We start from the raw sequence: 243,793 nt of genomic DNA on the forward strand, positions 1-243,793 counted from the left end.
CCCGCGAAGCGGGCTGAAAACGAGCTGTTCGAGGCTCCAGTTTCGAAAAATATAACCTAACCAGGTTAGGTTAGGTTAGTTTAGGTTAGGTTAAAGCAGAGAATACTTTGTATTTAACTGTTTATGCTTTTGGTTAAAGTGAAGAATACTTTGTACTTATATTAAAAGAAACTATTTTATATATTAACGATTCACTGCTTTAAATGACTTTCCTTCCTTCGTTCATATACATATTCGTCTTTTATATCTTTCAATATTCAAAATAACTACTATATTTGCAAAATTTCTTTTGTTAATAACTTATTCATAAACAACGATCGACGACTAAACCCTTCTGCGGATTACTCAGGAGGATGATCTTTGTAATATATGTCAATATTATGTTCTTGGTTCGCGTAGACAGCTGAAAATTTGTGCAAAATCATTAAACTTCTTTTGTTAATAACTTTGTAATAAACAACGAGCGACGGTTAAAATCTTTTTTACATTACTCAGGAGGGTAACCTTGACAACATATGTCATGGTCAAGGTCATTGGAGCAGCCTCCCCTAAACAGGAGTTTTACCGTATTTTTTATTAAGTTATTAATTTATTTAAAAGAGCAAGTATCGTACTGCGCTCGAGTACATCATTATCTAGAATGTAGAAAAATCATTTACAACGATAATTTTGCGATTGCTGCATCGCGCGCGAGAAACAGTTCTAACGCCCAACAGACGAATTGGTGCCGTCGTTGAACGTTGCGCTCGTACGGTACAGAATGAAGAAGCAATCTTGCAAGCCGTAAACGATACACCAACTACCAGTGTGCGCGAATTGAGTCAAGAATTGGTAATATCAAAAAGCACGGTTCAACGAATATTACATGAAAATCGTTTCCACGCGTATCATTTTACTAAAGTTCAGAATTTGTTGCCCCGAGATTATGAATCAAGAATTAGATTTTGTACGTGGCTATTAAATAAAGAAGAGGATCAACCCGGATTTGTAAATAACGTCTTATTTACCGATGAATCTTGTTTTACGCGCGATGGTACTTTTAACTGGTAGTTGGTGTATCGTTTACGGCTTGCAAGATTGCTTCTTCATTCTGTACCGTACGAGCGCGACGTTCAACGACGGCACCGATTCGTCTGTTGAGCGTTAGAAATCCTGTTTCTCGCGCGCGATGCAACAATCGCAAAATTATGTTGTAATTAATCTTTCTACATTCTGTACGAATCGTTCTGTATAATAATGTACTCGAGCGCAGTATGAGACCTGTTCTTCTAAATAAATTAATAAATTAATAAAAAATACTGTTAATATTTTCTTATCAATTTTCTTTAGCGACATTTCATGCAAAAAACTTCATATCTATTGTATTGATTTTCTCTCATCACAGAAGAAACGTCATTCGTTGCACGCTTCGCACGAATGCTTTGAAAGTTCGACGCGCATCGCGTTTCCGTATGATAATTTATAAACTATTATCATCCTGATATTCGTCGGTTTTGTGGACAATGTACAAAGAAAGTGAATAATAATTTCGAGTTAACACTCGGACACATTAACATGTTTCTATCGAGTTGAGTGAAGTGATGTGGAAGGGCCCTTTTGATATGCGATGTCCCTGAGCGCGCGAAATTTTGACAAGCTTATTGGTAAACCTTTCCCGTTTAAAAACTATAGCACCCTTGACATTTTGGCATTAGAATTTTCGTCTCCAAATGAACTCAGGAACCTACCATTCACGGCTTATACGGTAGGTCTGGGACACCCTGTATAACTTGTCGTAACTTCTGAGACGACATACACATCTCGTGATCATTTTGAAACCATTCGCGAATGATTAGAATGATCAGAGATGCACGTGTTTTACAGAGACAACTCCGCTTTCACCCTTAAATGGAGATGCGTGGAAGTGTTACGTGACAGTTAATAACTGTGAGAAAAAGAAATAAATTTTAAAAAAGAGAGAAAACAAGCAATACAGGATTAATCCTAGCATTAAAGTTCGTGGCAAGAAATCGTAACTAGCTATTAATTTATCATATTTCATAATGTTACGTACCATATCCAACAAAAACATGACTAATCCGCATGCGACTGTCCCACCGATATTGATAAAGATAACGCAAATTTTTCTATCGACGCAAGATGCGCGATAGAATGATCGCCAATCACAGCTGAAACAATTAAAGTCGCACTCCATGTATATTCGCGATCGCATCAACCGATGCAATCATAAATATCGCATTGTGGAAATAAAATTATAATCTCCAGATAAGCATCGATTAATCTGACCATGCGCACAGCTGCAGTATACGTAGTTTAGGATCGGTACGACCCATAAGGAAACCTATCATCATCGATCTTTGACCTGAGCAAGCATGAACTTTTCTTCCTTGGGATTGCAACCCTGACGGCGAATCGCGTTAATACGCAGCAATTATCGTTGCATCGCAATTGATATTTCTATTTTTAATGTTTAACATAATTTTTAATGTTTAACACTTTGACTGCTACATCCATGGACTACCCATGAGTGACAGCTGCAAAACCTCAAGCGGGAATAATTTTAATATCAACTATTTCTAGACATTAGATTAAATAAAAACCAAATCAAATAAAATGTTTGTATGTAATAATTTATTTGCATATAATAATTTTAGAAACAACATTGACATTATCATGGACGCATACTCGAAATTAGCTGGGCAGTTTAAAACAAGTACGCTTCTTTCGATTATTATTTGAAAAACGTCCAGAAATCACCGCAGCGGAGGAATCCTCGAATTACAGAATGAAAATCGGTGTTTAAGAACAGTCTAATCTGATTATGCAAGAACCGTGTACCTATAATGTAATATCTTCGATCAATTTATAACATTTTACATTGCGGTGCTGTTAAACTTATTACTTCAAATACTACATCGAACCATGTAAACATCAATCTCGCAATTATATGCGCATTACTATAATCTTTTTAGTGTTGTTTAATAAAATTTCAAATGAGGGAATTAACCGCTAAACTGAACTTTGCGATACGACTCTGAATCATAGACAAGATGATATCAAAAGCTAAAGCGTACATTTTTGTAACAATTGTGTATATTTTTTGTACTTTTGAATTTGTTTTATTCGAGAGTACATGCGATGACAATATTATACTATATATACTATACTATACTATAGTATATTATATACGTACTGTCCGTAATTTCAAAAAGAAGAAATCAGATCGATTATCTATAATGACTTGATCGATTAGCTTTGTTATCTTCCACTTGTTTCGACATTTACTGACAACAATTATCCACATCTCTTCCGATCTCTTCTTTTCCAGTGATGTTCATTGAAATAGACAGCAGCATACGTAACAATCACATTCAATTGCTATCCAATCACTGTCCTTATTAAATGCATGCAGCTACGTATACGTTGCATTTTTGCAATCAAGATTTCCAAAAACCACGTGTATACTTGCGCGATAGTATATAAATCACAGTATGTACTAATGATTTGTTGCATTACTTTGACTACTTCAGCACTCTGTATCAATATTTTGCATACACGTAAAATATAACACGTGTGATAAAGTTAGTTAACAATTCAGAGAATAAAACTTGAGAACTTGTATACAATAGAGAAAAATAATTTTTTTCTTATTTATATTTTTTTATTTTGATTCAACATTTTAACATTTAATCGATAACAGAGAATTTTTCTCAGAGAAATCGAAAAGCTTTCAGAATTTCTTTCATCATATTTCTTTTTAAACAGGAATTAAATTTTAATTTTCCTACATTCATTATTTATTGCAAAATATATTATACGCTTTGGTATTAACATAATCATGTTAAGATTTCTTGATTTACTCAAGTAATTTAATTTGTAAATGTAGATTACAAAATTTGCATGAGCTACTCAAAATTTCCAAATATGTAATGTATTGTATAACTTTTAAATATGTAATATTATTAATTTTGGACAACATTTTAATCTTAAACTATTAAATATTTCAGCAGTTGCAAGTCAAATTGAAAGTTTACAATAATAAAGAAATTAAAAACATTATATAAATTTTAACCAATTAACTAAGCATCTTTATTTCCACAGACACGCTAAAAACAAATTTGTCAAGAGATCCGAAATTGAAAGAAAGAAAACGTGAATTCCTATACAATCTATCCAACATAATTGCGCATACTTATATGCTCACACGATCCATACCTTACGCATCGTAGCACGCGACGACGCGAATGATTTTATTCCTATTGTTTTCTTTGTTTTATTGTCTTTATTTACGTCAACTAATCTACAGAAAGGATCCCGCACTGTTGCGTTAGTTTTGATATTCGTATCATCTACATATAAAGAACTCTTTATGCAAGATATTCTATTAAGAAATAATTTACAGATATAATGTTGGCTTTGCTGACAGAAAAACAATATTCTGAGATAACTCTGAGATTATATTATATATTCGCATATCACAATAAATCTAGCCCGCAAATAAAGGTGCAAAGAACGAAATAATCAAAGGGCTGTTTGTTGAGTGAGAGAGGGGGGGGGGGAGAGAGAGAGAGAATTAGCGACCATTACGCGCTTCTGCTCACGTTTCGCAAACAACAGTGAGATACAATAAATGCGGTAATTTGTTCTGCACGGTAGGATACATTGGCTTAGCTGCCAAGTCGGATTGAGAGTACTTTCGCGTGCGGATTCCTACCGTATTGTAGCAAGCTATCACCCCGTTTAGCCACGGCCGATTGCTGCAAGTATGCATCCCCGCTGCCACGCGCACATCACGCACCACGCGTGCATCATGCACTTTTAGTACTCAGCGCGCGGTGTCTCATGCCATCGTGAATAAATGTTCCTAAACTTTCCACTTGAGCTGGCATTCAGTTAATTGGCATACGCATCCATTTAAGAGGCGTAGCTTAAGAAAAATAAAACTGGTTACGTAAGTGTTGCGGTTAGATTTAGCTAATATCTGGAATTTGTCTTCAAGCGTAAAAAACGTATTTTTTGTAGGGTCCTAAATTGCACATGACCATTAATTGAATTGTTATTTAATGTGTGTGTATGTGTGTGTGTGTGTGTGTATCTATATAAATTAATACTTTCATTGACTTATTTCTAATTTATTTTTAATTTACTTTAATGCAAAACATTGTTACATTGAATTGTTCCTTATAGTTTTGTACAATTCATTCACTTTCTGCGACATCAGAATTTTTCTCGACAGTCTGTATTATATCTAAAGATATAATTAAGTATTTAAAAAATTTATATCTGAATTTATATTTTTTATATTGTTTATTCCCGTTAATTCTTGCCGCAACAAAGTGAGTTGATTGTTAATACGTGAAGCACTTTTTGTTGATCAATCAAATAAATAAGTTTGTATCGCCAGGATGAATCAATGAAGGTATTCCCTTTTTTTATCTCGACCAAACTGACTATTAATCTATATTACACATGTGAAGACCAACTTTTTGTTGATCTTTCCGTTTACACCGCGCGATAAACTGAACGCGTCGAAAACTGAAGAGATGCGCATGGTTGTCGGTCACCGGTGTCCGACACGGCGCTTAACGTGTTAAACAATTGTACGTTCCACGGTGTGCTTTATTAATAGGCGATAATATAATGCGTGGAAAGAGGAAACAATGTCAATCGCATGAGAGAGATTAGCATGTGATACCACGATCAATTAAGACTGCGCAATCGTTCAGTCTATAGAAAAACGTACGTAATATGTAATTATTTTGAAGAATAGTTTCAATATGTGAGTTTACGTACGTCTTAAAATATTAGCATAATAATCCAATAATTCATATTATAAATATACAAATCGTAACAAACATCACTATAAACATTGTATTTTTAAAATGTAAACTGCCGATTAACTAAATTAATCCCTAATGTTTCGTGTAACTTTAAAAGAAAATCTCATTTTTAATAATAGTACACATATGTATAACATATTATGTTTTATAAAATTCATTTAATTTCAGTATTTAATTCCAGAAAGTTTCTGATTAAACTATGATAAACCCTTGTTGAAAGTTTTTTTAGGCTTTAAGTGAAAATTATCCACTACGGAACAAAGTTTAAGCACCTGCAAACATTTCTGTAGAAATTCCCAATCTATATAAGGATTATATTTTAACAATGCATTATGCACTTTATGCGCGAACATAGATGTATATATTTCGTTTCGTTGCTCATTAAGTGGTTAAGAATATTTCGCACGGCATAAAAATCATGTCCATAAAAGTCGAGTCCAATTCAATTAGCTCTCGCGGGATTTTATTGACGAAATAGACGCCAACGACCAGACGTCTCTTATACGCTTTCATAGTAATGATGGAAAATTATGACGCTCGATACGCGACGATGATTACAAGTCGATCGAATACAAAAACTCGCACAATGCAAAACTGGTAGCGCGCACGCAACAAAACATTTCTGCATGCGCATGCCAATAAACGTTATAAGATTACATCAAGTTGTAGGAAACATAACAGTCAATCAACAAAAATGTTCTTTCCATCCCGAGAGAAAGAAAGAAAAGGAGAGAGGGAAACACTGCAGTCAATTTAGCGAATATTGCGCATTAAATTTTACACACGAAAGAAAATAAAATAAAATATCCAATATAATTGCCGAAATATTTTGCTTGCTAAAAATTTTACATGATTTATTTAATAAATAACTTGATATTAATAAACAATGTAAAAATTACCATTTTCCTCAGTTTTTCTCTTTCCTGTATTTCTTTTTAACCGCTTATCTAAAATGTTACTATCTGTTAAGAAATTTTATTCAAGAAACTTTACTCATACATCAAAGACAATAATAATAAACAATAATTTTCGTTTTAATAAAACTTTAATATTACAATTAAAATAAGAAATTACTTTGAAAAAATCGAAGTCGATCAATAATTGAATGGAAGCATGTTCCCCTCTTATTCACTTCAAGTTTTAAAACCTTCAAATGTATCAAATTCTTGCCCTATAAATATATAAATGTAATAGTTTAATGAGATAACGACTAAACTAACTCAGTTTATGACAGCATAAAGATCTCTCTTTGCATGTTACATTGGCATTCGGAGTAAACATTTCGGAACGCCGCAATGTTCGCACGTGTCGACTTCCGTTAGTTTTTAACGACCGCTCTTTCCGGCTGTATTTCTACATGTCTTACATGTTGCATCGCGCAACGCATTATTTGAATGATTTTTATCGCGCACGCGTTTTTAGAGTCATCTACAACAAAAGTGGGTAAATCGACCATCGCTTTTCGATTTTTACCGTACTCTTTTGCGTTTTGTTATTGTTTAAAAAGTTACATCTCGCTCGTTAATGCAAACGCCTATTTTCGCACACTTGTGCAACGATTATAGGACCTCGGGAGATCGTGCTTTATTACATGGATATTGTGCAACTATTAACTGAAATATCGCGCGTGTATATACCTGTTTGTAGCACATGATGTAACTTGTGCCAAACAAATTTATCCACTTCTCAATCTACTGGAATCTAAATGATGCAAGATGCATGAAAAGGGCATAAATCATAAATGATATAAAATCTAAGCCAAAAGACACGCATTTTAGAAGAAAGCTAAAACAAGACTTGATTATTCATTAACTTAATTCACCAAATTATTCCTCCTATATATCGATTCATCAATTGCAATATATTGCGAGTATAATACCAATTATACTATCAATTATTTTATATTATTATAAAACGTTTCAACATTATTTAATAAAAGAAAAATAAAATTGGATAAAAATATCATATCAATTCAACTTTAAAACTGTGCCTCGGCGTTTTGTATATTATATCACCGTAAAGTTGTTATTAAATATTGGACAACGAAAATATTAGAAATTTTGTAGAATAAATTTCAGTTTAAAATAATTCATACATATAATTTTCGTAAATGTAGGAAGATTCAACGTAAAAGTAATAATATTATTATATAGATAATTTTAAATCGCCAGTGAGTTTTTGAAATTGCTAATGTTTGATGTTATTTATTGTTATTATGTTTTAAGTCTAACAAACCCCATTAGCGCATAGCTTCATAATCATAAAAATTTGAAAATGTCCGAACATCGACATTGTGCCAGGATTGGTCGAATAAATAACATCAAACATTAGTAATAATATTATATTTTTATGCTATTACTAGAAAATATAGTAATAGATCGAAAAGACAGAGATGATCACACCGCCGACTATTAAATTGTCCTTTATTATTTTCTATACCGCAATCAGTTCTAATTGGGAAGCTGCGTATGAGCAACAGAAGACGCAGCTTTTGGATCGCACAGATCGATCTCAAGAAGCATCGAAATCGGCGGATTCGACGCCGCAATTTATCGCCGATAATTACGTGGTTACAGAAAGAGGGAATTCAATTGTCCGAGCGCGTAAAGCCGCAATGACAATGGCGAAATTCTCATTAACGCAACTGCCATTAACGACGATAACGAGCGGCAGTTGTCCGATTTCGACACTGCTGCAGCCGGATGCGTTATTATGGCATGGATCGGCGACGATTTCCTCACATCCGACAAATTGACAACTGCTCATATCGCGTCCGCGAGTCGCGTGCGATCGAATCGGTGTCCAACCTGATTAAGAAAATTACACAAAAAGTAAGGGATTAGATGGACAAAAGTTTTGCAAAAAACTGAAGATTATCTGAATATATAAAATCATAACTTTTAAGAATTAATAAAAGCTATATAAGAAAAAATATCCCATACAGCACAAAAGTTTGCAGAACATTGCTGCAAGCTTCTGTGCTGTATGGGATATATACATTGTTTTTTTCTTTATATATATATAAAACGTGTTTTATAAGATTAATTCTGATGCTTTTATACTTTACAAATCAATTTTATTTTGATTTGATGACTCGTAATTTTGAGAAAATAAATGATACTGACAATTTAGATATTTAAAACGGAATTTAAATATCTAAATAGGAAATTGATAGATGAAACGGATAGATTATTTCGTCACTAGGTAGCTAAGAGATATTTTCGCTACTAGGTGGCTATTATCTTGCACTTTATTGTAGTTATGTCCATTAATGTTACACTTTGTTAAGAAAATTGTGTATTTCGAGCACAATTAATACCTAAACTACCTATATGAAGAACTGCATAAATCCTGCACTCTTATTTATTGAAAATTATTCGACATGTCAAGAATACATTATAGAGTTAAATGCAATAATTTAACAAGAGCTTGACATGAAATGAATACATGACATGCTTCAATATTTCTCGATAACGGTCATGTACAATTTCAATACAATTTCTATACAAGGATGAAGTATTTATTCGTGTCTTCAGGATAGTCTGATACTTCTCAAGAAGTCATTTAAATGCCATCTACTCTATCTCGCCCCATAATAATAGGCAACAATGTGCATATAATATAAAATATATCATACCTTACCAAAAATAGAATTAGTTATTTTGAATGCTGTTCGCTTTGGACGTTCACGCATGTTTCTATCTTTCATTTACATTTAATGAGTAATAAAAATAGACTGACGTTGAAAGCGCGTAAGCTTAGTGAGACCAAATTCCATTCCATGGTAATAGTATCGACGGGCCACCATTTTCCCTACAACATTAGTTTGCAGTAATATCCTTGTTACTATACCTGTGAACGCGCACATGAGAACAGGTATAGACAGAGATAGACAAATGAACATACATTGCATGTACATGGATTGCCACACACGCACGCGCACACACACACACAAATGAAATTTTACTATATAGAGTTATATAATATACATGTTCTTTGTTAAGGGCACAGCAATGTGTCTAGCAACATCCTCCACGATGACTATCACAAACCTATCGGAAAGATACCATTATTTATATTCGACTGAATAATGTCTTGAGACATTACGATCACTAGACGTATAGCGTGGAAAATGCGCGATTTATAACATCTATAATAATGACTTTTGTGTAAAAAAAAGCAGCCTTAAGTAAGACTGCAAGCTGTTTACTCAATTGTGTAGTTTGCTCAATTTTCTCAGTAATGTATCCTGAAATCCAGTTTTGCCTTTATGCTACAATATATGTATTGTATAGCATTGAAATGTTAAATGTTGCATCTTATTTGCGTCGGTGCACTGTATATAAAAAAAAGAAAACAGTTGGAAACACATTGAATTAGGCAGGGCAACGCCATGCAATTGCCGCGCCACCATGTACCTTAACGGAAATGTCGTGTGTCGTAAGAGGCTGCGCTAAAAAGCAAGTAGTTCCAAGGTGTTGCTTTGCGCGAATTCGCAATTTTCTTTTTACAACTTGTTATGATTTTTCTGCGCGATCAATAGTTATATAATTTTATTTTTAGTTAATAGTTTATATAATTTTATTTTTATTATTTGCTGCTAGAAATTATATAAAAATTATTATGAAATGAAACACAACATAAATATTGCGTCACAGAAAACTGGCGATTCTTTCGAAAAAGTCCGACATCTCGTTAACGTTAAATCTAATTCAATCCTCAGATTCGCAGGACAATGCGAACACTATAGAGTTCCCGCCTCATGATTCATAAATCTCGCGAGCCGTTAATAAAACTATCCGGGCATGAAGCACTGATTTTCCGGGTGAGGAATGATTCCGCATCGGTCTGCTCACATCGGACCGCCGAACTGCGAAAAGATCGTCAGCCTTTACGATCTACGACGAGGTCCGACGTGCTCGGTGGCGCTTATTATGATGCTAAGACTCAAAACCACGCAATACACGACAACGTAAGAGTCGTTAAACGCATTAATAGCCATTGCATAACGACTTCACAACTATATGATCTTACATAATACATAGTTGGTTATATCGCCACGATGTTGCGAATTGGACGAATTTTATGTGTGTAAAGGAAACCAAACTTGCCCCCATTTATATATATATATATATTATATTGTACATCTTTCAAATATCAAGATGCATTTTTCACGTTCCTTTTATAAAAGTATTGATAATTTGTGTCATAATGGATGCGAGATATCCAAGTTTACTCTTCATTCTTTCTGCGAAAATTTCGTTGTAAAAGGATTGATTATGTGTTACGCGAAGAGTATCTTATACAACGTCCAATGTTAGTCCGGAACTGCACTTGAAGCTTTGTAAAGAATAAGCCGCGTAAATCCAGGATATGGTAGGACTAGTAATAACCCTGAAGATTGCTCTTGAGCGTTACTTGAGCAATATTATTTCTACAAACTACTGAATTACGCACAACGTAGGAACGCATAACTCGCCAGGTATGACTGATGGACGATTAGAGCATTTCCGGTAAACAATACCGTCCAAATCCTTCTGTTATTTCTCCTTCTCTCCCTCTCTCTTGCTCTTTTTCTTGTCCTCGACGGAACTCGGTTATGTCGCTCTTACTCCCCGTAGGCATTAACGTAAAGCTCACCTCTCGTAACGTCTAATTCGAGGCGTTACTCAACGCGCCAAAGTTACGTGACCGGTCGTTCTGTAACAAGGCGTTACAGCGTTCCTCGTTACGAATTCGTCGCATCAAGCGTGAAACGCACCGACGTGCCACGAATATCTGCGGACGTTGTGCATCCTCGCGTTTTCTCCGCTCGCGCGCGAAACATTATTACATAATACACATGCACATATGTATAGCTTTCCGCATCCGCTTCTGATCAGAAGTTGTCACATGATCTGTTCGAAGAGCTTTCTTCGAGCAGTTCAATAGCGTAATTACAAATATCGGTGATCTAAATTACAATAGTTGCCTATACCGAGTTTTTTGTTTGGTATCTAACTCGTTGACAGCACTTGATATGTGCGAGTAATATCTGGGCCAGAAAATAGAAACGCACGCGTACAGAAAGAGGATAATTAAAGGTATGAAATAGTTCTGTATAATATACGGAATGGAAAGCTACACATATTTATAATGTTGCTGATAAAACATTTTTGTACTAACTTTAATTACAAATTGTACTATTACAATATATTTTACGAATATTTTTTAGAACCTGTAAATGTCCTTTCTGATCTTGACTGATAAATATAAAAATAATTTCCTGCGGGCATAAATCGCAACTGGCACCAGTTTGCGCGCTTATGCCAAAGGTATATTTCGCAATTTCATTGAGAAATGCGGCTCGCAACGATCACTCTTGCGAGATTAATGGGCCTTACTTTGTAGCCTTTCTGCATCGCGAGCTCGATTATGGTAATAACGGGCCAAATAGTAATAACGGAGAAACGCATGTCTCTTTCTCGCTTTCACAGAAACGCAGCCTACGCTTGTTAAATGTACGTATACTCACTAATAGTAGAACAGTTGGAGCAATCTCCTGACCATATCTCGAAAAAGCCCGCAAGAAGCCGCCGGTCGATTCTTGCATAACCGTTATAGATAACATTATTATCGTGTTACATCGTACACTCCGCGTGTGTGCGCCAATAACTGCTTTTCCCAGACACGATTCCCGATCATGAAAATGTCTTCGGAAAATTCAGTTCGACTCTATAGCCATCATCCTCTAAGAACGTCCCAAAATAACATACATCAGGAAATATCCCATCTCTCTTTGTCTTGTTAGTTTTTAACGATAAATTTGTCTATGGATTTATCTATCTGAATTCCATTTTTGTGTAAAACGACACCTTGAGACATACTCTGATTTGTCGCAACATCTCTTACACTTGTCGTTTTAATTTTTGTACATGTTACATTCTATTACATGTGTTTTACAAGTTTAAATCTCTATTATCAGTGTCGTAGGATTTGCTCTAAGAAACTGAATTTTTAATTGCTTTCTGTTCATTGAGAATCTAGTGCATTCTCTTACGCGTTAGCCCATCAAATATAGCGTTCTGTGCATCAGAGACCGTTATTATATGCTGCTCCACGCCCTTGCGTGTCCCGAAGGCAGCTCGTGCCCGGTCGCAAATTGCAACGGCGGAATGTTGCTCGAGATGCATCACTCCGTTTGCTCGGCGGAGACAAATGGCAGGCACGTTTAGTCGGCAGGAGAGTTTGCCGAAAGATATATTGAGAATCCGACAAACGTGACGAGTATGAAAAAGAGGCATACCGTCGCGCTATGATGCACTGTGTGCAGTCTACTAGTATCCCCTGTTGCGATTACAGTTGTCACAATAGACTTTTATATTTTTCGAAGAGAAATATTCCAAACGAATTTCAAAAATATGAATATTTAGAAAATCTTAAGTACAATACGTAAAAAGAAACATAAAAATATAATCTACGTTAAGTATCCGTGGAGGAAATATGTAATGAAATATGTATAAGTGTTACACAATTCAATTCAATTCAATTAACTCGAATACATTTTTAAATATTGTACATACGAAGAATTCTATTGCACTCAAGAGAGAAAGAGAACTAGAGTACATTGGAACCCGGTACGAAGGTAGCTTTAGGATTAATTACTCTCGACTGAGGTATCTCTCGCGCGCAAGAGCGCTTGAAGAAGCGCACAGATATTAATCGCGCTGGGCCGCACGCGCATAATGCATAAGTATAAATCACGCATAACTGTAAATGCGTTACGTTACGTGGGAAACGTGTGTAATGTGAAGCCTCTCGAAGGTGTGATAAAGGTCGCGACGAGCGGGTGGGGGTCAAATGGTCGATAGATCACTTGTAACTAATTAAATCCTTTCGCCGTTCGATGCAGTCGTCAAGGATAAAGCAGTCGGGGCAATGTCCCGCGAGATTTGTTTGCGTAACGAACGACGATGTAACCTTTTCATCGTACCATCTAAGGCCAGCAGCTGCAAAAGGTCGACTCCGGCGGTATAAAATTGTAACGAAACGAAAAACGAAGGACTTGGGAACCTAGATAAGAATTGCATGAGAACAACGATAACAAAGAAACGTGCAAAAAAATTAGTACTCGGATGAAATCATTAAGATGATAAAAATCAATCGATCGGTAAGGAGATCGTGAGAAAATATCACTTTTAATTGATCTTTTTAGTTTCTTTGTAATCAATATCTTTTAATGTCATGACGAGAGTGCATCATCTCTCTCATAAGAATAAAATAATTACGGATATAGTCAGATCATTCACTTTTATTAACTGCTGTTGAAAATTCACAATCTTTCGGAGTACTCTTGAAGTTTGAGTACGCTAATATGGGTCGAGGATCCAGCCTATGCAAATCCTACTTTAGTTTATACGTCAGGACATCAAGGACTGTCCGAGGCAACGTCCTGCGCCAGTTACGTAAGGTAGCGGCAACGCAACGCGACCGTGAATTTATCGATTCTACGCTTATCGTCGAGTGACCGCTTTGATATCTCGCTTACCAATTCGTCTCGTTCATCAGTTATAAAAATATCTCGACGACAAAAAAACGTTTTATCTTTTTTAATATTTTTAACTGTTTTTAAATCTTTTTAACGTTTTTATCTTTTCATGGAAATGGTGTTACGTGCGGTGATGATGCTCTAGCGACCCTCGGATTTCAGGATTATAATACCCAAAGCATTTGTATTTGTGCAATATATTTAATGTTGGTAATTTTTTTATTCAACTAATTTTTTAATTAAACTCATTTAACTTAACGTTTAATTAAAGTTAATTTCATAGCACTTCCTTTTATTTTTGCGTTCCGTCTTTATATCAAAGAAAATATGTTTTTGTACTTGCGCATAAGGAAAACTTTGACGCGTTAAGTAGTTTATGACATGATAAAAAATTATTATTATTTTTCTAAATTATTATTAATAACGATAGAACACATGATAAAACACTTATTATTTTAATAATTCATTTGTGCAGGAAATTTAATAAAATTAATTTCGAGAAAATATAATTACTAACGATATAAAAATACGCCAATTTCTATAATTTCTCCTTTAAATTGTTGTTGTGTTGAAACGAATTACCTAATTTTTTCATATATTAAGAGTCAAGGGTCTTTTATAAACATCATTAAAAGTGAGGAGTCTTTTACCATACACAGAAGATATCCGCTGCGAGATTAATCGCTGCTAAATATAGAGCATGTAATAATAATACGCGCGTGCTTACGGTTCATCGGCACGCACGTTAATGTCATACGCCACACGATGCTGGAAATACCAAGAGAGAGATAAATGGCTAAAAACTTCATACTCACTGGATATTATATTTTCTTCGTGGATTTATTCATTGTTATTAATCACTCGTTATTTGAGAGACGTAATAAAAATCTAATCAATCTTATCAATTATAAAATAACACGGAAATGTTTGAAAAAGTTCATTACAGTGCTAACGTTATGATTCGAAAAATAATAGAAAATAAAACACTCAAAATTTGATACGTTCTGATATAAAGTATAAAAAGATTATTCGTTTGAAACTTTCACCAAGCAGTTTCTTTAACCGTATGTGAGGTATCGCGCAGGTTTTGTTCCGTACTTCTCGATTACAAGAATTACCGAAGCTGATGTACAATTCCGCGATTAGCGGATTAGCCAATCATCCGACATTCTCTCAACAAGGCGTTATAAAACCCACCTCGAGAACAGAGAACGAAATAGGAGGGCAGAGCGAGGAACAAGACAGGCAGGGGAGGAACAGGAGGAATCTCGTAATATGGTAATACCAGACGTTCAGTGTGAGGCATTGACGTTACGTAATACGCGAGAGTACGAGAGACGTCGCGATACACAAACTGGCTGGCTATCAGAAACCTCGGCAGTTATTATGCAACGCGGACGCAGGTAACAAAGAGCGCCATCCCGCACCGTGCATCGGCCTGATCCGGAATGCGAGAAGACGCGTGTTTTACCCTCGCAATCGACTCAAAGAGGCTGACCGAAGACGAACACGAAAGAGAATCGACGATACGGATCAAAGGCGCGGCAGCTCTCAGAAACGGGTGAACCGCTCGCGAATGAGAATTCGCCTTTGCCGTTTGACTCATAAACTCGTTAGTCAAATGAGGTCATCCGTTGATCGAGATGGGAGGGAAGGGGCGGAAAGTGATTCACTGATATTTAACGTTAACGGTGATGTAACCGAGATGGCAATTCTACTTGACTTGATGCGACACCTAATTCTCTCTAGGCGAACTTTATCGTTTAACAGTAACTTTGTTCAACTGATCGAGGAAAGTATTGTACAATGAAGTAGAAAGGAAGATACGTGCCACTCTGTTACGACAATCGGTTCACAACGGTGCTCCGTTCGCCAATTCTCCATGTGATACGTGTTAATTATCGCAAACACCTCGGTTAATCCGCTTGCGTTGCAATGATTATGAGAACCTGCGTACGTGTATGAGAATATATTTTATACGACAGCCTGATGTTACATGGATGCATTTACGCAATGCTGCTCGCGCGTCTCAAATAAATCGGAACACATTATGCAAGATGTTTCTTCTGCACAAGAACTTGATACAAGCCGTTTCGTTGGATACTTATCGTTGGATAAGGAAGAAAGAAAAGTGTCACGCGCACGAACATTGTCCAAACCACTAACACCAAGAGTGTCGTTCAATTTGCTATTGACGTGTAGATGCGGAATTATATTTATAAAATATTTATAAAAATATTTTGAATTTCCAGGAAACGTCGTGACTAACGGCGGTGGCACTTGCTCTCACGGGATAGTGCATCCCGATGCATTTCACAACATCGCCGATCGCGAGCTGCCTCGGCTTGGGGTCGGGTCGATTCGCGGCTAAAGCACACGTAAGCAGGCATAATGCACGACGGCGATTTCATCACCGGTGTCGAGCGTCGACGCTCGACAATAGGAACCCGCGCACGAAAGGTTACGTACCTTCGGTACCCCGTGCCGAGACGATTATGAAATACGGGGCAACATCCTACTCGCCGCGATTTTTTCCGAAGGTGCACACACGGGAAGGATAGATCCTGAACAAAGACAAGGGATCAAATACCAATCAAATGAGTAATAGAATGCGCTTTCTCGTTTGGAAAGAGATTTTCTTTGTATAAATTGCTAAGATGCAGGAGCTTGTTACAAAATCAATATTATTATTCTAGTACCTAAATATAATGAGAGAGAGAGCAGAGAAAGTTTCCTAATTTGCTTCATTTTTTTTCCATTGCGATGTATACTATATAATCAATGTTACAAAACTTGCGAATAAATATTCTATTCGCGCAAATGACACATTCCGCGGAGCAACGTATCGATCATGGTCAATTTTGTCTCGTTTAAGAAGAAAATAGTGATAAATTATAAAGATTACAAAATATCGATGAGCTTATGGATTAATGCAACCGATACGGTGCAGGATGCAACGTCATGAGAGTGCTTCCGGGATAAAAGTCAAATTAAGTCTAACAATGGGAAATGCGTGACGTGTCCCGTAATCCTCCTCTTCATTTTGAAACACGAAGAAAATTAGATGCCGCTCTCCCAAAAGAGTCGCATCGTGGGAACGCGATGGAAACGAGAACGGGAGATGCTTCTCTTTATTCGTTTTATTCGGGGCGACACGCATGTACGTACAGGACAAATTTCGGCGCGGACGGATGCGCTTCCAGACCGTTTCTAATTTTATCGTCACGGCCAGGCCGGATTACATAAATTATTTGCTTCTCGTAAATTTCGCACTTTACGACTGCTCGACCTTTCAGAAAAAGGGAGAAAAATGGTTCTTATAGCGCGCCACTTTGGTCTGCTTGCATAAGATTTTACATCAAAGAAGCCGACTTGTGCATACGTACAGAGTGACCGAAATTCACGAGTTTCTACTCGTGTATTATAATAATATTATATTTCAATTCGTTTTTGTACGCGTTATACACTGTCAGTGATGTCAGCAAGCGCAATTTTCTCATCTTCTGACCGGAAATGCAATTGCCAACAGCAGGTAAGCCTATCAGTGTGCGAAAAAATGTACTTCCGCGAGACGCGCTTCGTTTCGCGGAAAGAACATAGAGGATGATAAGCGAAGTTCGAAGTGAACAGAACACTTTGTCGATAAGCAAAGTTATCGTTATTTATCGATAGGCGTCCACGGCGATACTGTTGATTACTTGAACGCAAATGGTTCTTATGTAAGACACATGTGTGGTCGCAAAAATCAAATGCAAATTAAAGCACACGTGCAGGAAGCGCCACGCGAAAAGTTTACGATATGTGCGTAGAGCATTAATGAGTAGTTGGAAAACTGAATGTTTCTGATGAAAAAACGAAATGTCTGATTTACTCTTGTGATACGAATAATATGAAGAAGTGTGACGAGTTGCAAAACTTGATATTTCTTCGTTTATATTTCTGCAGCTCGTCACACCCTTTCGTGTTACAAGAATAAAACTTATATTAGTGTCTGATTTATCGAGCTTAACCTTTAATAATTAATACGGTAACAAATATCACAATGTAAACAATATTTATACTTCAGTTCTTTAAATATTTGCGCCAAATCAAACAAGCGAGTAACACACGCATACATAGCGCCACCTTCTATTTGCTAGTTCGCCAAATTATTACAAATACAAATGTGATTAGTCATATGTGATTCATTTTAAGCAAGGAAATTAACAATTATTTCGCGAAATAAACAATTGAATAAATAAGAAAAATCTCCAAATCGTGCACTTATAATCCAATGCACTTATAAGCAAAAAAGAAATGATATCTTGATCGATATAATATCTCACTCGGTGAGATATTTCCGATACTTCCTGCTACGTCACAATTTTACTAAAATAGAACACTATCGGGCGGCTCTCGAGTCGGATGATGACGAAAAATGCAAGTGATCGAGATCAAGCGCCACGCGATCCAAGCTCCGGTGCGATCGCGCCCGCCCGAGCGGAATCGATTCTCGGGCACGTCGCGTCGCAGGCACGGCGGCGAAAGGCGGGTTCTTTTCGGCTGCCTGGCCGTGACCCGTTTCGCGTTACGTAAGCAAGCGGATCGACGCTGCGGCGGCCTCGAAGTCACGGCGGCGAAGCAGCTCCGAGCGATCCGGACGGGTGGGCTAACCGCCGGGTGAACACCCAGACAAGGTCAGATCCGAGCCAGCAAGATGCAGCGCTATGCAACTCGACCGGCAGATGCGCCGCGTGCGCGCCTCTTCTTTTCTTTTCTCGGCAGCCTCCGGAGAACCAGCGAGGAACGAGTCTTTGTTCGTGAAAGAAGGACGCGCGGAGGTTGCCAAGGGATGATCAGGCAAGTCGGAACGCTGCTAGACGATCACCGAGTACTGTGTAGGAACGATTCGGTTTCATCATTTTATCAATCCGCGCAAAGCGATACGACGGTTGCTCGTAAGGCGCGAACGATGAGAATAATGAATTGGGATGTTGGAGGATATCGCATTCACTTGGGTTTTTGGATGAGCAGATGAGCAGAGCTGAATTGATAGAGGCAAAGTATTGTATGAGAACTTTGTATGAGCGCTTTGAAGTGAGATGAGCGAGATAGATTCGGACATTTGGCGTTACATTGTTGCATCGTGCGTTCGTTAGTTTACAAACGGAGCATGTTCCAACGCGCTTCAAGTCAAAGGAAGATTGCGATATAAAAATATACCTGACGCGGGTGTGTCCTCGATTTCTTAATTTTATATTTTTAGATAGACCCGAATAACCGATTCGAGGAATTGATACCACTCTCAAGGATCGGATGGAAATCGAGTTCTTCTTTCGTATATTCTTTCCATTATTCTTTTTATCCAGTGTTTAACATTCTGTGTACATTCTGTCTACATTCTGTCTACATTTCTGTTTCTTCATCAATCTGATCGATTGGAAATTACGTATAAAGGCGCGCAACATTTTGAATAATTAATTCCGACGCCGGTGAAAGAGTTGGTTACGACATTTTGCATTCGGGAGACCGAAGCGGAATGCAAGATATACGCAATGAACTAGAAAATTGCAAGCCGGTGGCCGAGATTATGATGAGGTAATCTCGAGAAAAGAAAGGGGAATCACGTTTGAAACATTCGGTATAGCAGCACTCGCTTTTTCGGATTACTGTGAAAAAAACTTGATCTTCGAGCGCGAGTATCAAGTATCAAATTAACGTGATTAAGTGCACATTATCATCACTTAAAAAAATGTATACCATAAATTAAAATATTATTTCTGTCTGCATAATATAATATGATATGATATTAATGATATGATATTAAAAATGTTAAATGTATGTAACAACATTACATTACATTTCCTATAAGGAAAAGAATTTAATTCATTTCTCTTTTTAAAACATCAAAACAGGGCTTTGCTACCAAAAATCATTCATATTATTTTATAGCTGCAGTATAATTTTGTACTTTGTGTAGAAAATTGATCGCTCTCGCGGAGATACTATAGTGGTAAAAAGACAAATGTTTAAAAGTTGCATTCGCAACGTGGGAAATGTGGAGCACGCAAACAGATTGCCGTGCTGTTACGACGTATGAAGTAGCTTTAATCGTGGCGAGTGGTAGAGCCGACGCACGGATTTGTCCCGTGGTTCTTTAATCCCGCGAACTTACGTAATGCGATCCAATTTAGCCCGTTCCTTCGTTCTCCATTCTCCGGTGATACATGCTGGAGCAAGCGCGCGCCGTTTTCGCAATTACGAGGCAATCGCCCGAGAAATCTGCTGGCCCGCGAAACGAAATGCCGCATGGTGTATTAATGACGCGCTCTAATAATGTATTATCGCGAGCAAGCCATCGTCCCGATGTTTCCTCGTTGCAGACCAGTACATTGATCATGCATCATCGAGTGCCTACGTATTAACTACGTATTCATTCGGAACGACACGTTTACTCTGAGAGTGAACGGTATTTCTGAATGAAATTATAACTGACAAATACCCGATTAACTTTTCAGACGAAACCTTTACGAAAATGTGAAACATTTATTGATTTTTTTCCTTCATCTTTTAATTTTTATCTAACTGTATTTATACTGAACTTTAGATATTGATTGCAAGCTATTTGGAAAAGCTTGTAAAAATAGAGCTACAGTTAAATATTGATATAATACAATAATGCAAAAATTTTGTTATTATTTAACTGAGAGTTTATTTTATATTGTTACGTAAAGGTTTCTCTCTCGATCATGTTTTAACTTTAACATAATTCAAGATATTGAGGTGTTATTTATTGGTTAATTTAAATACAATTATGAATTGTTCGATATCGTTCAGAACGCATTTTTAATGATGTTGCCAGAAATCGTTTTCGATTACTAGAAATTTGCGAACAATAGTTTGTGCAACGCGTGAAAACGCCCACATATTTGTTAAAATTGAGATCACGTTTCTCTTTCGTCGTTCTCATTTACATTCGCGTATGGCATAAAATATAAATTACGTGATTCCAGTCGGCGCGTTTCGTTTCCGGCGGGGTGATAGGCTTTCCGTCATTTTTGTCGATGTACAAGGCGACACTGAATTACTAGACTAAAATCTGCAGGTGCCGCAAAATACAATAAAATTCTATTGACTTGCACTTGGAAACAAATGAAAAAAAAGCGAAATTATGAGGAATCTTATTCAAATCCATAAACACTTATTAAAATTTCGTTTATGATCCAACAATTACAATATAATCCTTATTACATTTCGATATTTTCGCTACAGAAAGATCGATTCCGAATTGATTTACGAATATACCTGGAAATTTTGGCCCATTAAATTAACGATATCCTACATTCACGCCGAAACCAAATCCTTGTATGGCGTGTGAAACGCTACGAATATAGTGAATTCACGACGTGTTCCAACCAGCTATGCAATTTCAACGTTTCAAAGTACGATCATGTTTCGCTCATTCGCATTTGACAAAACTAAATTTTAGACAAAATGTTAAACCTTTTGCATAATATTTATTTACATGAAAAATACGTGCGCTATCATTTTTATACACTTATCAATACACAAAAACAATACACTGAAAAAACACTTATATTTCTCAAAATATGATCTTATATCGCTATTTCTAGCGCGCCTTTTCGCTTCTGCTCGTTTTTTATTTACAGATAACAATAATGTGAATCTGAATTTGACGTATTTGACGTTAAACTGTTTAATTACATGCGTTCCTGTTATCTGTCAACGTTTTCGCTGATGCTCGTTAACTTTCCAGAATTAATCGGGCGCACTATCGCCGCGATAGACAGTGATATAAATCGGCGATCGCGCAACAGCAGAACTTTGTGCGGGCTTCGCGCTAAATAAACAAATCTGCCGCGATTAATTACCATCTGGATTGCGCGTGGCTCCAGATGCTATCGACGCATATCCGAGCGAATATTCGGGCGCGGATGTAGTGACTTACGCAAGATTTTCGACATTACCTCAAGTTTAGTCAACCTTGATGTTACGCGCGCTCGCTCGTGCGCACGCATTACGTGGACGTTAAACGACCGATTACGTAACGATTAAGTCCGGCGTTAGTCAACGGGTACGTAAATCCCTAATCACCTTGGCTTGTGCAAATCACAAAATCGAGACGTATCTTCAATAATGGTCACGATGTGAAATTAAATTTCTATGCTTGTTCGAATCTGTCATAAAAATACGATTGCAAGAAGCAAAGAGAGAGGCAAATTGCAAGATATGATTAAGTATGAAGTACGAAGATATAAAGACATGTACATACATAAATACTAACATTTATTTCCAATATGTCTAATAGGCTCCAATATATGTATAATAGAATAAAACTACGATTGCCACGACTCGTACAACGTTAATAAGAATACACGGAGCTATATATACGAGTAACAGACAATTCGAACAGGATCTGTAAAATTCAGAGGAACGCCAGGTAAGTGTCCACCAGGACACTCACGCGTAATCGCTTAGCCGCTTACGTAACGCGTGTGGCTAAGCTTGCTGTACGTGAATATCCAACTTGTGTGGTTATTCGCGGCGTGTTTCGCGACCCACCTCGGCGAGAAATCAAGATGACACAATGTGTACCGTTCCAGGCTTTCGTAAAAAAGGACTTCACGAAGCACTGATCGTTCGCGTCCCGATACAAACGTGAATTTCTTTTTGACGATTTCGTTGAAATCGCATGGCAGATCTCTGTTATTCAACTAGCAAAATACTCGACGAGCTTATCGATATATTACTAGCCATATCCGGTAAGAGACACGCGTGGATTTCAACCAATACTAACATCAATAAGCAATGTCGCATTGCCTAATACGCGAAGCGTCAATAGATCGTTAATTTTATCAGTTTGTGTTTCAATCGGATTGATCGATAGAGTTGGTCAAGATGTACTAGCAATTATTTTAATTACCAAATATTTGTTGTAAAAGAAGCTTATTACGAGAACAAAAACAGATATATTCTACGTGTAATTTCAATTGAAAAATAGTTGAAACTCACAAACCGTATACTCTTAATTGTAAAATATTCAACTCGTTAAAATTAAAAACTGCAGTGGTGCAATTTGATAAAAAAGTTAGCTAATCGAAATTCACTTGTCAAAATTTACGTATATGGTTTTATTAGCTTAACTAGTACTAGTACGAAGATACATGTTTGCAAAATTCGAACATTAATTTAAAAGTAATCTGGTATATGAGTATGGTATACGTCAATTTGCGCATGCCTTTAATATCGGACAAAATATACTATCTATCCTCGTTTCATCACAGCATCGGGCTGCAAATGCAGCTTGCGGCTGGCCGATGTTTCGTCGAGCGTACTTTACGAAACTACTCGGGCACAAAAGTATCGTTATCGCGCAGAGGCAGCTTGCAATCGTGCGAGTGATCATGCTCGTGCAATAAATCAGCCGGCCGCTGCGGCGAAACATAATAGCGGATGCTGAGGGAAAGATCGATGCGAATTGATTTTCAACACGGCCCAATATCGTCGATTCGAACCACTTTGCCCACGCAAACTGCCAACGTGGTTGATAAAACGTGCTTTGTAAATCACCCGCGACCCGTCTGCGCGTGCGGACGTGGAGAACGTGTGGGAGCAAATGGAGAGAAAATTGCGCGCAACGCCACAGGATAAACTGTAAAACTGTAAAAATGCAGAGGCGAGAGTGCGCGGTGTAATGACAATGCGCGTGTGTCTCTGTGTACCCTGTGCGAAAACGGCACACACAAGATGAAGGTTCGCAATTAGTGAAATTGCACTGGGCAACGATCAAGCACAATGTACGTACACGTGGGATAGATTGCCATTCTATTAATGAGTCGGGACATCTTGGAGAACCAATCACAGATCGGTGGAAAACTAATTTCCCTGTGAGAGGAACTTTTCTCTCTGGATTTCGACTGACAGATCCTTGCATAAGATCGCTGATATCGCTGGTAAATCGTAGTTCTTACGGAAACGTGAATTATTATATTAATAATTATATGAAAGTACTGCGCATCGTGCATTGCACATGAACGTCTTAAGGACTATTACGTTGTCACGATCACGAATTATTGCTTCTGAAAATTAATCTCACGCAAATTGCAGGAGCTTGTAGCGTTGTGTCATCTTAGTTACGTCTATCAAATCTTGGAAAAAATTATTTTCGAAATTTATCGCGCACCAATCGCTCGACTATAATTCTCAATTTTCTCTCGCACATCGCGGCGCACGATTTCACGATTACGACGTAAGATCGTATTTCCATTTGAGTTGCGTAAATTCGGGTCATAAAGCGAGATCGCTACGAGCTACCTAAAGCTTTACTACAAACGCGTGAAGTGATTATGCAAGAATACGGTATGTTTCTGTACATTTCTGCATGTTAGAAACTTCTGTGTTAAAAAGTATATATATACATATATATGTATATATATTCGTAAATAAATATATAAATCAGTACAAAAATGATACGAAACATAAATTTTTTAATCGGATGAAGCTGCTTCACATTATTAATTACTTAATCTGTTATTACATTTCCATCATTTAAAAAGAAATTGTTCGAATCTTTCTCAGCGTGATAAGTACACGGTTTTGTAATGACGGCCTATTCCAGTATCGCACGAAAAGAGACATCATTATTCACGAACGTAAAGAATTGTCGGCGTTGTGTCGTGTCCGCAAGGCGCCCTGTTGTAAGTCACGCTCGTCTAAGAAGGCGTAATCGCGCCATTTTCGTAATTACATTATTACGGGGATAGGCATAAACATCTACCCGCGTTGTGCAAGCGAACACGACTTTATTCGTTACATCGCCTTGCGACGACAAGCAAATAATCGGTTGCTGCGCGATGCATTTGTGCATCAAACAGGAAAAACAATTTAGCAATCACACGTTGAATGTATGATCGTAACAGCATAATAGCTCTTCCAATCAAATGTTTCGACTAAAAGAAAATCCTATTATTCGTGACACGACAAGTTGCGCCACGCGCAAAATTGTAACAATTGGAATTCCGTCCCGGAGTAATTAAAGATTGTTAATAAAATTTCCACAAAGAAATCTTCTTTTTTCTAAACAGCTTCAACTTTTAGTATCCTTTTATTCCCCCCTGCCTTTCCCGGTCATATTAATTCCAATAAATAAATTCCATCAATATTCCTCATAATAATACACTTTCACCAAGGAGCAACTGGGCACTTTGTTCAACAAATTTGTTATTAAGATACAACAAATACGGGACAATCCAAAATCTTCGTTCGTTGTGTCTCACGATTAATACATAAAATAATTCTCGATCTCACGCTCTTACAATGAAGAGAAAAAAAAAACAAAATTGGTATAAACCAATATAGGGGATATCAGCATGTCGCACTTATATAATCGGCGTAATCAGCGCGCGGAGACGAGGCGGTTACGGCTTCGCAACATTGACGTCTATCATTGCAAATGATCGCATTTGCAACCGGCGTGCGTCCTAGAATATAACGCTCGTTAGATAACTAGGAACTCTGTGCTTGCCGTGTTTGCAACGTTTTATCTTTCCTTAACTCGCGATGATGACGCGATCTGTCAAATTTATCTACGTTCTTCGCCGAAATGACCACTTGCCTTGAAGATGCCGTAAACGTAATAAAATGAAAACATATCGCGAGAATCGAAGACAATTCTCCATCGGCGAAAAATAGATGGAAGGTTGCGTTACGTTGTACGTGAATAAATTCATTATTAATCTATGAAAATCGCCGATATGATCCTCATTATGTATGATATTATACTCACAAATATGCGGCGAAAGAGTCGGAAATGTTTAAACTATTACATTTCTAATTATGAAAACGTTACAGGGAAGAGAGAAATAGAAAAATTCAATGAAGCAGTCACTAAAAAGGATGCAGAAAGAGTAATGCCCTTATGACATTTCACGCACACGTTCACACGTGAAGTGAAACTCGAGTGTGCAACACGTTTGGTAACTAAAAATAGATTGCAGTACGCGTTAGTAGTGTGCGGACGGAACTGCTCTTGCCCGCAAACGTAACAATGTATTTCCGGCAGTGTCGGACGATCACGCGCGGGCAATAGTCTATACGAAAGATTAGAGAAAGATGTAGAGAATTCATATCGTAAGTTAGAAATTCACGTCATGTAAAGTTGTTGCATCTAATTCTTGCATTTGATGCACTAATTTGCATCGGTAGATTGTAAAAAGATTTAACCGCAGTATAAACAGACTATTCCTTTTTTAGTGCTTAATTTAATGACAAATGCTTAATTTTTTAAGAGGGTATCAATGACTTTATCAGTGATCTTATCAACCATCTTATCAATTCAACATCGAATACCACGATCGATAATTCTTAATATCTGTATGAGGAAAAAGTCCCTGCAACGATAAATTAATGGGCATCAGTGCAAGTAATTAACATGCATGATAAGATACACATCGTGTTCTGAAACTAATTTTATTCTCTCGACAAATTATCGAATTTAACACAATTCACGAAACTCACTGCTTGTTACATTTACGAAGAAGCACGCATACATTAAACGTCACACTTAGAATATTCTAATATAAATATACACCGAAATAACTAGTGGGAGAAATGTAAAAAAAGGACAATAGAAGAGAGAGAGAGAAAGAGAGAGAGAGAGGAGTGACAAAGATGGTCAAATTCGAATCAAGAACACAGTAACAATCCTAGTGGTAATCTCATAAAAGTTGAATTGCATTACATTGTTTAACGTAGACAGAATTTCCTTGTACGTTTTTCGATCATCCATATATTGCTATATCTCTTACAGTGCCAATACATATAATAAAAATATTAATCAATATAAAATAAATAAAAATGTTTAAAAAATGTGTGGGCATAATAATAATTGTCACTGTAAATAAATTTTATTAGACGTAACATTATTTTCTTTATGAAAAAGTGTAAAACATATTTAATTATAATAATAAATCTTTTATTGAAAATCAGTGCGATTTACAAACTATCGCATGCATTATTGCTACTCTACAAGCGAAAGAATTCAGCACTCACCAATGCGCGACGAAATCCTATGCAATCCATTCTAGTCCATCGATGAAAGTGACCGCCTGGAACCTCCCCTGCTCCTGGACTTTCTTCCCTTGTGGTACACCTCTCATCTTCAGTCTTTAGTTTGCTTTGCACTAACACTCGCGGCGCGATACTGTCGTCAAAGTTATCGAACGAATATTGTATGTAATATATAATATTGATAATATTGTCTGAAGAAAATTCACTTCACTACACTTCACTGGCGGCGTGATCCCACGATGAAGTACTCTGCATAACAATAGCGAAGCTTATTTCCGCATTAGCGGACATTGCTCCGCAATGTATTTGCGAAGATTGTTTGCGCGATATATTTATTACGAACTTTTATTTTAGAACGACTTTACTTTTATTAAATTTAACAACGTTTTACGTTTCTCTATTCAAACTGAAATTTACAACGCGATCGCGAAGTCTTTTAATATATACACGAGCAGCATATAAACGAACCAACCAAATATAACGGGATAAAAAAATTGGACAATAAACTATAATCACGATTAGATTGCGATATCTTTCAATGAATACGTAAAATAATGGGCTTCTCTTCATCTTAATCTATTCTTTGATCGCGTGTATTTAATCGTACCGTGTCTCTAATAATTTTTATGAAATCTGTGTGGCGCCTATTTGGCACCTATTTGGCGCAACTGTTGCGTCGAAATTCAGTACCGTGTCGTCATTCGACGGTAGTTGGACAATTATGCATGTCCACGACGAAAAATTAAAAAATTAATGATTAAATGTGTATATATATAGTACAAGAAGATATATAGATGTTCAATAAACTGACAGAAAAATATGTTGGATCTAAAAACACATTTGACTATGAAAACTTATAGAAACGAACACGTTAAGATTTCTACCAATCTTCAATCAATAATTCGTATATGCGTGCACAAATCTAAATAGAAAAGCATCTATAATGCTACTATTACAGTAAATCGCATCGAGTGTTACAAAAATATACCATAGAAAATACTGTTGCTTATCACTCACCGACCAATCGTGATTCAGGATCGGTCGCGTTCTGCTACTCGCTTCTGAAACAAACATGATGAAAAGCCAATTAAATTTCAGATACACATTTGATAAATATCTAAAGTAAATAAAAATATAATTACAAAGCTATTAAAAATTCAAGGTTATATTGCAAATTTGTTCTTGAACCCGATGACTACTAAATTCAATTAAACTAATACAGTCGAGGTTATTGATGTCTTTTTATGTGCTGGCAATTTCGGTAATAACTGTGATCCGAATTTAGTATTTGATCCACCTTCTATTCTTTCTCTTTTTCTCTCCAACACCTAAGTGTACAGGTAGTGCAAAAATGTAAAAAATATATGCAATGAGAATAAATCCTTTTATTAAATATTATAATTGTATATAATTCTAGCTGATACGATGCGAAAAATACACTCGATTGCGTATAAAGTACGTACTTAATCGCTCGCGTTTCTTTTACTAGACGATATCCGCGTCAATTCAAATAACCAAATGTAATTTTTCTCGACAGTAATGCGACAGGCATCTAAAAGATTTTTGGACTCGGTCTTCCTGAGTCTTCTCCTCCTCTCACTCTCTCGGTCCTTGATTGATTGCACTCGCAAATATACGGCACTTCCGATGCGATGACTTGCGCAGGTTACAGTTACGCGCGAAACTTTTGTCGTGCGCGTACTGAGGTAGTCAGTTCAGCGTCTGTAAAACATAAAACATGAACAATCAATATTAGTTTCCTTGCTGCTTTGATTGATATTATATATTTTTTTAAGTTGTAATATCAAAACATCATTTTGATAATGGATACGATATAACACAACCATTATATTATTTGTGTGTGTCTATTTTATAATAATTAATTAAAATATTACAAGAATACAAAAAGAATACAAGATAAAATGATATAAAAAAAGTATATATTAGAGTTTTGCAAATAATTTACAATTCAGTTTACAATCATTTTTCACGCAAAGTTTGTTAGGTAACTTATCTCGTATCATACGTCTTGTGTGAAAAATAACTGTAAACAAAATTGCAAATTATTTGCAAAACTGTGATATAATATTTTACATTTTATATATATACGTTACATTTTCCATAAAATCAATCACACAACACAAGCGCACGCACTTGGCATCTTTTTTATACTTTTTTTGAAAAGGTAAGGTTTGTACAGATTAAATAGAACGTGGCGATCGAAACGTCACTTACGACGGATCGTATCGTGAGAAAGACACGGACAGCTTCCTTTGTTTAAATGATATGGCCTAAGTATAGCGTGCGAAAGCGCTAAACACTCATTATTCTCGGAACCGTAAAATGCCGGGGCGTCATCTTGGCAAGCCTCGTGCTCGAGAGGCTCGTTGTTCTCGCACGGGGCAGTGACATAACGCGCTGCTCGCGCACACTCGCGCGCCAAACGTGTGGATTCACGATAACTGATAACTACTCCGTAATGAATGCAGATATCAGACGTTGTATAATGAGACGCGAGTGGATAAAAAATCACATTCCGCGAATCACTCGAGCTCCGTGTTGGTCCATTCTCCGCGAGCAGTTTTCGTGACATTTATCATCAATTAAATTGTCATGAATTAAAATTATATATATATATATATATGTGTGTGTGTGTGTATATCAATTAAAGAAAAAGATATAGAAATAAACGAAAGAACTGATTGGGTTTCTTTGAAATTTCCCTGAAAGCTGTGTGCAACGAAGGAGAAGAAATTATTAAGAAATGATTAAAAGAATAATAAAACGACATCAATCAATGTATTAACAGTGGAATCACTTGGAAATATTCTGTTTGTACGATGTTTGTAAAATATAGGAATGTAGATAGAAAACAATATAGGAAACAGAAAGAAGCAGATGAAAGAGGACAAAGATGGCACGTTTAGTGCGATTTCCGATTACATCAACCGTGCTCCAATTTGAGTTTAGAGGCTTCTACGTCGTGTATCACTGTCCCTACTTTCGCATGCATGCGTACATGCGTGCGACGCACGTCTGCGCGTGCGAGAATAACGTTACGTAAAGCCTCTGCCCTCTGCCTCGACCACGTGCACGTGGTCGATCGCTGCACACACGTGTTTAACCCGTTAGGGCGCAAAATGGTACAGTCGCGTTTCACCATAGTTCTTTAATCCAATTTTTCACCTTAATCCATTGTATTTAATAATCCGTCTTTAATATGTTATGTAATTATGTAACACCTTTGCTTTGCTTACGTAATTACGATTATGGAAGATCCAATTTTTAGTTTTTCTTGTTTATATCTAATCGTGAGTTGTTAACAACTAAAGAATAATTCATAATATGAAGTTGGATCTGGTTAAAGTTTATATTAAATGTAAATTTCTCTTCAAACTGTGCCTACTAACGCAGCTGCAACGTGCACGCGCGCGCATAATAGAAACTTCTTTCACTTATCAGAGATATAATTACCGCACTGTCCGCCACGGTTCTGTCTTACAAAGATACAAAATGGCACAAATATCGTTTTGCGAAAGACAAATCTGCTCTCATCATAAGCGAAAAGTGTAAAATAAACTATTGTTAAAATAAAACAATATTACATAGAATCAAATCATTTACACAATGACACAATGTAACATTATCTCGTGTAATAATGGCATAAAAAATCATAATAGTAATCATTGCGATGAGTGTAAAATGAATCGAGAAAGAAATATGTTGTTATCTTAAATACCAAACTTTCTTTGTGATTACGATACAAGATTTCAGATAGACACGAATAATATTTTCTCAGAATTGACATTTATATGTATTTATCAAGTCATATCGTAAAGTAACGTTAAAACACACGGATGATTTATCTTTTACGGAAATGCGCGTGAATGGCTACACAAGAGCGACTGTCTTGAGTAATTGGGAACATTAACGTCTCGCCAGCGTACCGGGTGTGGAAACGACCATTGCATCCCCATTCATATGATTATAATGCATTTGTAGCGGAGATGAAAGAATGATACTCAAGTTCTGACGAGTAGTCGGTCGATCGAGCGTGTCGGAAAGACGTGAATGTGTCAGCTACGAGTGAGTCAATTTCTCGTAGGCACGTGCAACTGCAGTGAATAATGCATGTAGCAACAGATGGTTCTCAGTTTCGGTAGGATGTATAGCGATCATCGTTTGACTGGTGCTTGTGCTTAACTTGTCGCCTCTCGTAAACAGATTACGAATAATTAACTACGCAGGAAAATCTCAGCATGTCGCGTTCAGTTTCACGCAGCATTCTGGCTGCGTATCGATACATGTATATATTCGAAATATTCCGCTCATTTTAGTTGTAGTTAGCTTAGTGCTCACCACTATATATAGATGCATATATGATACAAAGCGATTTTTCTCTGAGCTGAGTAAGAATAACACGAAAACATTAACATCCACGCTTTTCATATTAAAAAAAAAAACATACGTTTACTTCTTGTTAACATCTTTATTTCCAATATCTATACTTTCATGTATAAAGTGTGTCATGACCATATTTCCTCCCACGAGGATGCCGGAAAAGTAGAATCCAAATTGCGGGTGTGTGATCGTATAACTTGGCAATTCCTACGAAATTGCGACGAAAGTGTGTCTCAAATGTTGCAACATATTTCCGGTAATCGGTACGTAAATAGGAAATTCGTCCATCGTCTAAACGAGACACTCGCGATTCCGACCATTCACACGGGTCGGTCGCAATAGATACGATAGGAACGCTCTTGAGCCGGCGTCGCGTCGCTCCCTGCCGTATCGCGCGACTCACGCTCATTCATTACATAAAGCAGCTCACTGTTTACCGAGAGCCCGCTTTATTTTTAGTCTTGCCGCGCTGCTTTATGCGACGCTCGTCGATTTGCGAGCCGTGCCGTGGCCGCAAGCGCGCTCGCTCGCTAGCATTCGGTAAACTCGCACGGTTAAACCGCACGCGGTTTACGCAATCGCGCGGTTTTGCAGTCGTATCCGTCGGAGGCGCCGAATCGCGCCGCGCGTGCAAACCGCACGTGCATCGCGCGATTGCGCTCCACTCGGCCGGCTCGCTCTTCTGATAACGAGACTCGGAGAATCATCGTTTAGCATAAAGCGTTTATGTAACAATTATGTTACGCAGCACGTAATTTCTCAGTTGGGTTAATGGGGATTTTCCTTCGTAAAAACAGAGTCATAACAGTGATGCGTAACAGTGACGTCGATCTCGTCGAGCGGATTTCGACGTCGAAACAAAAAAAAAGAAAGAAGCTGAACAAGGAGGAAACTGTTAGATCGCGTATATAATGCACGTTGACGATTGCACCATCGCGCTCTGCTAATTCACAAGCACGATGCCGATGTGTTTCACGTCGCGCGCAGCTGTTCCTTGCTCGATCACTCCGTAGATCGCAGTCGATCCCTTTTTGCAAATTAATCGATGGACGAGACCTTACATAACGCTACCAAAACCGCGGTCTCTCTCCCTTCAAGCGGTTCTAGCCGCATTTTTGCGAAATGGCGCAACCTCTCCGGCGAGTATCCGCGGGACGTTTCGGTCCTGTATGTCCGGCCGATCCCGAGGAATCCGAGCCGTGTTCGGGCTTTTCGATCGTGTGTATCGAATTCGTTGAACGTTGCTCAACGCTCTAGTAAACGTGGGGGGGGGGGCCTAATTGCAAAACGCGGTTATATGCCAGCTAAGTTATGTCAGAGCGCGATGTTGGCTTTTCAAGGCAACCGTTGTTTTTGGAAATATATCTCTGTCCTATAAATTGACGAACGACGAGACGCGCGAATCTATATGTGATTCTACTGTCTACTGATAATAAAATTTGCACACTTGAAATACACGGTAAAAATGGGATATCTTTTCATATTGCATGGGATTTCAGAGAAATATAACTACTATATTAGAGAAATAGAAAACCAATTCTTTTACCAACGGTAAAAATTCTATAACACTATAATGAATTAATACTGGATTATGATTGAATAGTAAAAGCGTTAGTAATGAGGCTAAAAAGGTTCACGAAGCTCGAAATCGATCTTTCAAATCGGACGTATCCTCTTACTGTTACGATTCAATTATACAAATATCGATAGCGTAATCACGTATGCCGATTATTTTTACTCGGCACGTTCGATTAAGGCAGTGACGTAACAGACAGCACGCGACAGTAGACTCGCGGGAAGCTATAATTTATGATTTTGATGATGACGATGTCTCGACGAAGATACCGCCGATGACCGACGATGATGATACCAGGCTGCACAATAAAATCCGCGACGCGTTTCGTCCACCGCCAAAAGGAGCAGGTACGACGACGTGCGGTCGCGGCGCGCCTCGTAACGTGTGTAAACCATTTACGTAACGACGAGAGAGAGAGAGAGAGAGAGAGACACGCCGTATTTCGATGATTAACAATTTGTTTTGCGATCGGCAAAGGTGACTCTTTGTACGGCACAAATACCTTACGTAAGCTGCCAGATAAACGCGCGTATGCAGCTGGAGATTAAGCGCGCGCGGCTTTTCGGATTTCAAGGCGAGACGCAATCGTTCCAACCGCATCCTCCGCGGCGATCACCGTGTTTATCAAAATCATACGGAGCTACAATACCAAACGCACATATTTATCGTTAAATTCTTGTTTGCGTTCCGTTTTGCGCACATCGGTGCGTTCAGTCGGTTATCGATTTCAATTTTCCTTGTAGTAGCATGCATCGTTCTAAACTGGTTGATTGCAATAGATTGGTAATGAGGAGTAACAACGTCGAGTGCTAAAAATTCCAGAAGGTATATCAATTCTTACGTATATTCATTTTAACACAGCAACATTCTATTCTTTTAGTCTCACTCTGTCGTGAATCACAAAAATCTATACGAGCACAAAATAGAATATTAAAATGTCTTGAAATGAAAATTCGTTCTTGTGCTAAAATCACTGAAATTTATTTCATCTTGTGTCACTCTAGAGTTACCATTTTTCATAAATAAACATTGAGCATTGCGATTAAAAACATCCTGCTTACATCCTGCATTACAAACGACTGCTTCATTTTCATACCGTAATCGGAAGCGCTTACTAAATGCAGTTTTACATAAACCGCTTCGTAGAATCTCGCGTCGTGATAGCGCTGATATTCCCCATCGCGTCACGTACACCAAGAAATAATATGTATAATACATCTTTTTCGTGCATCATCAATGAATCCCTGGCGTTTGCATCTCATGCGATTAGGGAGCAAATTTATTCGCGGAACGTTGCAATTCAGAATGCATCGATTTGAAAAAACGAAGCTAAGTACTAACCAAGATTTACCGAGATGACGACACGTATCGACAAGTTAAAGCAAAATGACAAGATTAATGATTCACTGTTAATTTGTCGCTGCTCTCGTGTTCTATAAATCGTGAAATTTGCGAGACTCGTTTCGCTCGCACCTAACCATTTTACCGTTGAATAACAAAGTGCGTCAGCACGTCTGCGATGCTTCAACTTGCACACTATGTCGCACATCATGCTACAAACACGTAATCTAAATACCTCGAACGATCACGTAAGAATACGCGACATCGATACGCGCGTTTGCCATTCCGGCTTATCGACAGTCTTCCACCTTACATCCTGGCTCAATAACGCAATTATGCGTATGATTTCGAACACTTGAATGGCAAATAGGCGCAATGAATGATGTAACTGCAACTATCACGTGGACCAGAAGAGATCTCGGAAATTCCTCGATGATTATTACGTTGCTGTTCGTATTCAAATACCGATTACATCTAACACGTGTTTTTGTCAAAAATAAAGAACATTATTGTCAAAATATATTTTCAAAGTAAAAATCTATCAATTGGCATATTTTATACAGACTTATCTTGTCGAGCTATGTGTATTGCAATGCACATCCGTAAATTGTTACAAGTACATGGAATTATTGCACTAATCGATCAATCAGGCCTATCAATTGCTAAATATACAGATTTACATATTTATAAATCTAAAGATACGTACATAAAACGGGTTCTCTCCCACTTCTTATATTACGCACAAGTATAGATCTCATTCGCAGCAAATGAATAGATGAAAATATTGATATTATAATACTTTGAAAACAATGATATTAATCATTGAATAGCACAATCCAGCAAACTACCTTTCACATCGATTCGATAATTCGAAAAGGACATCTCGTAGGTAGAGAACAAGGGCAAAGGGTTAATCACCCCGGGAGCTCGCTATATATTGATCTCTCATTCTTCACCGCCCTTTCCCTTGCCTCTCACGGCACACGGTTCAGTCCTCTCCCTTCATTTCGAAGCGTACTACCGTGGCGTCTGCGTACTCCTTGCGTGTCCACGCACGCGTTTACCCGCACGCGTCGGGCGAGCGGGATACCTCGGGATTGCGCGGAGTCACTGCTCATGCTCGGTGAGAACCCTGGAGTCTCCCTCGTGATATTTCCCTCGTTGGCATTTCCCAGTGAAAAGCGATTTACTCGATCGAAAATGCTCGGTCGCTTTACATTTCGTGTGCCGATTCGCAATCGCGCCAGGAAATATCATACTACGTAACGTCTATCGCACTAGACGTTTGTGGTACGGCCAACATCCCGGGAAGATCCATTCCCGTGGAGGTAACCGGTCGATCGAGCCAAGGTTACAACAACAAGTGTCTCGAATAAAGTGCGTTGTGTGGGATTCGACGGCGATGGGAATCATCTCGAATCGGGATCCGATTTGACAGCATTCCATGATGATTTGTCGATGACAGCAAGTGTGTGTGTGTGTGTGTGTGTGTGTGTGTGTGTGTGTGTGTGTGTGAGTGAGCGAGTGTGAATAAAAGAATCAAAGCGATCTAAATGCATTGCTGGCTGGATTAACCGATAACGGAACCGTTGACTGTCGATATTGGATTCCAAGGTAGCATCGATGCTTATGTAATTGCACGTGATAAGAGAGTGGTAAACTTCGGAGGTTCCGACTCGAAAAAGACGTTTTAATGAGAGGATTATATGCTCTTATCATTCAGTAAATGCATCAGAGACACTATAGAGCGTGACATTGTCTTATGAATTTATATATGACATAGACGTAGATCGATAATCGCCTGTTGCGGCGCGTAATGCCTACGAAGACGATTAATGAAGCAGAGGGAAAACAATCGGAAATGGTTCCAGATAATTAGAGACATTAATACCTAATATAAGGATCTAATATTATAGTGTCTGAATTTGACTTGAAAATTGAGACAGAAACAACTGAATAAAAAGACTCGTTATGCCTTACGATAGGTAGATAAGACCAAAATAATCCACGACGTGACGATCATATTAGAAATTGTAACAATAACCAGGCGCAAAAAGTACTCGTCGTAAGACAGCAAGAAACCCAAAAGTAAAGAATGATTGTTACAAACGCAGTCAATAAATTGCTACGATGGGCGAAGCAATAAGGATCACAGCAATAAGACCAGACCAGACAATCGACAGGGCAGTAAAAGTCTCTTATCAGCCGCAGCACCAGATGAGTGAGAAAGGTCAAGGAAGAACATCGCGGGAAAAACTAGAAGGAAAAGAAGGTAAAATCACCAAACGGCTCCCCCGTTCCCGAAGAGTGGCACACATTGCACCGTTACGCGTTACAACTCGTTCGATCGCAACGACTACCAACGGAGATCAAGGGGCACGGACGACGGACAAAGAGATGATCTCGTCGGGTGGCAGCGCGACAGCAACACCTACGCACGCTGCCGCGGCACGAGTAAAGCGGCAACGCTCCTCTGGAGCTACGTGCAGCCGTAACCCGTAATTCCCTCCACGCCAGTTTCCCATCCCCGGCGTACTACGCCCGAAGCCGCGTGGCGCTGGCTTCGTGCCTCGGAGGCGGCGGCGGCTGCACTCCTCCACCGTCACGACCACCACCGCGCCGGCGAACATCGGGCCACCACCGTACCATCCCCTGCTGACGGCGGACCGATGACAGCCGAGGCGTCAGTCGTCAGTGCGCCAGCGTGCTGCGTGGAGTGGATCGCGCACGCGTTACGTGCGGGGCAGCGAACGCGTGGACGACCAGCTGTCAAACTCCTTGCGCGTCGTTCCGGCGTGCTTTCTGAGCTGAACGCTCGAGCTGCTGAAAACCGGTGGTCGGTTCTCGTCCTTCGTGAGTTGTTGCCCAGTTGTGGCTCATGATTGAGTGATTTCTGACGGGAGCGAGAGGGGAGGGGTCCTCCTCACGGACACCGCGCGATTATAATTCACCGCATGCACGGTCGGGTTTATCGTAAGATGCGCGTCACCCTCGCCGCCTCAAAACCGGCGTCGAACCGTCCGGATGTCCGATGCACGCACGTGAGTGACTCGTGAAAGGCGAAGCGCAACGGAGGAGAGCATACGCCGTTTTTGCTCTTTCTCTTTTCTTTTTTTTTCTTCTTATTTTCCGTTCCCGTTAAAAGCGCGATGACGGAGCTCGCCAAGGAGGCGTTCACCTCGCGCAACTACCACCTGGCGGTCGAGCTGTACGAGCGGTGTCTGAAGCAACAAGGTTCCGGCTACGAGGTGCTGCTCGGCTACGGTGACTCCCTGGCCAAGTGCGGTCGCATCAGGGAGTCCATCGGGATATACTCCAGGTGTCTGGCCGCGACGTCGGTGCCGGTCGAGAGACTGAAGCATCTGGCGACCGCGCTTCTGGAGGACATGGTCGATGCCGCGGCGATCTCCAGACGGAGGATCGACGCGTCCTTCGCGTGTTCACTGTGCGAAGGCACTCTCTGCCAGCCGGTGACCGTCGGTTGTGGTCACACATACTGCAGGAACTGCGCGGACTCGGCGAAGAACTGTCGCGCGTGCGGGACAAAGATTGCCACTGTGAGTGAGACGAATGTGCTCGTGCAGAGACTCGTGGAGAGATGGTGGCCGCGAGAGATGGAGGCGAGCCGGGCCAGGCACGAGGGTGATATCCTCGTGAGGAAGGGCCACCTGGAACAAGCACTCGATAGGTACAACCTGGCGGTCCATCTTGGTGAGTGTCCCTGTTATCTGTCCTTGTGGCGATGCACGTCTGTATGCGCGTCATGATGAACACTGACTGCTTCATCGTGCTTCGAGCCATCCTGATTTGACGTGTCGACTCACGCTTTATCGGTAACGCGACGTGCGATTAGAGTTCTCATTAGTGCGCGGAATAGGGGAGACTAGATCTCGCTGACTATGTGCATACGGATACATGGTTTATGGATTGGTGACGTTTTTCTGTAAATCAATCTTCCTTCAGTTTTGATTTTCCCCCCGATAACGATAATCTCGCGCATTAAATTTGTGATATTTTTAAGTTTATTTCAAAAAAGAGTCGTTGTTAATAACAAGTGCCGTATTTCGAGCATTTACGTGATAAAAATACTCGGAGAACTTGAGGAAAATATTTCAGCAATTATTAAATCTATTAGACGCTTTTTTTGCATTTCTTCTTGACTTGTCCTCTACATTGTTTTATATTACTTAGAAGATAGATATAAAAGCACAAAAAATAAAGAAGTAGGTAAGATTGGAATAGAAAGTATTAAAAACAATTAAATAGAATAGAAAGCTAAAAGGGGTAATTAAGATTTATTATAATTTATTGATAGAAAGTGAGTAAATATTAATATAGTATCTAAAAAGGCGTAATATCTAGATATTGCGTAACGATTGTGAATCATTAAGCAGGTCCAATTATCAAATTCCATTGTTTTCCATTTGGACCGCTAGTTATCACGTTGACACATTGTATCAGTGTCGAAATTTCATTAATCATTTATCATTAAATGTTTTATGCTTCATTTCGACTGAGTGCATTAATTGAATCAGATTGCTCTCAAATGTAACAACATATGGTTGCATAAAGATTATTACGAAACACCTAATCTGAATAACGTTTCAGGCGAGCCGGTAAATTAGAAGTACACTGGTTTATCATTCGCCTTTCATAATCTACCTTGATTTAATTGAAATCAAGAACTTTTGACACCAAATTACGTCTTTCCAAACAGGTATCGCGTATACATTATGTCGAAATTAAAACAGGTGGATTAGTTGCCTCAAATGCGTGACATGTTTGCGAATCTAGTTGAGGTATCGGAAATAGATAGCTTAGATAGAGATAGCAATTGCATCAAACATATAATTCAGAATATATAACAATCCTCGAACTAGTCAATTTTTAAACAAGTAGTTACCTCTTGAAAATAAAAAAAGCATTTTTTCATCGTATATTGAATCCAGAAATGTACAATAGATATTGAAGAAACATGTGGCAAATAAAAATAGAAATTTTTATTGCAAACGGTACTTGAGACAGAGGGGGAACGAGGGAAGGAAAGAGACACAAATTGTTTGAGATATATTTATGACATTTATGACTTATGCGTTAAAAATAATTACAAGTTATGCATACACTTAATTCAAGCGAAGATACTATGAAATGTGAAGTAATTGTAAGTAAGGAAATTATGAAGGAACGTTTAATAACATTGGCACATGTATCAATAATGATAATAAATAATTATTCATTGAAAATGCATGTAATATTAATGATGAATCATTCATTTTTACACTTTTTTGTTTATTATAATTACCTAATCACCCACAAAATTATCGACCAATTAAAGCTATTTTCGCGGAAATGATCTCATTGTCAGAAAACAATATCAATTCCGACGAAATTCTCTCATCTGCTTCTGTGCTGCCAACCATGAAAAAACACGTGATAATGTGATGTCTTCTCTCTCTTCTCAGTTTTTTTTCAAGATTAATCAAGAACATTGTAAAGAAGATCATGGTATCTCGAGAGCATGTTTGCCTTTTCCTTTTCTTCGATAATGAGACTAACTAATTTACTCTCACGCACGTACACGGCTCACTCTCTTCAATAGTTTAGTTTTTATCACTCCAAACCGAATGAACTGCGATTATTGACCTCAGTGCAGTCAGTCCGCAAATACCTTCTCTCTATCCATCTCCTCGGATTCTTGAATCTGAAATCTGAAATCAATATTCTTTAACAAAGATTTTACGACTAATTATCTGTTACAATGTCTTCTTCTTTAATATTTAAATGAATGACTTTTATATAAAGCGAGTTAGAAATATTAGTTTTAATTATATATGTTTTAATGTATAATATATATGTATGTACATATGTAATGTATACGCGTATATATATAAAATTATTTTTGTAACACAGAATGCAAAACTTTTATTGAAACTAGCAATGTTTCTCCATGCCAAGCAAGTTCATCATTCTGAGAATCTGAAATATACTGATATTTCGAATAGAGTGAATAGAGTGTTGTGATTTCTGAGTATCGTTTATGTTTGAACGATGTTTCTCATGAGATTGTATTTATATGAACAGCAACATGGGAATGATTTACTTTTTGAGAACTGTCACTACACACGATCAGTAGAAATTAGCATCGCCGATGATGTTTAATCTTTAGTTACTTTGGTCGAACGAAGATACCGAATAAGTAACTATCTTCATACACATGAAAATACAAAGAATTAAGAACAAAGAAACTTTTCTTGTCACAAGTGAAAATAATAATATTTTCATGAAATACTAAACGAGAATCCGACATGAGATGTATCATTCTTAATATTTGCATCAATCATTAATTTCCGGCTACGAATTACACGGGAACTCCACTTAAGCATGTGTACTGCAGGGTATGATTAGAGCAGTTAAAGGCTAAGAACGTCATCGAGTCATCGAGATGTGTACTAGTGCTTGCAATCGAGATAGGTCGACGCACGATGTATTATTCTTTTTGGAAAAAATACCAAATTGTAATGTTAAATGTTGAAATGTTTGCTCCTTCCACTCTATTCGAGTGCACCAAACGTGTGTAAGGTGCATGGAAAGGGAGACATCCGCGTTTGACTGCGTCGACCACGACGACGACGACGCCGTTAAGTTCACGGCCAGTCCGAGGCGGTTCTTACATAACGCCTCTTGGAGAGATCGGTCTGAATCGGCGATGTCCTCTATCCGGAGACACGCTACGTCTACCACAAGATATATAATATATCGCATAAATGTTTACTCGAATGCTCGAATTAATCGTCACACGCCTTTGAACGCCTTTCGACTTGCAAAGTCGCGGATTTTGGATTGCTAAATTCCTCTTTCGACCTCGAAACACTAATCGCTATGCTAGGTTCATATTTGCTGATTGTAGATAGCTTTAAATGTACGCTTAATTGAACATGACGGTTTTTTTAACAATTTGTTTTTCCAGTGAGTATTATTCTTAATACATACAATCAGAAAAATGTGTTTATATATACGCGCACGCCGTCGATCTTTTCTTTTTAATATTCTCATTTTATCTCATTGAAATATATTATTTTAACTTTGGATATTCTCTAAGCCGACATTAATTTTTGTTACAAGTTATGGCGGGACGTCCACCGTCTTCGATCTCAATCTCGTCACTTGTACCGATTTTCGAAATGGATCGTGGAAATTATCAGCGATTCTCCGAGACCGTGCAAGAAGATTACCAAGAACAATAACGTGTATACGCGATAACAAGTAAGCGCTTCATGACTAATCGGCCTTGCTGAGATCGTCCTTGTTATCTTCGCTCGTAACGGATAAGACTTTGTATAAAACCTTTCGCAAAGCAAAATTCCTAAGGGATGGTTGTGCGCATCATGGTAGCTGATTAGATTCCTGATCGTTTAAGACTACATACTTATTCCTTGTTTCAAGCAACTGTTTATAGCAACATCTTGTAACAAAATCGGAAATTGCTTCTAATTTCGGCAGAAATTTTCTCTTCGATATGCGATTAAGATGGAAAATCTAAATATATAATACGTAAATAAATAATACGTAAATATAAATACATATTATACTTATGTGAAATATATTTCATGTTTCAACATAAGATTGTTAAGTTGGAACAAAGACAGAAGTTTATCAGTCGATAAACGCGTGAGTACGATCGAATGACATAATTGTCTACGCATATGCTGACGGGCAAGTTAATTACGTGCAGCGCATTGAGAATCGGAGTTCTGAATCGGAATACATTAAACAGCATTAAATTGTCGGTTAAAAACGGGAGAATTACGTAAAGTGACGTTATCGAGCAGCTTTACGTGGAAATAAAAGTTTAAAGATCGAAGGAGGATCTCGCGCTATCGAGATGGACCATCTGCGAGTACGGTAGCCGGTAGTCAGCCCTCGGTCGCACCTGCATCCTTCACCTGGCCTTCAGGTTGATTACGGTAATTTTAATAACGCTCTTTCGGTGAGGCCGCAACACTATATTTTACAACGAAACCATTCGGCACAATAGCGAAAGAAAATGTATCTCCTTTCGTTGGAAATTATGTAATAAATGAAGAAATTGTTACTAAACAAGTTCTTTATTTCAGACATAACATGTCGAAAGTCAAAATTCTTTTCAAGATATTAAAATTATAATTGGTAATTATTAGCAGAAATATAGTTTCAGATTTTATTAGATAAATGTAAAATAAAATGCTTAATAATAAAAGTTCAAGATGTATGAACGAAGAACAGGGATGCGAATCTGGTTCAAGTAAAAGAGATATATTCTCAGTTTTCTTCTCCAAGGTAATTTCCATTGTAGTCGTTGATGAAAACATCTTTGTCAACGGACGAGAATGCCAGAGTCTCAATTCAGAGTCTGACTAATTCTCCATTCTAGTCGGTGTAAACTGACGGTCGGTTCTAAACAAAATGAAATTCATATAACGCATTATCTTTTACATTATTAAATAACATTAAATAGGATTAAATAGGATATTAGATAGGATTAAACAACACTTAAAAAATTATCAAAATGAACTGAAAATGCATATCAATTTGTAAATAACGGACACAAATCACACAAGCAAAACTCAGAAATAACACAATGTTGCTTGAAGCAACATTAAAAACATTCAAACATCTCTTCCGCTATGATTTTGACAAACTTTTCACAGGAAAATATTATCCACTGATCAATTAAGAAATTAACTTTTACATTAATAATATGATTTTCTGTTTTTTGCTATAAATCTTGTTCCTCCTATTATTTTCTTGAGATGTTCCTTTGTCCTGCTTTTAACCCTTCGGAACTCGCAATCATCACCGATTCGCTGATTTACAGAATGCCACCCACGAGAGCATTTAACTGAGGCCGAGTCTCGTCTCCCCGCGTATTCGCGAATCGCGAAGTTTCGCTTCTCTAAAGGCGGCTATAATTAAATGCGACGCGCCACTGCGCTTATATAGTACAAATTTAGCGTGTGTCGTGTAGCGTCGCGACGCGTCGCGTCGCGTCGGTGCAACGCGCTCGACGAAATAAAAGCGATTATAGGCTGCGAGAAGGGGCGCTTTTACGCTCCTTAACTGTGTACGAGAGCTCCATATATCGGACATGCTTATATAATGACCGACGCTGCTTTTCTCGTTCGCCTCGTTTCGCTTTTCCCCGTCGCTTATCACCGCCGATAGTGGCGCGAAATTGCGCCGGTGAATGCAATGGACATAGACTGAGAATGCCACATCCGCTATTATTACCATTTATATAATAAAAATACAATAGAGAAATTAAATCGTTTAATTGTTGAATTTATTAATTTTCATTATCATTGTAAACCTTGCATGGGGCTTTGTAAAAATCTCATTTTCTTCATTGGTTCTCTTTTAATTATCAATAAAAATTTTTGGGAATAGACTGAAATAAATCTAATATATAACTTCATTATATTCGATAAAGAATATTTGTGTGAAAATACGTTAGACACGCAAGGAAGTCTTCACAGGGTTCATATTTTTAGGTCTTAATCTAGGTCTTAATTTCTATATAAAGCAGTTAAAGATTTTATGTAACTATAACGTTTTATATAAAACTATATGAAATGCTATAGCTAACTATATGAAAACTGTCTCACTTTTCAATAATATATTTAATGTCTAACTATTTATTGCTCATCGCAAGGTTCGATGTGATGCAATATCGAAAGTCTTTCGATACGAAGCGCTTATGAAACGCGATATTACCACGTGCGATGATTGGCGATAAGGCAAAATGCGCAAGAAGCTATTTTAAATGAAACAATCGCATTCGCAGTTTCAATCATACTTTCTCAAATAGAAATAATAGAAACGCCATACCTTAGAATTGAAGATGATATTCTGCAGTAAAAGTTGATAATAAATCTACAGATGTTACATGATTCCAAACTATATGTATATATATATATGTACACACACACATTTTTTTCTTAATATTATTCATTGATGCGTACTCTTATTAAAAAATATATAATTATATTGATTAACTATAGCGAACCCTATTAAAATCCTAATAATCATGCGTGCAATCAATAAAGGTAATAAACATTTTAATAACTTCAGGTGATGTAAAAAATCCATCATCAACATAATCACATTGATTTTTTTCTCTTGTGATAAATTATTAATAATATATATTTAAGACAATTTTTTAATTGTTTCGAAATGCTTGAAACTTTGAATTTAAAGAAAATTGACATCGTTGTAATCTAATTTGCTGTAAAAGCTTTAACTGCTATTGTTAGTGGACTCACAAATAGTTCGGATCGATATCAATGTACGAATATTTTAGTGCCAAGAAATAACTATCAGGAAAAAAAGGACGAAAAGATTAAATAGATATTATTAGACAATATATGTATACTACCTAGTGATCTTTATTGTATATCTTACCGATTTACGCAATGCAATTATGAGCCAGTTATAGATAACAAGTATATTAGATAAAAATTGCAATTCTTCTCTTCTCCGTGGAATAGCGCACATTTCATTACTGATTAAGCTTTTATAACATTCGAATTCAAAAATCCACATGGCATACAATGCGTACTAATCGAAAGCAATTGCGAAGGCAAGTCACCTTAAACTTGCATTTTTCAACAGCAAAGATTAAATTCTTGGATAAATTCTTATAAATTATAATTTAATCCAAAAAGAAATCGGCATTCTTTATATATTCCTTTATATAAATCTAAATTCGTAAGAGCCTCTTCTATTCCACATAGTATACAATGTCGCCATAATTGACGTCTTCGAAGCTTTTCACTGTTACAAGAGAATCTTATATAGATGATGTCCAAAGATGTCAAGGAACTCTCCCTCCAACGTTCCTCTGAAAACTGTTCCCTGATGGAAACTCTCGAACGAAAACGCTCTGTACAGAGATACAAATCAAATAAAATTCATCAGGAAATCCGCTCGAGTTGGAACGATGTGTTCCCTCCGGGGGAGTGAGATGGGCTACGAGTTCCTCAGAGAAAACACATCGGACTGTGGGCGCGTGTCCCTACTCGACCCCGGCACGTGCATGGATCTCTGCCAAATCGGAGATGTCACCGTCAATTCGAAACGCACTTGCAAGGAGAAGAAACGCGCGAGGACGCGGCTTCCGTATTGTTACGATTCGCAAAAAGAGCAGCGAGAGCGATTTTCGGGTCAGGGCCGTGCCGATCTCTGGTTTCGTGAGAAGAGACCTCGAGAAGAAATTTATTTCCGTACGAGACCGCGTTCTTTCGCGTCTCATTTTGCATTTCCTTACATAGAATTATTATGGGGAACGGGGAATGCTCATCCTCTCACTCCTGATTGGAATCTCTCTTGGTCACTTTGTCGAGAACCAAGTTGAATATATTGTCCTTAAATTATTTTTAAATATTGAGAGAAGTATTTTATAAATCCTGCATTTGTCCTGTGTTTGTTTTTATTTATACATATATGCATATGTATGTATAAAAAGATTTATTTGATTTTTTTAATTTATCGTAAATCTTGCCTTATATGTATGTAACTACGTAGTTGTATAAAACACCAAGGGTGGGCGTATCGCCGATATGTACAGTCAGACAAGCTAATCTTATCAGAGAGTAATACCTTGAAAATACATTTGCACAATGCTCTCTAAGTTGAGTATCTTTTGTAGTAGATAAATGGTTATCCTGGGATATAACAGTTAAATCTTATGTATTACGAAAATCTGTACTGTAAACAGCAAGTACAAAAATAGACAAAGGAGATATTTCAGTCTTATGTGAAATGCTGACGACAGAAATTAAAAGCAAGTGTGCCGCATAAACATGCCATGTAGTAAAAGATTAATGCAGTGCAGAAGCTCGCGTCGTTGCAAGTGCGTAAGCAAGCGAGATATTGATATTCGAAATGTCGATCGTCGCGACGAGACGAGAGAAAGCTATTTTTAAATTTGAGAAGTACCATCGCGGGTGACTAATTACAGAAAAGAAATCGGCGGCTTTTACGACGATTGCACGGATTCCGTCGACGAAAGTGGGTCGCGACCTCGATTCCTCTCCGATCCCGTTCATCCATCAATCGAAATTCGACTCTTTTTATTCGGTGCCATTGTACTTTACGTCAAGCCGGAATCATAAATCACGTGTGAAATGTTTACTGCTAAACAACGTTAATCGACAATGAATTGTTGTTGAAAATCAGCGGAAAGCGCAAAGTAAAGAACGGACTACGAAAAACAAGATATAAGTGTGTGTTTCACTAAACATTTAAGTGAGAAAATTTCATTTGCAACATTTTATTTGATTTCTCTCTTCAAATATTAGTTCTCTGTACTAGAAAATGACCAAATGTAGGTTACTAGGTTTCTCTTGCGTATAACTGATCTATGTAACTTCACATTGAAATCGTTGTATTACTGAGACAAATTGCATTTGCTAATTTTCTATTTATCATTCAAGTCTCCTTTATTTTTTATCCTTTATTTATCCTTTAATTATCGTCAAGTAAAGGCCATGAGATCTCTATCTCTAAAAGCTTGAAATGCTATCTCATTTAATGATCTTTTGCAATCGAAATGGGAAAATAAATAGAACTCAATAACGCTATAACTTTATTAATAACTGCCACAACTTTTTCAAGTCATAAGTTAGCGCAAATGTCTGTTCCAATTTATAAAATTACCCGTCTCCTTAATCGTTGTTAATCAATTCGTCTCCTTGATGGAGTTATAATTTGAAAGTACCGCTAATGAATTTCTTGTACAACTATTATAAATATTTAATGAGTTTGATTAAAATCTGTTAATCAAATGTCTCCAATAGTTACGTTTTTTTATAGCCTTTATTAATATGTCATTAAAGAAAGATAAAATCTAAAAACCATATTTATCCTCATTTAACTCCGTCTTGAAATAACCAGCATGTATCAGCGTTTATTTTTTATCGGCGAATCCTAATAAATATTACTCGTCTTGGCAGACTGGTAACGCAATGAGCGTAATGTTAATGAGCTTCTTTATTGCATTCTTTAACCTCTCGTCTCGTTTGCAATCTCTCCCACGACATTTGGTCTTCATGTATTTGCCGAGACACTTTTTATGCGCAATTATCGATCTTTTTTCGAGTACGCGTACAGCGGATTCGCGTCGACTCTCCCACGGCTTTTGCCCGCGAATCGCATGAGTTACGCGATCGATATATAATAACGGCGTCACGCCCGAGCGAGCTCGCGGCTCTTGCAAATCCGCGAGAGCGTTTCGGTTGTGCAATTACCGCGGAGCGAAATTAATCCGTCGCAGGCACAGTCAATTTGTGTCAAGGCGACGACGGAGCGACCGTCCACACGCGCCACTTTCCTCGCGTTCGAGGGTGGCGCGGACTCGCGCGAAAACGCGAGAACAGTAAGTGTGCTAGTTGTAGCCGAATCGCGTCGCGTATCGTCAGATTCTCATACTGCAATGATAATCTATGTGAATGAAGATCTGCATCGATCTGGAGACCTAAGAATTCCAGTGCCTTAGCATGTTGTTGGAAAATTGTCGCATGTGAGAGGCAAACATATCGAAAATGAGTAAAATTAATTAATTTATATATATTGCTTTTCTAGATTGCTTTTTCTAGATTTTTGTAGATATGTTAGTTTTATCATTAAGTTTCAGAATCCCAATAAAAATTTATATGAATTTCTTAATTATTTCAATTTTAGAAGTTATACACACATGACTTTTCAAGTTTGGGGTAACATTTTGGAACATAAATGCCTAACAAATTTTGTGTGTGTGTGTGTGTGTGTGTGTGTGTGTGTGTGTGTGTGTGTGTGTGTGTGTGTGTGTATACATATTTATGTAATGGGAGAATCTCATTCGAAACGGATCCGATTCAGACACGTAAATAGATATCGTAGTTCCGGTCCTTGCGGACAGCTGAAAGTTCCATGAACGGAATAACCATCGACAACCATACAGGCGATCTCACGAGGTTGCTTCTATCAATGCAGGGTGCTTAAATTGATTTAGCTGCTTGAACTCTTACGTATTTTCTAATTGAGCCTGATTACAGGCCGCTTCGCGGGAGGCGTAATACTGGCTTACGCGATGTATTAACTGAAAGCATCTTTTGCACTGTGGGCCGTATTAGACGAATACGAATTACAGTTAAACTGTAATCATGATAAAACATACACACAAGTTTCAGTTACGTGAATTACATAACGATAAGAAATTGATTAAATACGAATAGAATATAACGAAGATTTGATATAATATTTAATGTAATGTAACATCTTCCGTCATTGAACATTTTCACTTAAAATTTAAGATATCACTAATGCTCCAGCGTTTTGCAGTCGCATTACGATAACGGATGTCTTTAATCGATAATGCTGCTTCAGCCTCGTGATACAAGATCTCGATTTAGAGTTTTATTGCTATGACAATATGTACCGTGTATAACTGCACGAATCATCCCGAAACTCATTTCCATCGATTGATTATCTAAATTATTTGACACGTCGTCAGAGAATTCGCAGAGAATCTAGACCAAATATATATATATGCTAAACAGCTTGTTTTCTCGGCTAAGACGTAATAAAAAAATTATGATTAGCTTCAAATTATGCATGTATGTAACTCGTGGATATGAACGACCTATTTCAGATTTATCGATATCTAGATGCAGAGAGATTATTTGCAACGTATTCAAAGCATCGCAGTTTCATTTTTCATCGAGACTCGACATCCCTCATTTTGGGAACAATCCTCTCAGTTATTCGAAAAACCATGAATCGATCATATTATTATTGCTGGCAGCAATGCGAAATCCATTCTAGATGCGAGTATCATAATCATCTAGATCACGATCCAAGAACAATATGAATACATTAGAGCGTGAATGATCCAACGACTAAATCCGACTCTCGCGATGAATGGTCTGCCGACTGTGAGTCACCCGAGGCAATCCGGCGATTGATGACGTCTGGTACGGAACGACAGAAATTCGGACGATTCCGACGCTAAATAGGAAATCCACGTCGCGAGTGAGCGAACGACTATGCCGATCGATCCGGATCTCAAGCCGGATTCCACGACGCGTATTGCGCCCACACTCCGCGTTGCGACGACCAAATTACGTAAGGCGCTCGCGAGATTCGCTCTTACGCACTCGCCGGGTTGCACGCGCGCGCGTCGATTAGTGATTCATCGTTTAGTCCTTAATCGAGGGTGAGAGAGGACGCGCTCTCAAAAACGTTTAAGAAACGCTGAAAAAATCACTTTCCTTCATTCTGATTGAATCAGACATGTGAATTACATTGACAGTTTGATAAAATGTGATAGATCAAATATATTATGTTTCATTCCAAAAGAAAAAAGAAAGAGGAGCTAGAACGTGTTGCTGAAGATCATGAGCATGGTATCCGTGAGAATTGTTTAAATCGTAGAGTAGTTGCAGGCGTAATGTGCCGAAACCTAGGAAACGCTAATCAAACATACATAAACGCAATGCAGAATGACGTTGTGAAAGAAAAGATCGGGCATGCTCGCAGCATTTCTCGACATTGATAAAGCGTCCGAATCCGCAAAACGCAAATGGAAATTGAGTCGCAGCAATAGACAGCTTATCTTTTCCTCTGGCGACTCGCATCTTTTTCTGCATACGTGCATTCTTCTATATTTAATGTATCTATATTTAATGTGTCGTAACAGATTGTCATGGGAACCGGAATTATTCAAAGTAGTCTCTTTTCTTTTTTCTTTTATTTTTCAGAGACAATAGTTACAACATACTAGTATAATATACTTTAAAACAGAGATTAATTTTTTCTACGTTAGTATTTATTATTATATAACAATGAGAGAAATGTAGCGTTACGTAAAATTTGTAAATCTGAGGAAACTCGATCCAAGTTGTACCCAGCAACTCAATCCATGTTACCGAATCTAACAATAAGTTAGTCCAGTTTATTGTTAGGCGATTTAAAATACGAAATCAGACATGTTGAGTATAAAGCACTGACAAGGACAATTGTAACACAATAAAAATATCGGTCTTATATAGATGCTTATTATATCTGCTAAGGACTTGTGTGCCCGTCGAGATTACGTTAGATTGCGGGAGTGCGCTGGGATCTCTCGTGCTGCGCATATTTCAGCTAATCAACAGCGAATGCTCCAGCGTAATGCACACACCGCGCACCAACAGCCGCCAATGACGATGATGATCATTAAGGATCTTCCACCTAATCGCGTGCGGCAAAGTACCTTGCACTGACGAGCGGGACATTCGCTCTCGTACACGTGATTCCTCCACGTAAGCTCGTTGTGTAATTTATGCGCCGCGCAAAACGGCGTGCTTCACATCGTAACAGCTCTATCCCACACGTGCCAAATTACGAGCGCAGCTCTTATGAACCGCGTACCGCATTTACGTAATATACGTCTCGTTCCCGATATCTATTCTGTCGACCAGAGAATCTGTCCCATACCATACCATACTGTCAGTCTTTCACAATTTTAGCCGCTTTCTAGAAGATGGAAAGACGTCTGTCGAGTCTAGCAGTCTGGCATGTCTAGCAGTATTCAAAAAATAGATGAAAAATATATTGTATATTATAATATCTAAAATTATAAGTTTTGGAATAATGTAAAGAGATTCCTACGATATATGTTTCTAGAACATAACGCATACAGTCTGTGAAATGTCTGGATTATTAGACTTTTTATTATGTTTTTTTATTGAAACATAAATAATATAGGTAAAGTGCTGATTTAACACTTTAATGAAAAGTCTGACAATCCAGTTTATTCATTAAAGTACAAAATCGACTCTGTCTCTGAAATGGTTCATTTGCGGACCTATATTGATTAGAACTATCAGTGGGTAAAATATTATTAAAGGAATACATTTTTTTAACACCTTGTATGTAATATAATACAGGATTCTCAAAGTATTATATATCTACAACGCAACACAGTGTTTAATGATTACACACTCGGTATTAAATCAACAGACTTCTCTGTCGAATATTGCAAGCTTTGCATAAATACGACTTTCTCTCGTATGAGTTGTAAAATGCTCTCCGTGAGCCCAACAAAAATCAGTGCTTGCTCGCAAGATCGCAACCGACATGTTACACAGATACAATTTACACCCTGACACTCGAAGAATCAGGAAATGTGAGTGCTCGTCCGGTACAATTAACTATCTTATCTCGGTCGCCGCAGGATCCGGAAGCTGGAGGCTATCGGCGGCGGAAGCCGCGCGGACCAAGTTGGCGGGAAACGCCCAGAGCCCGGGATGGCCGGTCGATACCGTGCGACCGCCGGTTACGTAAAAGGGAATAATAAGAGCGACATGCACATACAACACCACGATCGGCGTGCCGGCCGGCCGGGCGAGCGTATTTGTCGAGATAAGATAGAGGAGGCCGACGGTCACGTGTCCGGTGTACTGTCAAACTCCTCTGTTATGTAAACTTTCCGTTCTCCTGGCGATCCGCCATGTGCCGACGGCGACGTCGCGTATGCTCGACACGGTGCGTCGCGACGCACAGCGTCGGACCGGTTCCACGCGCCATCGGGGACCCCGATTTATTTTCGGTGGTGCATGCCTCGAAGTCGTTTCCTCTTGCAGTTGGAAAGATGGGAGAGGCATGTCGCAGAGCTCAGCTCGAGAAGGTTTCCCCGTTATTCGAGTTTGAGGTTGCACAGATTCCAAGGGAGGCGGACGGCTGCACGTGTGCGCGTTAAAAATACACGTATGGTGTTGGGATATTCCTGTGTTATTAAAATTCAAATTTCGAGGGAATCCCCATGAAAATTATCCTAACCCTGTTGAGTTTCAAATAACGTGTATATATATATATATATATATCAAAAAACGATATTCTCTCTATAATTATATATGTAGAATTATATACCTAATTATGTGTAATTATGAACTACATGTTATTATATGTAATTATATATAATAATATTCATGATTGTATCTCGTACATGCAATGGAGCATCCATTAACGCGGCATACCGTACGAAGCATGCCGTGTCGCGAGAGCGAAGGCGGCGATCCCACACGTACGATAAAGTAAAGCCAATCTGCTGTAGCACACGTATACATACATGACTACGCAATACCGATATGGTCACAATATACCGCCCACACGCTTTCGAATGTCTCGTTATCCACGGCTTAAATCGGAAAACACAATAAATATCGGCTCTTTTGAACAAAAAACAAACGTAGAGTATCAAGATGAAGTGTGTGCGCGTGCTTCACCTTGCATCAAAAAAAGTAATATGACTTTTTGGTACCGTTTCTTGCCATTAAAGTGTTAATGATATCACGATTTTCACACGCAAATAGGGTTGATAGTTCTCTCTGAAATCAACTCCCAGAATTTGAGAATATTAACTATTGTACACGCTGAAACTCAAATATTAAATCTCCGATCAATATTATGTCTCGACAGCAAATAGCAAAAATGTTGTTTCCATAGAGAAGCGCGATAATACGTAATCGATACGGATATTGCAACATTGTAGAAAGAGAGTGAGAGAGAAAAAGAGACAACGAAATGTCTGAAATACAGAAGCTACAATATCCGAGCGCCGATATCTGTTAGGTACCGATTACTGATCGATGTGAAATATCGTGATGATATTATATTAGGAGTGTGATTTAGTTTTGAGGGTTTTGCAACAGATGGCTGTAGTGTCAGTTTGTTCCAATAGCTCTTTCCGATAACTGTTCTTTCTTACGGTGTTGACATTATCCATGACATTTAGTAGCGTTATCGCCATCACCATCAATTAAGACGCGTGAATACTGGTTTAGACGCTTTAAAAGTGGTCATACTGATGTGAAGGACAAAGAACGCTCGGGACAACGGGAAAATGCAGATTTGCAAGCATTATTGCACGAAAATCCAACACGATCCACTTCAGAACTTGCCAGAGCATTAAATGTTGATCGTACAACAGTTATCAAACATTTACATGAAATGGGAAAAATTCAGAAAGAAGGCAAATGGATTCGACATGAATTATCGGAAAGTGCCATTCGAACATTTGCATTTCGTTGATCGCCAGACAAAAAAAGAAGAGTCTTTTGTCTCGGATTGTTACTGGGGATGAAAAGTGCATCTATTTTGATAATCCGAAAGGCAGAAAATCATGGGTGGATCCAGGCGAACCATCAACATCCACTCCGAGACGCAATATTCACGGTTCAAAAGTAATAGTGTACTATGAGCTGTTAAATCCGCACGAGACTGTCACGGCTGATCGTTATCGACACCAATTGTACAAGTTGAAGCGAGCATTGGACGAAAAACGACCAGCAATTGCGAGTAAACGACGGAAAGTGATTCTTATTCGTGACAACGCTCGACCTGACGTTGCGTTATCAGTGAAAGAAACACTGTTAGAGCTTGAATGGCAAGTCTTCTCCGGACATTGCTCCATGCGATTATTATTTGTTCCGGTGGATGCAACACGCTTTAGAGGATACACACTTTGATAATTTCGAAGAAGTGCGAAAATTCGTCGACGAATGGATCAACTGAAAAGAAGAGTGATTTTATCGTGGTGGAATCGATCTCTTGCCAGAAAGATGGGAAAAAGTGATAGAAAACGAAGGAAAATATTTGGATTAAGGTATTCATTCATTATCATATTTAAATACATGCGTTTTTGAGCAAAAATAACCCTCAAAACTAAATGACACCCCTAATAATAACGGTACCGCGATCGAGCCGCGCCCGCGCATCGTAACGAGCCGGCTCGGCCGAATCTATCTGCCCGCGGAGATTGGCCGACCGATTGCGTAACGATAGATTTATATAAATGGTTACGTTGACACCGCGCGCGCAGAGTCCCGGCCATCGTTACATTATCTAACGAGGAGCGAGTCGCGTAGGTAGATACGTACGGCAAGTACGGGACTCTTCGAGTTCCCGAGAGCTTCGGCAAACATGTTGAAACAATAGCAGCTTGATAGGACAAAAATAGCCTTGCGGATGTAATTTAGCGGCGAAACTTACCTATATATTATATAACATGTATGATATAATTTTTATATAAATATTGTATCTACGACGGTATTATGATTGTTGGCAATTATTATATTCGCTTACTAAGTAGGGCAAGTTCCAGCTAAAAACCAACAAAACGTTCACAAAACGGGAAGAAAGTTACGTATGTCTGTCAATAAAGGTTGAGTTAGAAATGCGAGCGCTTGATCTGTTTCCTTTTGCAAAAGACATGCAATTAAAATCCATCACGATCACGCGTGGTCGCGCTCGAATCCGTCGGAGATTCGTGTATTTCAGAGATTTTTCTCGATACGAGACTTTCGTCGGCGCGCGTGCGCGCAGGGTCGGTGTTTCTGTCAATTACATAATAAAAAGCGTTATGTAAGGACTAGCGCGCTAGGCATAATCGTAGACAGTGCTGCCGGCTTTTGCCCGTCCCAACGAAATTGATTGATCGATCCCGAGTGTCGACCCATCGATATTATTGAGCTACGCGGCTCTAACAATTTTGTGGATACGCACCGATGATTAGGAACGGCTAATCGAGCTTTCCTAATAAGAGTCGGAGTAATTACGGATAGCGTCAACAGCGAGACCACAAAATCATTGAATGCCGTAAAATTATATAAATTTGATTGCACTCGTTAAACGCGCTGCGTTTTATTTCGATTTTATCTCAGCACGATCATGCATTGATACAGTCATCTACATCGCTGTATTGCATTTCCCTGAAACGTTATCGATGTCCAAGAACTTCTCGAGTTTATTATTGGTATGTTATATGTACCACGACTGTCGTCTAACGACTAGCATTGCTCTAATCTCCTGCATCGATTATATCGAAATCTTATCTGCATTGTGATGCGTTGCTGCATTTTCAGCAATTTACAGCAGAATCACCGAGAGAGAGAGAATGTCTGATTATTCTTCAATCTTCTAGCTACATTACCGCCATAATTGTATAATACGATGCAGATATGCTGTCGTAATTTTTGCACCAAGTCATTATCTATCTATTATTGCAAATCAAAGGTCTCGAAACGAGGCTAGGAGAAAATGGAAAAGTATATCGTGAATGTTGAGAGAGAGTAGGTCGCGGAGAAATAGCCGGGAAACTCGATCGAGCGGAAGTATCACCGGTGGTACTTGACCATGAAAAAGCACCTTGACTATGCGCGAAGCCACGGATGAAGGTTGCCATTACTATCGCATGTCGAAGAACGAAAGGCGCTTTCTGCAGTCGAGAGAAAGTCGAGACACTTTCCAGAGATAATTCCCGATAGTAATTGCACGTAGAGCAAATGTAGAACAGAAATTCTCGTGCGATGCAAATGTGTGGTACTACCACGTAAGTGCACAATAATTTTTCAGACATTGCAAAATATTTATCAGAAGAAATAAAATATATACTGTGACAAAATTAATTTTTAAGAACATATTTTGTTTGACTGGATTTTTTAACAGAGAATTATGTATCTTTTCAACAAGCATAATATAGTATTAAAAGTATTATTACTATTATTATATAAAATTATCTTGCATTTTTTATACACATACACACTTACATATACACTTATTGCATTTCTGATCAACTACTGCAGCTCGTTGCAGCGACTGCAAATTGCAATCATCGTTCGTAACGAAAACGGATATCGAATTTATCGAGGAAACAGTAGGCGTCCGACGAGGACGAGTCTACGTCTATTATATACATCGCCGACGTCTATTATAGATATATGTAACTGCCGTTACATAATATTACCGTTTACAATGCGCTCGACACGTCGGTGAAACGTGTCGGCGATAAACAATGATTTCCGTGCTCTCGTTCAAGAAATTACGTGATCAAAATGATCGTAATCTCCCACACGGTATCTTTCCTTTTCTTAGTTATCTGTTTTCTATTTAGACTCCATTTATTCGCCTTTCTAGTACACGTACTATGATGTATACCAACCATATAGACCAACCAATTAGCAAACCTAATAAAATTTCTTTTATGTGACAGCAACCATAAAATACAACAATGCAGCAATAAAGTCACAACGCAATGATTTGAGAAATAACGGGCTCTGACCTTAATAATAATTATACAACAAGCTACGTGATTTACGATTTTTTTCACTTGAGTTGTTTATTGTTTAAGTAACTCCTTTCCAGAATTGTAACAGAGTTTCTTCGAACATTCTATATATTAAATTAAATAAGTTTGGCGACCCGCCGTGATACCGCCAGAAATCATTTCGTTCTTACATAACTCGGCTGGAACTGCTCACTGGATCGAGTATTCGAGTTATTTCGAGCAACCAAATTTCGTAAAATTATTCTTGGTGAACAAGGTATCCCTTCTATGATATGCAACATGGATCCGATGAAATTTTTATTGTAAACTTTCAAAATTACAATCGTTACAAAACTTAGAATAGAAATAGAAATTCTTCATAAATATCATGATATTTATATGTATATTTGTACGTACAAGTTACAAGAGAGATCTCTCTTGCTTACAATAAATGCTGATAATAAAATAGTGTCTTCATTTTCGTAATTCGAGCGAAATAATTAATCAAACATATATAAATTTATTAAACATTTATTAAAACAACGAATTTATTCAATGAGTTTACTTGGTCAAAGAATATGTAATATGTTCGTGTATCGTGACGATATAATGATCCAAACAAGAAATAAATTATGAAAAAGAGATCAATTCGACCCAACGATGAACAAAATTTGTAGAAAAATAAATGACAGAATTTTTATCATCGTATATTTATCGTCGTCATCAATAATCATCAATAATATATATATATATATATACTGACAGGTTTATATAATACATCAATTAATGCAAGTCGATCAATGCGAATGATGCAAGGAGAGGTGTCCAAGAGAAATACCTGCGAATTATTTGGGAGATGATGCCAAGAGGAGTCACGGCGTACATTCGCTCCGTCACGTAGGACACGTGGAGCATTATTGATCGTTGCCAGAATAGAAAGGCGAGATATATGTAAGTCTATGATCCCCCCCCCCCCCCCGCCCCCACACACATAGATAACGAGGTGTCACACACTACTGATACATTGTGCATCTCGCTCGCCGCTGGATCATCATTATGTTCGTTGGATGACTCAAATGGAGCATCTCCACGTCTACGGTTGATCTAATGGCTCACACACAATCAATGTAAAATATATTTCGAGGTTGGGCTCCTCTCGTTTGTACGCCGAGATTCTTGCACGGTTTCACATGTGTGATATATAGCAGTCTCCAAAGATTGTTTTATAAATATCTTGTTATTTTGACCACAGATACCTTGTTGGATCAACTTTATAGATAAAGTTATAGCTTATAGCATTATATATTGCATTTTTGTTATAGAGATATACGAGGTTCATGACGTAATACATGAACTGATACGAAATCTATGGTGACATTGTAATAAAAAGAAAGATTTTGTTCTATGAAGGCAGATTAGAGATATTATTACAATCTTTCCATTAGACAAGAAAATAGTAATTCCAAATAGACTAAAAAGAATTTACTATTATATTTACTGAAACTTTATTTTATTATATCGATACAACCCCCTTTCACTAAATATACATAACTGGTACCATCGTGCGGAGCAACTATAAATGCTCAAATCTCATGATTCGCCATAGTTATCCCGTAACGCTCCATTACGTTCCGAATCACAACGCGAATAAAAATGATAATTTTCCTTCAGGACCTGAAAAAAGCGCAAAACGCAGCATCGCGTTCCCATAAATAAAGATGGTAATTGCGCGTGGCAAGCAGCATCAGCGATGCTAGCAACAATGACGGCCGCGGCGGTGGTGGCAGCGGCGCGATGGCGTAGTACGCGCCGGGTGACCGACCTTTACGTAACGCGTGGCTGTTTGCACCGCGCCGCGTCGGCACGGGTGACGTCTATTCCGCTGCAACAACTACGACGACGGCGACGACGACGAGGACGACGACGAAGCTGATGCGTCGACCGCCGTTGCAGCTGCATCAGCTCAGCCCGCGCGACGCGCGACGCGCTCAGTGGTGCAACACACCGTTCGAGCTTCTTCGCTTCCCGCCTTTCGCTTCGCTCTTTGCGATCAGCCGACGGTCGGGCCGGCCGGATGCAGTTGCAACGTGCTTCGCGCGCAACTCGGTAGGACTGTTGCAATGTTTCCGTTATTGTCGCTTGTAAATTAGGCGACGACGACGAAGGGCAGGCGGCTCCGGACGGACTAACATGTCGAGGATAATGATTAAGCTATCGGCTTACTCTTTTAGACTCTATCTCTTGATAAGATCGGCAATCATTCGATAAGATCAGAAAGAAAGCATTATTTATATTTCCGAGAGGTGAAAGAGATTCAATGGTCCTGTCTTCTATAGAGTAAATAAAGGAGGAATGTGCTCTAACAAATAAAACAATTAAATATGTAATTGTTTCTACTATAGATTTTCGTCGATTAATCGAGTTAGTTAGCAAAATGTGGATTTGAATTAATTTAATTCAATTTGTTTCTCGTGGTGTATAGATCGAATGTGTATAGATTGCGTCCTATCAGTCATTGAACTGATTTTCGCTAATGAGTTTGATACGAATCCTTCCTCGGTGAAAACTTGGCACGTTCAAATGACCATAAGTGTACGTCTTATTTTTACGGTAAATTTGATTTACTTCCATTAATATTCTCAAGCTCTGCTTGACTCTTAACACCACAGATTCGTTTCTCGTGATCCGCCAGTAGATTCTCGCATATTGTGAAATTTGCTGTGAGTGAATAGCGAAGAATTGTTTCGTCATTCACAAAGTATGCGATGGAAGCTCAGCAACTCCGCGATCCTCCAACGCGTCGTCGCGGTTTCAATTCCCGCAAATGCCTTCGCAGGCTCGATCGCATGTGCAGCGATCGAGTGGATGCAGCTGCAGCAATTCTTGCTCCGGTTCTCACGTGAGCGCTCGACAACAGTATACCTCCGTATGACGCTCCGTTAACTCGGTTCTCGAACTCGGTACCGGTCATCCTTCTCTTCTTCTCTGTCTCTCTCTCTCTCTCTCTCTCTCTCTCTCTCTCTCTCTCTCTCTCTTTTTCCCTCACTCATCTTCTCTCCAACGAAGGTCAGCAGCCGTCTGTCGCGCCTGGATGCACACGCGGCATCGAACCTTTCAGCGTATAGCAATGCACCTTTGTGCGATTCGCGACTCTCACGAATACGACGAAAATCCGCTTGATCATTACTATAAAAACCGACAGACCGACCGATTTTAATGTTAATTTTCGGGATTTCTTTCAGTCCCCTTTGTACACTTGCAAATGCAGCTTCTTCTGGAAATAATTTGGATATCTCATAAGCAAAATTCTCCTCTGGCGAGCCAGAAAAATATGTGTACAATAGAATCTTATGCAATAAATTAGAGCATGACAATCTAAAGATAAAGAGGATTGTGCAATTGTTATTGTTATTGTACGTATCTACGCTGACTAGTCGGGCTTACCGTAATTCACTAAACGCGATCCACACTTTTAACCAAAGCTATGCGATTTCATCACGCGTGTCCTCTTTGCGTTATGAGAGAAAGATTTGAAGTGACATGAAAATGATCATTTCTAAAGAGCGATTTGAAATGATATTCAAAAAAACCTCAAATGTGAACCAGGTTTACTCATCATATCTATAAATTGAAAACCGGTTTATCTTTAATTTCACACTGTATCGACTATCCACGCAGCACGCTGTATAACAGAACTTTATTTATACAAGATTCGAAACGCTATTCTCTTTGGAAAGAACATCTTACTCAAGGAAAGTGATATCGAAAATACATTTCCGTACAATCTTATCGTAATCTCATAGCGAATTTACAGCGATTATACAATTTAATCGTTAACCTTCGAAGAACTCGAAGATCAACGAAACTGCAGGATAAATCTCCAAAATTATTGAAATGAAAAAATTTGCTAATTGCAAAAATATTGATTAAACTTTAGAAAACACTATGTATGGAATTATGGATCTCAGGAAAGGCAAGAGAACTTTACATTCAATTCACGTATTCGAGACTTCAGAATTTCAGCAAGCAAGGATACTTATCTTCGCATACTTGAAGAATTCAAGCATTCGAGAAATATGAAGCGTCTTGATTGCGTCTCTGGCAAAAGAAATGCAATTAATTAATCAACGTGAACACTTGTCACGCGATCGATTAGGATTTAAATTGGATCGTCTAAAAGAGGGGGATTGTTAGGAAACACATGTTTTAGCGAGCATGATCGGGTCGATTGCCCGCGGTGAGCAAGCGATCGATCAACGCAAACCTTGGCATTCGATCGCACAGGCAGGGAAGAGCGCTTTTTACGACGTGCTCGAAGAACGATCGCGCTAATGAATGAACTTGTTCGTCGATATCCCGTTGTACGTATTTCTTACAAGTTGGCAATTCACGCGGAACATTGCGTTCCTTTGCAACGTACTTAATCGCACACGCGTGCTTACGTAATCGACGCACGATCGAAAGCACAACGCTCGATTTCTCGATAAACGTCCTATAATAAATTATGTTACTATGCTTGTAAAACTCGCAACTTGTAAAGTATGTGTATAAACGCGGTCAATCTTTAATCTGCGTCTATGAATTCCGTCTACACTCTGTACGCAAAACGATGGAATTCTGCATTCCGACTAGCAGAAATGAAGAGATAAATTTGATATTAAAACTCATTGTCTCGATCACACATTGTAAAATAACATACAATTTCAATTTATTAATGCGAAATATTGTATTATAATATACAGTAGATTTCATGTTAAATAAAGTTATGCTGAAGCATCTTATCTCTTCGGGTTAGAAATCACGTTTAACACGATGATTTCACGATCATATCAAGTGGTGTGACACGTGCGACTAAAGAATTTAAGTGAGTTGTGCACGCAATTGGTCGTTGATTTCACGGGATTCTTAAGATTCGATTTAAGCTACTTTCAACGTATAAGCGACAATGTCTGTGCAGCGACAGCGACTAGGCTTCTTCGCACATCACCCCTTTGAATTAACGCGGAACATCATCGTAACGTTCAAAAACAAGTTACATAAGCCGGCTTATAGGGATCGATCGAACCATGCCTGGCATATACCGTGTTCGACATTCCCTTCAATAATAATCTACAGAATTATTATTGAATTATCTCGAATTATGGCGACATGATGGTGCAACGATGCGCGAATTGTCACCGAAATATTAACATATTCTCAAGATGGATATTGGTCGCTGGACCGCAACGAAACGCGACGAGGCATCACTCCACTAGCATTCGCGGTGTTGATAGACGTACCGGAAATTCGTGTCCGACCAAGTAAGGGAGCCGCGGAGGCAATGACATTGCCCACAATGCCAGGATGCGCCCGCGCGGCCGCTTCCATGAATTGCGCCTCGCCGCCACTCGTAAATGGACTCGACGTTTTGCGACGTCTGCGAGGCGGGGAATTAAACGAGCTCGGATTGTTAATCGCGAAAAAAGGCCGAGATCGCTCGGAATCGATACGCTACTATGCTCACGAGTGCATTCTTACGCAGAATGCGCGTCAATGGCGCAATGCTCTCTTGAATGCCGCAACCTATTCAAATATAACGTACAACGAGCGTGCACGTGTTATTCATTCGTGTTATCGCATGTTATCAGAAAGAAAAAAACGTGCAAATTTGCGGGTAAAAGAAATGATCGGAATGCACGATTGCGTTGTGTCGAATTGTTGCTTCGTAGAAGAGCTGTTTTGCGGTTATTATTTCATGGAATAAATCATTATATACATTATACGTCAAATCCATTCAGTTTTTTTGAATGCATGGAAATGAGATAGAATTAGCTTATCCGCAATTGCGTTTTCACTTTTACAGAGCAAATTTTGAAATGTCCCTCACTGGAACTCCAGTCGCCATTCGATGGACACTTTACGAGCTTGTTTTCTCTCGTGTTTCAGCACCGAATAGTCCGCTCCACCTTAGCAACAGGGCTCACGTCTTGCTCCTGTTGAATAGACCTTTAGCCGCTCTCACGGACGCTGATCATGCAGTTAGATTACGGCCAGACTGGGGCAAGGTGAGAAAACGGAGGACCAACATCTTCATATGAGCGTCAAATAACGAGCCACTTTATTTCTCTTTATAGTTAATACCTTAATTCAAAATGCAAATATTTCGAGTAATTCTTTTAATTTCTCGATTAAAAGAATATTGGACGAAATATTTCAGTCGATGATTTGATTATTATTTTGGTCAATCCATTCGCATAATCGATTCATGATCATTGAAAGAACATCAATTAATTTTATTATTTGCATTTACAAGAAATCAAATTCTTATCGTAAACTTACCGCTTCGCAAAAAAGTCTTATTAAATCGTTACTACGACATTCAAATTTCACTATACATTTTTCACGATAGCCTACTTTTATATCTTCAGGGACATTACAGAAGAGGGATTGCTTTATCGGCGCTTGGAAGGCATGAAGAAGCGCTTTATGCTCTCTGCATCAGCGTGGCCATCGACAAAAATCCTCAAGCTGTACGTTACGAGTTGACCAAGGTACGTTTTCATCATGTTCCCGTTTATCGCAAAAGCTGAGGAAACAATATCCAAAGTGACAACAATAAATTGAGATAAAGATAATTACGAATGATCAAGATTAATTAAAAATCCCAAGATATTCGAAATAAAGCACAAGTTAAATCTTGTCGATATCAGTCAATTTTGCTATCTGTGAGTCCGCTTAACTTTCGAATTGTTAGGCATTCGAAACAAAATCGATTACTTCCGTGAACGAAAGAATTAAATTTTATTTTTCGAGTAGAGGTTCCCCGGCACACGATGATAAAAAATGATGGGGCATTCGCGCGCTGAGAACGATCGAACCCTTCAGTCGCATGCTCGTGCGGCGCGCGGCATCGCAAACATCGCGCTAACAAGAGCGCGTGATCGTGACGATAAGAGGAACCGTTAATCGCCAGACCATAAGTAAGGAATTCACGCGTTTCCCCTCGCGCAACGCGATTGCGATCACGATGAAACGCGCGCCATATCGCTGTGCGCCGCACTGAGGAAAACCAAGGCGACCGTTGCATCTTTTTCCTTCATTCACGGAGCATCCATGCGCCGACACAAAAGAAACGCGCACCGCCGCGTTTCCGGCACGACCACTGCCGGCTACGGCCGTGCAGAGCTTAATGACTCGGTACGATAGTCGTCAGGTGAGTGACCCGTATGCCGGGGGCAACGATAGCCACATTCGCGCGAGCGAGCGAATGTGCGAACCGATGCCACTCTCGCGAGCGGATGCGCCGTTTCCACGTGTTGTTCCGCTCGGCTCGCGACAGCGTCGATGTATCGATCATCCACCGTGTGACGCACGCGACTACAGCACGCCACCCTGCGTTTTCCATCCTCCCGTGCATAATGCACGGAGAAGCTCCTCTACGTCGAATTTTTTAACCGCGGCGGCGGCACATTTCTCATTCATCCTCTCGAGGAAATCTCGCTCGGTCGGTATTGATCGGTTCAATTTTTCATTCCGCATTCATGCTCGCGAGCACTTTGCTGCGCCTTCGGTCCCGCTGCGGGTAACGCAGTGGAGGATTTCCTTTCAATATTTCTTTCGGGAAATATCTGAATGAGCACCGTGAGAGGACAAAAAAATTTATCTTTGATTGAAAGTGACTGAAATTGATCGATTATAGCTCAAGTAATTGCGCGAAAGTTTCTTAAATAACTGTTTCCACTGTTAAACTAATATTAAACTGCGAGATATAAGTACGAAGAAGGATATTATTTATAAGGATATAATTTACCGGGAAACTTTTAGCCGAGCTACGGCATCAAGTATATTATAAATATATAGTTATATATCGCACGTCACATTTTGATCCGCGTTCCAACTGTGTTTCCTCGCCGTTGATTTTCGTAACATTGCGTCACACGTGAGAATCTGCGAAGCGATCTGCAGCGCTTCGGTTGTGTGTGCGTGCGAGAAGCCGTGGCGATGTTAAACAATTTAAAGAAAGGAGTGCGTTGAATTTCGAGCGTACGGCGATTATGTAAGCGCGAGCGACCGATGGCGGAATCATTGACGCAAGTTGCACCGCTACTTATGTAAGATCGGGGAATCATTCTTTCCCGTGCCTCTGAATCCACCGAGGCGGGTTAGCGTTACGGAAGGCGCACTTTTACTTTTCTCGTCCGAAAACGTCCCGCGGATTACGCAATCGCGTTATTTCTCACTCGCTAATCACACCGATTTAACGGCTGGCTGGATCCGTATCGATCCTAGAAGAATCACGTGTATGGAACGCGTCAGAAGAAAGTAATACCACCCGCCAGAGTTCTTGAGAGAACAATGAAGTTGGCGCTCGTCACTGGCGAAAGTTTCATCCAAAAGTCCAGTTTGTCAAGCCCCATTAATTTTCCATGTTATAGCGTTTCGTAACCATGATAATATGAATCTTTGCGTTTGCATTTTTGACGAGACATTAACACTAAAGTCGTTTTAACGCGTTAAAACGCTCGTTTGTACACACGTTTACGTTATACATATTTTAGATAAAATCTCAGTATACGTAATTGGCCAAACTCTACAAACGGTATGATTCAGTTATATAAAATTATCGGAACTTACATAGAATACTTGTTTAAATTTATATTATACTTTGGAATATAAGCAATTTATCTTGGTCTCTGCCGGTCTAATTTGGCAGCCTGTACAAATTTATTCGGTTGGTGTATAGTTACCAAGTTCGTGGACACGTGCTGCAGGTTCTGCATCGAGTGCTGTCGCCCGGAGTACGTCGACAGAATGTCCTGTCGTCACGCACGCCATATAGCCTAACGAAGGCGATGTCGCGCACGAGGAACCATCATCAGCTAATGAATCCCAAGCGTTGTCGACGACTTGCCCTGAACAGGTCCGATTGCGAGGACAACAGCAGCGATGAAGAAGGGTTCACTCAAGTGGGTTTAGTCAAAAATTATCTATGAATCTTTTCTTTATTTCAAGTCCGATTTTTATTTCTACTATATTTATCGACGTATCTTGAATCCGACCTAGTCTTTCCGTGGAATCATTCAACGTTATCCTTCATTGCCGCTTTTTCTTTTCGTAGAGCATAAATAGAAGACTTCGATCATCCATCCTGCCGCAGATCAACACGAAGGTACAGGCAAATCTGGATCGTGTTTACCAACATATAGAGAAATTGAAAAGTAAGGTTTTTAGGTATAGCTTGTTTTATGTTGCTAAAAACATATTTTAACGACGTCATTTGCAGGAGTCGAGCCGAGACCTGCCGAAATCCTGTTGCCACCCCTTTCGGGCGGCACTGCTGGAGAATTGGATTGCATCTTGTGTTGCCGTCTGCTCTGGAAACCTGTCACGACGCCGTGCGGTCACACGTACTGCTGGATGTGCCTGGATCGCTGCCTGGATTATTCCTCGGCCTGTCCTTTATGCGTCACATCTTTGGCCGACGTAAGCGAATTTGTTTAAACAAATTTTTCTCCTCAAAGCTATTCGAGAGGAAAGATTGCATTATCTGCGCGCATTAATTTACTGTTGCGAAATTGTAATCACTAAAATATTTGTGTTATAATAATTATAATAATAATTATAATAATTGTGGAATTCAGTATTTGTCACAAGTTTCACGATATTTATGGGAAATAAGTAATAACTTGGATGGACACAGCAAACTTGGCTACATGACTGTGATGCATTCAACATTTTTGTTCTTCGTGTCTTAAACAAATTGCTCACGAGCTTGATTTCGAAGTACTTGGCAAGGAAATACATAGACGTGATGTTCCGCGCAACAACACCTGTCCGCAAATGAGACATAATGCTTCCTAGCGGTTAACGATGATCCCGCAGATTGAAATGATTATTGTTTGCGGTCTCTTGAGACGATTGTCGTGAGCTTCCGCGTTCGTAGCGTTATTACCGATTGTCTGTACGTGTATTACATTTAATGACGACGAGACCACAGCTTGCGGTGAACCGCTCCTTCTTTCCTCGTACCATCTTTGCAATACTGATAATCGTGCTTGATCGTTTGACTAGATCTTTCCTGCGACGACGCTCTCTTTGTTACAGGGGATGCGATTAGCAACGGTAAAACAAACAAATTACATTACTGTGCCATTTTAATGAAAAACTTTGTTTAATGATGAAATAGAAAGAATGGACATGAATACAGAATAGAGAAACAATTATTATAATACATGAGAAATAACTCACTTTTCCCTCTCTTATGTTTTTAATATTTACATCGACATATAATGTATAATTCACAGATTTGTTCAAAAAGTGTTTACTTGTTCTGCTTCCAGTATTTAGCCAGCAGCCAGAAAACCGTGACGGACTTTGTGGAGAGAGCGCTTAAAACGGTGGCGCCCGCGGAATATACCTCCAGAGCGGTGAGTCATCAGCTCGAACTGGTCCAGGGACTGGGTCTTTTGGGTAATGAACAGATCGCCGTCTTCATCTGCACGACCGCTTTTCCCTGCGTCGCCTGTCCTCTCTTCGTCTACGAGCCTAGGTACAGGCTAATGGTCAGAAGATGCGTGGAAAGCGGAATGCGCCAGTTTGGCATTGCCGCGTGTCTGAACAAGGAGGCAACGGGCACCAAAAGGTTGACTTTCATTATAATATAAATAAAATAATGTAAATAAAGCAGAATATCAAAATATATTTTATTTTATTTATATAATTTTTATATTTCCATAATTTACGTAAAACTTATTTGCAGATAATACAATATCATAGCTATACTTATTGCTAATAATAATGCGACTGTTCTAGATACGCGGAGTATGGCACCGTTCTGGACATTCGGGATCGAGTATTGCTGAAAGATGGCTGCAGTATTCTCAGCACGGTCGGTGGTAGAAGATTTAGGGTACTTTCCGGTGGGGAGAAAGATGGTTACGACACGGCACAGATAGAATTTCTCAGGGACACCGTCGTACAGGAGGATCAATTATTAAATCTTCTAGAGCTTCATGATAAGGTAGCGCAAGAGAATCTATTATATGTGCTGAATTTGTAAAATATTAATTATTTAATGCACCGTAAATTCATTTTTCATTAAAATATGAAGGCATGTTAACTCCTCGATTTTATAAATATATCACTCGTTGCACATCTGTGTAATAACGAAATTATAAATGTTATCTTAATTATCCAAAAAGAAAAACAAGATGAAAAATTCAACTTCTGTATTATAATAGAATGCACTAGTATATTTCTTTCAAATTGTTGTCATCACATTATTGCGATATATTACAGGTACGAGCGAAAGGCCGACGATGGTGGGACACCGTGCCAACTTCACAGAAATTTGAGATCCAGCGAGTATTCGGACGTATGCCGGACACGGAGGAAGATTGGCCGCGTTTGCCAGACGGTCCGTCATGGGCATGGTGGCTGATCGCGATCCTTCCATTGGGACCGCAGCTACAAGTGGGTATCTTGGGCACTACCAGTCTAGAAAAGCGATTGCGAGCCATCGAAAAGACTCTCGATCACGTGGAGCAGAGACAACCGACCGTTGCAGCCGCACCTTCCGAACAGACGGCGACGTCTTCGAGCATCTGCAGCGATAGGCGGGCAATCACCGAGACGGCGATGTCGGTCGTTCAACAATCGTAGAGAGCAACGAAGCATTTTCAACTTCGGAAGCAAGCTCGATTCGTCGTTTCGTGGCCTGAAAGTAGAACCGCCGCGAATCTTCTATGCCACTTTCCGTGAAGAAACTTTAACCCATTAAAGGCCATAATTATATTGTGCAAACGTTTCTTGCGAAAGCCGATTAGTTTTATTTCTTATTTTTATATGAACGACGACGATACAAGATTATTTTTGTTATTATATAGACCTTATTCGGCATGCATTAGATCCTAAAATTGTTTTACACGAATATTATTTATTATACTTATTTAATTTTAGTCATCATAAAAATTGTGTCCCGAAAATACAATGTTAGCCGTTAATGGATTCAATGGCAAAAGTAGTGATCTGAAACAAGAGAAATTATTTAAAAATTCTGAAAATTTATTCTGAATAACTCGGAGAGTTATTCAGAGTTATTGGCAGAGCAAGTTTTGACGTATCATTCTGCAAAATTGATCAAGATGTGCACACAATCGTCAGTTTTATCCATTTTCCTGCCGACTGCAAACTTGGAAAACTGCATTTACTAAGCTCATATTTCTGGTCTTATCGAATTATAGCGCGAGACATGATGTCTCCCAAGTCTCCCACGGGAGGCCATTCTTGTCATTTACGTTCTAAGCTGTTAATTAAGTCGGTTGAATCTTTTTTCTACGTCGATCTCTCGTTCGTCGTCCTCGCGACGTGATTCCTCGATTGATCCTTCGTACTCGACGTACAAAGTGTCTGTAAGTTCTCGAAATGTCCCGTAAGAAAATTGGGTCGATCGATCGAGAAACGCACTTATTTCTTGATTTCATTCGACGGGAAATTTCGAGCGGTTCCTTCTCTCTCTTCTTAGGTCTAAGTTAAGTTTCAATCTGAGCACTTGGCGTCTCGTGCTCGTTAAATTTCCTGCAGGGCGCCTTACCGACAAGGCGATAAAAATTAATAAATATTACAAAATGAATAAACAAAAAGAATAAAAAGTAAAATAATTCGTTTGAAAATATCAGAGAATGTGATATAATTATTATTATTATTTTTGACTAATTTGAAGAATTATTGGCAAATTTATGGTATAAACGATATTCATATGTACCATTATCTCTTATCTATTCATCGTGGTAAATTCTGTTAATATTGTATTACTGTGTTATATAATTTTCTATCAACGTTTCAGAATTAATTGCAATGCGAAACAAAAAACATCAATGCAAAAATTGGTAAAGAATTTTGGTCATTAATGGTCAATTAACATATCTAAAGAGAAAATCTTTGAAAGTATTTCTCGTTGATTTTAATAAGTTTCCAATATGAATATATGAATATAAACATACATACATATATATATATATATGTATCAATTTTATATCGAAGAGAGTTTCAACCAACTTGTTTCAAGAGTGTTTCAACAACTAATGAAACATGTATTACACAAAATTCCTGTATTTTCGTGCAATGTATGTGTATTTTTATTTTAATATGTATCGCAACATATTCCAAATTCAACAGAATTGTAATAATTTCAAATGTTTCTTTATAAGAAAATAGGACATCGTATTTCTTCGGTAAGGCACTCCAAGTCCGTTTGCGCTATCGCAATATACAAATCTGTTCTTCCAAAATAGAAATATATATATATAATATATATATATATATATTATATATATCTACATATATATGTATACACACATATTTATGTATACACCTACGAACACGTGACAATCGGAAGCAAGCGGTCCTGCTTTGGATATTTAATTATGTCATTTTCAAGTGATATTTCAGAATTATGTTTGTTATGTATAAAATGTCTTAACAAAACGCTTTTACATTTCGTGAAAAAAATATCATTAAATCTCTGATAAGGATATATTAATTGTAAATTCGTTAGAAATTAGTAACAGAAGTATTAGCATTCACTATTTCGACAATATGAATGAGATATCACAAGTACATTAAGAGACTCGCTTCCGTTTCACGTAAATGCATGGAAATCTCGTGAATTTCTTGCAAAAATTACTTAGCGAATGCATCAAGTAAAAACTTTTTTAGTAAAATTTACTCTCGAAATAAACGTTTGCATATTAAAAGCTGTACTTTTGTTTGTACAACATAATTAAAATCAACTTGTTCAAAATTATAATATTCATCGCTTTTACATTAAAATAATGGTTATCTTTCATCGGTTTCTTGAAAATGCTAAAGAAGGTGAGAAGTGAAGATGAAATTATATGGAAATATATCTCAAATTTGCATATCATCGAATGGACACCTTTACGATTTCGCGAAAAATAAACATATAATAATATAAATTATCGAAGCACGCTGATGTTGACTGACTTTTCGGCCATTGATTCGTAATGTGATGTACTTATCAAAATGATACTTGCATATTTACTGATGCATTCGCTCCACGAATTTGCCGGTACAATCACGCGCGCAAATGCGATTGTAGAAAGAAATTTAATAACCGAAACGAGTTTATCCAAAAAAGTTCTCGCAAATGATCTCAGACGTAGAGATTTCTTTCGGTTCTTCAACGACAGTGCACAATCGCGAATTCCGATCGGGAATATTTCATCGGGGATCAGATCAAGATCGACCACTGCGCGGAATTCACACAATGACGAACGGTCCGCGTGTTCCGCAGTCCGAAATCCTGAATTCCTTTTGTATCGCTTAGATTTATTCTGTCGCTCGTAAGACTTTTCGAGTACGTTAGCATATAATAATTTATTCTCAACGCAGCTTTTCGTGCCGTCGAGACACTGCGATCGCCTGAGGAGCTAGAAATGTCATATCAATCGCGTAATCGAGTACTTGTGAGAAATAGTACAATTGTCATTATTATTACCGCAAATAAACATAATTTTATTTTTTGGTGTTTTTATGTAATTTTTTATATTTTTTATATATTTAAAAGAAGAATTTCATCGAGAAAAGATATCTGAAGAAAAATGTGTTTCTCAGCGTTTTAATGGTCATTAGTTTACGTTTGTTATTTAATTTGCTATCATAATTGGCTGGTGATTATTATATCTAAATAATTTTGCGTAATAATGACGACAATTGTTACAATTCGATGTATCTTGAGTATATCTTGCGAAAGTATAACAAAGTAAAGATAAGAGGCAGGGGGGGGGGAGTTTTTTTTATTCTAACGTCTTATATCGCGTACATACACTCCGTTCGTCTCTGCGGCAATTCAATGAGAAGCATCCTCTATCTCTAGATTTATATTCTATTCTCTAGACGTTTATGAAATTGTGAATCATGCATTGTGATATTACTATATATAGCCTACCTTATATGTATATTGTTATTGCTACGTTACAACTATTACTATACGTAATAATGCCACACGACTTTCCATTTTTACTTCGACATTTCTATATTTATCTTCATCTCTTCATATGAAAAATATTCTAATAAAATATCACGAAGCCAAATCTGTGTGCAAATCTTTTGTACAACGGAGAAATCGCAAGCAACCAGCTTTGCTTTTTCCATCCACTTTTCTTTCTTCAACAACTTATATTGAACTGAAAAGATTATTGCAATACTTTTTATTACGTTATCTTTTACGTTTAATATATAGAAATATTAATGATGAAAATATTTACATGTTCGTTTCGATTTAATGAATCGGCAATTTCTTTATCGAAATCAGTCAACTGCAATATTCATACCGGACTTCCTCGATGTGGTCACATCGAGCATGAGCAACAAGCTCGAATACTTGGAGAAATATTCAGTGGCACCTCCGCCCAGCAGAGATTATTATGGTCTCAAGGTTCTCCAAAACGAGGTGCCGATATAATCAATCCGCTTCCCTTCGGTACCAAGTTTTTAACTAGTAACCGTTTTGTAGATAATTCTGCACTTGTGGAGGATCTCTCACGGACCTCATAAAGCACCGATTGTACATTGCGCCAAATTCGTCGAGTTTGATCAAGAGACATCTTTGCAGGACGAAAAACGTCGCGGATTTGGTACGACATTTGATGATTCTTGAAATAAATGTTTTGCATTACATGATTTTTTTCAAATCTTTTATAACTGCTAAATTACGTGATACTGTCATTCTCATCTCCTAAACTGCTAAATTCAATTTTTGTAAATAATTTTTACATAATTATTACATAGTTTAGCAGTTTTAAACATTGCAGGTGAACATTTGCTACAACACGTGATAAATATTGCTGAAGGAAATAGAAATACTCTTTTGACTTTGCCAAAATCTTTAATCGAAAGAATATCGAGATACCTGAAGTTTAAAGATATCGTCAAATTAGCTTCGTTATCACGTATTGCTTACGAGGTAAAAAAACATATTAACAAAATTAATAATAGCTTCTCTCTCTCTCTCTCTCTCTCTTGCTCTATCTCTATTTTCTTCAAAACCAAAGTTCCGAAGATTCATCATCATAAAGAATAAATTGTTTTCCGTCAGGTGTTTAACGCTGATTCACTCTGGCAACTACTCTTCAAAAGAGATAAAAGAGTTAAAATTACCATAGAGGAAAGAAAAAAGATTATGGTTGGAAGCAACTGTACAAAGATAGACAAATGCAAACGTTACTCAAAGATCGCAAGGTATTGAATCAACAAAAATACGACACTACCGATCCGCAACGGGAAAATGTACACCATGATACGATCAGTCTAGCAAACGCGACGGTCAATTCTTCCTCAAACTAATTAGAACTAAGAGTGCGGTTAAAGCTTTTGACTTCCGAAAGTTTCCGCACGCTATCCACTTTATTCATCAGCAATCTTTTCCATTAAAGTTTATTTATTTATAACGAGAAGATGAGGGACGCTGGTGCCGCGCAGCGGAATTACAATATCGCAATACAGAATAATACATGAGAACAATCAATGATAAGGAAAATTTCATTTTCTTTAATAAATATAATAATAACTTCTTTCTTAAATATTTTACAGAACTTTCGAATTCAATCATCGGTTAACTGTGCAAGCGATGCAAAAGTTAACAAACCATTATCGAGATCAACCAGCGGCGTATCAATGCCGAGCTCGAAGACAATCTCAACCATTAACATTGCCGTAAAAGAACGCTGTGAATTCTCCAATACGGATCTCGTAACTACATCGCTTCCTAAGGCAACATTCGATACTGGATTTCATGGTACAAACGAGAATGCAGCAAGTGAAAAATCTTTCTTTCAAAAGAAAATCCCTAATTCTAAGCTTAGCATGAATGAAAAAAACATTAAAAAAGAAAACTTTACCACATCAAAAGTGACAAATCGAGAAATTAAGGGTGTGTTCAAACATGACAAAGGAATCGACAATCAACAAAATAAATCAGAAAAATGCATTAACAAGATCAACATCAATAGAACATCGCAAGCAAGTAAGACAGAACCCGTCGTTTCTAAAATATCATCTTTTTCGAAAAACACTGTGGAGAACGTTAAGTCCTGTTCAAACATAGCACACAAATCACACGGCAGGATTCGATCAAAAATAAAAACTAAATCTAAAAACCTAGCTACGACCAAGTCTGAAATATTTAATACCGATAAAGAGCTATCCGACAATCCTTTTGTGGTCAGAGACAGCGATCTCGATCTGGCTGATTTGATCGAAGCGAGTTTGAAGAACATCCGAAGTCCGCGAAGCATATTTGACTATGATTTCAGTTGCATGCAGCAATCAGATGCAAGGAGGAATGACTTGAAGAGTAGGAACGGAATTCAGGATATTGATAGGGTGAAACTGCTGAAACCCATGCGAAGCAGTGTTATCACGAATTATTTATCCGACAAGATGACTCGAACTAACGAAATTCTCGAGAAGCTTTCCGAAAAGTCCGAGCCGTTCAGCGGAACATCCTGCGAGTCTCTCGTGAACGACAAGAAAGTCTTATCAGGAGGAGACAATGGGTGGATCCTCATCATTGTCCGAAAAATATAGGAAAGTTCGAACAGAACTTAAAAAATCCTTAGATTGGAGATTTGGAACGGCTCAGAGCGATACAGTATCTTTTGAAAATGAATGGGATTCAGCTACAAACTTCGGAAATAAGTTTCACAGTCCTAGGAAAATCGAGAATATCGACGATAAATTATCCATTGCTAAGGGACCAGTAAAAACTTCCTTCCTAATGAAAACGTATGGTTCGAGAGGCTTGGCGAGCAAGAAGGATGTCAAAAGCTCCGAGATTGTTAGAAAAAATCGAATCGAATCCACGAAGGTTGTCAAAGACGTCGAGAGAAATCAATTAATCAAATAGCTGTCATGTATTTTTAACAAATTAAAAAATTCTTGCATATTACGCGTCAATAAAGCGAAAAAAATAATATTAGGATGATTGAATGAATAAATTGTAATAGAATGCAAATTGCAGATACATGGAACAATGTCATACAACTCAGACAATGAACAATTAGATATTAATTTTATACTGTAGTATATAAAAAAGAGGATTATCAATAAATTATTTAATAAAAACCCTTCAATTCGATGATGAAATTTATTTATCTTTTGTATCTGCTGCGCGTGTATTATTCCATATTTGCAGATATCGCAAATAGGCATATATAAAATAAAATACAGCATTGAGATTCGCATTTAATGATATGTGTTTAGGTACAAGCATTTCTTTTGAAATTATTTACACTGCATGATGTGTGGTAACAAGGCGTCGGAATGCGTAAATTGTTTCTTGTAATCAGCTGGTACACTCACTTTTAGTTTTAGAGGAAGAAATGCCGATACTCTTGTCCTGTAATCGACATTTTGTCTTTTACATCTCTGTTTCATTTATGAAATGCATCATGATTTTCAAAGTGGGACATTTCTAAATGAGCACAATGTTTTACACATATGAAAATGCACTAAGATTTGTATATATATTCGCTATTGAAAATATAGTAATAGCTGTTGTCTATGATCTTTGGTTTTACCATTAACTATATATCTTGCATCATTAATTTTAGAATATGTAATAAAAACAAAATTTAGCAGCAAGAAATATTATAGATTAAAATTCTATATTACAACTAATTCTAAATACCAAAATTATTTATATTAGATTTTGCAATAAACTTCAGTTTCTGTAACCTTAAGTAAACTAGAAAATGCGCAAATTGTGAAAAACGAGAATCATTAAAAACAATTGGTAGAGCCTTATTTGTAAATCTCATAAAATAAACAATTTTTATATATCAAGAATCATCCGTACATGTATGTGTACTTTGTATTATCTGCTTTCTACCAATAAGAACATTTCTTCCCTTATTCTGCATTTTATAATAAACTGTGCGCAACGCGCCATACTTTGATCGAACTCTCAATGCAGTTTCATTCGCAAACCTTATTGTCATTTCTATATTTCTTAACTTTATCGCAGTGTAAATTTTAATAGTTCTTTATCTCATGTATCAATTTCAAATTATTCCAAAACAAACTTGAGATTTTAACTTCTTCTTTGCTAGCATCATACATTTAACTTCTTAATGCGAATTTGTAGAAATATTTTACATATATCAGAAATGTATGTAAAAGCTTTAATATTGTTAGCAAGAGACTTAACACATCCTTTCACGCGCACGATTTAAGGCGCGAGTTTTGTGCAGTGTTTGACTCTCAGGAATTGACGTATCCAACGCCCGCGCCGTGTGAGGAAAGATTCAACAGAGGCCGATTTACATCAACGATGATTTCGCTTCAAATAGATCTCGTAGCTTTCTCCGCGATCAAAGATGTCCTCAAGGAGTATTTATATGTAAGAAGTTCAATCGCTTCTCTAAGGTAACTCGCGAGATCGATCTTATATCTTCTTCCAAACTAAACTACCGCCACGGCTCGGTCTCATCAAACATTCGGTCTATGTTGTCTCGTAGCATCTTCTCTTGCTCTGAAAAATCAGAAAAAATATACATATAATATATGCATTCGAAATTCAAGATATTAATCGGACAGCATCAAAGCTAATGAACAATTATAACAATTACCTTTCGTTAAATTGGCGATGATACATTGTTTTCGGAGGAACTCGGTGCATAAGGCTCGCGACAGGCCAAAAGCGTGCATGTTGCAAGTGAAAGTCCTGGTAATATTGATAAAATGAAATGAAAAAAAAATGAGAATGAACTCGATTACTGAGTTGTAGGTGAAGTGTGGAATATTTTCTAATATTTACCCTAACTGCCCGAAAACTATGTTTGCTTGAAACTTTCGATCTTCGGCGGCGATGCTTTCTTGATCCAAGGATTTCGGTCGCGGTGGTACCGGTCTTGAAGCTCGCTCACATTGAACCGCGTCAAAGAAAGCAGCCGTCCAAAACCTCATAGATGTCCATATCGGTTGAACGCGCAGATGTGTATACAGATATTCACGATATGGCTCTAATCCTGGAACCTCCACTAAAAACAAATACATTGCGATAAATATTGCACAATTATTAATCAAAGATGTTTAACGGAATACGTCTAACAAACCGCAAATATTGCAATGAGTAAAATATTTGTTGCATTCTAATTAGTAATCTATGACGTAAGTTATTCTACAATTTTTTATATTATGCTTCAATTACTATTGTCATTCTATGATTACTAATTTTTCGTATATTATATTATAATGCAGCTAATTATACTCAAGCTTTTACCTTCGTGGTAGAAAGTAAAGCACATGTTCATAAGACTTTTGGCAGGTGCAAAATCGTCCGCTTCGTGGCATTCGAACAGCGCGACCGCAAAATGCTGAGCCAAGGAGTAAAATGAAGCTTCTGTGACACAGGCGCGTGCTCTCCTTGCATTTACGACTCTGGAGAACCATATTCTTCCCGATTCTGTCTGCAATTTCATCATTGCGTGGATATGTTTTCTTATTATCGATTTTTGTGTATTACATTACTAATTGAATGATTACTTATATCTCCATTTTATATATATCCATTTTACACCTGATATTTTCAAAATATATTTTACTGTACAGTAATGTTCAATAAATTAATCATTATTTAAATGTTTTATAATATTTTCCTGACGCATACTAGAACCATCTGTCCGAAATTAGCCTTTTGTTCTTGGTCAATACTATTAGGCGCGTCGAATAGTAGAGGTACGAAAGCTTTCATGAAGTCCGCGGCAGCTTCCTCCGATTGACTATCAGCCGACAAACTCGAAGCCCACGACTGTACAGATCCCGATGATCCTGAAGAGCAGTAATTTCATCAATCGTATTATAATAACTTTATACAATTATATTATAGTAATTGAATTTCATCAAATTCTTATATTTTTAGGTGATTTAAATATTTTTTCGAGTTGCCAATAAATGTATTAAAATTGAGATACCTGATCTTTGCCACATTCTGCGACCATCCATGTTGGAATCCAGACTAGTACTGGGCCCGTATCCATCTTGATCGCTCGTGGAATCGCTGCTGCAAGGCATATCTACGATAAAATACATCATTGTATATCAAACGTTCAACGTAATATCGTACAAGCTAAGAATTATAATTAATATATCAAGCAATGGTACGTCACGCGCGACATCCAAACTTGCAATTGAATCTAATCTAATGATCCGCCGAACAGAAATATATAATAAATATACTATACTCTATGCAACAAAGTATTGATCACTCTTGCGTACAGCTCCGCTACACTACTGTCAAAACTTAATATCAGCTAAAAATAATAATTATGCTTATCTTATATGTTTTATCGAAATAATATTCTCTGTGTATTTATTAAAATTTTGTATTTATTAAAATCAATATAGATAAGCAAAAGATCCAGCAGTTGTTACATAATTATTGTTGATTTCAATGTGTCATTACGTTACGAATATTAATATAAATATTAACAACTAGCAATAAGAGATATTTTATATTACTAGAGTTACTTGCTTAGTGTTATTGTCTGCATTTCACCACCACGACGTAAAACTTCCATTTGATACTGATTGCGCGGGAGAAAATTTGCAAAACAGGATAATCCAGATGAAGAACGGCAAAGTGCACGTTCGACGAACGACGAATACCGTCGCCGAATAAGTATCTGTCGCTATTACGGATCGGTACTGAAGTTATTATACGATATTATTTAACTACACCTTTTATCTACACGGACATTCATTATGCGATACATTGCGCAACATTGCGGAAATACAGACGCGTTGGCGGCCAACTGACGATAAATAATGGCTGTTTATCGCGGGAAACAACTACTGTCGCGTAATGGAGCATTCTTTCACTCAGGCAGGATAGAGTGAACGATCTTTCGTCAGAATTAGGTTTCGCTTGGATGCAATCAGGGTGCACAGACAGATTGCGTGAGAAGGTATGTACACGCGCACACATATACACACAAGGAACAACATCTTAATCAATGGGATGCAACATCTGGCAAGAAACTACGCGAGTGTTCTGTTGTGCTCGAATATACAAGTGCCGAATTGAATTTTATGTGTACCTACATGATGCGTCTCGGAAAAGAGAGAAACGATTATCCCTCAATCATTGATAACAGAGCTCAAATTACGAAAATCGAGGAACAATGCGCGATCTTTCATTACATTTTATGTAGGTCATTGTGTCATCTCGTATCCTCAATTTTCAAGATTACTTTAAATTATCTTTAATTAATTTTAATTTTTCTCTTTCAATTTCTAGTATTTATAGTTTTAGTACGTGCTATACATATACTGTGCACAACTTTTTTCGCGTCTTTTCAATTGTCTTAGAAATAAACATTCCTCAGAGTTTCATTTTTCCTAATTTAAAGTGGAAGACCGTTCGATCAATGTAATTTCGATATCTTGACATTTCCATCATGAAATGTTTGATTATGGAAATCGATACTTACTGGTGCAATGAACTATTATCAAAATCGACCCACGTATATTCGAACACCGGATTACACCGGGACATATCGATTGCGATTGCTCTAACATATTCGCTAATCACATCTAGCAGAGAGGTGGTTTTATTTAGGTCGGAAATAACTCGGGCATGTGACAAGAAATGCTTATGAAAGCATCGTTACTTTACGTGTAATACGTTTTCTTTCGGTGCTGATTAGTTTCACCTAGCTATATGAATAGCTAGGTAAAAAAAAGTATCGATACTTTTCATCAAAGCACTCCTATACGTGTAATACACTGAGGAGACTCGCGGATGAAATCATAGGGGCGGTCCACACACTGACTGACTGTTACATTTACCTAAACGGAAAACGACCGTCTGATAGCGGGTCGGTGCTCTCGCTTCGTGAAAAGAAAGAAGAACACAGCATATATTATTTTCATTCCTGTCTCGATAATTACGTGATCGCAACAATTGAGCGAGGAAGAGATAGAAGAGAGAAAGAGAAAGAAAGAAGTAAAGCCAGCGCTCGACCAGTCAAAGACCAGGAGAGTCATTGAACTCGCTCAACGTCTTTCGCCGATAATTGAAGGCAAGGGCTAATCACCTGCTTTGTAATTCAACTTCTCGTAAGGATCAGGCCCGGTCGCTTTGATGTCCTGCTCCCGAAGAGGCTCTATACTTTCCTGGCTGTCTCGATCGGGACTAATGTCATCCTGCTCCGTACGGCTCTCCTGCTTCTTGCTCGAGGCCGATCTCGAGGACGCGATCTCCTCATAGGTCATCCCGGGCGGATACTTTCGCGTTCTGGAAAGATTGGCGCTGCCTTGGCGTTCCAACTTGTGCCGCGCGATAGCCTCGTAATCTTCGTAAGATAATCCCGCGCCAAATCTGCGAATAAGATATCGCGTATCGGGGCAGGAATATTCACGAGGAGCGAATGTTACGATATTGTCCTTCGTCGGCAAGCGTAAATCCATGCATGCTGCACGACGTGTTAATCGGCTGCGCTAATAGTTGTGCATACAATTAGAATTTATATTACGAGGAAGGATCGGGTAGGCAACTTTGTAACTTTGCAACTGACTAACCCGGTGTATCTTGTACATAAACTAAGAAACAAAAAACATTTGCGAGAATAAGTTAAAAGAGATGCGCTCACAGGTAAAATTTGTTACACGATAAAAAGTTTCTTAAAAAATTCCAAAGATTTAATGTGATTCCATGATTTGATAGTAATCCATTATCAAAGATTGTAGATATAATACGATAGATGCACCTTGGCAGCCTGAGTTTCCGTCGTCCTAATTGCTCCTCTGGCTTGATAGTCTGCGGTGGTGCCTGTGGCGATGACGGTGTTGAAGAGGGGGTTGTAGTCAATTCGCTCTCCTCTAAGCTACTACTAAGAGCGGACCCTATCCTATTTCCTAGGCCCTGAAGATACTCGCCACTTCCTCCTAGAGCGGATCGTACCGACCTGAGAGCACCTCTGGTTCGCCCAATTAGTGACCCTCCTCCGTTGGATGGCAAGGCTGTTGTAACATCTACCATGTTCTGTAATCAGTGCGTTCATCGCAATTAATTCGTCGTCACTCGTATTTTCAAGGACCATGGGATTTAGTACGATACAGAACTGTGCAAGATATCTTTTCTACGCGACAAGTTTTTCGACCAATTGCCAGTTGTAATATTATTATGGGATTTATTAAATTAAGGATTAAAAATTCCGATGTCAGTCACACGTAATAGGTGATGGGAATTAACACGTGCTGCGCGTGTTTTGAAACACGTATATATTTATCATACACATCTGCAATTTTAATTAAAGTAACGAGTGCTTTGTGACGCAAATACTTGCGAGTTAAGTCTAGAACAATAACACGGAATGGAATGTCAAATTAATAATACGGAGTCTCTGATTCAGTCTATTTTTCTTCGAAAGCTTATAAGCTAAGTAAGATATAAGTATTTCACAGTAAGATGATAAAGTTGATGTCCAAATATAGAAAATGGATACTGTGAAATATTTACAAAAATAATTTTTACCGCACTTTCATTGTACAAACTATAATACTAATCAAACAGAATGTTTTTTTTAACAGAATTGTTTTCACAGCAAGATAATAAAATATACTAAAACATTTTCCAATATATAAAAACTTTACAAATGTTTTTATCATACAATAAATTTACTTATTACTCCGTCACTCTTACTTGATATTTTTCAACGCTAAATTGGCACGAAAGTTACGTAAGCAAGATTTTACTTGGCGCGTAATGGAGCGTCAGCGAGGAGAAGTTCTAACAATCGGATTTTATTCAACAGACTTCGCTCGACTGTCGGTCATGAAAGGGTTCCTAATTCGCTGAAGCAGTTTGTGCCAGACGTGCATCTGTGTTGATGGCGGTCGCACATTTCACAGTTCACGTCATTTCAGTAAGACAATTTGCGAAACTCGTGATCTACCTCTCTGCCTGAAGGTTCAATATGCTCCCTGTGACACGAGTAAAGCTGAAAGTAATCTCAGATAAGAGGCCTGAGCTTCATTTCGGATGTATATAGGCCACTGCGACTACCTACGCATCTATGCACGCGTGTACGCGTAAAGCAATAAGCGATGAATCGAGTGAGAAACGGATGGTAATCGAAAGAAAAGATATTGCTTTCACTAAAAGCAATATTGAAATCTTGAGATCACTCGAGAGAAATTGTATCGATTTACAATGGTAAAAAGATTTCGATCTTAAAAGAACGGAGAGAAACTGCAACAGAAAGAAGAAAGATGAACGGTAATCTGCATTACGCGCAATTAATGTGAGCAGCTACTGAATAAGGCCTTTTAAAATATATTGCCATGTACGTGATCTATAGAAAATTATTAATTAGTTTAAGAATATCTTGCAACTTGTTTTTTACATAGACTAGATTATCCGTGAAGAAAATTAAACTGGCAGCACCGATGATTGATCGGCAAAAACTTGAGCTTTGATTAGCCTTACATTTATGTGGAGACTGAACGTACCCATTGAACATACGTGGTGTGCTTCAACAGAGTACGTTGATCAGTACATGTGAACCAACGATCGATCCATCGACGACGCAATCACAATGGACATCTAAATGCGTTCCGCGCTCGTTCATCCAATCGCATATATTGCGCTATATTGCACGCGACCTTTCGCATTCATCATCTCATAAAAAGAAGAGCGCGCGACGTGTCGCACCAAGAAAAGGCATTCCATTTATATCGCGCTCTACTTTTTTTTATTTTTGCTGTCGAAGAACCTTTGGAACGGTTTATGATTATTGAATTTTGCGATAATCTCTATGCAACACTGGGCGCAAAATACATCTCTGTTTAATCGTCGGCGGAAGAAGGACAACAAGCGAATGGAACTAACAATAACGAATCAATGAGAATCGGACTGCCGACATAGTCTCGGCCGTCGTTCGCTGCCGACTGGATGTGTGTTGGATTGAGCAGACTTTTATAATTGGCCTGCCACGACGTCCGTGACCGCAGTAGGAGATATAAAATCGACACGGATATCCTTTTGTAGTCTAATCTCGACCACTATATGCGAGTTTCGGTAAAACCCTAATTTCGGCTGCTTCAACGTTCACATTTTTCACGGTTTCACACATTTTACTGTTACATGATTATAATTTATTATGCCAAATAGTTAGCAATATTCCAAGTATACTTGAGTAGATGTAAGTCTTCATTAGCGATGTGCGTGTGAAAGTTGTATAGTTGCTTCAAGAGAATCTCAGAGGTAGAATCTCGAAATATTAGTTAAAAATATTAATTAGACTGTCTTGAGAAAAATGAAAAGAGACATGCAATGCCGCCGGACGTAGGAACAAAGCTCTGCTCCCGATATCTAAAGATAGATCATTGATTATGTCCGCATATCTATGGCAAGTTCGACGTCGCAAGAATTTCCGATTAATGTGAACAATGCGAGGACGGAAGCACGTAATAACGTACAAGAATTGTATCAAGAATACATCTCGCGTCCAAAATATAATCACTCAATTATTTTGGCTTAAATTGTAGAAACAATTATAATTTGATTTGATCACAAAACGCCAAATAACATTACTAAGAAATAATGTAAAAAAAAAACAGATTTCTATAAGTTATTCAAAAATTAACTATAAAATTGTTTTGGAAAATTAAATTATTGAATTCTCCGTAACTACTTTAATATTTTGCTATCAAAAACCTTAAAAAAGCTAATATATTTTGCATATGTTGCTTTTCATTTATCATCACGTATAATGATGAAATGAAGTATCCTGTAGGAAGTAGGAAGTTTTCATTGCAAGTCACTGAGAGTCCTAACTCTCCAAAAAAGAATATGTCCAACAGTGCAAAAATCGAGGACAAAAGAAAGAAAAAAGAATGCAGCCCAAAACAAGTGCGATCGAAAATGTGACTACGACAAACTAACGGAATCTTGAAACTATTAATTCAAACAGCTCTGTACAACTGGTTGCAATGTACTATCCAAAAATATATTTATAAAACATAACTCCGTTCCTCCTAGTAACAGGAGGACTTACGATTAGCATTCGCGTTGCTGGCAATGGGGTACAAAGCATACGTTTCGACAGTGTTGGGGAACGAGATGAAATGCATATTGCGGGATGATACAAAAGTTGATATCAGTGACACGAAGCTCATGATAAAAGCAGGGTATGCGGAATATTACAGAGTTCGACGACCGGCGAACAAACAGCGGACAACAAACATACGTCAATGAGGAATTCATTATGTGGGACAAGCGGATTATGCGGGAGTGGACGATGTCGCATGGTATGTGAGCGAGTGCATTTCACTTTGGCACACAACTGCAATGCAGCATTATCTATATTATGCAGTTCCTCGGTATACGGGATGTGCTTACTTGCATGCGGACATTTCTAAGTGTATCGGATGACGAGAGAGAAAAAGAGAGAGGCATCTTTTGACGTAGAAATACGCGAATACACTGATAGATCGAAGATGCGAATGTCGCGAAATGGCAAGTGCATCCAAGTCGGAGCATGATGTGACATAACTATGCTCGTCATAATAAACGACGTTGCCTGGCGAGAGACTCATTATCAACGTAAAGCCTGATGATGATTTAACTTATGCCGAAAATGAAAATAACGTCGCAAAAGTGTCAAAACTGGAGAACGTCACGCTTAATAACTGTCGCGATGATAAATTTGCGAGTTGGAGGTGCGTTTGTCAAAACACAAAACGCATTTACATCGAGCATTCTTTACACAAGTGTGACAAGCGGGTTTAACGATTGCTTCTTTCCAACTTGTTGAAAACAATTAATACTACACTCGATGTTGATGCTCGGCAAATGTTTCTGCTAATTATGTAATCAAAACGGCTATTTTTGGATGTGTATATAATTATAGAGTTATATAATCGGAATTAATTTATTGCTTTATTGCGATCATTTTTACATGGTACTAATGCTGAAAAACTTTAACTTTTAATTTGTTTTTAAATGTAATATAATTTATATTTAAATAAAGTATATATATTTAAGTCTATAATTTTTGTCCTGTTATCAAGGAAACGCATTAATTAATTTTTAAATCTATATTATGTCTATATGCAAAGGCATGAAGCTACAATATGAAGCAATAGTTACAGATTTCATATTCTTGATTGGAAAATGAGTATCAAAAATAAATAGCGATTAGATAAAATAAGTAACAATATAGAATAAAGTAATATAGAAGTAATAAAAACGCTCGGATTTCACATACATCTCCAAAGAATAATTGTTGACAGTAAGATAGTATTGAACGAAAAGCGTTAAAAATAAATTAACATGCTCAAAAACCATTAATAAATAGATTGCAGTCATGTGACATGGATGCAGCTGTCAAAACAGACGGTGCTTACCCTTACCGTCTCCCTTCTAAACCACGTTTCACAATTTACAGCACGGGATATTTGCTGATAGATTCCAAATCTTGTCTTTAAGAAATGAATTGTTAGAAAAGAAAATGTTATGAGGAATAAATAAAAAATGTTAAATAAGCTAAACACAGCTGTGTGTGTCTGTGTGTGTCGAAACACATGGCGTTTGCGAGTTAATGATTGAGCTTTGACATGTTCCTTAAATCAAGTACCGTGCAGAGGTGAAGCCCGGGATCGAAGACGATCACTGTCACCCTCGTCAAACGTTCGTGAACATGTGCGACACTGCTCTTGACATACTACTATGGACTTGCAGTATCGTGAGCTTTGCAGCTGCCTCGGGAACTATTCGCACGTAGCATTGCATGACCCCTCCAATACACGATCGGATTAATAAAGGCGCATGCGTTTATTGCGATCAATACCACGTCTCGATTTACCGGCACGTTGATTAATTCCGGTAGCGACGGAATTCGTCACCGTGTTATATTGACGGTCGGTACTGTGCCAACTAATAATAATTAATAAAATAGAGACATAATAAATTCGATAAATAAAAACTGATATGAATATTTAATACATCAAGGTGCATCGATATACGGTATAACATCAATGTGACAATTCCAATGTGACTTTGACGTGAGATGTAAAATTTGAAATTTTAGGAATTAATATGATAAGATAATTAACGTTTTTCAAAGAGAAATAACAGGATAAAAATTAAACCTGTGAGTATTTGAACGTGTCAAGAATTTATAAGGAAACTTTGTACTTTATAAAGAGACCAAATTGATTAAACTATTATTTGTTCCTTTTTATTGCAAAGAAGATTATAATTAGAATTCATACAAGCATGCAATCACAAGAAATTTTTTAATGGATTATACGCTTGGAGTGTTCACGGCGACGCCGACGCGTACACTACGGCAGCTTTGGCAGGTAAGGGTATCTCGCATACATCGACCATTGTCCTGTAAGGATATAAAAAATTAAATTATCGTAAATTTATAATATGTTTTATTACGTTAACATGTATTAACATCGAGTGCGGTATGTGAACACTCTAACTAAAAATCACATTTATCGTCGCGCTAAAATAACTGCCGCTAATTAATCAATTAATTGTATAAACAATTTTCAAAAACATTTAAGAATTTTACCCTGCTTTCACGTGAGATTCTAAGCTGGAAACCTTGACCGTCATTCGCGCGGAAAGTCCTTCAGCCGATAGATCGACAACTTGGGATTGATCATCGTTGAAGTTAATCAGAAGTAGCACGAAACGGGAACCAGAGTTACGTATCACACCGAAAACTGTGTTATCATTCGTTGTGAACGATCTATAGCTTCCCTCGGTAAGGGCCGGCTCCGTTCGGTGCATGTGAGTCAAGGTCTTGTAAATTTTGTAATGCGACTCATCGGCCACCTTCTCGTTCGCCAAGTTTAACTGCTTGTAATTTTGGTTCACTGGAAGCCACGTCGAATTTGCCGTGCTGAAACCTGCGGTAACAAATAAATTGTCAATAAATAAAAATCTATATGTGCATTAATCACACGTTCGCTGCCGCGTGTACGCATACTGAAACTCATTTTCAGGCCAAGTGATATTTTTATTACTGGTAGATAAAGTGCAAGAAAATAATTGTTGCTATCACTATTACATGTTCTATGATATGTTGTTTGTTAAGTTACAAATTTTCGCCAAGTTCCGAATAATTCGTAAGTAGGGATTAAGTCTGTGGTATAAATGTGATCCAGATACTTGTAATCTCGCGATGTAGCACCAGCCGCGTAACTTCTAGGCTCATCTCGCAATTTTGCGTCTTCGTAAATAAACGGTGCGGAATCGACGCGAAATCCGTCTATACCCAGATCCAACCAGAATTTTAAGACATTCTGTAATCGTTCGAAAAAATTAACGATAAGTGTAAAAATAAATCTAATGCCGAAATTTTGTTCGGTTGTACTTTGTGTAAATATAATAATATTATATATACTGTAAAATAATAAGTTTTATAGTATATAATAGTATATAAGAAATTTAAAATCCAGATGACAACAATAATGATAACAACAATAAATACCTCAATAAATACGTCAAATGAAGAAAGATTAGAATTGCCTAATATGAAGCAGAAGTAAATTTAGGTAATTGAAAGACTAGAAATAGATATTTTGAGCTATTAGAGATCTTTATAAAAGCTTTTCTGTGACTCACTTTCATCTCTTCTTGTACGTCAGGATTATAAAAGTTTAATTCAGGCTGTCTATAATCGAATTGATGAAGGTACCATTGCTTTTGCGACTCAACGTAGGTCCACGCAGAATCACTAAACACACTGATCCAATTGTTGGGTGGTGTTTGGGCATCCTTATTTTTGCCATCTGCCCACACGTAATAGTTCTTATATTTTTTATTACCTTGAAGAGCTTTTTGGAACCATACATGCTTGTCAGATGTATGATTTGGTACAAGATCGAGGACCACCTAGAATGATATTAGAAAAATGACAAATCAACATAAGTTTAGATAATGGAATAAAATCAATAGCTCTCTACATCAATTGCAATTTTTTAACATAAAGAATTTAGAATTATAAATGTCGAAATATTGTAAAATCGCCGTACTTTTAGTCCAAGTTTTTTAGCACGCTTCAGAAGAGTTTGGAAATCTTGCAGTGACCCAAAAATGGGATCAACATTAACGAAGTCGGATATGTCGTATCCAAAATCGACCATGGGACTTGGATATATGGGCGACAGCCAGATCGCATTAATGCCACTCTCCGCGATGTAATCCAACTTTGAAGTTATACCTGGACAGAGAGACGCAAAGAAACACATGGCTTCAAATATCATCGATGTTTATTTCTTATTTTAAAATAACAATATATGACATAATTTTATTTATATACACATTTAATAATTAATTTAATACTTTTTATAATATTACAATAATGAATTAATAATTAATAGAGTAAATTGCAACATATTTTATATGAATACAACAATTTATTCTGCATTATATTATATATATAATGCACAATAACAAATGTCAATCAGGATATATTCACCCTTCAAATCTCCTATGCCATCAGCATCCGAATCATACAAACTCCTTGGATAAATCTGATAGAGACGGTATTGTTCCACCAGGCCTTATTGTGAATTTCAGCGAAGCAGCTGTTCGCAAAAAGCAGAAGGGCGCACAAACGCATTGCCAGCGACATAGTGCCGTTTTCGTCAACTCTCAAAATTGTTTATACATATATATATCAGTAGCAAAACAAATCAATTGTTCTTATCAATTCTGCTATCAGTCGTGCTTAATGAGTCTAACTTTATCTCGACATCGCATATCAAACGAAATAAATCATAAATATAAATCGATGACTATAATGACCACCGCGATTGCATACGTAATTGTTTTACTGTGACAATAATGTATGTCAGTATATGTCAGGATATGTCAGTATAGGATCGCTAAATTAATGACGTCGCCGCCGAATAACAAATATAATTTTACTTCGGTAAACTTTACTGCGATTGCATGATGCATTTGTAGGAAAATAAGCAAATTCCAAGGCAAGTAAAATTCTATCAAACAGAACTATATTTTTTTCGTAGTTGACGACTTATCCAACATGTAAAGTCTAACGAACATTTCTAGCGAACTCATGATTTTGTTTGTTACCATTGTTTAATGAAAAAATGGCCAACAAGAAATATAATATTAGAATTTACACCTTTGTGCTCTATGAATTTATTATTAATGTAATATAAGCACAACATATATACATATACGCACATCAAAATGCATAGAATGCGTTAATACACATGCTTAATGGAAAATGAGAAATGATGTAGAATGAGTAAATGAGGTAAGTTATATAAATTATATAAATTGTGTAAATTATGTAAAGGACGCAAACTGGGCAGGTAACAATTAACAGGATTCAGTTCATTTCAGATGATGGTACGAGAAACTTGTGTAATATACGTGGTCGAGACTTTCAAGAAAGAAAAAGTGCGAAAAATTTTTAGACCGAATACTCTTAGATCAAAGTAATGAGAAGCTCCAAATTATTACATGTATTAAACTGTTCCATCGCGCCAATATTAATTGTCCGAAGAAACGGGAACTTTACAATGTATGCACGACATGCAGATAATTAATACAAACCTCATGATGCATGCAATTCAAAGTGCTGAATGAGGCATATGTTTCGTATATTAACAAAGTGTTTACGAAAATTTGCTAACACTTGATTTAATAAATAAAACAATGATGGTTATCTAAAATTACATCATATCACGCTACCATATATTCATAAAACATTATGTCTAAAGACATCAAAAGTTAATTAGATTTCGGAGTAATGCTTTCCCTCCTTTTGAATTTAATTGTAAGTCCCCTCTCCCCTCTCCCCTTCTCGTCATAATTATTCACGGTTGATATAAAAAAAGAAGTTTTTTTCAAAAGTTCATGCATTACATTATATTTTAATTGACAGTAAAGTCAGTGATTAAGAAACTGCACAATACTCTTAAATAAATATATAAGTGTTAAATATAATTTGTTGCAATTTTAAAAAACTTGGAATGTTTGAGTGTTAATAACATAGTGAGTTTTCGATATGTCGTGTAATAAATGTAATATATTTAAAGATAAATAACAAATAAATATATGATAAATATATTTATCTCTTAAAAATAATCTTTCTGTATGGATAGAAATAACACCAGCAAATTTCACCATTAAAAGAAATACACTTTTGCAATCTTTTTTATAAGACCAGAATTCAATTATTGTAAATCATCTTCATTTTATCCGACAAAACTTCTTAAAATCTTTGCTTACACTATCACGATTAAATAGTGTCGATATTGAGATTCTTTTTTGATTTTCTTAATTATTGAAGGACTCGCATATTTTTTTTCTTTCCTCAAGAAGAAGCAACGTTATGCTCTAGATCTTATCCCTGTGTTCCTTTCCCATCGTGGGAAATCCAAGTATTAATAAACCGGGGTGCCTCTAGTTTCGTAGTCAGTCAAATCACGAATCGCCGAAAGCGAGTTCAATCTGCTCGTGTATATGGGAAAAATGCATTTGCTGCGTGTAAATGATTCATCAATTAGTGATACAAGATACAATGAGGCTCACCAGACTCTATCAAAGTCATAAGAAATAATCTGTTATTAGAAATTTATATTGGCATTTCATTCATCAGTTCACTCTTCGATCCAGATTTTTCTCTTGCTAAAATATGATGCACGCTATATCACTGAAAACATCAATAATGCATCTTACTTACTTACTAAAAGTTTCTTATTTATAAGCACTATCTTTGCACTGCGTAGATAATAAATTATCCTAAGAATAAAAGGCAAAAACCAATTCTTCATATACGAAACTTATTATGTAACTCATTTCTGTTTCAGAGATTCTCGAAATGAGTAGACCATTACTGGCATGGCTATTCGCCACGTTATGTTTTACAAGCTTTCTATTGTTCACCGCAATCACAGCTTCATTAGAAAATGTGTCAATCGACGATAGTGATGAAGACAATACGTACAGAAAAAACAGACGAAAGAAGCCACACATTGTTATTATTGTTGTCGACGATATGGTGAGAATATTCGCTACTTGAATTAAATTGAAGTTTTCGATGAAAAGCTACGCAAAGGCTAATCTTTTTACGCGCATTTTGTTGCATTGTGCACATAATTAATTAAATTCGTGATCGACAAGAAAATCATTCTTAGTAATAATTAAATATCCACAATACCGTTACATTTTTTGTATTTTGAAATTATAGCGTAATAATCAGTTTTACCTAAGTTCGGATGCATCGACTAAACATAAAAAAAGATATTATTATAGAAACTTCTAAACAAATTTTTTCAAAGTCTACTATAATATATATATATATATCATATATAAATTTGTTCTGTAATAGCAAATTTGGCAACGGAATACTTGATGCTTTCATATGATGTTTGTACGTAGGACTGGAACGACGTTAGTTTTCACGGCTCCAATCAGATTTCGACGCCGAATATCGATGTTCTCGCATATAACGGAATTCTGAACAATCATTATATATCACCACTGTGTACACCGAGTATAACATCCCTAATGACTGGAAAGTATCCAATTCGCTTAAGCATGCAACATGGTGTTTTACTTTCATCGGAACCACGTAGACTTCTAATGAATGAAAAATTACTATGGCAGGTATGCGAATCTTCCCAGTATTAGAAAGTACTATCAAATTAAGCTGCTAATTTATTTCAGATAAGTTCAAGCTTTAAAAAATTTTGAAACAGTTGTTATATATCGCGTATATTAAGATTATAAGTAACATATTATAAATAACATATTATAAGTACATTATTCTATTAATATTAATATTTAATTTTAATTTTGATAGTATGAAAAAGTCATTGATGTGCAATAATCAAAGGAGACAATTGACAATAATATTAAATATGAAATAAAATGTAACCGTGAAATAAATAACAATAAATAACAAAAAGAATTAATAAATAAAATTAATAGATATAGCGTGGATAAAAGTACCTAGAAGAGTCACTTGATAATAATTGGATAATCAACAAAAATAGAAATGAAAAACCTGTAGCAAATGAGATTCCATTACTCGAAGGCAAAGATGCCTTAATTATAAGATTATATCGTAAAAATTATTTTTGTATGTAAACTTTTACATTAGTTATCCTAGTTGTACGTACATCAATGATAACTGTATTTTAATCAAACGATTTGTTTTGTTGCAGTATTTAAAAGAAGCTGGTTACAAAACAACACATATAGTAGGTAAATGGCATTCGGATTTTTACACACATGAGTATACGTCAGCGTATCGCGGGTTTGACATGCATTTCAGTTACTGGAATGGCCAGGATTACTACAATCACAACGTTATGGATCCAGTAAGCCATTAGAATATTTCCAAAAAATTACATTTTTATTAATTACGACAATACTATTATAACAGTATTATCGATAGTATTGTCAATATATTATCAAAATTTTATAACATAAAAAAAGTTTATACTTACCCATAATTTTTTTTAGTTTAGTAATTCTAAAAAAGAGAAAACCTTAATCAGTAGCATTGACATGAGGCGAAATATGTCAGTCGCATGGGACACAATCGACAAATACTCGATGGATCTCTTTACCGAAGAAGCTATACGTTTGATTAACATTCACAATAAGGATAATCCAATGTTTTTGTATATGGCCCATCTTGCTCCCGATAGTGGAAACATGAACGAGTTATTACAAGTTCCTGCTGAAGAGATTGCCAAATTTTCCTGCATCAAGGATCCGAAAAGAAGAATTTACGTTGGTATAGTATTATATATATATTTTTTTTTTATTTATTATTAAATCTTGAAAGTAGAATAATTTTATCGTTTTTCTATGTATGTCTATGTTCTATGGAAATATAAAAGAGGAAACTTTTTTGTTTTTAATATAATGATTAAATATTTTATTTTATTTCTTGACGTATCTTTATCTACAGCTATGATTTTTAAATTGGACCAGAGTGTTGGAGAAGTTGTAGAAGTTTTAAAAAATCGCGGAATGTTAGAAAATAGTATCATTCTATTTATGTCTGATAACGGAGCACCTACTGAAGATATCTTCCAGAATTATGATAGTAATTATCTTTTGCGTGATGTAAGTATTGAGGACCAAGGGAATTTGACTACCTGAATTTAAACTAATTAAACTATAAAATATTTCTAGATAAAAGGTAGTTCCCTTTGGGAAGGTGTGCAAGGAGCTGTGCAAGGAGTGGCTGCAATATGGAGTCTCCTAATTGAAAAACGCGAACGAGTTTCGAATCAATTAACGTATATAATTGACTGGTTGTTCACTTTGTTGTCTGCCGCCGGTTAGTTATAAATTGTGTCATGTATAAAATATCGCATGAATATTTTTATATAAAGATTTATAATTTAATTACTAGACGCTAAACAGATTACTAACATTCAAAATCTTACGTGAATAACAAATTCGTAAACACCTCGCTATATTCAGTAAACTGTTAACAGACTAATGTCTAATATAATTTTTATATTTTTCCAATTACAAAACATGAAAAATTATTATTGTCATAATTGCGATGATTTTTACGCATGCAAAAGTGTTAATAAAACCAAATCAAATAAAGTCTTTGTTATAGGCATAAACAAGAAAGAGATTCCCAAAATCGATGACCACGACATATGGACAGCATTAGTATCTGATGCGCGCAAAACCAGTTCCAGATATGCAGTATTAATAAATATTGACGATATCTACGATTATGCGGCAATTCGTCATGGTACATTCAAGTACATAAACGGTAAGAGTGAGCTGCATTCTGCCTGGATAGTAGACTCTGGAAGATCAAACGTCGAACAACGATCGCCGTACGATCCTGACCAAGTGTTACAAAGCAGAGCAGGAATCACTATTGCCTGGATGCAAACGATCAGACATGTATTGGAGCGCAAAAGAGAAAAAGCTGCTCTCAATCAGATTGTTGTCAAAAATTCGAAAAAAAAACTATATTGTGTGTGACTTGCCAGATTCTGCAGTTAAGGCGCGAGGCACAAATTCATTGCAACGTAACGGAACAAGATAAGGTGAGAAAATGAAATGTTCCAATTTTATTATTAATATTTTATATCATTTAAATCTCTCGTAATTATTAAATTATTGGAAGCCTCTTGCTCTATCAAATAATTTGGAGTATTCAATAAAATTTATTTCTATTAGCCTCTACTATATTATAGTCTGGTCAAACTAAATAAAAGATGTTAATTTGTGCATTCTCTAAAGACTCCTTGCGATCCAACGATATCGCCGTGCGTATTCAACATCGAGGAAGATGATCAACATCATCGATAAACAATCATCTCTCGTCATCTCACAGCGAGATTAGAAATAGCTCCGGCATGATATAGATTAAGTATGGTGCCAGTTAGTAACGCGAATTTCGATCCCCAAGCAAATTCCAAATTCTGGAACAACACCTGGACCTGCTGACAAGATGCCGAACCATGGGCGTTAACGCTTTCGTACACAAATTAAATTGCCAGCCGTCCATAGTCGGACATGTCCTTGCGCTTTCGATTATTATCGGGATCGCTCTATTTAATTGATACTGTCCTAAAAAATTGCGTCCTATTGAATAGAATGACAAACACATGTAAACACAAAATAAGAGATGATTCGATGCGAGAAAATACGCAAAATTTTATGCAAGTTAGTTCTATTGATTGAGTCCAATCCAGATCACGCTCAAAAGTAAGGACAAATGAGTTTGACAAATAAGATCCATGACATTTGTCTTTTGATCATAAAAGTCGATTAAAGAAAAGAAAGATGAAAGAAATAATTTCTAGAATAAGCGAATAAAAAAATGTTATGATTTCTTGAAACTATATCAATTTGGCGTAAATCAGTAAGTTATCTCATTCAGATCACAAGATGTAATCCCGGTGATACGAGCATTTGTATCGCCGTAGATAACAATACGTGCTCTTACCCAGGAATGCGCACTTGCCTAGCGCAAGTTCGTAATTCCGTCATAAATCATTATCATGTTTTAAAAGATAGTATAGATTGTGTTACGATACAAATCGTACAGTTTGTACAATTCGTAATAAAATTTCACATTTCCTCTGATATATACTGACATCACTTATGTATTGACACTTCTCTTTTTCTGTACAAAATTTTATGGAAATAGAGCAATTGAATAATAATAATATATAACTAAATAATTTACGATCACAAATTACCAATTTACAAATTACAAATTTGAATCATCTACGATTCGTCTTCCGCAGTTTGCTTTCGATGTATGATTAATTATTATAACAATATTAAAATTGCGTCAACAAGCCGGAAACGAATCGTAGATTAATTTACAGAGTCCACACAAGAACATAAATAGGACTGATAGAACTGAAACATAATGGCAACTTTTTGACAGACGTGCGCATATTCGGCAATGCGATACTTGAACATGGTTTCAATGCATACGTCACATTGCACATGCTGCACTGCTATGAATAATTTAGTCACTGAATAAAAAGAAAAAAAAAGAGCAAGACATATTATCTAAGGCAACATTTTAGGTTCTATCGCACATTAACTGTACAATATTATAATACACGTAAATTTGCTCCTTTATATTCTCTTCTTCCTCGAAGAGGAGCAATTTTCTCGAGAAAGAACACTACCTACGTTCTGTACATGCGATTCGAAAAATATTTTTCTCCGCTCTCTTTCGTCGGATAACGTTCTAATGAAATAACTCCATAGAATTGTTAGTGTGTAATCAAACGAGTTCTCCTGTTCGAAAAATACACAGGCTGCTCCGACTCACTAGTTAACTGCAGGAATAAGTCTTGGCAGTTGGCACTTGGCAGGAATGTCTTCAGGGACAAAAAACAAGGGCCGTTTCACTCCCGCTATTCGTTCATCACATGTGCACCACCTTCGGCGTGCTAAATTTATGTACATAATAATAATAATATTATTATCTTTTAATTATATTGCATCTATTTAATGCTTAAATTTTATCTAATATAAAAAATTTTGAATCTGTAAAATTACAAATTAATAGTATTAAAGAAATAAACAATCAAGATGATATAAAAAATATATTTCGGAGAGAGAGAGAGAGAGAGAGAGAGAGAGAGAAAGAGGGGAGGGGATTTACCTCTTGCCCCACAACCAATTTAAAAGGACGCTCGATTGGCTCTGGACGTCTCGAGCTGTAAAGAGATATCACTTTACATTAACAATACTGATACACAATTGTAAACGTTTGTTGGATATGTTAATTAATATATCTGCCGACTACTCATCGAGTGATACCTACAGAGAGTGTAATTAGCGTTGACAAGCCTCGCGGCTGCTTCAGGCGGCAATGTGCTTAAAACGTCTCTGTGTGCTAATAAGGACATTTGTTGCGTATGCCTTAACTCCCGCTCGTCCTTTAAACGTACGTCCTTCGTGTGACTGACCGAATGCAACTGCGACAACCTAAGGGAAGAACTAGCTTAGATACAAAGCTGCAAGCGAGTTATGCGGAAGGCGAGGTACTGGATATCAGAAGAAACGTCATTGAGGAACAACAGTTATTTTTGTTCTTCAATTACTTTCGTTACTTAAGCTATTTAAGTAGTAATCTATGAAGAAATACTTCAATTTCTCTAATTTGGTCGACTAAACAATGAAACTTGGGAAACTGCATTAAATTACAAGATCAGAATAATCATAAGTAGGGCTCGTATATGTGTCCGCTCTAAAGAACTCCGTCGTCGTTCGCGCCAATGGATGAGTAACATATCAGCGACTAAAGTAGAGAAACGTTTGATTAATCTATTACTATAAAAAAGACTATTAATCATAAAAAAGCTGTCTGCTTCACACAAGTTTTGCTTTAATTTTTTCCGTTCAAATGTGTACATTGTGTCGTTATTCCGAATATATATGTATATATACTCATATGTTTTTTAGCATAAAATGATAGGCATTATTATTTTCACGTTAAATAAACGAAATAATAATAATAGGATTAAGCATACGTGTTTATATTACGTATGAAATATAAATACTCGAATCTTCCCCGCAAGTTGGCTACAAAACTACATGGATCTAAAAGTGACTTTATAAATACTATATAGTTTATAAAAATGAATTTTGCTTACTTCAGAGCAAGAGCTTCCTTGTCCTCGATCGGAGCATCGATAGCCTCTTTTGCTATTTCGACTGGTCCCTCGGATCTCGAAGGCGATGGTTGTTCCACGACTGGTTCAATCATTGCTTGCGAAATCGACGGTGAATCCTTTGTCGGGCTCGTTTCGGCGCTATTCGCTCTTCTGAGTTCTTCGTTTATTCGAATTGCATTAGACAAACGCAATTGTAACGTATCGCGTTCCTCGAGCAACTGCATCAGTTCGTGCGTGAGCTCCTCGCACCTGACGTCTCTCTGATGAAGCATATATAACGCGATATCCAACTCGCTGGAAGCAACCTCCTTGTTTTCGGCCATTTGAACGGTTTCTGACATTTTCGACGCCGCATCTTCAACGACGGGTACGGGTACGTCTTTCTTCAGAGCGTGCTGTATCAACTCGTACTCCGATACCTTTTGTTCCAGTAACTCCTTCGACCTGTTCATCTCCGTCTCGGTGGCTGCCAGAGTTTCTCTCAACTCGTCCAATTGTTTCTCCTCTTCCGCGGACAATGCAACGATTTCTTCTATACGCGCGTCCTTCTCGCGAACTTGCATCTTCAAATGATGTAGTTCGGTGTCTTTGGTGATGCTCAGCTCAGCCAGTCTTCTCTCTTTCTCCGCCAGATCATCGATCGTATGCATCAGTTCGTTCTCTTTCTGCTGCAACTTATTGCCGCGTTCGTCCGCGATAGTACGCAATTGCTCCAACCGAATCTTCAAATTCTCGATATCGTTGTTCTTCAATTGAAGCTCTGCCAACAACTTCTGGTTTTCTTTCGACAATCTCTGCTTTATCTCATCAATCTCCGATTCCTTCCTTTGCAACTCCCTGCTTAAGAATTGTTCGGCTTCGACGCGAATTTGCTCCTTTTCCGAAGTTAGCCTCTCAATGGCGTTCCTACTTTCCTCCGAGAGTCTCTCGAAATTTTGCAAACGCAAGACCTCTTCTTGCAGTTCTGCGATACTCGATTTCAATGCCTGCACTTCCTGCTCTTTACCATACAACTCTCCCGTCAATCTCTGCACGTTCTCGCGCAGTTCAAAATCGTCCGATTGTGGTTCCATGCTGGCCTGAAGACACAACTGCGAATCTTTCTCCGCTATAACGTATCTCAATTCGTTGATCTCTTGTTCCTTTACATGCAACTCGTTCTGCAACCTAACAATCTCCTCTTGATCGCGTACGGATCTTCGTTCTCTGGAGAGTGAACTGGCGGCTTCTTCCCTGGAAATCTCGTGTTCCTGATGCTGCACATTAATGCGCGGCGTCAAAAGATTCACTTGCTCCTGCTTTTCCGTCAAGGTTTGCGTAGTCGCACGCAACGAAGCTTCCAACGTAGCTTTTTCATTGTACAGGCAATTGATCCTGTCTTGCATCTGTTGAATAATCGTAGGATATGTATTCTCGTTTAAAACGTACTTCAAATGCTCGAGTTCTTGCTGTTTGGCTTCCATCTGTGCCCTCAGTTCATCTACGGTAGTTTGCAGCTTCGCATCATCCTCGTTACTTGTCCTAAACGCGAAAGGATCGTTAATTGTCTGCGGCGATTGTTCGTTGCGCAATCTTTCCAATTCGAATCGTTTCTCGTTCAGTTCTTGATTCATAATTTCCAACATGGAATCTTTATCGTTCAACTTGGCTCTGATTCCTTCCAAGTCTTTCTCCTTGGCGCACAGTTGCGTGCTTACATAGTGCAACTGCTCAGTTTTCTCTCGCAGACCGTGCTCCAAAACATCCATCTGTTCTCTGTAGTTTTCCAGATGGGCCTGATACGTCTTCGTCTCTTGATCGTACTGCGTCAAAATCGATTCCTTCTCCGATTTTGAAGCTTGCATTTCTTCTTCCAAGTTACGTATACGCGAGTTACACTCTTTCAGATCGACTTCCGTGGACGCCTGCGTGGTATTCAATCGACTTTGCAGACGCTGGATATCCGCTAACTGTGTCCCCACTTCTGCCGTAAGTCTCATCTTCTCTTCGTCGTACTGTATTAACTCTTGCTGCTGTTTTCGTAATTTTTCATTCATCGATTTTACATCCGCTTGAATAGCTTCTATTATCGAATTTCGTTCAATTAGATCCTCTTTCAGATATGTGATTTGCTGTTGTTGCATCTCTAATTTGCTCGTGCTATCCCGCAGTTTCCAAGTATACTCATCGATCGTTGACTGCAGTGCCATCAGCTTTTCCGTCGAAACGCGTAACTCTTTGTCCTTTTCTTCAATCTCTATCGCGTGCTTTTGAACTAATTCCTGAGTAGCTTCACTGATGATTGCGTTTACCGTCTCGACACTCGTTTGTTGTACCAACTCGTGCTCCTTATCGCTAAACGCTCGTCTCAAAGCGCCTAATTCTTGTTTCCTCTTCTCCAATTCCTTCGCTAAATCTTGCATCTCTGATTGTAGCACCGCTTCAGCCTGTTGCCTCTCCACATACTGAACTTGAAGTTCTTGCTTCAAATCAGCGACTTCCTGCACTCTAGCGTTAAGCAACTCCGTGACTACCGTTAAAGATGCGTTAACGTTCTCCTCCGAATTCATCAGAGCGTTGAGTTTTCCTTGCAAGACATCCTTCTCTTCCAGAGCCCTCTGCAGATTGTCTATCTCTGATTCGAATTTCTTTACTTTTTCCGTGAATTCAATCTTGAGGAGGTCGCCGTTTTGCCGCATCGCTACTACTTGATCATTTGCATCTATCAGACTTTGTTCATACTGTTTCCTGAGCGCGTCATAATCCTCCTTGCTTTTGTTTAAAGCACTTTGAAGCTGCTCATTTTGATTATTCAAGGTATTCAATTTCTCCATAAGCTCGTCAGTGTTATCGCAGCTCTTCGATTCCAAATTTGATATCATTGTTTTCTGTTGTTCTAAAAATTGCTGTAACTGCTCGTTATCGGCCGCGAGTGCTTCCAACTCGTCTTTCAAGTCATCTATTTCTTCCTTGTATTTCTTTGATGTTGCTTCAACATCATCAGTGGATTGTACTACTTCATGGCTTGTCGGAGGATCCATCTGATCTTTATGCAATGAAGAAATATTTTTACGAGCTTCAATCTCCTGTAATTCCCATTGTACGGATTGCACTTGATTACCCAGATGCTTATTATGAATACGCAGTGATTCAATTTCCATGTCCTGTCTCTCTTTCATCTCCATGTATCTCTCGTTAGCCGACATTATTACGTCAAGCCGTTTCACTAGCGCTTCCTTCTCAACAATAATGCTTCTTTTCTCTTCGTTACTATCGTTAAGAGCTTTCTCTAAGTTGGCAATCCGCGTCTTTAGTTCCTCCTCAATCGTTGTATCGAGATCGAAAAAGTTGTCGGCTTGTTTTTGTGTTTTCAGCTGTTGCTGCAAACTCTCTATCTGCATCTTATACTCCTTCAATTTCTTCACCAATTTGCCGCTCTTCACCTGCGCCGCCTTGCTCTCTTCGGCAGCCTTAGCGTTCTGTCTTTCCAGATCCTTAATTCTGTCTTGCAAATCCTCCACTTGTACACGCAACTGTGCTTCGGTGTTCAAAGTCATCGTACCGAGATGCTGATCGCCAATTAATTGGACATCCTCTGCGTTCCAACCCCAAGGTTCTTCATCGAGATTGAGTTTCTCGGACGCATCGTTGTCCCAACCCGAACCAATGTCTAAGTGAATATTTCGTTCCTTCTCGATAGGAGCTTTCGTAGGTTGCAAATATTCTTGTTGGCCAATAGGTTCGTCGACAACCGCCGCTTGTTCTAATACCGGTTGAACAGTTGTTTCTTCGATAGCAGGTTTCTTCAAGCTGTCTTCGGATACCCTCGATTTATCAAGATTCTCTTGCGAATCTTCTAAAGCTCGCGTGAGATTCGCGATAAGTAGTTGTGCCTGATCTTTCTCTCGCAGAGCACTCTCCAGTTCGGTCTGTAGATTACGCTGATCTGTAAGTGATTCCCTCAGTTCTTCCAAGGATCGCATTAAATCGTTCACTTGCAGCTGCAACAAATCTCTCTCCGTGATAGTCGCAGAGACACGCCGTTGCCACTCTTGTATCGAGTCAGCGTCGTTAGTGTCTCTCGCTTCTGCTTCCAGATTGTCAATTTGTAACTTGCATGATTCCAAAATGCGCCTTTGCTGATCTCGTTCTGTCGTTGATGCTTCTACAATCTCCTTCGCGGAGATTTCAGTGTCTCTAAGCGAAATTTCTGAGCGCAGCTCGGCCTCCATATTCGCATGCTGTTGCAACTGCACATTTATCTGTTGCTTTACGACATTCAATTCTGCAACCAACGAATCCACCTGCATATTTTTCTCGATTACAAGTTGTCGTAAACTCTCTGACTCTGTTTCAGCAATGTGATATTGTTCCTGCAATGCTTTCAATTCGTTCACCTGAAGAGTCACTTTGTCCAATTCCATTTTTAACGCGTCCACTTGCGCGTCCTTTTCAGAAAGAAGATGATTTATACTTGTCAGTTCGTCTTGCGAATTTTTCAACTGATCTTGTAATTTTTGGACATTTAATTTTCCTTCCTCTATCCGCGTAAGTAAAAGATTCCGTTCTTTCACGGAATGCTCGGAGCATTGACTCTCTTTCTCGGTCAGTAAGCTTTGCAATCGCTCTATTTCCTTTCTATCCAAAGTATTAATATCTGAGGTAAGGTTTGTTTTCATAGTATCCAATGGTTCGTCTCGCTTCGTCTGCTGCTGCTCGCTTTCGGTAATAGGAATTTCGACTGTTTCGGAGATTCCGGCTTTGCATTCTGCATTCTTACGTTTATATTCTTCTAACTCGGTCTCCAATTCTGACACTTTCCGTTCACTTATATTTTTCTCTGTTTTCAACGAATCAATTTCTTGTTGCAATGCATTTGTTCGACACGTGAGCGATTGATTGAAACGCTCTTGAGCCGTTTGCATCATCATGTCATTGTACCTAAGTGACTCGTCATGAAGTAATACAATATTACCATAAGAATTGGCCAATTCGTTATTCAGGTTTTCAATCTCCGCTTGACGCTCTTGAAGACGCGCCTCCAATGCCTGCACCAGATTCTGACATTGTTCGGAATGCTCACAATGCTGGGCGATTCGCGTGTCATCCTCTCTCATGTTCTGGTCTGTAGCTTGGATACTTATCGCCCTAGTCGCCATAAGCTCTTTTTGTAATTGCTCGATTAGTACACGACGTTCCTCCGATTCCTTCTCAGCATTTTCCAATTTCTCGTTAATCTGCGTTTGTTTGGAGGACAAGAGGCCGTTTTCCGCTTGGAGATTCTTTATCGTGGCGAGCTGCTCCATATATTCGGCCTCCATCACTTGCATACGCACGCTCAACTCTCGCGCCTCTTCCTTCACGTCGTCCAGTATCATCTGCTTTTGTTCGTTCTCCTTGCTCGTGTTTTGCTTATAAAGCTCGTATTCCTTATGAATCTCCTCCTTCGCTGTTTTTTCATTCGTTATTTCAAGGGAAATGCTTTCCATCTCTATACGTTGCCTCTCGATCTCCTCGCCCATCTCTCTGTTGTGTTCCATTAATAGTGCCATCTTCTCCTTAAGACTGATCGACTCCTTTGCTAACTTTTCGGAACTTGCGAGAGCTTCCGCGGTGTCGTTATTCGCCTGTAATAACTTTTCCTCTAGATCGGCAATTTTGTTGTCCTTCTCTCGCATAGAATTCTCCACTTCCTGTACTTGCTTATTCTTGACCTCCTTTTCGTCCTTCTCCGTCATCCATTTCTCCTCCAACTCGGCAACACGTGCTTCAAGTTCTTGACACGCTACCTTCTTCTTGTTGAAAGTTGCCACAATTTTCTTCATCTTTTCAGACTGCACTTGCAGCTTATTTTCCGATTCCGTAAGCTTCTGTTCCAGATCGGCAACCTTACCCTCCAATGTAATCTTCACCTCTTCGGTGACGTTCCTGTCAAGCATCTCCTCTTTCTGTTCCAATTCAGTTTTCGTAGCCTCGTTCTCTTGCGTCTTAACATTCAGTTCCTCGATAACGTCTTCTAATCTACGATTTAACATCGCCATATCCTCCACATGTTTGGCTTTCAGCCGTTCCATCTGTTTGTATTCACCCGTCAGCTCCGACTGCATTTCTTCAACGTATTTAGTTTGATTGTCCAAGATCGCTTGCAACTCCCAAATTCGCTTTTCAGCTGCAGTCTTCTCGCTCTTAATTTCCTCGACTTGCGAGTCCAAGTCTTCTCTAGTCGCAAGCAAATCATCGATTTCTTGCTCTTTCTTCATTAGGTCATTCTTAATGTTCTCGTCACGTTTCGACATATTTTCCATCTTTTGCCACAATTCACTATTTTCTCGGACGACATCGTCATACTTATCCTGCAACTCTATATAACTCGTTTCTTGGTTTCGTAAGCTCTTCAATGTTTCATTGAATTCCGCCAAAGGCTTAGATTGCTCTAAAACATCACTAATGTTGTTTTTCAAAACATGTATTTCTTCTTCCCTCTCCTTTACTACGTCATTGAGCTTCGTAATCTCCTCCAGTGCTGACGACAGAGCCATTTGACTCTCTTTAAGCTTAATCGAACAATTATTTAACTCATCTTGCAAACTGTCTACAGTAATCATACCATTTTGCAGTTGCACGTATTTATTATGTAATTCTTCGTCTTTCTTTTTAATTTCCCTCTTTAATTCCGCGATTTCACATTCTTTCCCACTTACATTAGCCAGTTGATCTTGCAACTTTATTTCAAGCATATCTATCGTGCTTTGAAGTTGCTCGTGCAGAGTTGAAGTTGCAGCATCTTTCTCTTTTATCACTTGGAGTAATTCTTTGTTACCACTTTCCAATGCCTTAAAAGCTTCCTCTATCGACGTTTTTCCTTGTTCCAGTGCCTGCATCTTGGCTTGCATGTCATCGTACTTGAATTTCCATTCTTCCGCAGTAAGAAGCATGTCCCTCAATTCGCTTTCCAAATTCTCCAGTTTTATGCCTGATGCCTCGTATCGCAATAACTGATCGGTTTTCTCCCGCAGCTGTGCCTCCATGCTCTGTAGTTTCATATTCATCTCCTCTATCTGACTTTTGTACTCCGTGATTAACACTTTGCTGTTCTCCACTTCTTTCTCCAGGGATGCTATAATCACGGTTTGCGATTCCTGACAAGCGGTACTTTCTTCTCCCCTTCTTTGCCCCTTCTCCCTTTCCGAAATTTCGTCCGACGACCTCTCGTAGGCGACACTCTCCCTTTCTCTCCTCTCCTCTCTTTCCGGGCTAAATCTTTCACGTTCTTCGCGCAACCCCCCCGATGTATCTCTGAAATCATCGTGGACCATGCGTCTTACTCGTGAGCTCAGCGCTTCCTTCTCTAGAATGGCCGTGTCTAACTCTGCGTCCCTCTTCTTGATATACTCTTCGAGCTGCGCAATCGTGATTATCATCTGCGCGTTTTCTTTTTCCAATGTTGCGATTTTCGATTTTGCATCATCGGTCTCACACGAGGTCACGTTGATCGATTGTTCGACCGAAGCTTCTCGCATTTGTATCAGTTCTTTTTCGAGGACTTGCTGCCTCTCTGTTAAAACGTTAATTTGATCGGTAGACTTGATTATCTGGACCGACATCTGAGACGTATGAGATAATTCCGCTTCGAGACGCTTCTCCAATTCCGTGCGATTTACAATCAGTTCGGTATTCTCCGCCGTCAACCTCTCTACAAGATTCTCCAATCTGCCGTTATCCTCGGTGACATCCCCTATTTGCGTTCTGAGTTTAAAGATCTCGGTCATAAAGTTGTCGTTCTCTCGCGTGAGCGTTTCGATCCGCAATTGTAAACTATTATCATTATCATGTTTAAGTGTCTGTAAGCTGCTATTAGAAAGGTCCGGTCGAGCAGTACTCTCGATCTGACTCAAATGCTCTTCCAGTTTCGTAAGCTTGATAACAAGCTCGCTATTTTCCTGAGTAAGCAGTTCGATCTTCGTCGTGTTGTCATTATGCTCCGGGATACGCTCAAACGACTCTGTCGAACCTGTGTCAGACGAGCCTTTTTCTTCGACTCTACTCAGCTTCATCGTCAAATCGCTGTTCTCTTGAGTCAACTGTTCGATCTTCTTCAGTAGCTCGCTGCGATCGGTATCATTGATCGTTTCGAAGGACTCCGTGGAGCCGGCGTGTGAACCATCCTTCTCCTCCAGCTTCGTCAATTTGAGCGTCAACTCGTTATTCTTTTGCTCAAGATCTTCGATCTTCTTCAATAGGTCGTTTCTGTCGTTCACTTGGATGGTTTCGAAGGATTCCGTCGAGCCAGTATCCGATGTGCCCTTCTCCTCGAGTTTGCTCAACTTGCTATACAATTCAGAATTCTCCTGCGTCAAAGCGTCGATCTTCTTGACGAGCTCATGATACTCGGATTTGGCTAGAGATTCGAGTTTATTCTCGCTCTGTACTTTATGCACAGCTTCCAATTGCTCCTCCAATTCGACGACCTTCATCTCTGCAGTTACTCTGAGATTCTCAGACTCTGCGTTCTCAGCCTCCAGTGACAAAACTTCCTGTTTTACTGCGTGAAGTTCTGAAAGAGAACATAAACATTTACAAACTCGTTATTAATGTTATCATAAAAATGCCGATTTTTAATGTACATGTATGTAAAATTGAGAATTGACAGTTATTAAGACTGTAATAGTTGATACTTAATAAAAGAATAATGAATTTAAGTAAGAACACACGCAACATTATATTTCGTATTTAAATCTTATCCTACACATATTACTTGACAAATTACCTTGCATTAGATCCAACTTTTGATTCTCTAAGGTGGCGATTGCATCAACATGTGCCTGTATCTCTTTCGTTTGGGAAGAAACTTTATTTTCCAGGTCAGCAGTACGCTCTTGCCAATCTCCTGCCGAGGCTGTGCAGATCGCATAAATTTTGCCGATAACGTACGTGCAATTTTAAGTTTGTTTGCAGTAAGCTTAAAGCAAGCAACTATTAAGTGCTAATTTTTAATAAGAAATTTTTCAACAAAGCTCTTTTTTATGCTGTTTAATTATTCTGTTTATTTGATTTAACAAATATCTCAAAAGATTTATCCTTGAATACTTGGATGTTGTATCCTTAGATGTTTTAAACATCGAATAGAATAACAATAGTTGTCATAAAGCAAATAAGAAGATTAATAATACATGTATATTTATAAGACTGTTATGTTATGTATACGTGTGAGTATATTAATAAAAATGTATATATGTATAATGTATATCTTGTAGGAAGAAAAATAGAAATCTGCTGATCATCCGTTCCTTTAAAGCATGGAGCATTATAATTATGAAGAAAAAGGTGAGAAAGTACAATAGTATATTTTTTTGTTTAGATAGATCTATAATTGTTAGTTAATTGAAGAGTTGGTCGTATAAAAGAATTTCGATCATTATTTATCTCGTAAAAAGCTCATTACAGCAATTATTATAAATAAGTGTAATAATCGAAAGTTTCGATTATTCCATATGAAAATAACAGATACAACGGAGAAAACATCGGTGATATAAGTATTAATAAATCTTCTACTTCTAGAAATAAGTGAGTAGCAAACTTTGACAAGTAAAGTAGGTACCATATTATGCTCGCTCGTTAAAAAATAATATCACTGAGATTAGTATTTTTCGTGAACGAGAAAATTATCAATAATTGCAGCATACGAGACTACCACTAATAGAGTGAAAAGATTCCATCACCAGAAATCAGCCTTAGAAAATATCGTTTTCTCTTAAAGATTCACGAATGAAACACACAATGGACTAACATTTCACCGGCCATATTTAATCATGTCATGACATGAAGCTTATTCGCATAGCGTAATGCCCAAAGGAATATACTCGCAAAAAATATGTACACGTAATTATAACGATTAGGACACGAATACGTTTTACGATAGGGGAAACGGGATTGTGGATCTTCTCGGGCTATCCAGAGAAAAATATTAACACAGATTGCATTGCAAGTCCGGTAACAAAACTATAAGATCAATGAAAACGCCGGCGAAAGTACGTTTGTCCTGGTTCCTACCTTTAAGCTCGTCAAAGTCTACCAGACTCAGCTGAAGGTTACCTTTCTCCTCCTCCAATAACGCCACTTGGTTGCCCAGTCTAACGAGTTCCGCGTTCGTATCAGATATCTGTACAAAATATATCTCTTACTACTTTTAAAGGAACTGATTAATATTTAACTTTACTTTAGAAATAATCTGTATGACTAATATAGTCATCCCCCCCCCCCGACTCTATCGAGCAAAGCTATATCATTTTGCAATCATAGATCTAAAAATCGAAAAGTATTTCGTATAAATCCTTACCATTTTGAAGTTCTCCAGTTGCTTCTGCAGATTTTTCACTTTGCTTCTGTGCTGGGCTCTTAATTTGATCGTGCTTTTATTTAATTCCTCCAGTTCCTTCGTTAACTTGGTCACCGTTTCTCCTTCCTTCGGCACCGTTCCCTCGTTCGACAATTTCGCCGCTACGTCACTCTTATCGGTTTTTAGTTCGTATATTTGCTTCTCGAGATCGATAATCTTGTTGGAATACTCCTCGTTCTTGGACGACATTTCAGCTACTTGCTTCTGTAATTCGATCTTTGATTCTTCTATCGGCAACTCGTTCGATCGCTCAAGTTCCTCTACCAAATTTTCAAGTTCCTTTATTCTGTTGTCTTTCTTGATGATCGCATCATTGCTATTAATCGATTTATTCACGATAATTTTATCCTGTAATTCGGCAATGTCTTTTTGTAATTCATACTTTTCGTCCAAGAGTTGTCGATTACTCTGCTCCAATTTCTCGATTCTAAACTGTAAATTTTCTACTGTCGGAGTGGTTACTATACCAGCACCCGATTCTAATTGAAATATCCTCTCCTTAGCTTCCGCTAATTTTACTTCGTACTCCCCCAATTGCTGCAAAAGATTATCATTCTTCAACTTTAGCGATGATTCAATGAGAACAAAATTTTCCTGCATGGATTTCATTGCATCTTTAGTCTCTGCTAAAGTATCCATAGTGGAGCGCGAGAAATCGACGCTTGCCGATTCAGCTATCTTCTGTTCTTTAAGTTGCTCTTCAAACCTAAAAAATATCAAAGTCATCGTTTTAGAAAATTTTCAAGGATCACATTAAATTATTAATTAATGTTTTAATCCAGTATCCAATAAATACCATAATCTAGTAAAAAAAAAAAACATTAAATAACGTTTTCTAACTCGACTTGTTGCAATTTTGGTTATCAGTATAAAAGTATATAAACGTTGCAACTATATAGCTCAGGATAAACATTATTTAATTGTATAACGCAATTCGAAGCATGTTACCTGTCGATCGTCCCTTCCAATTCCAATATTTTGTTATCTCTTTCCTGTAACTGCTCCAGTAGACTGGCATTTTTATTTTTCAACGATGTTTCCAACAAGACAAAATTCTCTTGCATCGTTCGCATCTCGTCTTTCGTATCTTCGAGGGTATCCAATGTCGTTTTACCCTTCTTGGATAAGTCCGCGGACATGAGAGTAACCGCTTTCGTTTTCGAATCAATCACAGAATCTTTTTCTTTTAAATTTTCTTGTAGGTCCAGAATAGTAGCCTTCAAGTCGATAATCTTGCTATTGAGTTCCATGATTTTTTTCTCCTTTTCGTGAACATCTTGTATTTGAATTGGCGACATCACCTTACATCAAGAAAATGGGAAATAAATAAATTTCATGTTCTTCACGTATCACATACCTTTATTCATGAAAAATTTAATGGAAAATTACTCTATGAAAGAGATTATATATAATATTATGCAATAAATTGACATGCAACTCACCTCCGAAGTTATCATAAGAGGCTTTATTGGTGTCACGACCAATTGATCTTTGTGTTCTACTGCTGCTAAATCCGTTTCCTCCAATTGTTGCCTGATAGCTTCCACTTTCTCCTCCACTGCCCGTTTTGTTTCCGTTAGCTCTTTGCTACGTTGCTCGAACGCCTTTCTATTCTCCGCCAATTTTCGTTGAAGTAAAGAAGACTTCGCTTTCGGGGTTTTTGCTTGACTTATGTCGTCGATCGCGTCATCCGTTGTATCCTTTGCTGTAGATTCAGCCTTATGTATTGTGTCTTTAGACGACGAAGCTCCTTCTTTGCTCCGACGTGAAAATTTGGCTCTAGATTTAATTTTGGACAATCTTCGTGCATATTCCTAGATACAAAGACGAGAAATTAATTTACGTTACAGTTTTTAAGTCTGGAACGAGATGTAAAATATTAGAAAGTTTTTACATGTAATATAATTCTTGTATTTGTTCAAAAATTGAATAAAATATTAATATGAATGTTTAATCTTCATTTAGTAATTAATTCTAAATACACAAATAAATAATTACGTTTACTCAAAAACATTAAATCATAAATCTAGATTTTGAACGATATAATTTCTCAATATTGCAGGAAAAGGTCAAAATATGTATATTGTATATACCTGAACCTCCTCCTCTTTCTTCTTTAAACTTTCTTGATTCTTCAGCATGATCTCCTTTAGGGACTCCAGTTGATTCTTGTTCTGTTCACACGTTTCTTTCGTGTGCATCACGGTCTCAGGAGGGCTGCCTTCCATCGCACCCGATGATGATTCCTCGGATGCACCCCACATTATGCACTGCACAAACAGGAGTAGAACAAACCACTGCATTATGTACTGCTTTTTATGTAAAGGTAATTACAAATATACATGGACGAGAGACAATTGCTAAAGTCAATGGCAGTGAAAGTAATACGGCAAAACACAATATCACCCACTGCTCCCATTTTCCAGATCTAATTGGATAGGATCTAGACTAGGGTAAACTAATTGCATTAAGTCTCGACGCAGATCACGTTCCTCTTTATTTCTACATGGTACTTACAAGTACAGGCAACACTAAACGCTAAATGCAACTTGCCTTTGGTTTTTATTTTCAACATTAATAATAATATTAAAAACAAAGTGTAAGTAAGTTATATCACTCAAATATCCTATTCCTATATTTTATAATCATCACGATATTTTTTACAACGTGAACATTACTAAGCCATAAATCATACGTACAGTGATCCTGATAAAATTTCTTCCAAGAGGTTTACAAAATGATATTCGTAATCATAAATATATTGCTAAATTACTCTAGTATTTCTAAATTGTTCTTGTAATGACTACAGTTTCAATAAAGCTTGACATCTGTATCTTTTGTACTTTTATTACACAACTTTGTAATTGCCTTTTGTAATTTTGCAATATATTAACAATTTTTTTAAAAGAAATTTTAGAAATTAGAAAAATGTCAAAGTAAAACATTAATAACTTAAAAATAATAAGAATCGATATATTGATAGAGCCAAATAATTTTTGGAAAATGCCATCAAAGAAAAGTATGTTTTTATATAAAAATAAATAAGATGCATTAGAAAAAATACTACAGTTTAACATAAAGTTTTGTACATAAAAAAGACGTATTAATTATACCAACTTGATTAGCACTACTCTGCAAGTGTAAGGAACTGCATGAAGTGTAAGAAGTTGTTGTTGAATATCACGGGATTAAATTGTGCTTTAGGTATAACGTCCTAAGATTTAAAAGCAAAACTCGAGATCACAGAGAGATTGAAATTGCGAAAAGTGAAAACGAGAGGAAGCTTCGCGATTCTCCCATCTTTGAGAAAATAGCAGAAAACTCTTAACTGACCAAACAGACGCATCGACTTTACTGAACACGTAGCAAAGTGACGTAATACGCGTGACCGACGACGCACGTGAAGAAAACGCGAACACGCATTTTCCGCGAATACACGAATACAGCTCTCGCAGCCATTATTGAGAAGTAGCGGAAAGACGGAAAGCATTCGATCGAGAAATCGACACTCTCTCTGGATCTCGTCGATTTACCTTTTACTTGGCGTTGGAGGTGTCAAGAAGGTGACACGTCGCTGCTCATATTTAGGTCGCTGTCGTCGATCACGGTTTTTCGGTGCGGTGAACGGACGCACGTTGCACGCACATACTCCGGCAAGACAATCTGAAGATACTCGGCGACGATACTTGACGAAATTCTACGTGAAACCGCGATAGAATCGACTTGGTGTTATCATCGCCATGCCACTCTCCTCTCCCGCAGCCGGAAATAGTTGGACGTGCCGTGTCGCGCGCCACATTACGGTGGACACGTTCATTTAGTCGGTTTCTTTCTGTCGATAACGAAGAACGGCGGATAGAAACCTTCTTTATCCTCCGACGACAAAAGAAACGTTTGCGCGAACTGGAAACTCGATTCGAAGTTTGAAAATGCATGCTTACTTTGTTTGATTAAGTTTCATCTAATAAAGAAAGTATGAAATAACAATTCGTAAGCGCGGCGTTCAAAATGCGTTTATAAGTGAACTGATATTCCAAGAAGAAAAAGATGCTTAAATTTTAACAAAATACAAGAGATGTTAAAAACTGGCGTATATTAAAATGTTATATTTCGTATAATATGTATGATATATCTATATGGAGACATATTTCTATCGCACACAGAGGATTTCTTTGACTCAAATAGTGCATCCCTGTGCCGTACTTGTGACGAGGCAGTTTCGTTTCCGTATCGTCATTCGTACTGCAGATCCCGGATGCACCGCGTCGACGTAACGGCGCACTTGCAGTTCCTCGACGCCGTCTATCGACTGTATCCGCGCGCACCTCGTCACAGTTCGTCAGACTGATCGTGAGCAGAGACAGCCGCGCAGTTTCCCAGTCCAACGCGCTGCCGCCGTCAGCCGTGTGTGCGACGATGGAGGTGCAGCGGCCGTGCAAAGGTAGGAAGGAAGACTGATATTGCCATGTACGCGCGTGATCGTTAAAAGAAACGCACATCTTCTTGCGCGCGTTATGCCGCATCGTTTCGCGGTATCCGATTAACGATCGCGCTGCCTTGTGCCAGCGTTCCTCGCGTACTCCATTTTCAGCCATTTTGCTACGCATACGTGTGCGATTACAGTCGTGGCTTTTCGCAGCAAAATGCGGAACTCCGCGCGCAAGATTCTCATGTTGACAAGTATAGAGATCGAAGGAGCGAACTCTCCGCTTTAGTCGGAGGATCTTTATTTAAAATAAAAGCGGGTTATCGCAAGAGCATAGACGGAAAAGCAAAGCTCTTCGCAAAGCAGAAACACGCGCGATATGTATCTGATCAATAACGAAATTACTGTTTTCATCAAGAGGTTGACCCGGTTTCTGTCCCCGGCGAGGGGAAACAAGGATGCGGGTATTGCCACGACGATCGAAATATCGATATTCCGTCCCTGGTAATTTGTGAATATTTTTTCGCGCTCATTATACCGGAGTGAAATCCAATCCCGGAAGTTTGAAATCTGTGGAAAACGAGCTTAACGTGCTTGTTTGGCTTGTATATATTTGGCAAGTTAATTTCAAGTTAATTCGCGGCTCGAGTTTACCGGAATAAAATTCATTATAGGTTTATATAAATGTATATGTAGCAAATCTATAGCATTTGATATTATTTTATTTTTTACGTATATTATAAACGTTAAATGTTTACAGTATACACACGTTCGCGAGCCTTGCCCATGTTGCACGTAACGTCTTCCAAACAGTTTTTGTAACACACGTATTGGTATGTTTTAATAATCTAATTGCATGATTATGTTACGTTATACGAAGTACCTATGTGCTGGATTTCGAGATTTTTTGGTTTTTGAATTTATCGATATCATCGTTAATCGTATTAATCGCGCATTTTAATTTAAAAGGTAAACTGTACATAAACTGTGAGAGAAGGAACACCAAGGACATCAACATGTGTTCGGAGCGTCGCAATTTTTCTTCTACGATTTTTTCTCGTACGGCAAAAAATACGGCATAACTGGAAAATCGTGTAATTGCAATAAGTCACCAAAACAATAATCGTGATTCCTAACAGACTGTTTTTCCTCGCTGTTACATCTTTCAAGTACAAATAATTATTGAAAACAAACTTGAGATAAATCATGTTATTCATCATGCTTAAGCTGTTCCATTATTAGACAATGCTGTTTACTTATGGACAGTAGAGCAAACAAACGTATACTTTTTATCTTAATTAGAAACATACCGATTGATATAGGTCATAGACGATAAAGAAGATTGTGTTCAGTATTTGTTTGGCAACTGTCACTTATCTATCTGATAGAATCTAATCTCTAGCAAGCACAAGAGTGAGTGAGTCGCACGCGTGACGTGACGTACGTCTGTTATTATATAGTTCAATTACGTACGATCTTTGTGAATATCTTGAGCATCCAGCAAACGTGTAGTAAACGCCAGAAAATCGAAACCTAAAATACGCATTTAAGTGACGTCGCGCATTTGACCGTGTATTGTCACGAGCAATTACAATATTGTATCACACGTCGACACATTAATTAACCACTGCATACACGTACGTACGTACCTGTACAAAGGGTGCCGACGTTTGTTTCGGCTTGACAAATGTTTAATCAGCGAATACATTGTTCCATGGTCTATTTTAAATGAGACAAGCGCTCTCGAACGAGGAAAACGTTATGTCGTCCGACGCACTAATTGATAATTCAAGTTTAATAAGATAAAATCTTCAATTTAATATCTTGTTTATTTGATCTACGGAATTATACGATATTATGAAGGTATTATGGAATTAATTAAGTATCTGTATAGAAAACATTTAGCATCCAAATATATCCACATTGAAAATGCTCAAATACGTACCCGCATTAACTATCTCGCGTATAGTTCCATAGAAAACGAGAGAAAAAAGAATTCAGAATTAAGCATGATCACTAAACGTAAAAATACGCAGATTTTGTGTTGAACAGTACCATTATTTTTGCAACATCGTAGGACCAAAGATTCTAATGCATCTCGCGATCATATGATCGCAACCCACTCACTAATATAAATACACAACATAACATACGTGTTATGTAACAATTACATTGTTGAGTGGGAAATTATAACTAACGTGTATATTACCTGTTACTTTGCTGGGAACAATATATCAGTATCAATGTTGCAACTTGCAAGATAAAAATCCAGTGTCGGAGGTCGAAATACCGGCTTCGATACTATCGAACTATCTCAGGCGTCCCTACTCCAAGTCACAGCGTAAACAAAGGAAATTGGTGGCGCCGGGGCGACGGGCACGGAGGTCCGCGGGCCTTCGTTGGCGAGTCGTGAAACGTTGCTGGTCAGTGTGGCTCGCTTAACGACGCGTGCTGCAGCAGCCAGCAACGGTGAATGATCGCTGGTATACCTTCACCGCGCGTTTGACCCCGAGCCGTTAGATTCACGGTCACGCCACGTCCCACTGGAAGAACCAGTTGCGCTCGTTCAAGATGTTCTGGCTCTGGTGGAGAACTCGGGACACTCCGAAAAAATCGCGGCGTAAAGCGAAAAGTAAGTGCTAACGTTACCGATGTTTGGCATTAACAGCGACGACGGCCCGAAAGACGCATCTTGCTGCTGATGTGGAGAAACTGCTTGTGGAACTAACGATTAAGGATATCTTTTTCCTCTTACGCACTATATTACGTTTAAGTAATCGCTAAAGGAAACGCTCCTTGTAAAATAGTGGTACGTACATTGATTGTTGTTAGCGATGTGAATTGGACCGCAAGTCGACTTGAAAATCATGCGGATATTACGAGAAATTAATTCTTTTCTGCTTTGTATAATTATATATATGTATTGTTTTTAATCAGATTGATCATTTCAATTTTTAGATACGTTGATTGCTTAATTTAGTTAGAGAATTTATAATTATCAACATATTATCTTATGTAGGAAAGAGAACTAATGTTTTTTACTTTTGCATCCTTTTAGCAAATTTTTGCAAATGCTGATGGAAAGAATGAGTGTATCGATACGCAAATGGTATTGAATGCATCGTCTGAGAAATTTATATTGATATGAAAATTGATTTTTTTTTATTTACGTAATGGATGTTTCTCTATGTAGATGAAAAGTAATCGATAATATTAAGCGTGTGCTACACAAGCACGATTAAGAGAAATATTATTGACAAATGTTTTAGTCGACTATAAAATATTTCAAAATGGTACATTATTTTTAACGGAAAGAATGGAAATCTCTGATTCTCTAATGATCTCTAATCTTTTCTCTATTTTGCTCTTCGTGGTAACTTGCTTATTAAGCAAGTCACTTTTTCGTATCACGAATGCGGAATAAATTTTCAACAATAAAGTTTAATATGTGTTTCTCACTCACACGTATAACATTATCTATTTTAACGGGTTGGAGCCAAAATATAATGAATAACTAGCAGCGCAAAAATCTCAAATTTTTGACGCGTAACATTTTCCAAATCCAACATTCGATAAAATGTCTCTGAAATTAAATCTCCATTAAAAATAGAAATAAAATAGATTTAACATTCTACGTCTACGAATGAAATGTTTTCGTTATATATAGTTACATATGTTTTGTCAAATCATTCCTTCCGATAACTTCCCGATAACATGTAACATCAATGGTGAACGCAATTTTATCATTTGTTTGATTTCCACAAGTGGAAAATATATTTCAACTCTGTCGAGCTCTTGAGATAACCGAATATTCATAAGCACATGAGCGGTATAATTCACAAAATAGCGTCGATCATAGTACAATTCTCAAAGCTGTCATGCTAATATGCTTGACACACGTGACTTGCGTCAAGGAGCTTGCATCATATCTCTGCAGTGGCTATTGCTCTAGGAACGTGTCTGAGTATTCTCGACAGATGCGCAAAATACTTACTGTCTCTATCAATTACCGGTGTGACTAATAGTTTCGTTTTCTTTTGTCATTTTCTTTATACAAGATTGCACGAGGCTTTATCACAGGAACCAAATCCATAGTCATGGCACTATTCGATCCGTCGAAATACCTCGGAATTCGGTGATCGATAAATAAATGACTGCCACCGCAAGGACGTAATAAAATATAAACGACACGATGCTTGTCCAGCAAAAAATATTATTGCGCAAGTCAAACATAGCAGCACGATCGAGACTTATCAGTTAAACTTCAAAGTCATTCGATATGTTAGTGACGCACGGCCAGGATTATTCGTGAAAGTATTTGCGTGAATTTCTACCTTTTTTTCTGTTTTTAATCATTATACGTATTTATCATGATTCTTCTCATGTTCTCGATGTTATTTTTGTGCACATTGGACGCTACTTGGCGCGCACGCATGTGTGTGCGGCATCTCGTACATAATATGATAACAATAACAAGCGTTAACATCGACAAAAAGTCGAAGAATAAATTATTATTTGTGACGCAATGAAGCAAGCGGCTTTTTAATTTCTCATCGTTTGTATCAGTGATGATGAAAAAGATAAATAACCATATTTCCATATTTTTTGTACACATGCAAGCGAAAGAAACTGCGCAGCGATAAAGTGATGTAAATTAGTATAGAAATACAAGTATTTGAAGATAAATGGGTGAACATTTTATTGCGACATTGAGATTATGTGCACATAATTATCTCATACGAAAATACGTTTGGCAATATCGGCAAATTGAGAAAGTCATGCGAGGATCGTCAGATTTCCCCCCAAATTGTACTCCGAGAGTGCATGGGTTCGAGATAATCCGGTCAATAACAGGACTTTGAAAATTGAATCATGATGCTGGCACGTTGTCATCTCATTTTGTCAGGTATTAAACGGATTCGACGATGAACATCAAGTGGCAATTGAAAATTTCCGCTTGCTTGTGTTTCGTGACTTGATTTTGAGTCGAGCACCTGTCGGACGCGACATCGATAGAATGCTGATTTATCTTGCGTAACGAAATGGCCATTAATTAATCCACTCGCAATACCTCGATACCTCGTCTGAGCACTCGAATACCAGTTCCATAAAGAACTAGACTTTTGGTGAATATAAATTTGTTTGAAAAAACGACTGCCGCGTTTTGTGAAGAAGCAATAAATATGTATGTTTTTGTGAAATGTTATTGATATAGCCTTTCACTTTTAGTGAAAATTAATCTGTATGATATTAAAAGATTAATGCAAATTTAATTATATTTGTCACTTCAAGTTACATTTCAAGTTAAAAAATATTGAGCTTGAGATTAAATACAAATTATAGAAAAGAAGTTTGCTGGCACAATTTACATTTGTTTTTGTAGCAAATTATTATGATAACTGAGAAAGACTTGTTTGAATAATTCTCGTAAAAATAATATTATCAAATTTACAATTGAAGTCTTATTTTAACAACAAAATGCATCCACATAGACTATTACATATCTGATTATCCGTATCTGTGCGATAAAATAAATTTGAAATAATTTTCATGAATCTTGTAAATGTCACTGACTATAAGTTCCTTACTCTCTTGGTTAGACAATCCTATTGTTTGTAATTCGTTATTATTGTTTATAGCAACCTCTGCAATCAGCGATGCCTCGAAAAATCAAACTCCACCGACGCTGCTCTCGAGTCTCAGAAGCGTACTTTTTGTTATTGGAACTGTGGTAGTCGGATTTGCTGCTTTTTGCAATTCTTTGACATGGTAATATAAATTACATCGAGCCACTTTAACTTAGCTTATTTTTTTAGTAATTGTATAAAATGTTAATAAAAATACGGTTGTTTTTCATTTTTCTGTAGTGATAACAACTTTGCAACTTTAACTGTTGCATGGAATAAACATATATGTACATATACATGTATACATCTTCCTACAACTGAATATTATAAATAAGCACGCTAATCAAATTGTAAATTTATTTCTCGAAATCTAACTAAGAAAAACGAAATTTCAGGCACTTACAAAGATTCTGGGGTGCATCTGGGGACTTTTGGCAAGCTCAGTGGGACAAAATTTTGGATAAATTTGGAGATAATCCGGTCACACTTTGGGTTTACGGTAAGCTCAAGAAATACAGTAATCTTTACAAATATAAAAATAGTAATAAATCTATATTGTGCGTTTCATATTACTAAAAAGAAGATAGACAATTTTATATAATTTACATGAAAATTATATACATCCGTATGTTAATTTCAATAGGACATATTGTTATTAGTAAATGCTTAATAGCCAATACATGAGCATCGTATCGCTAGTCAATACTATTATAATATATGCATGTTTACGAATTCACAAGGTAGAAATTTACATGCAAGAAAAAAATGTTTGGCAATGCTGCAAATTCCTACCACAAAGACACCAAATAACTTCGTATTTATCGTCGACAGGTTCTTTATCGTTGACGATAGTTGTTTACTGGGTTGTTGGCGGAATTTACACCATCCTGGATGTCACCAATCGACCAGCGGCGCTGCGCAGATATAAAATACAGCCCGGCACGAACGAGCCGGTGGACAAGAGGGAGTTATGCAAAGTGATCGCTCAAGTACTGTTCAATCAGATCGTCGTCGGCTTTCCCATTATGTACCTCGGCTATTACTTCATGGAATGGCGCGGTTTCCCTCCGGTGCGCGAGCTGCCGACCTTCCACTGGGTGCTCGCCGAGATCGCGATTCACATATTATGCGAGGAAATTGGCTTTTATTACTCGCACAGGTACGCACGTCTGGAAGCCACTATAATCCTGAAATCGACGACTCACGTCGACGGACGTCGGAAGACTGACAAATTGCATGCGAAACGCGTTTATATATCATTGAATCAATTTATCCCGATGAAAAATCCTAAAATTAATAGGCATGTGTGTGCGCGCGAAAATTATATTTATGTTTGAGAAGCATACTATATTTGTTAATACTGAGTCTTATTTTATAGATTCCTCCACAACCGTTCTGTATATAAATATATACATAAGCAGCATCATGAATGGACCGCGCCCATAGCCGTGACCGCGTTGTATTGTCATCCTCTGGAGCACGTCGGTTCGAACCTACTTCCACCCTTTTTGGGTGTATGCATTATGGGCTCCCACGTGGCCACCGCCTGGATTTGGTTCTCACTCGCGATACTTTCGACGTTGAATGCACATTCTGGATACCACCTACCGTTCTTCCCATCGCCGGAGGCGCACGACTTCCATCATTTAAAGTAATCACAAGTTCTTATTAATTTCTACATTGTACGCTGAAAGTTTACACGCATTGACACGCGTTCGTATTATCTAAACAAATAATAAGTAATTTTAAAACTTTTCTCTTGAAAATCACTTTTCATAAAGTTGATAAAGAATCCGTATCCGTATTTTGTTCCGTTGTCGTTGTCGTTCAACATCGCTATGTTTATCGCTATGTGTCAAATTTTAAATTCAATATTAAAAATCAAGATCTGCGGATTATTGTTTAAACAAATATTTCCAGATTCAATCAGTGCTACGGTGTGTTGGGCGTTCTCGATCGAATCCATGGCACCGACACGCAATTCCGCAATTCCAGGAATTACACGCGTCACGTGATGATGCTCAGCCTTGTGCCGCCTAGGGAAGTTTTTCCGGATGAGGCAAAGTACAAATCAAAGTAGAAGAACTCCACGACGATCGTATGAAAGTTCTCGAGATAATTTTCAACCAGAGAAACTTTCCGCACAAGATGTAATATTTCCGCAGTCGCAGGAGTGACTGAGCTTGGAGATGGCAGATTGTGACTAATCGATCTTGGTCGGCTGAAAGTACGCGTACAATCGATAAGCTTCTTCAGTAAAATCGGAATAAAAACTTTTAATATATACGCGATCTTAATCATTCCTTTAACCGGTAATTAATTTCTTTCGTCGCAATTGTCGCAAATATGTCAAAATGAAAAAGATCCGCGAGGTGAATCTTCAGTTTAACCAGGTTTTACCAGGTTTTACCATAGTTATCTAATACTTAACTTACCGTCACGAGTAAAATTTGTTATTCGCTCATTGGTCTAGTGATAACTGTATATATAAATACTATTCAAGGTTAGATTGAATAGAGAAAATAGCGAGAACATTTTTCTTAAAAGATTCATAACTTAAATCTTTAAAATGTTAAAAAAGATTATAACAAGAATTGATTTTTTTCGGTTGAACTTTGTCATAATACGTATATCTTTTTTATTAATATTTTTAGCATTATGATATGTATTTAAGTTGTACATTTATGCACAAGTTCTTACGTTAAATTAATAGCATTATATTAATGAGCAATGTGTCGAATTTATAAAATATGATTTTAATTACGTATCGTAATATATATAATACATTATAATTATATATAATACGATAAAGATGTTCCCACTCGTTAGAAAATTCTTTGTTTTCGCGATTTTCATACATGTATTTCTTACAAGAGAGAAACTTTATATAGATTTAAACTGAAAATATAAATGTGCATTTATTTGATTAGATAAGTTTCTAAATCGCGCGTTTTGCAACAATTCATAGTCTTGAAAAGAAAATACCAAGAAGAAAAGACAAGAGAGGTATTTGTTATTACATATTTTGAAATCACATTAGATTATTGGAGATTATAACAAGATACAGATATCTGAATGTGCAAATATGTAAAGCATGTACGTACATAAAGTTCTATCTCTCTCTCTGCATTGTGATTTTCATCGAGTAGATAAAATTCGTAATTTACACGTATTACTAACGTTATTAAATTTATGTATCTCTATATGACAAGCTTATTAAAATAAAATCTTTCCAGATACTATTTCATTTTCTTGTTTCTGTTTTTAAAGCAGTACATTATTTATATAGGTCACGAAATAAACGGTGCGACAATCATGGGATTTTCAAATAGATATATTTTGTAACAACATGTGAATAATCTTTTTCTTCTCTCTACATAGATATAGTATAAAAATAATTGTCTCATTATTCATTTTCCCATGCATCGACAAAATAGAAATTTCCAAAGGCCTAAAAGTAATTTTAGAAACCTTATTGCTTATCGTGTTGTATGTACATAGCAAACCCACATCTCACTGCTTTGATATTTTGTTTATAGCAATTATCCACAAAATTTCCTTGCAAATGAGTTTTAACATTTTAGAGATTTATCTATCCCTCCGCGAAGGGAAATGCAACATTATAAATACAATATAAATGAAAAAATATAGGTAATACAGATGCGATGTATTACACAAATCAAGTAACTCTTTGGTCAAATTTGTGTACACTATCGCGTTGCGTACAATTAAGAAATATCTTACAAACTACTTTTATACGGCTTTCTTACAGAATTGCACAATATTCGCTGAGGGAATATTTTCAAAGGTGACGCAATGTTTAAAACGAAATTTCAGATTTTAGTTGTACAGAAATTTCAATCGCTAGTATTATTGTCGGATTTTACAATTGGACCCTTGATAAATTTCTCTTATACTTTCTAAATGGCATCAAGTGTGATATGTATACATATACAAAAAAACAAATATATGTTTCTATTGATATTCCATATAAATTTTTTTCATGAGAGATATATAATCTCCTATATATTATATTTACATACGTTATTTTTAAAAAACTCAAACCCGAAAGCTCTCACAAAATATTTACAAAATCATTATTTTAATGTCTTCAATGTTAACATTCCTCTTTGAAGACTCTTTCAAACTCAAGCATAAATCTCAATGCATTGATTACTTACTAACGTATAAACTTGGAGATTAGTCTAGCGAGTTTTGAACGTTATTGTAGCATTATAAATAGCGCGTGTTATTGTATATATTGTATATATTAATGGCATTAAAAGGTAATCAAGCACTTTGATATATATATATATATATATATATATATATATATATATATCGCGCGCCCGGTGATAAATGTTATTGTCACCTGGACACATTGTTATGTAAACAGAAATAAATACCAAGTGCTACTTAAACTTGAGGAAATCATATAGACAATTTACGTTTGTGGAAAAATGCAGATATTATGTCTGATATCTTTCCGATGAATAATTTCCTTTTACATCACTATATGTCGAAATTAATCTCATAAAATAACCTGTTCAGATAAAGAGAGACAAACCTTATTCATTATACATTCCATCAATTAGGAAATCCATTCGTCGATAGTGCCTCTTGTCCCAGCATTCTCGACCACGCTTATACAATATAAAAATAGCGGCACATAATAACGGCAAAGCGAAAATCGTTGTAACGACTGGCACAATGTAGTCGATCTTTCTCGGCATGCCTAACGGAGAACTCTTCGTACGCGACGATGGCCTATAATCGTCGACTTCCGGCCCGTCAACGCTCGTTACTGTTGGTTTAGGTTTCGGTATATGCTTCTTCATATGTGAGGATTCCATTGGCTTTGTTACATTATTTACAATTCCTGTATCAAGTTCATTTACTGTTGCCGAATTTCTAGATTGTGGTATGCTGACGTTTAATCTTGATGTAGTAATATTGGAAGTTTCAGATTGATTATCAATATGAGCAGTTTCTGACGCTGAGTTAGTTTCTATCACCAGTTTTGTATCTCTAAACCTGGTTTGATTAAAGGACATATCTGTCCTCTCTGAATTTACATCTTCTACACCCTTTCTTGGTTTGATTTTCTCTTGGACTCCCTTCCTTGCGACTACAGAAGGACTAGCATTCCTCTCTTTAGGCACGTTCTCTCTTGTTCTTAACTCATCAAGTTTGTCGGATGTAGTCACAGCTGTACTTTCAACGTTCAAGCGTTCAACAGTTGAGGGCATTGATATAACTCCTCCTTCTGTATTTATCGATGTACTTGGAAGATTCTGTTAGAATACAGATTAAACTACAGTTTTGATCATCTGTCGATAATGAAATATAAAAAAGTTTTTTAATTTCATTATTTTAGAAATAATAATAATTTTCTATTATTTGAACAATTTGATTCTCTGAACTCAATACGTGTTAAAAGAAATGCAACCCTCCTCCTATTAGACTTATCTTGTAATCTTTATATTTGGAGCTTGCAGAATAATCAAATAAAAAGTTCTGTGAAATAAATAATCTCTAAAAAAACAATACATACTCAAAATAAAAGTAACAATATATATCAAGTAGGTATTTAAAATAAAGCTTACAGAAACACAAAGGAAAGAGCAACTAGGTGATGAAACGACAAAATTAACAAAATGAAGCACGAGTAAACAGTACGATACTCATGGACGTGAACGCGCGTTTTCGCACAATGTTATTCTCACCTTCGATTCTTTCTTTTCAGCGGGAGTGTGGTGCTCGACTTCTGAGGAGAACGACTTGGGTGAAGACCCTTGATCGAAATCCGGTGACATCGAAGACGTGCCATCTGGTCCAGCTTTGACAGATGAGGTTAGCGCTACAGTGAACAGTGTGATCAGCAGTAGCAGATATGGAAAATCAATCGCAGCCATACCGCGTCGCGGATCGAACTTGCATGTAAAAATTTTCGGAGACACAACGTAACGGGGATATTTTTTCCAAACGAAACCAAAAATAAACAAAATAAATAAACAAGTTGCCCTCAGGCTACACCGAAAACGTCTACCGATTAGTCCATGGCTGTCGCAATCGCAACTATTGCGTGTGTGCGGGTGCGGAAATAAGTGGATCTCTCTTCATTTCAATTGCACTTTCTACACTCAGCTTGTCTCCTTTCTCTTTTATCAAGAACGTGGAGTATATGGTGTCCCAAAATTGACAATGTTATTTTTTGTGAAATTAAAATTTGATTTCATTGAATTTGTTGCAATGCCGTTGAAAAATAGCGTTATATATTTCAGTAAAGAATTATACTTTTTAGTAAAAAATTATATACCTCTCCGAGTTTTATAAATTGTGTAATCACACAAATACACTTTATATGTTTTTTATTTGCGAAAAGCTTCATTTCACGGTCCATATATCGTATATAACACATACACTAATAATTCGCAGTAAATTGTCTATAATGAAATGTATTTGAAAACTGTTAGAAAATATAATGAAATTATATAAATATAAAAATTAAGTTATTTCTATGCTAATAAATATAAGGTGCGCAAATTGATTCATTTCGAGATGCTCGATTTTTTGAAGAAATTGAGCGGCCTTTATTATAAAAACATATATGTCAAGTTCCGAAATATTCGCCATTATTTTCGAATATTTTTCTCCAAGTATCGGACAGCACAAATCTCCTTTCGAAAACAACAAAGTAAATAAAGGTTCAATCTCTTGAAAAAAGAGCACCGATTTTATTGGGTTGTTCGGAAAGTTATTTCGTTTTTTCAAGGAAAAATGAAAGGCGGTTTTTTCATATTTAGAATAAATTTTATTCAGTGATGTATTGGCCATTTTGTTCCACTACCTTTCGCCATCTTTCTGGCAACTTTAAGATTCCACGCTCATAGAAGTCCTTCTCCTTATTGACAAAAAATTAAAGCAAGTGATTTTTGACGCCTTCATTGAATCGAAGTTTACATTGTTCAAAGAATTTTGTAGAGACCGGAACAAATGGTAATCGGATGGTGCCAGATCAGGAGAGTATGGTGAGTGTGGTAGCACATCCCATCCAAGCTGTAAAAGCTTCTGGCGAGTGACCAAACTTGCGTGTGGTCTGGCATTGTCGTGATGGAATACGACACCTTTCCTATTCGCCAATTCCGGTCGCTTCTGCTTGATGGCAGCATCCAATTCATCCAGCTGACGACAATACACTTTCGAATCAATCGTCTGGTTGCTTGGTAGTAGCTCGAAAAATACGATTCCCTTCCAATCCCACCATACAGAAAGCATCATCTTCTTTTGATGAATATCTGCCTTGGATGTCGATTGAGCAGGTTAATCTTGCCTGGACCATGATCGTTTTCGCTTAACACTGTTGTAAACAATCCATTTTTCATCTCCAGTTATGATTCGCTTCAAAAATGGTTCATTTTCTTAACGTTTCAACGATGAATCGCAGATGGTAATGCGTCGAATCAAGTCAATTTCCTTTAAATTGTGTGGAACCCAAATATCGAGCTTTGAAACGAATCCAAGGCGTTTCAAATGATCGTAAACAGTCGAATTCGATAAATTTAACTTTTCAGCACTTTCGCGTGTTGTTATGCGACGGTTTGCATCCACCAGAGCCTTTATTTTCCGTCATCAGCTTTAATTGGCCGTCCTGAACGTGGCGCATCTTTCAAATCGAAATTTCCAGTACGAAATTTCGAAAACCAATTCTGACACTGACGTTCACTCAATACATCTTCTCCGTACACGGCACACAATTTTGTTCTCGCTTGCACTGCATTTTTACCCTTTCGGTAGTAAAAAAGCAAAATATTACGAAAATGCTCACTTTGATTTTCCATGTTTGATGTGATGCCAAAAAACATTACTTGACAGATCGCAACACAATAAGATACTAAATGACGTCTGAAATGTCAGTTGTCAAAATATTAAACGAATTTGCCGCTTAGAGTAAGGTTAAGTATCGAAGAACGCGACTAACGACATCTCTTTGTGAAAAACGAAATTACTTTCCGAACAACCCAATATTTGCACATCTAATGGAACATAGAGAGAAGTCTGAGTCTACAGTCCCTTATATTAGGGCCGATTGTTTCAACCTCTTGGTAAGCTAACATGTGTTTGTCTTGTTTCTTTTGAAGAAAAGAAAAAAAACAGAGCTGTTAGCTTAGCCAGGAAGTTGAAACATTGGCCCTTGGAATAATAGTCTGTGGAGTGGAATTTTCGTTAGGGCGATTGGTTCCGCCATAACGTTGCATGTCCAATGAAAAATGTAATCAATTTGTCCAGATTGTCCCTTAATTATAATTTCAAGGAACTCTATTTAAATCGCCCTACTCGCAATGTTTCTGCCGTAGAAATATTATAATCATATCATTGTTCGTTTAACGCTATATGGCCATATCTTTCTGTAACAAACGATCGCTGGAACAAAGTCGAAAACAATGGCTCGTAAAACTATACGTATAAGTAGCACGAGGTTCCGATGGTTCCGATGCACCAGTGCCGTATCCATAATGGAAGGACATCTATGACCCATAGCGAGTAGCCGTTGCTTCGATGAAATCTATTATTCGCGTGCTGTTTGCAAAAAAACGTTTCATTTAAATTTCCCGCCAATGCGCGCCAAGTGGCTAAAACCGCTAAAACCCTAGTTGAAATCGCTGGATCGATTGTTTTCGGGGCTGTCGAAGCGACAAGCACATTTCAAATGATCTTGTATTTTACAGTATTTCGCAAATTTCATTATCTCAGATCGTAACGAGACATCCTAATGATCTACGGGCCTGCAACTACTACGATCTCAAGCGAGCGACTTCACGCGAATACGAGTCGAGATGTCGAGGAAGGAAGCGCGCGATCGCGCGTGTAGAAAATTTTCACGCACGTGACTCGTCAGGGACGATCGTCGGCCACACGCAACATCGCACCTCGAGTAGCTTGATTGAGCGGCAGTGAGCCGCGTCTCTCCTTTTCTCTCCCTCGCGGCTCGCGGCTCGCGGCTCGCACCGCCTCTACGCCGTCGTGACGTATCGCTTCCGGAACGTCAGTCGCTGCCAGTCGTACCCAGAGCGAAAGGGAAAATGTCGGCGCGCTGTCGACGGGGCTTGTCGTGCCGTCAGTGACTACTCGCCCGATACGTGATACGACGCGTACCCCGTCCTCTGCGATTTTAACTGTGAAAAGTCCGATCGTAAAGCGTGTTGATACATTTCGGTCGATGTGTAGCGCGATTTGATTCAAACTGCGTGCGCGAGAAAGACAGGAAGATAGTGAGAGAAAGAGAGCGAGCGAACGAGCGAGACAGATTGCGAGACGGAGGAACGAGTGGAAGAGTGAGAGAGGGTAAAAGACAGAGCAGGTGCAAAACTACACCGCTGTGTAGGGATCGCCGCGCGAGAGAAGAGCTGGACAGCGGAGGAGGAGAGAGAGAAGGCACACGGAGGAGAGTAGTGACATGGCGTCGTTGGCGATATCAATAGCGAAGAATGAGTTCATCGTGGGTGGCAAGTACAGGCTGATGAGGAAGATCGGCTCGGGCTCGTTCGGCGACATTTACCTCGGCATCAACATCTCTAATGGCGAGGTAAGGAGCGGAGCGTGTCCCTTGCCGTGGGTCCGCCAGCACGACTGTCCCCGCGTTTCCCGTTTCTCTTGTCTGGTTTTGCCTCGATCGTCCCCGCGATCGTGGTTACCCGTTTCCCGACGTGGCGACGAGACGAGCGCCGAGCCTCGAGGCCCTCGAGTCGACAGCGCGAAACGGCGCCTACGGCGATACGTCGAGAGCATTTTTAGCTGCCGTCGCGGACAGCGAGCGAACTCTCGTCCACTCGACGAACACACGTTTCACGCGGAAGACCTGCGTGTCGAGAGTATTGTTAGCGCGAATGACGTATGTATGTCGCGACGCGCTTCGGATAACTGTAAGCCGACGTTTGTCATAATAATAATAATAGTAATAAAGAAATTCGGCGCGCGTATTTTGCAATTCGGTTGCAAAGATCGCGGTGGATTTCCAATTTCCTAAAAGTTCTTTCAAGTTTGGATTGGCTTGATTTGATGTGCATGCAAGATAGGGTCAGCTGCATATTATGTTTTACTTAGGTTATAGTTCCATTTAAGGGAACGATATGCTCGAGAAAACCTAGTTATAACAAGACGAGCTCGTACCAAGTGCCATTGTTGCATTTGGAAACTTGTGCTAACTTGTGCTATTTTAAAATATGATAACGATGGTTGAATGACAATGAGCAGGAAATATGATTTAAATGAGATGTTTAATTGAAAATTAAATAAAGAGATTTGTGTGATTTGAATGAATTTACTGTATTGAATTGCAGTCGGAAAGAAGATGGGTTCCATTTTAATTCTACCTCTTGTTATTTGTTATAAAAAAGTTTTTAAAAAAGAAAAAGAGTAAGAAGAGGAAAACTGGTTATCACATCATTGTGTATGTCAGCAAATTTTTGCAATGTAACTTGACAATACACACTGCGTATTATGTTTCAGGAAGTTGCAGTCAAGTTGGAGAACATGCGAGCCCGGCATCCTCAGCTTTTGTACGAGTCAAAGCTCTACAAAATATTACATGGTGGTATAGGAATACCACACATACGTTGGTAACTATAACGTCACATAAGGATAAGAAAAGAGACTTTTTTGAAATTACTCTAATATAATCCACACAGATTATCGATTAAAGTTTATTTGAATTTTCTTTTTTAGGTATGGCCAAGAACGCGAATATAATGTTCTCGTTATGGACCTTCTTGGACCATCACTGGAAGACCTCTTCACCTTTTGTTCAAGAAGGTTTACTATTAAGACAGTCCTAATGTTGGCCGATCAGATGATTGGTAGGATCGAGTATGTTCACTGCAAGCACTTCATCCACAGAGATATAAAGCCAGACAATTTTTTAATGGGGATTGGACGACATTGTAACAAGGTATATGAAACGTTTCTCTATTACACGGTCACAGTATTACAGAGTCCATCTAAACTATTTAATATTATTATATTTCAGCTATTCCTCATTGACTTTGGATTGGCTAAGAAGTATAGAGACAGTCGTACAAGACTGCACATAATATACCGCGAGGATAAAAATTTGACAGGCACCGCAAGGTATGCGTCTATAAACGCGCACCTTGGGATCGAACAGAGTCGTCGCGACGATATGGAGTCGCTCGGCTATGTTCTTATGTACTTCAATCGTGGTTCATTACCGTGGCAAGGTCTCAAAGCTGCGACGAAGAAGCAAAAGTATGAGAAAATTAGTGAGAAAAAAATGTCGACTCCTGTAGAAGTGTTATGCAAGGTATGTACACCTATTATGCATGTATTCCTTTTCTCTTGATATTCTCGTTGTACCAACTGTACCCGTGATAAAGGAAAGATGAAATTTTTCTCTAGGGATTTCCCGCTGAGTTTGCGATGTATCTCAACTACACGCGAGGTTTACGTTTCGAGGAAAGCCCGGACTACATGTATCTGCGCCAACTTTTCCGCATACTTTTCCGTACATTGAACCACCAATACGATTATACATTTGACTGGACAATGTTGAAACAAAAAGTTGCAAGTGGTACTGTTAGTGGTGGCTTGTCGACTGCTGGACCGGGTGTATCTCAAGGTGCTCAAGGTGCTCAAGGGCAAGGGCAAGGTCAAGGTCAGGCACCTACTCAGGCCAACGCTCAATCAGGTGCAACGAAACTTTTTAGAACCGATTTTTTGTAGCATGTTTGCATAGTTTGTAGTTTTCGCTAGAAAATGCACGTTACATCTCGTGTCGTCGGGTCATTTTCAATCGGTATATTGGAATGATCATGATCATCACGTAGGACTCTCGATCGGTGGAGTTTCGCATACTCCTAGTACTTCTCGCTGCCATGTTCAATGCCGAATTTCTGTTCTTTAGTTATGTCGTTTATGTAAATTATCATTTTTAACAGCGAATATCAAGCTTAAAAGATGGTTGAAACAAAGCTCTACAAAGCTCAACAACGTTTCGATTGGCACAAATCATTCCTCCAAGAAGCAATAACGCGCAAGGGTTCTGTAAACGCTTTTCCCTCTCTCTCTCCGATGAATCAACGTTTCACAAAATTTCACAAAAATGTCAAGACAAAGATTTTAACTCTTTAACTCTTACTAATGATAACGACTGAAACTAATGGAGATATAAGTATGCTTACATGCTAATTAACACTTAATTAACGTCTTATAACATATTGGATATACATATATAAATCTATAAACTCTCAAATTTTCTCCTGTTGAAAGAAATTTTTGATGAATATTCATTGAGAATCTGTTTCTGTTGTATCAAGTCATATGTTGACAAATATAATTTGTCTATTCTATTTCATATATAATAATTTAATGTTATTTAATGTTTCGACACTAATGTTACATACTTTATGTTACATAGAATAGCCTCAATGCCTCAATAACCGTTAGATTAATCCTAAATTTCTACCTTGCACCAAAACATTGTTATGCATAGCTTAAAAAAGTTATAGTTTATGTTTTACTTGCTCGCGTTATTACTTTTGTTTGATAAAATTGATAGAATTTTAATATCATGCATTTCTATGCATTGCCGAGCAACTATCAGTATCGATCCTGATTTTATTTTTATTGCATATAATTAAATGCACATATTTAAGATTGAAGAACTGAAAAAGACTTAGCAGTGTACATTTTGTAAATCATCTAGTTTCACGAAAGACCTTTCTGTATACACGTTTGCTATACATCTCAATGCTATACGATGCAAGAAACAAAGAGATATAATAACGTAAAATGGAAAACTGACTGATTTGCACTATTTACGATCTGCACTGTTATTAGTAACGGAGAATTCAATATGATTACTTAATGATTTTTATTTATTTTATGTAATTTCAAAATAATTTTTATTTGTTCCAGGAGCGCGCTAAGACTATAACTCTTCATTGTAGCAACAATCTTGATTGCGATCACTAAAGTGTTTCAAACGAGGTACCGAACTTCTTACAAAAAATTGTCATTCAAAGAGTCATATCAGTCAACACTCTAACTGCGCAAAGAGAACGAGAAAGAGAATAGAATTATGTGATTACAAACGCGATATCGATGCAAGAAGAAGACGGTGGTGCGTCACGTATCACGTAATTAACAAGATGCTATGCATGAAATACTTACTGTGTAACATTGGCAACTTAGAGTTTCGGTTGATTGAACTCTTTGGATTCGGAAAAGCGAATGTGAAAGCCCAGCCAGTCAGGAAGTGGCTTGTTTTTAGTTTGTTATTACGTATTTAATTTACTATTGATAATCATTGAAAAATAAAGATTTTGATGACCTGAAGAAGATCTTTATAAAGAAGTGCATGTGGTATCAGACTTGGATATTAGTGGGTGATCTAATCGCCAAGTTCTCACCGTGTAACTTTCATGGAGAGAAAGAGAGGATGTTCAGACCATTCTCGGATGCTCGCGTTGATCTGCGGAGCGTGTCATGTTAAATTTTATATTCACTCTACAAAGAAGAGAGATATAATAAATACGTGAGTGTTTTGTGAGAGTATGAACACTAGCGTTATGGGCGAACTTGTGACATTTTGAGAATTTGCTTCCTAAATTCTGTTTCTGTTTCGTCTTCAATATATAGTGTGAGCATACTAGTGTATGTGAAAAAAGTGTTAATATTTTTCTTATCAAAAATATCGTGTCAATGGTATCAAAGGTGTCACATATCTTTGGTGCGTTTGACCGGAGTAAATTTTTTTTTACATGAATAAACGATGCTGTCCCCCCCCCCCCCCCCCGATATGTAATGTTAACGTTAAGGCGTAACAGTCTAATTTTTAAGTATCATGCTATATACCGAATAACGAACCATACTCCATCGAGAAACGAACAAACGATTAACGATTTTACATAGAGATACATCCTTCGATTTACTCTCTTTCTGTCTGTGAATACTATCGATTGCAGCGGTGAAATTGTCTCTGAAGAAGCTTCAAATCAGGCGGGAAGTAGAGTTACAGGCTTACTCTCGTCCAGATGATTACGCGTAAAAAAAGTTATCTCGGGAATGTATCCCTGTAACATACACATACTTTGAGTCTAGCTCGATAATTCTTCCGTATATAGTTTTAATAGTCGAGACTGTGCAGTAGCTATTTCACGTGCTGTTGCTTCAAGATTAAGTTTGATATTTTGTATACACCTTAAGGGACTTGATGACCAACAAGCGTTTTTCGTACATATATACATATACATATAAAATATATATATATATAGTATATATTTATATATATACTATCACACACACACACACACACACCAAGAAAAGTTGCCTCGAACAGTCAGAATAGTTACTGATATTGATTGCTAGGGAACAGTCAATTTTGTTTATCTCGTTTAAGATTTTAGTTACATTATTCATTCATTCATAGCTGTTAAACGTCTTCACGTCCATACTCTGCGAGCATTAGTTCCGAGAAAGGATACATCCTGCATTCTTAACGAGTGAAACATTAGCGTGCGTCGCGCGTCCTCGTTGCAGAAGGTACTACCAGTCGTCCGGTCAGCCTTAAATGCGGTTGCTGTGGTTGCGAGGATGAACTGAACCGAACCGAACCGAACTGAGGTCTTAAAGTTTATTGTATTGGAAGAAATGGGGATTATGCTACCTGGCAAACACTTTTTCGAGAACGAAAAGAGATATAACCAGTAACCATCCTCGATTGAGTGCGTGATTAATTATAAAAATACTATTAAAAGGAATAAGTGAAAGTGTAAAAGTGCGCACTACCATGCTGTGAGAATGAATGAGCGCGAATAAGTTAATAAAGTAACTAATGATATATGCACTTAATACTATTCACTGTGTGTATGTGTGTATGTAGGTACGCGTACGACCCTCAGCTGGACGCGCATCATATGCACATACGCATCTTCTGTATGTATAATAAAATTGTGACAGTAATTAAGGCATACGTTATTTCATAAATATCTGAGATGAATACATCAACGGTTTATTGCTCCTTTTATCTCTATAAATAAAACAAACTGAAATATTGTACTATAAAATGTTCTGTTTCTCATATTAATCATAAGTGATATAATATTTACGATCGACCGTTGCGCGTAATATACAGCACAGTGAAAGTGTATGATGATTGGGAAGGTAGGTGGCGTGTTCTTTGTAAGACCACACTACTTTCTATTATTGTGATACCATCACCACTTAGGTCATTTAGGATATACGTACACCAAGAATAATTGTGTGTGTGTAAATATTTTTAGATCATATATATATATATATATATTTGACAATTCTTAAAGACATTATACATATATATACATAATACGGAAAAGCCGCGGAGGCACACGATTTCTCTCTTCTGAATTGTTAATACTAAATAACATTGCGTTTATAACGTAATGAACGAGGAAAAAAAAACAAAAAAAAAAGTCTCAGCTGGGATGCACCGGTCATCGCGCTGTAGCTCATCGTAAATAAATAAACATTGCACGAGTGCACATTACTAGATTACTAGATCTGCCCTGTACCTTTTACGTAGCAAGGATGAATTGAAGAAATTCTTCGTATAAAAGCCTAGTTAACGCCGAATTATTCCAATAATACGTATAATTAGATAGATCGCGTCTCCGTGTCGTAAAACGCGACAGCATACAGCAACAGAGTACAAAAAGAGTACGTCGCTATGATGAAAAGATTGCTAGAAAAGGATAGTCTTTTGCACGATATATCTTGATACTTTTGCAATTTATCATCAAGATGTTAATAATAAAGCGTGGCTTCTTAATAGTACAGCAGTGCGTGAATTTTCCTAAGCTCTTGCGGTCCTACATTAACAGAGAATGACTGTTGCGGCCCGTTGTGAGGAATCTTTATCTCGGCGACAAGTAATTTGCGTTCCTTCATTGCCGCCGCCATCTCACGATTCGGATATACAGCGAAATTTGCTTCGGCTCTACCACCTGGCGTGCGCTTAATAGCCTCACGACGTACTTGCGCCTGAAAAAATGGAATGTTGAATCAACATTGGCTGAATATGTAATATGGTAAACCTGTATTTGATTTTGACGCGTGTTGTTGACGCGAAGGATGAGGTACTCGACAACTATGTGACAACTACGGAGGTGGAACTATATTCGTGTACTTACCGCTAATTCGTCCGCTCGTTCCTTCAACTGTATAATGTTTTTTCGTCGTTCCAACAAGTAATGATAGGATGTCTCGGACACTTTACGCCTTAAATTTGGAACTGTCGGATATACCAGTGTCTTCTCGACGTCCTGGAACATGGATAAATTTACTAGGTTTTAAGAAAACCTTACAATAACAGAGAAATAATCAATCGATAAACGACGATTACCTTAACGAGACTGTTAGTTTTCTTTCGCAATTCTTGAATCGTCGAATCTGGTGACTTGATATTCGCCGGTAACGACAATGGTTCCAAGCTCTCTAATTTCTGACGTAGGATATCGCATAGTATCTTCTTTCTCTGCTGATGCTCATTGTTCAAAGCTTCCTTGAGAGCGCTTATCTCCTGCACATAATATTTATTGTCCAAAGTACTGGTTATCGAAGTACTTGCTGCCATGCTGTCTGTGCCGGATACCGATATCGTTTTCTTGCCGATTGATTTCAACTTTTCCTTCAATTGTCCCTTCTCTGTTTCTAAACTATCGATATCAGTTTGCAGATGATCCATCGTCTCTTCGAATTCTTTTTCCTATTATCAAGAAAATATAATAATGAAGAAACTTGTGTATTGTGGATGGACACGTAATATTGAAAGAATAAAAGTAAAAGTACCTTGCGTTTCAACTGATTTTGTGCCTCTTCTAATTTCCTCTTTAGCTTGTCGACGTTCATCTCATGCTCATGCTGCTGCGTCGCAAGACGCTTTTCGGCCAGTTCCTTCCGCAGTATCATTTCGGACAATTCCTCTTGTTTCTCCCGCAAAGTTATTTTCACTTCGCGTATATCGCTATCCCTCGCTTCGAGTTTCCTAACGATAAAACATACAAAAGAATTATTCCAAAGTCTAATCTTCTGATAATAAATATTGACAATAATATTAACGAAGAGTAGAGAATAGTGCGTACCTGCCAAGTATTTTCGTTTCTTCCGATTCCTTTCGCACTGCATTTGCTCTGGCCATGATCGGTGTAATCGGCTGATTCTCCGCAGACTGTAACTGGCTTTGCGCCTGTCCACTTATAGCCAATTCGTTCTCACACTCGGCCATCTTCTGTGCCAGATTTGCCGCCAATTGTTGTATCACTGTCAAGCTAGCCTTAATAGTGGCCACAGGTCCCAAATCTTCCGTATCGTATATCTTTTCGCTGGACGTCGCGGCCATTTCTTTCAATTTATCTGCCGTAAGTCCCATGTCTAAATCTGAGAATAGAAATTCACCAATATACTGCAGAGATTTTACCGAATAGCAGAATAAATGTTTCAGTAAAATTTGCTAAATACTGCTGCTACCTACCACCATTTTCAGTAATAGCTTGCAGAGCACTCTTCAATAGATTCTGAAGCGTCTTGATCATTTTTACGGCATGCTGATAGCACGTTGAGAATTGCTCGTTGCAGTCTTTATCTAATCCGAGATTGGCGCCCACAGAAAACGCTGGACCAGCGTGATCTCGCGGTACTCGTCTTCTAGCCGATTTCAAGTGCTGCTGGATCACTTCACACGTTGTCTCGACATGTTGACACAGCAAAGCTTGACAATGTAAGAATGCGTTGCAATTCCAATTCCAACTAGAATCTCCAGTTAATCATGAAGAATAAAATACCTATTAACGTACCTACATCGCCACCTTCTCCTTGAATCAGCGTTTTAATCGCCGTTGCATCGGTAGCGACGGCATCGCAGGTGTTGCCCAGAGTTCTCGTACCATTGACGATCAAACGCGCCTGATTGATGGCGGTACTCTCACCAAAGAGTACGGAGAACATGGTGGCGAAGTATCCACAACACTTTTCAATCGCATCCATCGGCAGATTTTCATCCAGCTGATCTCTCTTAGCTAGCTCGATTAGTGAATCTAGGGATTTTTCCTGCGCTGCCATTTCAGGATAAGCCGCACCCGCTTTGAGCAACATTTCGGCGCTGCACGAGCTCAAGACCGACTCGAAGCAACTCAATGTAGTTTGCAAGGCATACATGTGCGAACACAGACGAGATCTGAACGAGTATTGCGCTACCGAGTGACCCCTTACTACAGAAGCTCTGTTGTAACAAGAGAAAAAGAAGCGAAATATTGTAAGAGAAAACGTAAAAACTTGCTCACTTGACTTGGTAAAACTTGATTTACCTGTCTATTTTCTCGATTGATCTATATTTCTCTCTGACTTGCGAGATTAAAATCTCCGTTTTCTGCGTCATTCTCGGTATTAGTAAGAGCATTAATATCGCGTCGTGATCTCCACCGCGGGCCAAAAATGCCGGAGGCATAAAGGACAACAGGTAGCATACGTGATTTCGCGCCTCTTCGGCGTCTAACCGACGTAATTCCAAGTCGACTGCCTTGGTTTGCGCTCGGGTCTCGGCGAACGTTTTCTGGAAGTCCAGTATCTCCGCCAATTGCTGATCCGCGCCTGAGTCACGACAAGAGAATTCAAAAATTATTCAACTATTTCATGATATTTTATGTACGTTGACACAAGTATCTTTTTCTCTACCTCGGATATTAGTTTTCGTGGATTCTGTCGACTGAACTCGCTGCTGCAGGTGTAAGCATTGCTCCTGCAACTGATGCGTGAGTTCACGGAATTTAGTGATGGTCAGTTCGCGATCCGCGAGTGTCTCCAGTGCGGCGTCCCTGTGTCGTTGAGCTTCGCGTGCTGCTCCAAGAGCGAGATCCAACTCCTCGCGAAGCTCTAATTCTAACTCTTTGGACGATTCGGCCAATTGATCGGACATATCCTAGATTCGGGTATTATCCATTATAAATTCGTCGCATATATATATATGTGTGTGTGTGTGTGTGTGTGTGTGGATTATTTACTTGTAGAGCTTCCAAGTCTGCGACAGCTTCTTCCAATTCGGCTACTTTTTCCTCCAACGCCATTTTCTTTTCGCCTAACATCTCAACCATTTCTTCAGCTCCCAATGCCGCATCGACCTGTGAGAAAATTACATTAGATTCGCGCAAACGTGTCCGACCAGATATCGCAATCATGCAAACGAGCAATGTGTACTTGTTCCTGAAGATCCGCTATTTGGTGTTCCATTTCTTCAACTCGCGCTGACAATTTCTCCTTCGTACGTCCCAACTCTAAAATCTCCGACTTTTTCTGATCCATGTCCTTTTGCAGCTTCTGAAATTCGTGTTTCTCGTGCGCCGACAAATCGCGCATTTTCACCAGTGTCTCACGCAGCCTGTTGTTTTGCTGTTCCAATTGTTTGATCTCGTAACTCGAAGCTCCCGTTGTTGCACCACCGCCGGCTGCCTTAATTGCAGAAATAACATTATGCCAATACGTGTATGAAATACGTATATGTGCGGCAAAAAATAATATTAACTATTACACTAACATTACGTAAATTACGTTAAATCTCATTACTTAATAAAAGCAAAGTCAACAATACCCGCTCCGACATTTCTGTACGTAATATCTCCAGATCCAATGTTTGCTCTTCCAACTTTTCTTTCAGTTGTTCCAGTTCGATTTGAAGAGTCTCCGCCTTTTCTTCTGCCATTTCTTTATCCAATGTAGCCATTTCCACTGTCTCCGCAAGATCGGACATTTCTTCTTGAAACTGTTCCCTCGCCACGTGAGCTTCTCTAGCTTCTTGTCGAGCTCGTTGAAGTTCTCTTTGGAGACTTGCCTTGAGAAATAATGCAAACCAAAAGTTGTTTTTCATTGTTGAATGAAAATGTTGCAATAAATTGTTGCTATACAAGAATTCTTAATAAATCTGTACGGTACGGTATGTCTACTAACTTGACTCTCCATGACTTTAGCTTTAAACTCAAGAAGCTGTTCAACTTGGAGTTTCGTCTTTTCGAAATCTTTCATTCTTTCCTTGTCTTGCATCCGTTTTACACGTAGCGTTTCAACTTTCTCAGTAAGATCACGCACCTGTACAATATTGTAAATTATATACATATGTACATATGATATCACGGAACATGCCGTCATTACAATGGTTCTTTAGCGGTAACTTACTTGAGATTTCAAGTTATCATTTTCTTGCACGAGTTGCAGATGTGACAATTTCTCTTCAACCAGGTTCGCAGCCGCTGCCGAACCTGCCATCACCTGACCGGGCACGAATTGCGGTTTCAATGTTTCTACAAAACCTGTCTGAATTATAGAAAGAAGAAACAATAAGATACACTTGCGTCTTGTACGGTCGGGTGTTCTTTTTATTATCGCATGAAAGAATCGTATATCGCCAAAGAGTCTCTTCAAAGTCCTCCGAACCTGCGAACCTGTTGCCAACTTGAAATGCATATACACACACATGTACGATGCAACTAAACGGTATACATGGATGACGCAAACAAAGATAAAACGTAATTATTCTCAAATTGCGGCAATGAAAAAAACACCCCATTACTTCCTATGTGATAACAGGTGGTCTTACAGTAATGTACAGTACGTTGTTTCTGTATTTACATTCGAGTAGAATTAGTTTTGTCTTAAAAATGATTAATGAGGGATTAGTTGTGACAGCAAACACCAACAAGCTACACCGAGTACTCTATAACTAAACGAGGAAATGCATATACAGAAGAAGACCCAGTGTTGGTATGAATCATGTGATAATTATGAGATACATTTATATAGGATATGCTAAAGTCAAAGCGTCAATTATCTCATCTTTATTATATCCTAACAATGTATTCGCAATATATCGCTTGCATTCCCGTTCTAGAAACACTAAATCTTAATGGATGAAAAAGTCACATCTCCGTACCATGATGCTGCTAAAACCACCCCGTCTACGTTAGTGTTATTATCCTTGCAAGGGAATTCACTTCGTAAACGTGTGGAAGGTAGGGTTGCACGATACTGAATACCTTTTTTCCCATTGTAAGTTGTCAACTATCGAAGCATCACAGAACTCAGTTAATGAAGCTGATGTTAAAAACAATAGTGATGAAGATGTGGCGGGAAATGAAACGAAATCAAGTCCGTAATCCACTAAGGACGGACGGGTATCCATTAAATGGTGCAATAATGCTATTTGTTACGAAAGTTAAGTGTTACGATGCTTTATGATCGACAAACAGCTAATATGAGAAAGTACGAGATATTAGAAAAAAGTGATATATTGAAAACTTGAGATATTACAATTAATGAGTATTAATTACATTATTGTGATCATCTTGGGCCTTTGGCTTTTTGCCGGGAGGCGAGCTCGTGCTAGGGGACTTCTGAAACACGTACGTGCATTCCCATGTGAATCATTCTGTGCCAACGGAATCCTCTGACTTGTTCTCTCACAAATTCAGAGTATTTGCTTTGTTTTTTTTCCTCTTTTCTCTTGCATCATTAATTCTATCTCACATATTTCCAAGCACGCTTTCCAATCGTGGCAAACTGCTGATAACTGATTTATTACCGAGTCACAGAATAGGATTCTTTACACGAATATATAAGAAACATATAAATAATTGGAAAACCTAGATATTTCAAAATATCAGAACCTGTTTGTTTGTTAGTCAGAAACGAGACAAATGTAACCACAAAAAGTATATATTGAAGAATATATTGATAACTTGTACATAAGTACTGTACCATTCATTATATCATATATATATATATATATATATATATATCATGCCTTAAATTTTTCGAATAACGTCCTTGGAGAAAAAGCTTTTTCTTACTATTTCGTAAGAAAACAATCTATATTATGGATAGTTTTAGTTGGTATCATATCTCATAATGTAGTGTCTTACCTCAATAAATGAGGCACGTTTTGAAGTTGCAGTAGGTGCTGGTATCAACGACTCGCTGCCGTCTCTGCGCTCATGTTGCGATCCAGTTAAACTTTCGGTACTTGGGGCATTTAATAATGTTCTACTTCCAGTCAAGGATAATCGAGAACTGTAAAATAATATAAAATATTTAACATTTTTTAATATGTACATACATATATATTTTTTTTATACGCAAAAGCTATATTTGCTAGGCTGAGTGTAACAAAATTTTGTGATGGAAAATAGAATTTACATTATATATACAGGATTGATTCTGATATTATAGTTACTATATAGGATTTATTCTTACAATAGAACAAACAAAATTTGTGTAAAATAATATAAAAGGTCATAAAATATTTAGCAATATTTGCATAATTAAATATTCAAAAAAGGTTTGAAATGATTTTAATAGCAGTTAATATTCAGTTACACAAGTTTTTGTTTCAATAACTTTTTTCGTTACGATAAGGTAAGAAAAATAATTACTTTGTCCAATTGTTCATTAACTAAGGACGGAACAAAGTTCACATGTGTAAAAGCTGCATAAAAGGCATATTGACAGTGGTTTGTGCTTTTTTCAGGCTACACAGTATTTTAAATGCTCAATAATAGAATATAATTGCATTTTGATATAGCAACAACCATTACGAGAAATAATTGCAGTTTTTAAGATATAAGCAATAGCAATGGAAATATACATATTGCTGGTACATCCATTTTCCATGATTTAATCTTACCCAGAAAGTTTATCAGATTGCTGACGAGTAACATTCGCAGGAGATGTTTTTCTCCGTACACTTTTATGAGCAGCATATACATTTTAAAGATTTATTAATTACATACTTGCCTATATTTAACTAATTTAAATGTAGAAATTCTCGGATGCCAAAATATCACAATAATTGCTTGTGTTACAGACATGGATATTATTAATCTTAGTCTATATATTATCAATGCATTATTATATAATAAAACTTACGCTGTAGGCTCATTCCTTCGACGTGTACTAATGCTAGCGTGAAAATTGTCGAATAAATATTCATAAATTTAATTGAATCGCAATTGAATTCAATGATAGATAAATGTTACTATTCTCGACAGAAATCAATTAGATAATTAACATTGTCAGTGTTTAATCCTTCCAACTTTACACGATATAACATAATTACTTTATTCCAAATATACTGCAACACTATAGTGCTTTCATCTGACTGATTTAACTATACAACTAGTATTTTGCATTAATAGCATTTACAATTTATTGCATTTGTCACGTTAGAAAAAACTTACGATGTGCATGTTACCTAAGAAGTTTTCTTTTTGACAATTGCTTAAATTTAACAAATATATTCCTTAATTACAAAAGTGACGTTACATCTGCAAAAACTTACCTGTTTAAGCGACTCCTGGCTCTAGCAGCACCACTGTCGTCTGGTGTCGTAGCACTGCTACCTGCCGATGATGGACTGACAGGTTCTGTTCGATTACCTGCTTCGTCCAGCAGAATAAGCTGCGTCTGACGCGCGAACATGCCATAATTCTCCGCGCACTAAAGTAACAACTCGCCATTGATAATATGTGAAGGCTTAAATGCACCTAAATATACGTGTATATATATATGTGTGTTATTCGCTTCTAATTGTAACTCACCTTAAAGTACACTTGGCCCTTGACGGAACCATTGTTTTTTCCTTTCGGTTCGTCGAGTATCACCCCGATCCATTTACCGGGAGCGAAGGCCGGGTGACCAATGTAAGCTATTACGCCCTGGCATTCCTTCACGGGGACCTCCACGCGCTGGCCAATTTTCAATGACATCCTCGTCGCGCTGGATCTGTCAACCGCGACTCGCGCCAGCAGACAAACGCATCAGTTGCACACTAACGTACGATATTCTTTTTAGTTCAATCGTTGTTTTATTACACACACAAACTAATATTGTCAATAGTTCTCTGTTGAACTTGAACGAATATAAATGCGCACTTTTAGCGAAATAGAACGCGATGTTCGTGCCGTAACGTCATTAACGTGACGTTCATCGACAGGTATTACACTTTTGCTTCGACAAGTGATGACTGAACCTAACCTTTTTCAAGTCTCTTTTTCTCTCTCTTTTCTCTCCTTGCTGAGCTGAGAAATAATAGGCTAGGGGATTCTTTCTGGTAACTATCCTCCAATTAGTTGCAAGAAATACCGCTACGAGTCTGCACTGTCTCTGCTTGAAAAGTGTGGTAGCGGAACGACTCAACGGCAGTTGAGACAGAGCTTTAATTTCGAGTAGTACGACTCAATGGCAAATCAGCTGTTCCGTTAACACAAAGTACAACGGCAAACGAACAAATATCTTTATCATCTACCGTTCAGCTGTATACATTTTTCATACATTTTTAAGATGAAGAAATTTCTTGCGCAAGTAACTTTTTACCGTCTATAAACTAACACACTTGAAATTGTAAACACATTCTTGCGTGTATAATAAAATTTGGGATTTAATTACACGACAACCGTATGTCATTAACGTCATTACGCATTAATGTCTTTTAATTACGAATAGAATGCAATATAGTTGTATGAAGGATCATCTACTCGACTTGCCTACGATAAATATTCTTAATCAAGTGAGCTTTTATGCTCGCAGTTTTCTGTGGTCCTGTGGGATATCCTGCGGACGTTCTGCGGGACGCAGGGCGCATATCCAGTTGAATGCACGTTGTGTATGTACGCGCGCACGCGAAGATTCTCTGTACATGGTCATGTTATTAAAAATAGCCCGGGGGTATTATTGACCCGCGCGTCACAACTTGGATTACGGTCTTTCCAGTTGACCGGCTTAGAATTAAACTATAGCTCATCTCTCTAATCTGTAACGCGCCACAGATGACGGCGATTATATGCGCAAATTACTAATTTCGTAGCGTTGTTTTCTATCAGGATGGTACCCCAAATAATGGCCGAAAAATGTTCAATGGCTCAAACATTCAAAGGCGTGCGAATGCGCGTAGCGCAAAAATGAACGAATTCATCACGTTGTGTCAAACTGCATTACGCCGTACCATTATTCTAACACGCAGAGCTTCAGTTTTTGGTTCAGCCACTCTTGCGAAAACAATTATTGATTTTATTAATTATCCCACCATTTCGTGAGGCGTTCAATAACGTAGATATGGATACATTGTACAGAATCTGTATAATGTATCTGTTACAGATATACATACATGTAAACATAAATAAATGAGGAAGATTTTGATTTCTCTATGAAAATATATAGTAACATGTATATTTGTGTGTGACATGATAAATTAATCTTGGAGCGATATGGCATGCATGGCTAGCCCTTCAAAGTTGCAGTAGACTGAATAGACCATAATAGCTGTGACGCGTCCAAGGATATACAACCGAGAAAGCGTCCGACAGTGGAAAATCGCGAGTCGCGACACTGTCCCATCCGGGCGAGTGCGTGTCGTGCATTTTCGTGGACGGTCGAAGAGAGCCGAACGCGGCGCGGTGCAAATCCGGAGCGGTCGACGTAAAGTTGCCGTGTATGTATAGCATGTTGCATGGCGCGCATAGAATCGTCCGCTCGCGGGAATTGAATCTCCGTTCATGAGTACGAGTAGCTGATACTTGGTCCAGTCCGGCGAGCACATCTGCCGACTAGGTAGACGGAAAAATATGATAAGAAAGTCGAGGGGAGGGGAAGGAAAAAGGAAGAAAGCCAGAAAATATACGCAAAAGTCGTAGCGTAGAATAGACAGGTGTAAAGTCGAGCTCTATCACCTACGACGCAGGAGGCATTCAATTTAGCGTAAGAAATAGAGGAAAGACATCGTGGAAGGGGGGGGGGGCACCCACACAGGTTACAGGAAGGAAGCGGGCGAGCACGAAAGGGGAAACACCGTACGCGCTTTTCCCTTCCCGTTCTTCACCTCCGGTCAACCCTCCTCTCATCTCGTCGCTGCCGCGTGCGGCTCGCGCCTCGCGGGTCTCGTTGGCCGCCGTCGTCGGTCGGATGTCGATATTCGAGTGCGCGGCGCAGGCTGAGCAGTGGCAGTGCCGAGCCACTGCGCCGAGAGTCTAAAATTATCGGGAAGCACCCGCGCGCACGGCCAACGGAAGGGGAAGAGAAAGAACAGAGGTGTGTGCCGCGCTGCACGGGAACGGGAGAGGGACAGCCCACGAAGTGAGGTGGAAGGTGAGGAGGAAGGTGAGGAGGAAGGTGAGGAGGAAGGTGAGGAGGAAGGTGAGGAGAAGAAGGCTCGTCTCGAGATGAAACGAGACAGACGGACCGATGTTACGTTGTATGACAGCTAATCCAGCACGGAGACGACGGTACGGATCTCGTAGTAGCCTAGACAAGGAGAGCACGAGCTAGCAGACACAGTGGGAGCGAGAAATTGAATCGAGCATAGGAAGAGAAGAGAGAGCATAGACAAAGAGAACGAACGTGAAAATGGGGGAATGGGGGAAAAGCGATTGTCGGACAAGGAAGACCATCGTCCGACAGAGTGGGAGCAAGCGGAAAAGAGACGGCGCAACAAAGTGATACAAGTAGTATCTTCTAGCGCGAACGTAGAAATACGAGAGAGAAAGAGGAGAGAAATAGTGCGAAGAAAGTTCTTTCATTGGCAGATAAAAGAAAGAGAACGCGTCCCGTGATAGAGAGAGAGAGAGGAACGAGCTACCAGCGCCTAAAGTTGGAGCGTTGGTAGGAGAGAAACGCAGCGCCCGATGGAATCACCGGGAAAGCCATCGTCGAGTTGACATCCAGCTGAGAAAGGAGGCGCGGACTACCGTCACACGCGACAGAAGAGTACGCTATCTAGCACCTAGCTCGCGTTGGACATCGCGACTCGAACAAACCGCGCGCGCCGACCGCCGGGCGCCGACGTCGACCGAGGTAGGCCGTCGTTCTCTCTCTCTTTCCTCCCCACTCCGGTATTCGTGCCCCCTCTCCGTGTCCGCCAGGCATCGCGCGCGCGAGACACACCGTCGTCGCCCGTCCGCCCGTCGGTCCGTGCGCCGTGTGACAGCTCTCGCGTGCGGTCGTTTCTCCGCGAGTTCGATCGTTCTCCCTGTCGCCGTCGTCCTCGCCGTCAATCGGCCGTTGCAAGCGGAATCGCACGGCGAAATCGAGTGCCGAGAATAGGACACGGTATCACGGACTGACCGAGGTTCCGAGGAGGCCGGTGTCCTCGGCGACGAGCCGCCCGCGAGTGGCACTATCGACGTCGTTGGCGAGATCTGTCTAATCAGTTGGTTAACAGCCAGCAGCAGCAGTAGCCGCGGCGGCACCATGGCGGACGACCAAGAGAACACGTGCGAGGACTCCCTCGGGACCGGCGATACCAACACCGCCTTCGCCAAGAAGCTGCGTGGTCGGAAAGGAGCCCTCAAGAAGAAAAATGTCTACATGGTCAAGGATCACAGCTTCATGCCGAGGTTCTTTAAGCAGCCAACCTTCTGCAGCCATTGCAAGGACTTCATATGGTGAGTAACGTGAAACACGCATTGTGCGGATCCTTTGCCTAATCATTCTACGCAATATGCCAATTTGCACGCTCCCTGTTGCTTAGGAACTTAGGATTGCAGTGCATTGATTAGCTCATCGAATTTTTCTTTTTCCCTTCAATTTATGATACTTGTAACAATCAAACAAAATGGAGATCGCGTTAAGTTAACGTGATTAATCAATTTAATTCCAACTAACTATATTTTAGAAATCATGATGATGAAATTATTTCAAATACAATGTTAGCGTCATTATACAAGTGCATCGGAAGAAGATGTATCGATAGGAGGAATGTAGTGAAATGTTCTTCCGTAAAGCGATCTTCTTGTTCGAAATATCAACGAATAAGCCGCGATAGCTTCCTTGTTTTCCGGAATACTGATGGCTATCTATGCTCGCGCGCTCTTCCATCCGTATTTTTGGCTATGCAGTCGTTCCTATCATTAGCCTCTTATTATTTGAGCGCGTTCTCGAAAACACGGCAAAGTGTGTGCTTTTGCTTTTCGTGTAAACGTATCTGTGCGTCGAATGCGTTCGAGTAACGATCGAGTTTGCATCCCCGGGAGGAGAGCAGGTGAACGCCTCGGGGAGAAGCTCATCACGGGGTGACTTGCATCGACAGATCTGCTCGCTCGAAACGATCATAAGCTCTGCCTCGTCAATTTTAACGAAGGATGACTGATTGATAATTGATAAAAGTCTGTAATTTTACATTTTGTTGCTCATGATATATTGTGCCGATGAGATCTGCTCGTGTGCCGTATAATAGTCATATATAGGGTTATAGAAATTTTAGCAACTATAAAAGTATTTTTTCTTAGAAGATATTTTCGATTAATTGAATGCAAATTGACCATCTTAAGTATGGTCACGTGTTTACATTACACACACATTTTAATTAATCATCAAAAACATTCTCTAAAAGAGAAAGTGTGTATATACAAGTTTAAAATCTGATCTTGTTTATTTAGTTTTTTGGTTTCGTCGATCTTCATTCTTTATACTATGATTTTCATACAGTATATACAACGAGAGATTAACGATCTTTGTGGCATCTGGAATGATACGCTGTTCCAAAATTAGTAGTCGATTAATGCAACCGTGTGTGTTCCTCGTCACACCGTATGCGTTGCATCTAATATTCTCCTGATTATTGAAATTGCCATGCGGCCAAATTTTTAGCACCGTGGATGGAATCGCGCGGTTGTTTGTGACAGAGTGAAATCGAGAAGGAACCGTTCGTCGCTGTCTCTGCCCGATCGTTCATCCTCTTTTGTGCATGCTGTCTGCCAGTAATTAGAGAGCTTCGACAGCTTATTAATAAACGTTAATTTGATATTAATTAATAGACGTTAATTATAAGTAGAGCTCACAATTCCCTCTAGACAACGCCGCATTCTTTTGGTCAATCTTATCCATTTTTAATTTAATGAATTTAATGCAGCTTACTGTTTTGTAACTCTTTCATCAGTTCCGTGCAATATCTGCTATGAATTCAAAAAGGAAAACTAAACTCTCACAAGTGTATGAATTTGATCGATCAAATAATATCTTTTTCACGTGGGTACAATAATATCCGAGACAAAGGCGACAAGAGAAAAAAATCGATTACTGAGAATTTCATTCATTCAAAAATTAATTTTGTATAAATATTTATATAATTATATTTTATTAGAGTTGGTGGCCGGTGTGGTGTAATAACTTCTCGTGTCAGTGAGAGATATCACGTGTCTTCCTCTTTCCGAGATGGACAGATACATAAATCCAGTCAATAACGGTCGATCGGTCCAATGGCTAAACGGTTCAACCTTGACGCACTCGCACTGTTCTTCCACTGTTCTCGTACTGTTCTGTTCGTCCGAATTAGAAATCTCTCTGCCACGATACGAGATTCGACGGCGCTCGCCTTTTCCTAATTCTGGGTGCGTGCGTGCATGCGTGCGTGCGAACGTGCGCGTGTGCCGAGACCTCCCATAGAGCATCGCTATCGTATTGATGAAAATTTCCGTTTAGGGATCCGTTAGACGAGGTACATTTGGATCGTTTGAACGAATGGTTCTATTTCCTTTTTGCGGTTTGCGGGAACAAAATAATTCGCTCGTAAGTGTGTGAATTTCCCGGTTGTTAAAGCAATTTGGACTTAACTGGCAGCTGGAATTATAGCAGCGGCGCTATTTTAAGCTGATGTTACTTCGATACCAAGTCGAAAATGCCATTCTAATGCAGTTAATGGTGTAGATCCAGACCAAGTGGATTTATTTCTGAATCCATTTCTAGACTTTAATAAAATTACATTGAAATCGCTGACAAAAAGATTTATGATCTGGAATCTGTTGTGAGATTCTATTATCCGATATCAATCATTATTTAAACTCTTAATTAGCTTCATGCAACAGACCGAGCAAAGGACATTTAATCTTTATTTTTAATTTTTTCTATGTTTTATTTATTTATAATGCGAATTGAGTAATGTATGCAATCTGTACAAACTCATGAAAATCATCAAATATGTTTGTCTGAATATTAGTTCAACATTTCATTAATGTTGTTGCAATGTCCGAGATCTCCTTTTAGAGCGACGATTCTTTAAAGGGATAGAAGAATAAGCATACAATATGTCTATACGTAAATCCCTTCTATTATCTATATGCAGGACAACACTGGTTATTTTTGTTTCAAGATATTAGTACGATACATGACGTGTTGACATTTGCGACGTCGGAATAGGTGAGGCCTATTTGGACACTCCATAATCATATCAATATTCGGAACGACACCAGTCAATACCATTCATGGAACGTGCGGTTAGAAAAATTAATAGCCAAGTGTTTTTAATGAATTTTCTCATTAAAAAAGAATTCTGATATATTTATACTTGTTTATACAAATAAACTAAAAAATAATTAAATATTGGCTTTCATTCAATGGTATTTTTTTATTTTCCTGAATTGAAAATTGTCAAGATTAAAATATTTTTAACTTAATCGTCCATCTCTCGTATAAATCAATTCTAAGATTTCCTAATTGAAATGGTTGAAATGAAATTCGTCGTTTGGATTTGCGAAACGAATTTTATCATTCAGTTGCAAAAGCAAAAGGATTCAAAGTCCACGGGGTTATTGTCGATCGAAGCTCTTGGTTCTGTCACCAATCGTGCATGAGAAGGCATTGCAAAAAATTCACAACGACATCGCGTCCGGCGTGATTCGCGATTTTTGACGGCCGTGTAGTACATTTATGACTAACGACCTCGATGACTATCGACGCGCGACATGGCATTTGCAATGACATTCTGCGATCGCGAAGCGTGTGAAATCCTGGTGGTGAAATGCATTTTACGACGATGCAGTGATCTCGAGTCGTCCTCGTGGTACGCTTGCACCCCTGTGTCGGGCTCTTCGACTAGTCTGCCTCTACATGCTAGTTAGTTGCATGTCCATGGGTCAGACACGCGCTGTTGACCCACGTTGTATTGAAATATAATTTTTTAATTAAAAAGGAATATTTGTTGTGTGTAATTTTTGTACGTCCATCTTTTTCAGGGTAACATTACAAGAACGAGAAAAATATTATTGCAAAATGTTTTTGTCCGAGAAAATCTACATTTTTTTTAGTTGTAGCGAATTAAAAACATAATGTAGCAACGATTAACTTTTCGGTAAGAGATTATCCCAAAAAACTAGAATGCACGAATAATTTTTTCCTTTTTCTTTCCTTTTTTGCTTACTGTATATTAACAGTTAAAACTAAATATAGGGTCAGCCAGAATCCGTAACCGTAATTTTTCTCCTTTCTTTTAGGGGATGTCTATCCCCTAAAGAAAGGAATATCTCCCTTTCTTTCCCATTTCTTATTCTATTTCAATTCCCGCAAAGACTTTAAAAAATTGTCGTAACTAATGGTATTTTACATTCTTTTGTTTAAATTATTATCTTTTTCGAGTGAGCATTAATGATATTGATGCTGTAACTAACGATTTGTCCTACTTTAATTACAAATTTTTGCATAAATATAAGAGATCAGGATTTTGTTCTTATGTTCTTTGAAATTAAAATTGAGAAATATGTTGCAACGATAAATTTCGCCAGGTTTTGGACAATAATACAAATGTTATTTTTAACATTTAAACGATTATTTTTAATAAATTACAATTATTTTCATAATTATTTTTATAAATTTTATATTATCAGTACCAACCAGAGCTGAAAAACAAATTTGCAATTACCAAAGCGCAAAAACTATAAATCATCATGAGCTGTTGCGAAATTGAAATTCGATAAGCATTTGATTAAAATAATTATTACTTTACCTCTACGTTTAATGTATTTACATATTTTTCATGTAGTTTTCTCGCTGATACACGGGTATGAGTAATCCTAATTAGGCGCATCATAACGAAGTTCGCGATAGCGCGTATACGAGCCAGAGCTACGTGGCAAGAATTAAAATTCTTTGTCAGCGTTGCGCAACGTTTCGCTAACAAACTTGTGAATACTTATTGGCAAGAAGGAACGGAATATTCGAGGAAGACGATCCGCCGACGCTCGAGTTGAAGCATTACGTAAAAAAGGAAATGGCGGATTAATAGAACCGGTCGAAGATTTATGCCGGCGACCTTCCGCTTGGATCCGACATGTTTGGCCGATCGTATTTCTCCAGGCTTGCGAATCTTATTATCCGAACGTCAAATCGAAACGAGGGAAACTGACGTCGTTCCAGGAGAAAGAAACATCCCGTACTGTCATCCGAAAGAAAAATCTATACACACACACACAAGATAATATCTCATGCTGTCGAAAAGAATTAGACTATCGTTCTTTAATGTATTATACATTAGGCACTTTTCGAGACTGGATGGTAGTAGACTTTGTACGAAAAATAAAATATTGAAAGAAAGATTATAATCAGAACTGAAATGTGTGCAATGACTAATAAAATAATGACATGGAAAATCGATCATTTCTTTACTTATTAAACTGAAGATTAAAGTAAAATAAACTCTCAGTAACGTAATGTGTGATATATACTGCTTTTTTTTATCATGTTTCATAATTAATGGTATATAATATAGATACGGGAATATTTATACGTTTTCTCACTCTTGTGAGCGCTATTTCTCTTTCCTTATCATTTCTATCGTTTCCTAAAGTGTCTCTATAGATTGCTAAAAGGCAAAAGCTGTGTAACTTCCGACTTTTGTTTTCAAGCTACGGAACGACATTGACTATTTTTGTTTCATTACCGTATCAGTTTAATCTATATATCTATATGTCTACATGTCATATATCTAGTGTGTGTGTGTGTGTGTGTGTGTGTGTGTGTGTGTGTAAGATACTATCTACATATAGATATACACAGACGTATCTTTTATATCTATATACATGGCGATGAGTAAAATTTATTTCTTGGTTTTCCTGGTTATACATGTGGTCCAACAGTGTCGGCATGTCGCGATGTTCGCTTTTCAGCTCGTAAACCGTTATCGAACCGTGCGGTTTTCTACGTTCATTTTATCGGAATAGGAAATCCGCACGAAACACGCATCATTCGACCCATTAGTTGGTTCATACTTTTCGCTTTGTGCAATGTAAAAAAAAACTGTATTTGTATTGTAGGCATCATTACGACAATATTGTGGTTATCTCAACTAATTGCGCTGAATTCTTGTTACGTAAATGTAATCAATTCTAAGACTGACGCGAGATATCGAAAGACAACCGAAACTGACTGAAATGGGATCAATCAACTGAGATGATGTCTAAATGAAACGATTGCTTATATTACGCCGTAATTTGGCATTTGGTTTAGTCAGTTATTTGTATATACATATAGTTAGTTATTTGAAATAAAATCGTCCCCACTTTTCTCTATTCTTCCTTAAAATTGTATTATCACAGGTAATAAGATCTCACTGTTCGTGGCTTTGATCTGTATCAGCGTTGGCGCTAAAAAGTACCGCTTAAAATTGGACCTTTTCACGCGCACTTCTCGTCTTTCGCACGCTCACCTCCTCGAGAAAGGTGAAAATTTCGCTCTCAAGTTGCTTTTCGTCACAGCATCCATTCTCACCGCCCTGCGCATGGCAGTTTAAATGCAATTTTCCGAGGTTCCGAGGTTCGGCGTGCATTTTTCGAAAATATCTACCCGCCGAGTACGAATACGCGCATGTACACGCGCATACACATACATATATACCTACTCACATGTATGAACACATATAGGCCTATAAATCGTCGTACAAAACATCTGACCCTTCCGTCCACTCACTACCGACAGTCTGTCTCATGTTTCATGCACACGCGCATATACATATGTACATTTCACACACTAGCAAGCACGCACGCATGCACACGCGCATACATATTGTACGTACATATATACATACATACATGCACGCACGAACGGGTACGCGGGCTGTTCCATGTATTACAACCGACGAGTTCGCAACGAATACAGGTATTGACCTGTACCCTCACGCTCCTTGTTTCGCGATGGGAAATAACAGATAGAAAAATAGATATAAAATGGTCGATGTTTTTAGATATAAATTCGAAAATTGCGCTCTAGGCTCGAAAATCCGATTCCGCGTGCGTGAAACCGAAAAGCTTTTCAGACAAAAGTACTCAAATTTAATTTTCATCCGGATTAAATTTGTTTGAATTGAAATTAAAGGCGTACCGCCTGCGGAGTTTTCCTTTTTAAAGGCCACGTCGCGCGTGATTTGAATATTATATTGCCGAGCTCGATATATCTTCGATAGTGAGTTTTCCCACGAGGCGGTCAACTTCTCTCGTTAAATCCAAAGGTGTTATTATTATTTCCATCTTTGTGTCGGAACTCATAAAAGCCATTTTCATCGACAACTTTATAATGGCAATGCCATTATAAATAAGGATCGCTTCGCATTAGCCTTATTAAAACTAGAACAGCCAAGATTTGGTGGCTATTCGGAACGTAGTCGTTAATCATAGGAAGAACTTGAGGATTTCTTTTACATGTAATCAAAAAAAGAGGCCATGAAAGTTTATCAGAGTATATTACAAATTTCACGGCTAATTCTCTAGAAAGTAGTTAACCGTTGGAATGCTTACTAGTTTAACGTCAAATTCTGTAATAATTCGGGCAGCGATAAGAGGAATAAAAAATGAGGGAACATCTTCGCGAAAGAAAGACACTTTGCGGATGCTGTTGATTTATCGGCGCATTTTTCCTTCGACGTATCAGACCGTGAAAGAACTCAGCTGCCGTGTCGGTAGCGAACAAACTCAGCTCTCGAATTTACTACGTCGGAAATGAAATTATCCGAAATTAAGCGGGTTTCATTAATCGCGTACACACTCGATCGGATTAACAACGCGTGATTGATAATTGGAATGAGAGTGAATTGTCTCGACTGAAGAACGTTGTTGTTTCACCGTTAAACATACACGAGCGACACTTGAGCAGGCATGTCACGGTCCACTTCGATCGCGGTAAATCGCAAACAACCGCGACGTCGTTATGCTCTGGACAAACTAACCGGATATTATCTCATTGATATTTGATTAATAAGGAGCAAAATATTTCGCGTGATGTGGTTACTTGCTTCTGTAGCTGTAAGCCTTATAATTATAGTATAATTAACCGATTCGTTCATTTTCCGCGCATCCCGTTTAATTAGCTGGGGAGCACACAACTTTTCCTAATTATTGATAAGCAGCATGTATATGCGCGCTACTCGGTATTTTCTCGTTGACACGCGAAAAAATTTAGCAGAGTAGCATCTTCACTCAGAGTAACGTGCGAAATTTGATAAAAATATTTTTTAAAAATATTTTTCTCTCCTCTCGATAGAATGCACCGACTTACACACATGACAGATGCGCAATTAATCAAAACGAGTCTTAGAAACATATTTCTGCAGATGCAAAGTGTTGATGTATAAATAGGCAATAGAATTTGCATATTCTTGAAATGTACGCTGTTACCGCGCAGTATATTAAATTAGCATAATTTATCTTAACGAATCCATTTATATCAAGCGCAGAAGGTGAGTTAACTCGTCAGCAAAATTTAATAATTACACTCGTTTAGAGAGAGACACTGCATAATAATGATACATACCTCACAGTCGTAACATTATCACAGAAAATTATAATTTATATCTTTATTTAAAAAACTTGTTCACATTTTTGTATTACATGCATCTAGAAACAGAAAATGAATTTTTATGTAAACTGCACAAGGCTAGCGAGAGGTCTGGCGAGATTCGAAAGTTCAAGATATATTTAAGTTTTAAGTTTCCTCGCGTTTGAGGTTTTGTTGTTTTCCTTTCTTTCATAATTGCGTTTAACTTGTTCGATTCTGCACAGCAAGCTCATTTGTAACGGTATGTGTAACAGATGATTTATTCTCGTCCAGAAAACATGAAAGTGCATTGCACTTTTATTATCCATTGCAAGAACGGTTTACGGATATGCTATACCTAGTTACACTTATTCTTGCTCTCATGTCTCTCGAATTCACTTGGGAGCATGTTCCACGACGCTTCACGTTCCACGTTCTAACTTGATGCTGTAATGTGTATCTGTAGTACATTGTGTAAAATGTTCTCACATACATACCTCATGTAACTCGTGTTATGTGCTTTTCGCAATTAACAGAGTGCACATTACGAGAGAGTCACCTAGACTGTGTGAGTTTAAAATGCATCATATTTGTCATCGTTTCTAAATTAACTGGAAAAAAATTGTGGTATGTGTGTTTAAAGTATTAATTCTTATGCGCAAATATTATTATAAAACTGTCCAAAAAAATATATATGTACACGTGGAAAATGTGCCGGTGCTTAAAATCATAAATTAGTTCGAGAACTAGATCGCTTTTTCTTTTAACTTGAATTTTTCATAAATGTGGGAATTTACAGACTTGGCGATGTCACGTAGATCGATAGAAAGGATTTATTCCACGCAATGCTAAGGGGAAACAGCAGACGAGAGAGATGAAAGCTATTGGGTTATCCCTTCTTTCTTTCCGGCGAAAGTTCACGGTCGCGGAGCTTGTGGTGCTTCGTTCAATCCTTAACGAGATTACGTCGCGGCGGGTGCTCTCGCAGCGTTACGCAATTACGCAGCTGTGACGCCGATCTTCATCCGAAAGTATGTTAGAAATATTTTTATGCGCGGTTACAGTCGTTCGAGTAGCTTGTCCCAAGGATCTTCGAATAAGGGAAATAAGAATGAAGCCTTTACAGGGAAACCTTCGTACTTGTCGCTTTATCTTTTGTGTTACGCACAGAATCGAAATCTCAAACGTTCTGTTTTCGATATGTTCGATACGCGCTCACAATACGTGCTAGTACTTTGAAAATGCGTGTGCATCGATGTAAAATGTTTCAGATATGAAAACAACATGACAACAGACTTTGTATCCCAAATCCAATTTTTAAAGATAGTTGCGTATATGATGTGTGCATTCAATCTTGCTAGATATTTTACATTTAGAATGTATTCTTCTTCCGAAATATTTTCCGATTCGTACATTTCATCAAAGAATTTGGTCAGTTTGTTTTGTGCGTGATCGTTCACTATAAAAAATTGGTGTGCTCTACGAACATACGTTATTTTGTTATTCTACTTATTACTATACCATGCAGGTAATATAAAATTCCTCCAAGTGACCGGCGGGGTTTCTCCGAAACGGCTGTGCCACAGTGCCAGACGCGTGAATGCAGCGTCTGTTGTGAGTGTCTGACTCGCGGGATTCTTTTCTGACGGTTACATCACTGACGCGAATCGGAATTGTGGAATCCGTCACGAGTGTAACAAAGATCGATATATTGTCACTGAGCGACGAGAACGAGAGATCATAGCGCGGTTAAAATAGAGACGTAATAGTAATTTATTGTTCTAATAATAATTGTTGGAATCCCGAACAAAAGCAACATTCCTTTAATGTACATACATGATAATATTCCAAATTTCGCAGCACACGCTTCATTTCTGAGTGATTTATATTTATAAAAGACTTCTCGGTAATACGTATACACAAGTGGTTTCTCGCCTTCTCCTTCTACCATTCAGTGAAGTAGCAAGAGGAAAGTATCTTGGAAATTCATTATACTTTATGTTTTACGTGAGATGAGGACGTTATGTCGTAAACAATCGCGCAGTTAAGCCGTTTTATTCCGCGCTTTTCAATATACGTGCGGAATATCGACGATGTCGTGTCGTCGCGGTGTTAAAGCGACGACGATGGCAACGCCTAGGCGACGATGCCGTTGCAATTGGCGCGCACGTTTATCGTCCACGCCGGAATAATGGAATTAGATTGCCCCGGATGGAGTTACGAGTCACTTGGAGTGGCGATAAACGAATGATCCACTTGCATATCGGCGTGGTGCAGGTGACGGCGTTCGTCGCGCGTCGGTTCGATATTATTCTTGAAAAGGAGACACTCGTCTAAATCTGACGAGATACAAGGCGATGGAGAATGTCAAATATGACAAAATAGAGCATTAGATAGATACATTAGGTATAAAAAGATAACAAGCATGTCTATCTTTGAAATATTTGTCATTTTCTAGAAAAAGGAAGATCATTAACTAAGTAATCCGGCTCGCTTCTAGATGGCAATACAAATATTGTAGCGATGTTTTAAAGAAATTTGCTCTTCTTTGGTTTTTAAAACTTGCCTATCCTGTTATAAAATTAATATGCACAAGATATACTGTTGTACTGTCATATAAAAGTATATGTTTAGTTTGATTCATCGCCATTTAGACGCCATCCGGATTGCTTAGTTAATAATCTGATAAATAAAGGCTCAATCTCTTGAAAAAAAGCACGGAATTAATTTGCGCACCTAATATTATATACTATATTTATCTAGATATATATAAATATCAAATATGCGATTTTAGATAAGTACGCAACCAGCATAAGAGAAAGAGCAAGAGATATTTTTCGTTTGATGTCGAAACCGACAGAGGGAATCTCGCTGCTGTTCTACGCGAAAGGTTGCCGCCAGGCTATGTGAAATTCTGTTGCGGGACACGCGGGATTACGTCTTCCCGCGATCGAACGTGTTAATATTTGAGGAACGTGGGCGGTGAGATACCGAGGGCCGCTCCGTCTTGCAACAGTCGGGCAAGACTCGATAGTTTGGAGTGACGGGTCTTTAACCCGGCGATAGACTCAAGTGGAAATAATATAGCAAAGCGGAAAGAAAGAGTGAGGATGGAGCGCTGAGAGGAGAGGAGAAAAGAGAAGAGAGCTTGGGCTTTATGGCGGCAGTAGGGCGGCGCAAAAGGGCGCTTGGTTTGCTTTCAATAAATACCAGCGGCCTGTCGACCTACAGCTGGGCGCACGAAAGTCGATGCTTCCGACGGATGACGAGGTGAAATGGAAGCGTGGTGCTATATACATGTAACGCTGTTATGCAGCATCCGACGCAGATACCAACGATGACTACGTCCAGCGCGTGCGATACTCCCTTAACGCGACAGACGCAATGAAAATTGGCTTTGAAAATTGGCCATTATTTGGGCTTGGTAAAAACGCGGATGTTTTTCGCACGTGCAATTTGTGCTGGTCGACCGACGACGCGTGCATCCGCTGCAGTGCGGTTTTACGCGGAACTTGAGAAAGCTTGATTTTCCGATCTCCGGGTTGGGGTACCCACGGAATAATTTGCTTCGGAACTAGCTGTTAACTTGTTGAGTTTGTATATTAGGGTAGTAGCACGCTTTCTGCCTCTCTCGATCGGTTACTTAGCTACTTGGGTTTCGAGTCTTGCCGGAGGTGCGCCTAAAATTACTCCAAAGTATCACCATCCGCCTCTCTGTGCACATTCGACGGAGAATGCAAATAGCTTACTTTGCAAGAAAGTTACGTTCGTCTGCATTCGCTACTTCTACTACTTTGCTTGATTTCGTTTCGAAAATACAACCATCTCGCAGCGATACTCGTGATTATACCTACTCGCAGACAGTGTCAGAATTTCATCCGTATTAAATCAATGCAATCTTTGTCACCCAATTTTAGCAACTCGGGATTACCACTCTCCTTAAAGTGCTAGCTTCGGGGAAAAAGATTTTCTGATTTTATATGTTTACGAGAAAAAACAGGGAATGGATTAATAATGATGAAAAGATGACAAACGCATTTTTCGTGACTTTTGTTAGTGTTTCCCTCTCTCTCTCTTTGTCTTTTTCTCCGTCTCGCTTCTTTTTGCATTCTTCCTCGTTGTTTGCCCGTCGTCGATGCGAAGATACATGTAAGAGCCGTTTTACCGTGGCGTGTCACAAGGGCGGCTTTGTGATGGAGCCACGGGAACGAAGGGAGGGAGACAGGAGGAGGATAGCCGCGAATCGATGAGAATCGGGGGGTAAGGGAGGGCCACTCGGGAGGAGAGAAAGAGCGGCCGAACTCGGGGATGAAAATAGCCGGCCAAACTCGGACTTTCGTTGCACTCGTACAATACCGTATTGTACGACGCAATACGCGGCGTCACCGCTCGCGCTCCTATTATTGGCTACCATGTAGGAAACGTAGAATGTTTCGAAAGACTCGCGTATCGACAATTTCTATTAGACGCTCACGTCTATCAAATAGTTCTCATTATTACGAAAGGAATATTATGTCATGTTATACTGTACTGTATTTTACAGTAATGTACAATTCTGTGTAATCTGTTAAGAGGAGAAGCCACACTGTCATTTGGACTCTTGAGATCAACATTTTGCCAACAGCATGTGAAAACATTTTCTTATCAATGAGAAAAATAGATTGCGATTATGACGCGCTGACAAGACTTACTATTTCTAATGTGCATTGTATGCGTGCATGTGTATATACTATATTTGCTCTCTTAGCATCCGTGATGACACGTATAAACGTATACGGCGTATCCAAGTTTGACTTCCTCTTTCATAGATGTTTGTTTCTTTTGAAACGTAGTTGCTTCTTTCTACCTTTCTTTCTCCGATATTGTTATATTTCAGTTTTCATCAAAACTTTCAGAGATTGTCGCAGCCAGCAATATTTCATATCGTCGTGTCTAAAATCGGAATTTTTCCGATGAGCGTTATTAGTGGGAAGTAGATTCGCCAGCTGAAAGATTAATGGAAGACGAAAGCCGATCGGGTTTCTCCGTGGCGATCGGTGACTCTTCAGGTTCCCTGATCGCCATTGATTACCGTCAAGGATCGTTCGTATCGGCTTGTACGAGACGAGAGTACTCGTGACGCGGCCGGGAATTGGAGGAGAAATTGAAACGCTCGTCGCTCATCGAATTATGGCGTGTCCGCGGACATTGGCGGGCCCTTTACCAGTCGTCTGGAAATTCTCTCGTACGGGCCACGTAGCTGTCGTCGATCGAGGAAATCGGGATGAAGCGCAGACTGACAGGGATCGACGTATCAATCGGCGTGCAGAGCGATTTGACGTTCCATCGACCACGGAAATGTGTTGCGGCGCAAACCGACTTCTCGTATCTGTCCGCCATCATATCGGCGTGACTTCATAGGTGACAACGACGACGCCGTTCATCCCTTTCATCCGCGCGCCAGTCAATTCGATCGGCCGGCAGCTGTGGTTCATCGCTGACGTAAACGTCGCGCGAAACCAAGTCCCTTTGCCGGACACCAGTAGAATCTTGTCGACCGCGTTTTCGCACGCAGATGACTCAAAGTCAGGAAAAACTGTGGCTGCCCGATCAGCGGAATCGTCGAGGGAATCAATCTGTTACTTGTAACTCGCAGCGGATCTATTTCTTTCGAGATATCAAAGAGGGATGAGTCAAAAATGAGAACGTTCCATTGTAACAGCGCGATTTCCCCTTTGGGTGCCGGTGAGTGACCCTAAACGTGAAAGCTGCTTTTTATCCGCGCTGCGCGGATCGCCTGGTGGCGATGACGAATCGACAGCTGCTTCCTTCTCGTCGGACAGGCGTGTGTTATGAAAGACGGACGTCGGATGTCGGAAGCCCGGCACCGTGTAAAAGGTTAATCGTGAAAAATCGAACAGTGTGTTTCCCCGAGAGGCGAGAGCTCGCGCTTTTCTTCGGCCCTCACCGGGGTGTCCGGGGCGCAAGTGCACGCAAGCTGTCGCGGTCGAAAGGCCGACTCTCTGCCTTCTGTCGGAAACGTTATTCCGCTGAGAGGAGATTCAAGATTACACGGATACCAGCGAGATTACATCCCGGCGGTGCGATCCCGAATTGCGACCCGCGGGAAATTCCCCTCAGGATTAGTCCCGTTAAACGAATCTTTAACAACGATTCGATCGCCGTCGGCGAGCACACAGTCGACCTACATATATACATAATAGATGTACATAGATATGCGTACTTGGCAGGATACGGGTACTTTGCAGGATTTATGCAGATTATCATCAGGTAATAGTGCGTACCTTGACGTAATTATTATACGTCCTACATCATTATTATACGTACATATAATTGACGTATATTCAGTGAAATATTATAATTGATGAACGGTTAACAATTATTATGAAATTGTTGAAAGATTGTCTAAACTCGCACAATCTCTCGTTAGTTTCAAAATATCGAGAGATATCGATATTTTTAATTTACTCGTGTAAATTGGGTACACACATACATTTCCTTCAAACTTGCATTTCAAGCGAAACGGCGCGTTTTTCGAGGCTCATCATATTTCGTTTTCTCAGTGGTTCCGACAGCGGTAAACGATAAATGATGAGACGTTCGCTGGCTCGAATATAATGCCGCAACGAAGAAGAAAGGAAAGAAGCGGGCTTTATGCTTACGTATAAACAAAGCGCAGTGACGAGCAGCCGTCGCGTCTCGCGTCATTCGCGAACGCGATCGTGGTGCAGCAACGCGTAAAGCGCATCCGTGCGCCGTTTTATTCATGAGAAACGTGGCATTCTCCAGGGCATCTTACTCGCAATTACCTCGCACCCGAAGAAAAACGGCTCGAATTCTCGTTTGTTACAATAACGCCGCCATTGCGTCGTCTTCGGCAGCGCCGTCGCGGTCTCTTCCCGCTCCCCGCTCTCGTCCCCATATATTCCCGTTCGTATTCAGGATTACTGAATATCAGGACACGGATTCCCGTAATCCCGGCCATACCTCAGAAATTCGCGAGAATCCTGTCGCGTGTCGCTCCCGCCCGACTTGTGTATATGCCGCCGGTTGGTTGGATCTCCTTCTGCGCCGCATAACGGGGGCGGAATGACGCGATGCACCAAGGTGTACTCTTGCCTCGCGCATTCGAGGGTTTCCGCCTCTTTACGTTAATTCAAAATATATTTTACGTCATATGACACGGATCGTCTACGTGCGCGCATCTCGCGACGTCTCAAGCGAAAAGAACCAATTCGCGTATGAATATGTTATATCGTTATATGTTATACGTATTATATATATCGTATTTCGCTATCAATGTGAGCAATGTCGTTTATGTGTTTGAAATGGTGAATATTCCATTAAAAAACATGGTATAGGAATGCAATGTTATGAAAAGAAAAATATGTGAATCTAGTTTCATACACGCATTGTTTTTTGTCCCGCAGATTGTTAAATGATTTCAGCTTAATAGGAAAATTAGACATTGAACAGCCACTGTATGTTCTGTATAATACTGTATAACACTGTATGCTCAAAATATCGAAAATAAGAAAGATGGTTATTATGCGAAAAGTTGATAAGAGAAAATTAAAAGCTGGCAAAATATTACAGATTAAAATATCCATCTTATTTTAATAGGTTTGCATCATTGATCAGATTGTTTCTGGCACTTCTCAAATCATGAAAAAAAGAAAATTCGATCAGTTTCCTATTTTGAGTATTTTTTTAAGTCGAGCGATACGTTACTAGTTACTAGATACGTTACTAGTTCCGCTGTATAATATCCGCATTTCAGTTAAACGGCTTTTCGGTTGGTACATACGGTCGATTTGATTTGTCCGAGCTGTTCGGTATATCGTGGTAATTAATTTCTTGATCAGGAAACGGAACACGCGTGTCGGCCTAAACATTCGTCAGCGTTGGCGGAAAGCCAACGAACTGCCTGTTGAGCCCACCCCCGTTAGAAATTTCACCCAACCATTCATTGTTTTCGTGACTTGAAGACAGCGTGCGACAGTTGGCTGAATCACGATATTTATATCGTCAAACGAAGGCCAACGTTTATTTCCCGCTTCACCTCGCCGCTACCGAGGCTCTTATTCGCGTTTTGCGATATCGGCGTTCCGAGTTTATGCTGCATTATTTTCTATAATACGACTACGTCGCGATGCTGCACAATGCAAACGATAAATATGCGATAAGCTGTATACACAAGCCGGTGAAATATATTTGTTACATTGTGTTGTAATGTAATTAAATCACATATGTAATCAAAATACAGTTTATGCATTACATATTGCAGCGTGTTTAAATTTAACTATAGTTAAATCTAAATATAACTTAAATATAAATCGATTATACTTAGGTTTATTACACGTATACCCCGGTTGATAAAAGGTATACACTAATTCTTGTAAATAGGATCATCGATATCAGTAAATATAATTTTTTTTCTATATCGTAAAATTCGTGCATTTCTGTTATCTTTTTGTTCTTCATTCTGTCATCCTACAGCGAGAAATCAGAACCGTATAATTGTCGCGACTCTCTGGCAAGTGGCCAAACCGATCTGCCTGTTGGATCATCTACTAGACGTTTTAAAGTACCATGTATGTAAAGGATAAAAACAAAAACATAAAAGCAGCATTTCGACCATGCATCGTTGGCGTTATAATACCTATTTATTATTCTTGCAACAATGAAAAACTGTAACGAGTACATTGAGCGTGAAAAAGAGAAACATTCTAGTTTCTGTAGAAACTACTTAAATCTTTACTAATATCTAGAGTATGCATATCTTCTTATATAGTTCATATATAGTTTTATATAATTTTAGAAAATAACAAATGCACGGTTCAAAAATACATGATTAGAATATTATACAATAAATAATGATTAACACTATAATCATCTCTTTAATTTTATAATGATTTTATTTATGATTACACGATTATTATAGATTAAAAAAAAAATAAAATTAATAGGTTCTCGATGATAATTTGTGTGTAAAATCAATAGTTGAAAAATAATTTTTTCAAATATTATGTCTCTTTGTGTCTTTGGAGAACATTGCAAGTATATGACTAATGATAGAATGATCACGACCAACGTGACAGAATGCTGTTTGGATTTTACATTTGGCATGAATTAATAGGCGTGAATTTGAGAGAAAGATCTCTTCATGACGTTAGACAGATGTTTAATTCTTAGTGGTCCAATGCGGCGTGAGAATTATTTATTCTACGACCAAGTGCTACGATGTCACTTCGCCGAGAGTGCTCATTCATTGCCAGTCGTAAACAGTCCTTTTTATACCGGAGTCCGGACTGTCATCGTACTCTGCGTGTCATTAACGGCGTCATTAATAAATGTCCGCGAATAATCGCATTTGCGATGTGGAACTTGGATCGAAGATAATTACATACATGGCAGTACATTTCGGATTTCTCTATATACTACAGTCGTTGTTACATCGTGAAATGCATCCAATTACGATCTACGACGGATGATTATATTCTGTGCGACAGCCGATGACTCTTTCACATCATTTGTCGAAACCATTTGCAATATGCAATCTATTGGAATAACAGATTGAAGGTTCATAGAATAAATTTATTTTCAAAGGACAGCATACTACGGAGGATCATCATAGAGGATCAACTATTTTTTTAAATACAGGAATTTCAATTAATGCAATTTTTATGAATGCATTTTTGTTAATGCTCTAGAAACTATGGCTTATATCAATATGACTTATATTGTTGGGTTTCCATTGAATAGATATAGTGATCACTTTACTGAGAAATGATTGAGATGAGCTTAACATAAAGATTGATTAATTCTTTCTATCTTGTGCAAATAAAGATATCGATAAATCTAATTAACTTTATTAGAATGGATCTGTGGTGTCGAACTCACCGAAGATAATACCAATTTCAATCCTGTTGATTGGGAATTCGTCGAAGATGGTCCTTGCACTGAAATGTTATTGTGTGACCTAGAGTAAATTTTTTCCGGGTGATTCGACGACCGATTCGCCGTCCATTTCCCGTGACTCCTCGATTGATTTCCTCTTGGCTGTTCGGTTGGCTCTTTGCTCATTTCCCGCGAGCTCCTCATGGCTTTTTCCCCGGACGGAGAAAAACTACCTCTGAGACTACGTCTGAATTATCAGCAGATATCGAAACCGATATAATTCCGCCGAGTTTAAATTTCAATATTGTCATACGGAAGCAACTCTTTTGTTTGTTTGCTATCACGCACATATAATACCTAATTGATGTAAATTCTTTCACGCGTACTTCTAACATCAGAAATTGAGAAACTCTTTTTAAAATTTTATAAATTTTACAAGTTTTGGTTTTTAATATTTCTAGCATCGACGATTGTAAATGTAAACATTGTCAAAGAAAGTTTATAAAATCTCGACATGTGACTCTGGCCATAAATATTTGATTAAAAGCGTAAAAGGATCGTTTTTCTTCAATATTGTTTTTTTTTCTTTTATTTCAGTCTTTTATCTCGTGCAATTTTTCATATGTATACAAGACACAACGAAGCCATTTCCGTATCAAGCTGTGTTTGTATTCCGCTCTAAGCTTCATAGCAATGTAGGCTAATCACAGATTTACCGTGCTCTTTGTCGTTCTTGTTCCCCTCGTTTTGCCGGTACTTTTCTTTCGGCCACGAATAACCCCGACTCTTTTATCTTGAGTGGCTTCCTCTTCTTTCCCTTGTACGAGTTCCACCCTTAACCCTTGACGTCGCGACAGCTTTTTGTTGCGTTCTTGCATTGCACGATGTGCGTCATCGATGCCGTCCGTTCTGAGGTCTTGTTTATTTTTGCTACGACATCGGCGTACCATGACTACCTGGCATGATTGTCATTAGTGGCATAAAGCGACGATTAGATGATCGATTCACTTCGAATGATGGACAAAGAATGATAGCTTATGGGTTTAAATGTGCGTTTTGAAATAAAATATCATTGTGAGTAAATGTAACATAAATACAGTAAATAATGCAAAACTATAATTGATATATAGCATAAATACAAAATTTCAAGATATAATTTTATATATTTCCAAATACTAATTATTTATTTAACGGTTCATTTGTTTTCACAGTAGACAGATAAGATTAATTTAATACTTACAAGTAAGTATGTATGTATGTGCGTGTGTGTGTGTGTGTGTAATTTTTAGTAAGCTGAAGATAATTTCTATCCTATTGTGCTTTGACTGTATTTATCCAAGTATTGGATACTTGGCAATTTGACATCTTTTGCCGCCGTTGAATGAAATATGTTTGCTCTTATGGTGGGTAATGCAAAATATACTCTTTTCCAAAGATATCGATATCCGCGTTTAAAAATTGATACGTACTTCCTTCGAGAGCGAATCGATGCATAACGAAACGCGGCGAGAACGCGTGCGCGGTTACAAATTTATGAATCGTGACTTTTTTTTCTGGATCGAGCATACTTATACGATTCGCCGAAGTGCGATTTAAGTGAGAGACCAGTAATGGCCAGCCATCGAAATACACTTCCAACGATTATCGCCAACGCGAGTGCTCGGCGAAACCTTGAAATATTGATTTGCTCGTTGAAGCTGATTTAATCGGCGGTCCAGCATAGAATCCTCGCCCGTTAGAATCCGTAAACAACTTTGACTAACGTTTAAATGCACTTTTATACGCTCGCTGGAAGCGAGCGGTTTACTTTTCTTGGATATCATAATTTCGGCGCAGTTTAATATCATGTCAATGCGATGCCGTTATGTCATATTGAGCTCGTAAGGATGAAACGCGTATATAGAAGATTGAAAGAGGCAAGAATCGTAAACGTGTCGTTTGTGTTTAATGTGTATGTATAGTTGAATTTAAATAGTTAGATAAAAATAATAAATGAAACAATGTGCACATGTCTCGTAACGCGACAGCGGATTTACAATCGAGATAAACGGGGCGAGATATGAATAGATGACACGTAGAAAGAAAAGAAATACATCTATGCGGTTATGAAAGCAGCGGTGACATTTCCCCCCAGCCTCGCACGCCGAGGAAATCTCTCTGAGAATTCAATCAGTTTAATCCCGTAAAAGTGTGTGTGAACGATAGCGAAGATTATGGATACTCTCTCTCTCTCTCTCTCTCTTTCTGCTGAGGTCTATAAATATGCACGATATGAGAAGCGCTTACTTGAGGAGGGATCGTTTTATCGTCGTCACGTTCCGCAGATTTGCAGTCTTCTAACCGATTTGATTTATCGCGTTCAGCGTGACTGGTCGTCGCTCGATGAAACGTTTTAAATTTGCAGCTCGGTCGCGTAATTAAAGGCTTCTCGTTAAACGTACGGGCGATATTCTCCAGGCCGTTAATTGCGTCCGCGTGTGTACGCGACACTCGCATTTAGACATGAAATCGAGTAAATAACGAACACGCGATGATTTGCGGTTTCCAGAATATACATGTGAATGTAATATAAATTTCTAGTTTCGAGATGTATAATCTATATTGGATTGCTTCAGTTTCACTGATTTGCGAAATTAATTTAGTATTCTTGCATATTTTAAGAATTCATAACGCTCTTAACATGACTGTCAACCTAATGGATTATGATTTTTGATTCACGATGTGCTCGAACATGATACACGGATAGATAATTGGTCTGTTGATTTTTTAACCCGCACGGGAAGCTACTGGCGCATCTATTTGATGCTACAAATATTTATGTTGTGTAGCGTATGCTACATAGAATCGTGCGTCGTTGCTATAGAAAACATATTGATACAGATTGCACGAACTAGATGTTGCGCGATTCGGTAAAGCCAGTATTTACGATTTGGTATCGGTTGTGCCAAAACTGCACGATTACAATGAAATTTAGTCGTAACAAACAAAGGCTAACAAATAAAACGAAATCCCGTCGTAACTTATATTCGGTTAAATCATGTGTTCTAATACTTACGTTTGAATGATATATTAAAGTAAATTAGAGTTTGTTAGACATATCAGTATTTCTCTACATAAAAGTAATTTGGAGCATACAACAATCTCCTGCATGCGTTAGCTGTTTCACTCATGGATCCCCTTTTCAAGACAGTTTATTCGCGACTGATGGGTTAAAATCTGGGCAACTATGTACGATGGAGTCACGCGAGACTAGCGAAGGAAATGGAATTTCGAACGAACGTCGAAGTAATCACGAGGAATTAGCGGGGACGCCAAGTGCCATTAAAATTCCGTTTCTCGCACGATAGGATAACTGTTTTCGAGGCTCGTAGCAAGTTTGAACCCTCGTGATTGGCGATCTTCGAGAAAGGAATGAGCGTCTTCCTTCCATCGACATTTTACAGCGTCGAAAAGTCATGAAACCTGGTACGGCCTCTCTCTTAGGAGAAACACAGAAAGGGAGTTTGGAGCGATAAAATCGCCATTTTGAGAATCCTCTCGCCAAAGTTTCGCCCGGAGAGTTAATCGGTGGCTGCCGTCTTCTATAGGCTTCGTCCTGCATTGAGGCAGATTAGGGAATCCCTCTCAAGACCAAGAGGATTCGCGTTCGTAAATTCTCGCGAACCTTTCCGTGGCACTTATCTTCAGCTTTATTGTCCATTCCAGACACTTTGGCGCAGAGGATGCGCTATTAACTTTTAGAAGGGCCTAACTCTTAATAACCGTATTTACAAGAGGGTGCTTGTGCTAATTAACGAGCCCAGTGATAGCGACATAAATGGATTACTTATATCGCCTCGCCTTGCGATTTGAAGAGTAATACTAAAGGTGTGACTATTAATATCTTAAATTATCTAAACATTATATTAAAATTACTTTTAATAATTTAGAAGTGAACGGAATAATTAAGCTCGCAACCGAGAAAAGATACATGTCGCATTTGTCGCAGCAGAAAACTGCGATGAAAATATACGCCAATGAAAAAGTTGATTGACTAGCACATTGCTGATAATGATTTGTTTTTGTTGCTGCTCACTATATGATCGCATTACGTATAAATATCACATTACGCATTAACAACCGCAACTTAATTTGAGACACTTGGATGATGCTGAAATTATTTTGGTGGGCTAACAGTGGCCCACCAAATCACGCAAACTCCTCTCCATCACGTAAATCCTTACAATTAAGCCGAGAATTCACGAAACGAAAATTATATTGTGGTTATATCAAATATCATTCATAATATTAAAGATAACGCTTATTTTATCTTGCTTATTTTATTGTGCTTTTATTAATACAAATCTGGAAATACTCTATAAATGTATTTCTTTCTCTAATTATCTACTTATCAACTTTGATCTACTTACATTAAAGAAATATTATATACTTGTAAACTGAATTTCTTCTTCGTTTCTTTGTTCGTTTATACTATAATCAATAATTTTAATAACTTAAAATTAATTAGATATGTCAATTTCGGTGTATCCTCGAGATTGTCAGATACTTTTGGCTTCAGCTCGTAAATACATTATTTATTGTTCGTCAGCAGTACTATGCTATCGTCCGTGACACAATTGAATTCATCGGTAATGTATAGTATTCACTAAGGAGTTTATCCCATTTGTTGTTGCAGGGGCTTCGGGAAACAGGGATATCAGTGCCAAGGTAAGAAGGTCAAGACCGATCTCATCGGCTTTACGACTTGCCCAGGTGTGACCATGAGGAGGAACTTGGGGCATGTTTTGCTTGTGTTTCAGTCTGTAGTTTCGTCGTTCACAAGCGATGTCACGAATACGTGACCTTCACGTGTCCGGGGGCTGACAAAGGAGCCGACTCGGACGTGAGTACCAACATTATATTTAATGCCGAATACATACCTTCTCCACATACTCCTTACCGCGCAGACTATCTCGTCTTTTCTTCCCTTTTGTCCACAGTCAAGGATTCTCTCGGAAGCTTTCGATGAAAATTGGATTCTGCAAGCTCTCATAGACTCTGCGTTGTTCATTTCATTCATAGAATTAATTACACAAATCCCAATTATATACTTGATGTTTAAGATCAAATCGCGCTAGATGGAATTTAATCATTCTTTAATAAAATAATTAATAACTTGTTAAGTATGCTACAATTTTCTTTCGTGTTTGTAAGTTTTATAATACAACTTTCACTTTTAAGACGAATTGAATAAGAAATTGAAAGTTTGAATAGAAGATTTAAAAAGTTCAACTATTAATATGTACGTTTTTTTCTTTTCCAAGTTTCTCCTCTTTCTATAAGAATATTCTAACGTATTCTAACGTAACGTAACATGTTTCTTCCTCTGTATATTAATATTATTTTAATCGAGATCTACGTAATAATCTTGCATTATAAACGGTCCAAGGAGATAGAACTTTAGAAGCATGACAAAAGTCTCTTTATGGTGGGTGTCGAGAAATAGGTCACAGAGTAGCTTGAGGACTGGTCAAGCTGGCCAAGGGAGTCAAATAACTATTTGACACGTTAGCTATTAAAGTCTCGTGCTTTAGCGGTACTTCATCACTGCGGCCCTTTGATTCTTGAAAAGTCGGGAGTGTTCCATAAAAAATGAAAATGCCCATCGATATATCAAATATTAATATATCATTTTAATAAAACGACGTTCTTAAAGTTCTCTCAACTGTGATAGATGATGATGTAGAATTTCCTTGCGAAAAGTGCCTCACATCAAATTTGTTCCTTGTAAACGATTTTAAAAATCAGAATTGCATCATGCACGCGATGCCTTTATACATACTATATATAATATGTATGTATGTATGTATGTATGTGTAATGACATAAAATCTATTATAATTTAAACATAAAGACAAGTCATTTATCATCATTTCCGAATGTAAAAAGAATGGCGGCTAAATGGCGGATTATTTGATTATCTCTACCATAATGTTTCAGCAGCTTGCGATTAAAAAAAGTACTAAATCTCTTGTTATAAAATTTTTATGATGGGAATATAAGATATCAAAATAAATTGTGATATACAGCGGCAACTTTTATCTTTCTTTGTGAAGAAATGGAAATGATTACAGAAAGACGGTGATAATAAAGAAGTAGACCTAATTTGTTTTCGTTCATGCATAAATTCTCTTTATCGAATTTAATCTGACAATGAGTGTCAGTAATTACGATTAAGATTATCTCAAATATAATTAAGAAAAAGCAAAAGAATTTATTAATTGCAAAAAGAGGAAAAGCTAATGCACTAGCTTTATTTATAACGCAACAACCCTGAACTACATTCGTGTGATAATAACAAAGTAAGAAAAAAGGGTGTCATCATGTGTAGACGACAGAAAACTTTTCATTAGATTAATTCGAACCGCAAAGAGGTTTAAGTTCCGTGTGTAAATACGGGAGAATAGAATAGATGAGACGGAGCTGGTTCACAAGCGTGACGTCCAACTGAGTGTACGCTAATTAGCTACTGCATAGACGCTGCTAAACGCGTGTGAAACGTCGTCCACTGTCCCGTCACCGCAAGGTGCTAAAGGGTTGGAGAAGGGCGGTAGCATGTATAATCAATATCGAGGTCATTTTCGAAGGCTGCGATAAATCGCGCGCCGTCACCTTGTGTAAATGGATAATAATAACGCACGCGTATAGTGCGCGTTAGTAATTCATTCGGTCAATCTGCTGTAAGAGGATGCTCTCTACTTAGCCTGACGCGCATTGACAGAAGCAAATTAATTGGGCTATAAAATCATGTAACGCCTCTTGGAAATTGCTATGTTGCGTTTACAAAATTTATAAGAAGAAGTTGGAGAGGTTCCACTTTGCTACAAATTGCAGCATGCTTATTTAATGCTACTCTGTTAAAGCCATTAACCAGTAGAAATTGAGCTACGAGAACATATGAGAATTATACGCATTTTACGTATATTCGTCAAATTGCATGGAGATGTTAAGTAAACCTGCGAGACGCAATGTGTTCTTCAAACACTCCGATCGGGATGCCAATGATAAATTTGACGAGTAAATTTTAAATCGTTTCCATTCGCATTCGAGTAAAATTTTTAACGATCTATGTCTCTTAATAAGAGAAGCGGATTAGTCTGTTAACAATTCATTATGTCTCGAGATGAGAGCTTCAACGTCCAGAGATTAAGAGCAGCTTCAAAATACAGAAACTCTTGCGTCGTTTGCGAGTTTCCTTACAATTGAAATACGTGAGGTAAAATTGCAGGGAGAGATTTATCGCGACACACCGGACGACTCGGTGCTCGGTACATCCTTTTTATCTCTCGGCCAGCAGGACTCGTCGCTTAAAGGAGCAACGAGCTAACGAGACCGGAACCAGCCGAGAGGTAAGAGGATAATGAGATAAGAAGATCCTTGACTAGGATAAAGGGAAGACAATGACGGGAAACAACCACACCCCGGGGCTAAGAAGGGCTGTATGTTCTATTTCCACATTTGTCTCGCACCACGCTCACCGCCGATCAGCCTAAGCTAACCGCGTCCTTTTGCGCTTCGTTTAACCACGCTTCGTGTAACCACCTCTACGCGACAACCACCGAAGCTTGTCGGAACATGTACATTGGGATGTCGCTCCTGATGTATTCGCCCGGGAGGCTGAAGACGTTTTCGGCTCGAAACAGGCTTTCCTTCTTTTACCGAAAGTGAGTAAATGGATACGTACAAGATAAGAGATACCGCATGTACAGATGGAATTCGATTTTGGTACTTTGAATAGTTCCAGCGCGGCCATGATAAAACTTTACTTTGCTCGACGACAGATAGACTGTTAACGCGAAATCTAGCATGTCTTATCTAGTCCAAACCGATTGATAAATTATAGTCGAACTTCTTTCTTCGCCAGTATACGTATATGCAATGAGACACGTTTAATCGACAAACTGGCAATATTGATAAATGTTCTGTTCACGTCACATCATCTCGAGATGAAGAAGGATACCAGTATTCGAGTCGCAAGCGTTTTCCCCTTGTCGCGTAAGAAAAGGGTTTTACTCATCTCTGGGAGTTTCCGACAAAACTAATCGAAAGTTCCCGCAGTTTCCCTTTGATCCTGATCGCTGGACTCCTCATTCCGCTCCTGCCCCTCGGTGCTTCTGCGCTTCAAAGGTAATCCTTTCCGTGCCTATTGATCCGCGCCAATATCGACGATCGTGGATTTCCCCGTAAGTCGCATAATGCCTTTTTATTGTTGGATGCGAGCTGCAACAAAGGAGAAAAAGCGAGAGCGAAAGCGCGGATGTAGCTTCGTTTTTCTTATCCTTCCGGTGCGCAGGAAATCACGCAGTTGTTAACGAACGCGAGGATAGAATCTGCGAATGTTTCCGTATGCATACGGTAAGCTTTGTTGAACAATGTCGATGCATCGGTTCATTTCGCGATATCATCTTTCGGAGTTTCCGTTTACCAAAGGGGGAGGGAGAAATAGGCAAGATCATGCAATCAAATCTCGAAGTGCAATTAGCGAGCAACCACATCTCGTGGGGTAATTGCAGTATATATGCCGTAACTATATCGCGGTTGACGATGCAGTTTACGTTTCTCAGCTTTCGCTTTGCCTGCATCTTCGACGACTAAGAACGGCGAACCTTTGAGAGTAGGTGCCTCCGTCAGGCTGGCCGGATAATTACCAATAACAAGGTGGTTACGAATAATGAGCTGCTACTCAGAAGCTAATCGAGTTCGCGCCTCTACCGGTCAAACTTCTTGTCGAGCGATGCGGAGGCGCCCACTCTCGAGGTAACCGGAAGCACCGGAAGGCTTAATGCATCCGTTACGCGCCGGACTTGCAGCAACCACCGGAGCCCGCGGAACTTCCTGCGAAGCTTGTTTCGGTTTCCGTTACCAGCCCGTGCGTTATCCAGGAAGCGACAGCAGCTGCTATACAGTGGTTTCGGAAAGTTGTCGAAACACAGGCTGCACTGCTGTTTCATCCTATTTTGATTTAGAGATTCGTGATTTAGAGTCCAAACTTGCCGGCGATTCCGCGCTGCTGCGTTGCAACTTGCTGTCCACGAGTCTGGAAAATATCGGTTTTTTGCGTATCTTTCATTTGCTGCCGTTTCAAAATTGATCAGGCAAAAGACGGTTCGACGAACTCGAACGTGTCGAAGTTGCGTCGACGCGCGAAACCGGAAGTGAATGGGAAATCCAACGATCCGTCCTCGTCGTTCCCTTTGTGTCTCCAGGATTACGATCCTCCCGTCCCCCTCCGTATAATCACCTTCATCATCATTATCAGGCCCGAGGGCCTGCGTGTGTGTGCACGGTGTAATGGTGTAATAACGCAGGACACGCGGACGAAGCACCAATTCAAGCAACACACCTACAACAGCCCCACCTTCTGTGACCACTGCGGTAGTCTTCTCTATGGTGTCATCCACCAGGGCATGAAGTGCCAAGGTATCATATCACTGAAAAGGACTGAAAAGAAAACGGAACCGACGAAAAACCAAGTGACCACACACGATACGGTCAAACGATGACCGTACATCTCACTCACACACACATATACACACACATACCTACACACGCACACGAGGATATTCATACACATTACATAAACATCACGTTATATAACAGATATCGATACGATGTACAGTACACTTGTTACACGTTTTTCGTTTTCTTTCTGTTTTCTTGGCCCAGCGTGGTGTTGCTTTGTCTTCGTATTGTATCTCTTGGTTTCTCTCTTGTTCTCTCCTTCTCTCTGTAAATAATATTCGCTGTAAATATTGTACATTCTATAATGCTCGAGCAGTATTCTACGCTGTATTCTCGCCCGCCCTCACGGCGATGCTATCGAGATCCGATTAATCGCGTTAACAACGATCGCGGAACGGACGCGGCAGCGGATGATTGTCTTCCTTATCCGCGCGCGCTACGTTCCGATGTATCTGCTAATGCGATTAGCGGCGCTTTTAATTACATACGTTACATGATATATAATATATTTCTCAGCGTGGAAATTTTGCACTGACATTGTACACTGTCAGATGGCTTTTGTGCGCATTAACCGCGTCTCTCTGTCAGCAGGGACCCGATTCACACGTGGCTGCATATGCGTGTGTATGTGTGCGCGTGTGTGTATCATGTGTGGATTATTACGTATTAACTTGCATTAATTATGCACCGTAAAGGGACCGTGATCTGTCTCGCGACACGAAAGGACAGGGAGAGATGAAAAGGAGAGAGCGTGGAATTCGCAGTGAAAACGAGAAGAGTGAACAATACGATATGCCGAAGAAAATTCGGCCGAGAGAGACGCTTCACTCTCGTGCTCTCCTTGTCCTTTATACAATATATTATGGGTGCACCTTGACGCAACCTTTTACGCAATCTTCTCTTTGTTACTCTCCTCGCATCCCGCGTATGAAAGGACTCTTTCCACTTACAATTAGTGTACATTTTAGTTAAATATTCGTGTCATGTATCTACTCGGGATGCATATCCGCGCCTGTCCTTGGCTTGGAAAGTTGGGGTTTCAAAAGAATCCTCTTCTCCGATAATTGGATAAACTCGTCTCTGACGAGTAATAATTAGGCCGGTAATATCGACCATTCTGGGACCGACACCAAGGAAAAAGAGAAAAAAGGAAAAGAAGAGCTCGCTTTGTGGAAATTGGTCGGTCCATGTGGAGAGCGCGGTTAGATATCGATGTGATGAAACTTCCCACTAAAACTGTAAATAATCCTTGTACAGTTATTGCACGGAAAAGATTATCCAATGAGACCACATCATTGCCGACATGTCGGCCAAATTTGCATCTTTACGTAATAGCAATTCGATCACGATTTGTATACGTGTGTGTGTGCGTGTCGTGTGCGCGTGCATGATCGTCAATCAAAACTCTGCATATGCCTACAGAGGAAGATAATCAGAGGCCAGATCTTGCAAGTAGTTGTACTTTGAAGTTAAAAGTTAAAATGCTGTGATACCTATAAAAAGGATATTGACAAGCATATATGTATGTGCGTGTATGCGTGCGTGTGTAAGTGTTGTATGTCCTGTATATACATACATATATGTAGAACTTAATTAACACAATGTTTTATATATAAATGTTTATTAAATTAGATAAATATTATGAAAAATAATATTTCTCTGACAAGTTATTTTTCCTAGGCACGTGTAGACTTTTGGGATTAACGGCCTTTTCATCATTTTGTGTTCCTTCTGTCGACATCTTTTTCACTGCCACATGTTTCTGTTGCACCTAATTTGCACAAATACCGTGCACTTTTTGGCTGTATTTCTCAATGTGGTTCTACGAATCGACATGATATCTTCATTTATCGTTTGCTTATCTCTTTCTTCTTCTTTTCGTATATGTGTGTCATTCCTAAAGTTCGATGTTTCTCGTGTATTTTACAATTGTTCTCATTTCTTGTTCATTCTCTTTGAGATTCTATTTTCTCGATAATTTGCGATATTTTTGCGTGTCTCCTTAATGCGTTTGCCTTAATCCGACTCGGTGGATTTACGAACTCCTCTATATTATTCGTGATTTATCGGCGTTTTAATTTCGGATTCGGTCATTGTCCGGTCACGGATATTTTCGATCGGTCGTTTGTAACACAAATTTGCGACGACGCTTTTAGGTCTGTCCATTCTATCAACAGTATCTCGAAAACCCGACAAAACGTAACAGGTGTGAATTTAATTACTCGTGTAAAAAGTTTTATAGTATTTTTCTCTCATACTAAAAAATACGGAATAATGTTAACAAAGAGATTCTTAATATTTTAAATCATTATTAATTACTTTACTCCTTGACTGAGAAAGTCTTTCCACTTTGCGGCCTTTTTGCACGCTTTATGGAAGATATAAAAATGATAAGTTTTATTAAAGAATTCAAAATGAAGAAGATCTGTTACGCGAGAGTAAACGATAGGAGTAAGGGCTTTCTGTTTCACATGATTGAAAGATTATTAATTATCTCATCTGTTGCCAGTTTTAATTAGATGAATGTCACGAAACGTGCACGTATAGTTCAAAGATGTGTACACCATTTGCAAGATTGAACGTCTAACGCTATAACTCAAAAACATCTCGTGGTTCCAGCTTCGTTATAAATTACCTCACATGATTCGCTTTCATGCTCCCCTTGAGCACGTTTATCATTTCGTTGTCGTGTCGCGGGTGAAGCCATCGCGTTTCGTTAATCTTAGCGTGGCGATCAGCGGCACGCGAGTCGCAATTTCGATGCTACGATAAGAGCAACGTGCTCAATTTGGCCGTTAAGAGGCGCGCGCGCGCGCGCTAAAGAGATCCGTTTCGCAACTGCGATTGTCCGATTAAATACGATTAGCGTAAACGTGACAGCGGCTATCTAATCTGGCCGTTCAACCGTCGGCTTGACCATCCGTTTCGCATAAGAGGTACAGAAAGGGAAACATGCTAGAATGAAAGACGAATGGATATTGGCGCTGTTCCAAGATGCACGTTCGTATCGTGCCGTTTAATTTCTTTGTTTCCGGTCGGATCTTCCCGTTCTCGATACGGATCGCCGCCTCGTTGTACCTACTTGGCAAGAGAAAGCTGAGAACAATGTAATTTCTGTATGGGTTTCTTAAGTATTCTCGCATCTCATGTTTTTGCTCCATTTATGAAATTTTAGGGATTATTAAGAGTGATTGTGTGTGATTGACCTCTTGACAATCATTATTGTGTTAAAACCACAACGTCGTTCCAATTCAGAGTTTTTTTATCAAATTTTTCCATTGTTGTAATTATAAATCTACAAAAACTGTTACAGAGGATGTACGTTTGCTGCTTCTCCGATCGTTAATCAAATGTGAATATCTTTAATTTTCAAAACCCGAACAATGCCACATATGTGTTTCGCATCCAGTTGTCTCTTTATCTCACGCCGAATCCAATGTTGCAGAGATGTTCCATTTCACCGAGTATTCCGTTTTACCAGGTTGCACGATGATAAAGATAATACGGACTACATAAATTGCATAAATTCTGTGCTTTCACGCCGTTCTTCGCACCGACGATTTCATTTCCAAGCCGGACTGTGACTAGAGGTTGTATGCAAGGCGAGGGTTGAAGCTTTAACGAAGATATCCAGGTGCATCTAGGCGACGTTCGCATCAGATGCACTCATAGGATCGTGACAAAGGTCTAGTCTTCTTTTACAAGAAAGACCGGTAAAGGATTCTCTGGAAAGACGAGCTGATGCCAGGAACATGAAGAAGGAGTGAACGAAGAGGGCGAAAGATTGCCGTGGAAATTAATTAAACGGTCGTGTTCGGAAAAAAAGCCTGAGAAACGGAAGCGAGAGACCTGACGTTGCGCAAAACATTCTTTATACATCGCGAAAAGCGAAGAATTCTTCGCCATGAAGTACTATTGAATTAAATTTTTTCAAGATTTATTCAACGAATTTCAGTTTGATAATCTACTAAATTTTACATTAAATGATATTTCTATTCGCATTTCTCTCAAGCTTCTTTCTCCTGGCAAAAGAAGCCACATAGAAAATTTTTCATTGCCAGATGTACCTTGGGATCTCGAGATAATAGTAAAAGTGAAATTCGCTGTTTTAATTTATAAACGATAAATATCTTTTGGGAAATTGCAAAAGATAACAGTGCAAGTAATTGTTTTCGTTGATGGAAATAATTCTGAAGGTCAGAGGCCACTTCCGCTCATCCGCTAATAACGTTTATATGGGATTTAATCGAATAGTTGAAACTTTGTAGATTTCATCGTCGATAGGTATTGATGTAGTTAACACTGCGTTTTTCCGCTGACGTCCTTTTGAGCGCTTTGAGTGAAAGGCTTTCCTGCACCGAGTCTAAGAATAACGCAACTATTGACTATACAAACTCGATAATAACTGATGATAGTCTGCCCACGTCGGAGTCTCGTGAAACGGATTTTTATAGTCTTTTATACAAGGGAAAATATTCATAGTAACGACAAATTTCCAATCGACCGTCGTGCGTGCTTCGAGCTGCGCACAACCTTTCAGGATTCCACAAGTAACATCTCGTTAGAGAATTTTTGTGTGCCATTGTGTGCGTCATTCCGCTGTTTTGTCTCTGATTCCCGTGTGCTTCGCCGTATGAACTGCACTTTTCTCCGTGCATTCGGTGAAAAGCGAATTGAAGTTATTTGCATTCGTGATACGCCCGAATGCAAAAGTGGAATTCGCTTTGGAGGCATGTTACCGTAACACTCTAACTCATTCAGGAATCGGATTGTGTAAGATAGTCAATTTCTCAGGAGCGCAAAGGTAACTTTATACCAGAGTTATCACGTCTTATTGATTATCTATGACAACAGAATAATAGAAGAAATTTCTTATTTTCTGACTACAACACAAAACACACAGGGAGATGATTTGTTTCGTGCCATTGCTGATTGCATTGCATCAACCGTTCTACTCAAATCTGTGACAAAGAGAAAAAGATATTTCTCTTTGTCAGATTAGGAACAATACATTTTTTATCTCGATGAAAAAGACAGAGGTACTGTGCATTTTGCATAGGAATTCTACAAAACCGCGAGTCCAGTTTTATAGGTCGTGTCGACACTCGTAGTGAATCAAACTCGGCGAAGGAAGCCCAGTTGCACCTGTGCGGTACACATACACATCAATGACGTTTTTATTATTATCGTGTTCGTGTACGCTACCTTGTCCTAAATGTTCATCATCACGTGGTCCACGTGCACGTACTCTCCCTTGTTGCTTCTGCCTCCACCTGAGCTTTTAGGTTGGCGCGAGAAAACCGTAAAAAATAGAAAAAGGGAATGGGTTTAATGTTATTTTCCCGGAGCTGGATTTGCCCGTTTGGGGTATCAATTGGCTCACCGGCCGCTGTCTGTCTCGATCTCTCCGCCACACATACACAGGATCAGATCACAAATGAAGGACCGGGCTTCCCCGGGCCCCTATTTCTTGTTCCCAGGCGAGCCAAAAGCACAAATGGGAGGTGTTCACGTACCTGACGCCGACCTTCTGCGACCACTGCGGCTCGATGCTTCACGGTATCGCCCATCAGGGACTCAAGTGTTCAGGTAGTTAGAAAGCTAAGTCAAGAAACGAAAATCGCGTTGCGCGTCGACGACATGTCAGATCCATCAAACGGCCAGATGTATCTCACATATTAATCCCGAACTTGTTATCATCACCACCATCGCCATTGCAATCACCACCAATCCCCGTTATATAGTTCCACAGGAATGTGTCTCCCATCTGGGTCGCCCGAATTTCTGTCCCGGCAGGATGATCGATTTGACGGCCGGGTCAAAATGCTGGATATCAGTTTTAGCCGCGGAATATTAGATAGCGTCGATTTTTACGCCGATACGGTATAAATGTGGCGTAAAGGGATGTATAATACAAGCGGCTCGATAATTTACGATACGAGTGAACCAGTAGAGGTTTTGTGTTGGTAACAACGTTTGCATTCGACGGAAGAACGACCGTGTTACGGCTTTGTTAAAGTGTTTTAATGGACGGTACGTGCTATTATTATAGAGGGCAAAGCGAGAAACGCCGATAAAAAAGAATATCGAAAATCCATCGGCGGTGCGAACGAGTAATTCGTTATGTCGCTATTAATAGGTAACGTATCGATAGCGCGCTTCATCGTTCCGCTCGTTTCGCGCGCATATTCGGAGACCCAGTTATACAGGCTTTTCAGATTACAAGGCCGCACAGGCATCCTCGGATACACAGGTGACACACAAAAGTATTACGACGATGCGACTCTTTTTATTGCTTTTACTTGGGGTTTGTTAAATCGCTTTTTTAAATTGATTTTACAAAGCTAATTTATCGCGGCTCAGAAAATGGATATTTATCTAGCAATAACTGATTAATCCGTGTTGATCTAGAGGTGTTAAAGTTGATTCAATTATACCATATTATTTACAAAAATGTATGTAAATATTTTATGTTTTTGTAATTTATTTATATGCAAAGGTAAAACTTTAAATCCTGAAAATTAAATCACATCCCTAATATATGAATAATTAAATAAATTTGAACATTTTTAATTCATGTAATAATTTCCAGATTAACTTGCTGAAATAAAAAGCATGAGAACGAACTAATTTTTAATCTTCCATTATTCTGTTATTCTTTATCAAAGTATTGCATATGCATATTTTTGAAAAAATAGTTCATTTGGAAAACCAATAGGTTTGCTCACTATCGTAGTGTACTTTTTTTATATGGACTGATAGAAATTTGTCAAGTTATATACATATATATTTCTTCTTAATAATGTGAAAAATTTAATTACGAAAACGCATCGATTGAATGCTAGCATCGCGATATCTGACAGAAATAAGTAATAGATCGAACACAGATGGGATATTATCGACTTCAAGTAATAAATGTTTTCTGGATTTTCCTCGTTCTTGCAACCGTAAGAGAGGCGCACTTTGGAAATGTACGGATCAGGTGACTCGAAACTCGCATCTGTTCAAGGCAGATTTAAGACCGAGAACGGTTCCTGGATCGTACGTCCAATGACGTTACCACTAGCCACTTTGTTCGAATCAAACGCTCCGAAGCGCAGGTTTTACATGCATCTACCAAACGACAACTGTCGCGACATGTCGGTTTCCAGATGCTCAGATGCTCAGGAGTTCACGTAAAGTTGAAAGAATGTTAAACGCTAAAGAATTAATCATAAATTATTTTATCATATACTTGCAATGATAATCTCGCGACCTTTTCTCCTTTTCTATTTTCGTGATGTTTCTCGTTTTCGCGTTTTTGATGGCCTTCGCGCTCTCATAACCGTTGAAAGTCGAATTCCATGAAGCGAGTACATCATTTTGCCACCGCCTGAAGATAACATTCATATCGGAAAGCTTTTCAGTCAGGAAACGGTGTTTCCCCTTATAGTCGCGTTTGTCGTGTTCGCCGCCGGTGGAGTCGTTAAACAAGTGAACCAAAAATCGCGATTCAACGAATCTTTTTCTTACAAAATGAACAAACGTTAGATATCGCTAAAGCATAACTGAGGCAAACTCCTGCTTGTAGAAACGTAAATGATAAGCACCGGCAATCTGGGATAGAAGCATGATACGATTACAATGGGCTTGATTTTCGCGCTGCTATGGATACGCTAATTTTCGTAACTAGGGATCATTTTCACGGACTTACACAGCATGGAAACCTGAGCTTCTCGGAATTGTAGTAATTATAGTAATTTCCGCTGTCATTGTCGATGAAAATAACGGAACGTGTTCAAATTCGAGAGTAATAAATTTGAGAGAAACGCAAAATGTATAGCCACTGTTGAACAGCCGCAAAAGACCTCGCCTTAAAAATCAGGTCGTTCACGTGATTCACTTTTTGCGCTTCGACATCCCTGGCGCAGATTTTACGCGGGCTTTGGATCGCATAATCATCCCCCGCCCGACGAGGCGATGCCAGCCCGCATTTGGAGCGCGCGCTGCAACTCGCTATCTCGCTACCGCGCTCCTCTTGCGAGAAGCTCCGTGGAGAAGCTTCCGGACGACGAGATGCACGATTACGCGCAGACTGACACAGAAAACGTATACCGGGTGTCTGACGCTGACACACTTTGCCACACGAGGTTTGCATGCCATGAGCGGCACGAAAAGAAAAGAAGAACGTATACTGCGGGTTCCGCGCTGAAATGATGAGATCATCCCCCATTTATATGTAAAGGTAAACGCTCGCCCCGCGTTTTTTCTCGCAATGACAGCGATAACAAGGGGAAACGCATATTAGGGTACCTTCTTCCTGCCACGCCACCCCTAATCGCATGAAACATCTTTCATGCGATTGCCCGAGAAAGGAAATTCAATCGATTATATCATCCCATCAGACGAGTATCTGTGTAAACGTATAGCGTAACGTGGCCCCATATACGCTCGACGGTAATACGGAATATTAATGGTGACCGCTACTGGTCTCACGTAGGTATACTTTCGACCTTGGTATATTTTTTTTTAAATTGTGTGTTATCACAACTGTACTGTATTGTGCTGCACCCCGCTCTCATCCTCCTCATTCTCTTTGCCGTGTGGACGAGCATCTCGTGCCTGTGCACGACGACAAAGCGCGAGCAGAGACGTATTTTAATATACCACTCCCCGTTCTTCGCCTATTCACTCGTCACTTATTCACATGGCATATTCTAACCCCGTGTTGTACACCACGCCGGATGGTGTGGTGTATCCACCGATGCGCCATCATACGCATCTTCATTTAGTGTATCGTACATATGTATATAGATATTGTATATATTATATATATGACTCAATGTGCGGTATCTTTTAAAGGGGACGAATAATTATCACAATTATTTACAATTAAAATAGTCATTGTACTATTAGTTTAATAGCAATGGCAATTTCTAGCGATTGTACATGTGACACGCACATGCAGTGAAATTTTCATTAGAGATTTGCTATTTAGTGTTCGGCGATTAATTAAATTTCTTACAAATTGTTTCTCTGCCAATTTTGATTTTTGTAATGACAATTTCTTAAACGAATTTGAGATCGATCCTCCTTCGGAGGGAGATATTCAAAGGAGACATTTATGGTGGTGTTTCAGTCAACTTCTTAACTTTTCTTAACGCGTGTTTTAATTTGGTAATTAAATTGAATCAATGCTTTGAGGAAAAAAAGGTAAAGGCCAGTTAAATTTAAATGGATAATGGAGCCCTGCTATTTAATTTACGTGTACTTATTTGTAAAGAGCTTATATTAGCTTGATACTTTTTGTTTTACTTTCCTATAGCTTTTCACAATGTTCTCAAAACGTGTGTCCTTAAAACAATATATTTTAAGATGATGCGAAAGATCATGATACAGTTTATATACAGCTAGTTTTACTGTATGTGTATACATATTTAGATAATACGTGTGAGGCACGGTATATACCAATCCACATACATATGTATATACACCCTGTTTGTCATGCATGCACATATACGTTATATATTTATATCATGTTGTAGATTTATAGTTCATTTATCAGCGCGCGTGAATTCAAATAATCGTACACTCTCCCTTAACCAGACATGCGGACTTTTGATTGCATACTGTGTGTTGACCACTTGCGTGATTATCATTCGTGTTACCCGCAACTTAGCTTTTTGTTTCTATGTATTTTGTACACAGCCACACACATGTCACTTTATCTACCATCTCCGTCGGATCCTTCATTACGTTATTAGATGTTTCTGTGCGGCAGATAGCGAGAGATCCTAGCGTAATATATGTACGCGTGGGTAACAAGCGAGATCGTACTCATCATTATCTCTTCCAAAAAACATTTAAAAAAGGAAAAAAAAAAGAAATGTTTCTCCCTTCGTAATGTCAAATGATCTTTTTTTACCGGGGAAATGGGAGAACCAGTTCCCCCATTAAGAACGGGCGGATGAAATCGGAGAGTGAATCGCATCTTTAAGAGCTCGTTCACCAATTCCGGTTTATTACGCTCCAGTTTTTGCTCCACTAACTCTCTTCAGGTCACCAGGGAGCAGTTGCTCTCGTATCACGGTGCTCCCCTTGGCTCGCGAGTTTTGCATTTGATTCACTCTGCAATTTCTCTCGCTCACTCACCATGAGCTCTCACGTTGCTTCCATCCTGACACTTAATAGACACTTCTCATCAGCATGAGGAAAAGCGAACGTTCCTTCCTGTATCTTAGAATGTGAATCTTCGCTGTTGAACTGAGCTATTTTGAAAGTGGCGCAAGCAGAGCTTGCGTATTACATGCGTAAAGTGTTATACTATAAATGAGGAGGCAAAAAACATATCTTACATTAATCGCCGACGAGTAAGGAGAGAGTGCTTTCACGCGTTTGTAATGGAAATTATGTTAGTTCATTCCATTGCTCAGGCATCAGCCCAATATGAAACTCGGTTAATGCAATCTTAATTTTGGAATCTGAGACTTTAAGCATGATTGTGTCCCAGAAATGCTTTTATAATGTGATATACCGCTTTCAAAATACTCATTTGTGCTCCCCATCCGTGGATCTCCCACGCGTACATATGCGTGACCGCAGCTGTGCTCGAGAGTTCCGAGTCTTAAAAACCCGCAGGAGAAGAAATGCAATGGGCTTAAGACCGACTTAAGAATATTTAGATGTATGGGCGAACGCGAGCAGCCCGTTTGAGATAAAAGCGACAGCTGCGGTTTCGTTTATTCGCCTCGGCGAATTACGCTGGAAATTAATGAGACAACGAATCGATCTTGCCGCGACAATAAAGCGCAATGCGACGACGATTCATGACGATGTAATCAATGATGATCTGATGATGTAGCATGCGACATGAACGTACACAAGAGGTGCGAGGAGAGCGTGCCGAATCTATGCGGATGCGATCACACCGAAAGACGTGGTCGTATACACCTGCACATCACATGTTCCGGTAGCAAGCTCACCATAGAAGGTAAGTGTCCAATTACGTTTCACATTAATTTATTTATTTCTATAATATATCTTTTTTATCGCTTCTATTCTTTTGAGACCCTTTGATCCCGGAATTTATGTCACGTTTTTCCACATTTTTTTCTTTTTTTTTTTAACATTAAATCGGGGGGATACAACACCACTTAATTGCTCTAATTTATGCATGTGTGCGTATATAATATTAAATTGTACACGTAATAAAATTGTACGTATTTATAATACACATTCAACGTTTTATAGTGCACAGTTTATTGCTAACGATACAATCTATTCTATTCTCTGTATCTCATCCGTTAGTTATGATCGCGCATTTTAATACTGCATTAAAATTTGGAGCGTAGGCTTTCAATTGAATTAGTGAACGGTACAATCAGGCCACAAAAAGATTCTCGATTTAAATTCTATATAACGAAATGCCATTTCACGTCGATTCTCCGCAACGTGTTTTGTCACGTCGAGATTGTTCCACGATTGAAGAAATAATCGTTCTTCCCTTGCCGTGGGTCTACCGTAAAGAAGTTAATTAAATATTCCGATTTGTGCTTATGGCAGCAAACAAATGAATCCAAAATCCAATGAATCCCTAAACGATCGTTCAAGGTAGAAAGCCAGAGAGAGCGAGAGATCGTCAAAGGGCGATATTAAGAACTCGTTAGTCGCTTCTTAGCAGCCAGGCTTATGAATGTTACTTGCTCGTTAAAATTAATTAGAGAACCGTCCCTTCTCGAACGTCCGATTCGAGATTTAATAAAGCCGGACAACGTCGCCAGAGTGGACCATACCGGATAAATAAGCATGATGTAACAACGGTGTCAAAGTTCTTATTGGTCGTTACTTATAACCGTGCGAATACCGTAGAACGTAAAGGCCGATCAACGCGAATGCTGTTACCGTAAAGGTTGTAATGCAGCTTTGCATACCGTTACAGCTTGAAAATGTAATTATTTAGAACCGGGCACTAATACGTCGATACTTACCGCCACCCCCTAAATTTGCCACGAGTGCATTGAATTTTTTCACGTTTTTTAGTTCCCCTCAAAGTGGCTTGATGGAGGGTGATATTGCGAGCAGGTTACGATAAGCCTTTAATTGCACGCCAGTTATTATTCGGCTCGGAAAGTCCATGCTAATCGGCTACCCGTTAGTAAAATTCAAATGCTGTGTTACCGGAAGACTCGTGCGGATGTTTTTGGCAGGTTTCGGACGCAAAACTTTGTATTAATTCTTAATGCAGTTTTGCGTTTGCATTTTGCTAAGAGACATTGACTTTCCGATCAATCCAATACATTTCATACGTCACACGTGCCTGAATCGTAATAATGTCGCTTTTGTGATTCATTTTGCATTACGGACATTGAGTATCCAGGTCGCAGAAACTCAGCAACTAACAAGCGGTCATTAAATACGAGCGACAGCTTTCAGCATCTGACACTCTTAAAGATATGCTGCACTTATAATTGGAAGAATACACAGAGGGGTAGCAGTATTTTATCTATACTTATACCGGTGTATTTTATTTAATATGTAATGGAAGCGAGGGAGAGGGAGAGAGAGAAATATAAAGCAATTATAGCTATCGTGACTTTGAATAACAGTTAATATTTCATAAAGTACGGGTATCTATGTATTATTGCAATTATTTTAGTGTCTTTATATATTCTTCTTCAGAGATTTCATTATTTATTACATAATTTTGTTGATTCAAAAAAACATGCAATTAAAACTTATTTGCAGTGCTCGATTAACGATGTAAATTGTGGCAGAACATAAATATTACAAAGTGGACGTAACGTTCATGTTCGAGACTTGATATATTGTATTTTCCTTTTAATTGGAAATTTTTAAATAAATTTTTAACTGTATTGCGAGCTGCATAAAAGCATAAATGTCAGAGACGATCATCATCATGTAATATTATTCTTGATGGACGTGATTCTTTAATCAATTTGCGAAATACCGCGGTATTCGTGATAACATCTTACCGCGCACATCGTGGCGTTTCTAAGTGGTCCGATAAACATTGCGGAGAAACGGCGTGTCGGCTGCCTCGGGGCTCTTATCATTTGTCGATTATCTCGAAAATTAGGTTTCTTCGAACTCATTCGCGGCGCGCCCGAGCCGGCTACCAGGATATTACCACCGTCCTGGAAGGGTTAATTAAAATTAACGATAAAACGTATCAGAGGTTTCTTCGCGTGAAACAAAGCACGTTTTTTCGCTCCCTTAATTACATTTCCTTAGTTGTCCCGTTGCATCTATAGGAGATTATTAATTACCATAGGATGTTAGACAACTATCGATAAACATGTGATGCAAATTATATACAAATGATTTCCTGGCAGATTAAAGAATGTCGATATGAGATATTGTAAAAAGGGAAGTTTGATAGTATAGATAATGGCCTGAAGAATCTAAAAATACATGTAAATCCTATAAATAATAATAAAAAATAATTACAAAGAGATTTAATTAATATATATCGAAACATTTTCATGATGATTATAATGTTCGACGATTTTCTTTTCAATTCTGCTATGTTCTGCAACTTGTTTGCTTTCTTGCTCATAACAACCTATCAGTTTTCGAGGCATTAAACAGTTTACCGTACGCAACTCATTCTTCAAATAAGAGTTATTTTCTTCTTCGTGAATTGTTTTCGAAATATTTTGATTCACAGTGCGAGAGGGACGAAATCTTATCCCGATGGATCCGAACGGGCTATCGGACCCCTATGTTAAGCTGAAGCTAATCCCGGACGCGGACAACGTGAAGAAGAAAACAAAGACAATCAAGTCGTGCTTAAATCCAGAATGGAACGAGACAATCATCTTGTAAGTTGCTTCGCTCGATCGCTGATCGAGAGCTGAGTTCGCGTCGGACAATTAGATGTTTATTCCGAGAATTAAGACGTTCCCCTAACGAACAAGCAGATGTTTCCCTTTCAACGGATCTTTAGCTTTAGTATCATTATATTCAGTAACTTAAAATGATAGACACGTTTTTCGTTTATCATTTTAAGGGAGAGAGTGAGCTGTAATCTCATCTGAAGTGAATTTAATGAATTCAATTTTGGTAGAAGAGCGCATTTTGAAATTGAATTAGCAAGGTAGATTATTCTTATAAAATAAAACAACGGCTATAGTAGAGACTTTTACTGTTAGCGACCTCAAATCCGAGGATAAGGATAGACGGCTGTTGATCGAGGTATGGGATTGGGATCGAACGTCTAGAAATGATTTTATGGGATCCCTGTCCTTTGGCATATCGGAGCTTATCAAAGCGCCCGTGAGCGGATGGTTCAAGCTTCTTACTCAAGAGGAAGGAGAGTTCTACAATGTACCTGTTCCTGAGGAAGGCGTTGACCTCGCCGAGCTTAAAACCAAAATGCGGGTATATACTATATTTTTTAAATATTTTAAACTTATTTTCGCAAAAATGATTTGAGTTAATTAACGATTATGTTTATTATTTATTTGTGTTGTCTCTCGCAATAAAAGACATGAATTTTCTATTTAATTTATTATTCATTGTTTCTCGTTTTGTATCTCGAGTAATAAATGTTCGAAGTCGCGCATGACTTACACACACGGAGGGTTTACTAATTTTATGTAGAAAACTTCGGTAACGAAGAAGACACACACAACACAGGATAAGGACGTGCCGCATAATATGGGGAAGAGCGATCTGATACGAGCCAGCGATTTCAATTTCTTAATGGTACTCGGGAAAGGTAGCTTCGGTAAGGTAAGTTGTGACGTTCTGAAGAAGTGACTGCGCTACAAAATCGGCTACATCTTGATGAAATCGATTAATTCAAGGTCTTGCTGGCGGAGAGAAAGGGAACTGACGATCTGTATGCCATCAAAATCTTGAAGAAGGACATCATTATTCAGGACGATGACGTAGAATGCACGATGGTTGAGAAACGCGTACTTGCACTCTCGAATAAGCCGCCCTTCTTGGTCCAATTGCATTCTTGCTTTCAAACAATGGTACAATACATCTTGTTACAAAGATTCGAATTAAATTCTTCTATTTATATGGGACATAAATTAAAAAATTAGACGTTAAAGTTTGTATTATCTCTATATAATTTTGGATAAAATATATGTACTGTACATTCTATAGACATGTACCATTTTATTGAATTTATTTTTATTTTACATCACTGTAAAATTTTGGTTTGCCACATTTGTATTGCAAATGTTTTGAGAGATAAGTAAATTTAAACTACTAACTTTTAAGTGTTAAATTAGAAATGTGATGATATTAAGAAAAAAGTTTCTACCAAGAGAAACTGTATTTTGAGTTACTAAAGAAGTAAAATTGATTTATTTTTCCAAAGCTTGATTAGTCAAATGTATTGAAGCAAAATAATCTTATTAATCTTCCTATCAAGTTTGTACGAAGGGAAACATTGAATAAGAAACACCCTTGTAAAGCTCCCTTGGACGCAAACAAACGCAATGAAAGATTAACAGAGACACTTGCGCCTCAACGGTAGCTTACAAAGATCCGCTTTCTGCTTTCAGGATCGCCTATATTTCGTGATGGAATACGTAAACGGCGGCGATCTGATGTACCAAATACAGCAGTGTGGCAAATTTAAAGAGCCAGTGGCAGTGTGAGTATTTTAGTCTCTGTGAACGTGCTCCGCTTTAACTTACGGATCGATATCCTTAACTCTATTAAAGCGTGTCGTGAGACGACAACGTGGGTATGTCGGGGAACTCTCGAGCGATTCACGTTGTCGAACTTTCTCAGCGAGTTCCGAATACGAAATGAAAACCGATTGTACCCGGGAGATGTGTCTGGTTGACGCCGCGAACGTTTGCACGCAGCTTCGTCGTCGTCGTCGTCATCATCGTTGTGACCTTAATTTTTCCTCATTAACCACCACCCGTCATGACCTCAATTGTATTATATTCCACAGTTATGGCGTCCCGCGCGTCGTGTAATCATTCTTAAAGCCATGATTGATCTTTTAGTGTCGCACTTGCGATTTACCTCCTGTCCTACCCCTTTACAGATTCTACTCGTCTGAGATAGCGATCGGTTTGTTCTTTTTGCATTCGCGCGGTATCGTCTACCGTGACCTCAAGCTCGACAACGTCCTACTGGATCAGGACGGCCACATAAAGATCGCAGACTTCGGCATGTGTAAGGAGGGCATTACCGGTGACAAGACTACTAAGACCTTTTGCGGCACACCGGATTACATAGCACCCGAGGTAGATGTTTTAAATTTAAATATCCTGGAATTTAACACTTATGCACACACATAGGATGCTCCTACTTTTTTTGGAATCGATAAATAATGAACATATATATAACGTCATTCCTTGGAAAAGAATTTTTATTAAGGAAAAGAGGTCATAATATTTTATAGTATTGTTAACTCTAACATTTCATGTTTCATTGTCAGTCAATCAAACATTAATTGAAAATTGTCTGATCATAAAATATAAAATGTATATATATGTATGTACATGCATACATATGTATATTGTATACATATATCATATTCAAATTATTTCTTGATATTATTTCTTTTGAATCTTTTACTTTTAATACGCTAATATTTTGATCTTTTCAAAATTGATCTCAATTCTCCAAAGAATAATATTTTTATATTTTATATTGAACAAATTCTGAGACATCGAATAAAATAGAGCTGAAACTTTGAGACTGTCTTAAGTCGAAAGTACATTGTTCTTCATCTCTGTATAGATTATCTTATACCAACCCTACGGGAAATCCGTGGATTGGTGGGCTTATGGCGTATTGCTGTACGAGATGCTAGTGGGTCAGCCACCGTTCGACGGCGAAGACGAGGATGAACTTTTCTCCGCAATTACAGACCACAACGTCAGTTATCCGAAGAGTCTATCCAAAGAGGCCAAAGAAGTTTGTAAAGCGGTAAGCGTATTTTCTTCTATGTCCCAGCATTATCTTCTTGCAGCAGTCTTTTGGAATTTAAACGAACCTAGATTCTTTTATGCAAAAGTTGATTTTTAAAGAGTAAACTTTTAAACTTTTAATATAAAATAAAGCGCTCTCTCTCTCTCTCTCCGTAAGCAATAATATTCCATTTGACGATTGTCTTTAACAGAATTTGTATTGTCCCTTTGTATGCATCTTTGTATACGCAATGCAGATGGAATCTTATTTAACGATTGTATATCTCACAAATTAAGAGAAAACAAATATATAAATATAAAAAAGTATATATCTTAGGTCGTTTATAATATTTATATTTTTCCACAATGACGAGTTAAATAAGATTTATTTATCGCAGTTCCTCACGAAGAATCCGAGCAAGAGACTGGGATGCGGAATGCGCGGCGAGGATGACGTACGGAGTCACGCGTTCTTCCGGCGTATCGACTGGGAGAAGATAGAGAATCGCGAAGTGCAGCCGCCTTTCAAGCCAAAGATCGTAAGTTGCTTGCTTTAGCGGATATTATTCGAATTATTTTATGGAGAGAATACCTACTAACGATTACTCATTGCGTGCGTTTTAGCAACATCGTAAGGACGTGAGTAACTTTGACAAGCAATTCACCTCGGAGAAGACAGACTTGACTCCCACGGATAAATTGTTTATGATGAACTTGGACCAGACGGAATTCATGGGCTTCTCTTATCTCAATCCGGAATTTGTGCAACACGTTTAAACGAGTACTTTTCCTCGGACTCGTACCTACGTTTCATGTCATTCCTCATTCATTTCTTATCATTCGTTCATTTTCCTCCTTGTCACTCAGGGCTCTCTTATTCTTCTCTCTCGCTCTTTTTTTCGTTTCTCTCCTCCCTCTCTTTCTTTTGCTCTCTTGCTCTCTCGCTCTCTATTTCGAATTTCGCTTTAGCATTCTCGTAATAAAGACAAGCGAGAACCTGGGCGCTGTGTTGTTTTCGAATCTCAACTCTTTCCATGCGAGACTTCTCGATGTATTTTTAAGCAATTCTGCGATAATTGCGTGTTGTATTACTTACGGCACTTATGCTATAAGAATAGAAAAAGAGAGAAACATAGCGCAAGTACTGAAGGATTCGACGAATCGACAATGTTGTGAGGAAACCGGCGGACGGAGAAATAGCACACAGAGAAGAAAGAAAAAAAAACAGAGAAGACGGTGCGATTGTTAAGAAGGGAGAAATTTCAAAATTGATGTCTTCGTTCTCTGCGTATATTATTATGCATTTACTTCAGTAGTTTCTCTACTGTCGCCTTCCAGAGTATATATAATATATATATATATATATATATATATATACATACAAATCACATTACGGCATACATTGCATACATATATAAATAATATACATTATATATTATACGTCATAAATTTCTATCGATATTTCGTTAACGTTGCACTTCTCGTCGGTTTAATCTTCTTAAGTAGCGGATCTTTAGATCCTTAGATTCTGTGGATTCACGACAAGTTAAGAATTTATTAGTCAAAATCGACTCTCATATATTAACACATACACACAGTCACAGAAACACGATAATAAACGTATCTTTTCCTTTTCCGTTTATTGCAAAGTTTCAAGTATCTTTTCTAGGTTTTCTCCGTCGTCCTTTGATGAAAGCACGGACATGATCGCTGGAATCACGTGCGTGCCGGATAAATTCGTATTCGTTGTATCGGCAAATAATGAAAGGACGTTTCGATGCGAGTCGAGGATGGACTGAGTCGATCGTGGCCGATTATGAAATGATTATGAGAATCCACGTCGAATAATATAGAAACGAGATCTCATGTAACACAATAGCGTCTCGCGTTTATATCGCGTGGAATCGCGCGTAAAGGCGTTTGCTTGGCTACGTGAAGCAATATTCACCGCGCGATATTATTGGACACGGTAACGTTTTACATGCGGGATAAGATGCGCGTAAATATACGATGTTAATTCAAGTTCTGCAGTCGTAAATTATAAGTGTCAGGCTGCTCGCCACATGCTCGGGCAATGTATTTTAAGCGATTTTACGTGATGTTATACGTATTATTATGTCGCGCGAGATTTGTCACGATATACGTCATTACGCGAAAGGATATCTCGCGCGAGCGTACAGGCTTAATTTCGCATTGTATGACAATCGAAGGAATCAGAGACAGCGCCTCGGTCTACTTAGTGTTTTCTTCGCACGTCTTTCTAATTCCACCGGTGCACCTTTTCTCGCCGAATCTTCCTGGTTCGTCTCGTCGAGGAGGGCACGAGATCATCGGAGGGAACTTGGAGAAAATTTAGTACAAGCGCGTATATATATATATATAAAGAAAACGTATACTTATGCGATATTTTCCTCCTCGAGCCTCTGTTCTCATCGATGCTCATCGATGATTGCGCAAACGTGCGCGCATCGACGATCGCTAGCATGATTAATAATTATTATTGATTAATGCGCGTAAATTATCGTAGACGTAGTCGACGAGCTCGACACTCGAGCTTTTCCTTCGTTTTTATACACTCAATATTGACGACTTGACGAGCGACTCGACTTAACGCGACTCTTTTGGGCCTTGCGTGATGCTGCAATTACGACTGCAATTACGATGAAAGAAAAATGATGAGTTTTCTCATATTCTTGTTTTGTCCTCCAAGCTTTTGACAAGCCGCGAGTAGAAGGATAATTGCGGTTGCTCGTCGAGTTGCAAGATGCGTATAAAAATAAAGATTCAAGGACGAGCTCGTATCCTTTTTCTTATTTCACAATTCTTCCTTATCATCTCCTTACGCAAGCGATGAATTCCCACGATAAAACATCGCTTCGATTAAACGTCATAACTTGATGAGATTTATTTTCGCTCTACGATATTCTCGAACAAGCTGAATCGTGAAAACGATCGCTGAATAATGAGATTTGTTTTTGCATTGAGCCATTGAACAGTCGTTGATAAAGAAAAAAGGATACGTGCTCGCGTTTCTTTGCAACTTTACAATTTGAGAATATCATTTATCATTGAGCGTGTTCCGATAATAAAGGATTTAATGTAGCTCTCGCCCCTTTTTTTCGGCGGGCGATTCGATCTTGTTCTTCGATCGGGCGACTTCGCGCAGTCTCGCGGCGAATCATATTTTCACTTTTATCTCAACATAATTTCGATGAATTTTCAGTGAGAAATGTAACAATTTGAAACGTGCATGTGTAATTCTTTTTGCTCATCCACAGTATTATAGAATAATTTTAACAACGTAATAAAAAAATCTCTGTTAAAATAAAACCGCTTTACGCTCCACGGTAGTGAAAATTTGATGCTACTTTTACTTTATTAGCTAAATAGTTTGTTAAACGTCCCTTGAAGGGACTGCGCGATCTACGTCCGAAATCTATTTTTGTACTAAAGGAAGTAAAACTCGAGAGAGGGAGGCTGTGCTGCCTCCCTTCTTTTCCTATGCGCGTCTGTCTAGTAGATCTCTCGTCACAATCGTGGCACTCTTCGTAGCGCTCTTTTAGTCTGTACACTGATCCAAGCGTTTTAGAAAGCTAATGTTAAGAGTAACTGATAAGCCGCAATCGCCGATGCATATATCTGCGGAAAGATGAGAGTGTGTTATTAGGCTACAAATTTTGGCAAACGGCGGATCAAAAGTACGCGACTTTACGAGAATTGTGTTTAATTAGCTTCTTGCCGAGAGAGAGTTAGTCCTTAAGAAAATAATAAATTCATATCATCGGCAAAATACATATACGGCCATCAGTAAGACCCAACACGTAGATTGTTATCTGTAGGAATTTAATTCTAAACAGTGCATCATATTTTAAGATAAAGTAAAATCTTTATCTTTCTGTGTTTATAAACTTCGACTTGTACAAATGTCATTTGATTTCCGAGAGATTAGTTACATAATTCGTTTAATAAATGTGAACCTATTGTCACGTATTTTACTGTAGTCTGTTTCTGTTTTTACGTAAACGTGAACATTCTTTTTGTACTGTTTAGAGTTAACTGTAAGAAGCGCGATGCGTTGGCAATCTATTCTCGGTATGACCGATCGGTTGCAACGACCGGTTCGATGTTGGACACTTGAGAAGTAACGGTCTTTAATGAGGAATGTCAAATAAGTGACAGTGATTTTATAACAATTATGCTGGTTTTTTTTCTTAATAGAGACGCAGTACAGCTCTCGCTGCGACAGCCGTGTCTCTATTCTCGATCTTTGTCTGTCTGTCTCTCTCTCTCTCACTCACTCTCTCCTTTCCTTTCTCACTCACTCTCTTCCTTTGAACTGTCGTTCTTTCTGTCTCTTTTTTCTCAACCCTCTAGATGTTAGATTTTGATCTTTCGAAAGGTAAGGGGTAGAGTAGAATATGTTCTTATTCACATAATTTTCGGGACCGGTGCGCGCGTTTGATCCGTCACCCCCGCCCCGGGTTCTGAATAAAAAGAAAAAAACGAAGAGGGAAGACCACGATTGGCCTGACGAAAGCGAAGCAAAATCTGAGAAAGAAATTTCGATGTTGAATCTTTGCTGGCTACATATATAAAGTATTTCTTCGATGACAAATTGTATGAGAAATTGTTTTTCCAGCCAAGAAAGATGAAACTGCATTGAAAAGCATTCTTTTTGGAACGGTGGACCGTGACGGTGGTCGCGTGCGCACTCGTAGTGGTATTAAGTTTCGGTAATTTCACGCGAAATGCAAAACGTTACTACGTTTCACTCTGATATGATGCAAAACTTGATTTCGCTGTAACTGAGGCTTCTTGCTTTGCGAATCTATTTATATCGCTGTAGGAGTTTGAGCAAGCTTTTTGGAAAACATATCCGTGTTGTAATTAGTTTAATTGACGACGCTGCAAGTGCAGGTGCGTGATCGCAGAGCGTAGCTGAACAGGTGACTAGTACGTTTAGTCCTTAAATTAAACGAGAGGAGTAACGAGTAAAAAAGAATAACAGCAATGAGAATTAAGATAGGAAATAGAGACGTAGAGTATTACACAAGAATAATAATCCCGATCGCGTAGCTCTGTTTCATCCTACCACGCTGTAATTAAAAGAAAATTTGTCGTTCTCCTGATTACATGCCCGTATATAATACACACGTATCTACACATACATGCATATTTTTAAGATGTTTTTGTGCATTTATAATGTCGTAATAAAAGTTCCGAATCTCTCTCGTGTCATGAGAAGGTTTGTTAGAGCCCCTGCGCCTCAACGCGCGGCGATTTTCTCGTTGGTTGTATCGAGTTCGAAAACAATATCGCGAAATCTTGGTTTTTTTTTAAGTAGAGAACTAGAAATAAATAAGAAAAAACGAGAAGATGCAAGAGCTAATGTTGTAAAACTAAGGAATGCTCTTAATTGCACAAAAGATCCAAATCGAAAAGATGCGACAGAAAACAAAGCTTTTAAATTCGAGTAAATTAGTCATGGTTGGCGACACTGCGAACGAGCGATATCCAGCGACATCTGCGTCAGTCGTCAGTATCTGCAAGTATCTGTTTGGTATCCGTGGCACGTTCGAACGTGTGTATAAATGTATGTACGTCGGTTGATTTCGCGGATTCTTTCGCGATTTTGACGCGAGTGAAAGTTATTGTTGATTCGTTCGCGGAATCGATCGAGCATCGAGAAACCGTTCGTTCGGTGATTGCAGTGATACCTCGCGAACCTGATTTCGGAGTCCTGATCTCGTGAATCCTCTCCGGGATTTCTTGCAAGTGTAGCTGGTTCGACTTCGACGTTGAGATGGATCACCCCCGTTGGCTTTCATCTGCTTGTGAAAACAGGTAATTTGTATAATCTTGTAAGAAAAAAAGGAAGGAAGCTTGTTGAGACAATTGAGTGAAACCTAAAACGCAGCAGAACCAAAATGGCACCAATACAAATATCGATCTTCTCGAAGATATTAAGATATCAATTTCCATTAAACGGACTGATCACTCGACAGTCTTTTTAATAGCTTATTGGATATATTTTGGATATGGCGCGTTTACGGTTGTTTTGTAATATTTTCAAACACACGTATGCATAGAGAGAAAAAGTGTACACACACACAAAAGCTTTTACGAAAGTTATAAATGTAATTCATTTATTACGCTCATACTCTCGTTATACGCTAGAGCTCTAGATTTAACAAAAATTGACTAATGCTTTGAACTAACCAGTATACAGAGTTCGTTTGATTCATCGTCGAAACTCATCGGTAATTATTAATTACAGTGTATTTTTTGGCTATGTACAGTTTCGCTAAATGAAAAAGTCGCCCCCTCGTTGCTGTTTCCATAAAAGATAGCTCTATACGAAAACTATTTAGCAAAGTATTCGTAATGATTTTATAAAAGTAAGAGGAAAATTAGTCGGAAAAGAAAAGAAGACGAGCTTAAACGCAGAAACGTAATAAAAATGGAGATAGTAAGTGAGGAGCTATTGACAATCGTGGCACGTTAGTAGTAACCATGATTAGTGCTCGTTTAACTTTAATAATCGCATCTTCCTATGTACAATTTGCAAACGCCTTGCTAGAGCTACGGTAAAAGTCTACGTTATGCGCTACGTAAAGAATACGTGTAGAATATAAAAAAGTATATTCGTCGTCAAAGAGACGAAACGGGAGAAAACGCTCCCTCTTAATTCTATTCGTGACGAAAAGAGTGACGTAAGAGTTTGACAAACTGCGGACTTGTGAATTTAAAGATTTGCATAGAAATACTACGGATCTACGAATCAAGATGATGTACAGAAATTTATAAGATCGTGGATCTTACAGAAACGTAAGAAAACTTATACTTGATGAAAACGAATCTGCAAATGAAATCACAAGTTTCCACGAATTTGTGAAACCACACGTGAACAAATTTAGATGTGCATAGATCTAAATCGATGAATTCGCAAAATGATAGATTATTTACGGATTGCAATTCTGAATTTTAGAATCCTGAAAGTAAGGATCTGCGAAACAATAGATTTATGAATTTTCGAATCCACGGATGTACGTATGGCATGTATATGCATGTATACATGTATAATCGATCGACACGTAATTTGCTTGCATTAAACTGAGATGTACATACACACTATGCCGCGAGCCTGCTCATCGGCCGAAATACTGCACGGTGCTCTGAAATAAGACGTCGCCACTTGCTGCTACTTACAAAAGTCGTCCTCACAATTTCGCGAGCATACTGTTCTCATGTCATTAACATATTGCCCGATAGGGCTCTATTCTAGCAAATGCATCTATTATATTTTTAGGTGGTCATATATATGTCTCGGTGAAGTATATAACAAATTCGCAGTTATTAAAATATAAATTCTCTCTCTCTCTCTCTCTCTTCCTCTTTCCCTCTTCTAATGCTAGTGAGAATTACCAAATTACAATCATTTAATCAATGATGCAATTTCGTTAATTACTATATATCGCATTTATTCGATAATAGTTTCATAAAACGTATCATACGCGCACGTATAGGATGTCTAGCATTAAAGGTGTCATCCTCGATTTGTGATAACAGCATACGCAAGCTTATATCTATGTAAGATTCAGAATTGAACTATACTTAGCGTCAAGTGTAAATTATAAATTTGCATTTTTTGTGTTCCACGCTGCGACACACAAAAGCCATTCATTTTCCGCGCTACACACGTTCCTAAGTGCGCGAGCGACTTCACTCGCGATGCTTTTGTCGGATCTATGGAATTCCGCATGAAATCTTGAGACACACACATACACACGTGAGATCCATGTTTCCTGGGCGTCATGGCTGCGTACTTGTGCTGCTGTGACCCGTGTGAGATTTCCGTGCGAGTGAGCGCGAAATTGCCGCTACTCTACATCGATGAACAGTCGTTATTAGAGACGTTCGAGTCAGAGACTCTGACTGAAAGAATTCATTACAGAAGCAAAATAATTTTTATGTATAAATGGTTCATTATCAATAAGTTTAAGATTAATTAATTACATTAATATAGTAATTCCAAATTACATGATAATTTTGAAAAACTAAATTTAATTGAGCATAATTTTTCATAAATTGAAATACGATAATATACGATTATAGAAGAATAATTTACTATCACTATTTTATATATCATGCACAATAAAGTAACAGATGAGTTTTAAATCATATATGATATTTTTCGTAACGAATTAGAGTAAATATATGTAGATATGAATAACAAGTGTTTAGGTATATCTTGAAAAATGATAGAAATGATAAAAATTGATACAAAAGAAAGATACTGCTCTGGCTCGAATGCGTCCCTAGCAATTAGCTCGACATTACTAACACACGGGAACACAGGAACTCACCGTTAATGTATATTGATACGAAGTGGTGACTAGCAGATTCTCGCCGAGCACTCCACCGTCCGTGTCCGGTCTGTGCATTCTCGTAGGCAGAAAGAGCTCCCAGGAATAGAAGAAGAAATAATATCGCGGAAGATATCAAAGAGGAGGCATGTGTAATGTGTAATATGTGTAATGTATAATATGTATAATTTGTGAAACTAGATGAAATTTAACTGCGTTTGTAAAATTTATGTTTGTCATGATATAATACAATTAATCTGATGGCGATGGCGATCCATCGCTCATGCTGCATTTGCACACCAAGATGTGTGCGGTAAAACATTTTCTATCGCATTAATAATTAATCCATTGCTGTTTCTCATTATAGACAACAGTCTTATAAGTACCGCGGTGCTCTACCGGTTGCTTGACGAATAAATAAGCATTTATGAATACTTATTTCGAATTAAGTCGCAATATTAATGTGTTACAGGCCATTAGAAGAGCGCTTTGTTCTTCGTATTATTATTCGCATCTGCTTGTGAGCTGTTGCTTAAATATGAAGTATCAAAAAATAATAAATATTAACTATCTTACTTGGTGCAAAATGCATGATTTTGATGGAAGCCAACATTTTAAGTTCCAAGCAAAATTTCTTTTTAAACTGACGCCCTTTAAAGGCCTGTATATTAAAATAGGATCGCACACTAAATTGCATATTTACTTTAGTTTACTTTAATTAATGTCTCCTTTTTGCTATTATCCGATAGCAAAATGTTAATTTTTTCTTCTCGAGATACTCGAGAAGAAAAGAAAAAAACAAAGGGCATAAAATTTCTCTAAATGCAGATAAAATGTACGCGAATTTCAGTGTGAGCGTTTTTGCCTTCGAGATAGAGTTTCTAGAGGCCGAACCTGACGACGGGTAAAGTGCGCGATTAATGTAAACGGCGAGCAAGATTCGTCGCCGGACTCGTCGACTGGTCCCAAACGGTCCGACATCTCGTGGCCTTTCGCCAGTGTGGCAGTTGAATGCCAAGCCGCTTGCACTCGTGCGCGTATGCCATGAAAACCTCACAGTAGCAATGCTCGGTCGGGCACTCGCACATGTCTTGTAGGCAGGCCTTGTAGTACATCGCCGGGTTCACCTTTTTGTGACAAGGATCGAAGATTTGTGATCTCAGTCGATTGCATAATCTGTAATGGAGAAACGCAATTAATCCATGTACGCGCGAAAAAGAAATTACACAGTGTCGTAAAGTAATGAAGCGCTAATTTGCAGCGTTCTTAATGAAAATTTCATTAAGATTAAATAACACAAACTGATTAAAAATTGTCAATTATTTTGGTAATTATATATGTATCTTGCATTAACTTAAAAAATGTTAATTCATATTTAGTATGTGATATATATATATATAAAATATTTGAATTACAATTAATGAGTTACGTGAGTAAGGTAATTTACCGGTGATCCTTTCTTCCTCGACAACGTTTCTCCTTGTCGCCATTTCCGATTCTTGGAGCTCGACTGCACATCTTCTTGGCGCCCACGGTCCAGGATTGACCAAACTGTTGTGGATCTTGCAGTAGTCGGCCGCGTCGCGTAGTAAAGTCGTCCTTGATCTGGGAATTGAAGTTACCGCAGAGACCGCACAGCCGACTCCTGTATGACGAAGGTGCGGACACTTCGAGAAAGCTGATACTGTCCCAGAGGACCTTGATCCCAATCTGCGTATTGACGATCACGCTGTCGACCGTACGGTTGATGTCCACTCGGTTAGCAATGCGATAAGGAACGTCCACCCTCTTCCCGTTCACCTTCACTCTCATTTTCTGACCAAGGTTCACTTTCAAGTCGCCGATCTGCAACACGAGATTATGCGAGATGTGAACCGAAAGAACGGAAGTTGCTTCCTTTCTTATAATTTGAGAACATCACTTTGCTAGAGAAAACCTTGCCTCAGGGTAGTCCCCATTTCGCAACATATTATTTGTCAAGCAATCTGTCAATCAGTCTTTATTCGTTTACATATAATTACAAATTCTCTTAACTATATTTTTATGAATTATGAATATTGCAAGGTCAAGTTTTTAAATATTTTATTATCTGATTTATAAGAAAGATCTATCCCATATCATACTTTTCTTAAAGTGTTTACGCAATTTTGTACATACCTTTATGGCGACTGTTTTAGTCCACGCTGAAGACTTTGTTTTTCGAGCATCGTTAGTTACACGTATGCTAAAAGTATGATCGACACAATCACTGACTAACTGATACTTGCACGCTCCTTTGAAGCTGTATAATTTACCATCGAAGGTACGATAGTGCGGGTCCCCGAAAACTGTACAAACACCATCACCTAGAAAAGTAATAGTTTTTGATTTTTGATACGAATGCGATTTCATACGATACAGACAGCGAGAAAAAAGTGCATAAAATGTACTCACTCTCGACGCATCGCGGACAACATTGACCCTCCGGATGTTGCAACTTCGAATTCGGCGGGCAAGGTAGATTTAACTGCGGACACATAGGCATTGCGCAGCGCACTTTGCCTTGTTTGCAGGCGCATGCCTTGCAGGAATCAAGCTTCCAAGATTCGCCATCCTGCCTAGGACAAAAAAGAACGTTTAAACCAGGACAGGAGATAAGATACAGCCTAAGTCTGGAATGCGGTCAATAGATATAAAATGATAATATTTCGACGAAAATAATAACAAAAAATTTATTTCTTATTTTTAATAGTCATGAATAAATTGTTATTAATTAATTAAGTGGTTATTTCAATCTTATGATAAATAGCATTTTTTAATTTATATCAAGGCTACATTTCATCCTGTTGCTTTGCATCGAGATGCAAACATTGTCGCGTTGCGGAATATAAGATTGGACGACACGAACATTGGCGATAAACAAAAGCATGATACTCGCCTCGTAAGTTCTTCCACCATAAGAGCAAGAAGCCTTGCTCTCTTCAACGAGCGGACACTGCGGACAACACTGACCGGGTACGGTCATCTGATGCTCGCTGGGACATTCCAACACTGGACAGGTCTCTTTGATACACGAGATCGCCGAATTGGCGCAGGTGCAACGCGTGCAATGATCCACGTAAAACTGGCTGCCCGATTTGTACAAATGCGTCCCGAGCATGCACGCACCTTTCGGAGGCGAGAAATATTTTGCACTACCTACGTAAAAAAAGAATGAAACATTATCTTCTCGTATACTACACTGTTATATACACGCGAGATATTTTGTTTCTTATAAATAATTCTTATTAATTATATATGTATATTTTTCACATTTAATGTAATGTATTATATTTGAAGATATTTTTAAATTTTATACAAATTTTATGTATTACGATAGGTAATTACGATAATTTGCATTTCAAGAGATCTCTATTTCTTGACGATAGCATCTCGATTCAATGTAATTATGAAGAAAATTGAGAGTTTTACAGTCTATATTTTCTTGTAAAATTTAAAACTTGCGATAAGATATTTACAGTTACTTGGCATCCTATGCTCTTGAATGGTTAGATGACAATCGTAATATTACGTGTAGTTGATTTTTGCGCAATTGCGACATTGGAAAATAATCAGATTCGCACAAAACCGGTTCGCGTCTCTGATATTGTGAGAGAGATCGGAATAACCTATAAATTCAAAGTGACTTTAATTGTTCGTGCAATTGTCTAGAAAATGTTCGTTTTGAAAAATGTTTTCGCAAAATGAAACTCTGCCTGCTATTTCTCTCCATGGAGATGCTTACGCAATAAAAAACCAATCTGTTGTACCTTTATATAATATTATACCCACATAGACAATTATCCGGCGTAAAGAGACAATGAAATTATTGCATACTGAATTTAAATGGACGATTCAAACAAACAATAATTGAAAAGATAGATTGTTTCTTTGCGAAACAATCCGAATGCTAAATTCAGATAATTTCGATGCACCGACACGAGATTCATCATAGGAATAATGACAATTATGTAACTCCTTTCACCTCGACAGTGCGGGCAGCATTCGCCAGGATCGTGAACAATCTTCGAAGTAAGACAATTGAGTGCCGGACAAGCTTGCTTTGCACAGGTGAGCCGTCCGTCATTGCACCTGCAGGTTACGCAGGGATCCTCCGTCGTTGTCACTGATCTATCCGCCGTGACCTTTTGCCCATTCACGAAGCATCCTGTAAAATGCGATTTAAATTTGTTTCTCTCTGTACCTTGACATGAAATTAATGTTTCACCCCCGCGAGTAATAGTTTATCCGAGATACACACACACATACACATACGAAGTACATTAATGCAGAAAAGATATGATAGACAAGAACACATTCCTCAGTTGTATCATTTGAAGAATGTAAATGATTATGGCAGTACTTGTGTTAGAGCATTAGATTTATGGAATTACTTATCGAGAGGAAAAAGAAGAATAAAAAAAAAAGAAAGAATTATAGTACACGCATTATATCGTTTGTTCGTTTTTCGTCGAGTAGAGAGACGGCGCTGTAATTTTCAATCATTATCGTTCTTCCCTCGTTATATCAGGGGAACATTCCGGCCTTAATTGCGTGGCGGGATGCATTCAGGAATCGTGAGAAATATTTGTGAGATTGGCGTGGATAATTAGCAGCAGAAGCAGTAGCAGTAGTAGTAATAACAACAGCAACAGCAATATCAGTACGTATGAAAAAGGAAGAAAAATGTTAACGCACCTGCACATACGGGGCAACATTGACCAGGTGCGGCTGGTATCGGATTGGAGCAAGGCGTGTAACATCGTAGTTTCGATTCAGTGACAACTCCCGCTTTGCAGGTGAATATTCGGCACGGGTCGTTCCCTTCTGTCCATTCTGTGTCCGATGCGTGATAAACGCCGTTCCGTATGCATCCTGTAATGATCCATAAAAAAATGCTAAGTCATAAAAAGGCTAAACTCCTCGAAATTTGCATTTATTTATATGAAAGCTATGGAGTTTCGGAGACCCGCCAATCGATCCGTGCGCTCCATCAAATTAGAAATTAGAAGTATCTATAGAAAAAGCGTTGATATTTGAACGCGTACATGATTATCATTGGCATTCAAAACTTTCTATCTTTCTCTTATAAGAGAGAAATGAGAGAGAGAGAGAGAGAGATTATATAATTATATAATAATATAAAATCATCCCGAATAATGGAGTTCTATTTTTAACCGTATGTTACCACTTGTTATCGTGTGTTATCATTTGAAATTTGGCATTTCGTTGTGGTCCATTCATGTACTTCGTTTAGACATTTTCCAAGCGAGTTCTGCTGCCGACGGGCGCTATACAAGCGAACTTACGTCACTATTAATAATATATACATATAATTAATAGGGAACGATAACGGGGAGCATCTGTCAGCTACGTGTCGTAAACAGAGACGGTCGCGGGAAGCTGTGACGCTCAAGTTCCTTCGGGTTTATCACCGTGTCGGCGAACAGAAGTGCCTTTGTGCCTCGGCCGGGCTGGGAACAATGCTCTGCCGGCCAAGCATTCCGCGAGTTCTCGCCTTTCCTTCTTACCGCTGACACTCCTCATTTTCTTTCACGTTTCTTCTATCCTGGTCACGACGCAAGCTCGCGCGAGCCAATTAGCACAATTAGGATAATTAGCTGAATTAGTGGATGCACACGGACAAATGTACTCACCTGTGCACCTGTAGCAGCACTCGTTGTTGCGCGGTTCCAGTAACGCGTAACAGCCTTCGACACTTGGACACTGTTGTTTCAAACACTCCACAAATCCGTTCTGCAAAGAAATGGGAGACATTTAATTTTTTTTACACGTGAGAATTTTACAGAGCATACACAGATTACAGAAATCGCACATCTTCTCTCATTCGTTTGCGATATGTTATTATGTATCTCAGAAAAAGTACTGATTTGTCAAGTAATCTGTAGACGAAGAGAGAACATTTTGAAGGAGGGAAAGAAAACCTTTCATTGTTAATATACAGTTGCGCGTAATAACAAATTCACACAAAGATAATGACTTGTTGAAATTATCAATCAAGAGACACCTCTTAAGTAGTGTCTCGCGCCAAGTGCAAGCACAAAGCGCGCATGGCGGCGAGACACCCGTGAACATATATCCATACAAAATTTATCTTTTCAAAAAAAAGATACAAAAAAAGACGCCAAGTGCACGCGCTGATTGGTTTTATATACATATAATATAACAAAGTATTATATTAGAGATTTGCAAATAATTTACAATTCTGTTTACAATCATTTTTCACACAAAACGTATGACATGAGATAAGTTATCTTACAAAAATACAACCTTACACAATTTTTTAATGGAACAATACTTGGCGCTGCTGGATTTTAATATATGAGACAATATAATAACATAAATTTTATGGAAGAAAGATCTTTTTAGATCCTTTTATCTTGTATTCTTTTTGTCATCAATCAGTGCGTGCACTTGGCGTCTTTTTTGTATCTTTTTATTGAAAAGGTAAGTTTTGTATAGTACATATATTCAGACAAGTATTTCCTGGAGAATACACTTCACGATTTGAAATATAAATCAAAACAGCATGGAAACTAATATCGCTTTGTCGTGTTTTATGTTTTACAGACGCTGAACTGACTAAACTGAGTAGGTGTACGCGCGCGACAACAGCTTCACGTGTAATTATTTTCGCGTAACTGTAACCTGCATCGCATCGGGAGTGTCGTACTTTTTCGCGCGTTTTAGAATAGTACCGGCAGTGCCGTATTTTCGCGAGTGCAATCAATCAAGGACTGAGAGGAGGAGGCTCAAGAAGGGCAACGGGCGACGCAATTGTAAGGTGAGTAGGTGGAAGATTTATTTAACAAAAAGTCAAAAAGAATTTCCACGTTTTATTATTCATGAATGAGATAAATACAATTCTTCTATAAACTTTGACTTGCATCATCAATTAATCACAAGTTTTAATTGTAATAATAAAAGTTGGAATAATTATTTTTGTTCCAGATTGAGAGGATCTTACGATCTCTGCGACAGATTTGCGGCACCGAAGGATCCGGTTCGGGTCAAGCAGGATCGGCTCGAAGGTAAATTTATAAACTTTATTTCATATTTTGTATACTTTTTTGCGGTTTTGTGATCCGAAATGCATTGGTTAAATTAATTCAAAGCGCAATGTAACTCCGCAAAGATTTAATACTTTATATATTTATTTAAATGTATCTGAAATTTAATTTGTTTTTTCTCATTTTTGTTTCAGAAATGAATAGCAGAATGCGGCCGGTTCTGAATCGCGGCTAGTCGGTGAGTAATAAGCAGCAAACTATTTATAACTATATTATTGTATTTCGCTTGTAGAGTAGCAGTAATGCATGCGGTATTAATATTTTTATTATATGTATTTTGGCACTTTAAGAGATTTAGTAGTATTAGATACTCGGGAAGTTTCGTTGGCAAGTAGTCTCGTCAGCTTTTGTCACGAGAAAAAAAAGGAACGACGAGGAATGTGGGCATTCTAAATAAAACGCATTATAAATCGGGGAATTTGGCTACGCGCGGCGATTGAATCACACCGCAGCGCGAAGCGGCGACAGTGAAATTCCGGCTTGATTTTTTTATCACTTGTCTTGTTCTGATTCCACGTAAATACCCGCGCGTTATCGCGTTCCAGTAATTATTTCTCCGGTTTCGTTATCACGCTCGAGTTCTATAATTAAGCCTTTATGGGATTTATCTTCTGTCAGAATTACGTAAAGTAATTCAGCGTCCAGGCCAAGCGGTCACATATGCGTAAGAGTCGGACCTAATTAGACGCGCTGCGAAAGAAACCTCTCTGTTATTCTATCACTTTTACGCAACGCGTTCAGAAATTAATTGATTATTTCCGTAATTACGTGCGGACGAAAACAGTATAACTAGGAACGATAACGTATAACTAGGAACACTCGAAAATATACGAAAGATAATTAAAGAGAAGTGGTTAAACAGACATGACAGATATGACAACGTGACAACCGAAAATACTCGTTGTTTCCCCAAAACGCATGCATTCCCTCAATATTCATGTAACTCGATCTGCACTTCTTCCTTAATCTCACGCATAACTGCATTTTATGCTACATAATCATCATTGCGAGCATTGTATTTATCATGTTGCAATAAGAATAATTCTGATAATAACAAGAACATAAGTAAATAAGTGCTTCGAGAGGATCACTTCTGTAGGCAGCAGATGTTCACTCGTCCGGCACGATTTGCGGTCACGCCTCATAAATTGCGAATGATCGATCGCATTCGAGCGCTTCGGCGCAACAAACAAATAATTATGTCACACGTCGCTCGTCGCAATAGCAGCAGTAGCAACGGCAACGGCGACGGCGACGGCGACGGCGACGGCGACGGCGACGGCGGCAGCGGCGGCGGCGGCGGCGGCGGCGGTAGCAGCGGGATGAAAACAAGAAGCCTCATCTCGGTCGGCCACGAGTCAATGAACCAAACGCGCAGATAAATCGCCGCGGTCGCGCTAAGATCACTCGCGATGCAGTCGGTACGTTCAGAGATGCATCGAGGCTGCGGCGGCGCGTCATAAGATGCACACGCGACGGGCAAGCGTGCGTGCGTGCGTGCGTGAGTCGCGCGAGAGCGCACGATGCGAATCGATCGCGGCGCGAATGGATCGAAGTGGAAATTCCTCTCTTTGACCTCCCGAACCAGGCCAGGCTACTTTAACCCCTTTAACCACTCCGTCACCACATGGCGTTGCCTCGTCGCGCGATAACAGCACAATCTGCGAATTGGACTATGAAAACGGTCACGTCGCGTTTTCTCGCGCACAGTCTCTCTCGCGATTCTTTCTCTTTTCAGGAAAATTGTCGCATCTCGGCGAAGCGTCAACTCTTTCGCGAATCTTATTAGTTTTGCACGACGCGACGTTTGATACCCGCACCTCTCTTCACTCGCGCTCGCATTCTTCTCTATTGTACGGAGATAGTTTGTGTTCCAATGTTCCAATATGAAATATTTCAAACTGTATATTTTTATGTGTACTTTCCCTTTCGTGAATTTTGCCAAATTTCGAATGAATCGTTTATGGAAACTTTATAAACATTTATATCTCTTTCATCTGTTTGAAATTCCTTATTTTAGATGTAATGTCGTTTATTGTTTATGTATTTCTTAATTTTCTTCTGTCAACTAAAGTCTCCGTTAAAAGTAAACAAGCAAGATTTTCTGAACTGTTTATTATATTAACATAATAATGCATTTTGCATTTAATATCTAAGTAAAATCTAGAAGCATTTCGTTTCATCCAACTTGCATAGCTTTTCAATTTCTTAATTTTGAAAATTTGTTCGTGCACGTTAGACATCTGCGACTGCCAATGGTTTACCTTACAAATGCATCGGTAGCAACTCGTATTCAGGATTTTGTCGACAGTGACGTCTTCTCCTTCGAGATCGCAAGTCTCCCGTCTTCCTGCAATTGAAGAGCAACAATCAGAATGAAGCAAAAACATACGAATCAAAGTGCTGCGCGCTCTCGTTCACAATGTTGGTTTTATATCGGTTTTATATCGCGCCGCGATATGCCAGTGAACGCAATAGAGTCGCTATAATCACAATGCAGTATTTCCAATCGATCGACCTTCGTATCGACGTTCATATATGTTAGAGGCTTCCTGGTTCCTATATACATCGCACGTGAGTCGAATGCTCAAGGATTTACTGTTACGTATTTTGTATAGCGATCGTACTCGATGGACGAAGAGCGGTTTTAATGACGAGCGAATCAGTTCTAATAAAGTTCTACTACGGTTTATCGATCGCTAAATTAACGCGATCGATTAAAATACCTTAGAAATTACGAAGGATGCGAGATGCCGCTTTTTCCCTGTCTAAATCATGATTGGAAACAAAACTGATTGTGAGTTTTTATCGATTAAGCCGATACGATGGTTTTATTTGGTAGCAAAGAACTTCTTCTCGCAATGATCTCTTATATTCGCAAACTTATGTGAGGAGTACACTTTAGAGAATTTTGAACTTTCCTTTGTAATTAAAATAATTCTTCCAAAAGCTTCTAAGAGAGACTATCCATTGTTCTGACTATTTTTCCTCTCGTTTCCGTATTATCACCCTATAAAGAGTTAAGCGCGACGTGAACATCGTGAACGTACCTTAGGACGTAACCCAGTCGTTAAACTCTCCATTTCTCAGCGAAAAACATGTCGCGCTCCGCTGCTAGGTTGACGAAGCCGCCACCATCAACGTCCCTCCCGGTTCCCTCGCGCACGTATTCCTGCATACTTTAAGCAACTTTTCTGTAAAATTTCAGTTCTTTTTCCTTTCTCTTTCTCTCCATTTACACTCTCGAGGCGCAATCCACCGAACTTAAATTCGTAATCGCCGATTAACGCTCGTTCTGTACTTCTGAACTTCCATTTAAATCTATACGAGAGAGCACGTGATCGCTTTGTATTATTACTGTTTATAACTTTACTTTACTTTTTTTGTACTTTTTTTTAATTACTTGTCCAGAATGAGTATCATCGTAGAGCAGAATAAAATATCGCCTTTCGAACACTTTTTCTTTCTTCTCTTTATTTATCCTCCCAATGGAGACGATAAACTTGATGTTTTTCCTCTTGAGAAAGCGCCTTGTCTAGTCTATCACTGCTCTCAGAGATTTAACGTGTCGTGCAGCTTTCGAGGCGGTTTCGCTTCATCTGTTCTTTCGACTCATTTATATTTTCTCGCAAAGATCTTACAAAAATCACGAGAAAAAATTACTCGTTCGCCTCATCGATAACTTTCGAAATATTTCGAACGAATGATACTGTGCAACTACAGACACTGTCACTTTCTTTCTTGTAAGAATAGTTGAAAATTTCTGTTTATGGTGTCAGAAATTTTTCTACACTAGTTTGAAGCATTATGTATATGATATAATGAAATCTAATATATCTAATATTTCGAAATCAAGATATTCTTGGGGAGAGTATAAGAGAAACAAGTTTTTAATTTAGAAACTTTTGGAAACTTACCAAAGCTGTATCAAATTCTGATTATTAAAGTGGAAGCGATTAGTATTGTAACCATTAAATGGATAATAACATCTCGAGGAGAGTTCATGGAAATTACGTTGCAAAAGCAAGTGGCAATAATCGATCAAATTCATTCGTTCGTTTTCGAGAGTGTTCGACAATGTTAATATTATTTCAATGCTACATTACTGACATGAATATCAATTATCAATCTCATATATGTGTTGCTTTTGCTAGCTATCCAAAAAATATTGATACGTTATTTCAAAGTGCGCAGGAATCCGTGTGCAAGAAAGGATGCAACGTTGATGTCTGCGACCGTTCCCCCTTAAAGTTTTCTCTTATTTTTTTTGTATTCATTTATCTGTACTTCTTTCTTCTACCGTCACGTTCATTCCGGTCACGATCTTTTGCGAAAAAAACGGCGAAATTCGCATAATAAACTGCGAAATATTCAAAAGACTCGGTTTGTATGCATTTGTGTACAAGTTCGAAACAGTTTCGCACTTTCTTTTTTTCTTTCGACGATTGTTATCTTCTCTCATTTCTTCGTGTTCATGCTTTCCTTTACTTTCTTTTTATCTTTCTTCCTCATCTTCTCCGTGTGCTTACCTCTTTCTTTCTTGCACTTCTCGAGCTGATTGCACGATTAAAACTCGGAGAGCAGTCTGAAGAGAGCACAGTTAATTTATATTTAATTATAAATATTTACAATTAAACTTTACAATTAAACTCCTTTATATCTTTATATCTGAATCGTTGAACTCCGATAAAAGTTATTATAACTATCTTTACTCTGGAAAAATCCTCTTCAAACATTCGGCTATTATTAGAGTCGGTTCCAAAGTAGCTTAATTTGTACTAACAATCATACATTTTTCTCGACGATTATAACTTTCACTGTCAACTGATGGCAAAAAATCCAAACTGTTAACGAAGGCGATGTGTTAACTCGTTCTTCGGCAAAAAGTTGAAAGAAACTCGTGTTAAGTCTAAACTTGGCAACATTAAGAAAGCGGACTTTAAGAAACAACAAGAGAACGAATTTAATCACTCGTAATCTGTATTTTATGACATAAACAAGAAAATCATAGCGCGATAGATCAGAAAAGATATACAAAAGATACAAGTTATACATACACTCTTTTACATTTGAATTTATACAACATTATAACTACAAGTACACGAATCTACAAAACCAGATTGCAGAAAAGGCGGTGACGTATCCAGCAAGATATAGTGGCAAGTTTAGGATTAATTATCGAGCGAGAGGAAACCGCCGTGGATCTGATCTCGGGCGGCGCTAAATGTGGCGCTAAGACGTTCTCAGCATCAGGCGTCGGCGCGACGCCGCGTATCGGGAAGCGTTCAAGAAGTCGTATTCTGCTCTCGCGATTTCTGCGAACAGTGCGAGTCAGTCGCCGATTAGCCTCGACTAAAGCGACCGCGGGGAATGCAATTTCCTGAGTAGTATGGGTGCCGCGGTGTCGCGACTCGTTGTTCGTCCTCGATTACACCTCGCGAAAAAAAGAATCGGTCTGCTCGTCGACGAACACATAATTTCTGAAATACAGTTAGCCGTAAGAACACGCCGGTGCGTAATTCGAGAAAAAAGGCGCGGAAGAGGGAGGTGGAAGATTTACGCACTCATTGCACGTGGGGTAAGTGGCCGTTCGGGGCCGAACTTACTCGGCTCGTTGTTTCGCGGCATACGATTGCGCTCGATGCAATTTCCGGCGAAAATTACGCGCGTTCACGCTCATTCAGGCTCATCTACGTGCGCGAGGGAAGCTGGGACGAGATTGCTGGCGTAAATTACATTTTACTGGACTAATTCCGTGACATGTTTCATGACTTTCGTACTCGGGTAAAGGCGATTTTTCAAACCGCACGATATTGTGATGGTAAGCGATCGTAAATTGTGAGAATAAATCACTCAACGATATTTAGGAAACGTCGAAATTACGTGGTCATATAAAACTGAGTTAGTAGAATCTGGAAAAAATACAAGAGAAATAAATTAAATACAGCTACATCATTATACGAAATTATGCGAAAAGATTTTTATGTAGTCTTCGTCTTCGATTTGGGTTCGATCTCTTTAATCTCTAAGTATAGATTTTTGTCGCAAATCTGTATTCAAGAAATTTCACCGTGAATACATGAATTTATAAAGTTATGAATAAAACAAAAGAGGGGATCAATTCGCTTATTCTGTCCAGTACACTGTGTTCTCTATGCTCGAATCTAACTCATTTTCTCATCTATTTTCTTCTGGCAGCAACAATTACAAAAAAAGAAACAGGAAAATCCAAGAAAATCACCTGAGACCTAAACCTTTAAACAGATCGATCACGACTTTTCCGAGGTATACTTTAACTAGAACGACTTCCACGAAGTGCTTGATCGATGAAACGAAAAAGAAAACTTGTAAAGTCCTCCGAGTAGTAGCCGCAGAAACAATAATGCGCTTGGAAAGAGATCCGCGCGAATTCTCTAGACTAATCACTGACTAGTGAGTAGTGACCCCTGATTAGCCAGTATCGCGAAAACTTGCGGACAACAAAGCGCCCTGGCGGCGGCGCGAAACGATGACGACCTGCTCCGGTTCGCGCGAATCATCGCGAGATTCGAATCGATCGACTCGACTTTGGCGTAAATAGAACGGGCAGATAATGGACATAGACTAAGAATAGAGCGTTTAAAAGACGTAAATGGAGCGCGACGGGTGCACCGCGAGATAGCAAGTCAGCTCAGAATCGAGAATTCGATCACTTCGGCGGCAATACTCGTCGCACTGCTCTTGTCAGCTTCCCGCACGCACGTTCGTTTCCAAGACGGCGCGAGCGTTTACGCGCTACGGAAGATTTGCTCTTGCGAGATGTCTCTTGCGAAACGCGATCAAACGTCGAGCCATGAGAACGCTTTGGCGTTCTCGGATTCTAACACATAATGTTATGGCTCTTTTTCTTTTTCTTCTGGCCTTAATCTGCATCTCACGTTTCGAATATCGTGAGAATGTATGAAGAATGTGTTTGTAGTACCGCTTATCCTTACTCTGTCCAGACCAAGACTTTATATAAGCAATATTTAAGATCGATAAAAATTAAAAGAAATTGATTAATACGATTTGGTCTGTTCTACAAACGTATCGAAAACGTAACGCACTACATTGTTTCTTTTCATTATTTTATTAATAAATACGGCAAATTTGATTTAATTTACGATATCATACAAAGCGCGGAATTTATAATGCAATTGCTTCTTGCATAACTGTATTCATTTCTTCGCGTTTGTCGACGTTCTCAAAGAGTAGCACGACAACATCCCTTGTCGATACCAATCCATCGAACATCGGGTAACATCGATTGCGTTACAATACTGGCACCATTCTCCAAGTCCGTTAGTCAGTTATCAAAATAACACTTGCAATCGCTGCATGCGTCGCGTGTGCTCTTTGTGCTCATAGTACTCACCTACTATACTTTCCCCGGCGTCGCAACGACATGCCGTCGAAAGGAAGGCCAGGGCCAAAGCCAAAATCAGTGGTGTCGAAGATAATCGTGTTAACTGCATCTTTAAGTACAACGGATTCCGTATTCAGTTACAAACTTGCGATTTACTGAAAAAAGAAGAGATGAGATTAAATGCCACATATAATACTTCCGCTGGGTAGGATAATAATAAATTCGCATATAAAACAAGGATAATTCTATGTCAAAAATGCAAGCAATCATATATATATATATATATATATATATGTATAATTGTCTCTCTTTATCTCTTTAAGCTACAGTAAATTTAAGAGTATCATTAAATACACCTCATTGCTATTAACATTGATGCATAATGGTCTGCCGCACTTCCGTGATTTTCACACCTTAGACGCATTAATTTCCGTCACTTCGTAATGTAACGCGGTTTACGTATATTTAACCTTTTGCCGGGTATGCGCTCATGTTTTTATTGAAAACTGCAGTCGCTGTGATTCCTGATCGCGTGCATTTAACTACTTGCACCTGAAAAATCGAGGAAGAAGGTCTCGAGAAAAACGAGTCGCGTGATTGAAAGGGAAATACTGTAACGTAGCATGTCGCGCGAGTGTTGCCATTTATCGGGAACACCGGCGCTCGATACATTATTCAATACATTAAGTGTATAATCTCCAAATGCATCGGGTGAGTCTAACGAGCCTCGTTGCACGCTTGATTAATGGCATTTCTAGTGATTGCGAGCGTTTCGCGTTTACGATTCCCGCCGCGCCGATCGCCGAGGGCGTTTGTCCTTAATCGATTACAAATTCGATATTTATGCGACTGGCACTATTTTGTATCTGACACGAGCATCATTACGCCCACGACGAAATCTCTTTATGTCGATAAGTTGATTCGACGAATCTATTAATACACCTGGAAGCACGTGTCGCTCGTTGAAATGGTGTGCACATCGACAGGATAGATATCATAGACAAGATTGTAAGGAAAAAAAAGAAAAAAGGTAAAGTAGAATAGAGATATATGCTGAGACGGCGATACTAAGATTCCAGAAATTGACGATCCGATTATTTATATCAAGCGGATCGCATCCACATGCCTCGACAAACGACGGCAATATTGTTGCAGCACGTTGCACTGCACGAGCGAATAGATTGCGTCAAGTGCGAAGATAAGTATATTAATCACGCTCAGCTTTAGTTACCTGAGTCGTTTATTTCGAAAGTCGTTTAGGTCGACTAAAATATTTCAATCGCTACGCAATACTATCGCCGTGTTTTCATCGCATTTTTACGATACGGTAATAAATCGTGAATTAGTATGGAAAATATGTGAATAATTTTGAATGTGTCAATTATGTTTCGCGTTTCACTTCCCGCATCTCTCTTTCTCTTTTTTTCCCTTTTGCCTTTTTTATTTTCCACGTAAACAGCATCATATTTTATCAGACATTACGTCCACGTTATTCAAAAATCTCTCTCTCTCTCTCTCACCACTCTTTTTCCAGTGCGTGATCATATTTAGAATTCGTTGAATCATGCAGATACCGAGAAATAAAAATGACTTTATATTTAAAGTTCTTGGCAGCAGAGTATCACTATTAAAACCGTAGGAAAAGATAATCAATGATTTCGAGGAATATTATCACTCATTAGGTACATTCTCCATAAGCACAATTTGAGCGAAATTCTGCTCCAGTGTACATACAATGACGCGTACAATGACGCGTACAATGACGTGCCGACTCGAGATCGTTTGCAATCACGCAAATTGTTTGCACGAGCGAGGTGCGAACAAATAACGCTCGCGCGACGTTTGTTTGCAAAAGACGTGAGGGGTAAGAGAGCTCTTCTTGTACTACGTAGTAGCCGATTTACATGCAGACTTGATTTAATCCAAATCGCAGATGCTGCCAATTGAAGTGGACCGTTAATATCCCGTGCGATTACGTACGTAAACTAAACGAGATTTTTATAAAGAGCAGGAATTAGGGCTGTGTAAATATTTAAATACGGACATTACTCGAATAGAAAAGCCGATTGAAGAGTCTTAGAAAACACTCGGAAGTCCAAAGTACTGGAATATCGAGTTTGATACTATTTCATTTATTCAGATATTCGAGTAAATATGCTGGAATTTAGTAGAGTGGCCATAAACGCCAAAAATGTAATAAACATCGGAACAACGCAAAATAAAAATTGCTAATATTACCTATCGAATGTCTTTTTGATATTTGTATGCGTATAATAAATTCTGGTTATATTATCGTTGGAAATGTAAAAATAAATTTATGTGACCCGTGTCAACCATAAAGCTTACACGTGAAGAAACGTAGGCCTCCCAGGCTGGAGTCCCAGCAAGATAATACAGAAAGATTAAATTGCTCGAATACATATAACAATAGAAAGTTTTATGCGAGAATAATTACCAAACTTATTAAATAGGCTGAAATAGGTATTAACTTTACGACTTTAACTACTTTACAATCAAGGATTATATGTGTGTGTGTGTGTGTGTGTGTGTGTGTGTGTGTGTAACACCCACGCGATAATAGTGAGTTAAAAATAGAGAAATAAAAAAACTAATTACGAAAAGACCATACATCACTAATATAAAAAGAATATATCATCTTTTTACCGTTTTTTGCGACAAACAATCCATCATGGGATGATGCGATAATGGTAGAATCGGTGAGTATCTCAGCATACTGTTATGATCAAGAGCGTTTCGCGCGATTATTCTCGTACACGTACGACAGACAAGTAGACAGTCGTAAAACACCGGCGTGGAAAATTTTCTCGGTGCACACCGGTGCACTGCGCATGCATGAAAGTATATCAAATTCACGAACGGAGCGGGTCTTAAGTGGAACAGCTCTATTATGGGGCGTGATTAATAAATATTCGCACGTCACGCAGGTAGGGGCCGGGTTCACCTGACCTGCTCTCGCCTGCTACGTATGCACCAACACGTAGACACGTGTCATTGATGCATTTAGCGGCGACAATGTTGAGCAACAGTTATCGGAGACAAGAGTGCGCGTACTATTTTAAGCGTTTATTCAGGAAGGAAACGCGCTCAGCATGACGGAGCTTGCTCGTACATACAGCCGCCGCTTGTACTCGCATACGCACGAGTGTAATTACGTATATTTAAATAGAAATTATGACTCATCAGCGAGGTACACGCGCTGTGTCGTTTTACATCTGTCTCTCTTCGATTCTTTCGATTCGGAAAATATTTTCTCGATTCGATCTCAATTCATGCGCCTATCGAATCTGATGACACATCTTACATACTTTAATCATAATAAAACACACTTTACGGTAAACATATTTTCCTTCAGATATTGTTGGGCTTAATAGTATCTATCTCATTTTATATTCGCTTCTATCTTTCTATCTTATATCTTTCTTTTTATTGATTTCTTTTTATTATGTATTTTCATAGAAAACTTTCAACAGCTAGAGTTTAGGAAAATGAGATTTGAATTTACAGCAAAATTTCGCGTTAAGGAAGCGTACTGTTCATAGTGGCAATTTTGCCTCTTCGCAAGTACTATTTCACTATTAATAGTCATTACCACTTTCACTCAGTGCCGTTATTATTACTACTCCTCTCCACCGCTACCATCGTTCTCGTTTTGCTCTGGACTTTAATTAGGATTCCGTCATGACGCGAGCGCCAGGCTCCAGCTGCTTCGAATACGAACGTTTTTTTCTGAGCGCATCACTAATTCGCCGACTAAGCGTTCCGATCAAATCTCAGCAGCGGCGAATAAACTCGTAACAAGCGGCGCTCCAAAAAGGGAAGCTCTAGGCTCGTTGCAACGTATTACGTTAAATTAGATCGTAAATACGGCAGGAATGCAAAGATATTCTAAGGAAGCTGGATATTCATATGCTGAAATATCTATATTTTTCTTTCAATCATTTAGCATTGATATATTAATACTGATAGCAATATTATTACTTTGTATCGAATATCAATAAACAATAACTCTGTTAGGATGCGCAGGATTCCTCTCTCTCTGATTCCTTCTCTTTTACATAATAAAATTTTTGGATGAAACAAGTGATATGCTATTTCATTTTCGTTTTAATTCTGAATTCATATCTATAATTTCCTATAACGACACTCTCTTTGTGTTCATGTCTTTTCAAAATGACGGTACTGTAAAATTACCGAGATACTCTCTCTTTTTTCGTAAAACAATCATCTCTCTTTGCAACATACGTGTTCGGCTGATACATGGCAGGGACTAAATTATCCATTCGTCAGGTATGCGCCCCGTTATTGGTCGGTCGGGTATGCGTGAGTAGACAAAACGTCAAGGTTTGATTTACGAGGCGGCCCGGTGCGCCAACTCCAGAGAAATTAAGCGGAGCGGCTTGATTAGCTCGGCTCATCCATCCGGGAACCTAGTTCAACTTTACGGTCGCCGAAGATCTTCGATCCGAAATGCCTGTGTAATCGTCCGTTATGAAGTAATGTGAAGACCACGCGGCGAGGGGCGGAATCCGAACAATGCGAGTGTCACGACGCGGCAGGGTCCAAAAGTCTCCTCAATACGCACGATTTTGCGTATATAATCCATGCAAATCGAAAGCTTGACTAGGCTGATGAATAATAGAACATTATTGCGCTACATTTTGATTGGTCGAATGCCAATTTTCAAATTGCAATCCTAATGTCCAGTGCACAGTCTGATAGGTGCTTTAATGCCGCTTAGCACGATATAACGCGAGGAGAAATACGAGCACGCCGTAGAATCGAAGAGTCGAGTCTTTGCGTTTCTCTCTTACGTGTTCCTTGTAACAGCTATCATTTTCGTACTTTATTACCAATTCGACTGTATTACGGGCATTATGATAAATTCTCCTGGTAATTAATGCCGCGGTAATTGAGAACCGGATGTTCTGAACCGGACACGATTGGTCGCGGCGATCTGTTTTCAGGTATTCAACCTTCAGTTTCGAAAGACCGCGCTAATTATTCTTATCGATATACGATATCTTTCTTCACGACTGCCATTCGAAATCAATATTCACAGTGGGAATCGATAAAGTGCTAATCGATAATTAATTAAGGCACTAATTACACAAATTCTACATGTTTATCAATCTGTATCGCGCGCATGCGCTGAATTTAAACGTCACGCGAAATGCGAGCTACGCTATCTAGGCACCGTCTCACGTGCAAGACGTTAGTCGCACTCTTTACTGCGCTTCTTCCGAACAGCAGTACCTCCTCCGTTCGCATCGCTGGGAACCTTTCTCAGTAGCATTCCTCTCGCCCTATCTTAGCCCTTCACCTTTTTCCTCTTTTGCCACATGCCGCTCACGGACACGTGCTCGTGTTTATATGTGCTCTCCTCTGCACTTCTCTCGTTCGTAACCCTTACTCCTTCTCTCCTTCTTTCTTTCTTGTTCTGCATTACGCGCCGTTGCACGATGTGCTCATTTGCGTAAGCACGCGCGTGCGTCTCTCTGCGTAAAAGAAAAATTAAAAAGTACAAAAAGACGCGGTAGAAAGAGAGAAAGAAAGAGAGAGAGAGAGAGAGAGAGCTTGCGCAAATGCTTAAGCGAGCGAGCAAAAGAGAAAGAAAGAATGAGCGAACGAGCCTACGGGCTGGTGCAGCAACGCGCAATGCACGTGCAGGTAACGACAACAGGTAGAGAGCCAAAGGAGGCAAAGAAGGGGGATCGGCAGCAGCCCGGTTGCTTGCATTTACGAGAAGTGTATCGCGGTAGAAACACCTGCGGCACTGCGAGGCTGATTTAAATGGATGTCGGGGATACCGATGCACCGTGATATATACGCAGATTTATGATACCGCCTGACGATGTCGCGTTACGCGAGTGTCGCGAGAGACGCGGAGCATTCTTCGATATAATTTAATACAATAAACGATTCTAGTAATTAATTGACTGAAATAAATCAGAGGGTTCAAATCTGGAGAGCTAGGAGGCCACATGTTAGGGGCCATGATCATTTTCGGCCAACCACTCTTGGGTCGCGTAAGCTATGTATGAGGGAGCAGAGTTCTCTGCTAGAACACGGTCTTCCCTGGACCACCCCTTCGATCCAGGACAATCGTGCTCAGTGACTCGATGTAAGTGATGGTATTGACGTTAAGCCCCTGTGGGAAGAAAGGTATGGCCTTCGTTGCTCACAACCTTCAAGACGACATCACAGATGACGGAAACTTGGTGTGCATAATTGTAGGGACCTCAGCGGGTGTCGCGCAGAGCCACTTGTCATTCCTCCTGTTTACTTTTTGATCTTGATCAAAATTCTTCTCATCTGAGAAGAACCAGAGCATGTGGAGCTCCTCGGGAGGCCTAAGCTTGTTGTTAAGCGCAGTAAGCGCTTTGACCGAATCACGGTTCTCCCGAGTCTTGTCGGACATGAACTGCCCTCGCCTAAACACGTATTTATATCCTGTAGATGTCAAGCTGAAAGAGATATCTTACGCAACTGCGTGTAGCGTATATTTTTCTTTTTTGCGATTTCGCGCGCACTCATTGGGGCGTCTTTTCCGCACTATCGGAATATTACTACGATCTTCAGTATATTTTTACTGGGGCTGTATATTTTGCCGAGCGTGCCACGCGTCCCGGATTAGACTTTTGTCGAGAAAGTTACGATTCTCGTGGATGTTATTCTAGGAAAGACAGTTACGACAACAGCGGCCGCGAGATTGCTCGCGCGACTTGTAACTCTTAATCTTAAGCATGGGAGCTCTCAAAGGGCCAGTGGAATAAAAACGTGCTATCGGAGAAATCAGAAAGATAAAGAACGCGTTCTCATACACATGTGCGGCCGACAAAAAAGTGAGTGAGAAAAGAAATAGAGAAAAGGGAAAGGAAAGAGAAAGGAGGAAGAGAGAAAGAATTTTTATTTCTTATACGTATCTGGTTGTAATCCAATGTAGTCTGATACAGATTACGTATTTCACGTATAAAACATTATTAAATTAAAAATAATATATATATATATATATACATATATATATAGTATTATTTACTAAATTCTGAATATTTACGAAAATGAACGAAATTTTTGAGGAATTTAATACAATTTGCAGGTCACGTATGAAACGTTTATACAATTTTTTTTAATCAGGAATAAATACTGATTTTTGGAAAAAACATTTAACATGCAAAGTATCATCTCTTATAAGTATAGAAAACTTGCCTGTGATTAGGTTTTATTACTAACAAAAAAACATGTCGTAAAAGATAAAATATGTACGTGTCATCCAGCAAATATTTTCACAATTTATTTTCCTAAAAAACGATTGCGGATGACTGCTTTGGAACGATCTTTTTTTTTCATAAAAGAGATTTTAAAAGTCTTTAGACTACATTGTAAAGAAACTAATCTTTCAACTCTGATGTCAATCTGTATCCAGCGTCTAATTTCCCGCCTTGAACCATTGCAATTGTGCATAAGTATAAGAGGGAAGTGGGGAAAGAGAAAATCACCAGAGCAGTAAGACCGTGTGATTACATTGCGTAGCTTTTTCTTCACGTTCGGGCAAGGATGAGCTCGCAAAGTTACGGGATTGAAAATAGAAACTGACGCACGCATTACTCACGTCGTAACTCTCCACCGTCGACCGTGTACATCGCCAGTAGTTCCCTTCACCTTTTTTTTCATCTGTGGCCCTTCTAAACCCAATGATTCTCGTTGTACTTCATTATTTCGACGATGACGATCATTAGTCAAAAGTTTATGGTTAGTTGACCCTTTTTTATCATGCTACGCGTTAAAGTTTTTTAAAAATTTTAGTTTTATGTATATTCTCTCTTTGTTATATGTTCTCTCATTCAAATTAAAATAATCTTTACTTTCCCTGAATTCTCATTTTTAAGAAGAAATTTTTAAAAATATCTAAATGTGACAAAAGATATATTATTAAGATTAGTCTACAATTTTGATGTAATCTACTCTATGATTTGTGTATTTGTAATGTCTCACAATTTCTGTAGAAAATATTTCCTTTAAAATTTCCTGCAAATTTTTAGACTGTGCGAATTATGAGGACGTAACACAAAGTTGCGTAGTTAAGATGTAACAGATATGATTCCATTTGGATGAACGAGGTCAGAAGGCGTTAGGCAATCGTACCGACAACGAACGGTTTGTATTATTGCGATCAATTAATTGGCGCATTAGCCTTCTGCTAACGCGATATATTTTCGGGTAGATTGTATATTTTTGCGGATTGGAGGCCACTAAAAGAGAGAGAGAGAGAAAAGGGGAGAAGCGCGCACGTTGGTCAGGAAAGTTGTAATTTCCTCGGTTGTTATTCCGCGAAAGACAGTTACGACGGCTTCGTGAAATCATTCCAATAGATTATAACTCTTAATTTGAGCAAGCCCGAATAGCCAGAAAACAGACGCAGATAAGAAACGATTCGACGCGTGAGACGCATGTCCGCATAATCAAAACCTCTACACATTACGATACGTGCCATATGAAACTAGTTCGCAATAATAGTATCACTAGCGTAATAATAATACATATATTCAAAGTAACTGCTTGATCGATAGTAGCATCCGAACACGCGCGCTTTTCTTATTTATAATATTGCACATTATGGTCGTATTAAAGAACTTGGTCGTGTCTTAATAAAGTAGATTCTGAAACATAACTTAAATTTGTAGAACTGATTATAATGTCACCTCAAACGTCAACTCACGTTTCTCTCTCTGAATTGATTTGACGGCAATAAATGAAATTTAGGGAGAGTTCGTTTGATTACTTAATCTTGCTTAGTAGACAAAGTTATCGAGAATGTAGATTATTTGCGTCTCTTAGATATCTACTTACAATTAGATAGAATACTTGGATTATGTACTTAAATTTTCATGCCGATCGCAATCACGGAATATGCCGAAAGTTCTTTTAGTGAAAGTATCTCGAAAGACGCAGGAGATATGTCGCACGACATGCTCGTCTATCAGAGCTATCGACTTTCTTCGTCTATTCCATATAGTAGTGGTGCAATACGTACCGGGCACGTATTAAATTAATTAACGGAGCCTTTTTAGCATCCGAACAAGAGGTAATTGCCTCTTGTTTGACAATAATATCGACATGTTTTTACGGGGCCACAAGGGGTAGTAATACGAACGTATGCATTGGCGCTACGTTGGCCACGTACTGACGCCAACTTGTAATAATGAATTATCGTTTGCTAAGCAGTAATAACTGCTTGTTCGACGCGGTAATTATCGACCGCGAGCGGCAACGGTAATCGCTCATTTAGCAATCGTTTGTTATAGGCTAATGTAATGCAACATTAAGTCCACCGTTGTTGATCTTTATCGGGTAGCGTTTACGATCTCTCTTCGTGGTGGGATATGGGCGTTCCTCGCGCCACGGCCGATAAGACACGTGTTTCGGATTTTCTGCGGCGGCGGTATGGCGTTTACGTATTTGCTATAATTATTGATATTGTTATGCGACCGCCAACCGCGATCGGCGATCGTGTTTACGCAGGGATAATGCGCACTTCGGATAATTGAGGAGCAAACGTCAGTGGGAAAACGATCGATCGGTATCGACAGCCGCTCATTACGATCATTCATTGTCATTCGCTGCAAAATAGCGATCATGTCTCCTTTGTTTCTGTTTCCTTTACTCACGATGGAAACTAATGAAACGCGAGTGCTTCGGGGCACTCTCCTCCGCCTGAGAAGCCTTACGGAGAATTTTTTTTAAAGAAATATTTGTCCAGTTTCTCTAAAGTCCATCCGCCTCTGGATAATCGGAAGCCGTAAAAGACGCGGCTTTTTCGAAGAAGGGGATCCTTTTTTGCACTGTGTGCGTAATAATTTATGCACATAGAAACGCGCAGCTCCGTACCGCTCCTCTTGTAGCGAATCAATATTGAGATTCCAATATTTCAGCCGTTCGAGTGCTCGTGAGACTGTCATACCGCTCATTGAAGTTACTTGTGCAAAGCGCAAATGTGGCGGAGAGACGAAGAGAGAGATGAAGGATTCTTCATCTCGTTGTCATACGTATATTAAGAACTTGATTTAACGTCACAGTATTTCACGGTGATATCTTTGGATAGCATCAACGTGATTGTTTACAAGGTTGTTCTTTGAAATTTAATAAAACTTTACACCTGGCCGTCAGGCCACTTGAACGGGACTTTTTTCAATCAAATTGCGCACGCAACGATATGACATCATGATATAATACGATCCTGCCGAAATGTCGTCGCAAAAGTAAAAATTTGAATAAATTATAATTTCGAGGAATTCATATTTCGATGTCACAAACGCACAAATATGTCCCCATGCTTATTCATGAGAAAAAAATACGATTCTATAGAAACCGTTCAAATATTAGGGATTATAAACTATATATATATATATATATATATCGTGAGACAGTGGCAGACTAGAATCTTGAAACGGAAGAAGACAACCAAGCAAGAAATTAGTCAATTCGCGCAAAAGACTAACATTGAAAAAACCAGTCTTTAATTGATGAATAAAATAGCATTAGGAGCAGGAAAGCATTAGATGTATAAATCAATCTGATGCTTTCTCTTACAAAACTACAACTTTTATTTATGCAAAAAGTATAAATACAACCTTAATATCCAGAGTAATCTGCATTATTTTTCATGATTTTTCATTAAAACCACAATTTAGCCGGGAAATATTTGTATTTAAAATATAGTACTTATCAGGAACGGATAAGAAAACTAAAAACCCCGAATTAACTGACACTCCTAATAGCTATGAAAATGTGAGCTATGTGTAAGAGAGTTCTGTTAGGGGATGACAATGGTAACAAAGTGTAAAGAGCGACGAAAGGGTAGATACTCGTAATCTCAAGCAATATCGCGCCTGTTTCGCATCAACATCCGAGATTTTCATATTCTACCACTTGCGTTTGTGTTGTGTGTACCTACCATGGAATCGCGAACAGATGGAATCGCTCGTCATCGAGCGAGAAACTCGCGGCGTCGTTTTCGCAATCGCATAATCGTGCCGATCGTAGCTAGATGTTGATCACTTGCCGATGCACGGAATTTTTCCTTGACTTCTCGCCAGTCTGACCACGCTCGCGCTATATAATCGCGTAACAATGGCGCTTAGAATTTCTCACGCTGCTCGCCGCAGTACGTGAATACGTGATCATTCCCGCGCAGCATTTTGACATGACATCGAATGCTTTGATTGACATCCTTCGAGAAAAAAATGATTTTGTAGCAAATACAACGGATTCTTACGTTGCGAAAGGGATGAAAATTTTTTCAATTCTAAAGTCATACTACTTTTTGTAACTGCATTCTCTGATGTTTGTTATACATTTTTCTCAAATTTCCATGAAAAGTAATGTCTTTTGAAAGATTGTTTGCATTGAATAACTGATTTTCAAATCAGAATTATTCTAGAATCTTCTGAAAATATTGCGATGCTCCAGACGAAATAAGAGAGAACGTTACTCGTGTCATATATGCGAATAAGAAATACACTGGCTGGCCAGTATCTCATTTGCAAGGATTCCTGTGATCCGGGAGCGAATCACGTCGCTGCTGAGGAGGCATTGAATGATGGAAATAAAACTCGTCGTAAAGTACGACCGTGCGCGTTACACACGGTGGAAAAATGTTAGAAATGCGAACGTGGAATTTGTGTAGGAACGGCAGTTTGCGAAATTTAGTCTCTAATGCCACGACGAATCGCATACCTGCATGCGGCTCTAATTTATATTCGTGTAAATGACTTACTTTGTTTGCAACTTATCATTTAGTCGTAAAGTTTTAAGCACGACATGGTAAGACAGCGACTATTTTTAGATAATGACTAGCGCCCGTCGAGCGTTTGATGCAATTTAAATCCATTTCCACCCTGCGATTATAAACATCCGCAAAAGAATTTAAAAAATCGAAAAACTGGTAATCTTTGAGATTGATATTTTTTTGGAAGCTAACTTTTTCCTGGAAATCTAGAAACCAGGAATTTAACCATCATCTATTATTCAACGCTATCTAGCAGATAGCGTTGAATTCCGAGAAATCAAAGTTTAAAAAAATGAACAACTAGCCTTTATAACTATATTATATTCCAATAGCATTACGTCACATAAAATTTTATTTTCTACTCTTTTAGCGATACTTTGAACTCAAAAATTCTCTATATCCATCACGCTAATGTTAAAATCAAGCTAATGTTAAAATCCACTATTAAAATTATATTCCACGATTTTGGAATATTCTACAGAAGCACATTTTTCGCTATACTCATCTTACTAACCGCAATCATAATTCATTTACAACCACGGAAAATCTCACTTGATAATTCAACAAGCATCTGGGTCTAATTATCCGAGCTTAATCTCTTCCATGATTTAATATGACTTAGAAATTCATGTATATATAGGCCGCTGCTGGATCCAAGACATAATGCGCGCACAATTCGTTATCGTGACCTTCCACCCACTCAAGCGAATAGTATCTTGCGTATCCTTCCTCCTTAATGGACGAGACGAGTCGCGCTTATCTCTGATTTAAAGCAAAGGATAACACCTTTGATCGTTTCGCCGTCATATAAGAATGCATCCGGGGGACGATGTGGTTCGGCACACGAATAATAATTCGACCTTACGTTACTCCGCGTTGCCTTCCTCCGATCCCTTCTTTTCTTTTTTTTTTCTCTTGCTCCGCTGTCTGGGCGTATAATAAAACGATCGGGGGAAAGCAAATGAATATTAAGACGATTACTTTAATGGATTTTGATTGAGGCGATTTTATCGGGGCAATGAAAGTAAATATCCGCGCTGCCGAGAGTGCGCGCTTGCTTTCGGCCGTCTCTTGCCGAATTACGACTTCCAACGACTGCATCTTTAAGTTGCACCTTCGGTCATTTATTTAAATTAAATTCGCTCACGACGGCAATTACGAAGGGAGATATCGCGTTCGCCCGAGCGCTCGTAAAAAAACGATCCCAGTAATGTTTGATGCGTTTTATTGATTGTAATATACCTTTAATCTTAACCTTTTAATTTCCCATCGTTTCGTTAATTGAAAATTGTGCAACATTAAAAAAGAATGTAGCGCGTACCTACTTCGGCCACTTGTTTCTCTGATTGTCAATTAGTGACAGTTTTGAGAGCCGTTCGCGTTGTAGCCTGGAGAAGAATTTCAATTAAAACTTACATGACGCAGTAATGTACATAATACGCGCATGTGTTACATAGATATTAAAATGTTGAAATTTATCGCGCAACACGGAGCTGTTCTAAACTTTCCATGACGCGGCACGATATGCCACGGCAACGGTAAGGTTCAATTTACTTTTAGACGTCATTAATTCTTGTAAAATTCAATCTCGTAACGCATAATCCACTTCGTCGCGAGAAGGCGGGACTTCATTTTCGAAGCGGCAACCGATTATTATCCATTGCCCATTCTCAAAGCGGTTAAAGGGAGACTATAGATCGACAACGACGAAGATGAAACAACGCGCGCGGATTATACGGATCCAATTAAGTCGAGAAAATGCTGTACCGACTGTTAGAGTTCGTTTATGAAATCGAAAATTGCCACCAACGGATCGTACATATCACAATAGCGTAAATTTGCAACGATAATAGATATTCCAATGAATATCTGGCATAATACGCGGCGAGACGATGAATCATACGGAAATTGGATTTTTTTGTACACGCGAATAGCAATCAGCGCAACGCATCGTTTCTTGTTTCTCAATTAGTCTTGTTGTCTCATTATCGTTCGCAACGAATGGAACGCCATTGACAGTTATGGTCTTCGAAAGCGATGACAACGAGCAACGGAATTGGAAGCTGTACAGACGCGAAACATAAGATCCCGATAAGCCGCACGAATTTCATCGTGCAACAATAGCCTGACGAGACGCTGCTTCGCCTTAAGATATATAGAACTCGCGACTGCTTAATTGAAGCGAAGTAGATTAAAATGCAAATGTCCAATATATATGCGAACTGATGTGGCGGCGCAGCTCTTGATCGATCGGGAAATGTCAACGCTAGATACGGAGAACGTATCGCGTTCTAAGTTGCTTGGATATCACGAATCTCGAGAGAAATTATTATACTTATTACTGCCATTAGGGAGATTCCTACCCTTAATTAATTTATTTTTTAAACTAACCATTTCAACAATATTTTAAACGCTAATTGCAGAATTGTTTCATAATAGTGATTTGAAGAAAAGATTTCAGTTAAGGATCAGGAATGATATTCTGGACTGTAGGAAAAATCATTTGATCTGAATTTTCTATTTGCAGAAATATGTTTTGAAAGTATTTTGTTACTCTTTAAAAATTATGTTTTTTTGTTATTATTTTTATGTCGCTCTCTTTATTCTCTTTGATTTTATAGGAATTGCATACATTATAATAACCGACTTAGTAACCTAATAATTAATTATTACGATGTATAATGAAGTACGATGTTGCATGATACTCGGTATAATTTTGCAAAAAGGAGCCAGTTACATGGAGAAATGTGGAGAATGACCGGTATAATGGAGAATCAACGACAACGATCTGCTTCCTTTTTACGTCAGCGCCGGGATTTATGAATGCCAGAATTAGAATCTCTTGTACTTATTACGGTTGTTTGGCCCTTTAGCACATCCGGTTATAGCATTATTAATGTTTGCGTGTGCGCACGTGATTTACGACGTGACAAATCTGATCAAGTGGATCAATAAATCTATGTACCAATGCATTGTTTAATTTCTCTCGTACATCGACCAATATCTCGCCGAATTGATTGTTGCGGCTATCTTGTTTATTTCTCTCTCTCTCTCTCTCTTTTTTGCCCTCTGCGCTTTTTCTAAAAAATCAGACAGTCGAAATCGGCAAAAGTCCTCTGCTTACCATACAAAAGCACTTTCGTGCGCTATTCGTGCGCTCTTTGGAAGAGAGACGCATGTGAATGAGAGAGAAAACGCGTGTAAGTCGAGAGTTGGCAGCAACAGAGAGAAAGAGAGATAGGATAGCAAGTTCCTTTCGAGTGAGGGCAAGGAAGACAGCAAGAATGAGAAAGAGAGAGAAACAGAGGGGGGAAAAGAGAGAGAAAAAGAGAGAGAAAAAGAGAGAAGGCTTCGACCTCGCATGCTCGCTCGCTTGCGCGGCTTTACCGGAGTAAAGTGCTCCTCAGCCGCTCGATCTCGAGGCCTCCGAGGAAGAAGCCGCTCTCGCGAGATCGTCCTCGAGAGATCGCGATCTCCTTCTTCCACGATCGTACCTTTAAGTCACGGTGTTCTTCAGCCACTAAACCCCGATATAATCTCGGTAAGAATTTGCGTTCCCGTTGTTACGCGAAAATCGACTTTACCATCTTCATGGAGTTTACAGTATTGTGATTCTCATCTGCTAGAAGACGTTTCACTCGTCGAGTTTATTTGCGTTTGTTTACGTCGATCTTCTCTCAAACTACGCACAATAGCACAATGGTAAGACAGTTCATAATCCTGAGGATAATGAAAGAAACGCAAGATACTTTCAACTGTATGATGATAAAAGTGTCTCTCTCTTCCTAAGAAACACTGTCATGTACGCAACGACATCGACTGTTTCCAGTCTCGCTCGTGACGACATCTCACCATGATAATCTCATGTGTTGTACTCTATTTTATGCTCTATTCTATCTGGATCGGCGGGCTCCGATCAGATGGGAGGGGCGATCAATCTCCCCATGACGAGGATCACGAGCGGTTCCGCGATAGCGTCGTCGGTCGATTCAGCGCGAGGAATAGCAACACGACCGTAACCGATGGCTCGCACCGCCGAGAGGTAACTGGAAGTAAGTGGCACGAGCTGTCGCGTGCAGCCATGCCGCAGTGGGACGACAACACAACATAACAGGTGCGTACTGGCGAGGAAGGGCTGGCGTTCACGCGCGTGTACGATCCGCAGGAATGAGATTAAACCGATATCCCACGGCTGCGTAGAGCTATTCCGTATCCTATTAGTAACATTTCCCCGTGCTCTAAATCATTGTATAATAACAATTGCCACGACACATCGATGTGATTCCGTGCGTGGATACTTGGAGTACCGTAGACCCTCGCATAACGCGGATTTGTATAACAAGACGGAAAAATTGGGACCGTGCTTGGTAAATCAGCCTCGTATATACACTCACTCCCAAAAAAAGCGGTACACTAAAATTTACGGAAAAACTTACCAACCTTCAAATGGTCATAACTTGGTAAATAATGAAGATAAAAATATGTTCAAAAATGCAAAATGAAGCTTCAAGTATCCACTTGAAGAATATTTGAATGGCAATTATGGTCGGCCATTTGATTCAAAATGGCGGATGACAAAATGAGAGGATGCAAAAGTGATAACCGAAAGTCCGAGTTTGTGACGGTGCATGGCGTGAATTAGATATCGCAGCCTAATGGGACCAAATGCAAATGAAAATATAGAGTGTTATCTTTAAAATGCTTTTTACCGAGCTCGATGCGATCATTTTTCGCTGAGTTGTGCAACTTTAAAAAAGAAAACACTCTGTTAAATAAATTTGGAGTATCTCAACAAAAAATGATCGCATCGAGCTTTGTAAAAAAGCGTTTTAAAGATAAAACTCTATACTTTTATATGCATTTAGTCCCATTGGGCTGCAATACCTCCTTTACACCATGTGCCATCGCAAACTCGAATCTTCATTTATCAATTTCGCATGCTCTCCCTTTCCGCCATTTTAAAAAACTCGTCGTGCACAATTTCGATTTAAATTGCGAAAAGTAGGGTTTCAAAGCTTTAAAACCGTTTTTGAAATTTTGTGCTAGGATAGTTAGGTACCGAGATATTCAATTTCGAATTTACAATATCGTCGATTCAGCAAGGCCTCAGGAATTAGAAAACCCTGCGGTTCGTTTAGTTCTTTTATAATTCCAACTGCTGCGTTCATTATTTTTTATACTCCAAATCCTTCTTATGTGGTGTGTGCGTGTGTGGGTGTGTGTGTGGGTGTGCGTGCGTGCGTGCGTGCGTGCGTGCGTGTGTGCGCGCGCGCGCGCGCGCGTGTGTGTCACAAGGATGAGGACCCCGTGGTTCGTCAGTTCCACAGTAATTTAAGACTCCAAACCCTCCTTGTGGTGTGTGTATGTGCGCGCGCACTCATCCTTGTGATACACACACACACACACACCACAAGGAGGGTTTGGAGTCTTAAACGCTTTTTTACAAAGCTCGATGCGATCATTTTTTGTTGAGATACTCCAAATTTATTTAACAGAGTGTTTTCTTTTTTAAAGTTGCACAACTCAGCGAAAAATGATCGCATCGAGCTCGGTAAAAAGCATTTTAAAGATAACACTCTATATTTTCATTTGCATTTGGTCCCATTAGGCTGCGATATCTAATTCACGCCATGCACCGTCACAAACTCGGACTTTCGGTTATCACTTTTGCATCCTCTCATTTTGTCATCCGCCATTTTGAATCAAATGGCCGACCATAATTGCCATTCAAATATTCTTCAAGTGGATACTTGAAGCTTCATTTTGCATTTTTGAACATATTTTTATCTTCATTATTTACCAAGTTATGATCATTTGAAGGTTGGTAAGTTTTTCCCTAAATTTTAGTGTACCGCTTTTTTTGGGAGTGAGTGTATAAGACTCTGCAAGGGCGGGCTTATATATGTATAAAATGTATAATTTATAAATATCTCTATATGCGTAACATATATGTATAACCGGTGCGGTTTACATTACGTGGAATGTTCCTCGCATTACGGGATCCATTTTTTTATTTCGGATAATCGGGAGCTACAAGGTTTCATTAAACATTCAAATGTTTTTCCTTTTATAATCAATTCTCTGCTTTTACTGAAAATTTAAAACGTTTGCTTTACGTACTTGTATTTCTACTAAAAAAACTGATAAAAGCAAAACTATTTGTATTAACAGGAACAAAACTATCTTTCCGACCCATCTCTAAACCATCTTAATCAATTTCTTGCTGCTATTAGATACAAAAAGAAACATTCCGTCGCCCACGAGGTGATGACGCGTCATGGAATCGATTATACCGATGCGGATCGCAATACCGTGAACTGTGGATTGATTTCACGACCTGCGAACTTACAGTTCTCTCTGCCGGCACCCACGCGACATTCCCGGGTATTTTGCCAGGCAGTACCAGGGCGACGAGATGATTTTTGCAAGTGCCCCCGCACTTGTGTCACGCGCGATCGATTAATCAAGTGACGCGACGCAACGCGATACAAATCCTACACCGAGCAGCTGATACTGACAATCCCGCGAGTTTCTCCGCTCCCGTTTGAGCTGCTTGCAATTTCGCAAGTCCGCGAACCGATGTTACAACGTTATTTCCGTTGTGCAGATCTAAAATCTCATCGGGATGCTATGCCGAACGCTCGACGTAAACAAAAGCTGTGACCAGTACTTTCATCCCACATTTTGCTAAGCGTGACTCACAAGTTCGCAATGCGATTAGCTAGCAAATATTTTGCACGTGTCTAAAGTGAATAAAATTGTCGTACGTCCGATCGTGTAACTCCAAGCTCAGCCTATTTAATTCTTCCGGTTGTATCGGATACCAACCTCGCAAAACAGAAAATTTGCACAGAATTTCTTTCCCTCTCGCCTTTTCTCTTCTCTGAGAGATACATATTCAGCAATAAATGCCTAGTATAAAAATACGTGTTTTTTTTTCGGATGGATCAGCACGCGTGTCGAATCGAGCGAAGGAATGCAAATCAGATTTCAAGATTTCGCGAAATATTTCAGGAGCATCCAATAAGGATCACGTATCATCCTCGTTTCTTTGCACGTGTCCACCAGCGAGATCCGGTACTCCCGCGGCTGCGCTACGCGGTTCGCTTTTCTCTCGGTGATATCACATGCTAAAAATCCGCTCGCTAACCTGATCCATCCATCACGAACCGTAATCCGCATTCTCGGTCCTGCCATTTCCTCCCTCTCTTCCTTCATACTCGTCCCGATACTTTAATTATCCGTATATGTTGCGCTGAACTTTGCGAGGTCCTTCAGCATCTGCGATTGCGAGATCGTTGCGCGACTGATTTATGGAACGATATTTCTTTAAATATGCAGAATAGATGTTAACGATTTTAAATATCATCTTTTCAGCTTCTTATTATAAGTCTCAATGTCGCGAGAAAAAGAGTTGACTTTGAATAATAAGATACGGACTTTATCACCAAGAGTAATCACGACATATATATTTTACGGCAAAATATGTAATTGTATTTATAAACATTATCAAGAGTCGATGATTTCATCGAGATTCAATAATCAATAATTACAACTATTGCAAATAAAAATGCAAAGCTCTACGCATCTTTTGATGATTATTTTTAGCGATTTAATTAACGTACTAATAGTATTCTTGATTATGTATCGTTTATGTATCTTGTTATTACCTCGTCTAAGGTATTTTTTGTAAACCACAATTAATTTTCCTAATGTACGTGCGCGCGCGTAAGTCGATGCGATCATCGCTCGGTATCGTGCTTCAAAGTATTCTCGAGGATTTTGTTCCTTGCGAGGTATAGATACCCCCTAGTGAACGCGCGGAGAGCCGACACTCACCTGTGGATATTGCCTCGTCGGCGCGCGCACTCGTCGTCGCCGCGCGTTCGCCCGTGCTTTTAACAGTTTTCCTCCGAAGAACCGCCGAATCTATCGTGGCCGCGGATTGCCGCCGCAGCCGGTGCACCTCGTCGCAGATTCACGCGATGACGATGACGGCGGCAATAACGACGCCACACCGCACTGTTTGCGACCAAGAAGACACAGTCACGACGACCGGCAGCAGGAGCGTTTCCCTCGCGCGCGCGCTCGCGACGCGAGCTCATTTGCGACGAGTGCGAGATGCGCGTGTGCCCTGGGAGGCGGTAGGATCCACCTTGCGTGAGTGCCCTGCGTGCGTGCCCTACGTACGCCGCGCACTGACTGCGTGTCCGTGTGGTGTCGCGGCGCGAACTCTACTACCAATCTGAATGATACCGCGTCAGCTGCTCGCCGCAGCTGCACTGAAGTTCCGTTGCGAGTTCCACCACCGTGCCAACGCGGAGTAACGAGGATCGCGCACGGTTGCCGAGAGAGATGGAGAGAAAGAGAGAGATAAGAGAAGACGTAAAGTGACGGTAGTAGTGGTGGTGGTTCTGGTGGTGGCACTGGTCAAGGAAGAGGAGGAGGAGAAGAAGCGGCGGAGAGTTTCCCTCCTTGAGAGAGTCGAAAGAGTAAACGCGAGTCAAGAAAGAGGGAGAGAGAGAGAGAGAGAACGCGCGCGGGTGCGAGCGTATGCGCGACACGGGATCCGCGAAACGCGTATAAATAGTTGTTGCAGGTGGTATCGGGAGAGAAAGAGAAAGAGCTTATACGCTAGACTACCAGATGATGGATGTATTTTTCGATCAAAGTATACAATTTTGTAGTCAATTAATTGTAGGCGTATTTTATTCGATCAGGGATACATAGGTAACCATGGCGCCAACTCTGCTTTAAGACACACACCTGAGAATGATATTTGTAACGCGAGACAAATAAGTTGACGGGGTCGATGTGCTATTGGAGGATTTGGGAAAACACCTTTTGACGAACACCCGTTACACAAAGATGGAAAAACGAGAGACAACAAAACAGTTAGTCCGAAATCCTGACTCGAACCGACTGTACGAGAAATCGAAATATATCACATTAATATATCCAAAACATATCATATCATTTCTCCGCTGGAAATAGTTTATTGTTTTAACCGGTCTGATAGAATCCCGGAGTACAGTCCTTTCTCCCGCCTATATAATAATAAATAAGTAATAAAGTAACTAATTTAGTAACATTAAAATACTATTAGCATTTCCTTTGTTGTTTCATTCATTCTTTCCAAGATTACTTCTCAGAGATGTGTGTTTCGTCTACACGTTGCTAATATATATATAGCTGAAACCTAATGAAGAATAGATACGCATCTCACAGAATGTATTGCCAAGTCTAGATTGAAGTACCGACGCGATCAGAATGCTACACGTGTGAGCTGCACGCGCGCCGATGCACTCGCAACACGTTCCTGCGTGCACGTCGTAATGCAACGCGCTATTCGAAGAAATACGATGGGCTTTCACAATCTTCCATGAGTACAGCAAGCAATCAAATTTAGTGAATATAGTGATAATGAGTTATCCGGAAGAGTTACTCTTAAACTCTTGTTCGTCAAAAATCACGGACGCAAGGAGAGCTTCCGTCGCTTCGTACGACGGAAAGGGAAGTTGGTCCGGGTTGAAATAAGTGGAGAGAGAAGGAGGCTAAGAGAGGGGTATTCTCGTGCATCAACGGGGAAGAGAAAAACTTTGTCTTTCACTCTTCCTAAAGAGCAAGGGAAAGAAGGAGATGGTTTCGTGCGTGCGTGCGTGCGTGCATGCGTCATGTTGTATGTGTGTGTGTACGTACATGTGTGTATTCACACGTATTTGACCAAGCGAATCACTGGTAAACTTCAGAGGCCCATCGTCAAGAGTGTGTACCGGACAAAGTGCGCCTGTGTGCGTATGCATGCGTGTACGCTCGACGACACGCCGCGAAGAAGAGGCCTCCTCGAGATACCGAATGCCCGTTCGTTCCCCGAACCAGCGTCGTTTGGGAATGCCGCTTTCACGAGAAACACCGACAGATAGCCCATCACATTGATCGCCATTCTCGCGATGCCTCCGCACTGACCCCGTCGCGATTAGGTAAAAGCCAAGGCGGACACTGGACTTTCTACGCTTTCAGAGCTCTCGGCACCATGTCGAAAACTGAATTGACAACAATATCAAGAGACCTGTACGCATTCTCTTAGTATGAGCAAAGTTAATCGAGAATATCACAAACGTGATTTTGTGTCAAATATTTTTTTAATACTTTTTACTATAGATCATACATATGAAGAATAATATCTTTTGGTAGTAACAAAGAGTTTCCTCAACTCATTAAATTTATTTAGACACGTGCAAAAATTTAATAACATTCGCGCATTTCTAGGATTTCTTATTAACGTAGATTCGTAGTTTTCAACACGTATGCACGTAATCTTTTTAATTTTAATTTTAATTTTTGCCATAACTCTGGAAACCAGAAGGAGAGAAAATGTATAAATTTTATTTATTGCATATTCATTATACGTAAATTTAAGACTGGCAAACATGTAGCAGAGCTGCACGTATATGCAATAATGAACTGTGAAATAGTGGGTTGCGTTTAAACTCAGAATTAATTGAGTGTGAAATCCCGCGATAGGAATTTCTCATCTGCGTTTCGACCGATAGTTACTCAGGGTCTACCGCAGCATACGTTATTACCGGAAACGGATTCAAGATACGGGAACAGGCCATATATAAGCCATAGTATTTTTCCCCTTTACAATCGAGATCGTATCGCTCAACAAACGGTTGTTACGCAAATGAGAGGTCGCGCGATAAAACGAGAGACGCGGAGAAAGCCGATGCTGTACGGACAATTGCGAAGGAGTGATTTCAACTTTGAAATACTCTTTATTGCCTGGCTACTATAGATATTTGCATTACAAATAAAAATCGATGCTGAAGTGAAAGTTGAGAATTAAAAAGAATAAATAAATTACAATTAAATGTTTTATGACATTATTTTCATTATAAAAGAATACATAAATGTACTGACAAACGTATCGAATATCTACACGCATAAACCCGAGATGTATGTTTAAGAACAGAAATTATACGGTAACAGCTGTGATTTACGAGCGACTGGAAATTAAGATGTTACTTTAATCAAATATCATTCCGCGTGAATAATCGTGTTGATTACTCGTGCGAGCACAGGCCGAGCGAGACATAAGAAACCCTCAGCGGCACACACGTCAGTTACCACCGCAATAATATTTCGACGGAAGGATGCACCCTCCCACTTCTTCACTCTCCTGCTGACATTTATGATTTAATACCGGACCACCTTGCTAAAACTCGCAACCCCGGGACCACCAATAGCGATGTTTAAGGGCCCTTCTGCGAGAGAGGAGAGGAGAGAGATAGAGAGATCGGTAATCAGAGGATAACGAGGCAGGGAAAGGGGGCGGGAATGACCGAAAACAGCCAGGCTTCTCTCCCAGGACTCTTGTCCTTCGATAATTAATGGCTTGTGTCCAATTTTACCGCTTGCTCCTTTACTCCTACTCTAAATATACACTTATTGCCCTCCTGCGGTCGACCGATACCTACGGATCCAGATGCGAGCCCACCACGATTCTATGGTATCCTCGGGTATCTCCTACCTGTCAAGCGAAGCCGAAAAGAAAATACCCACAGATAAATATCTTTGCCCGAACGTTCTTAACAATTCTATTTGCTCGATGACAGACGGCACTCTCGTGGCAGTAAAAATTTACTATGGAATTTAAGCAACTGTACAAATTTCTTGTTTACAGATTGTCGACACCGATTTCCTTTCATCTTGCTTTTTAGGTTTACGTCTCTTTTCTGTCAAACGTATTACATTTCTTCAACTTATTAAAATAAATATCGATTTTGACGGCATAAAGATGAAAGAATTTCCCCTTTTTCTTAATATGGGAAATTTGTGTATTGCTTCCATGCTTCGTCAGTGTATGTACATGCGTATTTTTGTTACATCGCGTAGAGAACGGCGATTATTAACGGCATAGTTGTCGATCCAAGCATCACATTGGCAATTCACAGTGCTGACGGGCAGCATAATCGATTGGAGTATAACAAAGAACACGCGCAGGTCATTAATGCCCTTTTTTTTGTCGTGCATAGATAATATTCGATTAGGAGTCACGATTGGAAGCGCAGTCAATCTGCACCGATCGCAAAATTGATTCTGAAAGGTTCGCCTATTAATCGCTTGAATCTGCTGAATCAGCCTGAGAAAAAACTTGATCCACCTGCGCTTTTTGCCGCGCAGCTGGACGCAAAAAGTCAAATGACGGTGAATAGGAACGCAACTAATAGTGCGCTCGTTGAATTATCTTCCCATCGCGGAAATTACGGCGAAGATCGGTTTTCCGATTAGCAGTTGCTTTTTTTTCTGCGTGTTCGATACGATCATTATGAGTTAGTCAGGTAGTTATCCGTCGATACTACGCATTGCAACATTTCCAGATAAACTATCATCAAATCTAATTGCGACGCTTTGTTTAAATTTCTTTGTCGATTTTCATTATATCGTCTAAATATAAATTTAGATTAGAAAAGCGATAAATTTTTTATTAATCTATTTTTTTTATTTTACTTTATATTTTTCATGTTTTACATGGTTAACTTGATGCAAAAGCTTTTTCCTCTCTTTTTCCTATTATTATATAATAAATAATCTCAAATAAGAGAGCGCAAAACACACAATGTGTTTATTTTTAAATAGACATGTCATGTCTATTTTTAGATCATTTCATCCGTATCTGCATCGCGAAAGAATCATTGAATTTTGTCACAAGATCGATTCAGCATGAAAACTCGCCTCTTTATTGGTCAATTGATTTAAAAAAAATATTCACCTAATGAGTCTGTCATAAGTGTTATGATTCGCCCGATTTATTCTAACTAGACGCGATTTCTTTATGAAAATTGTCAAGAATGCGCGACGAGGAGTTGACAAGACGGACACAGAGATCTACGACATGCCCTAATGACTCACTTCCGCAAAATTTACAGCCCTGTACGTAACGCGCGATAGCGTCTCATCGTAAAAGTCCGTATCAGCCTATGCATTGAGATTGTGATTTAAAGATTGAGAGTTGATCAATCAAAACGCGACAGCTAACGTTCTGATTAGTCAAATCTGCAAATCATCGAATTTCCAAATCACAATCTCATTCTTTAGTACGTGATCTGATGGAAGCTTAAAGTCATTTTGAACTCGACGACGCTCGATATGCAAGCAAAGCTCTTTTCATTGATCGGAAAAAGATGTGCGTGCGTGTACCATCCATTGCGACGCAACGCGCACTAGAAATTATGCGGTCGATCGACGCGCGATAATGAGCGCGGACTAACGCCGCCGTTCCGTTAAATTAATCGGCCTGCCGGGCTTAATGTAACCAATTAAACCGAAAATAGACTCGTGCTGCCTCGCACTGCGCGATGCATTATGTGTTTTCGCTTACGGTGCACGGCGGACCACTCGCTGCGCACCGAGGAGTAAGATTCGGTCGAGAAAACAAATCTCAACGGCAGTAACTTGTTCGGAGAAGTCGATCATAGCGCGAGAACACGCTGCACTAAGAATATGCCTGTTAATCGGTAAAAAACGTGATAGTCGCGCGTGACACGCATTGCCAGAATTGTCTAAATCTAAACAACCACGTCGCTAATTCCTTCTATCCGTTCGTTAAGCGAGAGATGTAAAAACCAATGAAATTGTTGTCAACTTGAAAAGTGGCTGTCTACATCACTATGATCATAATTATAATAGCAAACAATTATTATATGTTCGAGTTGATTATCTGCTCGTTAATTCTTTCTATGATAATTTATATGCTGATTTGTGTAAACATCAGATAGTTTCGCAAACATAAGATAGTGATATGAGCCGTTGCGAAAGCTGTTGCATGACTCGTTTGCGCATCTGCACGACTAATTGCTAGTTTCTCCATATTTAATTCCTGCGATTAATTATTCGTGTAATCCAGCTTAATTAAATCGGAGATTGACTTTTTCAATGAAATTAATATGTCCCTGTGAGAGAAAAATGTAATTTGTACATAGATGAATGACGAAAACGCGTAAAGTATTAATTGTATCGATTAATTGTATTGATTAATTGCATAGCACATTCCCTGTCTCTCGGCAGAGATTAAGCGATAATGTATATTTTTACCCGATAAAGAAGAATCGGAGCTGAAGCACGTCAATTCTCGACGCGAGTCATCGCGAAAGATCGTTAATGACGAGTGCTGCGAGATAAAAAAAACAAACAATTGTGTATATGTGTGTGTGTGTGTGTGTGTGTGTGTATTTCTTTTTTCATTAGAAACACGTAACCGGTGACACAGGGTTTCAAAGAAACTAACGGCATGCCCACGTTGCGCATCTGCGCAACGTTATCCGCATCGTTTATTTGCTCTCGCTCAAACAAATTAGCGTTTACCGACGCATGCGTGAGACTGGAACATTTTCCTCGCGCGGTACACGCACATGTTACTTTTCTGTCGAAATCTACGCGCGATAGTTCTTTTTGTCTTTTCTCGGAGGACGTCGCGCGTATAGGCTTACCGCGTGATAAGATCGTACCAATCATGTTCTATTCGTGACAGACAAAGACTTATTGCATTAATACTGTCAAGATAACTGATATATAGAATTATTCTGATTTCAATCAACGGATATTACTATAATTTACAACAAGTTGAAAACTGACATGTTTTTTTAATATGTCTTTCTAAAAATCACGGTATACTGTGAGTACTGCCATGATTATGGGACATATCGCCGTGTTTCATGGCGCAGAAGCACTCGAGGAATCGAAAGCGAGTGATCCGTCGCGAGCACGGTTTGCCTTTTGAGGCTGCGAAAGGTGTTTGGCGCGTGCGAAATATTCCGAAACGACCTTGCCACAAGCAGGGTACGCACGATATAACATTGGACACGTATCGCTTGCGTATGGAGAGGCTGTAAGATTGATATCGGATACACACACACACACATACATGTACATATAACTGCGCGTTCCTTCGATACGAGATGTATTCCGAGATTATAAATCTCAAAGATCATAGATCAACACAATAATAATGCATTCGAAGCAATTAGATTTATATATATATATATATATATATATATTGTATTTATATATTATATATTGTATATATAAATCTCATTTTTTATTTTTATAAAGAATTCGATAAATTAATTTTAATCAATAAAATAATTTAATTAGATAAAATATAAAAAGATATAAAATATAATTGAAAATAATAATTTGTCTTTATTTATTATTTATATTTATGCATTCATTATCATAAAATTTTTTAAATGCTGTTACATTATTATTAATTATTATTAACATTGCGCCTATTGCGAGGTGTTGACAACATATTGCGACGTTACGAACTCGTCAATAAGCTTTAAAATTAGCGACGATTTCCTTGTATGTCGTCCCATGACGATCTGTGAGTGAATCACTTCCGGTTATTCGTATCATGCCTTTTTAATAATCTAACTATCTGCGAGAGACGCGCATATTCCAAGAGGTTGTGCGTTTAACACAAATGAAAAGCATCTTTGACGTAAGACGATTACGCTTTCATGGACATTATGATAGTTGTTCGTGGAATGTATTCTGAATCATTCGCAGGTCTACGAGCGAAATACGTGCGTAAAATGTGTGAAAGCGCATAAGATGAAAATACGATAATCAATTAAAGCAATTATTTTTAAAAGCTATTGCAGGCGCCATAAAAACAATGTTGTCTTCTTTATTTAAATCGGCATTATTATGTAAAAAAGGACGAAAATTATTTCTTTCAAGAATCATATGTTTATATAACCTCTCTTTAATATAAACGTTAAGTATTTTTCTACCCGTAAGCAAATAAATAAAATGAGTTAAAGAAATTAGCACATTACTAAAGTTTAAATAAAGAATATCAATATGCGCTGTGCCTCTAAGGCAGATTAAAGATCATAATAGAATTATGCGCAGGAAAAATCATCAATGTATTTACCTGCAGTTTTCAAGTAGACCATAAACGGCGAATACGTGGTTTATGGTGCGGATGTTCAATTGTAAAAACAGCACGCGGGATATCCCGGCGCCTGACATTTCGCATCGCAAATAAATTAAATTAAACGCGCATTTACATACAGATTATTCCCAAGCGGTGCGGTTCAAGCACCCAATAAAAATACTTTGCCGCTCGTTAAAATTAACAATGTCGGGGCAAATACATCACGATTAATTATCCGGGCCACACACGCGCGCGCATGCACGCGGGTGAACTTAACTCCGATTGAGAAGAGAAATGAAAGCAAAGTAACACAAAGAGAGAGAAAGAGAGAACCGCGATCTCTCTCTGATAAGAGAAACAAAAGGCGGGTCTTTCAAACGTGGCACAGACAAGCTCGTGAAATTCCTCTCTTAGTTTCGGCCGCGCGCAAAAGAGCCGGAGGACGCGAAACGTGGAATTCGAGCGACCTTGCGCCCGTTACGCGAAAAGAAAGCAAAAGCATACGACGGCATGAGCTCCCATGCGCTTTCCGCAATCACTGCGCCGGTGGATGTAAGGAATTCCGCGTGATACACGTGGTACAACCAACTGTAGCATTCTCGATCCGTTGAAGTTTAATTTGTACCGCGAATGGTATGCTGATCGATTGATCGACAGGGGAGAAATCGCTACCGAACGCAACTGAACTTTCAATAAAATGCGAATGATGAAAAATTTCACATTGAATAAAATCTTAAATAAAATTTCACATCCTTCGTGTGATTGGAAAGTGACATTAAATGTCTCCTCTCTCTCTCTCTCTCTCTCTCTCTCTCTTCAACGAACATTGAGTAAAAAATAAACAGGTTTTTTGCTTAAGGATCAGCAGATTTGCATACGGAAGATATATGTAACTACGATTAAACGAGAGTTTGGTACCTGCGCGTTGTTTTCGCCTCCGCGTATGCGCATTCCTGTCCTAAGTAAACGCTCAGCGAAATTGATTCAAATCGTATCGCTCGGCTCTTAAGAGTAACGCGCTCACGGCGGCTACGGCGAAATAGTACAATTATTATATAATAATAAAGCGTGGCAAAGGAGCAACAAATCGACGAGACGCGTGTAACAAGACGTAACGCTAACATTTGAGCGGTAATGGCTGTATTTAATAGCCGCACTGAGTGCAACGAGGGAGGACGAAGATAGATTGAAAGAGGGAAAGAGAGAGAAGGAGAGAGCCGGCGGCCTCTCTTCTTCGATTTCTTACACGGGAGAGAGTCGGGGCATGCTTCCACGAAGAGAGTTAACGAGGCGGTCAGGTAGATACCCGGGTCGCGCTAACAGCCGCTCGCGGAATAACTCGGCGAAAAAGATAGAGCAAAGACAACGTGGATGCCGCGTCTCTCGATAAGCATCTTTGATCTGTACAATATAACCGAGCAGGTTGGCTGCAGCACGCGATCATCATCGCACGGGACTATGCTTCGTCGCTCGATTTGCGTATTACTTAATCCTTCACGACCAGGTGGGCTCAACGTATCGATTTGTGATAGGAGAGGATCTATTAGGGGTATCCTGATAGATGCTCAACACTATATATAAATTTGGAACGTAGGATGATGCGTGTGTATCTATATTTCCTTCCACTAGATTTCCCAAATGCGACAGCCTGCTAAAGGAGCTCATCAATCATCAGCCAAATACATCGGCTCAATGAATCCCGAGAAGGTTCAAGCATCGCCGCGACGAGGAACCACTTGACCTTGCATGGTCAGACGTCTGCTGCAACCTCCGAATCATTAAACGATTTATTTACACGTCTCATCTCCCAAGGACTGAACGCGGGATCTGCGTAGAGGATTTTTCGAAAGTACATGTCGAAACTATTGCGGTTACGTTAAAGAAAATATCAAGAAAGTCGAGTCATTATAATATTGAATCAATATACTTGAGAAGATCTCAACAATAACTTCATCAGTTAGACCATAGTATTTAAACCGAGTAAATTGCTACATAGAAAACTGCACATATCACAGGCTCGGAAATTCCAAACGATTCTGCCGCTTCAACCGAAAAAGATGCAGTACACAAAATCTGTTTTATGAACTGCGGGGCAAAAAACATAATTAAGACTTTTTGCGACATCTTTTATCTTCAAGTTTTAATAGCATGTTAGATACGGAATTTGAAGGTCGCGCCGAGCCTGAGGCCTCTATAAGTACCACGTTGCACAGCATCGTTTTCTTTTTTTTTTCTAGTAGCGATTAACTTTCCGATAGACGGTACATGGGCGGCCGCGCCGCGTGTTCGATTCTACCTCTCTATGCGCCCCATACAATATGCATCTTCATTCGGAACCAGTTTTTCTGCGCGCGCATTTAAAAAGCTACGCATCTGGATTGACTGACGAAGCGGTGGTGGCAGTCGCCGCAGACTTCTATATAACATACTAGACTGCGAGCTTCTTATAATACTGATTGTATATTCGTGTCCCCAAAAAGTATGTATTAAAAGGATACAAAGAATGTGCAAAAGTTTTAGTCTATGCAATATTGTATGTATTGTGATTTTCACTATTTTACTTTTATTTGTTATTAAATTTGTTTTACATTTCTGCAATTTCATAAATATCTTACAATTTAATTTGCGATTCTATATAGAAAAACACCGCATTCCGTGTCAGTCTAGTATGTTATATGCAAGTCTGTGGCGGCGGCGACGGCGCATATTGCGGACGCACGCCGGGATATAAAAGAATCCTATCCATAATCGCGTGGCGCACGCGGCTCCTGCCATCGCGTTCTCATGCCGCGGGATCGCAGGAAGCCGTCCTGTCTGTCGCATCTCGCCAAGTTCTTCCGGGAAGGTCGGTCGTGCAAAGCCGCAGGCGAATTTCCACGTAATCCAATGGGAGACCAAGGGAAGACGAAGAGCCGCTCGCTCTCGTTCGGTATTTAATGACATTTGAGGTCCATGATGAGACGGACATGTTCATCCTTGTTGCACGGAATTCCTTTTTGCGCTAACAAGAATTATTTATTTACGAGATTTTCTTAATTTACATTTATCTTATCTTTTATATGTTACTTATGTAGATTGTATAACTGCATAAATCATAATTATGTAATTGTGATTATGTAATTTGATGTTTTATTGCACGTTGAGAATGTAAAGAATCTTTGATTTAAAGGACGAACTAGCAAGAAACCGCGGCTTTTCTTGGACTAGAAAATTATCTCTTGCCAATTATCCTCTCCTATCACAAAGAGGAAATTATTAATTCTTTGCAAGAGAAAATTCTTCAACGATATATGTATACACGCAAAATGTTCCCGAGGAAAGTTAATTCGATATTAGCATACTTATTTTTTCGTTGTACGTATGTTGCTGTAGGGTTCTACGAAACCCATGTTTTTCCGCTCCAGTTATAACTCTAGCTGTAATTATTATGTGTCAATTGACAAATATATAACATGTTCATATATACTGGGAAGCTAGAATCTAGATATAACACTGCATATAGAATAGAACGTATAAATTTGATAGATACACACACAAATCGGTCTGAGGTGCGATAGGTTTCGGTCTAATAATTTATAATACAGAAGTAAAAATCAAGAGTAAACAAAGATAATAGCAAATATAAATAGCAAAGAAAGATAAACGAAAATTTGTGGGTTTAGAGTAAGCCATTATTATTAATTAAGATTTATCTGATAAAAAGTTACCAATACTTTTTTTCTGACAAAAACAAAAACAATATTAAATCAGTGGGTTTTTTCTCATATCTCAAAATTTATTTGTTTTACCGAGCGTAATAGTTTTTGTTTGAAATTGATTCG

At 38.8% G+C, this 243,793-nt stretch overlaps 11 protein-coding genes and 1 long non-coding RNA gene across 31 annotated transcripts; 7 read left to right on the top strand and 5 right to left on the bottom strand.

Moving 5' to 3' along the window:
* Positions 1-34,355: 34,355 nt before the first annotated feature.
* On the top strand, positions 34,356-71,939 carry LOC105280050 (LON peptidase N-terminal domain and RING finger protein 3). Its single transcript, XM_011340225.3, has 9 exons — positions 34,356-38,464; positions 62,778-62,896; positions 63,260-63,382; positions 65,603-65,797; positions 65,950-66,049; positions 66,115-66,314; positions 67,172-67,473; positions 67,644-67,851; positions 68,130-71,939. Exons 1-9 carry the CDS (start codon positions 37,903-37,905, stop codon positions 68,490-68,492), a joined length of 2,172 nt encoding a protein of 723 aa, XP_011338527.2. The 5' UTR covers positions 34,356-37,902; the 3' UTR covers positions 68,493-71,939.
* A 165-nt stretch (positions 71,940-72,104) lies between these two features.
* On the top strand, positions 72,105-75,352 carry LOC113561495. The gene is made up of 5 exons (XM_026967994.1): positions 72,105-72,303; positions 72,367-72,487; positions 72,665-72,926; positions 73,016-73,158; positions 73,369-75,352. The coding sequence occupies exons 1-5, from the start codon at positions 72,136-72,138 to the stop codon at positions 74,436-74,438; spliced, it is 1,764 nt and encodes a 587-aa protein (XP_026823795.1). The 5' UTR covers positions 72,105-72,135; the 3' UTR covers positions 74,439-75,352.
* Positions 74,986-88,510, bottom strand: LOC105280056. The gene is given in 15 exon segments (XM_026967995.1): positions 74,986-76,383; positions 76,481-76,575; positions 76,669-76,891; positions 77,134-77,320; positions 77,521-77,681; positions 77,825-77,926; positions 79,949-80,232; positions 80,621-80,895; positions 86,203-86,251; positions 86,441-86,780; positions 86,969-87,176; positions 87,499-87,768; positions 87,909-88,096; positions 88,355-88,417; positions 88,420-88,510. Coding segments are annotated over 15 exon segments (2,601 nt in total). The 3' UTR covers positions 74,986-76,318.
* LOC105280178 (arylsulfatase B) lies at positions 85,493-95,414 on the top strand. Of its 6 annotated transcripts, none has more exons than XM_026975480.1 (9): positions 85,493-86,008; positions 86,107-86,219; positions 90,723-90,913; positions 91,294-91,521; positions 92,082-92,237; positions 92,383-92,659; positions 92,837-92,994; positions 93,064-93,211; positions 93,503-95,414. In XM_026975480.1, the coding sequence occupies exons 3-9, from the start codon at positions 90,734-90,736 to the stop codon at positions 93,880-93,882; spliced, it is 1,527 nt and encodes a 508-aa protein (XP_026831281.1). In that variant the 5' UTR covers positions 85,493-86,008; positions 86,107-86,219; positions 90,723-90,733; the 3' UTR covers positions 93,883-95,414. The 6 variants fall into 6 exon arrangements, 5 of the variants coding, with proteins under 5 accessions (XP_026831281.1, XP_026831283.1, XP_026831282.1 ...); XM_026975482.1 differs by having other exon boundaries at positions 86,110-86,219; XM_026975481.1 differs by lacking the exon at positions 85,493-86,008 and having other exon boundaries at positions 86,024-86,219.
* LOC105280053 (protein lava lamp) lies at positions 94,996-111,217 on the bottom strand. Of its 4 annotated transcripts, none has more exons than XM_011340231.3 (11): positions 110,958-111,217; positions 109,518-109,694; positions 108,867-109,238; positions 108,373-108,725; positions 107,365-108,130; positions 107,121-107,187; positions 105,796-105,924; positions 97,029-105,582; positions 96,197-96,360; positions 96,035-96,089; positions 94,996-95,819 (listed from the first exon to the last, which is right to left on the bottom strand). In XM_011340231.3, exons 2-11 carry the CDS (start codon positions 109,686-109,688, stop codon positions 95,795-95,797), a joined length of 10,656 nt encoding a protein of 3,551 aa, XP_011338533.2. In that variant the 5' UTR covers positions 109,689-109,694; positions 110,958-111,217; the 3' UTR covers positions 94,996-95,794. The 4 variants fall into 4 exon arrangements, with proteins under 4 accessions (XP_011338533.2, XP_011338531.2, XP_019887484.2 ...); XM_011340229.3 differs by having other exon boundaries at positions 107,079-107,187; XM_020031925.2 differs by lacking the exon at positions 110,958-111,217 and having other exon boundaries at positions 107,079-107,187; positions 109,518-110,627.
* Positions 111,218-111,708: 491 nt separating this feature from the next.
* Positions 111,709-120,717, top strand: LOC105280052 (fatty acid hydroxylase domain-containing protein 2). Of its 2 annotated transcripts, none has more exons than XM_011340228.3 (6): positions 111,709-111,865; positions 117,490-117,619; positions 117,873-117,976; positions 118,309-118,636; positions 118,856-119,128; positions 119,398-120,717. In XM_011340228.3, the coding sequence occupies exons 1-6, from the start codon at positions 111,841-111,843 to the stop codon at positions 119,555-119,557; spliced, it is 1,020 nt and encodes a 339-aa protein (XP_011338530.1). In that variant the 5' UTR covers positions 111,709-111,840; the 3' UTR covers positions 119,558-120,717. The 2 variants fall into 2 exon arrangements, with proteins under 2 accessions (XP_011338530.1, XP_011338529.1); XM_011340227.3 differs by lacking the exon at positions 111,709-111,865 and adding an exon at positions 114,295-114,482.
* Positions 120,603-123,996, bottom strand: LOC105280057. Its single transcript, XM_011340237.3, has 2 exons — positions 123,204-123,996; positions 120,603-122,771 (listed from the first exon to the last, which is right to left on the bottom strand). Exons 1-2 carry the CDS (start codon positions 123,390-123,392, stop codon positions 122,046-122,048), a joined length of 915 nt encoding a protein of 304 aa, XP_011338539.1. The 5' UTR covers positions 123,393-123,996; the 3' UTR covers positions 120,603-122,045.
* Positions 123,997-126,511: 2,515 nt separating this feature from the next.
* Positions 126,512-131,153, top strand: LOC105280059 (casein kinase I). Of its 2 annotated transcripts, none has more exons than XM_011340239.3 (6): positions 126,512-127,063; positions 127,987-128,096; positions 128,203-128,425; positions 128,504-128,797; positions 128,893-129,181; positions 129,432-130,292. In XM_011340239.3, exons 1-6 carry the CDS (start codon positions 126,935-126,937, stop codon positions 129,521-129,523), a joined length of 1,137 nt encoding a protein of 378 aa, XP_011338541.1. In that variant the 5' UTR covers positions 126,512-126,934; the 3' UTR covers positions 129,524-130,292. The 2 variants fall into 2 exon arrangements, with proteins under 2 accessions (XP_011338541.1, XP_011338540.1); XM_011340238.3 differs by lacking the exon at positions 129,432-130,292 and adding an exon at positions 130,411-131,153 and having other exon boundaries at positions 126,514-127,063.
* Positions 131,154-132,484: 1,331 nt separating this feature from the next.
* LOC105280060 (dynactin subunit 1) lies at positions 132,485-141,584 on the bottom strand. 5 transcript variants are annotated; one of them, XM_011340240.3, is made up of 20 exons: positions 141,108-141,275; positions 140,849-141,006; positions 140,437-140,469; positions 140,195-140,254; positions 139,434-139,581; positions 138,843-138,905; positions 137,692-137,829; positions 137,467-137,604; positions 137,111-137,350; positions 136,720-136,971; positions 136,527-136,643; positions 136,201-136,444; positions 135,834-136,116; positions 135,324-135,748; positions 135,002-135,238; positions 134,613-134,907; positions 134,320-134,515; positions 133,874-134,236; positions 133,662-133,793; positions 132,485-133,512 (listed from the first exon to the last, which is right to left on the bottom strand). In XM_011340240.3, exons 1-20 carry the CDS (start codon positions 141,273-141,275, stop codon positions 133,297-133,299), a joined length of 3,906 nt encoding a protein of 1,301 aa, XP_011338542.1. In that variant the 3' UTR covers positions 132,485-133,296. The 5 variants fall into 5 exon arrangements, with proteins under 5 accessions (XP_011338542.1, XP_011338548.1, XP_011338543.1 ...); XM_011340246.3 differs by having other exon boundaries at positions 133,297-133,512; positions 140,849-141,053; positions 141,108-141,237; XM_011340241.3 differs by lacking the exon at positions 140,195-140,254 and having other exon boundaries at positions 133,297-133,512; positions 141,108-141,584.
* LOC109611021 lies at positions 137,836-138,651 on the top strand. Its single transcript, XR_002193337.1, has 2 exons — positions 137,836-138,276; positions 138,404-138,651. It is a non-coding gene; the product is annotated as an uncharacterized LOC109611021 (long non-coding RNA).
* A 2,003-nt stretch (positions 141,585-143,587) lies between the features above and the next one.
* Positions 143,588-194,589, top strand: LOC105280061 (protein kinase C, brain isozyme). Of its 3 annotated transcripts, none has more exons than XM_026967950.1 (14): positions 143,588-144,944; positions 167,648-167,679; positions 167,772-167,854; positions 177,953-178,061; positions 183,313-183,441; positions 186,139-186,292; positions 186,623-186,851; positions 187,074-187,205; positions 187,280-187,453; positions 187,994-188,085; positions 188,491-188,692; positions 189,192-189,380; positions 189,760-189,900; positions 189,986-194,589. In XM_026967950.1, exons 1-14 carry the CDS (start codon positions 144,751-144,753, stop codon positions 190,136-190,138), a joined length of 2,013 nt encoding a protein of 670 aa, XP_026823751.1. In that variant the 5' UTR covers positions 143,588-144,750; the 3' UTR covers positions 190,139-194,589. The 3 variants fall into 3 exon arrangements, with proteins under 3 accessions (XP_026823751.1, XP_026823750.1, XP_011338551.1); XM_026967949.1 differs by lacking the exon at positions 177,953-178,061 and adding an exon at positions 172,319-172,430 and having other exon boundaries at positions 143,602-144,944; XM_011340249.2 differs by lacking the exons at positions 143,588-144,944; positions 167,648-167,679; positions 167,772-167,854 and adding an exon at positions 172,321-172,430.
* An 890-nt stretch (positions 194,590-195,479) lies between these two features.
* LOC105280063 (BMP-binding endothelial regulator protein) lies at positions 195,480-236,362 on the bottom strand. Of its 4 annotated transcripts, none has more exons than XR_003406216.1 (12): positions 231,866-236,362; positions 212,230-212,375; positions 207,101-207,186; positions 203,403-203,502; positions 202,444-202,620; positions 201,731-201,913; positions 200,645-200,904; positions 200,161-200,320; positions 199,885-200,072; positions 199,175-199,572; positions 197,728-198,903; positions 195,480-197,246 (listed from the first exon to the last, which is right to left on the bottom strand). XR_003406216.1 is itself a non-coding variant. In XM_026967951.1 (11 exons), the coding sequence occupies exons 2-11, from the start codon at positions 212,327-212,329 to the stop codon at positions 198,645-198,647; spliced, it is 1,911 nt and encodes a 636-aa protein (XP_026823752.1). In that variant the 5' UTR covers positions 212,330-212,375; positions 231,866-236,362; the 3' UTR covers positions 195,480-198,644. The 4 variants fall into 4 exon arrangements, 2 of the variants coding, with proteins under 2 accessions (XP_026823752.1, XP_026823753.1); XR_003406215.1 differs by having other exon boundaries at positions 195,480-197,296; XM_026967951.1 differs by having other exon boundaries at positions 195,480-198,903.
* Positions 236,363-243,793: the final 7,431 nt, after the last annotated feature.

The sequence above is a fragment of the Ooceraea biroi genome, chromosome 2 (genome assembly GCF_003672135.1).
Source record: "Ooceraea biroi isolate clonal line C1 chromosome 2, Obir_v5.4, whole genome shotgun sequence".
Taxonomy (NCBI): Eukaryota; Metazoa; Arthropoda; class Insecta; order Hymenoptera; family Formicidae; genus Ooceraea; species Ooceraea biroi.

What these genes read in the sequence shown, in the direction of transcription:
- LOC105280050 (XM_011340225.3), top strand. Translation starts at nt 37,903, where the DNA reads ATGACGGAGCTCGCCAAGGAGGCGTTCACCTCGCGCAACTACCACCTG. An exon ending in ATGAAGAAGGGTTCACTCAA is followed by an intron (nt 65,798 to 65,949) that starts GTGGGTTTAGTC and finishes TTCTTTTCGTAG; the next exon opens with AGCATAAATAGAAGACTTCG. An exon ending in GAGGCAACGGGCACCAAAAG is followed by an intron (nt 67,474 to 67,643) that starts GTTGACTTTCAT and finishes CGACTGTTCTAG; the next exon opens with ATACGCGGAGTATGGCACCG.
- LOC113561495 (XM_026967994.1), top strand. Translation starts at nt 72,136, where the DNA reads ATGAATCGGCAATTTCTTTATCGAAATCAGTCAACTGCAATATTCATA. An exon ending in TCAAGGTTCTCCAAAACGAG is followed by an intron (nt 72,304 to 72,366) that starts GTGCCGATATAA and finishes ACCGTTTTGTAG; the next exon opens with ATAATTCTGCACTTGTGGAG. An exon ending in CCGAAGATTCATCATCATAA is followed by an intron (nt 72,927 to 73,015) that starts AGAATAAATTGT and finishes AAATTACCATAG; the next exon opens with AGGAAAGAAAAAAGATTATG.
- LOC105280178 (XM_026975480.1), top strand. Translation starts at nt 90,734, where the DNA reads ATGAGTAGACCATTACTGGCATGGCTATTCGCCACGTTATGTTTTACA. An exon ending in ATCACAACGTTATGGATCCA is followed by an intron (nt 92,238 to 92,382) that starts GTAAGCCATTAG and finishes AATTTTTTTTAG; the next exon opens with TTTAGTAATTCTAAAAAAGA. An exon ending in CACTTTGTTGTCTGCCGCCG is followed by an intron (nt 93,212 to 93,502) that starts GTTAGTTATAAA and finishes TCTTTGTTATAG; the next exon opens with GCATAAACAAGAAAGAGATT.
- LOC105280053 (XM_020031925.2), bottom strand. Translation starts at nt 109,727, where the DNA reads ATGCAGTGGTTTGTTCTACTCCTGTTTGTGCAGTGCATAATGTGGGGT. An exon ending in CTCTTATGATAACTTCGGAG is followed by an intron (nt 108,726 to 108,866) that starts GTGAGTTGCATG and finishes TCTTGATGTAAG; the next exon opens with GTGATGTCGCCAATTCAAAT. An exon ending in AACTGGAGAACTTCAAAATG is followed by an intron (nt 107,188 to 107,364) that starts GTAAGGATTTAT and finishes TATTTTGTACAG; the next exon opens with ATATCTGATACGAACGCGGA.
- LOC105280052 (XM_011340227.3), top strand. Translation starts at nt 114,422, where the DNA reads ATGTTCTGGCTCTGGTGGAGAACTCGGGACACTCCGAAAAAATCGCGG. An exon ending in ATCGCGGCGTAAAGCGAAAA is followed by an intron (nt 114,483 to 117,489) that starts GTAAGTGCTAAC and finishes TATTGTTTATAG; the next exon opens with CAACCTCTGCAATCAGCGAT. An exon ending in GGTCACACTTTGGGTTTACG is followed by an intron (nt 117,977 to 118,308) that starts GTAAGCTCAAGA and finishes TATCGTCGACAG; the next exon opens with GTTCTTTATCGTTGACGATA.
- LOC105280057 (XM_011340237.3), bottom strand. Translation starts at nt 123,392, where the DNA reads ATGGCTGCGATTGATTTTCCATATCTGCTACTGCTGATCACACTGTTC. An exon ending in CTGAAAAGAAAGAATCGAAG is followed by an intron (nt 122,772 to 123,203) that starts GTGAGAATAACA and finishes GTATTCTAACAG; the next exon opens with AATCTTCCAAGTACATCGAT.
- LOC105280059 (XM_011340239.3), top strand. Translation starts at nt 126,935, where the DNA reads ATGGCGTCGTTGGCGATATCAATAGCGAAGAATGAGTTCATCGTGGGT. An exon ending in GGAATACCACACATACGTTG is followed by an intron (nt 128,097 to 128,202) that starts GTAACTATAACG and finishes TTTCTTTTTTAG; the next exon opens with GTATGGCCAAGAACGCGAAT. An exon ending in TTGGACGACATTGTAACAAG is followed by an intron (nt 128,426 to 128,503) that starts GTATATGAAACG and finishes ATTATATTTCAG; the next exon opens with CTATTCCTCATTGACTTTGG.
- LOC105280060 (XM_011340240.3), bottom strand. Translation starts at nt 141,275, where the DNA reads ATGTCATTGAAAATTGGCCAGCGCGTGGAGGTCCCCGTGAAGGAATGC. An exon ending in CAATCTGATAAACTTTCTGG is followed by an intron (nt 139,582 to 140,194) that starts GTAAGATTAAAT and finishes ATTATTTTACAG; the next exon opens with TTCTCGATTATCCTTGACTG. An exon ending in TAGCGGATCTTCAGGAACAA is followed by an intron (nt 136,644 to 136,719) that starts GTACACATTGCT and finishes ATTTTCTCACAG; the next exon opens with GTCGATGCGGCATTGGGAGC.
- LOC105280061 (XM_026967949.1), top strand. Translation starts at nt 144,751, where the DNA reads ATGGCGGACGACCAAGAGAACACGTGCGAGGACTCCCTCGGGACCGGC. An exon ending in GGAAAGGTAGCTTCGGTAAG is followed by an intron (nt 187,206 to 187,279) that starts GTAAGTTGTGAC and finishes GATTAATTCAAG; the next exon opens with GTCTTGCTGGCGGAGAGAAA. An exon ending in ATTCTTGCTTTCAAACAATG is followed by an intron (nt 187,454 to 187,993) that starts GTACAATACATC and finishes TTCTGCTTTCAG; the next exon opens with GATCGCCTATATTTCGTGAT.
- LOC105280063 (XM_026967951.1), bottom strand. Translation starts at nt 212,329, where the DNA reads ATGCAGTTAACACGATTATCTTCGACACCACTGATTTTGGCTTTGGCC. An exon ending in ATGTTGCCCCGTATGTGCAG is followed by an intron (nt 201,914 to 202,443) that starts GTGCGTTAACAT and finishes CGCATTTTACAG; the next exon opens with GATGCTTCGTGAATGGGCAA. An exon ending in ATGGTGGAAGAACTTACGAG is followed by an intron (nt 200,321 to 200,644) that starts GCGAGTATCATG and finishes TGTCCTAGGCAG; the next exon opens with GATGGCGAATCTTGGAAGCT.